Source organism: Tachypleus tridentatus, chromosome 6 (assembly GCF_004210375.1).
Source record: "Tachypleus tridentatus isolate NWPU-2018 chromosome 6, ASM421037v1, whole genome shotgun sequence".
Lineage (NCBI taxonomy): Eukaryota > Metazoa > Arthropoda > Merostomata > Xiphosura > Limulidae > Tachypleus > Tachypleus tridentatus.
This window is the reverse complement of record NC_134830.1, coordinates 48,627,736-48,916,093: the sequence shown is the minus strand read 5'-3', so window position 1 is coordinate 48,916,093 and position 288,358 is coordinate 48,627,736. Positions and strand designations below refer to the sequence as shown.

Below are 288,358 nucleotides of genomic sequence, written 5' to 3'. Positions count from 1 at the left end.
TCTTTCTATTCAGTACCTACAAAAATATTATAACGGTTTATTATTTTTCAATTCAAGAACTGAAAAAAAAATATTATAACAGTTGATTATCTTTCTATTCAATACCTGAAGAAATATTATAAGTTGATTATTTTTATGTTTACGACCTGAAGAAATATTATAAGTTGATTATTTTTATGTTTACGACCTGAAGAAATATTATAACAGTTAATTCTTTCTGTTAAATACCTTAAGAAACAGTATAACACTTGATTCTCTTTCTATTGAAGACGTAAAGAAATATAATAACAATTGATTCTCTTCATATTGAAGAGCTCAAGAAATATTATAACAGCTGATCATCTTTCTATTCAATCCATGAAGAAGATATTATAACAGATGATTTTCTTTATGCTGAAAACCTGAAACAATATTATAACAGTTGATTCTCTTTCTCTTCAAGGGTGGTGATGACTAGCTGCCTTCCCTCTGGTCTTACACTGCTAAATTAGGGACGGCTAGCACAGATAACCCTCGAGTAGCTTTGTGCGAAATTTCCAAACAAACAAACAAACAAACTTTCTCTTCAATACTTGAAAAATATATTGTGACAGTTGATTTTCTTTCCGTTCAAAACATGAAGAAATATAGCAACAGTTGATTCTCTATCTATTCAGTACTGCAAGAAATATTATAACTGTTGATTCTCTTTATGTTCAAGACCTGAAGAAATTTATAACAGTTGATTCTTTTTGTATTCAAGAACTGAAAGAAATATTATGAAAGGTGATTCTCTTTCCATTTAAGACGTGAAGAAATATTATATCGGTTGATCTGTATATGTTCAAAACCTGAATAAATATTATTACAGTTGATTCTCTTTCTGTTCAATATCAGAATAAATATTATTACACTTGGTTCTCTTACTGTTCAAGACATGAAGAAATATTATTACACTTGGTTCTCTTACTGTTCAAGACATGAAGAAATATTATAACAGTTGATTCTTTTTCTATTCAAGGACTCAAAGAAAATTATAATTGTTCAATATATTTTTATTGAAGTCCTGAAAAAAATATAACAATTAATTTTCTTTCTGTTTAAGACCAGAAGAAATATAATAACAGTTGATAATCTTTCTATTCTAAACCTGGAGAAATATTATTACAGTTGATTCTCTTTCTATTCTAGACGTGAAGAAATATTATAAGAGTTAGTTTTCTTTCTATTTATACCTAAAGCAATGTTATAACAATTGATTCTCTTTTTGTTCAAGACCTCAAGCAATATTATAATAATTCATTTTTTCTATTCAAGAAATAAAAAAATTATAAAAGTTGATTATCTTTTTATTCAAGGCAAGAAAAAATATTTTAACAGTTGATTCTTTTTATATCCATGACGTGAAAATATATTATAACAGTCGATTTTCTTTATGCTCAACAACTGAAGAAATATTATAACAATTGATTCTCTTTTTATTTAATACCTGAAGAAATATTAGAACAGTTCATTCTCTTTGTGTTCAAAACGTTAAAAAATATTATACCTATTTATTTATTTCTATTCAAAACAAGAAAAAATATTATTACAGTCGATTGTCTTTATATTGAAGACCTAAAGAAACATTATAACAGTTGATTCTCTTTCTATTCAGTACCTGAAAGTATTTTTTTTATTATCTTTATGCTGAAAACCTGAAGAAATATTATAACACTTGATTCACTTTCTATTCAAGAGCATAAGAAATGTTATAATAGTTGAATCTCTTTATATTCAAGAACTGAAAAATATTATAACATTTGATTCTTTTTAATTTAAGACTTAAAGAAATATTATAGCAGTTCATTTTCTTTCTGTTAATGACCTGAAGAAAACTTAAAACTATTATTTATCTTTTTATTTATGACTTAAAAATATTATAACAGTTGATTCTTTTTCTTTTCAAGACGTGTAGGAATATTATAACAGTTGATTATCTTTATATTCAAGAACTCAAAAAATATTATAACTGTCGCATTTCTTCCTTTCAAGACATGAAGAAATATGATAACAATTGATTTTCTTTCTATTCAAGACGTCAAGAAACATTCTAACACTTCATTCCCTTTCTGTTAAAAACCTTAAGAAATATTATAACAGTTGATTAACTGTATGTTCAAATCGTAAAGAAATATTATGACAGTTGATTTTTTTTCTATTCAAGAAGTGAAAAAATAGTATACAAGTTGATTCTCTTTTTATTCAAGACGAGAAAAAATATTTTAACAATTGATTCTCTTTCTATCCAAGACGTTAAAAATATTATAACCTTTGATTTTCTTTATGTTCAACATCTGAAAAAATATTATAACAATTGATTATCTTTCTATTCAATACCTGAAGATTGTTTGTTTGTTTTGGATTTCGTCCAAAGCTACTCGAGGGCTATCTGCGCTAATCGTCCCTAATTTTGCAGTGTAAGACTAGAGGGAAGGCAGCTAGTCATCACCACCAATTCTTGGGCTACTCTTTTACTAACAAATAGTGGGATTGACCGCAACATTATAACGCCCCCACAGCTGATAGGGCGAGCATGTTTGGTGCGACAAGTATTCGAACCCGCGACGCTCGGATTACGTGTCGAACGCATTAACCCACTTCGCATTGCCGGGCCCAATACCTGAAGAAATATTAGAACAGTTTATTCTCTTTCTGTTCAAGAAATGGAAAAATAATATTATAACCTTTGATTTTCTGCGTGTTCAAAATCTTGAGAAATATTATAGCTCTTGACTCTCTTTATATTCAAGAAGAGAAAAAATATTATAACAGTTCTTTCTCTTTGTAACTAAGACCTGAAAAAAATTATAACAAATTATTCTCTTTATGTTCAGACTTGAAGAAATTTATAATAGTTGATTCTTTTTGTATTCAAAAACAGAAAGAAATATTATAAAATGTGATTCTCTTTCTATTAAAGACGGGAAGAAATACTATATCGGTTGATCTCTATATGTTCAAAGTCTGAATAAATATTGTAAAAGCTGATTCTTTTTATATTCAAAAACTAACAAAAATATTATAACAGTTGATTTTTTTCTGTTCAAGGCCTGAAGAAATCTTATAACAGTTCATTCTCTTTGTGTTCAAGACCTTAAGAAATACAACAACAGTTGAATCTTTTTATATTCAAGAACTGAAAACAATATTATAACATTTGATTTTCTTTTCTTTCTGTTCAAGTCCTGAAGAAATATTATAACGGTTGATTCTTTTTCTATTTAAGACTTGAGAAAAATATTATAACAGTTCCTTTTCTTTCTGTTCGTCACCTGAGAAAGCATTATAACTGTTAATTCTCTTTTTATTTAAGACCTAAAAATATTATAAAAGTTGATTTTCTTTAATTTCAAGAGGTGAAGTAATATTATTACTGTTGATTCTCTTTCACTTCAAGACGTGAAGAAATATTATCACAGTTTATGTCTTTATATTCAAGAACTCAAAAAATATTAAACAGTCGAATTTCTTTCTGTTCAAGACCTGAAGAAATATAATAACAATTGATTCTCTTTCTATTGAAGACGTCAAGAAATATTATAACACTTGATTATCTATCCATTCAATACCTCAAGAAAATACTATAACAGTTGATTATCTTTCCATTTAATACCTCAAGAAATATTATAATGGTTTATTCTCTTTTTATCGAAGAAGAGAAAAAACATTTATCAGTTGATTCTCTTTCTAACACATGAAAAAATATTATAACAGCTGATCAGCTTTCTATTCAATACATGAAGAAACATTATCATAGTTGATTCTCTTTTTTTTTCAAGACCTGAATAAATATTATAAAATTTGATTCTCTTTCTATTCAATACGTTAAGAAATATTATAACAGTTTATACTCTTTCTATTCAATAATTTAGAAATACTATAACAGTTGATTCTCTTACTGTTCAAGACCTGAAGAAATATTATCACAGTTGGTTCTCTTTATTTTAAAAACCTGAAGAAATATTATAACAGTTAATTTCTTTTTATACAATAGCTGAAGAAATATAATAAGTTTTGATTCTCTTTATGTTTATAGCCTGAAGGAATATTATAACAGTTGATTCTCTTTCTATTCCGTACTAGAATATATATAATTAGAGACGATTGTCTTTCTGTTCAAAACAAGGAGAAATATATTAACAGTAGATTCTTTTTCTATTCAAGAACTGAAATGATATTATAACTATTGAATATATTTTTATTCCACACCTGATGAAATATTATAACAATTGATTTTCTTTGTTTTCAAGACGTAAATAAATATTATAACAGTTGATTTTCCTTCTATTCAAGACTTGAAAAAATATTATAACATTTGATTCTCTTTCCGTTTAAGACATGAAAAAATATTATAACAGTTGATTTTCTTTCTGTTCAAGAAATGAAGAAATATCATAACAACTGATTCTCTTTCTGTTCAATCGTTAAAAATATTATAATAATTGATACTCTTTCTATTCAAGAACTGAAAAAATAATATACAGATTATTTTGTTTCTCTTCAAGACTTAAAGAAATGTAATACCAGTTGTTTCTTTTTTACACAATACCTCAAGAAATATTATAACAGTTGATTCTCTTTCTATTCAAGAAGTCAAAAAATATTATACAAGTTGATTCTCTTTTTATTCAAGACGAGAAAAATATTTTAACAATTGATTCTCTTTCTAACACGTGAAAAAATATCATACCAGCTGATTAGCTTTCTATTCAATACATGAAGAAACATTATAACAGTTGATTCTCTTACTGTTCAAGACCTGAAGAAATATTATAACAGTTGGTTTTCTTTATTTTAAAAACCTGAAGAAATATAATAAGTTTTGATTCTCTTTATTTTTAAAACCAGAAGAAATATTATAACAGTTCATTTTCTTTCCGTTCAAGACATGAAGAAATATTATAACAGTTGATTATCTTTTTATACAGTAGCTGAAGAAATATTATAACAGTTGATTCTCTTTCTTTTCAAGATATGAGAAAATATTATAATCATTGATTTTCTTCCATTTCAAGACCTTAAGAAATATTATAACAGTTGATTATTTTTCTATTCAATACCTGAAGAAATTTTATAACAGTTGATTCTCTTTGTGTTCAAGACGTGAAGAAATGTAATAACAATTGATTCAATTTATATTCAGTACCTGAAGAAAGATAATAAGTTTTGATTCTCTTTATGTTTATAACCTTAAGAAATATTATAACAGTTGATTCACTTTCTATTCCATACTAGAATATATATAATTATAGACGATTGTCTTTCTTTTCAAGACATGAAGAAATATTTTAACAATTGATTCTTTTTCTATTCAAGTACTGAAAGAATATTATAACTATTGAATATATTTTTATTCTACACCTGATGAAATTTTATAACAGTTGATTCTCTTTGTTTTCAAGACCTGAGGAAATATTATAACAGTTGATTCTCTTTCTCTTCAAGGGTGGTGATGACTAGCTGCCTTCCTTCTAGTCTTACACTGCTAAATTAGGGACGGCTAGCACAGATACCTCTCGAGTAGCTTTGTGCAAAATTTCCAAACAAACAAACAAACTTTCTCTTCAATACTTGAAAAATATATTGTGACAGTTGATTTTCTTTCCGTTCAAAACATGAAGAAATATAGCAACAGTTGATTATCTTTTTATACAGTAGCTGAAGAAATTTTATATCAGTTGATTCTCTTTGTGTTCAATACCTGAAAAAAATATTATTACAGTTGATTCTCTTTCTCTTCAAGATATGAGAAAATATTATAATCATTGATTTTCTTCCATTTCAAGACCTTAAGAAATATTATAACAGTTGATTATTTTTCTATTCAATACCTGAAGAAATTTTATAACAGTTGATTCTCTTTGTGTTCAAGACGTGAAGAAATGTAATAACAATTGATTCAATTTATATTCAGTACCTGAAGAAAGATAATAAGTTTTGATTCTCTTTATGTTTATAACCTTAAGAAATATTATAACAGTTGATTCACTTTCTATTCCATACTAGAATATATATAATTATAGACGATTGTCTTTCTGTTCAAGACATGAAGAAATATTTTAACAATTGATTCTTTTTCTATTCAAGTACTGAAAGAATATTATAACTATTGAATATATTTTTATTCTACACCTGATGAAATTTTATAACAGTTGATTCTCTTTGTTTTCAAGACCTGAGGAAATATTATAACAGTTAATTCTCCTTTTATTCAAGACTTGAAAAAAATATTATAACAGTTGATTATCTTTATATTTAAGAACTGAAAAAAACATTATAAAAGTTGATTCTCTTGATGTTGAAAACCTGAAGAAATATTATAACAGTTGATTTTCTTACTATCCAAGACGTGGAGAAACATTATAACAGTTGATTTCCTTTCTCTTCACTTCCTCAAGAAATATTATAATGGTTGATTCTCTTTCTATTCAAGAACTGAAATTTTTTTGTAATAGTTTATTTTCCTTCCCTTCAACACCTGATGAAATAACATAACAGTTAACTATCTCTTTATTGAACACCTGAAGAAATATTATAACTGTTAATTCTCTTTACGTTGAAGACACGAAGAAATATTATAACAGTTGATTCTTTTTGTATTCAATACCTGAATATATATTATAAGAGTTGATTCTCTTTTTACTCAATACCTGAATATATATTATAAGAGTTGATTCTCTTTTTACTCAATACCTGAATATATATTATAAGAGTTGATTCTCTATGTGTTCAAAACCTTAAGATATATTATAACTCTTAATTCTCTTTCTGTTCAAAACCTTAAGAAGTGTTATAACAGTTAATTCTCTTTCTATTCAAGAACTGAAAAATATTATAACGGTTTGTATTCTTTCCATTCAATACCTGAAAAAATATTATAACAGTTGATTCTCTTTCTACTAAAGGCGTGAAAACATTATATCAGTTGATTAGCTTTATGTTCAAGACCTGAAGAAATATGATAACAGTTGATTCTTTTTCTTTTGAAGACATGAAGAAATATTGGGAACACAAAATCAATGATCAGATAATTTTGCTAATTTTTCTTTCGAATCGCATGAAAGAAATCAGTGTGAAGTTCCTTGTTTTTCCCTGAGGTATCCAGCACATAAAGAAATCAGTGTGAAGTTCCTTGTTTTTCCCTGAGGTATGCAGCACATAGTCGAAATATCATCTGCTACGCCTTAGAAAGCACTGATAATATATTAATCCCATAATACTTCCAACGTATTACTCTCATAACTGAACTGCCCCTCTATTAGTCTATATACCAATTCACCGCTAACTCTGCCAACAATACTACACCCCTTGTGTTATAACCTGTTAAACTGTCTCGTCCCGAGAACAATATAACTGTTTTCCTGGTAATATTAAACAGCTTTAATATTTACGATGTAATTCATCCAACAGATACGTTTTTTTTTTAATTTCGCTCAAAGCTACTCGAGGGCTATCTGAGCTAGCCGTCCCTAATTTAACAGTGTCAGACTAGAGAGAAGGTAGCTAGTCATCACCACCCACCGCCAACTCTTGGGCTACTCTTTTACCAACGAATAGTTGGATTGACCGTCACATTATAATTCCCCAAGGCTGATAGGGCGAGCAAGTTTGGTGCGACTGGGATTCAAACCCGCAGCCTTCCGATTACGAGTCGAACGCCTTAACACACTTGGCCATGCCGGGCCGTCCAACGGCTACATTCACTGAAAGACATATGGTTTCATACTGAAACAATCATGGTCTACAAGGTTTGTGGGGGCCTGGCATGGCCTAGCGCGTTAAGGTGTGCGCTTCGTAATCTGAGGGTCGCGGGTTCGCGCCCGAGTCGCGCCGAACATGCTCGCCCTCCCAGCCGCGGGGCGTTATAATGTGACGGTCAATCTCACTTTTCGTTGGTAAAAGAATAGCCCAAGAGTTGGCGGTGTGTGGTAATGACTAGCTGCCTTCCATCTAGTCTTACACTGCTATATTAGGGACGGCTAGCACAGATAGCCCTTGAGTAGCTTTTTGCGAAATTCCAAAACAAACAAACAAACAAAAACAAGGTTTGCAGGTTCGGTCCAATTTTGACAATGACGTCAGCCACTCATTCACAGTTTCTGGATGCTTTCCTTGTAAATGAACCAGTTACCTGGCATTTTTGTGAATACAAACACGACCTTTCACATTAGTTGTCGTAAGGTCTGCTTCAACTTAACTTTTTTTACATGAATACGAAAAACTTTTTTATATCCTAATAGTCATTTCCTGGTCAGAAATTGTAAAAATTTTTCATTTGGTATTTCTCTTTCACAATTTGTTTTCGGTATTTATTTTCACCTAAATTTTACGCCCACCCATTACCCCTCTTTATCCAGAAGTTCAGCACTAGTAACAAAACATGTTACGTATGTTATACTTTCTTACCCTTATTTTCAATAACTTCATTTGCTAATTTTCAGTCAACCACATTTATTTTATTCTTTATGATGTGAATGCATTTTCTAAGCTACCAAAACACGATAACATTTATAATATCGTATTAGGACTAATATATTTTTAACATTATGCTTTTTATTTGGTTTCATATGGTTTTCACAAATACAGTAAATACAATAGTACTTGTTTCATACTTTGAGTCCCACATATATTGTCGATGACGTTTTTTTCACGATTACAATCATTTCTTTTATTAGTATCACTTAAGAAAAATTCTCTATTGTTTTATTGGCCGTTGAATTTTACTGTATTTTTGATTGGCTTAGAATATTAATAAATTGTTTTATTGGCTATAGGATCTTCCTATACTGTTGGATTGGCTAATAATAGTAGAGGTTGGTACTTTGGAATAACATGAAACTCACGCGATGCTGTGCAGAGATGGCTTAAAATAATTTATTTTGTAATAATTAATAGGAATACATAAACACTTCATACACATCAAGAAAGGCTATAAGTTTTGTAAGTAATAACATTTGACTATTTTCTTCACCCACAACTAATTATTTACTCCTCTCTGCCCACCTCTTAAATAACATAATTCTACACGTGCCACGGTTATTAAATGAAATAACACAGAAACTGAGAAAACCGTACACTTTAAAAATACTGAAATGTGCACATTTTATTCCACATTATTTATATCTTCATCTCTACAAATAACGAGGTGAATAATTAGAAACAACGAAACAGGAATCGTAAGTGGTGTTTACAACAGAACAAGTCTTTACTTATAGAAATAAGCAGAAAAATATGTTATGTAATTCAACCAGCTAGTTCAAAAGTTTTATGTGGTTTAAAAACTCAGGTTACAAGTTAAACAAAAAATCAAACCGCTATTCCAGGAAATCCTGAATGAATGACAGGTACTTAATCCATCAATTGGGCATTATTATACATATGACAAACATAGCGCGAACACATTTCCGACAATTTGGTTAGCTGAGTCTACAGAACTATTCCCTTCCAGTGTCACAAGAAACGTTACGTAATAAAACTAACGCCCAACAACTTTCTTGACAAATTCCTTCAACTTCTCTACATTAAAGCTGTCACGTAAAAACTTCCCGAAAATGTAAGTATCTTAATACGAATTACTTTAACCGACTGTAACTAAAGTACTGGATAGTGTGATATCAAACATATTAATACTTATAACTTTAACCTATCGTAATGAAGGTACAGTGTAGTATCATATGAAACATACTAATATGTATAATTCTAACCTATTCTAATAAAGGTACTATGTTCTCTAAGATCAAACATTAATTTGTATAACTTTAACCTATCCTTATCAAGGTACTGTGTAATTTAATATCAAATATATTAATATGCTTAATATTGACCTATTGTAATGAAGGTACTGTGTAGTGTAACATGAAACATATTAATAACTTTAACCTATTGTAATGAAGATACTGTGTAACATAACATAAAACATATTTATAACTTTAACTAGTTGCAACGACGGTGCTGTGTACTGTAATATCAAAGATGTTATGCCCGGCATGGTCAGGTGGGTTAAGACGTTCGACTCATAATCTGAGGGTCGCGGGTTCGAATCCCCATCGCACCAAACATGCTCGCCCTTTCAGCCATGGGGCGTTACAATGTGACGGTCAATTCTACTATTCGTTGGTAAAAGAGTCGCCCTGGAGTTGGCGGTGATGACTAGCTGCCTTTCCTCTAGTCTTACACTGCTAAATTAGGGACAGCTAGCGCACATAGCCCTAGAGTAGCATTGCGCGAAATTCAAAAAAATAATCAAACATTAATTTCTGTAACTTTAACCTATTATAATGACGGAATTGTGTTGTCTTATATCAACCATATTAATATATATAATATTTAACATTATGTAGTGATGTTACTGCGTAGTGTAATATCAAGCATATTAATATATATATAACTTTTAACCATCGTAATGATGGTACGGTGTTGTTTAATATCAAACACATTAATATGTATAACGTTTACCCTTTATAATAAAGGAACCGTGTACTATAATATGAAACATTAAAATGTATAACATTTAACCTAGTGTAATGAACGTACCGTGTAATGTAATATCAAGTATAGTTAATATGAATAACTTTAAACTATTGTAATGAAGCTACTGAGTTGTTAAACATATTAATATGTATAACCTTAACCAATTGTAATGAAGGTACTGTGTAGCGTAATATCAAACATATTAATATGTATAACCTTAACCAATTGTAATGAAGGTACTGTGTAGCGTAATATGAAACATATTAATATGCATAACCTTAACCAATTGTAATGAAGGTACTGTGTAGCGTAATATGAAACATATTAATATGTATAACTGTTAACCATGGTAATGAAGGTACTGTGTTGTATAATATCCAAGATAATAATATTTATAACTTTAATGTAGTGTAGTGAAGGTACTGTCTAGTGTAACATCAAACATATTAATATCTATAACTTTCACCCATTGTAATGAAGGTACTGTTTAGTAAAATATGGAACATTAATATGTATAGCATTTAACCTACTGTAATGAACGTAATGTATAATGTGATTTCAAAGATATTAATATGTATAACTTTTAAACTACCATAATGAAGGTACTGTGCAGTAAAACCTCAAACAAATTAATATTTATCACTTTAACCTATTGTACTGGATGTACTGTGATCTCAAACATTTTAATATGTATAACATTAACCCATTCTAAAGGAGGTATTGCGGAGTGTAATATCAAATATTGATATTTATTATTTAACCGATTGTAATGACGGTACTGTGGAGTGTAACATTAAACATATTAATATGTATAAGTTTAACCCATTGTAATGAAGGTACTTCGTAGTATAATATCAGACATATTAATATGTATAACAATAACCTATTCTAATGAGGGTACTATAGAGTTTAACTTCAAACATATTAATATGTGTAATTTTAAGTTCTTGCAACAAAGGTACTATGTAGTGTAATATCAAACACATTAACATGTATAACTTTAACCTATTGTAATGAAGGTTTTGTGTAATGTAATATCAAGCACATTAACATGTATAACTTTAACCTATTGTAATGAAGGTATTGTGTAATGTAACATCAAACACATTAACATGTATAACTTTAACCTTTTGTAATGGATGTATTGTGTAATGTAATATGAAACATATTAATTTGTATAATTAACCTATTGTAATGAAGGTATTGAGTAGTATAATATTAAACATGTTAATATGTATAACTTTAACTATTCTAATGAAGATACTGTGTAACTTAACATGAAACATATTTATATGTATAATTTCAAACTATTGAATTAGATATACTGTGTAGTGCAATAGCAAACGTATTAATATGTATAAGTTCAACTTTTGTAATGAATGTACTGTGTAGTGTAATCCACGTTGATATATCGTAAAATACTATGATGCTCCAGAATGTGTGAAACCATCAGAAATATGTGTATTAAGTTAATATAAATTGGGATATTACTAACACTGATATCCCTGAGGTTGTCTCTTACATACTCCGTCACAAAGAATAATAAACGTCGAAAGGTGAAAGTACGACACACTAATAACAGTGTCCATGTTGTATAGGACGAAATACCAAGCACACAAGTTATTCAATAAAACTTTCAGTATAAAAACAAAACATAGACGGTACACTAACGCAACTTGAAGTTTCTCTTAAACTTCCAGTTTCACTTTTATTTCCAAATACAACTGTAAAGTTTCTTAGAACTAATCTGCTCCCAACGGTGGAAGGTTCTTATGAATAAATCAAAAGCGCCATCTCTGGATAAAATATGTAAACTCTAAAACAAGAAGTGCAACAAGACAAAGCACCCGATAATACACAGAAATTCTTTTAAAGAAATTAAAAAAAAACACACAAAAAACAACGTTTTCTGAATTTTACAGACAGAAGAAAACATGAAGACAAAATATTATTCATAAAACTTTAACAAATTCACATTATAAAACCGTACTACAAAGAATATTGACGAAAGAAATCCAGTTTTAAAATAACGTTGTTTTAAATAGAAGTCTGTTGATAAACTAATTTTATATTGCACTTTCTAGAATTCTTATATTCACATCTATGGTCCTACGGTACAGAGTATTTAATGTGTATCAAAGAGCAACGTTAATTAGAGAATAATCACATGTATGACAAAACTGCCTTTGACAAAGAACTATACCAACAGTAAAAACAAGTATATCTTAACCATAAATTAAATCTTATGTAAAACAAGTCAAACTGCTCTTTAAATGTTTTAATATATATTTTTAATTTTATACTCTCTTTCAAATGTATGTGATACAATATTAATATTTGAAAACTTTAAAAAAAATCTTCAAAACAATTACAATAATACAACAAGCTCTAACTGTAGTATTAAGCCTAAAAGTAATGCATACAATGAAAGTGTAGGTTTTCTGTCGAATTGTTTGTGGTTGTTAATTATAGTCCATGCCTGAGTTGTAACTAGTCATATGAATAGTGTAGTTGGAGTATGGTCGAGGCAGTGGTAAGCTTATATGACTAAAGTCTAATTATTAAGTAGTTACAATTTTTTTTTGTTTTTACTAACAGATGTTAAAAACAGGTGTCTACTAATACTGAAAATAAATAAATAAAATAGAAACTAATTAAAAATTCGATTTACGTAAGTGTGTAGACTACTAAGTGTAAGAAGTAATAACAGATGTTCCACAGAACTGGTAACTTACTTGTTCAATTTTTAAAAGCACCAAGTTTTCAGTGATTTCCAGTAATTAATAATTAAAAACTCACTAATTTTATATGGATGAGATCAATGTTAACACACAGTGGCACCAAATGAAATACGTAAAACAAAACAAAACAAAGAGTAAAAAATGCATACACAATATTCTTTCATAGATGTTTAAGATGAACCTTGACAATGGAGAAACTAAAGAGAAACTGCATGACACATGTGGACAAAACCTTAAAGGAAATTGATGAGATTTTGGAAGATGTCGATTGTTTATATTCAAAAGTGTTTAAAAACAACTTTCTCCCACACCTTTGCTATTTTTACAGATCCATCCTTCAAGCCCTTCTCCACAAGTGTCTCACTGACCTCTTACTGCCCAACCCACCTGTGTTTGTTCACTCAAATAAGTGTCTCCCAAAGGAAGCAATTTCACCAAACATGTGAGTGGCAGTGGATAATATTTAGCTAAAATGGCTGCCAGTTTTAGAAATGATAGCTGTTCCAGTCAGTAAGACTTCATTAAGATGTCTGCCATGAAGAAATTAGATCACCTGATACACTTGTAGATATCGTGCACTTGAAATGATACTTTAAACCTAATGTTAATGAATAAAGATATACGATATGGGTTGTCCGACAGTTGACGTCCAGTCCTGAAGTATACACCACGAACAACATTTGTTTTCTATAAACAACAAACACGTACAACAATGCCTCAAAAGAGCAAAAATAATTATCTACAAACAATTCAATAACTTTTCTTTTTACAATTTCACTTTTCATCACTTAACAGTTAACATTGGGGGAGCAGCAGTAGATATGACTGGAGTTGTGGAGTCCGTGGAAGGTGGGATCGGAAGTTGGGTGATACAGATACTGGAAGCGTCCAAGCTGCAATCCACTTGCGATAAATTGGTTTTCTTATAACTTCACTTCCCATCACTTAACAGTTAACAATGGGGGAGCAGCAGTAGATGTGACTGGAGCTGTGGAGTCCGTGGAAGGTGGGGTCGGAAGCTGGGTGATACAGATACTGGAAGCGTCTAAGCTGCAATCCACTTGAGATAAACTGGTTTTCTTATAATAAGGCATAGCCAAGTGGTGCACACTGAGCGGATGGTGAAAGCTACTAGCTGGACATGTTGATACCACGCTTGACGTCACAATATTATCTGTGTGCAGCTCTGGTTTGACACTGACTTCGCTAGGAACTGAAGGACTGAGTTCTGAAGAAGTGTTAATTCCATCTTGATCACTTTCAGTTGCACATTTTGAATCTGGGGTGGGAGCCTCCACACTGCTGACACTTCCAAGATTGTCTTCACTTTCTCCAATGTCAGTACCATCCAAATACCTAATACACTTCTTCTTTCTTCTGCAATACAAAAACAACAGTTCAATAATAACTGTACAAAACTGAACATAAGTTCAATTTATTGGATTAAAATAGTCATTGTTACTGCAATTCTATTCATAAAGATGGGTAAAGGATGGTAAACGTTACTGTAGTTATAATTATAAATATGGGTAAAAGTTAGTAACTGTTATTGTAACTATGTTTATAAACATGGATAAAGGACAGTAACTGTCACTGTAGTTATGTTTGTAAATACGGGTAAAGGGCAGTACTGTAGTTATATTTCTTTTGATGATGAGAAACCCATTTGAAATAAAAATGTATCGCAGAACAGTTGGTATGGGTATTAAAATTTTAACTGGAAGATGACCTAGGAAGGTCAAAACGTTGTTCTCTCCTTATCAATAAAAGTGTTAATACCCATACCAGGCATTCTGAGATGCACATTTGTAGTTATATTTATAATGCTGGATAAATGTTTGTAACTTTTATTCTAGTTATGTTTATAAAAATCGGAAAAGGATGGTTAAAAGGATAACTATTATATAATTAATTTCATGTCATGGATAAAGGTTAGTGACTGTAACTGTAATTAATTAATCACTTTCAAGATATTTGCTGAAACATAACAATTTGATATATATTAGCTCTCTGTTGCTTGCTAATCAGAAACACCTGAAAGTGTTTCCAAGTAAAGGCTCCAATTATATCATATCTCTGATTAACACCACAACATGAAAAACCTTGAAATAAGTGATACAAAGGAATTTTCCTACACAAGGACAATGCAAATAAATAATTTCAACATTTTCTTCATGTACCAACATGTACTCTATGAACTATAGAACAAACACATCTTTACCTAGTAATTGGGAATATATAAACTGTAGTAGAAACATATCTATACCTACCAACTATAAATATATAAACTACAGTACAAACACATCCTTACCTACCAACTAGGAATGTATAAACTGTAGTAGAAACACGTCTTTACCTACCAAATACGAATGTATAAACTATAGTACAAAGTAACCCTTACGTACCAAGTACGAATGTATAAACTGTAGTAGAAACACATCTTTATCTAACAACTTTTTGTCTACCAACAAGGAATGTATAAACTATACTAGAAACACAACTCGGAATGTATAAAATACAGTACAAACACATCTTTACCTACCAACTAGGAATGTATAAACTACAGTTAAAACACATCTTTACCTACCAACTACGAATGTATAAACTGTAGTAGAAACACATCTTTATCTAACAACTTTTTGTCTACCAACAAGGAATGTATAAACTATACTAGAAACACAACTCGGAATGTATAAAATACAGTACAAACACATCTTTACCTACCAACTAGGAATGTATAAACTACAGTTAAAACACATCTTTACCTACCAACTAGGAATGTATAAACTGTAGTAGAAACACATCTTCACCTAGCAACTAGGAATATATGAATTGTAGTAAAAACACATCTTTACCTAGTAATTGGGAATATATAAACTGTAGTAGAAACACATCTTTATCTCGCAACTAGGAATACATAAATTACAGTACAAACACATCTTTACCAAACAACTAGGAATGTGTAAACTATAGTACTAACACATCTTTACCTATCAACTAGGAAGGTACATAATACAGCACAAACACATCTTTACCTACCAACTAGAAATGTATAAACTACAGTTAAAACACATCTTTACCTACCAACTAGGAATGTATAAACTATAGTACTAACACATCTTTACCTATCAACTAGGAAGGTACATAATACAGCACAAACACATTTTTTACTTACCTACAAGGTTTGCACCAATGATTCTGCTGGTCCAGACCAAACCTTGCTCGACATTTCTTGGGATTGTTTACTGTTAAAAAAAATGTTTAGTCACAACTGTTTTACATCTGAGGACATAATAAAAAATTTACATAACAAGAAGGAAGCAAATTTAATTAGCCAATAAGTCATTCTTAACAGCATAGAAACTTTCTGTGACACAGAGTAGAATTTATATTAAGTTAACAACAGAAGAAATGTAATGAAAACACACAAACAAGCAGCAAAAGGGACCGATAATATATTTCTTATCTAAAGAGTCCTTAACTAACTCAACTGATACACTCCTAGAGAACTAGAGATAGCCTGCCTCCACTTTAATATTATAAGGAAATCTATTAACAACAATAAGGGATATAAATTTAAAACAGTAGCTAAGTTTTAAGTACTTTTAAAGGGTTTGATACCATAACTAAAAGTTTCTTCAAGTTATAAATTAGCATAAAGATAACACAAGCATCATAAAATAAGCATGTAAGTTATACACTATGCTAGTGAGATGCTGAAAATAAAAAATCTACTTACACGTGATTTGCCCCACCCTTTGCTGCGTGTTTGTGTAAACATGAAAAAATTTCTATGAATTTCTAGATCTAGAATAAAAGGAATTTTACATGGAGCAAATTGTAAACTTTGCTTCAAATTTGTGAATTTTTGTTTTTATTACAAACAAAAATATATGATTTCAACCTTATTTTATAATGTCAAGGACTGTAAGACTAGCACACAACATAATGATTTTGTAAATTTTACAACTATGATTTAAAACAATAGAGTAAGCTAAATGTAAAGAGGCATTTCTGTGATATATTTAGCTCTCATAAATATTTTTAAAAGAGGTGCTATATAGTTTTAACATATATAAATAAGCATACAGTTTAAAAACAAGGTAGCTATTGGTCTACCTAGGTTGTTCCATCCACTATGCTAACCTCTAAAATGAAATGAAAGTAAAACCACTCAAAGACAGCCCTTATGATTCAAATATTAATCAAGCCTTCCCTTAAATTAACTGCATCTACCATATCTTAAGGCAATCAATTCCAAAGGCCAACTACCCTGTGAAAAGTATAATGGTATTGTAGTTCACTCTGCCAAAATATATATTTGTATCTCATAGTCCTAGCAATTTCACCATTAAGTATGAAAATAGATGATACTAGATGAAAGATCATCCCTAACTTCTTTTTTTCTCAAGGGAAAATAATTTCAAAAATCTTAACTTGTCCTCACTGAGGGCCTTTCAATCCCAAGTCATTCTAGTATCCCTCTTCTGAAACCTGTACAACAACTGAATGTTGTTTCTAAGGTAAGGAGCCCAAACTGAACACAATACTCCAAACATGGCCTAACCAGTGAAATATACACTGAACCTCTTTTGTAATCTGTATTTCTGTTGTTTTTTTCAAAATAATAGTAGGTACTTCTATTTATTTGAATGACACTAACTAGTTATTATAAATATACTAGTTTCCTTCTATATGACACCAAGCAATTGTCACTATATGCAAATTACCTTGTATGTGACATTAAATAGTTATCACATATACACAAGTTTCCTTCTATATGACACTAAGTAGTTTTCATATATATGCAAGTTTTGTTCTATATGACACTAAGCAGTCATTACAAATATGAGGTTTCTTCTATATTATATTAAATAGTTATGCAATCTCTCTGTTCATGTTACAGGATGATTAATGTATGATAAACTTAGTTTAAACACATGATCTGTGTTACAGGTTTATCAATGTATCATTCATCTAAACACATTATCTTTGTGTTACAGGTTGATCAATGTATAATAAGCCTCATCTAAACACATGATCTTTGTGTTACAGGTTGATCAATGTATGATAAACTTCATCTATACACATGATCTTTGCATTACAGGTTTATCAATGTATGATAAAACTTTGTGCTACAGGTTGAGCAATGTATCATTCATTTAAACATATGATCTTTGTGTTACAGGTTTATCAATATATCATTGGCTTCGTGTAAATGTAATCTGTATGTTAATGTTGCAGGATGATCAATGTATGATCAGCTACATCTAAACATGTGATTTATGTGTTACAGATTGATTGATTTAAGATACAGCAATGTATAACTGAGCACACATTTCAGTAAAACCTGTAAAAAAGGGCCAATAAAAAATTACTCTGTCGTTGTCCTTTTACAAGCATTCTGGTGAAGTACACCCTTTAATTGTATTTAATTAGTCATGAAGAGAAATACACCTTTTAATTGTATTTCTCTTCATGACTAATTATAGTTCTTAGAAAAGTGAGAATGTTGACATTAAATAGATCTTTTATTTTGACTGCCTATACCCCTTCTTCCATAAGAAGTTCTACGAGACTCACCTTAAGGCACAGAAATCTAACACTTTACCATAAAACCTATAAATCATTCCTCTCAAAATCAATACTCCTCTATAAAGAACTTTAACTTTGCAAATATCTCTTACAAAATCGTTAAAATATTCCTGTCACCAAACACAACAGGCCAAACAAGTTCAGTGAAGACATCCTTGTTTTTGTCATTCTTCACTCCTTTTGATACTGACTTGCCAAAAAACATACTTATGAAACCTATTGTTCACCAAAAACAAATATATCTATCCTTTTAAAGCTTTGAATTATAATGTAACAATGAATAATTGTTTATTTGCTCATATCATTTACCACAACAATCAACTCAATAATCTACAGTTTAAACAGCAGAATCTGGTATTGAACAAAAGGCCTTTTAGGCAGTGACTTGAGGGAAACAAAAGACAGGCCTGAAATACATTCGGACACACTTCTGGACAGTAATCCAAAATGGAAAAACGAAAAGGAATATGAAGAAAAGATATATCTATAAGTTACTTAATTTTTTATCACAGGGGTTGGAAACTAAAATAAAACACTGCAGTATCATAATCATTACCATAATCAACATAATAATGTAACAAAATTATATTTTCCATTTCATCATTTTCACTAAGAAGAGTACATCAGAAAACAAAACTAAAAATTTAGTTATTACTATTTGGAAAATCAAGTTCACTGATATCTGTACCTTAATATATTATCACCCATATGACGAACATTAGGCCTAACATTCATGATGCTGAGAAATTCACTTGGAATAAAAATATATCTTAGAACAGCTGGTATGGGTATTAACAATAATCTGTTAACCTGAGGATGACCTATATAGGTCGAAACATTGCTCTTTGCTTTATTAATAAAAGTGTTAATATTCATACCAGTTGTTCTGAGATAGATTAGGCCTTTTCATTTTTAAAAAACCACTTCCCCACATCTTGATGCAATTATAAATCATACAATGAAAAGAAAATTAAGGTGCTTTTAAAGGTAATATGGGAATTTTGTAAAATTATATTGATTTAAAAATACTACTTATACAAATTTACTTTAATATATTACATCAAGTCACAACTAAATTTATATTTCCATTATTTACAACAGGTAAAACAGTCAAAAGCATTTTATTTGTTTCTGAGTAAGAGAAGCTCTAATAAAATTACCAACTGACATAAAGTACAAACATTTCCATCAGCACCTACCTCCTTCTGAATTTTTGTCCTTCTTTCTTTTCTTTTTCTTCTTGTTTAATGCATAGTTGTCTCGAGCAGACCATCCGGGATACATCTGCATGTGTATTTGACGCTCTTTCCTTGCCAGTTCATAGTACTTGGCTTGTTCTTCACGTGACAAGTTGTGCCACTAAACATAATGAAATAAAACACTTCAATAAATGTAAACATTTAATGGCAATACTTTAATAACCATCTTGTACAACAATCTCTGTTGAGCCAAACAGATAAAACTATCATTCAGTTATGATACTAAAAGTAATTCATAACTGGTTTTAATTACATTGCCTGAATAAGTTATTAATATTTACAGACAAGTAACAACATACAACTAGTGTTTCATGATTACAGACAAGTAACAAGATACAATCAGTGTTTCATGATTACAGACAAGTAACAAGATACAATCAGTGTTTCATGATTACAGACAAGTAACAAGATACAATCAGTGTTTCATGATTACAGACAAGTAACAAGATACAACCAGTGTTTCATGATTACACACAAGTAACAAGATACAACCAGTGTTTCATGATTACACACAAGTAACAAGATACAACCAGTGTTTCATGATTACACACAAGTAACAAGATACAACCAGTGTTTCATGACTACAGACAAGTAACAAGATACAACCAGTGTTTCATGACTACAGACAAGTAACAAGATACAACAAGTGTTTCATGACTACAGACAAGTAACAAGATACAACCAGTGTTTCATGATTACACACAAGTAACAAGATACAACCAGTGTTTCATGATTACACACAAGTAACAAGATACAACCAGTGTTTCATGATTACACACAAGTAACAAAATACAACCAGTGTTTCATGACTACAGACAAGTAACAAGATACAACCAGTGTTTCATGATTACAGACAAGTAACAAGATACAACCAGTGTTTCATGACTACAGACAAGTAACAAGATACAACCAGTGTTTCATGATTACAGACAAGTAACAAGATACAACCAGTGTTTCATGATTACAGACAAGTAACAAGATACAACCAGTGTTTCATGATTACAGACAAGTAACAAGATACAATCAGTGTTTCATGATTACAGACAAGTAACAAGATACAACCAGTGTTTCATGATTACACACAAGTAACAAGATACAACCAGTGTTTCATGACTACAGACAAGTAACAAGATACAACCAGTGTTTCATGATTACACACAAGTAACAAGATACAACCAGTGTTTCATGATTACACACAAGTAACAAGATACAACCAGTGTTTCATGACTACAGACAAGTAAAAAGATACAACCTGTGTTTCATGACTACAGACAAGTAAAAAGATACAACCTGTGTTTCATGACTACAGACAAGTAACAAGATACAACCAGTGTTTCATGATTACAGACAAGTAACAAGATACAACCAGTGTTTCATGATTACACACAAGTAACAAGCTACAACCAGTGTTTCATGACTACAGACAAGTAACAAGATACAACCAGTGTTTCATGACTACAGACAAGTAACAAGATACAACAAGTGTTTCATGACTACAGACAAGTAACAAGATACAACCAGTGTTTCATGATTACACACAAGTAACAAGATACAACCAGTGTTTCATGATTACAGACAAGTAACAAGATACAACCAGTTTCATGATTACAGACAAGTAACAAGATACAACCAGTGTTTCATGATTACAGACAAGTAACAAGATACAACCAGTGTTTCATGATTACACACAAGTAACAAGATACGACCAGTGTTTCATGATTACAGACAAGTAACAAAATACAACCAGTGTTTCATGATTACACACAAGTAACAAGATACGACCAGTGTTTCATGATTACAGTCAAGTAACAAGATACGACCAGTGTTTCATGATTACACACAAGTAACAAAATACGACCAGTGTTTCATGATTACAGACAAGTAACAAGATACAACCAGTGTTTCATGATTACAGACAAGTAACAAGATACAACCAGTGTTTCATGACTACAGACAAGTAACAAGATACAACCAGTGTTTCATGATTACACACAAGTAACAAGATACAACCAGTGTTTCATGATTACACACAAGTAACAAAATACAACCAGTGTTTCATGACTAGAGACAAGTAACAAGATACTACCAGTGTTTCATGACTACAGACAAGTAATAAGATACAACTAGCTAGTGTGTCATGACTACACACAAGTAACAAGATACAACCAGTGTTTCATGATTACAAACAAGTAACAAGATACAACCAGTGTTTCATGATTACAGACAAGTAACAAGATACAACCAGTGTTTCATGACTACAGACAGGTAACAAGATACAACCAGTGTTTCATGATTACACACAAGTAACAAAATACAACCAGTTTTTCATGACTACAGACAAGTAACAAGATACAACCAGTATTTCATGATTACACACAAGTAACAAAATACAACCAGTGTTTCATGATTACACACAAGTAACAAGATACAACCAGTGTTTCATGATTACACACAAGTAACAAGATACAACCAGTGTTTCATGACTACAGACAAGTAACAAAATACAACCAGTGTTTCATGACTACAGACAAGTAACAAGATACAACCAGTGTTTCATGATTACAGACAAGTAACAAGATACAACTAGTATGTCATGACTACAGACAAGTAACAAGACACAACTAGTATGTCATGACTACAGACAAGTAACAAGATACAACCAATGTTCATGTCTCCAAGCAACAAAGTGGACATTCTTCAGGACTTGAGTAACACAGTTATTTAAGTGAACTGTAACAAGACACAATCACTGTATGTTGACTCCAGATAATAAGTTGGACTTATAGTAAAATCAATAAGTCAGTATACAAAGTATTGGGAAGAAACCTATAAGTCATTTAAAACACCAGGTGATTAAAAAAGTCTGTATAACAATTTTGAAAACAGTTTTGACAACTCCTCACCCTTCTTCCTAATATTTGGTTAATGGCTGCACTTTCTTTCAGTGTACATTCTGCAACAACTTTGGCACGCATCTCTTTCATGTAAAGCATGAATGCATTAAGAGGTTTCTTGATATGACTCATCTTCTTCTTCTCAGACTCTCGTTGTTGAGATGTACTGCTACGGTTGATGGAACCATTAGAGTCACTACACTTCACTAAAATAGTTTTTTGATCTGGCAGGTTGTTTGGAAGATGTCTAAGATCAGAGTTAGAATGTATCATTTTTCAGGTAATGCTAATATCTTTGGATGCCAGTTTTCTTTTTTATATAACATCTTAATCTAAATTTGATAATGTTACACCATTAGTTATAACTTTTCTTACATGAACGTCTCGTTAGAAGCTTAAGTAAACTGACCTATTTTTAACTTAACATAATACAACAGAAATTTTCCTGTTCCAAACATGAATACAAACCAAGTAATTAAGAAATGTAATTCTATTTTTCGCATTTATCGTCAATTATGTGTTTCAATTTTAATTAACTTTTTTAATTAGTCACATGAAAGAAATTACTTATAACTTAAAGCTATGCATATAATATATATATATATAAATATGAAAATCTCATCAAAACTTATTACATTATAGAAAAATTACTTTTTTAATGCCTTATAATAACTGGATGAACAAGAGCTAAATCTATAAAGTTACAAGTGAAAACTTCTTTACACAAAGATATCCATGATAACATTATTTATTTGAAACACCGATCATAAAACATATATTTATTTAAATTAAATCAAGTGATATTTATTTCTCTTTTACAATAAATGCCTTTTTAATTAACCAAATCTCTGACATTTTTCATATTCAACCAATTTCTGAATACTTGGTTAAAATCAAGTTATTATTCATAAAAGTTCTGAAAATAGTTTCCACATAAAGATTAAAAGAAATGATAGAATGTTCAGTAATAAATGTCATGCACAACTAATTTTCTAACCATTCCCTTCTCGGTACTAAGAACAAGTCTTATAATATCAAACAATTCCCAAGAATCTAACTATTGCTTTTAGCTTCACACAAACAACATTTATCCACTCAATGTCCCTAGAAATTAACTTCTTTCAAAAAAGTTTTTTTTCTCCAAAATGGTACAACTATTCAGTGTCAATAGTTTCATTAGAGAACTAGCAGCAAAATGCCAATCAGAAACCTTTATTTTTCACTTTTTGTAAGAATTCTCATTTGAAACACATTCCACGTTTTTGGTTACACTCATAACCTTTTGGTTCACTTGTACCAAATACACTAACCATTTATATTTTACTTACACGGTTCTTTACAGAAAACCCAGATTTTCTATTTGCATCCATTGTGTAAATATGATGAAAAAATGATTTTGTGAAACATATTTTGATAAGTTATAAACAGGTACATTAACTAGAAGTAACACTGTTGAACTGAGGAACTAGTTAAAATAACTTTCATTTGTTTGGACTGTTACCTAGAAGTAGTCAACTACAAAACTGAACCACATGTATGTGTAGTAAGTAAGGAACATAGAGATAAGTTTATCTGCATGCTACTTGTGTTAAGGAGACTATTATAAAAGGTCATGTTGAATTTGCAATGTCTTGGCTACAACAAAAAAAATCATAATAATAATATGATCCTATTCCAAAACCATTCAACTATAACTTTTCTCTAGTTTTTATTTTCTCAACTTTGTAAAGGATTTAATAGAACTTAATGAAACATATTAAAACTGCTCACATATTGTACCTGGTGCCTTCCCCAGATGTTAATGGAACACCATGTTTTGGTCCAGGAGTTAACAGAGCTGGATGATGAAGTCCTGGATGAGTTGGTATACCAGGATGTGGAGGTAGGAAGGTAGGAGGACTAAACCTTGGTATACTTGAAGACGTTACCTGAAAGCTAGTGGGGTATGGCCCACGGAGCCCTGCTGATGTAATGGGGTACATGCTAGGTGTGTGCCTATATATGGAGAAATTACAATTAACAGGTCATATGCCTTTCAACAAACTAAAGCCAATACCTTTCAAGAAAATAACATTGCAACATTTATAATTATTATCAAAGATTTAATCTTAAGCACAATACGCCTCTTACGGATAGGTTTACTATTGATTTAATATAATGAAGTCCAACTTTTAAAATGAAAAAGTGACTCTTAACGAGTTTCTATGATAACAAGTTTTGATCAGGATTTTAAAATTTCCAATAAAGTTTGTGGTAGTGATCACATTTAAGTTCCAAAACTTTTTTTTTTGCTTCATACAAACATACATAAATAAAATAAAATAAGTCCAAAGAAACTTAAAAATTGAACTGAAAAAGGAAAAAAACTAAATACAAAATAGCATTAAGGGGGTGGACTGAGAAAAGTTGGTGTTGTCACCAATTATGTTGTTATGGCAACAGTAACATGGGAAATTATTGATTTTTCTTCTGTCAAGTAATTTATTTCACATTTTGGAATTTTATGTTTAAATATTATATTTTATTGCAATAACAAAAATTCTATGTTACTAATTCAAAAATAACATATAAATATTTATAAATATGTATCCTGTTATTATTAGGGTATCACCACTGCTAAAATGAATTATAAAAATATACATATGTTTAACACAAACCAATAATGATGCCTTGTGCATACATAACATGTAGGTAGCTGTCAATGTTAATTTGTAAAATCAAATACAGTTCACTACAATAAAGTTTCTCGCCTACCTCTCAACAATAACGCAGAGCAAGCCTAACCATGGCTGTTGGATACTGAAAGCAGCCATCTTTAACTACAAAGATTTTTATTAGCACCACTAGATGGGACCACTGTAGTTGTTTTCAAAACGTAAATATATTGGCACAGATATAAGTTTTAAATAAAACAAGCAAGTTTTTCGCATGAAAACATTTTAGTTGTTGTGCCGGTATGTAAATTATGAAAAAATATTTATTGTAAATTATCTCACTGATGTATGTCATTTCTATTTTTTAAATAAAATACAATATGAACAAACCTGAAAAATGAAACATTATGCTAATATAACAGTAAGTGGGCAAACGGTGATTTATAAGCGTAATTTGTCCATTTATCATAACATGAATAAAGAGCAAAGGAGGTGTTCCAAGTAATGACGTTTATTGGTTTTAGAAGTAATTCTAATAGCAGTAGAAATACAATATCCTTTTTTAACCTGTAGGTGACCTAAAAAGGTCGAAACGTTGTTTGTACTTTATTTTAATTAAAGTATTAATACCATTCGTCTTGAAAATAAAAATACATTGTCCATTATATTCAATATTTACTCGCAAAACACTGGTACTTCATAAAGAAATCTAACGTTTAGGACCATGAGTGTGATGAGGCTTAGCAACCAGTTGTATAGAAAGTTGACTGTGCAATATAATGTTATTAGAAATAAAACCTGGCATCAACACTATTCGTGTCTGTTCTCCCGTCATTTCAAAAGCGAATGTTGGGGTTTGCTTGCGTATGCAGTTTTTCAAACGCAACGCGAGAAGAGTCCACAGTGAGCGAGAAACAGACGAACGCTGGAACAGACACCATAGTTTACAGTAGGTACCAGGTAACGATACCATTACCAAGTTATTTAAGACCTGTCTCACACTGTTAAGCCCGGCACGGCCAGGTGGTTAAGGCGCTCGACTTGTAATCTGCGAGTCGAGGGTTCGAATCCTCGTCACACCAAACATGCTCGCCCTTTCAGTTGTGGAGCCGTTATAATGTGATAGTCAATCCCACTATTCGTTGGTAAAAGAATAGTCCAAAATTTGGCGGTAGGTGGTGATGACTAGCTGCTTTCCCTCTAGTCTTACACTACTAAATTAGGGACGGCTAGCACAGATAGCCCTCGTGTAGCTTTGCTCGAAATTCAAAACAGCTCACACTGTTATAATTTTAGGTTTCAAAATAGATTTTACAAATATCACAATGCATTAGTCAAAACATGTATGATGAACAACAAAAGTAAAGATTTTATAATTAATAAAATATTACTAGTTAATAAACATTAAAAACTCCCATTAAATATTTTAATGAAACAGTAAAGCAAAGCGAAATGATTAATTGCAACTTCGTTTCTGTTATATAGGGCCTTTTTTTCTGATAAAATTAAAAACTGAAATAGCCAAATCTAAAACATATACTTCTGATTTATTTATAAAATTATTTATGCTACACCGAAAAATAAATTGGATTTCACGATTAACTCTTACTGACCTAAATAATACCACAGCAATCACTTAAACTTTTAAAGAAATATTATACCTTAGTGATCCTGGTGTGGCCCCCAAGGGGTGCGAGATAACATTTGTTTTGGCCACCTTCACCTTTATTCTTAAACAAATAATTACTGTGAGGGGTGCGAGAACATATTAAATTTTTTTAGGGGTGCGGTGCATAAAAAAGGTTGGGAACCACTGATATAATGACTCTATGTCTATCATATAGTGACGCTATATCTATCATGTAGTGACTCTATGTCTATCATATAGTGACGCTATATCTATCATGTAATGACTCTATGTCTATCATATAGTGACGCTATATCTATCATGTAATGACTCTATGTCTATATATAGTGACGCTATATCTATCATGTAGTGACTCTATGTCTATCATATAAAAATACTTATATACATAACTTCACGTTTTTGTTGTATTTTTGGATTTGAATAATTATATTTATGGTCTAATCCTAATGAAATACACACATTTCAATAAACGTAACTTTAAAATTATCTTCTAATAGTAGCTTAAATGTGGCTACAAGCAGCCCTAAGTCAACTTTTCACTGGTGGAACAGGGAGCCATAATGAAATGTTGCCTAGTAAATAAAAGGTATAGCCGTTTCAATTAGCATTATCTACGTACGTTTGCTGAGTAATATATTTTACGAAGGATCCGTTTTGTGTAATTCTGTTTATGTAATCAGTAAAAAAGACTAGTTATTTTTAAAGTTGAATACGTTTACTGGTTAGTATTTACAGGAATTAAAACTGAATTTACACAAGTAAATAAATTTTTACTGCACATGAATTCTCTCTATTATGAGTTACAATACACATACCGATAAAATAAACTATTACGTCATAGAAAATTATGAGTGTCTATCGACAAGTTGTTGCCGACGATTCTCACGTGTAGTGACTCAAGTAAAATCACAGTTCAGCAACTTGTTGACATAGAAACAGCTGTTGTTCAAACATAATGGTATCTCGTCAACCATATGCTTGTCATAACTAAGTCATTTTACTAAGCCTATTAATGGATGAAACCCCTCGATGGTATCAAACATTGTGGATATAGTGGTTGACACAATTTCATAATTTTTTCGCTCAAAATTTCTTGTATATAATAAATTACTCAAAGCAAACGTTACTACCCAATTTCAAAGAGAAAAATATGTTTGTATACTTGTAATAAAAACCTTATGTCGTTTTAATAAACACTTTTATTAACTTACGCTTGTTTTACAAGTAACGATTTTAAACTACAGTGTATTAAAAAAGATTATAAAGGTATCCACGTGACACAATATTAACTATACAAATCTAGTAGTTACCATAGCTAATTAAATATAATATTAAAATTATATTACTAATAACGATTAGAATGTATTTTTTTCTTCAGTTGGGTAACTTTGTTGATAATAATATTTTCGGCCATAAACCCTTTAATATCTTATTTATTTACTGAGTACTTGTAAAGTAACACGCCGAGAAGTTGTATAGATGTGTAAAAAGACTCTGAGTTCTCAACTGAAAGTGTGATACAGGAATTCGGCCACTTCTTGATGTAATATTCGACAAAACATTAGCTGTCTGGTTTTATTATTATACCCTTTCATAAGACATTAATATTAGGCTTATCATATTTTTAAACATTATATTCTATATCTAGTCCATTAGAGATGTTCAATAATTACATGTATAATAATAGTATTCTAATTGCCGCTGAATCCAGAGTTGTTGAGGTTAACTAGGATACTAATATCATGTTACAAGTCTTACATATTAAGCTTTATAATTTAATTTTGATATTTAAAAAGGAAGATAATTTATTTCAGGACTTCATCTTGTTTGCTTGTTAGTGAGGATTTTTATCAACAGATGGCGGCATTAAAAGCACATTACATACAATGTGCAAATTTTGAGAAGGGCACTGTGACAAGTATGTTATGAAAGTTTCAATTTCCGGTAGACCTGCTATCTGATTAAACTTTCTATATACGGATTATCCTATGTAGTAACCAAGTCAATCGACCAGTGACAAGAAAACCAAAGTTCTAATGTAAATCGTTTCTTCAGGCAAAGAACTAGGCCTAAGACCGAAACGTTGCAAAATAAATTAATTTTGTAAGAGTGTAGAAAGCGATTTTGCCAACTTCTTTTCGTTGTTTAATTCTTGTATTAAATTGTTTGTCCAATCAACGATAGGTCTATTTTAACATCTACGAGTCAACAGCAAACGATTTATATTAGATACTGAATGATTTTAAGAGTTGATAACTTTGAACTATAAAACAACTGCTACTCACAGCATAAAATTAGACATAAAATGGTTTTAACATTCAGTTTTCACTAAAACTCTAATAAACTTTTTCCGAACCAATAATACTTATCAAAAAATCTCCTGGTTAAAATTAACAAAAATAAAATGATTAATTCAAGCTTTTTTAAAGGCATGAATATTTCAGGGAAATTAATACGAGTCATGCTTACAAATAAACAGATAAAAGAGTTCGTTCGAAGTTTGTTAAAATGTCAGCAGATGGCGAGGCTGTAGAGTTCCCGATATCTGCCGCAATCGACATTGGAGTGACCAGTTGACAGTTAGAAAACCTAACAATTAATATTATATTAACTATTGGTGTATGTGTCGAAAGTTCCCAAAACGTACTTACCACTGAAACTGCTGTGTAAAGTCGGGGCTGAACACGGGATGTGGGTATTGTGCAGGCCCTGGTAAGGGATACATCGGTGTTCGAGGGATGCCTACATAAAGTCATGACATGACGTTAAATAATGTATATAATCCATAAAATACAGCGATGAAAACTTTTACGTGAGTATAATCTCATAAACTATTTTATCAATAAACTGATCATGATAATAAAAATGTAACCTTAAGCAAGTATTTCACCAAATTTCATATTTTAAAAGGAAAACAATCTGCAAAAAAAGAAAAGAAAAAAAAAGCTTGTCCTGGAATGTTTTCACACACATATTTATTCATAGATAGGATGTGGTTTACGTACTTGTGTGCAGGAATTCTATAACTCGATATTACACGGGATAACAATAGTGTTTGTTAATCGTATTTTTGAGTGTCAGAAACTATGGTTAATTAGACTTTCCCTGAGCTAGGTAGGCAGTATATAATAGGATAACCAGTTAGCATTTAGAGCCCGAATCCATCCTAACTGTATCGCTCCGTAGAGCTAAATATGGTATAAATCTTGTTGTAGAAGTTTAAACAGAGACACCTAGTGATCAGTTGTAATGTAGGTGAAAGAATTTTGGGTTGTTTTTATATAAATGAAAGAAAAGTTTAAATGGAGTTATAAAATCAAGTACTAACATATACTTTCGTTAATTATGACAGAATTAAGAGATTAATGGTGGTTTGAAAGGATCATATTAGATCTGTAATAACTAGAAAAATATAAATTACCTATTAAAATTTCAGTAAAATGAGTACAACCACTGTTGTTACACACCATCTTTAATGTGGACAAATTTCCAGACGATCAAATCGACGTGTAGAAAGAGCGCGAAACACCCAGAACACAAAGTTTGAGATATAAAACATGACATGCAACAAGAAAGAAAAACTAGGTGGAAAATTCTCGTATCTAATGAAAACACGATAGATGTAGAAGAATATCCAGTGTTTGGATTTCTTTTTTAAATTTACAGCAAAGTTAGTTACTGAATGCTAATCCTAGTTTTGAACCACTTGATTATGGTGAAGGCAGTTCGTCAGCGTCACCCTATCAATCATGCACGTTAAAAGATTGACTGTTGTTCTTATAATGCACTTACAGAATAAAGTGCGGAGAATAATTTGCGATACTGTGAGAATTCGAACCCAGCTCACCGACTCAGAAATTCAAGATTCTACCGAGCAGTTAAATATTTAAATACAATATACTGAAATTCACAATTGATTCTGTTATAATATATACTAAAACACAGATTTGGTTATATTATAATGTATATTGAAGTACATAATTGGTTCTGTTATAACATTTATTGAAGTACAGATTTGGTTCGGTTATAATATGTAATAAAGTACAAAATTGGTTCTATCATAGAAGTGTGTTTCTTCTTACAGGAAACAAGTTACTATATAACTTTACAATTATATCTAATAAAAGCAAGAAGACATTTATAAACATTAATATGCCACCGATATTATCTCTCTCGTTTTCTTTAAACAAACATAAAATCTAAAAATTATACCATTTCGGAAAAAATTCCAGTTATCTGACAGGAGCCCGTGTCCCAGGAGAGTTGGGTGAGGTATTTATATTGTAGCAAACAAGATATGATTAGTTGAAGAAAGTGGACGTTGTGACGTACTTACTTTACAAAAACAGCTGAGTGAGATAGAGAAAAAACTAACATATATATATATATATCTACAGCCACGATTTAAGTATGACGTTAACGTAGATGCATATGAAAAGTTTAACAAATAAGACCTCGAATGTCGATTAAGTGACAGTTCTTGTGTTGAGAATTGTGTAAACCGTGAAAACATATATGTCCCTGTACTGTGAGATTTCTGCAACTGACAAGAATTATAGCTTTATAAATAAATGCATATAAATTGAATGGAAACACGTAAATGTCCCCAGTATTAAATACCTTGTAAAGTTACGACATATCTGAGGATCCATAGTTCACGTCCTGTTGCTTCCCACATTTGTGACTGTTTATTATAAGTGATAGTAAAATACCACTATGACACTATTTAATTACAGTAGTCCAAAAGTTGGGGACAAATAACACAGACCTTACGTAGCTTTGCTCGAACATCCAAAACAACAAACAAAATTTACCTGTACCTGTTTTAGGGTCTAGGTGGACAGGTGGGATACCCATATGTGCCGGAGGTGGTTGTGCAAAAGCCTCACTGTTATACATCATGAGGGGAAGAGGCGATGCCGGGTGAGGAGGGACCATCGGGACCTTGCCAGCCTGAATAAGGAAAATATTTTTTTGAATAGGTATATGTTGCTGTACTTAATAAGTAAAAACAATGGACAAATTCTGCTCATTAAAACAACAAACCTTTATTACATTTCAGCAAAGAAGATAAAAAACACTATCGACTGGTTGTTTTAATTCCATCGAAATACTCAAGTAATTATGATTTAAAAATAACTAAAGCCTTTAATCGAAGTTGATGGTAGTCGGTCTAATAGACCAACTCCGTAAATAAAAAGGAGCGTTGGTTATAATGTAGTTAAATCAGTAACGTATGGTGAAAATGAATAGTTTATAAATGTGATATAAAATACATAATACTACGTTGAATTGTGCTCTGTAAAAGGTCGTGAGGTGTGTACTTTAATCCCCATCCATCTCATAAGGTTAAATTTCTCTTAAGATAGTACGAAATGTTTCTGTTAAAACAATAACATTTTACTAGCTTGATTTGTGGTATGTAATAACAGTAGTTAAGAAACGTTACTAAAAAATAACAACATTGTTGAACTCAACACTTTTCTTGACAACAGTTTCAACCTTTATTAAAACAATAGTTTCATTTCTTCTAAAATGTATTTCCTTTTTAATACGTTGTTAGAACAATATTATGAGAAAACAGTTATTCCACTGTTAATTAAGGCATTTCTCAACTAAGCCTAGTTTAACAATGCCACATCAAATTTCTCACAAAATTCTCGTACCTTAAAAGCTGTACTGTTTATAAAATCTTTATTATTTGTAAATTGTAGAGAAGTAGTGCCATATACTATTATACACAATAAAACAGGTTTTGAAGCCTTCTTTCAATATTTTATTGGAAGGTATTGTATATCTATGGATTTTCCATCCTTACTATTGTTAATAATTTTATATTTTTGTCACAAAACCATTACTCACCTCTTACTTGAGGTTCATTTACATTTACTATTTTATATTGTTCTGGCTACTGCACATAGAGTATGCTGTTTATTTCTGGTTTTCTTAAGGCTTGTGCATCTATAACCTGATATTTTAATACACCAGTAAAACTTCCCTAACTTCAGACGAATATTTTTATGTTGGTAAAAACAAACTGGAACAAAAACAAGTAATCTGTAACAGTGAAGTTAAAACATTCGACTATAATTGCTAATAAATATATAACACAATAATTTATCAGTAACCATATTAAACTCATTTACACCATCTTTTCTGTAAAGCATCCAGAAGGTAACATACAACAACCAGTGCTTACATACACTTTCTACAACCAGTTTTTTTACACAACATCCAAGTAAGAAGAAAAAGTGTGTAAGTATTAAATAATAATGTTAAAACAAAAATCTATTTCAGGCATCAATCTGGTTTTGTTATTTTAAGCACATGGTACCTGAGAACAATAGGTATTATTTTTTTGCAGTAATAGAGTCTCAGTTAACATTAGTAGAATGAACAGCTTTAGTTTCATATAGCACTTCAAATAAGTTATAAAAATAAAAAAATAATTTATAGCTCTGAATGAAAACTTTAAGGCGTTTGAGAAGAAAAAATAGAATACCTGAGGAACAGAAACTGGAAATATGAAACTGAACATCCAATGTGATTGGGTCCATCATTTTTTTTAATTATGTTCTCAAACTTCTCATAAAACACTAAATTCAAAAACAATATTATTTCACAAATCATTTTTATCCACGAAACAGGGTAAGTTTTTCCTATGTGTTGTCAAACCCCAAAATGAAATTTAGTGTTTTACATACATGTACACACAGGATAGTGTGTCACACCTTTCTATTCTACTAAATATTAATGTTGTTATTAACATTATCCTCTGGAAAACCTTTACCCATCCAACCTAATATCCCAAATGGAATATCAGCTGCTATTTGTGGATTAGCACTATCAGTGGTTTGGTCCCAATGCAACATTGAACTGTCATCTGTACCGCTAATAGCTGCTTGTTAGAGATTTTTTTCTCTCTTCTCTGTTAGTGCATGATGGATGAGAGGTTGCTGAAAATGTTATTTGCACACCACATCCAACTGAAAAGCAGGTCAATTGAGGCTGCCAGAAAAGGTTTCTTTGATCTTGCCGGTAACTCCTCTACTGCATGAGACCTATGTGGAAATTCTCCACTTGTCAATTCCCACCAGCATGGGATGATGATTTAAATTAGATGTTTTATTATGCAATGTTAATTAGACTTCCAGTGGCAGATTGTGCGCTGAGTCACATGATATCCAGGGAAAATACAGCTCTAAATGGCGTTATTGACAATCACAAAAAAAGCATTGGTCTCAACTTGAAGCTAAGCTAGAGAAAGGAGATTACGGACAGGAGAGAGAAACATTTGGAAGACACACGTGGCTGAGCTGATGTATCTGATTCTTTGTGGAACAAAAGCAGGCAGATGTGAGATAGACTGATGAATCGTAACATTCTCCCTGGTCTCTCGCCATTTTACTACTTCTGTCCCATTGTATAGAAAACATACATGGACGAAAATTGGCCCAGGCCTCCTTTTTCCTTTCCATTTCATTAGACAAACTAACAAGAAGTCCCTGATCTGTACCTATGGTTCACTGATTTCAAAAAATGGGGAAACAAGTCTCTGACAGAAATACCTACTACACTGTAGATACTGATCTACAGCTATTTTTATTATTCCAGTTTGTTTTCATAGTTTTCACACACTCTCTGTACATGTGCGTGTGTGTAGGCTTGAATTACATATATATATATATATATTTTAAAATAGTGGATTTTTTTTTAATCAGGAACAAGTTTTTGTATGTTAGTATGTCTTTCAATGGTGCGTTTCCAATCAGCTTTTTCTAGGTTGTCTGAAAATGACAATTTACCAATTCATAACTACCAGGTACCAAACATATAACAATTTACTTAATGTTATATGAGACTTGTAATGTTAAAAGATATTATAAACAAAGAGACGATTGTACAAAGAAGTGTAAGTTTCATGTTTCACGATTGATAATTAACCGTTACATGAACACATAACTGTAATAATTTTTAAAATATAAATATGAAAGACAATCTACATTGATTTTAGCTAGATTAGTGTGTGTGTGGTTCTTTTTAACTGTCACTGAAACTGGTGATATTAGCTGTGGGCTGCTCAAACCCAGACTTTTTATTCATTGAAATTTGAAAAGAAACAGTACAAAAAATCACAAAGTTACAAGCTTTATACAGTATTTCTATTCCAAACACATAAACCAAGAAATGTGTGTAAAAGTTTTTTTTTAATTAATTATTTAATAGTCGAGTTTATGTTTTTTTGTCACAACCACGTTACTGCAAAAATGTCACTAAGTTTCAGATTCCACTTCCTGTATGGTTTATATAAGTACATATAGCAACACAAACACGTTAAGGTCACTTACCTGTATGGTTTATATTAGTACATATAGCAACACAAACACGTTAAGGTCACATACTTTTATTAATGCTGTTCAATATCTTAACATATTACCTCTGTTAGGATGTTATTCCCCTTCTCTGTATATTGATATACTTATCTCATTCATGTATTAGTTACATAAGCAAGAAAAGTTTCATTTACCCAAGAACATAGTTTTTCAGTAACTACTGTCGTTACTTGTGTCTGAATCTTTATATGAAGACTAGTTCGTTGTTTCCAGGCTGGTTCGCCAGTTATTGTGAATGAAAGTGAAGTTAATTGAAGTGAAATAGTAAATACATTAAATAATAACGTGTTCCTGATTATTTCCTAAAATATAATTAGTGTAAGTGCCTAAAATACATAATAATTTCAACTAATTCGCTTAATCTGATTAAAACCCTAAGGCTTGTTAAAGAAAACTGAGGCGCTTAAACCAACATTTCATTTAGATTCAATCCGGTGTAATAAATTTTGGTGTTGGGCGAAAGGTCACTGGATAGAGTAAATGTACTGTGGATGTAACTTTAGTATGTTTCTTTGTACCACTTGTACTCTGAGGTTCTTAGAACTTCCCTTACTGTTAAATGCTGAGGCCACGATGTAAACAGTACTGAGTTTTACCAAAAATTAAAATAAAGCATTTACATTAAGCTAAGATTACACTTTCTCGTGTGGTACTTATTAACATTAATTCTAAACACCACTTCCAGTGTTTTTAAAATTCATATTAACCTATATTGCATGTTCAAACATGCTCGCTCTTTCAGCCATGGGGACGTTATAAAGTCGTTAGTAAAAGAGTAGCCAAAGAATTGACGGTGGGTGGTGATGACTAGCTGCCTTCCCTCTAATCTTGCACTGCTAAATCAGGGACGGTTAACATAGATAGCCCTTATGTAGCTTTCCGCGAAAAACAAACAAACCAGTTCAGTGCAGTAGGAAGAGAGAGATGGGCCCCATCAAATAATTCTCAAGTGGACAAACATGCCTTTCGTTCCTCTCAGTAACAAATGCGTTTTGAAGGGGAAAGCCTATCTGGAGTTATATAAAAATTATAAATTTTATGGTGTAGGGGGGATACTTTGTCACAGCTAGATGTTGTCCCCCTCATGTTAAACATCTTCCTACTCCATTGCAGTTAAATCTTCAAGCCAGAACTCTCTCAGAGTATAGAAAACTTTTTTTTAAGCTTACCTGATGACGAGAAACTCACTTGAAATAAAAATGTATCTCAGAACGGCTGGTATGGGTATTAACACTTTTATTGATAAGGACAGAACAATGTTTCGACCTTCCTAGGTCATCTTCAGGTTCTGAGATACATTGTTTAAGTTTACCTCTGCTGCTAATAATTTGTCGTGTAAGTTTTACACATATTTGGATTATTTTTCCAAGTTGTTTCTGATTCATTTATTCATATATGTAGTTCATTACAGAAATAACGAACTTTTTTGTATAACTGACTACAATGTAGATTTATTGTAGTTAGAGAGAGGAGCATTTCCTCAAGTGGGTAGTGAATTTGTTGTTTAACAGGTTAACATTTTCTAGTGTTTTTAACCACTAAGATAATTAATACAGAGTATGTCTCAACATGCCATTCTTTACGTGATTTACGGTTAATGGGTACCTAATTTGTATGCTATCCAAAGATTTAATCTATTCTGGGATCAGATCAAACACAAGATTGTAAAAATATATTCAGAAAAAGAAAAAACAAGAGTCTAACTAATATTATCACCACTGACTGGTTAGTTGAAATTTTGAAGACAATGTCCTTGTTAAACACTTAAGCCACAAACTTTCCTATATGGTCAATGAGAATTAGAATGTTCTCATTATTATCAAATTGATTGTGCAGCACTTTCCAAGTTCGCTTTTCCATCCACGTGAAAATCTAGTCGTCCGTGTATGACAAATAAGACTAGACTAGGAGCATCTAACCAAGCAGTTTTAGTCAAGGTAGGCGTGCTGATCCAAAACAGCATTAAAAAAAGAAGTCACCTCAGTCTAGTCAAGCCTTTTCTATACATTGTTAGTATCTTATTATATTGTAAAGCTCATTAAATCCAAGCTCGTAGTAACCAAGCAAGCCGCAGTAATTGATTATTTCCTCCATCTTCTGGTCCTTGTATAACGTCTACCTCCCGGATATGTAACAATCGATGTTTCAAGTTGGAATTCCAGGCTGGTATTTAAATACATTCCAGTACGGAGTTTTCAACTTGCTTTATACTCTACTGAGAAGTGGCCCACTTGAGATGGCGGTTTTTTTTTCCCCAGAAGAACTAGCGGAAGGGTTATATGTAACATAAGCAGTGACTGTGAAATACCCGAGAAGGATCAATATATAGTTTCAATCTGGGTATCTACTGTTATGCACGCTCTGGACTGTCGGCTGAGATTCGCTGATATAAACGTATAAAACGCGTCTTATTTGCAGAAAACCGCAGACGTACTCCCACCCCGTATTTGAAGAGAAAAGTAACAACCACCAATATCCGTTACAAAACATGTATGCAAAATAGTTACGCTTTAACGGTGAACGATTTTAGACGAAGTCGGTCGTAAATTTTCTAACTACATACATCAATATATCTATAACGTTACTTGTACAATGTAACTACATACATCAATATATCTATAACGTTACTTATACAATGAGAAAAATTCCCGTTTAAAATCATTTTTAGGCCTCGCATATTAAGAGTTGTGAGTTGCAAAATTCAATAATTGGAAAATGTAATATTTTAGTTATGACGAGACAAATGTACAATTTTAGTTATGATGAGACAAATGTAATATTTTAGTTATGACGAGACAAATCCATCATTCCAGCATAATGTTAATCTTACCGACATATCCGCCAGTTCAGTTAGCTTCATTCTAACCGTAGCAAGCCTTCTTGCCGCGGTTGATAGACAGAACACCACATGGTATGAGATAGCTTTTTAATGTTGCCGTAAAAACAGTAAGGAACACCTAGAAATAGTCTACATACACAGACACAAAGAAACTAATCAGGTCATAATAGTGGCCATCTATATCCAGCAAGTGTCTTTAAATACATTTGGTTTTGATCAAAATATTACGTAAAACTGGAAATTAGATGAATTATCAAAGAAACAGCTTGTATAACCTTACTTAGTTGTTTCGTAGGGGCCCGGCATGGCCAAGCGTGTTAAGACGTTCGACTCGTAATCCGAGGGTCGCGGGTTCGAATCCCGGTCGCACCAACCATGCTCGCCCTTTCAGCCGTGGGGGCGTTATAATGTTACAGTCAATCCCACTATTCGTTGGTAACAGAGTAGCCCAAGAGTTGGTGGTGAGTAGTGATGACTAGCTGGTTTCCCTCTAGTCTTACACTGCTAAATTAGGGACGGCTAGCGCAGATAGCCCTCGAGTAATTTGCGCGAAATTCAAAACAAGCCACAAAACAAAAAACCTTGAAAACTGGAAACCAAGCATATATGGGAAGAACGTAGTGTTTTTAAAACTAAAATAAGAAAGAAGTGTTCAAAAAACAGTGATACCCGGCTATCAAAGTCATTATTGCCATATACGCATGAATGACGTAGCAGCAGGTGACAATTTTTTGGTGTACAGTTAAAACAGTGATCACTTAGAAAACCCGCCAACGTTATGAACAACTTCTTTGGAACTTACACGTTGATTGGAATGATCATGGGGTGATGATGGACTTTTATATTTTGAAAAATAAACTACTTCTGAATCTTATTCATTCATTATTAGTATTACTTAACATGAAATCAAAATCATCAAAGAAACAATAAACTTTACAATTTAATTGTAGGCCTTGAAATGTGACTATGTGACAATACTAGTTAATTACATCTTAATTAAAAGTGTAAGTAGACGAGGAACAAAGGTAGCCTTACTTATATATAAAGGCTTAGCTATCCATTGGGTTATCTGTTAAAACAGGTATTGAAAACCCAATTTTTATCGGCATAAGCTTACAGACTTACCACTGAAATACTTGATAGGAATCAACTGGGGGTAAAGCAAAACTGCTTATGACGGTAACAGATTGTTTTTCAGTTTATTAAACAGAAAATCATACAATGGGCTGTCTTTTTGTACCCATTAGTGAGATCGAACCCCGAATCAATGGGCCCGGCATGGCCAACGTTTTTAAGCTCTCACTGTTATCGATTAACCACCGGAAAATAATGGCCTACAGAATACACCCTTAATGCCAAAGAATAACTCAAGTTGTGCGAGCGAACCGTGAGGAAGTATTAAACAAATGGTCTGAAGTGAAAGATATTTGGATACTCATGAAACTTTCAGACATAGTACATGCTACACACATTCTCCTACAATATTAATAACTTAAACCAGTTGCTACAACCTTTTGCAGTTCTTATACAACGTAATTATATATTATACTCAAAACCGTTGATGAAAGATCGGCGTTTTATGTATTTCATTGATGTCAAGACAACTACAATGTTTGTTTGTTGCTAGGCGCAAAACTACACAATAGGCTATCTCTACTACACTTACTATAGCTATTGAAATATGTTTTTTAGATTTACAAGTACTTAGGCTTGTCACTGAACTAACTGAGGAAGGAGGGAGTAAAATACTGTTGGCATCCCTGGTTGAAGAAAGTTGTATTAATCCCCATTATGTCTAGTCATGTCTTGTCAAAATATCATTATTCAACCGTGGTGTGAGCGTGAAGATAATACAGATAATATCTGTTAGGGTTAACGTGTTCGAACAATTTGTAAACATGTTAAATAAGTAGATTTTTTCTATTTCAGAACATGTGTAAAATAAATAAGAATTGAGTAGCTGAAATAAAAGTGAATATAATGAAAATAATGGTATTTCAGAAGATTTAATAATTTAAAAAAAGTGTAATATATAATGAATCACTTGATATAACGGAGGCTAGGCTGTTTCCACTAATCTACTCGTCAACTTGCCAAACGACTCACTAATATTAGACTATGCAACAAGGTCCAATTTCACAAATATTCCACGAATCTCATTAAACGGTAACTAGATATCATTAAGGAGATTGCAAGTGCGAAAAATGTCGAATTTTGCCGAAAGAACTACAATAATTTGTGTTACACTACTTGACACTGGTTTCTGTCAAAGAGATTTCTCAGGTTGCGCGTTACACGACTTTTCGTAAAAAGAATGTCTCTCTCTTCCCAAGAATCGCTTTATTTGCTGTTCCTACGTTAGGAGAATTTAAAACAGCACACACTATAACTCTTTCTCAATATCACCATTCTCTGGCTTGTTAAAAGACAAAAACACAGCCACGAACAGAAACGTTTATAGCACATTAACAAAGTAGCCACGGACAGAAATGTTTGTAACACATTAACAAAGTAGCCACGGACAGAAGCGTTTATAGCGTATGTTTCTAACCTAATAAAAACGTTATTTGTTCTCAAAATTTTATTTCATGCCTTGTGTTAAAATAAATTATTTTCGTTCATAGAAATTGAAGTACAGTTAGTCCTTTCTATTTTATTGTCAATAGCCCACACAATGGGCTATCTGTGCTCTGCCCACCGCGAATATCGAAACTCGATATTTAGCATTTAAGACATCAGAAATACAGCGGAGGTGGGGGCAGCGTTTCAGTGGGGACGTTAAGATATTATCTTAAAGCAATACTGGTTTTTATTTAGTGTAAAAGTAGTGGAAAGAAACGAATCTAGATTATCCACTGTGTTTGAATGGTCTACAAGTGAAATGAAATGAAAGATGCTTAGAAAAATAGGAAAAACAAGAGCAGACTGCGGTCGTATAGAGGTTAAGTTAATCTTCTCTGGAGTTATAATAAAACAGAACTCTTTATTCAACATAAAAGAACACTTTATTGAATCCAACATCTCATAAATAGATAAGGTGTGTCAACTTATATGACGTCATAATGTCCACACAATGACTTCAATAATATTTTTCTGTTTCTAGTAATGTGATACACAATGCATTTTTACATGAATACATGACGAAACCTAAGTAAATACATCCATAATGATCAAAGCAAATCTTTGTATCTTCCAATCTCATGTTTAGTAGATTAAGGCAACATAACACATTTCTAAAGGCCTGTGATGTGCAAACAGTGAGACACTACCTTCCCCATGGCAAAGGTTTCACAACCACGACTATAGGAACATGCAAATTATATATGAAAATACAAATTTAAAAACAAAGTAATTGGAAAAAATACTGTACAAACATCGCTACTATTAAATAATACAGTGACAACAATTACAATGGGAAAATTAAAGGTACAGTGTATACACATATACGAAGCGCTGGGAAGGCCCAATAAAACTCGTGTTTAGATAGAGGGCGCTATAAACAAAAGATTGAGTAACACTCTTTTGAAATGTCACAATTGTGGGGCAAGGAGTGCTAAAACGAAAGGTCAACCAACCACACCTTATGAATGTAGTTTCTGCCACGATCAGTACGGTAGTAACCAGGCATGTGTCAGAGGCTGTTTTGTTTTTTTTGTAACAGTTGAATCGTTTATAAGTTTGAATGTGATACTGTTATCTTACCGTGTGCATTTGGTCTTAAGAATTGTTTATTTTGTTTTGAATTTCTCACAAAGCTACTCGAGGGCTATCTGCCCTAGCCGTCCCTAATTTAGCAGTGTAAGACTAGAGGAAAGCAACTAGTCATCATCACCCACTGCCAACTCTTGGGTTACTCTTTTACCAACGAATAGTGGGATGGACCAACACAGTATAACCCCCCCACAGCTGAAAAGGCAAGCATATTTGATATGACGGAGATTCGAACCCGCGACCCTCACATTAGGAGTCGAGTGCCTTAACCACCTGGCTATGCCAGGCAGGTCTCAACAAAGTACAACAAAAACACATACACAATCGACACATGTATTTATTTTTATTTTTCTTAATTCTCTGTTTGTGTGGTTGTGTAAACCTCGGCCTTCTTCTGTTCTCATCACTGCCCTGCATTTTCTTTGCAGGACTGTATTTAAACAATGAAATTTCTGTGCCTTACATTACAATCTTCATCAAATATATTACCCATCTTTTCAGTCTTCATAAAGCATCGGAACTTTGCTCATTATACAATAGCATTAAGCTATCTGACACAATTTAGACATGTTAGAAAACTGGTAACATTAGAGTTTGATAACATTTTGACATAAACATTCAGTTTGAATTTTTCATGTGTGTCCTTCAGTAAACCTTTCACCATAGGACTTTCATTTTGTATCAAATCAGTTTTGTTAAACAAGGGCGTCACTTCAGTTTCGGGGATTTTGGCATTATCATTTGAAATTCTCGTGACTAATTGGTCGCATAAATATCTAAAAGATCAGTAATGGCTCCATCTGCCGGATTTTTATCAAAAACGAATGTCTGTGTAGATAAACTTAAAGGTTATATGATACAAAAGATTATGTTAATTTAGGATATTCCAGAGATTATGCAAATAAAATATGAAAACTTTAAAACGGAAATAATATTTCTATCATTAAATACAAGTTTTACGCAAAACGAAATTGATTTAAAAAACTGTAAATTTTTGGTATACCACTTACATTTTATTGAAAGACTGCTAGTTTTCGTGAACACGGTAAATTCGGATGTATAATCGTTGATTTTTAGTACAAGCACGGTCCTTTGCGAGAACTCCACTGTTAAGTACGAATGTGATAAGCGCGCTCTAAGATTTTCAAGTTAGTGGAGACCGTGAAAACCAATCTAACACAAAAGGATATTACATAGAAATGACTTGAATAAAACAAAACAGGATGAAGCGTACAAACTGTTTAAATCATTGGTAATTGAAGATACTATTGGCGATTCTTGTCAATTATAAAACGGTTATCGATGTATTGGTATCGGAACGTTCATTGTGGCAATCTACCGACAATTCAATGTATCATTAAACTCCTAGATGTGGTTTTTAAGCACGATGCAAAAATAGCCAGTTGGTACATCATACTGTTTTGTATAGGTAACAGCAAGTGTAAAATAAAAACCAGTAACTATCTCACAAATAATATTACGTGGATACGGCAGCTATCTGGAGCACTAAAATGTGATGATAATAAATAAGATTAAAAGTTATTTTTAATAAAACCAAGATGGGGTTCCATTGAGTTTAGATGCCATTCTCAAGTTATTAACTTCTGAAGATTAACAAAGTATGCATGTATGTGTGTTTAAAGTTTTCATTTTATGTAATTGGAAAATTCGAGATACCAAACTGCACGTCCATGTTCTTCCAACTCATTGCAAAAACATAGACGTGTAAGTTAAAAGTAGGGTTGATTTTGGAATTTTTACCAAGCTATGTTCATATCATTCATAGCTAGATCTAATAAGGTATGCTTTAAAGACTATCTTATTCTGTATCAGGGTAGAACACTTTTATCAGGTGATATGTTCGTCTGATAAGTCACTGTATTTCCACTAGTCGTCTTATCTTATGTCAGGATAGAACATTTTTATCGACTCAGATATTAGTCTGATAAGTCACTTACTTTCCAAAGGTCGTAGCCCGGCAAGGCCAGGTGGTTGAGGCACACGACTCGTAATCTGAGGGTCGCGGATTCGAATTCCAGTCACATCAAACATGCTCGCCCTTTCAGCCGTGGGAGCGTTAAACTGCGTCGGTCAATCCCACTATTCGTTAATAAAAGAGTAGCCCAAAAGTTGGTGGTGGGCGGCGATAACTAGCTCCATTCCCTTTAGTTTTACACTGCTAAACTAGGGACGACTAGCGCAGATAGCCCTCGTGCAGTTTTGCGCGAAATTCAAACCAAACCAAAGGTCGTCTTATCTTGTATCTACGTTCTTTAATTTTATCGACTGGCATATTTCCATAGCTCAACAAAGTTCTATCTAATAAAAAATTAACTGCTACTACATCACTAGTTAGTTCATGAAACAATAGTCAAAGTTAGAAACGAAATTTCTTATAACATTTTACGGTCATCTAAGTACTGATAAATAATTGAATAGCTTCGAAAAAAGCGATGAATGTTTTGTTATTAAACACTTAATTTCGTAGAAGCTATGTTCTATTTTCTATGCTGATAAAAACAAACTGTAATAATATTTTCTCTATTGTAGTAAAAGTAGATTTAATGCCTGGCCTCCAGTTATTGGAATTCCTGCCGTTTCTGTGTTATTTTTCGTTGTAAGACAAGTCGCTGCACCGTTACATCGTATCACTAGAGTGATTATACATCGTCACGTACGTACAGTTAAAAAACTGTACACTAAGGATGACATAAACAAAAATATTAATAAACCTTCTCTTCATAATAACAGTAATCGTGACAGCTAAATTACTGAGTAGACTAGCTATAAAATTTATCACACGTGACATGAAACATTAATCTCCATGGTACAACCAACCTCTTTAACACTAATAAACTCTTCTATATTATAAGCCTAAACAATCCTGAATTGACACATGATCCGAGTTGTAAAACTACTGCACACTTCCTTGGTAGAAGGCAACAAAGGGACTATTCAACCGTGACCCCATACATGGAGAAAGCCCAGCAAAATAGTAGACCAGACCACCTTTTATTTCGCAGTGATTTTCCGCCGTTTGCTTCTAAACTGTAAATGTATTGTAATGGAAATCTCCGCACGACGTTTCAGACAGGGTTACTGTTTAACAATAGGAAAGTCATGTTGCATATCATAATAAACTGTTACTTCATTCTCCCTGTCGCTGCATTAACTAAAGGTTACAAATCGAATAATATGATCCGTTTTACTGGTTATAATAATAATAATAACTTTGGCACACGCTTCAACTTAACAATAACCCATCACTACCTTAGATTAATCACACAGTAACAAACATTAGGTTAGTCACACTAATAGAGACTAGGTTAATCATACAGTAATAGACATTAGGTTAATCACACAGTAACAAACATTAGGTTAGTCACACTAACAGAGATTAGGTTAATCACACAGTAATAGACATTAGGTTAATCACACAGTAACAAACATTAGGTTAGTCACACTAACAGAGATTAGGTTAATCACACAGTAACAGACATTAGGTTAGTCACACTAACAGAGACTAGGTTAATCACACAGTAACAGACATTAGGTTAATCACACTAACAGAGATTAGGTTAATCAAACAGAAACAAACATTAGGTTAGTCACACTAACAGAGATTAGGTTAATCACACAGTAATAAACATTAGGTTAATCACACAGTAATAGACATTAGATTAATCACACAGTAATAGACATTAGATTAGTCACACTAACGGAGATTAGGTTAATCACACTGTAACAAACATTAGGTTAGTCACACTAACAGAGATTAGATTAATCACACAGTAATAAACATTAGGTTAATCACACTGTAACAAACATTAGGTTAGTCACACTAACAGAGATTAGGTTAATCACACAGTAATAGACATTAGGTTAATCACACAGTAATAAACATTAGGTTAATCACACTGTAACAAACATTAGGTTAGTCACACTAACAGAGATTAGGTTAATCACACAGTAATAGACATTAGGTTAATCACACAGTAACAAACATTAGGTTAGTCGCACTAACAGAGATTAGGCTAATCACACAGTAACAAACATTAGGTTAGTCACACTAACAGAGACTAGGTTAATCACACAGTAATAGACATTAGGTTAATCACACAGTAACAAACATTAGGTTAGTCACACTAACAGAGATTAGGTTAATCACACAGTAACAGACATTAGGTTAGTCACACTAACAGAGATTAGGTAAATCACACAGTAATAGACATTAGGTTAATCACACAGTAACAAACATTAGGTTAGTCACACTAACAGAGATTAGGTTAATCACACAGTAACAGACAATAGGTTAGTCACACTAACAGAGACTAGGTTAATCACACAGTAATAGACATTAGGTTAATCACACAGTAACAAACATTAGGTTAGTCACACTAACAGAGACTAGGTTAATCACACAGTAACAGACATTAGGTTAATCACACAGTAACAAACATTAGGTTAGTCACACTAACAGTGGTTAGGTTAATCACACAGTAATATAAATGGTAACGAAAGAATATAACCATTAGTATTTCTACATACTTTAGGGAACAGGGTGCATAACAGTAATCACTAGGAAGGGGATTTACATTAATACAACATGTTGACGTCTTCTTTTCACAGAATCTAAGTTTTTAATCAAATAAATAAATTGAAGTGATTTTTAATAGAAGTTCCAGGTTTACAAATGTATATCAGCATATTCTTGGTTGTTCTTTTATAAGTCGCACCAAACATGCTCGCCCTTTCAGCCGTGGAGGCGGTAATAAAGTGACGGTCAATCCCACTATTCGTTAGTAAAAGAGTAGCCCAAGAGTTGGCAGTGGGTGGTGATGACTAACTGTCTTCCCTCTAGTGTTACACTACTAAATTAGGAAAGAATAGCGCAGATAGCCTTCGAGTAACTTTGTGCGAAATTAAAAAAACAACAACCTTTATAACTGTATATCATCCAGCTGAAAGAAATCGGAAGTTTATTTGCTAACTGATGACATATTGACCATTCATATATTGTATACCTGATGGTATACCGACAGTTTATATACTATATAACTGTTGACGTACTAACTGTTTATATATTGTATACCTGATGGCATACCGACAGTTTATATACTGTTGACGTACCGACTATTTATATACGGTATACCTAATGGTTTTCTAATAGTTTGTATACTAACTGTTGACATACCGACTACTCATATATTGTATACCTGATAGCATACTCACATTTTGTGTACTAACTGTTGACGTACTGACTATTTATATAATGTATACCTGATGGTATACCGACAGTCTGTATACTGTATAACTCTTGACATATCGGCTACTTACGTATTGTATACCTGATGATATACTGACAGTTTATATACTGTATAACTGTTGACGTAGTAACTATTTATATATTGTATACCTGATGGTATACCATATATTTATATACCTTCTGTTGACATACCAACTACTTATGTATTGTATACCTGATGGTATATCATATATTTATATACCTACTGTTGACATACCGACTACTTATATATTGTATACCTGATGGTATACTGACAGTTTGTATATTAACTGTTGACATATGGAATGTTTATATATTGTATACCTGACGTTATACCGACAGTCTGTATACTGTATAACTGTTGACATACCGACTCTTTATAGTGTATACCTCATGGTATACTGACGATGTGTATACTAACTGTTGATGCACTGACTATTTATATATGTATACATGATTGTATACCATATGTTTATATACTAACTGTTGACATATCGACTACTTATATATTGGTATACTGATCCATATGCTGATGGTATACTGACAGTTTATATACTGTATAACTGTTGACATACCGACTACTTATATATTGTATACCTTATGGTATACTGACGGTTTATATACTGTATAACTGTAGACATACCGACTATTTATATAATGTATATCTGATGGTATACCGACAGTTTATATTATGGATCACAGTTATTATACATATTTATTAGTGATTACATAAATGTTAAAAGCCATCAGATATGTTTACCATATGCTCTGATGGATGTTCACATGTACTTTAGTTTTCTAAAAGGATTATTTCCCTATATGTAAAATAAGGCTCTTAATCACGTAGTTATGTGCACGCACGGGTTAGTAGTGCTAGCAGCGTTTCTTGTAGTACTGTTTTATCGTTAGCCCTCAGTGTTTTCAAGTGCACCCGACTCAACTTAATGTCAGCACTGCTCATGAACTAATGCTCTGAGTGTGTGTTCACGTAACGGTAAAATAATTTAATTTGGAATAGGAGCAGAAATCGAAGTATCGTACATCAATATAAGGTAGATAAAGTTCTTTTTCATGGGTTTCCTGTATAAAATTATTCACGTTTCAGTTCTAATTCAAAAATGACAAGGAGAAATATAGAAGTTTTCATTACGCTTCATACATTTCAGAATAAATAAATAAATAACGAAAAGCCATTGAATAAAACATTTACGACTCAACGTCGACAGAAGTAGTGATTCTTGCATTACAATTTATAACTGGCCCTTGATCTTACGTTCCCAACAGTGTAAATACTATATTAGGTTTCACCTTAAGACCTCAACAAAACTCATAACTAGAACTAACTTTTGACCGTAAGTCTCCAATATTGCAAACATCAAATAACCTTTCACCCCAATAGAACCGAAAACTAAGTTTATATTTTATCTTCTTCAGAAGACAAAGATCTTTCATCTTATAAAAGAAATTATTCGAAGCACATTTACGAAGTTTAAATTCACCTTTTAGGCCCAAGAAATATGAAATATAAACCATATCGAACAGCTTGTGGACATTTCTAAAGTCTACACTGTCATGTTAGCACACACAGGGCTAATAAAAAGTGGACGCCATGATATGACCACTTTCGATATCAAATAAATGTAAAATAGTTTAAACGCTGGAAAACATAGTTCCATATAAACAAGCGCGGCTTGCATACTGACAAACCTATATCTCCGTGTTGCACAGTTCTTCCTCTGCATTTTTAAACACCTTTCAAAAGTTTCTGTTACTTTAACTGGCGAGTTTTGAAGTATCAGGTTTCTGGTGTGGAAGACCATTAATTATATTAAGCTGGCTAAATGACAATTTTTGTAGAACCAACTATATAAAGGCAATACTGAAGACATTTTGTTATTTGTTAAATTTCGCGCAAAGAATCACAAAGGCAGTCTAGGCTCTACCCGTCTGTAATGTTGAAGTGACAGGCCCGCTTCCAATCCTTTGGCTGAAAAGTGGAATTTATCGTCACTTTTATAACGCACTTACAGCCCCATAGTGTGGAACGAGATTATTTTTCATTGCATTATTTTATCGTAACGGGAGTCGAGTCATGGACTTTCAGATCTATAGTCTGGCACTGGGCTGAGCTCACCGAAACTAATGAAAACTATTGTTTTTCTAAGTCGAAGTCAAAGTTTTACGAGCAGTTGAAACTCATTTAGGTTAAGATTATATATATATACCGACAGCGATAGAGTTGTATAATGTATACATCATAAATATTTTTCAAGTTTTATTAAAGAACCCTTCTTATAATAAACAGTCACAATAGGGTTACAAAATACTTCGTGGATATCACCAACACTTTAACTGAAGATTATCGCAACTGATTAAGTAAAAACTTATTATGATTCTCATTAATAAACTAACAGAATATTTTATTACTATGATATGCTTACAGAAATATATTATACAGTAGAATAAAGTTGTTCCAATTTGTGAAAACGAACTCTTAAGGGGAAGAATAGACGTAATTCTGTTATTAAAATAGTGAAATCAACTTAAAACATACAATACTCACAGTAACAACTAAGTTCCGAACATTTAATATAGATCTAACCCTAATAATTCAGTCGTTATGATCTGATGCTCTTCGACTGTTACATTAACTAGAAAAAAGTGGAGAGAGTCAAAGAATATCAGCTTGTTTTATTCATATTAACAGAGGCCTAACATCAAACAGCTTTTGACACAGGCCTACCATCAAATGGCTTACTACATAAGCCTAACATTAAACGGCTTGCGACAGACTGTACGTTGTTTGAGTCAAGTAGTACTACGATACAAACAATCAAAATGCGACCTCTATATTAAGTAAAAAGTAGCTGCTTAACGTTCCAAGTTGTTCTTTCTTAGAAGTATATATATACACATACAGACACATCTTCAGAAGAAGTGTACACATACAGACACATCTTCAGAAGAAGTGTACACATACAGACACATCTTCAGAAGAAGTGTACACATACAGACATATCTTCAGGAGAAGTATAAACATACAAACATATCTTCACAAGAAGTATACACGTACAGACACATCTCCAAAAGAAGTATACATATACGGACATATCTTCAGGAAAAGTATACACACACAGACATATCTTCATGAAAAGTATACACACACAGACATATCTTCAGAAGAAGTACACACATAGAGAATTATTTGTTCAGGAGAACCAGATGTTAAGACTTGTTCAGGAGAACCGCACATAGAACTGTGAATTCTCCTGAAGAAACTCACTGGCTGACACGTTGTGTATTGTGAAAGTTTTTCTGATAATACGCGAGTCGCAATTCTATTTTGTAAAATTTTAGTGATCCAATTAATACTTGAAATATTTAAAATTGTACAGAGAATCTCTGTAACTTACCTGAAGTAACTACACTTTATCACTAGTTTGAATATAGTTTACTCCTAATTCTGACATATTATCCATTTTAATTTGAAGTAGAACTACGCATAAACTCACAACGAATTCGAGGATATGTCGGAATACGTTCTGACTATGCGACTAAAGAAAGCCTTAATATGGATTTTATGCTTATTTACCGTCAGAAGCATAAATATATTGCCGATTTTCAAAACTTTAAGTTATTCGCATAAAATATACCAACAACGGATTCAAATTAGAAATGACCCAGCCTGAAACTTTACGTTAAAAAACAAATATCAACAAGTAGCTAGGATAGAGCACACACACGCATGGGGGATGCATGTTTGTTTCTTGTTTTTCTTTGTACTGTTTTTTTTCTTCGTATTGTTTTTTTTTGTTTTTCTTCAGAAAAAAATCCTACAGAATAACCCTTGCCAATCACTATCAAAGATGTCAACTCTGTTGTAAAGAAACCAATTTAGAGTCAAATGACTAAGTCTGAAGTACAATCAATCTTTCATAATATCTCTACTTCAGGAATATGCATATGCTAAATCGATATTTCGATATCTTGTTTGTTGTCTGCGACCAATTAGAGAACAATAGACAATTTCCTGATCTAGTACTCTGGAATTTCAATATTCAATTTCATGGACATTCTTCGTTGACACAAGGTACGCTACAACTAAAACCAGCACGATTAGTTTGCTCATCCAACTTTTGCATATTTCTGGCGTTCATTAAAACGCAAAAAAACATTTTTATGGAATGTAAAATAATGACAGGTTGTGAAGCCGCCTTGATTACTATTTGTAATTAACACTACATCCTATACTACATGTGCTTGCACTGTAGTTAATATCCGAAACTGTTAACATACAAATATTGACTGCAAAGTAGATATTGTATGGATCCAGCAACCTAAGAGTCGGTGTTCGAGTCCACGTTCCACCAAAAATGCTCGTCCTTTCAGTCGTGGAGGTGTTGTAATGTTTCCGGCAATCCCACTATTTGTTGGTAAAAGAGTAGCCCAAGAATTGGTGGTAATGACTAGCTCCCTTCCCTCTAGTCTTTCACTGCTAAATTTGAGACGGCTAGCACAGATATCCCTTGTGTTGTTCGTGTGCGAAATTCAAAACATAAATGTTGTGTGATCTAAATTGCAGCTTTAACACAAAATAATTGTATCCAATGCCCCTAGAAAAACAGTAATTGAATGTTGTTTGGATAATGGATTTACAAATTAAAAACATCGACTAGTTTATCAACAGTTCTTGTATTATTTTCTTCGCCATTATTCGACATCGACTCGGTTCTAGAAATATTTCAACAAAAATCTTACAAATACAAAAGACCAGGAATTCCAATACAGAGTCTTGGTTTCCTTCTTTACAGACTTCAACTGACTAACTGATACCACATCCACTCGGACAGAGAGTAAACTGATGATGTTCCATCTATTGAGCTACTACTGACAAATATTCGGATTGACCGTAATCTTATAACGTTACCACAGCTGAAAAAGCAAGCATGATTGGCGCCGGCTTTTGACCCCGCCAATATATACATGAGTACTTTTTAAACCTATCCAAACAATAAGATGATGGATAAAAAACATACAAGATACGTATTTAGACCTAAATATATCTCTCTGCCCATTTTGAGGCCACTAAAAAATAAATAAAAGCGGTGTGTGACGGAACTATTTAAATTTACGAGTCCGGGAAATGTTGGAATGAAAGATGTGTAGATCATAGTTATTATCAACACAGTTTCTCAAATCTCAACCTGGTCTGTAAGCTGTTTAGAACATCAAAATATGTGATCTCTAGTTTCTTTAAATGTCTCCAAAAACATTCTTCAAATATCGATTCATAACAGACTACGATTTTTGGCACAAATGTAGCTTTAAAGATTTACTGCTAGATGGCGCGCTATGCACTAAGATATAATCAGAAATAACTCATTCTCTGCGGCTTCTCGCAATAATTTATATATTTCAAATACAAAGTTTTTCGTATCTACTATTTTCCTTTACAACTGGTCGTTCAAGCGTCCTATCTCTTTTACTAGAGATACGCCAAATGGTCTTGCACACAATCTCATACTGTGTACTAGGTCACCTTCAATATAATAAATTCATCACAAACGTTTCAAAATATCAAACATACAAATAAAAATAAACGTACACAAAAGAACTGTACAAATTACTTACAGACAAAGAACACTGAATAAAAAATGGTTGTTTTTTTATTAAAAGAAACTATATCTTTGAATACCAACGTAAAAGATCTAGCAGTTAACTGATACTGTATTAAACAAACCGCCTGCCACCATTTTTTTCTTATTTAAATTCAAAAATGAAGATATAACGAAGTACAAGTGTTCTTTTATCAGGGAAATCACGATTTTTTTCCTTGAAAGTTTCTGATGTAACTTCCTTCCGGCTGCTAATGGAAACAATAATACTTCATTATTTAACACCAAGCTACCTCGAACCAATCCATCAATAACACCAAGATACCTACAACCAATTATCAAAAACACCAAGGTATTTGCAACTAATCTTCAATAATACCTCAAACGTTAATACCAATCTTTGCCCTACTGACTTACCAAAGGGCGTTAAAAAAAGTTTTATCGTTAACGTCTCTACATACGGTGTATAGTATTGGTACGACCACAACACTAGTTTTTCTCATAATAACATATCTACATACTGTTAAAACTAAGAACAGTCTCTACATACGGTTGCAATTAACATTGGTCTTTACTAATATTAACTTCTATACATAGCTGATTTACGGTTTGTATCTTTCAAAACTGTAGTTCCCCACTGTGACAACGGTAACTTTTGAGAATTACAACACTAAAATCTGGAGTTCGATTCCCGTGGTGCACACAGCAGACAGCTCAGTGTGGGTTTGCTCTAAGACGAATAAAGAAAACTATAATTGATTATTTACTACCACCACTTAAACACTGCTTATTGAAGTTTATTTTAGATATTCATGTTTTTTCTTAATTTACCAAGTACAGTTGAATTTCTTCCCTCAAACTTTCATTACTTAACATTCACGTGACCTCGTGAGTGAAGAACATTTTATAACCCAATACGATTCGGGTTCCAGACATACTGTACATAACTTGAACACTTATTTAGAATAAAGCATTTAACACGTTATTGTTTCTGGGTGTATAAAGAAACAAACAGAATTTTGTAGTCACACCTTTACAGAACAGGTTAACTACAGTTATCAAATATTACACCTCAATCTATAAACAACACATTTATTTTAATTTACTGGCAACTGTACATCACTAAGAACAGTGAGTCCAGCAACGTTTCTATTTGTTGACGTTTTCCTGTCGGTGTTCGATGGGAGAAATCCCCTGCTGAGACAGCGGTAAGTCTACGGATTTATAACGATAAAATCAGGGGCTCGATTCCCCTTGGTGGACACAATAGATACCAGATGTGGTTTTGCTATAAAGAAACACACAAACACTCGATGGGAGAGACATTTTAGTGTTATTCACTAGCTAAAGTTATTCAGAACGGCATTCCAGATTTTTAGAATTCAAGTAATTAGTTTTTGTCCTCCGACAGGAAGAACAGAATACAGTGGTCCATGATGCTTCCACAATGAGTTTTTTACCTCTTTCAAAATCCCGTTTTAATCACAGACGCTTTCTAACTAAACAATTCCTAACATTTCGAGATGCCTGGGATGGCCAGGTGGTAAAGGCACTCGACTCGTAATATGAGAGTCGCAGGTACGAATCCCCGTGACACCAAATATGCACGCCCTTTCAGCCGTGGGGGCGTTATAATGTGAGGTCAATCCCACTATTCATTGGTTAAACGAGTAGCCCAAAGGTTGGCGGTGGGTAGTAATAACTAGCTGCCTTTCCTCTAGTCTTACACTGCACTAGCCGACAGCCTTCTTGTAGCTTTGCGCGAAATTCAAAACAAACAATATTTGTAGAACATTTCAATATTTAAGTATTTATTTCAACTCAGGGTTATGTGATTTTTTTTATTTTTTTTTTGCTGTTGTTGGTTTCGCGAAGCTGGTAACCAAAACTTTCACTGATGTGAGTAGATTCTGGAATCGTAAAATACACAGTCACAACTAACGGTAGAATAGAAGAAAAGACAAATAGTTGACACTACTCACTACAAACTCTTAGGTTGTTACTGTCTTGCCGAATAGCGGGGTGTGGTCGCCACTCTCATGATACACCCACGATCCCCAAAGTACGACAACTATCCTCTAACCATATCTTCTCGGATTCACATCCTGGGCACGATAACCACTGGACCACATCAGGTCTTTTGAGATATAAAGGAGGTTGACAGGTGTAGCAGATATCTTACCTCCTTTGTTCAGCCGTCTTAACCTCACTGTTGCAGACACAAATTATTCTGTAGGTAGTGGATACTAGATGGAAAAGTTATGACTAATATCTGTACGGTCTTCTGGAATTTCCAGTTCTCTTCTTTTGACCTTCAAAACATACATCTAATAAACAAAATGCGTAGTTTACAACAGAATTTCCCCTCAACATTTTGAATCTCCTTCCATGTCCGTCGAGTTTTCCAGGTTCTTCATCCCTCGTGTTTTACTCAGGATAACAGAGCACGTGCACGAGAGTACGAAAATTATATTAACTAGTTAGGGTTTTACAACGAATAAAAATCTAAACCTGAATACCAGTGTAAGTGAACTTCTTTATAAACACCTACTAGTGTAAGTGAACTTCTTTATAAAGACACACCAGTGTAAGTGAACTTCTTTATTCAAGCTAGAACAGAAATCAAGTCAGTAGAAGTCCAACTTGAATCAACGACTGGCGACGTTTATATTGAAACGTTACACGTCTGCTGAGGGATTGAACTAACACAACGATCCCTCAGGAGGAAGTTCACGAGTCGCAGGTGCTGTTTCCAAGAGTTCCACGCCCCCCCAATCACTGGGTGGTGTGGGCAGAATCTGGAAAGATCATCTTTCAGAATAAGATATAGATGTGTTTGTAAAATATCTGAAATATATATATATCGTGAAACCGACATTTCTCCTCGGAAAAAAAAATATCAACAAACAAAATCAAAATTCAAACAATAGGTTTCTAAACTTGTGGCTCTATTCTTGGTGTTATACAATATTAGGAATCAGAAAGGCACAGATAAAGGTCAATCACCGTTTATTTGATTTCTCATCTTTACGATGAATTGATCCACCTACCAGTTTGAACTAAGTGTAAGAAACTTTCGATTAATAAAGACGCTTACGTGATCTGGTTTTATATTTTATTGTTTATTACAGTACTACGAGATAAAAAGGGACAACCTTGATTGAATTGTACGGGTAACGTTTATTTTGTATTCATTGCAAATAAGAGTTTTTAAAAACACATTTAAAAGTTCCCTTGGAAACTTCCACTAATGTTCTCAGTGATGTGATACATTAAGCGATGTCTGGTTGTTTTAATGTATCGAAAGAAAGTCCAAAGAGAAAACAAAAAATACGTTAAAAATTCATTCACGATGTAACTTCCAGGTAACAGTCTTACTCTGATATTCAACACCATAGAAACACACAAATCATTCTTTATTAGCTATGGTGTGATAAAGTATTTGATGGAACTATTTTTATCAGATATGGCTTTTAAAATTATACTAAAGTTGCTAGACATTATGCTATAAGCCATGTTAACGAGTGAAAAAATCACGTTTCGCATCACGAATACTTTAATAAAAAATAAATAATTATAAAATCATAGTTTATTTTTATTTAGTGTATATGTGATTCATTCTTGGAAAGCTACAGTTAACAGTTCCCAGAAATATTTAGCGGTTAAATAGTTTGTTTTTTTAATTTAGCGCAAAGCTACACAAGGGCTATCTGCGCTAGCCGTCCCTAAATTAGCAGTATAAGACTAGTGGGAAGGCAACTAGTCATCACCACTTCTCGCCGGCTCTTGGGCTACTCTTTTACCAACGAATAGTGGGATTGATCGTACATTACCACGCCCCCACGGCTGAAAGGGCAAGCATGTTTAGTGCGACGGAGATTCGAACCCGCGACTCTCAAATTACGAGTCGAGCGCCCTAACCATCTGGCCATGCGGGGCAAGTCTGAAGAATTATAACATTAATAATAAAGTTTCGATACCCGTGGTGGACTCAGTATTGTGTTGTTTGATAATAAACAACAAATATACAACTCTACGTGTTTTTCTTTCCTTCTTTCCTTCTTTTCTGCCAACGTAAAATACTGACATGATTAGTTTACAGAAGTTTTAACTAACAATTCGACCTAATCAAAGGAAAAATATTCTGATTCACTGAACGCGACCTTCAGATTACGAGTCGAGTGCGTTAACCACCTGGTTGTGCCTAGCCCGGTTAAATAGTTACCGCGCAGTATAACCAAATGAAGACAGTTAAAAAAAAATTGAATAATTCGAAGCCTCAAGAAGTCTACACAAAACAAAAAATTCAGTATCGAAAGTGCAGACGCAAATTTTATTGTATATCCGAAATCGACCGATCGCGTGATGTGACGAACATTATCAGTCAGGTATGTTCATACGCAATCACTGGTTGCAATAAATTGGGTAAGAGCAAGAATCTCTCAGACTTTCAAAGGGTGATCATCTTGTTGGAACATATGTTATGTAATAACTTTTTTTACTATCCGATCTCATATATAAAAATAACGAAATAAAAAAGCGTGGACGAACCTATAGGCTGCAAAATATAGCCTTGGACTGTGTCTCAACCGATCGATTTCTTCAATATACTTCGGATTCGAACACTTTCAAATGACCATGTTAAAGGCGTTACACAAACTGTTATATAGTTGCACCCAATAACCAGTAAAATATCATTTATCTCAGATAAAAGAAGGAAACCAGAGAATCAATGAAGCTACAGTCACTGAATGGCTGAAAACACTGGAATTACTTACCCTTTTATAAACTGATGGCACACTAAAGATATCGAGGAATCTCAACTGTATTTTTCAGAGGTGAAGGCTGCTGAGCAATGTCCTTCTGTGGCAAAGGACGGGTCATTAATTATTCAATGATGACCATACTCCTCGAACAATATTACAAAAGATGACGACAGTTTCCTGTACGTCTAGTGAGCGCCCCTATAGTACATCGGTGAAAAGTGTCCAATCACGATATCAAGCAAGCTTCAAAGTACAAAGTGACAGAACAGTGCAAATCATGACCTCAAACAAGAGTTCGTAGGATTTTCTTGTGTGTGTGTGTGTCATACACTACAATAAACACATAATAATATTTTATTGTAACACACCGTCTGGATGTAACAAGGAGCAAGTAACAGAATGGTCACAGAAGAGCCAAGTCAAAGAATGGTAAGGAAAATAACCTGCGACACACAACAGTAAGAAAAATAACATGTGTCACACAACGATCAAGTCACAGAACGGTAAGGATAATATCCTGTGTCACACAAGGACTCATGCACAGAATGGTAAGATAATAACCTGTGTCACACAAGGATCAAGTCAATGTACCTGTCAATTATTGGACCCTCATTTTATTTTACTGACAAATAACTTTGTCACTGATGACTTACATATATATATTGCAAAATTATATCCATGTGACCTAAGTTTTTCAAGTCTAATTTATAGGTTTGGTTTGAATTCCGCACAAAGCTACATGAAGGCTATTTGCGCCTAAAGTAGCGAAAGTGGCTTTTAAAAATAACATTACAATGGATTGTTTGTTTGTTTCGTAGTCAATCACAAAGTTACATAAGAGGCTATCTTTGTTCTGCCCATCGCTGGTATCGAAACCCGATTTTAGCGTTATGAGCCCAGTGAGCCACTGGAGGCTGCTACAAAAATAAAATGATCATAACGATATAAGAATATATAACTTGAAGCACCTTATGAATGACTAATATTGGTCATGGGCTATTTCTGACTATGTCACATGTCAGTCACTAATACGTGAGTTAATGAAGTGTGGCCTTAATTGCTTGAACCACCCACCATTTCTTGTAGTTACCAGTGTTAGCAGCGACTTACATTTCGTCATTTTATGTTGATGACACAAAGCTTTCCTGTCACTCGTTAAAACTTTTCTCGGAGCTGTAACTGAAAGGTTATAGAAGAAAAATCATCCAACGAAAATAACATTCAAGTGAAAAACTTCCAATAACATAAAATGGAAATGCCTAGCGTTAACGTTGCTTCTAATGACAGAAGTTCTAAAGACGGAAAACGTGATGTCGATGAAGATGAACCGGGTGTTAATAGATCCAAAGAAGATAAGATGGATGAAGATAATGGTTTGGAAAATAACAGAAAAAAGTAAAACAATTAAAGAGGCCAGCATTCGCGGGCGAATACACGTCTCTTCCACGAAGTCCCAAAGTGGGCCATTTTTGACACCAGAAAAATAAAAAAAACTGTCTATATCACGGGTTGAAACTACAATAAGGTATCTTTGTACCAAATCCAAAATTATACTGTCCTCGCAAAACTACTGAGGGAAAGACGTACATTTCAAAACTGTCTTATATCTCTGTTTGGGTCCTACTAAAAATACCAAATTTCACGTAAATTACTCGATATATAGCTGAGTAACTCCTAAACTTATGGTTTGCTTAGCCCGTTTAGCTCCCTAAAATGATTATGTATGGGGTCTCTTAAAAAAAGTATTTTTGTTCTAACTAAATCCCATATAAATCGGTCGAAAGATGGCGGAATAACTGTTAAAACTCTTAAAATTGTCCAATTTGTGGCATTTTGACTCCCTTTAATTACCAAAAATAGAAAATTCCAAATTTTTGTTTGTCAGCGTGTAAGAACCTGTACGAAACTTACTTTCTAATACATTCCACGTAAATTCATCAAAGTGTGGTCGAGTAATTAAACCAAAATCTTAAAATTATACTTTTACGTGACCTCTGACCCTCTTAAAAAAGTCTGAAAATGTGCAACTTCAAATTATTTTTACATCAAGGTGTTGGACGCATGCGTATTTTATCCAATTTTCATCTTGAATGCTGTAAATATCACACAACATAATATATGACCACACCACATAACAAGGTAGCCATCTATGATTCATCGTGTATTCAAGTAGAAAGAGTTGGAAAGGTGATTTCCTTGAAGAATTACAACATATCTAAAACGAACGCGCCCATTAGAGGGCACATCTTGTCCAAGTCGCCTGTATCATTACTAGATAGTTCAGCTAAGATGTCTGAAATAATCCATCTTGGGTAATCGTAAACTACATAATAGTTCAAAGACTGTGATGTCACTCAATACAGCAGCGATCATAATAGGACACGTCATCCAAATGTGACGTCGTTTTGGGTTTTTTGACGTCAAACGGTTAAGGTCATGCAGAAGTCAAACTAGTCCAGTCTCCCATGTAAACTACTAATAGGTTACTTAAATGACGTGTTGGATTGAGTACTAACGGCCAACGAAGTGTGCCTAAATCGACATTTAAGCTTTAACGTAAACACAAGCACGTCAAAACTATCTGTAAAAAACACACCTCTATCAGAATCACGGACACAATTAAACGGGTAACTGGTATTAGATACAATAATAACACTTGCTCGTATCATTTTGCGCATGCGCCTCTAAAAATAATTCCCAGATGCAGTTGTACCAAAAACGTTAGACACTTCTTACACTTACAAGAGGTGTACAGCTCTACACGTCTTGTATCAAAATACACAACGTGGTGCTTGTGGCTCCCACCAATCCACAGTTGGCTTTGAACGAGAACATATCTTGCCCCGACCCGTCTCTCGGGTCCTACATAAATATTTACACTTCATCCATAATACATGTACAGCCGGGCGTCACATACCGCGTTAAAAGCGTCCCACGCACTGAAAGGACGCGTCTTCTTCCTATAAGAACGTTATAAGTTCTCTCAGCTAGTTAGTTATTTTATCTTTCGGCATTTTGTGCTAGTTTTTCCTTCTTTCTTCGAAGTAATTTGTGTTTCTCAAATATTCAGGCATTATTGATTGATTATCCGTTACAATCTACAGTAACTAATACAGCTAATCAGAAAATATTGTTATGATTCTTACATATCTATTTACCCTGCTGCTTAAAGTTAATTAATATTTCATTGTTAAACGTACATTAAGAACATTGTGGAGAGGAGAGAGAGAAGTCCCTGAACATGTAGTGCACACACTCCATCTAACATTCATGATAAAACTTGATGATTTATTTTCCCACATTTCTCTTAGTTGATCCTCAATTAATATTTTAAATCATGTTTTACTTGCAACGGGTCAGTATGTAGGTGACGTTTGTTAAAAACCCGAACTCATCAGCTTGGCTGGATATAATGTCAAAGTCAAACTAATTTATACTTGTGTCTGGTCTCAACTCAGTCACGAACTAATTACGAGGAAAGTGCGGAAAAAAATCTAAAGGTTTCTGTAAATTTATTAATAGTGTTAATCACGACAAAAGTCCGGCTCTTTACACATTCCATCTCACAATTCTCAACTCACAGAGAACTTCTGTCTATCTCGTGAACTGTTCCCTTCCACGAATAACAAATAAAGTCCAAGATTTTTCACTCATCCTTCCGCCCACCTACCCTAAATCCTTACAATGTGACTCACTTCATCGAAATGAATGTGCAATCTATGTTTATATCCTTCCACATTAACAAACTCGAACCCTATGTCTAATTGCGTCACATTTATAACTTATATAACTTTCTTAAATTATTTATTTAGATTCAATTTTACTACTTCATTTTTAAAATATTTTCTTTTAAACAATAACGAAAAATAAAAATGTTTAGTCCTTATTTCAAACTGTAATTATTCAACCTAAATAGCGATATGTACCGGTTACTTCAGAGACACCTGTAGAATTAAGGTTTCCCAAATTTTGAACTACCAACAAAATGGGAGGCATTCTGTCAGTAACACCCGACAACACAAACTTTTAATCCGATTCTTTGGAATAACGGAACTGACTGCCACATTTTTGTACATATTGTTAAAAGTTAAATGTCCAATCTAGGCCATTATCACAGACACAAAAGATTCCGATAATCTCCAATGTGAAGTTAATTAGAAACACTGAGCAAGCTCTTGAGACACAAACAAATACGTCATAAAAATAATAGAAAAAAGCACAAAATAATTTTGAAATACATATTAAAAAGGTTTTTCTAAATAAAAAACGTTTGAACTTCGTACCTTAACCTTGACATTACTGCTTTGTTCCCTGCAGTTTTATATTTCGGTTTGTTATACCACTTACTTCAAAGAACCAGATACATAATCTATTTTCTGTGTAAAATCCAAACTAATTAATGGTACTAATTCCAATACGGATTGTATTTTTATTTTTACGCTATTGGAGACACTGTAACCGCGGGTTCACCTACCAGTTGATCCTTAGATAATTTTGAAAAATGTTTGAAGTACAACAATAAACAGAGACTTGTTTATTATCTGTTGTTCAGCACAAAGCTATCGAAACCCAGTTTTTAGCGCTATAAAACTTGAGGCTTTGTCTAGGCAGGAGGGGGAAGCAGGTTTACAGAGTAATCCACAACGCTGCATTATCTTTCATCACTCATTAAGCCTACATGAAGGAATATGTTACACAAGTTATAGATACGTTTAGTTGTTACAAAAACAAAAACAGTTACAGAGCTACCTAACACACAGTGAAAGACAAAACTGAGGTTTTATTATAGGTTAAACAGTCTGTTCTGAAAAACGGTAAAACACCACCATTGTTTTAAATATTAACGTTCACAACTTGAGGAAATTAACAAAAAAATGTTTCAGGAATCGGCGATTTACTGATTATGTCGGATTATCATATTAAACCGTAAAATCTGAACCTTAATTCAGACTTGCTCGGCCATGATTTTTTCAATACAGAATGGTTGAAACAACGAAAAATGCACGTCAACTAACACTGTTTACTAGACACTTCTTATCACGTGCAGCCCTAGCAACAGTATCGAACAAAGCGCTCTTTGGTCTCGTCGGTGTTTTTGTTTTTCATGTACGTGTACAGAGGAACTGACTGTTTTATATTTTAGCCTCGTTTGAGGCGATATTTAAAAAGGATATAACCTCAACAGCAGGAGTCCTTGTTAAGAACTACCAGTTAAAATTACTTGGTTCTCAACCACAGCTGTTTCTAGCCTCCTAGGCAGCAGCGTCCGCTATCGAACTGATTGACACTCACGAGACTTCGAAGACGTGTTCAGCGAAAAAACAAAAATCGTCAATGCTAATAATTATAATGGTTTATCATTGTGCTAAGATATATTTCTGGTTAAAGACGACCTCTTGTGAAATTAAGACCAGTAAAAAACAAGGAAAACTATCGTACGGTCGTTAACGTATCAGCTACAGGAGTGGCCCCTATCTTCTATATAAATACACATATTTATATGATGTGTTGCCATGGAATTACCACACCACTCGCTTTTCAAGAAGGACCATAATTAACATCCTATAATCGTAATGAAAGAAAATGGATGGACAGAAGAACACAGTGAAGAAAACCAGTTAAGAGATTGTATACACTGTTTATGGTACCTAGTGTTATGGTACTGTATACAAACTGGTACAGTTGTGTCCGCTGTTTATATTACCTAGTGTTGTGGTACTTTACACAAACTGGCACAGTTGTGTCCGCTGTTTATGTTATCTTGTGTTGTGGTACTGTATACAAATTGGTAGTATTACATTTATGTTTTTTACTGAAGTACGTGTATGTAGATGAATAGAGACAAAATTAATTGATATTTATGAACAATCTGTAGCTATAACTTAAACATAAGGTGACAAAATCCATGTTAGTGGTAAAGAAAAGACTGAGAGGGACCTGCATTCTGAGAAATTCTTGATTGACAGACTCAAATGAATATACGGTATTGGTCCTTGAGGACCCCTACGGTGAGTTTCCAGGATGACTTGATCTGTTAAAGAGAGTAACTCGAGCCAGCTCTCCCTCGTCTTTATACTCCAACTGATTTTCAGGTACATATTCAGTTTTCAATCTCCACCGTCAGCAAGGTCATTAGGTTAAAAAAATGTTATGGACCTCTCTCATCCTATCCATTGTGATATTGCTATACAGTTGGGGCTCTTACCTGAAAACTGAGCACGTACATTAGAGGGTGGACTCGAGAGAGAAAAACGGTCGTTTTATGTTACCTTTCCAACAGAATCTGCTAAGTGATGAATAAAACCAACAATAACAGCTTCTCAATGTTGTAGCCAAAACAGAGAAGGTCTCACGTAACCCGAGATATTACAACATAAACCAACTCTATCGGAAAGAGCAATAGACACAAGGATAATGGAAACATCAGAAGGAAAATCAGAAACTCGGAGATAGTTGTTCAACTCTTTCTCTGAAAATCCTAATTACAGCGAAATTTCTTCTACGATGACAACCCAATCAAATCACAGGAAGGTTTCCCTCAAAGTGTTAACCAATCATAACAACATCTTCCTCTAAGTGTTAACCAATTGAAAGTCCTTCAACAGTTTTCACGTGTAGCAATATGTCGCAGAGAAAAATATATTACAGATCCATGAGGAATAACCACATATTTCATTATATGTTATTCAAAATCTCTTAAAGTTGGTTATGTAAAACCAATGTTTTAAGATTCCCGTGGATTTACAACTGTTAGTAATGAGCCACTTACATATTTACATGTCATCTTGATGGAAACACGTGTAAAAACTATGGACGCGAATAGTTATGCAAGACCAAGTATCAAACTCTGGTTTAACTATAGACAATAAACGTAAGCGTATTTAATTCGAAATTATTCTTTCAAACTATTCTTCGTTGTTGTTTAAATATAAAATGCAATAATAGGGTAGTAGTAATACAAGGATAGATAGAGCGAGTGAGTTCGACCCCCACCGGATCCACTGGATTTTCACGGATTTCTTGAAAAGACGCAATTATTGTACTATTCCCGTTTTACAACGCTATTCACTACCCCCTCTCTTGTTCCCTCGCTGCGGTAACGCCCCCGAAATAAGATACCTCGTCAGTTTCATACAAAGGGGGTTATTTACCGCTAAATACAAAGCATTTATACACAAACCACACAGAAAGAGACAAAATACTACAAAGTGGCTAAAGTGAACATGAAAGACACATTCCAGCTAACTGTAGTTCTGTTGTGAAAATAAAAAAACCTATATGAAATATAGTTCATAATCAACATTAGACTCCAGTCTTTTAATTATTTTTTTTAACCTTCTATAAAATATAACAATCGTTAACATGAACAGCTACGTGTGGTAAATCTCTCTCTCTCCCTTGTTGTTTGGGTATATAAATTTTGTACACCCGGGAGGGTCAGGTACACTAGACCTCTTCCTCCTTCCTTTACATTGTTAGAGTGGACCTGTTAGTATATTTATTTAAAGTTAATACATGAGGGCCAGAGTGATGAGCATAACTCAGGCCCTTTCAGGGCAATGCCCATGTATACTGTACTTTCAGATTATCTAAGTCTAGATTATAGGTGACCTGTTTTATTTTAGCACTAGTATATATATTTTTTACTTTTTATTTTTATTGATTTTTAACTTAATTTTAATGATATAATGTATAAATTAATCGGGGAGACGTGTTTAGGACTCTCTTCATCATATATGCAATACCTGTCTAGTAACGACTCATTTTTTCTCCAATTTTTATCGAAATATTTTATTGGTAAATCTTCCTAACTATAAAGATTTGTTTTCAAATTTCGCGCAAAGCTACACGAGGGCTATCTGCGCTAGCCATCCCTAATTTAGTAGTGTAAGACTAGAGAGAAAACAGCTAGTTATCACCACCCACCGCCAACGCTTGGGCTAATATTTTACCAACGAATACTTGGATTGACCGTCACATTATACGCTCCCACGGCTGAAAGGGCGAGCATGTTTGGTGTGACGAAGATTCGAACCCGCGACCCTCAGATTACGAATCGAACGCCTTAACCCAGGTAAGGAATCAGCTAAAAATAATTTATGTTAACTAGAACCGTTACAAAGAACGTGTGTTAACTGTTACTGTTACCAATAAATAATATATCCTACATGCGTTATTATAAATAACACATATTAACTGTCACTGCTAAAAAAAATCATGCTGTCACCGTTAAAAAACTGTATGTTAACAGTCACTACTGAAAATAATGTACATTAACTGTCACCGTTACAAAGCATCTAATCAGAAACATCTTAAGTGTGAAAACAAAGTGTAACCAAGAAAGGTTACAACGTGCGAGTAAAAGGAATGAAATCAAAACTGGGCACCAAACTGGTAGCTATACTTACAGCATTGATAAGAATTCTAAGCAATGGCGTGTAAAACGAGACAGTATTTCAATATTCATACTTCTTAAAGTTTAACAGCTTCATGGGTTAGATGAGACATTGAATATTAAAATGTACATTATGTTTTTATTGTGTTACAAATATGAACCTTCCACTGGGATAGTTCGCTTTCTTCTTTGTGGGTATGTTAGATTTTAGATACCCAGGAGGGTCAGGTCCAAAAGACCTCTTCCTCCATCCCTAACTTTCATGTGAGCTACGTTGTAGTTGTAGTGCTTTAGGGCCAGAGTAACCCACAGTACTCTGGTTCTTTTTAGGGCAATGTTCATATATTGTCATGAGCTGCATTTTTTTCGAATTTATGTATTTTTATTTCCTTTTATATTTTTATTATTATTTAAATCTATATCTATATATATATATTTAACAAAAAAAAAGAGAAATAGAAAGAATAAAAAGAGAAACAAAAGCTATGAATATTATACTAATTCTAAACGTCTAGTGCATGGTGGCCAGCTTGATTTATATTTCTTAAATATATATTCATTGGAGAGAGGTAATGAGATAGTTTTTTACCTATAAATGTAGCAGTGAAAACTAGAGGGAAACAGTGAGTGGGTAATGGAGTGAAATACGTTATGAAACACATCTCACAAGAGCAGCTCACATTTCTTTCAAAGTTCATTCGTTAACGCAATAACTAAAGTTTCGTTTAAAAAGTTCAATGTTACTTCAAAAGGTGATAAAGATTATTCAAATATATAGAACCTTAGAGCACTTATAATTTTCACTCTCCCTGTACAGTTCTAACGGTAAAAGGGGCAAACATAAATAGACGAAATCATTTATTTTCTACGTCACAATAATCACTACATAGGTGGGGCTGTCATATCGAATCTTTCAATAAACATAAGCCAAGTTTTGGCCTCTGAATGGCGCGAATCCAGTTTCACAATAAACTTTACTGTAACACGTAATGAAGTGACGATTTAGATACACTAGAACTGACGTCTCACTGCTTGAATGTATGTGTTTATATATATTACTATATACACAGGCACACCCATTATCGTAGACGGTAACGAATAGAACATTTTTTACTTTTCTCTTAGATGGCTTGTAGCGTAGACTTACAAGCACGAATAAAAAAACATCTAAAAAACAAAAGTATCAATTATTGCTGTAATGTAGGCATCAAGTGTTTCAGTTGTGTAGATATCAACAGTTTTAGTAAGGTAAATATCAACTGTTTCAGTTGTGTAGATATCAACAGTTTTAGTAAGGTAAATATCAACTGTTTCACTTGTGTAGATATCAACAGTTTTAGTAAGGTAAATATCAACAGTTTTAGTAAGGTAAATATCAACTGTTTCACTTGTGTAGATATCAACAGTTTTAGTAAACTATGTGTGAACTATTTCTGTAAGATGAAAGTAAATATCAATAGCTGATGGACGTTAGACACAGACAGATTGATAGTAAATAAAACTTTGTGATAAAGTTATTAAACTTATCTCAAAACATGTGATGGTATTTTGTACATGGACTACAAATATCATCAACTTTGTAGTATTTATTGGTGAAAGAAGATTTGAAATAGAGCGGTGGTACGTTCGGAATGTCTATCTTATTAAACTGTCTGATGATTTAATAACGTATAAAGCTACTGAATTTTTCAGTCTCGGTGGCTTTTAAAATTAACGCTTTGATCTCGTTCCGCCTGTCTTATAACCATGGTAACGAATACCTTTCATCGTTCACGCCCACAAATCCCCGGATCGAGTTCAAATTGCTAAAAACCGCCTTTCTCATCATCGACATATATTTCACTTTACGCTTATTAAAGTTACTTCACTCAGTAGTTCTTTCTTTATTTAGAGATCTGCCAGAAGTTACTCAATATTACCTTTAGTAACAATAACATTTCAGTCTCGGTTGATCTCATGCATAACCTAAAAATTCATTAAGCCTAATTACAAATAGCATTCCCAATCGTTTTATAAGAGGAAACGAGAAAGTGTGTTATAACTTCTATAACTTGACTAAATATTGAAGATGTGATTGTTAAATAATTATATTTTTACTATACGACTTTCTTTCTTATTATGAAACGCAATAGTAATCAGGGGAGTTACAGCCAAAGTCGAGAAGCTGGAACCTCTAACACGTATCATAACAACCCTTTACTTAATATGTCATTATCTTCATATTAACGGAGATATAACTGTTTAACTCATAACTTTATAGGATGTATATAATACAGAGTCTGATTGGTGGTAGGTGTATGTGTGAACAAAACCAAAGTGTCTTAATGAAGTTTAGTGTCAGACGTACCGTATTAACAGGAACAGTATCTAAATGTAGTTTAATGTTAGACGTATCGTGTTACAGGAACAGTGTCTAAATGTAGTTTAGTGTTAAACGTACCATGTTAACAGGAATAGTGTCTGAATGTATTTAGTGCTAGACGTATCGTATTAACAGGAACAATGTCTGACTTACTGTGTTACGTCCACTGAATCTTTTTCTTCCTTACTCTGTTTAGTTCAGGCTCGTTGTTGACACAGACTGGTACATCCTGCGCTTCAACCGTCCATATAAACAACAAAACTGGTACACCCTGCGCTTCAACCGTCCATATAAACAACAAGACTGGTACACCCTGCGCTTCAACCGTCTATATAAACAACAAGACTGGTACACCATGCACTTCAACCGTCTGTATAACAACAAGACTGGTACACCCTGCGTTCAACCGTCTGTATAACAAAAAGACTAGTACACCATGTACTTCAACCGTCTATATAAACAACAAGACTAGTACATCATGTACTTCAACCGTCTGTATAACAACAAAACTGGTACACCCTGCGTTCAACCGTCTGTATAACAACAAGACTGGTACACCTTACGTTCAACCGTCTGTATAACAAAAAGACTAGTACACCATGTACTTCAACCGTCTATATAAACAACAAGACTGGTACACCCTGCGCTTCAACCGTCTATATAAACAACAAGACTGGTACACCATGTACTTCAACCGTCTGTATAACAACAAGACTAGTACACCATGTACTTCAACCGTCTATATAAACAACAAGACTGGTACACCATGTACTTCAACCGTCTGTATAACAACAAGACTGGTACACCCTGCGTTCAACCGTCTGTATAACAAAAAGACTAGTACACCATGTACTTCAACCGTCTATATAAACAACAAGACTAGTACACCATGTACTTCAACCATCTGTATAACAACAAGACTGGTACACCATGTACTTCAACCGTCTGTATAACAACAAAACTGGTACACCCTGCGTTCAACCGTCTGTATAACAAAAAGACTAGTACGCCATGTACTTCAACCGTCTATATAAACAACAAGACTAGTACACCATGTACTTCAACCGTCTGTATAACAACAAGACTGGTACACCCTGCGCTTCAACCGTCTATATAAACAACAAGACTGGTACACCATGTACTTCAACCGTCTGTATAACAACAAGACTGGTACACCCTACGTTCAACCGTCTGTATAACAAAAAGACTAGTACACCATGTACTTCAACCGTCTATATAAACAACAAGACTAGTACACCATGTACTTCAACCGTCTGTATAACAACAAGACTAGTACACCATGTACTTCAACCGTCTGTATAACAAAAAGACTAGTTCACCATGTACTTCAACCGTCTATATAAACAACAAGACTAGTACACCATGTACTTCAACCGTCTGTATAACAACAAGACTAGTACACCATGTACTTCAACCGTCTATATAAACAACAAGACTAGTACATCCTGTACTTCGACTGTCTATAGGAACAACACTGGTTGGTACATGGGTGCTTCACCCGTCTGTATAAACAAGACATGTAAACACGGTACTTCAACCATCTATATAAATAACAAAATCGGTATACCCTGTACTTCAACCGTCTATATAAAAAAGACTAGTAAACCCGAAACTTCAACCATCTATATAAACAACAAGACTGTAAACCTGGTACTTCAACCGTCTATATAAACAACAACACTGGTACACCCTGTATTTTAAGCGTCTTTATATCACCAAACATTGTTAAAACTACCTGATTTCTTTAGAGCACCAAACACTGTTAAATACAGGTTTTCTAAACCAGTCTTTTTTTAATCTTCTCGAAACCAGAGACCTCCCTAAAATGTAAGAAACCGTTACATTTTAAATACAATGAAATATAAGGAATCGTTACGTTGTAAATACAATGAAATATAAGGATCCGTTACATTGTAAATACAATGAAACTGTATCACGCCATCACATTTTAGACGTGAATATTTTGTGAGACTTTGTTTTTGTGAAATCCCACGGACTTATAACAGAAAATACTGTTTTACACTATGACGTATGAGTGGTAAAATATAATAAATAAAAAACATGGTTGTCTACCGTATATTTTTAAACCTTGTTTTTATTATTGCCAACTGGGTGATATACTACAACCTGCAAGTTGCAAGTTTACAGAACTGACCACAAACATCAGGCGAAACAATTCATGTTTAATGTAAAGTTCAAAGGTGACCTTAACAGTAATTAAGTGTATTAAAAAATAATACAGATAGTGTTTGTGTTATGAAAGACTGTCTAACAACAGTCATGGATCTATAAAATGTCTTCAACAAACAGTTTAGAAATTCTAGGTATATGGGACTGATCGATAATTCTGTGGTGAATAAAACCCATCAATGAATGTACGATTAACAAGATCCACCGATACTTTTAGGGTTAAAAATACATGCACATTTGAAAGGTATTTTTATCACTTCCATAAACAAATTTACAAATATTTGTTAACGAGCATTTTACATTGATAAAACAACGGGAATCTTCTAGAACCTTCGCTCAGGGTAGCAGCAATTATAAACGTTTCTTACCCACGACCTGATTGTAAAGTTTATTTTAGTAACTGGCTATTAATGCAATAAAAGTTTTAATTTTATGTGTACTTGTCCATCATTTTTAAGTGATAAAACTAGCACTCAGAGTTACCAGCACCCACCGCCACCTCTTGGGACCTCTCGTTTTAACGGACCTTATAGAGGGATTTTTATTTTCGTCGTTACATAGCACACAAGACCTCAAAGTGCGGAGCGTATTTTTAGGGGAAAAAGACGTTAGACATGATCCTGGGATTCATGTACAAATCCCTACTCCCACACCTGACACCATCTTCCAGTTCATGGCCTTATTCAAGCAAGAATAATACTTCTCGAAATAATAATAATTCTATAGCATCAGGGTTCGAGTCTTCAGGTGGATTAAAACCATCATGATAAGATATCTTTTCCTTAAATAAGTTTTGTTGCTGTCCCTGAGAAGTCACGGACCTATTTTTGGTTTATAGTGCGATCACGCTTTTAATCCGCAAATATAATTAGAGTGAGGTCCCAATAAACCTCGAGTAACCCGTGATGCTCCTCCCCTGCTGAGGTTAATTACCGAATAGTTTATGGCTAGCTCTGAGGCAGATAATAAGCACGCGGGGGCACGTACGTCCGGTGAAACGTATCACGAGCTGACCATTGACTGCTATAATTTTAGGGCTTATTCATTTCCGATCGACGAAGACACCACACCTTCTGTTCCTCACTGAGCCCAACGCCCTAACTTTCGTGTTGCAATGTTATTAGTGTTCCCATTTGTCAAACTAAATACTCCGTCTTCGTACTCGATGTTGAGGAAAGGTTAACACGGGCACGTCGTTCCCTCTTCTTCTAGAACGTCTATCGTGACCATTTTCAATCAAACCAGATCATGAAGTCGGGCGTAAAGCCACCCAAACTAAATGATCACGATCCTCGTTAACCACGCGCAGGAGGATATTCGCACCTGTTGTTGTATTTCATATTAATCTGTAATCGAACCAGGTTTGAATCAGCAGGCTTAGAGCTCAGCGGGAATATGAATAGCGACATATTAGGACGATACAGTGTATAGATAGATACTCACGTGTGATTACATGACCAGTTCCTGTGTACAGTTACACGTGTGATTACCTCACTTGTCCTTGTCTACAGAAACACGTGTGTCTACCTCACCTGTTCTTGCTTACAGAAACATGTGTTGCTACCTCACCTGTTCTAGTGTACAGAAACACGTGTGACTACTTCACTTGTTCTTGTCTACTGAAACACGTGTGACCCCCTCACCTATTCTTGTTTACAGAAACATGTGTATCTACCTCACCTATTCCTGTGTACGGAAACATGTATGATCACCTCACCTATTATTGTTTACAGAAACACGTGTGACTACTTCACCTGTTCTTATCTACAGAAACACGTGTGTCTACCTCACCTGTTATTGTCTACAGAAACACGTGTGACCACCTCACCTATTCTTGTTTACAGAATGTGTATCTACCTCACCTGTTCCTGTGTACAGAAAAATGTGTGACCACCTCACCTATTATTGTTTACAGAAACACGTGTGCCTACCTCACCTGTTTTGTGTACAGAAAACGAGTGACTACATCAACTGTTCTTGTGTACAGAAACACGTGTGGCTACTTCACCTGTTCTTGTTTACAGAAACACGCGTGACTACTTCACCTGTTCTTGTTTACAGAAATATGTGTGTCTACCTCACCTGTTCTTGTGTAGAGAAACACGTGTATATGAACAACATTTACCATATATCTAAGCACTTACATTCTACGTTTATTTTATTTTCTGAAATTCTTTTTGATGGTTATAAATAACAACTAGATGTAATTAAATCCACAACAATATTCAATGTATGTTGTTAAGAACAAAGCTATACAATGCACTATTCGTACTCTTATCACTGCAGGTATAGAAACTATTTTTGGCTTTATCAGCTGAGCCACGAAAAATGCAAAGTTATTTTACTGAGTAATATTAGTTTCTGAAATAATTTGATTTGTTTCTGGCTAATTCTCAGAGGCATAATTCTTACGGAGGATACCCCCCTTCTGGTTATATAGTGTAAACAGTTTCAGAGGCGACTTCTTTCTAACTAACAATACACGAAGAGATTTCGTAAATAACTTATACCACAAGGTACCCTTATATGATAAAATCGTCTACTCTTTAACATGAATGATACTGACGTGTTGTTGGAAATTTTTAGCTCTACCCTTTTCAGCTTTTAGGAACTGAATTAATGAACAAAGAGAGAAACTCTAAGTCTAACTTAACTTCCCCACGTCATTCTGTGTATTGTTTAAATAAAGATAAATGTCTTACGTTTGTTTTTAAGCAAAAAATACTCAATGCAACGTATTCTTGTCAAATGTGTTTGGTTTTTGATACAATGAATGTGCCCAGTTCAATAGAGGGCTCAGGTTCGTCAAGTAGCCTAGAAATGCCACAGTACCTTGTCCTTTTACCAAGTGCATGAAAAAACTGCTACCAAAGTCAGGACTCTTTTAACAGTTGTCACATTTCCACACAAAAAGTGTGAATACGGAGATATTTAATCTAACTCAAATCCATTTATTCGACATGGTACAATAAAATCATGAATGTATATGATATCGCTATAAAATATATATAAACCAATCAACCACAAATATACACTCAAGCACGTCTCTCTCTTTATGCGACTTTTTCCGTTCATGCTCCTATTTTAGAAATATTTCTTTCAATCAGTCGACGGACAAAGTTCCCTTTTCTTTATGAACTTCTTTCACAAAAAAAAAGAAACATTTTTTCTTCTTAATTAGTTTCTTATCTGGGACTGATCATTCAGTACAAACGGAGATTAAATGATCAATGCTAATATCAATATGAAATTTTAGGAAATGGAAAAAAAATCTTTAACTTACTTTTGAAAAGAAGGGTGTTTTTTGTCGACACTCGCAGTGGGTAAAGCAAATATAGCTTATTGTATAGACTTGTGTTCAGCAGCAAACGAATGGACACTGCCAGGACAACTTTTATTGTCCATATACGCAACTGCAGCTGTAGTGGAGTAAAACACAATAACAGAGTTCGAATCCTGGTAAGGTAATTTCTGCCTTGAAATCAACATAGTTTTTAAATGTTGAGAGATCTTAAGAGTTTCACAAACGCAACATTATTGGTGCCATTCTATTACACTTCTAAAACAAAATAAAAAAGCTAGTTCAGACAATAAGTATGTAGCCTCGTATCGAAACCTGTACTTGCTAGATTATCATTGTGAATTTCTGTTTACAGGTCAAAACATTAGTTGCACTTTATAAAATAAAACAGAATAAACGAAATCAACGATGACATTTTATAAATGATCAGATGTTTTAATTAAACGTACTGCCAGCTGAGCTGATTGACTTACGATGCTAAAATCCGAGATTCGATCGTTGCAGAACCAGAGCGCAGGTAGTTCAATTTGTAGCTATGCAACAAAAACAACAAAAAATAAACAAACAAAAAAAACACGAAGCTTAAAACCCTAGCAGTTATCACAAGAAATAAGCCTACAAAATTCATTACGGTTCCTTAATCTCAACTCCACTGGTGTACATTTTATTAATTAATGACACATACACAGCGATACAAGTTTTAATTAAACATAGAATTACTCAATTCTAGGCTTAGTGACCATAAATCAATCTCTCTTTACAAACAAACAATATTTATCGTCTACGCCCCCTACCGTCAGCTCAGCTACTGAGAAACGACTACCTACAGTTAACCACTCAGAAATAATAAACAGGTCGGTACATATGATAACGTTTTTGTTTTCAGTTGTAGGGGTATTTCAAGTACCTTGAGAAGCCATTAACGTTAATGCGTTGATATGGAAACACGTCAATATACGGAAAAAACCTAATAATTATCAACGTACACGTTAACCTAATAATTCAAAGCAGGATAAAGTAAAAAGATAAATAGAAAAACTTATGTATTTGTGGTTATTAAATACCATTCGTGATTAATTTTCTTAATCTACAGATATATATATATAAAACAATTATTTTCCAGTCTGGCTGGCTGTATCATTTTTGACGAAGAGAAATTCGACTTAAGGTTCAAAGATCAACTTTGAATGGATAAGAAATCGGTCGAAAGGTTGGAGTTTTCAGCACCTCCAATTTTTCCGCCTTAATACCATGAATGACGGTTCGACGAAGAAACGATATAGGTAACAAAACACGAGAAGCCGACGGACGCCACACGAAAGTGACGTTTCATTTCACGCGGAGCAAGGGAACCTTTGCGTCGGATGAAAGGTCGGTCTGCTACAGCAAATGACGGCGGTTCACGAAACATTTATAGTTAGTTAGAGAAAACATTATAAACATGTAGTATTTTAAAAACATTTTAACTCGTCTGAATTTTATACTAAACCTTTTCTAGTGGTGTGAAAAACGCCCGGGATGCCGAGGTTGTTAGGTTGCTCGACTCGTAATATGAGGATTCGAATCGCTGTCACACCAAATGTGATGGTCCTTTCAGCCGTGGTGAGATTATAAGTTACGGTCAATCCTATTATTTCTTGGTAAAAGAGTGGCCCAAGAACACGCGTTCAGTGGTAATGATGAGGTGCCTTCCCTCTGGTCTTTCATTGCTACATTAGGAATAGCTAATGCAGAGAGCCTTCGTACAGCTTTGTGCGAAACTTAAAAACACAAAAATGGTACAAAAAGGTAGGAAACACTCAGTAACAGACAGTACTAAAACACGCCAATAGAGAAACAAACCAGTATTATAAAACATTAGTAGCACACGGTATACCAGTCGGTTAGTAAATATTAATAAAATTAGTTACAAAATTAACACAAACAAAAATAATTTTCGCCTCATAACCTAAACAGCCATTCTAACAATTATACAGTAGTAAGACTTATACTTAAACCCGAAAAGTTACAATCATAGCAAGAAACGCAAAGTTGAATAAATTAAACAAAGTGTAACAGCGGTAAGTCGAAGAGTAATACGGGAAATAGTATGAACAGCTACACATATACATGGAACATAAACTTTAAAAAACACACAGTCCAATAACATTAGGCCGTTAACGAGTTACAAACTTGTTACCCGACAATATTAACCACTTAACACGCTACAAACGTGTTTATCGAACAACATTAATCCGTTAAAACGCTACAAACATGTTTATCGAACAATCTGAACTGGTTAACACATTACAAACATGTTATCCAACAATATGAATCGCTTAATGCGTTACAAACGTATTATCCAAAAATAGGGACCGATTAACATGCTACAAACGTGTTTATCAAACAATATTAACCGGTTAACATACAAGAAACAAGTAATAATATTACCATTTTTTGACATGCTCCCAAATTAACAAAAATAGAAAATCAAATAAAATCGATAAATAATAACACATCATTAAGAAAGAAAAACATTCCAAACATGAAACAATAATGATATTACAAATTAGTACTTATCGGGTCAGTTAGCACTAAAATACACCTTAAAATCACACAATGGCCTCTTCCCCAGTATCTCAGAGACAGGTCGAGGGTTTATAACGATGTAAATCGGATTTGATACCACAGAAGGGACAACATAAACAGCCCACTGTGCACCTTTGTCCAAAACAACAAGCAAACATTACACGTAATGTCATTATCGTAATGTGGTAAAAACAGTAAGTATCCAGGCATTGTTGATGCCCAGACCTGTACTGTAATAAACCATATTTTATAAACCAACTATCGTGTTAAAAAGAGACAAAACGTTACATATTTTATAAACTAACCGCGTTGTTAAAACAGAAAGCCATATGTCGTTTGGTTTGTTTTGAATTTCGAGCAAACCTTTGTTTTTGAATTTCGCACAAAGCTACTCGAAGGCTATCTGTGCTAGCCGTCCCTAATTTAGCAGTGTAAGACTAGAGGGAAGGCAGCTAGTCATCACCACTCACCGCCGACTCTTGGGCTAATCTTTTACCAACGAATAGTGGGATTGACTGTCACATTATAACGCCCCTACGGCTGAAAGGGCGAGAATGTTTGGCGCGACAGGGATGCGAACCCGCGACCCTCAGATTACGAATCGCACGCCTTAACGCGTTTGGCCATGCCGGGCCTCGAGCAAAACTACTCGAGGGCTATCTGCGCTACCCGTCCCTAATTTAGCAGTGTAAGACTAGAGTGAAGGCAGCTAGTCATCACCATCCACCGCCAACTCTTGGGCTGCACTTTTACCAACAAATAGTGAGATTGACCGTTACATTATAACGCCCCCACGGCTGAAAGGGCGAGCATGTTTGGTGTGACGGGGATTCGAACCCGCAACCCTCGGATTACGAGTCGAGCGCCTTAACCACCTAGCCATGCCGGGCCGAGGGCGTATGGTTATGCGTAAAATCTTCTACCCAATTTAAACTACTCTAATTAACAAGTGTCGGTCATTCGTTTCGATGTAAAGGCTCAAGTACGGGTCCTGAACACGAGCGAGAAAATGATGATTTATTCATGTATCTGAAATTTTTTATTACATTTTCAAGGTCACATCATAAAGAAGAAACAAAATGTTTTACATCTGACTATGATTCACGTTAATTTCTACACTAAAAACAACATTTGTCGTTCTTTATAGTTTCAAATAATATATTCAAATAAATAAAATTACATTTCAGCCCCACCGTCATGTACAAACTTTAAGACTATCAATATTTACGAAACAAATAAATAAGGTTATACATATACAAGCTATTTATTTGATGATTCATCTGATTTCCAGTTTTACGTAATATTTTGATCAAATCCAAGTGTATTTAAAGACACTTGCTGGATATAGATGGCCACTACTATGACCTAATTAGTTTCTTTGTGTCTGTGTATGTAGACTATTTCTAGGTGTTCCTTACTGGAACCATGGATCACTACAAAACTAGAGTAACATAAATAGAATAACTACTAGACAGACTCATAAACGGTTCTTCCAATTTCTTAGCAGTTCCGCTCTGTGGAATAGCTCTCATTTTCGGAGCCGGTGAACAAATTGTAAATCCGTATTATACCACAAAATATTCCTCCTCCATAAAATTTAAGCCACTAGTGTGTTATAGGTGTCACAGTATATCCTTTAGTGTAGATGGTGTAAGATAAGGTGTTATTAATTGGCTGCATTTTCTCTGCTCAATAGTACAAAATTAGGGACGGAAGCAAATACCCATAGACTGTCATAAGCACATTACTTACACCATTCGCGAATGGACAGTGTTCATCTGGTCTGACAATTTATGTTTATCTCTGTCTGTATTAAACTATACACAGATTGTTTAATTTGTCTGTATTAAATTATACACAGATTGTTTAATTTGTCTGTATTAAACTATACGCATATTCTGTTTATCTTGTCTGTATTAAGTTATACACAGATTGTGTTTACCTTTGTATTAAACTATACACAGGTTGTGTTCACATTTGTATCAAATTATACAAAGATGGCGTTTACCTTTGTATTAAACTATACACAGATTGTGTTTACATTTGCATTAGATTATACACAGATTGTGTTTACCTTTGTATTAAACTAAACACAGGTTGTGTTCACATTTGTATTAAATTATATAAAGGTTGTATTTATCTCTGTATTAAACCATACACAGATTGTGTTTACCTTTGTATTCGATTATACACAGATTCTGTTCACCTTTGTTTGTATTAAACTATACACAGATTCTGTTTATCTTGTCTGTATTAAACAATACGCATATTCTGTGTATCTTGTCTGTATTAAATTATACACAGATTGTGTTTACCTTTGTATTAAACTATACACAGATTGTGTTTACATTTGTATTAGATTATACACAGATTGTGTTTACCTTTGTATTAAACTATACACAGATTGTGTTTACATTTGTATTTGATTATACACAGATTGTGTTTACCTTTGTATTAAACTATACACAGGTTGTGTTCACATTTGTTATACAAAGATGGTGTTAACCTTTGTATTAAACTATACACAGATTGTGTTTACATTTGTATTAGATTATACACAGGTTGTGTTCACATTTGTATTAAATTATACAAAAGATTGTATTTATCTCTGTATTAAACTATACACAGATTGTGTTTACCTTTGTATTAAACTATACACAGATTGTGTTTACCTTTTGTATTAAACTATACACAGATTGTGTTTACCTTTGTTTGTATTAAACTATACACAGATTCTGTTTATCTTGTCTGTATTAAACAATACACGCATATTCTGTGTATCTTGTCTGTATTAAACTATACACAGATTGTGTTTACATTTTGTATTAGATTATACACAGATTGTGTTTACCTTTGTATTAAACTATACACAGGTTGTGTTTACATTTGTATTAGATTATACACAGATTGTGTTTACCTTTGTATTAAACTATACACAGGTTGTGTTCACATTTGTATTAAATTATACAAAGATGGTGTTAACCTTTGTATTAAACTATACACAGATTGTGTTTACATTTGTATTAGATTATACACAGGTTGTGTTCACATTTGTATTAAATTATATAAAGATTGTATTTATCTCTGTATTAAACTATACACAGATTGTGTTTACCTTTGTATTAAACTATACACAGATTGTGTTTACCTTTGTATTAAACTATACACAGATTGTGTTTACCTTTGTTTGTATTAAACTATACACAGATTCTGTTAATCTTGTCTGTATTAAACAATACGCATATTCTGTGTATCTTGTCTGTATTAAACTATACACAGATTGTGTTTACATTTGTATTAGATTATACACAGATTGTGTTTACCTTTGTATTAAACTATACACAGGTTGTGTTTACATTTGTATTAGATTATACACAGATTGTGTTTACCTTTGTATTAAACTATACACAGGTTGTGTTCACATTTGTATTAAATTATACAAAGATGGTGTTAACCTTTGTATTAAACTATACACAGATTGTGTTTACATTTGTATTAGATTATACACAGGTTGTGTTCACATTTGTATTAAATTATACAAAGATTGTATTTATCTCTGTATTAAACTATACACAGATTGTGTTTACCTTTGTATTAAACTATACACAGATTGTGTTTACCTTTGTATTAAACTATACACAGATTGTGTTTACCTTTGTTTGTATTAAACTATACACAGAGTTTATCTTGTCTGTATTAAACAATACGCATATTCTGTGTATCTTGTCTGTATTAAACTATACACAGATTGTGTTTACATTTGTATTAGATTATACACAGATTGTGTTTACATTTGTATTAGATTATACACAGATTGTGTTTACCTTGTATTAAACTATACACAGGTTGTGTTCACATTTGTATTAAATTATACAACAGATGGTGTTAACCTTTGTATTAAACTATACACAGATGTATTAAACTATACACAGATTGTGTTTACCTTTGTATTAAACTATACACAGATTGTGTTTACCTTTGTTTGTATTAAACTATACACAGATTCTGTTTATCTTGTCTGTATTAAACAATACGCATATTCTGTGTATCTTGTCTGTATTAAACTATACACAGATTGTGTTTACATTTGTATTAGATTATACACAGATTGTGTTTACCTTTGTATTAAACTATACACAGATTGTGTTTACATTTGTATTTGATTATACACAGATTGTGTTTACCTTTGTATTAAACTATACACAGGTTGTGTTTTAATAATGATATATGATTGTTTGTCAACTGACAAAATCTTTTTTTTTTTCTTTTCAGATCAGCACGAAATTACACAATGGGCTATCCGTGCTCTCCTCCCTACAGGTATCGAAACCTGTATGCAAGTCCGCAGACCTCCCGCTGTGCCACTGGGGGGCTTCTTTCATTCAACGATATACATAAGTTAATCGACAGAAATAAGCAGACATTTTTGTTTAAAATCCGCATACTCTGATGCTGTTATTATTTATAACTGTCCAAATCGGTAGTCTGTTTGTGCCATTATCATTGCGTTGAGGTAAATATACACTTGAGTGGATTTACAAGGCTAGTAGACTTCTTCATGTTAAAGTAAAAATGAATGGACAGTCAAGATTAGTGTTCTGTATGCAAAATGTCACTTTTGAAGAGAATCGACCTCGTCCACTTGTACTCTGTTGCACCAGTAAAACAGTTATTCGGTGTAAATAGCCTGATTGTTTTGCGCCATAAGACGCCATTGTTTCGTTCAGGTGAAATGTGAAAACAACCAAACTCGCACGTCAGTACCAGCTCAGATATCGCTTCCTTCTCAGGCCTAAAGTTTGGGCTCTTAGCTGGTAATAACGCGTGAAGAAAATAACTACTGACTCTCTTTGCTTGTACAAATGTGGAACATCCAAATAGCTAAAAAATAACATAACCGAATAAGTGTGAAGCCTAATCTATCATTCGGGTTACCTCTTGCTTCTAAATTATACTGGTGTCGGGGATTTCCACATCAAACCTACACACTGTATGAGGCCTAGTCTAATTCTTCTGGTTTTCCCTTGTCTAGAATTATTGATGACAGTGATATTTGGTAGTGTTTAAACAACTTGTCTGGCTGAATAAGTCACAATGATATATCAGACATTTTTTACGTATTTGAAAGTCTTATATAAATATCGAATGCAGTTTAAATATGAACATCTTACGGTTACCAAAGTGAAGATTAACAAGAATCCGTGTTTCTACGGTTAACCTAAAACAGATTAACCAAAAGAACAAAACAACAAGGATTAACTAATAGAACAATAAAACAAATATTAACCATTAGAATAAAACAACAAATGTTAACGAACAGAACAAGAAAACAAAGATAAACCAACAGAACAATACAAAGATTAACCAACAGAACAATACAACAAAGATTAACGAACAGAACAAAACAAGGATTAACCAACAGAACAATACAACAAAGATTAACAAACAGAACAAAACAACAAGGATTAACCAACAGAACAATAAAACAAATACCAACCAACAAAATAAAACAACAAAGATTAACGAACAGAACAATAAACAAGGGCTAAACAGTAGAACAATAAACAAGGATTAACTAGTAGAACAATAAACAAGGGTTAACCAGTAAAACAATAAAACAAAAGACGACAGGAACAAGAAGACACCTAATGACAACTCCACCCCACAGAAAACAGCTTTCAGCATCTGTTATCAACAGAAGACAATAGGAAGTGAATGAATCCTCACAACATAAACAGAACTTCATCAGGGAACCCGAGCTGATATCAAAGTGTGGATTTTAATCCAATATGAGCGGAAATAAAAGAGACATCATTTAGCTCAGAAGTATCTATCACAGTCCAGCTTCAATCCTTCTTTACCAATTTGAAGTTTGACCACCACTGGCTTATATTGCCACAAAGTGAATTTCGATACCCGTGGTAGACAGAGCACGACTAGTATTGTGAAGCTTTTGTACTTAGAAACAAACAACCCATTCACTAAGCTCTCAAAAACTTCTAAGACAGATATAGTCTGTAGACGTCTTCCAGCCAGTACTGTCTCCTTGGTCTAAACTATATTAAACAATAATGCAGGTTTTTGATCAATGTGATGAAATACAGTAACGATATATTAAAATTAAACTTCACCTTTCAGAGAAATTGCTTTAAATGTATATATAAGTAAACCACTACTGTCTCTTGTATGTCCATGCAACTACTTATCTATATAAATATAATAGTACTGTCTGTTGCGTGTCCATGTAACTACTTATCTATATAAATATAATACTAGTGTCTGTTGTATGTCCATGTAACTACTTATCTGTATAAATAAAACAGTACTGACTGTTGTATGTCCATGTAACTACTTATCTGTATAAATAAAACAGTACTGTCTGTTGTACGTCCATGTAATTACTTATCTATATAAATATAAAAGTACTGTATGTTGTATGTCCATGTGACTATTCATCTATATAAATATACTAGTACTTTTGTTGTGTGTCTATGTAACTACTCATCTATATAAATATAATAGTACTGTTTGCTAAGTGTCCATGTGACTATTTATCTATATAAATATAACACTACTGTCTGTTGTATGTCTATGTAACTACTGATCTATGTGTGGACTGATATTCACTAAAGTTGTCCCGAACATTCATTAGGTCCATGTGAAGATATATGGAAATTTTAAGTTTTGCATATTTTTATATAATTACATTTCAGAAAATCAACTTCTCATGTCTTATGAAACCTTTCATTAATTATCCGACTTCCGTCCGTGCGTCATCTCTTTGAATGAAAGTATCTCAAAACGTTTGTGGCATCATAAAGTGATGACACTAAACTTGGAAAGACATTTCATACTGCAAGAAAGAGATAAAAAAACCGCAAAGGTCATGGTCTCGGTTGAAACCACGCTCGATGTCAAATACCAAATGGTACATAACGAAGTTGACAGTTCGTAGTTGAGGTAAATATCTGTACAAATTTGTTAAAAAATTATTATTGCCTTAAACAAGTTTCAAACAGAGAATCTAAGAAGTTCAACTAAACCCTGTAACACATTCGGTAAAAATTTCACCTTTTTCGGACTTGTATGGCTCGGTAGTCTACATGATGGGTTGCGTATGGAAGGTTCAAGCCGTGATATGCTGCTGGACATGGTTTGTGAAATATACATTAACAATCAATCCGATCGTGAATAGGCGTGCAGGCGATAAATCGTTACAATTTGCTCCAGACACCAATTAGATTTGAACCTAGGGATGAACCTTATTGCTCTGTGACCTACTTGTTTAGCCCATGTGTCACACAAGACACCGTCCGGGTTTAGAATACAGACTCTAAAAACTTGATACATCAATATCAAATAAATACAGCTCCCAAGTCGTCCCGGTTCACTGAATGATACATATCGCATAGCTAACGCTAGAGGGTGTTAGTTACTACTATTTTCAAGCTATGCCATGATAAAAAGGAAATAAATTGAAATACACAGGTATTTATATTAACTGTGCGTTTAACGCACGTGATACTCCATGTTTCCAGAATGACAACGTGCTACTTAGTAGAAGTTGAAAGGTCTTGTGGAAGCATCAATTCCAAGGTACTTTCTTGTTGAAAGCTTGCAATTTAATTACCATAATCCAAACCTTCACACGTGATCACTTTCCAAGAAATAGACTCGACTGCAACAGAAGGAACGCGCTTGTTTTTCTAGCTCAATACCCGTAAGGCAAGTCAACTGACTAAATCACTTATCACGTGTACAACATTAATCATGTCTAGTCTTTCTTCATGTAGTCACGTACACTCAGGTGAACACTGTCTGCTGGTCTAAAATGGCCAGTGGCCTGCGTTTTTAGTTTGTACCTCATTAGGGAAACCAGTCCATTCCCGCCATGCCCACCTTTGACGCTCGTTGACCACAGAAATTTTGTATTAATTATTTGTTTACATATTCACAACTATCACCTGCACCTAAAGTTGGAATTTAGATAAACCATGTGTACTGATTTCTGTTTCTTTATTTTTCTGTTAAATTTCTGTACGAAGATACTCGAGAGCTACCTAGTCACCACCACCCACCGCCAACTCTTGGGTTATTCTTTACCAACGTATTGTGGGATTAACTGTTACGTTACAACGCCCTTTCCCCAGCTGAAAGGGCTAGTACGTAAAACGATGAATTTCGAGAAATTGTGAGTGGAGTGCCATGCTACCGCACCAGCAACTAATAAACTTTGCTTCCTGTGACACAAAGACATTGTGATTTGCATAGCTAAATAAAATCTATTCAACTGGTACCACTTTACTTATTACTGTATTTCTTATTGCACATTTATTTTGTTTCAAAACATTTCCTAAAGCAATCCTATGAATAACAAACGATCCCTACTTTCCGTTAAACTTTTAATTTTTTTCTCCAATTTATGTCTTCGGTTTTTATACGTCCATCAAACGAGCACAACATCTATAAACTTTTGGTATAGCCATATCCCTGAAAGCTAAACCTTTTATAAGAATTAAAACCATTATCACATATTTATAATATTTAATCCTTAATTTGGCCTACAGCATAAAGTTGCCAAAGTACAGATTAAATATTATAAATATGTGATAATGGTTTTAATTCTTGTTCCATTACTTTTTGTAGCAGAATCTCTACTTAATTTTAAAATTCATATTTTTAATACTGATGTTTGTTTACTGTTTATGTTATACCCGTATAAACTATATACTTTACTTTTAGAAGCTGTCGAATGTCCATCCATTGATATGTATCGCCATCAATTGGGTTGAAAAGATATTCAAGTACGTACACGACATATTTATCATTTATATTACATCTGTACATATATGTGGATTTTTACTGGAATAACCAAAACGGATAGCAACAGACCAGTCACATAAACTGGAGAAATCTTGTAGTGATAATTTGATAATTGGAGCTCTCTAAAGGCGCGTACTAGTCCCGATGATGTGATCAGGAAAATAGATAGTAGACAAAAACGTTGCTGTTTTAGAAACTTTTGAATTGTTCTACTGGAAATGTTAGTGACATTTCTAGAGTATTATTAGTATATCCCATGTAACTAATACATGGAATAGACAGTTTGTTGTTTATGAATTCGATTGGATGGTTTATCATCACGTGAATTATTTGGAATTCTTGTCAATTCCTGCTATGAAATACTACTGTACTTAAAATAAAAAGACACATACGACAAACATTATTGAAGTCAGTAAAAAAAAGATATATACAATAAAAAGTATTAAGGTCCATAAAAACGACACAACACACAATACTGAAGTTCATTAAAAAGACACTACAAATATATTAAAGTCCGTCAAAAAAGATATATACAATAAAAGTTTTAAAGTTCATACAAACGACACAACAAACAATATTAACGTCTATAAAAACGACACAAAAACCAATATTAAAGTCCATAAAAACACACAACAAACAATATAAAAGTTTTTTCCTTATGCGACGAATAATTCCACTATGGCCAATGTGGGAAATCGAAGCCCGGATTCTTGAATTACAATTCCATAAAGGTACCGCTGAGGAACACCACTAAATCACACTGTATTTTAGTACGAATATGATACATATATAGATAGGTCTGGATTGACGAAATCTGAATAGCCCCCGTAGGGCGGCCGTTAAATGTTTCAAAAATAATGGTTCAAATACTAGAAGTTAAAAGAATTAGGAACCAATTAGGCCTAACGTTTCTACTACACATTTACAGATTAAGAGAAAGTTTTTAAAAACATATCCACATTTGCATATTTCTGCATTTTCTCGTCACCGGTGTTTACGTATTATGGACTTAGGAATGTCAGATGCACGCCACCTTATCCTTCCTACCCACCCCCTCCTACCTCGGGTAGATGGTATCTGTTTCAGGAGAATGTGTATTTAATTACTGCATGAGGGTAAGAGTAACTGACACTTAACCTGACCCGTGTCAGGACAATGTCCATATAGGTATAAACAGTTATATTACTATACAAATGTAAGTTTTGTAAAATTTGTATATAATGACATTTACATGATTTCGATATTTCATTATTACCGACAGCGAGTTATAACCAGTTTCTACCACTCCAGAGGAGGGATATCGTGAGTTGAACTGACTGGCCCACGTCTTAATTGCCTTAACAACCAATCATACAAACAGAAATTTTGGTTTCATTATTTAACAGTAAATCAATCATGACAGCCTTTCTCAGAGTGATAAGTGGTGGCGGGAAGGAGTGAAAAGTGGGACATTCTTTTAACTAAAGGTTCTTCTTGAAAGAACAGAGCAGACTGTTCATATGGAATGCTTCCACACAGATATAATCAACATGGTTCAAGGAATACTACTTCCACACAGATATAATCAACATGGTTCAAAGAATACTTCCACACAGATATAATCTACATGGTTCAAAGAATACTTCCACACAGATATAATTAACATGCTTCAAGGAATACTTCCATACAAATATAATTAACATGGTTCAAGGAATACCTCCATACAAATATAATTAACATGGTTCAAGGAATACTTCCATACAAATATAATAAGGATGGTTCAAGGAATACTACTTCCATACAGATATAATCAACATAGTTCAAAGAATACTTCCACACAGATATAATCAACATAGTTTAAGAAATACTTACATACAGATATAATCAACTGGCTTCAAGGAATACTTCCATACAGATATAATCAACATGGTTCAAGGAATACTACTTCCATACAGATATAATCAACATAGTTCAAAGAATACTTCCACACAGATATAATCAACATAGTTTAAGAAATACTTACATACAGATATAATCAACATAGTTTAAGAAATACTTACATACAGATATAATCAACATGGTTCAAGGAATACTTCCAAACAAATACAATCAACATAGTTTAAGGAATACTTCCAAACAAATACAATCAACATGGTTCAAGAAATACTTCCATACAAATATAATAAACATGGTTCAAGGAATACTACTTCCATACAGATATAATCAACATAGTTCAAAGAATACTTCCACACAGATATAATCAACATAGTTTAAGAAATACTTACATACAGATATAATCAACATAGTTTAAGAAATACTTACATACAGATATAATCAACTGGCTTCAAGGAATACTTCCATGCAGATATAATCAACTGGCTTCAAGGAATACTTCCATACAGACATAATCAACATGGTTCAAGGAATACTTCCAAACAAATACAATCAACATGCTTCAAGGAATACTTCCAAACAAATACAATCAACATGCTTCAAGGAATACTTCCATACATATATAATCAACATGGTTCAAGGAATACTTCCATACAGACATAATCAACATGGTTCAAGGAATACTTCCAAACAAATACAATCAACATGCTTCAAGAAATACTTCCAAACAAATAGAATCAACATGCTTCAAGAAATACTTCCAAACAAATACAATCAGCATGGTCAAAGGAATTCTTCCATACAGATATAATCAACATGGTTCAAAGAATACTTCCACACAGAAACAAACAAAACAAACAAGCTATTGTCTTCTGGTGGCAAATGAAGTAACTAACGTAAAAATTAATGATTATGACGTACAAAAATACACGAAAAGCTAGATATCAGTAAACATTAAAATTTTTGAGATACAAAAAAACTTACACTTAAATATAGATAATGCACGTGTATTCGGGTATTAAGAAGCCAGTCCCTACAGTAGGGGTAGACAGTAGTTCACCTTTATTATTCCCCTTTTCCAATCTCAAACTCACAAGTGAAACGACCTACGTAATCAGAATTCTGGTAACCTTGGGTAGGTTGTTGTATAAATGATTTGTAAGTGTTGATATTTGACAGTAAGAATTACTTTTCTTTAAATACATAGCAGGGATATTTTTTTCCTGGCGCTCCGCAAGTTTTACTACCAAAAATACAATACTAATTAATATTTCCCTAGTTTGATACGGTCAATCTCGAGCGTTGGAGTTTCACGAGTCACGTGAAAGTTGTGCTACCTCAATAAGCCTCTACCACGTCAATTTCTCGGTCTCGGCCAGCAGTACTATGTTCCAGTATCAGCTGTTTATTAAAGCGGATTCCGAAACAACAACTTGACCATATCTTTAACTATATTCGCGACTAGAAGCGAACGAGTATTCCCAGGAGAAACAGGTAAGCCGCAAGCTTTCTGTTCCTTTAAAAACAGACTTTCTCTCCAAGCTAACTTCGTCACAAGTATTAAAGAGCTTACTTAAACGTCATCCCGAAGACAATTACGTAAATATACTTGTAATTTACATGATAACGTGGGCCCATGTAAACAGCTAATTTAAACTAAGCTAACATCATATTTTAATACAGGAACCCAAGACTGTTTTCCTGAAATTTTATCATCATTACACGTCGGTCTTTACGCTATTTTATTTATTTTTAGCATATTACTCCGTTACACCCAGTATAATACTGGTATTTCACCAGTAGGGGTCGCTCTTTAAGCTGTTCACTGACATAAACTTTTTTCTCCCTGTTGGAAAGAAATAATAACACTAACTTGTGTGAATATCTTGAATTACGAAAGGTTTTGTTTGATATGAAGGAGAAATCTACAAAAGTTACTTGTGTTACACCCACACGAGTTACAATAAACTTTCACACTAATGGTTGAGGAATAAAGCAGATAAACAAATTATTCATAATGGCTCGTTGAATAATTTAAAACTTAAAAGGTTTAATGAGTAAGATTTACAGATCAAATCGAAAATGTAAATTACGGGCATTATTTATCACGATGAATAGAGCACGCGCTGATTTGGGAAATTGATAAATTCTTTATTACTGTATCGAAATAATGAATGTGTGTTTTTTCTTTTAGCAAAGGCAAATCGGCTATCTGCTATGTCCACCGAGATGAATCGAACCCGTGATTTTAGCGATGTAGACGTATTCCCCCTCGGGGGAACAAATAAAAAGTGAAAGTAAATATTATTTTATAATAAGATATTTAGCCAAACTTTTAAAATTATTGCTTTAGTTCGTCGTTATGGCCACAAGATACAAGTTCTTCCAAGACCAGATATTGTTAAATAGATTGCATACAGAGAAGACTTATTGTAACAGCAGCCATTGAGTGGTTCAAGAAAAGATGTGTTCCCATAGTAACATGCCACACACATATCAAGAAAGATATAGATGAATCGGCTTGAGGTAAAGACATGGAGTTACAGAAGAGATCGGCTTGAAGTAAAGACATGGAGTTACAGAATAGATTGGCTGAGCTACAGACATGAAGTTACAGAGTATATTGGCTTGAAGTAAAGACATGGAGTTACAGAGTATATCGGCTTGAAGTATAGACATGGAGTTACAGCGTTACGTGTCTTGTGGTTGAAAAATCCTGCTATACGTGGTTTTTAAGCGAAACTTAAATCGTCCAAACTATTGGAATGTTTCTACAAGAAGTCGTTAGTTCTGGCACCCATTATAAACAACATATGTCTGTATGTTCTTTTAGTTTTTCTATCGAATACTCTCTACATTTTTTCAGCATGTACTAATTATACAAAAACACAGCTAAACCTCCTTTTATCCAGAGGAGACCCAAAGTGCTCGCTAGGTACGGCACGTTTATAGGATTATTAATACCAAATCCCTAAACAGCTTTGATGTTTTCACATGGTTATTTGAACTAGACTTCCCAGACTGACTTACGGAGATCGAATACACCATCAATCGCAGAAATATCTTTCTATAAACGTATAAATAGTTTAGTCATAAAATGCTGTTTGTAAACTAAGTTTACTTTAGTAACCAGTTTCTCTCTAAAGAGCTGTTCACTGTCCACTAATCATTCTTATATATTCAGTTTCCACTGATCATTCCTCTGAATTCAGTCTCTACTGATCATTTCTTTATATTCAGTCTCCACTGATCATTCCTCTGCATTCAGTCTCCACTGATCATTTCTCTACATTTAGTCTCCACTGATCATTTCTCTTTGTGAACCTGACGATGACCAAAGAAGGTCGAAACGTTGTTCACTCCTCTACTCAGTGCTTTCTCTACCCATACCAGCCGTTTTTACATATATAATTTTCTCCACTGATCATTCCTCTATATTCAGTCTCCACTAATCTTTCCTCTATATTCAGTCTCCACTAATCTTTCCTCTATATTCAGTCTCCACTGATCATTTCTCTTTATGAACATGACGATGACCAAAAAAGGTCGAAACGTTGTTCGCTCTTCTACTCAGTGCTTTCTCTATCCATACCAGCCGTTTTTACATATATAATTTTCTCCACTGATCATTCCTCTACATTCAGTTTCCACTGATCATTCCTCTACATTCAGTCTCCACTGATTATTCCTCTATATTCAGTTTATTCTCAGACCACTGTCCTTAACGCTAGCTACGACTCTCTTCAGACCACTGTACGGGCACATGCTGGGAGAAATTATTTATGGGCAGCTTTGTCTACAGTGTTTATTTAGTAGGCCGAAGCTTTAGTAAATATCTTCAACCAAAATTAACTTGAAACATCTCTAACACAACTTCTGTAAATTCCTTTTGATCCTCTTCTAGAAGTAACTAATCCTCATCTTCTAAATTTGCTTTAAAATATTATCTATAAATATACAGTCAGCTGAATGTCGTTAAAATATACACGTATATCACTTAATATTCCGTATCTCGAGAAATTTAATGTTCTCTGAGATAAAATCTTGTACTAATTATGTGCACAAGAGTGGGCAGTAACATTTACTTGTTCAAATAAGTTTGTTTTTTTCGTTTTTGGTATTCATATTAGAGTACATTGTACAATGTGTCAGTTTTTCCAATAACACTGATCTAACACGTACACCTAACGATAGCACTAGTAACACTATACTCTTTCCAACTCAAACTAAATTTAGTGTTTTTCCTGTTCAGGAAACAGATGTTTAATCTCCTAAATACTGGATTATCCAGTAGTTAAGCTTCGTTTTCGAGATAACATTACAGTTACTAATCCAGAATCCTTCTCTAATGACATATTTCTTTGCCCTAACAAGTATCACAACAAAACCAAGTGGTTGATAATCCCCTCTTGTGGCAGCATGGGAAATAAAACCTATGTCAAAAATAAACATTAGCACTAAATGAAATGGCACGTTCAAAATGGTTTTAAAACAATATTTGATGGATCGAGTAAAGACGCTTGAAAATACACAGGAGGTTTAGAGTAAAAACAAAAGAAGGTAAATAATAGGCCGTACTACATCTGCTATACCCAATGCCGACGACACCTTTCGTACAATACCAGGGCCGACTAAGATACGACGGTCATAAACGTGGTATAGGCACTACATATATATCCAGTTTTCATGAACAAAACCTTTCAGGACGTGAAACAGGTTAAGCACGTGCACGAACCTTATTCCTGGATCTAACACCATTACTCAAGGCATATGATGTGGAGAAGTCCTACACTTAGCTACTTACAACATATAATTTTGGAAACATCGCGTCTTACAATCGGTACTGTTTCATGATGAAAGCGCTCACTACACTGAATAAGTAATTACAAGTTAATTAACTCAACCATTAATTCATTAGTTAGTGAATACCAGATTTAATTTCACAATAAAACCAATTAGGGATAAATTTCGAGGCAAGTGATCATAACGTAAGTTTAATAAAATGTAGTACATAGTATTTATTTATAACCAATTACATGCGAAATTAAACTATTAAAATGTAGTTAACTTCGGTAAATACAATACGAAACTAAGCTAGTAAAACGTATCTAACTTCGGTTCAATACGAAACCAAACTACTGAAACGTAGTTAACTTTGATAAAATGTACTGTACACAGTACTTTCCTTCATAACCGATTACATACAAAACTAATATATTGAAGGGCATACAATGTAAAATTTTAATATTTACTCTGTTATACAGATATGTTTCTTCATTTTTGTTATACACTTAAAAAAGACCTAATTCAGGTTAAAAGAGATACATCTATCAGTCAAAGGAACTGGGCACAAATAGGTACTTGTACAGATAAGTGAATACAAATATTTGTGTACATGAAAGTTATAAATATAACTCAGTATTATAATAATAAAGTCTTCAAATGACAGCACTTCAGATAATGAATTCTAAAACAATGTATACATCTTGTGTGCTCTGCCAGTCACAGAAACCTTAGCTTGATCAACGTAACACATGATTTTCTTATTCGATTATTTGAAAAAGGTAATAATGACCTATGATATAACAAATGTTATATAAAACTAACTACTTCCATCTTTAAAACTACACCAACACAGTTTCAGTCTGTGTTCATGCTACAGTCAGTTTTTTTTAAACTACATCAACAAAGATTAGTCTCTATTCACGCCACAGTCAAGTTTTTTAAAACTACACCAACACAAATTAGTCCTTGTTCATGCTACAGTCAAGGTTTTAAACTATACCACCAAATATTCAATCTCTGTTTATGCTACAGTCAGTTTTTTAAACTACACCATCAAAGATTCAGTCTCTGTTTATGCTACAGTCAGTTTTTTTTAAACTACACCATGAAATACTAGTCTTTGTTCATGCTACAGTTAGTTTTCTAAACTATACCAACAAACATTCAGCCTCTTTTTATGCTACATTTAGTTTTTGAAAAATACAGAGTTTGACATATAGGATATATTCCCTTTGTTAAAAAAATGCATTCTTGTAGTTCAATTAGCATGACATTTGCTTCACATATAAGAGACATTTGGATCGACACCGAGCCAAGAAATACAAAAATTGGATTACTAACTGTTTTAATCCTCTCGCAAGAAATACAGAAATTCATTTACCAAAGAAGCAAAACAAAACGAGGACCGTATATAAAAGACAGAAAAATGTAATAGTTTGAGATATTAAAAATATCCATATCAGTAATTAATAACAGATTACACATTATTAAATGTGTAGAGCTGCCACCTGGCGAGCGAGAAGTCTCAGGTTTGATCCGACAAAAATAAAATTACAACAGTCATTATACCAAGTTTTCTTTTAAGCTTAACCTAATCGTAGAAAACAGTTTATTACTGAAAACGTGTTTTAGAAGTAGCGTCACTACCGTTTTCAGCGAGTAGCAACGTGTAAAACTATGTTTTTAACCTTAACTTAAAATACACACTTAAATATGGTGGTCAAACAACGCAACTCGATACATTTTTATTACAGAATAAAAAGCAAATACATAAGCGAGTACATAATAACATTACGAAATATTAAGTTAAATATTTCGTGTGAAATTACTCACATACCATGTTTACAGTTAAAAAACAAACACTACATAAAATATGCCCACATTCCTTCATACCAATCACATGTTATTGATATCAGTTTGTCAATCAATTTAGAAAAATCTAACAATTTGGCAATAACGTAAGTGAAATAAATTAAGGCTCCACCTTTGTCAGTATTTAAACTGAATTTAGTTACGTTATCATTTGGATAATTATTTAATATCTACATCTGAAATTGCCTCTACCACAATATCCTTTGGTCACGTGCGAAAATGACGTCACTTGCTGTTTCAAAGCGTGCGTTTGTTTTCTGACAAAACTTGAGTTTTAGAACATTACAATTAGATTAATGCTTTGATTTCTCAGTATGAAAAGAAGGAGTACATAACAAACACACTTTCACATGAATAACACATTGCGTAAAACCTTCATCACAGACATTTATTATACATGAAGTTTTCCATAACTTTTATTTTGAAAAACTTGTCCAGTGTTAACACACTACCTTCATATGTCTTTCTGTACTTTTTAGTATTTCCTAGGCCTAACACACTATCTTCAGGTATCTTTCAGTATTTTTTTGTATTTCCAAGACCTAACAAACTACCTTAAGGTTTCTTTCAGTACATTTTTGTATTTTCAAGATCTAACAGACTACCTTAAGGTGTCTTTCAGTACATTTTTGTATTTCCTAGGCCTAACACACTACCTTCGGGTTTCTTTCGGCATTTGTTGTAGCTCCCAGGCCTAACTATCTCGGATACTAACACACTATCTTTAGGAATGTTTCGGTAAATTACATTCGACTTTTAAATTAACCTATCCATATTTGGCTTGGTTGGTTTTTATATTTCAACTTTAACCACTGTTTAAAGGCTCATATGGATAATTATGTAAATCAACAAGCAACGTAAATTTAAAACACTAGGATAAAAATAAATGTTTCTTGTAAACTACAACGCAACAGTTTTGTTGTATTTCAGACCGTTATGTTCACTTATAACGAAATTCTACATGAAATTCTCTTTTACCTGACATTATCCGATGTTATCTCACGTTTAAAATAATAAACGTAAGCCTAATTATATCATTAAAGAGGTAAGCGTGAGTAAGGAAGTGGCAGCATAGAGAGAGAAAAAAGTCACGTGATACGCGAAGAAAAAGTTTTACGACTCTACACCAGATAGCGCATTCCTGGTAAACATTGCTACGAATTCTCTGGTTGTAACAAAACATTTAACTGTTATGTTTAAAAAAGTAACATTTAAACAAATACTGATTATGTGTGTATATTACAGACATTGTTTCCCAACAGCTAAACAGACTTTCCTTAGAATACATAATGATCATTCCCATGACGTTTAGTTGCACGTATAGCTTGATAAACATCACAGAATGAAAATGACCACGCCACATAAACGAAATGGTTCCGGAAATTAACAGCGTTTTCCCGAGATCGCGACCCCCGCTAGTACAGCGGTATGTCTCCGGATTTACAACGCTAAAATCAGGGGTTCGATTCCCCTAGGTGGGCTGAGCAGATAGCCCTTTGTGGCTTTGCTATAAGAAAAACACCCAACACCCGAGATCGCATAAATGGTCCGTTGGAAAGGAGAAGAGTGAAGAGTCACACTGAGGGATAAAAAAAAACTCACTCTTTCTGTAAGAATGTCAATGAGACGCTACTGTTACAGGACATTAGGAAAGATACTGGACAGAAGTCACTTTGTCTTCTGACCAGTTCTTGGACAGTAACGAGTGAACCATCTGAAAGCCAATTCACAATACGACGATATTAAGAAGTGACCTAGTTGGTAGTGAATCAAAGGACGGTCACAGCTACTCGACACAGGTCTAGCTCAAGACCTACTAATCCTCTACACCAAAGAATAGCTTACCAGACAAGCCGATGTTTCATGCCAGATGGCGCTCTTGATCACTCAGCGCAGTCACTAAACTTGAAGGTCAGAGATATATCATTCTCCAGTTGACAGGTCAATCTCCGGACACAGACCGTGTCGGGCATGCGCAATCCATCCTAGATAACTAACTACTTGTGACACCTATATTCATGATCTACGCTGGGAGTGGGGGCAGGTCCAGGTCTTGCAGACGGTGATGATTTATTGATTAATAAAACAGTTTTCTTCTGGAGTGAATGTTTGTTTAAGCTGAAGTATTTATAAATAACATCAGTAACTGTATTATAACAAAACTTGGTATTATTCAAATTTTGTAACAACAATTAAATCTTAACAAAATTTTAAAACGTGGCTCTTTATAGGTGTTTTACAAGATTAACGAACTAAAAATATTTCTTTCCTTAACCCTTGGTTCAATAAAATGCCAACTTATTAAAGAAAAGGGTCAAAACGTATTAGACGACTTCATTCAAATGTCACATACTGAATAATTCTACAAGTAAACATTAAAAAGTATTTACTTATCCAGCTTGGAGAGTATGGCAAATTGTGTGTAAAATATTAGAAATATAATTTCAATAAAGACTAAAATATAGCATAAATCATAAACTGTTTTTAGCTACGTATGTGGCTAAACAGTTACGAAGAAAATGTCCAAAGTGTATGTATGTATGTATAGAGTGGCCCAAAAAAACTGTGCCCATCTTTCGTTAAATTATGCAATTTCTGTATACCAATACTAAAGGTTTTGTTTTTAGTTGACACAATATTGGAAAACGTTTAATAATAAACCCCAAACCAGCAACGAATTAAAACAACAAATGATGCTGAAAACTGTGTAACAGTGTGTCACTTCGCTCAGTCGCACACGTCATGGTTGTATGAACGCTGTCCAATTTGAACATATCAAATGATGCGACAGTGTACGCACAGTTAATTTGTTGTATGAAATATTAATACTGCTGGCTTGTAGGATCATTTACTTCACTCATATGATTATTCGAAAGTGGGTTTATTTTTTTAGACTACCCTGTATATATCATAGCTACTAACGGCATTTTCATCAACACATGAACTTTGTTTAATGACGTTCACGTAAACTTTGCCTCCATAAGCTGAGCTGCAGTTAAACAAGATAAGATTGTAATCTTGCATATCCCAGGCTCTCGCGAGAACGATAACACATGCTGACGTCAGAGTCACAGTTGTCACGTGAGCTTCCCAAGTTTCCGTGTTGATCAGTTTTGTGTCGTAATAAACGCTTTCTATCACGTTTTAACCAAAGTGTTAATTAAAAATTTTCATCACTGTCTTATGGAAGTCATATTTTCCTTTCGATATAACTTTTATGATTTTTTCACACAGACTCAACGATGTATAAAAACGTATCAAAGTTAGATATCGCAGGACACGAGATACACTCAAGTTGAATTGTCTTACGTAAACATCACAACAATAACAAAACGGTGTAGCACTGCAAGATTCAACATATATGTGAATAGACGTACCAATAATGCTTAAAAGTAGCATTATTGTTCTCCAGCGCCAGAGGGCGCCATATTTTTAAATAATCTGATCTAAATGATGTAACATCACACATGATTTAAAGTCTATATGATTGGGTGGAATATCCCTGATTTATATGAAGGATATAAAGATATACATACCATTGCTGGCGTTCCAAAGGTGTTGTTTGGATGTGGGTACGGAGAAACGACACACCCAATGGGTGAAGAATGGGGAACCGGTTCGAAACCCTTTCCTAGACACACACACACAAAGAAAAGAAAATGTATTTAGAAAGTGCAAATACTTGGAAATTTTAATGCCTAACTGTGAAAGTAGCAATTACTGAACAGAGAAAGACAGTGTTATTTATTGTTTCCAGTAGAAGGCCCTGTTCAAATATGACTGCCTTGCATATTTAACAACTTAAACATGAAATAATATTATACTTGGCATGAGGCATCAGAACTAGGCGTATTATATCTTTAAAGACCACATTCTATAACAGTTCCTTGGGAATACTCCATAACTAGAAGAGTTGTGGACTGAGCGAAACATGTGGTTATTATACTCTTCTAATTTTTGAAAACTCCAAGGAATCAGACAAAGAATACTATGTTAAAAATGCATTAGGCCTAATACTAATGTTTTATGATAAAATATAATTATCTATAATCATGTTTCGTATGTTGTAAAAGACGTTCCCATCATAACAAATAAAACATCATCATTAAACAACAATTTTAGAGAAGAGGACATTATTCAAATGCGGCTGTCTTCCAGCCTCATTAATTCACGACTGTAAAAATAAAATAGGATTTAACGAACTAGTAAAAAAAAATTTATTGAATACATAAAAAGAAAATTATATATTGAAATGTATCATTTATGTATTGATTTAATTTAATTTGAAACTTATAATAGATCACTGGTTTAATCATTTCTTTTAATTACAAACTGAAATATATATAAATAGTTACACAAAGCCTTACAATATTGTACTCAACAAACACCAGTAACAGATTTCATCAAACGATCGTCGTAACTAAATAACAAACATAAGATAAACTTGAACAAGACAATTCTTACTTTGTGAACCACCCCGTATATTTAAATCAAATGTTATACATGAATGAACAAATCTGTCACGTCATAAACTCACCAAAAGTAATCCAGCTAAGCAAACTGGGTAAACTGAAAATTATAAGCTTAATACACTAAATAAACGTGAAGCACAGCAAAACGCACAAGGAAGTGAGAAACTGATAAACGTAATGTACAACGTTACAACTGTAACATTAGTTTAAAGTAACGTACAACATTACAACTGTAACCTTAGTTTAAAGTAACGTACAACATCACACCTTTAAGCCTATATAAACGTAACATAAAACATTACACCTTTAACCCTATATAAACGTAACGTACAAGATCAAACCCTTAACCCTATATAAACGTAACGTACAATATTACAACTTTAACCCGAAAAGGTCAAGTTTACCTTTCTAATGTTATTGTTTGTTTTGATATTCTCACAAAGCTACACGGGGGCTATCTGTACTACGAAACGAGAGGATGAGCAGCTAGTCACCGCCATCAATCCTTAGGCTACTCTTTTAACAATGAATTGTATACCTGACCTTCACACCATACCGCCTTCATATCTGAAAGTTCATGTTCGGTATAGGGGATTCAAACCCATGACCTTCAGATAACGAGCCAAGCACCTTAACCAACAGACCATACTGGGCCTCGAAATAAAATGTTTCCTTACCTGAGGAAACTGAAGGGAAGCTGTATCAAAGTGTTTATTACTGTACCATAGAAACACTGTAGTGTTTATTACTGTATCACATTAATATTGTAAAGTGTTTATTGTTGTACCACAGTAGCACTGTTGTGTTTATTATTGTACTACAGTAATACTGGAAAGTGTTTATTATTGTACCATATTAACACTGTAAAGTGTTTATTACTATACTACATTAACATTGTAAAGTGTCTATTATTTTATCAGAGTAACATTTTAAAGTGTTTATTATTGTACAACAGTTAATGTGCAATACTATAAACACATCTATACAAAGTAACTTTAAAAACAGGTTGAGTCGGTAAGTGACAACCACATAACATGAATTAACACATATCATGCATGTTACGTAATTAACACAGGTTGAGTCGGTAAGGGTAAACCATATACAATGAGTCATCTTGTCAGTAAGCGACAATTGAGTATTCAGTTTGTTTTGTGGCGATTAACAATCCTTAAACCAAACTGTGAAATAATACATTCATCAAGCAGTTTCCACTAACTTTACACGCAGTATTCGTGGTGTTAGAAAAATACACACGTTCAAGTCTTGATAGAAATGAATAAAAACTTTATAACCTTTATTCGATTCCACCACAATTCCCAATCTGCCCCTGAAGAAGAAATGTGCACCTTTCGAAAGTGCTCGGGTTATAAGGTTTTATTCATTTACACGTTGTGTAATATCACTAAGCGTACGCCAGCTTACGTACGACCTTCAAGAAGTGACGTCACATCGTCTGCTGATATACACGTATGTAAAATTTCAGCACTCTCGTCAAGAGTTGATATAATATAAAACTATTACAGGTGTAAACGATTAGCAGAACAAATTACAAGCCGAGATATACGATACAACTGTAGATCATACAGCCATCATGAGAAACACCAAAGGTCGAGATCGGGTCATGCTGGTAGGTGTCTCCTCAAGCCGGAAATTCCGATTGCAAGTTTATATCTTCTACAAAAGTAATGTTACTACGTGGATATTTTAATCGTCCTCAAGAGACAAGCAAAACAGAAAGAACACCAAGCCTAATTCATTTTGGTTTCGATAATGATTCTCAGTTGAAGTTAAAATCAAGAAATATGTGATTTTTTTAGAACAGAGAAAGAGAAGTCTATGCTATTAGTTCATTAATATTTCTTTGCCAATGTTGTATATCTATTGCTCAACACTTTGTTTAGTCTTACCAGTGTCCACTGGTAGTGGCGACATGTCCAAAAACAGACGTCAAATGAGTCACAAGAACCAATCACAAAACTGATAGTTATTATGAACCACGCAGCGTTAAACGAGAGCCAATCAAATCAACTGATACATAACGTGAACTAGGATCAAACAACTTTCAACTCATATTGACTCTCACATTTCCAGTCTCCCGTGACTTTACAGACTTACAACGCTAAAATCAGAAATTCGATTCCACGCGGTGGACACAGCAGATAAACCAATGTTTGTTTCGAATTTCGCGCAAAGCTACATGAGGGCTATCTGCTCTAGCCGTCCCTAATTTAGTAGTGTAAGACTAGAGGTAAGGCAGCTAGTCATCACCACCCACTGCCAACTTTTGAGCTACTCTTTTACCAACGAATAGTGGAATTGACCAACACAGTATAACGCCCCCACAGCTGAAAGGGCTAGCATGTTTGTTGTGACAGGAGTTCGAACCTGCGACCCTCGGATCACGAGTCGAGTGCCTTAACCACCTGGCCATGCCGGGCTATGTGTCTTTGCTCTCAAATAACTAACAGACCCTGATATTTCCAAAAAAACTTTATAAAAACGATCCTAGTATAAATATACGTTATAAAATATAAGGGATTTTAGAAAAGTAAAACTTAACTTTATTAACAGGTTCAAGGGATATTATAAAGACCACTTCCACTGTTTTAACGTGTTTAAAGGATTTGAAACAAGACTACAGCGTATTTAAATAAATGTTAGCTGAGCCCGATTCACCAACTTTTAATTTCCTTTAACACTGCGAGCCTGTTAACTAAAGATTTCTAATAAAGAAGGCTATTTATTAATTTTAAACTATTATAGAAAACTACTACATTAAACATTAGCTTGAAAATACTTTGCCAGAACATCTCTTTACTAAATAAAAACTGTGAACATTTTCTTTCTCTACAAAATTAAGTTAAAATTGCGCTACCTACTTAAGCGGATTTGGCGGGTTTTTTGTCGTTTTGTAAACTACGTAATTAAGAAAAATATGTAACACTATGTATTATGTTTGAATAATTCAATTAAATGAATAATGCAAACGCCAGTTGATGAAATCGCTTTATTTTCTCCGCTACGAGTTCAACGAAACTGTTGATAGGCCTAATTTCACAAACAACGTCTCAACATGAATTCTACATAAACAGCCGAAGTTCTTATATTCATATTAATAGGCGGAAACTCAAAATTTAATTCAACATATATACAATGAATAAACAACCTCGCCTAGTCTCGTTAAATACGTTTATCGTTCTTAATATTTTCTGAACTTTCTAGAAAGTTGTCACTTCCCGTGACATCATTACCACTAGGCTAAACGTGAAGAACGTAGCCTAAAATACTGTTTTAGGACTACCAACTGCAATGTTGCTTTGGTGTGAAACAAATTCAGCTACAAAAATGAGCTGCAACAACAGTTACCTATGTCGATGTTTCTAAATCAAGTTTATATCCACTCTTCAAGAACGATACCGCAAAAACGGCAAATATTACATACAATAAATACAGAATGGCTATGCGGAAATTTGCTGTGTCACCTGGTATAACTTTGTCACGCAAAAAAAAAAAAAAAAATTAGAGTAAAAAGCTTTACTTTTTGGAAATAGTTATAATTCACGGGCGTAGCTAAACCTTTAAATTAATAGGATCGTAAAGGGGTCAGGAAGGAAAAGTAATCTCATATGGGGACAACTGATTTCCATATTTCTTTAGGCCTTCTACTTTGTAGATTGTAGTAATGAATATAACTTACTAATTAAAACCAAATACTCTGAAGTCGCAGACAAATTTATGAAAAACATTTAGTTTAAAAGGCTGTCGAAAACTAAGTGAATAACGGAACACTGCGATTGAATAAATGTTTCAGTAAATTTCGACGGTACTTGTTTGCATAAAATCTTTACAAGAATTGAAACTTCAAAGTTTCAAGTAGGTTGATGGATCTGTTCTGTCTACGCCGGTAGCAGTTCATGCGAAAACGGATAAACCCCAAAGTTCGACGTAAATATAAACATTTGTTTGACCTGTGATTATCATAACATAGCAAAAGAATTTCAAATTTTTCTATTAGTCTGCGCTCACTCAACCTACTGACAACATTCAAACAGCTAGGAACTGTTTTTAACTTGGAGCTCACTCATCAAATCTTTCAAAAATAAGTAAGTGAAAGTAAATAACTATCAGCTCAAAGTTCAGTAGATGACGGATTTTAGAACGTAGAGATAATTGTTGGCTGTGTTTTTAAATCTTCAACACCTAAACAGTTTTCTCTCACAAACACCGCGACAAGACGTCGCTTGACAGGACAACAGCCTATGGGAGACTTGGCCCCATTCCAAGGTCGAGTTGTGTGCATGGGCCCACATAACTTGTGGGTAAAGAAGCTTGGATTACGAACAGAGACCACCTGCTGGGCAAACCTGGAACTAAACAACAAATTTGTGGTGTATAACCAGCTGCCATTAACGTGTGACCTCTAAGTTTCTATATTATGATCATGCATGAGAGATAGGGATGAAAGTTACTTTAATATAAAGAGTTCTGCTGAGTTTCGCCGTTCAATCTCCTCAGATAATATCGATAATTATAACTACAAGACAGAAACATTCTGACGTCGTTCTGTTATATACATTTTACTTTCCCAGGAAATCATTAAAACTTTAGTTATTTCCTCACTAAATAAAACAAACGATTAAACTTCTTCGTTCGAGATATTTAAAAGTTTGGATAAGTTGTTTCAACTACTTACTTGCATAGTTGGGCTTAGTAATTAGGGTGTTAGAAGAGTGAATCAGAATTCGCGACTCATTACCGCAAAAACGTACTCTACACTTTGGTACCGTGGGTGTGCTATAGGAGTGACAGTCAAACCTCATTATTCGGCAAGCCAAAAGTAGCTCAATAGTTAGCGGTGAGTGCTGTTGGAAAGTTGCTTTCTCTTTAGTGTATCAGACAAAAATTTAGGACAGCTGTGCGCAGATAACCTTCGTATAGCTTTGCACAATAAAACTGAAGTATACTTATTTGCAAACGCATATATTAAACACCAAGAGGTGTTTTTATTCAGTGGCCTCTAATGACAATTATCAATGCCTTTACTAGTTTAAATTTTATACTCGAAACTCATGTAGTGAAAGACGTCTGCATGTATATTCTTTTCCATCCTTTAAAAACCTTATCTTAGTAGGCGAAAATATCATTACTTTAAACTATTTTAAAAATAAATAACACCTTTGAAAAACTATTAAATAAATTATTCGTGTATGCATTACAATAAATATCTGAGTACAGAACGTGAAAATCTGTATGTATTATTCTGACGGCCATCATGATACACATACCGTATATCAAAACATAACGAATACTGTGGCGCAGCCAACACGACAGTCATAGTAATTATGAAGGTTAGCTCGTTTTTCAAGCCTCCTTAAGAATGTTTGCCACGAGCGCAAAATTATCTTAAGAGAAAATTTGTTCTTTTAAAATCAGTAAAAAACAAATGATGAACGCGTAAACGGATTGTTGTTGTTTCAGATTTTTTCTTACAAATTCTGCACTACCCAAGTGAAATTTATATCATCAAGCGTATACAATTAGGTGGTTAAATATTTAGCAGAAAATCGGCTACACTTGAAAACTCATTAGTGGTAACTACATAAAGAAGAAAAGTAGCAAAGAATACTTTTTTATATAATTATTATGTTATAGTCACCGTGCCATTAGACTGGGTTGATTTAAATTACAGACTAGTAATAAAGCATATTCTACAACTTGTGAAACGTTTACTGTATTTCGTTTGTTTCCTGTTTTTTTGTTTCAAGGCATTTTCTGAACCATAAACATTAAAATATACTGGGAGTTATATTTTAACGGACAGCTGACAGACGATACGGTTAACTGTTGCGTATAACTTCTTGAGTATTATGGCACTTTACAACACCGTGCAAATATCCGATATCAGGACACTTAAAAAAGAAAACGTGTAACGCTAGCAAACACCCGTAGGGAAGGAAACTAGCAGACTTACCGGGTATCGATGCTGTGTTAACGGCCTCTTGAAAACGAGATGGGTGAGCATGTTTCGAATCCGAGAAGCTATGCGAGACTGGAAGTTGGTCGTTTTTATCCTGCAGAACACATCCGATATGAAACACAAGTCACCTATTGAGGCTACATACACTCACACATTATCATTTTAACAAACAAACAAACAAACTCAAAGTCAACTTATTTAACAACATTAATTACACTGAAGTAGAGACTTAACACAAGAACTAGGCCTACCTCCTCTCCCTCGGTGACTAAGCTAGACTTGAGATCGGTCAAGTTTTCCGATGAGCGGTTTTCTTCCTCTCCCTCATCTTTAAACACTTTTATCTCATCCGAAGATGCTAAATCGTCGCCGCCGCCGCCGCCACCAACGTGCGGCATCCTTCAAAGTCCTAATAGTAACCAGTAGAGAAGTGTAAATTCCTAGGCGAACCAAGCAATTTCACCGCCCGCTTTGACTGAGGCCTCGCCGACATAGCGGACCCCATCCCATTGAAGTACTTAACTTTCCGACAAATCAGAATCCACGAAGAAACGAAAGTGTACGAGTCAGCCAATCATCAGGAAGATCATTCTTTGCCGAGTTGTTCTGCCATGGCGGAAATACTGATTAAGGCGTCCTCTCTGCGTCAGGGCTTTCGTTGCTAACCCTAACAGGTTCCTAGGCCTAGGATATTATCATACCCTGCGGCAGTTACATTAGCTACTGCACTTGGACTGTTGCGCCTTTCGCATGGTGATCAATATAAATATAATGACTAGTTAAAAATAAAAACGGATAACCACATTGTTAACCCCAATTTTTCATTCTTAATTTCTGAACCACTGACTTTTATATCTTATTTGCCTCCCTCTAACTTAGACATTTTAAAACCTATGTAGAAACCAAATACTATTCTCATCTATCCAAATATTGTATTAACACGATGTTGATCACACACCTCTTATATTTATCATGAGTCAATTAATTACAACGTATTAGTAGCTTGTTTAACAAATTGGTATTTTACGTAGTTTTCTTGCTTCCTTTATCGTGCTTCTATCTTACACTCACATTCTGCTGTGTCGAATAATTAAAAAAACAACAAAAAAAAACGCGAGTTTAATCGAAATCTAATAAATTTCAAACATGTGTCCCGAAAGTGATCCTATTAGGCTAAATGTTAAGTAAAGTGCGTAACTCTAGATTTATTCAGATATAAAAGACATTGGAGTACAAATTTGGTTTCACTATAATACACATTAAAGTTCAGAACAATAGAGTGGTTTTATTATAATACGCACTGTAACTGGAGAGTAGTGAATCAGTAAGATAAAAGCACTAAAGTATGGTAACAGAGTGAGGTAGTGTAACTAGAGAGTAGTGACTCAGTAAGATAAAAGCACTAAAGTATGGTAACAGAGTGAGTTGGTGTAACTGGAGAGTAGTGACTCAGTAAGATAAAAGTACTGAAGTATGGTAACAGAGTGAGGTAGTGTAACTAGAGAGTAGTGACTCAGTAAGATAAAAGCACTAAAGTATAGTAACAGAGTGAGGTAGTGTAACTAGAGAGTAGTGACTCAGTAAGATAAAAGTACTGAAGTATGGTAACAGAGTGAGTTGGTGTAACTAGATAGTAGTGACTCAGTAAGATAAAAGCACTAAAGTATGGTAACAGAGTGAGTTGGTGTAACTAGAGAGTAGTGATTCAGTAAGATAAAAGTACTGAAGTATGGTAACAGAGTGAGGTGGTGTAACTAGAGAGTAGTGACTCAGTAAGATAAAAGTACTAAAGTATAGTAACAGAGTGAGGTAGTGTAACTAGAGAGTAGTGACTCAGTAAGATAAAAGTACTAAAGTATAGTAACAGAGTGAGGTAGTGTAACTAGAGAGTAGTGACTCAGAAAGATAAAAGTACTGAAGTATGGTAACAGAGTGAGGTAGTGTAACTAGAGAGTAGTGACTCAGTAAGATAAAAGCACTAAAGTATAGTAACAGAGTGAGGTAGTGTAACTGGAGAGTAGTGATTCAGTAAGATAAAAGTACTGAAGTATGGTAACAGAGTGAGGTGGTGTAACTAGAGAGTAGTGACTCAGTAAGATAAAAGTACTAAAGTATAGTAACAGAGTGAGGTAGTGTAACTAGAGAGTAGTGACTCAGTAAGATAAAAGTACTGAAGTATGGTAACAGAGTGAGGTAGTGTAACTAGAGAGTAGTGACTCAGTAAGATAAAAGCACTAAAGTATAGTAACAGAGTGAGGTAGTGTAACTAGAGAGTAGTGACTCAGTAAGATAAAAGCACTAAAGTATGGTAACAGAGTGAGGTAGTGTAACTAGAGAGTAGTGACTCAGTAAGACAAAAGCACAAAAGTATGATAACAGAGTGAGTTGGTGTAACTGGAGAGTAGTGACTCAGTATGATAAAAGCACTAAAATATGGTAACAGAGTGAGTTGGTGTAACTGGAGAGTAGTGACTTAGTAAGATAAAAGCACTAAAGTATGGTAACAGAGTGAGTTGGTGTAACTGGAGAGTAGTGACTCAGTAAGATAAAAGTACTGAAGTATGGTAACAGAGTGAGTTGGTGTAACTAGAGAGTAGTGACTCAGTAAGATAAAAGTACTGAAGTATGGTAACAGAGTGAGTTGGTGTAACTAGAGAGTAGTGACTCAGTAAGATAAAAGCACTAAAGTATGGTAACAGAGTGAGTTGGTGTAACTGGAGAGTAGTGACTCAGTAAGATAAAAGTACTGAAGTATGGTAACAGAGTGAGTTGATGTAACTAGAGAGTAGTGACTCAGTAAGATAAAAGTACTGAAGTATGGTAACAGAGTGAGGTAGTGTAACTAGAGAGTAGTGATTCAGTAAGATAAAAGTACTAAAGTATGGTAACAGAGTGAGTTGGTGTAACTGGAGAGTAGTGACTCAGTAAGATAAAAGTACTGAAGTATGGTAACAGAGTGAGTTGGTGTAACTAGAGAGTAGTGACTCAGTAAGATAAAAGTACTGAAGTATGGTAACAGAGTGAGGTAGTGTAACTAGAGAGTAGTGACTCAGTAAGATAAAAGCACTAAAGTATAGTAACAGAGTGATTTGGTGTAACTGGAGAGTAGTGGCTTAGTAAGATAAAAGTACTGAAGTATGGTAACAGAGTGAGGTAGTGTAACTAGAGAGTAGTGACTCAGTAAGATAAAAGTACTGAAGTATGGTAACAGAGTGAGGTAGTGTAACTAGAGAGTAGTGACTCAGTAAGATAAAAGCACTAAAGTATAGTAACAGAGTGAGTTGGTGTAACTGGAGAGTAGTGACTCAGTAAGATAAAAGTACTGAAGTATGGTAACAGAGTGAGTTGGTGTAACTAGAGAGTAGTGACTCAGTAAGATAAAAGCACTAAAGTATAGTAACAAAGTGATTTGGTGTAACTGGAGAGTAGTGACTTAGTAAGATAAAAGTACTGAAGTATGGTAACAGAGTGAGGTAGTGTAACTAGAGAGTAGTGACTCAGTAAGATAAAAGTACTGAAGTATGGTAACAGAGTGAGGTAGTGTAACTAGAGAGTAGTGACTCAGTAAGATAAAAGCACTAAAGTATGGTAACAGAGTGAGTTGGTGTAACTGGAGAGTAGTGACTCAGTAAGATAAAAGTACTGAAGTATGGTAACAGAGTGAGTTGGTGTAACTAGAGAGTAGTGACTCAGTAAGATAAAAGCACTAAAGTATAGTAACAAAGTGATTTGGTGTAACTGGAGAGTAGTGACTTAGTAAGATAAAAGTACTGAAGTATGGTAACAGAGTGAGGTAGTGTAACTAGAGAGTAGTGACTCAGTAAGATAAAAGCACTAAAGTATGGTAACAGAGTGAGTTGGTGTAACTGGAGAGTAGTGACTCAGTAAGATAAAAGTACTGAAGTATGGTAACAGAGTGAGTTGGTGTAACTAGAGAGTAGTGACTCAGTAAGATAAAAGCACTAAAAGCATGGTAACAGAGTGAGTTGGTGTAACTGGAGAGTAGTGACTCAGTAAGATAAAAGCACTGAAGTATGGTAACAGAGTGAGTTGGTGTAACTAGAGAGTAGTGACTCAGTAAGATAAAAGTACTGAAGTATGGTAACAGAGTGAGGTAGTGTAACTAGAGAGTAGTGACTCAGTAAGATAAAAGTACTGAAGTATAGTAACAGAGTGAGTTGGTGTAACTAGAGAGTAGTGACTCAGGAAGATAAAAGTACTGAAGTATGGTAACAGAGTGAGGTAGTGTAACTAGAGAGTAGTGACTCAGTAAGATAAAAGTACTAAAGTATGGTAACAGAGTGAGGTAGTGTAACCAGAGAGTAGTGACTCAGTAAGATAAAAGCACTAAAGTATAGTAACAGAGTGAGGTAGTGTAACTAGAGAGTAGTGACTCAGTAAGATAAAAGTACTGAAGTATGGTAACAGAGTGAGGTAGTGTAACTAGAGAGTAGTGACTCAGTAAGATAAAAGTACTGAAGTATGGTAACAGAGTGAGGTAGTGTAACTAGAGAGTAGTGACTCAGTAAGATAAAAGTACTGAAGTATGGTAACAGAGTGAGTTGGTGTAACTAGAGAGTAGTGACTCAGTAAGATAAAAGTACTGAAGTATGGTAACAGAGTGAGTTGGTGTAACTAGAGAGTAGTGACTCAGTAACATAAAAGCACAAAAGTATGATAACAGAGTGAGTTGGTGTAACTGGAGAGTAGTGACTCAGTAAGATAAAAGCACTAAAGTATGGTAACAGAGTGAGTTGGTGTAACTGGAGAGTAGTGACTCAGTAAGATAAAAGTACTGAAGTATGGTAACAGAGTGAGTTGGTGTAACTGGAGAGTAGTGACTCAGTAAGATAAAAGTACTGAAGTATGGTAACAGAGTGAGTTGGTGTAACTAGAGAGTAGTGACTCAGTAAGATAAAAGCACTAAAGTATGGTAACAGAGTGAGTTGGTGTAACTGGAGAGTAGTGACTCAGTAAGATAAAAGTACTGAAGTATGGTAACAGAGTGAGTTGGTGTAACTAGGAGTAGTGACTCAGTAAGATAAAAGCACTAAAGTATGGTAACAGAGTGAGTTGGTGTAACTGGAGAGTAGTGACTCAGTAAGATAAAAGTACTGAAGTATGGTAACAGAGTGAGTTGGTGTAACTAGAGAGTAGTGACTCAGTAAGATAAAAGTACTGAAGTATGGTAACAGAGTGAGGTAGTGTAACTAGAGAGTAGTGACTCAGTAAGATAAAAGCACTAAAGTATAGTAACAGAGTGATTTGGTGTAACTGGAGAGTAGTGACTTAGTAAGATAAAAGTACTGAAGTATGGTAACAGAGTGAGGTAGTGTAACTAGAGAGTAGTGACTCAGTAAGATAAATGTACTGAAGTATGGTAACAGAGTGAGGTAGTGTAACTAGAGAGTAGTGACTCAGTAAGATAAAAGCACTAAAGTATAGTAACAGAGTGATTTGGTGTAACTGGAGAGTAGTGACTTAGTAAGATAAAAGCACTAAAGTATGGTAACAGAGTGAGTTGGTGTAACTGGAGAGTAGTGACTCAGTAAGATAAAAGTACTGAAGTATGGTACCCAGATTGCCCCTGAAGAAGAAAGGTCCACCTTTCAAAAGCGCTTGGGTTATAAGGGTTTCTGTTTCAGTTTTATCAAGACTTCTTGGATCTACATGTTTTTAGTACATCATGAATAGTACACATTGATGTAGAAATTTGGTTCTATTATAATACGCATTGAAGTAGAAATCTATTTTCTGTTATAATACATGTTAAAATACAGAACTGGTTCTATTAGAATACTCACTGAAGTACAGATATTGTTCTATTCCAATATACACTGAAATACGAAATTAGTTCTATTAGTTGAAGAATACCAAAAGAATTATTATAAATGCCAAATGTTAAGATGTATTAATACGTCAGAAATATTAGTTGTCTCTCTTTTTAACAAGTACAAAACCTAAAAATGACATCATTTGGCTAAAATCCGAAACTATTTAGAATAAAACGTAAAGCAGCTGAAATAAATCATTAATTGAAGTCCCAAACCTGACTAACTGTATTCATCAGGTTTAGCTAGTTGATGTTGCTTCTATTTTACCTGACTAACTGTATTCATCAGGTTTAGCTAGTTGATGTTGCTTCTATTTTACCTGACTAACTGTATTCATCAGGTTTAGCTAGTTGATGTTGCTTCTATTTTACCTGACTAACTGTAGTCATCAGGTTTAGCTAGTTGATGTTGCTTCTATTTTACCTGACTAACTGTAGTCATCAGGTTTAGCTAGTTGATGTTGCTTCTATTTTTATTCACTGTCTCTAAAATGTAATCAATTATTTTATTACTTTCATCGTTGTTACAAATATTTCACGTTTTAAAACGATTTCTGCGAATGTCTCCAGTCTTCACAAGTTACTAAAGAGAGGGTGGGGGATTAACGCCCACATGACTCATCATCAAATAATTCCAGTGATAAAGTCCAAAGTTTTAAGTGTGGGATCCTTACAGCTTATACTAACCAACAGGCTCCGCTTAGGCGTCTTCTCATTTACGTTAAATACCATTATGATCGCTACAACATTCAAACAAATGAAGACACGGACTTTCAAAATAAAGTGTGGCCCCCTTACAGGACAAATTTAACTTCTTGTTTACTCGCAAAGCTACGTAGTGGGCTACCTGCGCTCTGCCCAAGACTGGAAGTCGAGCACCAGAGTTTAGTCGGTCTGTAAATTTACAAGTGACCACCGAGCGATTAATGAATGGCAGAAAGAAACATCAACAGTGTACGTAACGTATATAAAAACATTTTGAAACAAAGAGGGAATTATTTATATAGTTGAAGATAATTTCTATAGTTACCACTATCACTGTATTTATTAATGAAAATTGTTGCTGTAGTTACCACTATAAACTGTATTTATTATTGAATATTGTTGTTGAAGTAACTTACCACTATCACTGTATTCATTGTTGAATATTGTCCTGTAGTTACCACTATCACTTTATTCATTATCGAAGATTGTTTCTATAGTTACCATCATCACTGTATTCATTGTTGAATATTGTCCTGTAGTTACCACTATCACTTTATTCATTATCGAAGATTGTTTCTATAGTTACCATCATCACTGTATTCATTGTTGAATATTGTCCTATAGTTATCACTATCACTTTATTCAATACTGAAAATTGTTCCTATAGTTATTACATTTACTGTATTCATTATTAAAAACTGTTGGTACAGTTATTACATTCTCTGCGTTCATTATTGAAGATTGTTCCTATAATTATTACATTCTCTGTATTTATTATTGAAAACTGTTGGTATAGTTACCATTATCACTGTATTCATTGTTGAATATTGTTTCTATAGTTGCAATCACCACTGTATTCATTAATCAATACTGTTCCTATAGTTACCACCATCACGGTGCTTATTATTGAAAATATATATAATACTAAATATGTGTTTCCCTACATCTTCATAGTTAACCTATTATATTAAACTAATTCGATGTTTCCGTACATTTTGAGAATTAACTGAGAAAAACATATTAAACCACCTTTACTGAAGAAATGTAAGAGGATGTTTGTTTGTTTGTTTCTGAATTTCGCGCAAAGCTACTCGAGGGCTATCTACGCTAGCCGTCCCTAATTTAGTAGTGTAAGACTAGAGGAAATGCAGCTAGTCATTACCACCCACCGCCAACTCTTGGGCTATTCTTTTACCAACGAAAAGTGAGATTGACCGTCACATTATAACGCCCCCACGGCTGAAAGGGCGGGCATGTTTGGCACGACGGGGATGCGAACCCGCAACCCTCAGATTACGAGTCGCACGTCTTAACCCACCTGGCCATGTAAGAGGAGTTTAATTATAGAAAAAAAAAATTGTTTCCAGGGCTGTAAGTTTCAAGTAGAGTATCGTGCAATAATTTAGTCACTTTGGCGACCTGTGTTTTGTGTATAAATCAAGTCCAATAAACAGCTCTTCTCATATCAGCTGTATAGTGAATTTATTAGGAACTATCAAGCCCTCTGGTGGACCAAGTATGAATTACCCTGTCTCATACGCTTTCGATGTCACAATTCACGTGAACATTTTTTTCCAAGTACTCCACACTTATCGGAATCCTTTGAACTCCACCCCTAAGCACTTCACACTGAGGCGACGTCCTTTGAACTCCACCCCTAAGCACTTCAACACCAAGGGGGCGTCCTTTAAACTCCACCCCTAAGCACTTCACAGTGGCCGGCCTCCTTTGATATTGAAACCCTCAGAACTTTACACTGGATGTTAGCCTTTGTTATCCATGTTCACATACTTTGAAGGTAATTAATGTGCCCGAGAAACCAGAACTAATTTTGTCTATAAACTCATCACTTCACATAACATATTTATATTTGTCTAATCTTTAAAATTAAAACACATATTTCAAGAAGGTAATATCCTAGAATCGAGCTGAGAAATTAGAAAACTATTATAAAAGAATACAATAGCAGAGTAATTAACGCTGAGTTATCCATTTAGGACTTGATACTGTTGAAGTTTTCTGGAAAGACAGCTGTAAGTTTACGGACTATGGGCTCTATTCCCAGGGAAGGGCACTGCAAATTGCTCGATGTGGCTTTGTTCTAAAACACACAAACAACAAAAAATAACGATGAATTGTTGAGAACAGACAAAAAAATCAACAAACGTGTTTTTGTTGGGAAGGGGTGGGAAGCACTGAACCACTATCTGCTCAACTACTCTAATACCTTGAATAAATCGTCATGGACGTAGTATCAGATATGTTGACACTCGTCCTTGCATATTTGTTTAACATTGTTATGGTGTTTAAAATGTTGACAATTCTCCCCTTCCTGTTAGTTTAACATTGTTGTAATGTTATAAATGTTGACAATTCTCCCCTCCATATTAGTTTAACATTGTTATAATGTTACAAATGGTGACATCTGTCTTTTGCTTGTTACTGTGACGTTTATGTTGTGGCATCACGGAAAGACTTATCACTTGGGAAGAAAGAGAAAAGATGGCGCGAGTTGAAAGAAAATATCGTTAAGGGACGGGTCATTGTTACAGGACGAACTACGTTCTATGTGTAAGTAATGATGAAATAATTTAAAATGTATTCGCTCTTTCAAATTCAGTTTCATTGTGGTTTTTGCGAATAAAATTTCAGCTCCCCCCTGACTCGGTGGTACGTCAGCAGGCTTCGAACAACAAAAATCTGGTTTCTATACCCGTTATTGGCAGAGCAAAAAATATAACATTGTGTAGGTTTGTGCTTAACAACAACCCATTACAATAACATCTTTTAAGATAAGGGTTGTACCAAATATTTATGGTTTTTCATTATATACCATTATTGTTTATTCTTGAGCACAAAGCTACACAAAGTGCTATCTACACTCTGCCCACCATGGTTTTCGAAACGAATTTAAGAAGTAAAAGCCCGCAGATATACCTTTGTGCCAATACGGGAATAAATGTTATTATAAACCTTTGCCATTGATTTTAAGTTTTAATAATTTAAATGATTTATTTCACAAATTCGCACAAAGCTGCAAAAGGGCTAACTGTACTAACGGACCAAAATTTAAAATTTTAGAATAAAGTTAAGGCAACTACTGAGCAGAATCTAACACCAAATAATCTGCTAGACTAAGTTAATAGTGATTTGAAACCTTCCATTGTAAATTCATACACGAACCCAAAGAGCGAAGAGAGTTCTCAACAACAGGACGTGAGTGATGGACTCTCCCAGCTACAGGCCAGAACGCTAACTATAAAAGTAACTTCAAGAAGTAATTGATTCACTTATTTTTAACCAACCACGTGAAAAACACTACTGAAAAGTGACAAATAGAAGCCAAGTTTTCGTTATATACTACAAAACACGTTTCGTACATTGATTAACAGTACTGTTTACAATTATTGTTAACAGTTACAAACAGAGGCCATGTTTTTATTAATATTATAAATCACGTGTTTGGTACATTGTTTAACACTATTGTTTATAATTATTGTTAACAGTTACAAACAGAGGACAAGTTTTCATTATATACTACAAAACACCTGTTTGGTACATTGTTAAACAGTACTAGTAGTAAGTATTGTCAAGAGTTACAAACAGAGGCTAAGTATTCATTATATACTACAAAACAGGAGTAAGGTACATTCTAACAGTAGTGTTTATAATTATTGTTAACAGTTTGAAATAAAGGCGAAGTTTTCACTATATATTGCAAAACATGTGTTTGGTACATTGTTTAAAAGTACTGATCATAATTATTGTTAACAGTTAGAAATAGAGGCCAAGTTTTCATTATATTCTACAAAACACCTGTTTGATACATTGTTTAACAGTACTGTTTATAATTACTGTTAACAGTTACAAACAGGGGCGAAGTGTTTATTACATACTAATCAACCCGTGTTTGGTACAATCTTTAACAGTACTTGTCATAATAAATGTTAACTGTTTGAAAGAGAGGCAAAGTTTTCATTATATACAACAAAACACGAGTCTGGTACATTTTTCAAGAGTAGCGTTTATTATTCTTGTTAACAGTTACAAACAGAGCCCAAGTTTTCATTATAAAATACGAAACACATGTTTAATACGTTGTGTTGCACTACTGTTTATAAATATTGGAAAGAGTTAAAAACAGAGGCCAAGTTTTCGTTATATATTACAAAACACGAGTAATGAACGTTACTGTTAATTTTAACAGTACTGGTTGTAATTATTGTTAACAGTCACAAGATAAGCCAAATTTTCATCATATAATACAAAACACGTGCTTCGTACATTGTTTAACAGCACCTTTTATAAAACATGTTAACAGTTAAAAACAGAAGCCAAGTTTTCATTATATACTACAAAACACGTGCTTAGTACATTATTTAACAGTAATGTTTATAATTATTGATAACAGTTCGAAACAGTGGTCATGTTTCCATTACATACCACAAATCATGTGTTTGGTGCATTGTTAAAGCAGTACTGTTTATAATTATTGTTCTCAGCTACAAACAGAGACCAAGTTTTTATCATATATCACAAAACACGTGTTTGAAACATTGTTTAACAGTAATGTTTATAATTATTGTAAATAGTTACAAACAGAGACCAAGTATCATCATATATACTACAAAATATGTGTTTGGTACAATGTTTAACACTGCTTTTTATAGTTATTGATAACCGCTACAAAGACAGTTTTTATTATACGCTACAAAACAGGTGTTTGGTACATTGTTTTACAGCACTAGTAGTAATTGTTGTTAACAGTTACAAAAGACATACCAAGTTTTCATTATATACTACAAAACATGTGTTTGGAACATTGTTTAACAGTACTGTTTATAATTATTGTTAACAGTTACAAACAGAGGCCAAGATTTTAGTATATACTACAAAATCGTGCTTGGTACATTGTTTAACAGTACTGTTTATAATAAATGTTAACAGTTAAAAATTAAAGTCAAGTTTTCTTTATATACTACAAAACACGTGTTTAGTACGTTATTTGATCAAAATGTTAATAATTATAGTTAAAAGATATAAAAAGAGGCAAAGTTTTTACTATATACTAAAACACTAGTGTTTGCACATAGTTTAACAGTACTGTTTATAATTATTGTAAACAGTTACAAACAGAGAAAAAATTTTCATTGTGTACGTCAAAACACCTTTTTGGTTCATATTTTAACAGTACTGTTTATAATTATTATTATCTGTTAAAAAGACAGGACTAGTTTTCATTATATACTACAAAATATGTGTTTGGTTCATTGTTTAAAAGTACTGTTTATAACTATTATTAACAGTTACAAACATAGGTCATGTTTCCATTACATAGTTCAAATCATGTGTTTGGTACATTTTTAACAGTACTGCTTATAATTATTATTGTCGGCTACGAAGAGATGCCAAGTTTTTAATATATACTACAAAACACTATAGGTACATCGTTTAACATTACTAGTTTTCATTATATATACTACAAAACAGCTGTTTGGTATATTGTTTAACACTGAAGTATAGAATTATTGTTAACAGCTAGAAACAGAGGCCAAGTGCTTATTATATACTACAAAATACGTGTGTGGTACGTTGCTTAACAGTATTGTTTATTATTATTGTTAACAGTTACAAACAGGGTCCATGTTTTTATTACCTACTACAAATCATGTGTTTGGTACCTTCATTAACACTACTGTATATAATTATTTTTAACAGTTGCAAACAGAGGCCACGTTTTTATTATATTGTACAATACACATGTTTGGTACATTGTTTAACAGTATGGTTTATAATTATTCTTAAGAGTTACAAATAGAGGCCAAGTTTTCATTACGTACTACAGAACATTTGTTTGGTACATTGTTCAACAATGCTGTTTATAATTAATGTTCAAAGTCACAAACAGAGACTAAGTTTTCATTATACACTATGAAACACGTGTTTGGTACACTGTTTTATAGTAGTGCTTATAATTATTGATAACAGTTACAAACATTGACCAAGGTTTCATTTTATACAACAAAACACATGTTTGGTACGTTATTTAACAGTATTCTTTGTAATTATTCATAATAGTTACAAACAGGAAATAAGTTTCATTACATACTTCAAATATCGTGTTTGGTACATTGTTTAACAGTACTGTTTATAATTATTGTTAACAGTTACAAGTAGAGTTCAAGATTTCATTATATACTACAAAACATATGTTTCCTACATTGTTTAACAGATTGTTTCTAAGTATTGTTAACATTTACAAACAGAGAACAAGTTTTCATTATATACAAAACACGTTTTTGATACATTGTTTAACAGTACTGTTTATTATTACTGTTAACAGTTAGAAACAGAGCCCAGTGTTTATAATATACTACAAAACAGGTGTGTGGTACATTGTTTAACAGTACTTGTTACAATTATTGTTAACAGTTACAAGAGAAGTAAAGTATTCATTACATGGTACAAAACACGTGTTTGGTACTTCCTTTAACAGTACTGTTTATAATTATTGCTAAGAGTTACAAACAGACACCAAGTTTTAATATACTCTACGAAACATGTGTTTGGTACTTTCTTTAAAAGTAGTGTTTATAATTATTGTTAAGAGTAACAAACAGAGGCAAAGTTTTCACTATATATTACGAAACACGTGTTTGGTACATTGTTTAACTGTACTTTTTGTAATTATTGTTAACTGTTACAAATTGACGCCAAGTTATCATTATATTCTAGAAAACACGGATTAGGTGGATTGTTTAATAGTACTTTTTATAGTTATTGTTAATAGTTTTAAACATAGAACAAGTTTTCATTATATACTACTAAACACGTGTTTGGTACATTGTTTAACAGTACTGTTTTTAATTATTGTTAAGAGTTAGAAACAGAGGCCAAGATTTCATTATATTCTACCAAACACGTCTTTGGTACGTTGTTTAAAAGTACTGTTTATAATTATTGTTAACAGTTACAAAGATAGGTCAAATTTTCAATATATACCACAAAACACGTTTTTGGCACATTGTTTGACAATACTGTTTATGATTATTGTTAACACTTATAAACAGAGACCAAGTTTTATTTATATACTACAAAACACTGTTTCTTACGTAGTATAACACCACAGTTTATAATTATTGTTAACAGTTACAAATAGAGGCCAAGTTTTCACTATATATTACGAAACACGTGTTTCGTACATTTTTTAACAGTACTGTTTTTTCTTATTATTAAGAGTAAGAAAGAGCAACAAAGTTTTTATTATATACTATAAAACACGTGTTTCGTACATTGTTTAACAGTACTGTTTTTACTTATTATTAAGAGTAAGAAACAGCATCCAAGTTTTCATTATATACTATAAAACACGTGTTTCGTACATTGTTTAACAGTACTGTTTTTACTTATTATTAAGAGTAAGAAACAGCAGCCAAGTTTTCATTATATACTATAAAACACGTGTTTCGTACATTGTTTAGCAGTATTGTTTACAGTTATAAATAATGTTTTCATTGCGTTATGTTAAAGTTAGTACTTGCAAACCATGTTTACGTAGACAAATAACGGAAAATCGTTACAGGCAATAGAGTTTACACAAGTGGAGACACTTTGCCAACTTGCTTTAGTGATGGATTACGCTGCAAATTTCTTGATTTAAAAGGTTGAAGGACCACTTTTACGTTGTTGAAAGAGTCAACATATTATTGTGACTCTGGTCTCTAACGTTTAATATTTTTTGAAATTAAATTTCAATTCTCCAGAAATGTAAAATGTTCAAACCTCACCGAGACTGTGTGCTGCTCTTAAGATTATTTAATATATCAGTGACTTACACAGGGAATGCAACCTCAAGTTTCGTCTGCTTCAAAACAGTATTAACGTTATTGATTTTGGAACGGTTTTTGTATTATCGTGAAAAGGTAAACCATTGTATGACCTTCTCAGATCTGTTTTCCTCTTTTTCTCACACGTTTATCTTGTTTCAACGGTAAAATATAAATTATAAGCGTAATTAGGACGTATCGAAAAGACTATAATATTATATGCATATGAGAACCTCGTCATCAAACAAAGTTATGGTGGTCTAGATAAGTATCACGAAAATATTGGTTTCGCCCTATTTGACCTACATAACTTTACCTTTATATTAAAACAATTCAGAAATACATTATCTGTTTCTCCATCGTGGTACAATAAATGAGGACTGTATCTCTGTGTCAAGACAGAGTTAATGGTTATATTGCAGTAATTGGTCAATGCAAATGGTTATATCTCAATATGAGGTCAATATTAACTGCTATATCTCAGTATCAGGTCAGTATGAATTGTTATCTTTCACAGTCAGGCCAATATGAATGGCTATATCTTAGTGTCAAGACAGAGTTAATGGTTATATCTCACAATCAGGTCAGTATGAATGGTTATATTTCAGTACCAGGTCAATATATATTGTTATATCTTAGTGTCAGGTCAGTATGAATGGTTGTATCGCAGTGTCAGGACAGAGTGAATGGTTATATCTCTCAATCAGGTCAGTATGAATGGTTGTATCGCAGTGTCAGGACAGAGTGAATGGTTATATCTCACAATCAGGTCAGTATGAATGATTATATTTCAGTACCAGGTCAATATAAATTGTTATATCTTAGTGTCAGGTCAGTATGAATGGTTGTATCGCAGTGTCAGGTCAGAGTGAATGGTTATATCTTACTTCCAGAACTCTATACTACAGTTGCATAAACGAAAAGTATTCATAGCTAGAGAAACTGAAAAGTATGAACATTTTCTTTCTGACGTTTACAAAAGTTTCAGTTTACAAGTGCAATAGAAGACTGAAATAAGTGGACATTTACACTGTTAAAGATGAAATTTGTTTAGGTTCCAATTCCAATATCTAGTAACAAGGTGAGAAGCTTCCGCTAGTTATAATTTGTTCACTTGTTTGTTTTAAAGCACAAAGCAACAATAAGAGTCACTTTATTATATGAATAGCCATACGAAAAAAACAGCTTATCAGTAATCTAGTTGATTGTTTACATATCTCACCTTTTCAAACTATTCAAAGCAGTATTAGATGTCATTAGCAGACATATTTTTCAACAATAAATTATTTTTTAAATTTAAATATCGTCGTTCTCCATGTTTGTTTTTTACGCTTTATAGCGAAAACAATAAAATAAAACCTTTGATTTAACTTTTAAAATTCCAGAAATTAGTTTGGTTTGTTTTGAATTTCGCGCAAAGATACACGAGAGCTATCTGCGTTAGCCGTCCCTAATTTAGCAGTGTAAGACTAGAGAAAAGGCAGTTAGTCATCACCACCCACCGCCAACTCTTGGGCTACTCTTTTACCAACGAATAGTGAGATTAATCGTGATATTATAACTCCCTCACGGCTGAAAGGGCGAGCATATTTGGTGTGACGGCGATTCGAACCCGCGACCCTCGGAATTCCAGAAATAAGGTCGAAATTTTATGGCCACATTAGCTTCGGTATAGTTTGTAAGACAAACCAGTCGAGCGGACATCTCGAACTGAATTAAAAAAACACTTTATAGTTTTAGAGATCACGCCAGGTTGTACCTCAATTTCTAAAGTGTTTTGTATCAATATCAGAGAATCATTACTAATTGACACAAAAGGATATCTATAAAATTGCCCTAACATGCCCCCCAGTGACTCAGCAGTAAGTCCGCGAACTCGTAATGTTAAAACTCAACTTTTTATATATTCATGGAGGGCACAGCACGATTAGCCCACTGTGTCTGTTTATTCATGTGATTTTTTTAACTGCCTGATTTCATGTAGTGCCATCTCTTGGCATCAGTTACGTAAACGACTTGAGAATTCAGGTATTGAACAAGTCAAGTCTTTGACTACTTTTACTTTTACCTAGAGTATACAAATGATGGATTAATTCCTATAGTATGTTCAAAAATATTTTGTTTTGTTCAGATAAAACGCCTACCATAGATGGCGAACGCATGACTTAAGTAATAACAGCTTAACACAGAGTCAGCTACTAAGAAGTTACACACTAACAACGATTTGGGAAGAGGGGGCTTTCCCAAAGTAAACTTCTTAAACTAAATTTCAAATTAGTTATATTATTACCATTTCAAACTTTTAATTAACTCAATACGTTTTGAGTACAAAGTAGCAGGATAAGTTATTATTTTACACGTGACTTTTGCTGGTGCAAGCCCCCGAGAAATTGTTTGTAACATGTGTGCTGACGTCACATCTATACAAAAAAAATTCCTGTATTAAACAAGTATTTTTTTTTTTAAATTTCGCACAAAGCTACTTGAGGGCTATCTGCGCTAGCCGTCCCTAATTTTGCAGCGGAAGACTAGAGAGAAGGCAGCTAGTTATCACCACCCACCGCCAACTCTTGGGCTACTCTTTTATCAAAATCGTATAGTGGGATTGACCGTCACATTATAACGCCCCCACGGCTAAAAGGGCGAGCATGTTTGGCGCGATGGGGATACGAACCCGCCACCCTCGGATTACGAGTCGCACGCCTTAACACGCTTGGCCATGCCGGGCCGTATGAAACAAGTATGACAGACCTTAATGAAAAAATAAGCCATTTTAAATCGCCTAAGCAAAGAATATATTAAAAGCATATTCTGATATCATAAGTACCCGACATCTTTGTTTTTTAACAAATCAAATATTACACGACACGTGAAAATTTCTTTGCATAAAACAAATAACAGTTCTTAAAGCAAGGAGTTGCGAAAAAATAATTATGTTTATATGAGAGGTACTTCTGTGTGAAATTAAACAAAGAAGCTCTCTTTTTATTATCTTGGACTCTTTTATTTTTCTTATTTATGTGTTTTACTTTCTATTGCCTGAGACTTAAATAACATGTCTTTTTATAGTAATCCTTACCTGAGACTTAACAAACTTGTGTTTTTATAGTATTCCTTACCTTAGCCTCAACAAACAAGAGTTCTCATACTAATCCTTATCTTAGCAGCAACATACACGTTTTTATAGTAATCCTTATCTTAGCTTCAAGAAACACGTGTTTTTCCAGTAATCCTTGTCTTAGCCTCAACAAACACGTGTTTTTATAGTAATCCTTAACTTAGCCTCAGCAAACATGTATTTTTATAATAATCCTTACCTTGGCCTCAACAAACACGTGTTTTCATAGTAATCCTTATCTTAACCTCAACAAACACGTATTTTTATAGTAAGGCTTCCCTTCACTTCAACAAACATGTTTTTTATACTAATCTTTATCTTAGCCTCAACAAACGTTTTTGTAGCAATTTTTAACTGAGACTCAACAAACACGTGTTTTCCAGTGACGGCGCCAGGGGGCATGAGCCCCCCAAATGAGCCAAGCCCCCTCAGCCCTCCAATATTGTTACCTACATATATTCATAAAATATGGAAAACACAATCGTCGTTGTTGCTTAACAATTACCATCAAAGAGACATAGATCTGTAGAACTCAGCGTCTTCATTAAAACGGAAGTATGTGTCATGTGTCCAATAACAACGTACTGAATGCACTGAAATTCATGTGCTGTATTGCCGCTCCCTGTGTAATGCCATTCTATCTTGAGCTTTGACGAAGATGAGATAACCACGTTGATTTCAAGTTACAACAGATCATCAGGGATTTTACTTGATAAACCAAAGGTTTCACAGGTATTTATCCATTAATTTCATTTATCTTTTATTGAAAAGTAAAACATAGCATACATATATAAGTGTATTGTGTATAAGTCAAAACTATGAAGCATTTCTAATTTGTAACAATGAATTATTAATCAGAGTATGAGTTTCCAATGAAAATGCATTGAAAACGCAGTTCAAAATAGTACACCTTTCTGAAATGTACCTTGATATTTACATTATTATAATTTACAATCTATACTTCATATTGATGGCATTTTGGGAAACCCCTCCACAGTTTACCTCAGCCCCCTAACGAAAATATCCTGGCGCCGCCACTGGTGTTTTCAGAGTAATCCTTATCTTAACCCCAACAAACACATGTTTTTATAGTAATCCTTATCTTAATCTGAACACACACGTCTTTCTATAGTAATCCTTATCTTAGCCTCAACAAACACGTGTTCTTATTACAATCTTTTCCTAAGACTCAAAAAATACGTATTTTTATAGTAAGGCTTCCCTTAGCCACAACAAACACGTGATTTCATAGCAATCCTTACATAAAACTCAACAAACACGTTTTCTCCAGTAATTCTTATCTTAGCCTCAACAAACACGTGTTTTTATAGAAATCCTTATCTAAAACTCAACAAACACGTGTTTTTATAAAAATACTTACCTAAAACTCAACAAACAACACGTTTTCTCTAGTAGTTTTGATTTTAGCCTCAACAAACACGTGTTTTTATAGAAATCCTTATCTAAAACTCAACAAACACGTGTTTTTATAGAAATACTTACCTAAAACTCAACAAACAACACGTTTTCTCCAGTGATTCTTACTTTAGCCTCAATAAACACGTTTTTTTAGCCTAAAACTCAACAAACACGTTTTTTCTAGTAATTCTTACTTTAACCTCAATAAACACGTGTTTCTATAGTAATTCTTACCTAAAACTTAACAAACAAGTTTTTATAGTAATCCTTGTCATAACCTCAACAAATACGTGTTTTTATAATAATCCTTACCTTAACCTCAACAAACACGTGTCTTTATAGTAAATCTTACCTGAGACTCAACAAAAACGTGTTTTTATAGTAATTCTTACCTAAGACTCAACAAACACACGATTTTACACTGTAATACTTATTTTACTCTCAACAAACACACGATTTTACACTGTAATACTTATTTTACTCTCAACAAACACACGATTTTACACTATAATACTTATTTTACTCTCAACAAACACGTGTTTTATTGTAATTTTTAGCTAAGACTAAACAAACACGTGTTTTTATAATAATCCTTACATCAAAACATTAAATTACATAAAACATGTATTTTTATAGTAATTCTTATTTCAGCCTAAAAAAACGTGTTTTAATAGTAATCCTTATCTTAGCCTCAACAAACACGTTTTTATAGTAATCCTTATCTTAGCCTCAACAAACACGTTTTTATAGTAATCCTTACTTTAGCCTCAACAAACACGTGTTTTAATACCAGTCCTTATCTTAGCCTAACAATCACGTGTTTTCATAGTAATCCTTATCTTACCATCCAGTAACATGTTTTTATAATAATCCTGATCTTAGCCTCAACAAACGTTTTTATAGTAATCCTTACCTAAGACTCAACAAACACGTGTTTTTATAGTGATCCTTATCTTAGCCTCAACAAATAACGTGTTTTTACTGTAATACTTATTTTACCCTCAATAAACACGTGTTTTTATAATAATCCTTACCTTAACCTCAACAAACACGTGTTTTCATAGTAATCCTTATCTTAGCCTTAACAAACGTGTTTTTATAGTAATCCTAATCTTAACCTCAAAAAATATGTATTTTCATAGTAATCGTTACCTGAGACTCAACAAACACGTATTTTTATAGTGAGGTTCACCTGAGATTGAACAAACACGTATTCTGATTGTAAGGCTTACCTTAGTTACAAACACGTGTTTTTATAGTAATCCTAATCTTAGCCTCAACACACATTTTCATAGTAATCCTAATCTTAGCCTCAACAAACAAGTTTTTTATAGCAAGGTTAACACACAAACATCAAAGAAAAACACGTGTTTTGTGTTGTAAGTACATGACTGGTGTATAATATTTATAATTTATTTGTTGTAACCAACTGTTGTAATTAGTAAATTCAGTCAAATTAAATTATATTAACGTCTGTATAAAATTACACTGATACAACAAGTGATTTTAATACACGATAACCGTGTTGATTTAAATGCCTCGTCAGCGGTTAATTCTTCTCAAGTCAGTTCTATATGACGTACTCAGTTTTAGTGAACAAGGTTCTGACGCAGAACGTAAAGGAGAAGAGAGAATGTTACGTCGTCATAAAAATGGCTCCAGGGATTTCATAACATCAAATCCGTTCCTTTGATGTCGGAACAGCGGCGTCTTTGTGTTCCCTAATACGGACTGAGAACAGAAGAGAGGTCTTGAGATGTATGCTTATCTGTGAGTTTCGATGTGTTCTCAAGACGGCTAGTATGGATATTAGCACTTTAATTAAAATAAAGTAGAGAACACCGTTTCGACCTTCTTAGGTCATCTCCAGGTCAATAAAGAGAGAGGGATATCTGTCAATTTCGCTTAGAGACTGCACGTGTACACATGATCTACGGTACAAACATCCACATTCACGATACAGAAACACAGTGTGTTTATCCAGATATATTAAATCGCCAATCAGACATCAGAGTTGTGGAGATAAACAGCTATAAGTCGTTCGTTCTTCAAAGTCTATTTCAGAACCACGGGTTACAAAACTTGCGTGAGTGTCTCTCCGCCATTTATCGGTTACTAAGTTAAATATTCCATTCTTACAAGTTTTAGTTTCTTACCTACCTTGAGGTAATGTAACTTAAAAATTACGTTGATTTTTGTTGCTCTGTTTAACACGAAATTTGTTTTTCATCAAACTAATAATAACAATCCAATTTATTAAAATTGCACTCTTAAAAAAAGACACAAACGTTAGCATTGTGCCCAATATATCGACATATTTAGTTGCAAACAACGAAAAAACAAACCAGTCTCTATTAAACATTAGAGCCATCTGAAAGGTGTTGAGTATCAGACTCACTGTTTCAACCTTTGAGCTGGACTATGGACACAGAGGTCACAGGTTATAAAGTTCACTAGTTAGCTGTTGTAAATTAGGGACGGCTATGCTTGGAACTCAGAGTTGCTGACCTAGCAACTTAATCTCAGGAGGTGTTAGGTTGAAAATATCAAATACATTATTTTCGAATTGTATTCTATTCATTCTTTATATTCAAACACCCTCTTCATTTTTATGTGGCAATACTCGAAAAACTAATAACTGTTTTACTTATTTTAACGACAATGCTAATTTACCAGAAGCTCAAGTTGAAAAGTCACTTTAAAATCAGTTCAATTTCAAAACTTAGTTTCCCAGAAGTTCAGTTATTAAGTTTAGCCAAAAAGTACAATTAATACAGTTAGTTTACTAAACGACCAGTTAGTAAAGTTAGTTTACCAGAAGTTCAATTAGCAAAGTTAGTTTACTAGAAGGTCAGTTAGAAAAGTTAGTTTTTCAGAAGTTATATTAGTAAAGTTAGTTCACCAGAAGTTCAGTGAGTAGAGTCAGTTTAAAGAAGTACAGTTAGTAATGTTAGTTTACTAGGAGTTCATTTAGTAAACATAGTTTAACAGAAGTTCAGTTAGTAGAGTTAACTTACTAGAAGTTCAGTTGGTAAAGTTAGTTTACTAGATTTTCAATCAGTAAAGTTGGTCTACCGGAAGATCAATTAGTAAAGACAGTTTAGTAGAAGTTCATTTGGTAAAATTAATTTATTAGTTCTGTTGATAAAGTTAGTTTACTACAAGTTCAGTAAGTAAAGTAAGTTTACTAAAAGTTCAGTTAGTAGTGCGAGTTTACCAGAAGCTCAGTTAGTGCATTTAGTTTACTAGAAATTCAGTTAGTAAAGTTAGTCTACTTGAAGTTCAGATAGTAAAGTTAGTCTACTTGAAGTTCAGATAGTAAAGTTAGTTTACAATAAGTTCTGTTTCTAAAGTTAATTTACCAGAAGTTGAGTTCGTAAACTTAGTTTACCAGAAGTTCTGTTAGAAAAGTTAGTTTGCTAGAAGTTAAGTTAGTTGAGTTAGTTTGCTGAAAGTTGAATTAGTAAAGTTATATTACCAGAAGTTCAATTGGTAAAGTTAATTTATCAAAAGTTTTGTTTGTAAAGCTAGTTTACGAGAAGTTTAGTTAATAATGTCAGTTTACCAGAAATTCAGTTAATAATGTTAATTTACCAGAAGTTCTGTTAGTAAAGTTAGTTTCTTAGAAGTTCATTTAATAAAGTTGGCTTACAAGAAATTCAGTTAGTAAACTCAGCTTAGCAGAAGTTTAGTTAGTAAAGTCAGTTTTCTAGCAGTTCTGTTAACAAAGTTAGTTTACTACAAGATCATTTAGTAAAGTTAATTTACCAGAAGCTGAGTTAGTAGAGTTAGTTTGCTGGAAGTTCAGTTAGTAGTTAGTTTACTAGAAGTTCAGTTAGTACAGTTAATTTACTAGAAGTTCAATTAGTAAAGTTAGTTTCCCAAAAGCTTTGTTTGTAAAGTTAGTTTGCTAGAAGATAAGTTAATTGAGTTGGTTTGCTGAAAGTTGAATTAGTAAAGTAATATTACCAGAAGTTCAATTGTTAAAGTTAGTTTACCATAAGTTCTGTTTGTAAAGCTAGTTTACGAAAAGTTTAGTTAATAATGTTCGTTTACCAGAAATTCAGTTAGTAAAGTTGATCTACCAGAAGTTCAATTAGTAGAGTTAGTTTACTAGAAGTTCAGTTAGTAGAGTCAGTTTTCTAGCAGTTCTGTTAACAAAGTTAGTTTACTACAAGATCATTTAGTAAAGTTAATTTATCAGAAGCTGAGTTAGTAGAGTTAGTTTGCAGGAAGTTCAGTTAGTAGTTAGTTTACTAGAAGTTCAGTTAGTAGAGTTAGTTTGCTAGTAGTTCAATTAGTAAAGTTAGATTACCAGAACTTCAGTTGGTAAAGTTAGTTTACTAGAAGTTCTGAAGGTAAAGTTAGTTTACCGGAAGTTCATTTAATAATGTTAGTTTACCAGAAATTAATTTAGTAGAATTTGTTTACTGGAAGTTCGGTAAGTAAAGTTAGTGTACCAGAAGCTCAGTTAGTAAAGTTAGTTTACCGGAAGCTCAGTTAGTAAAGTTAGTTTATCGGAAGTTCTGTTAGTAGTGTTTGTTTTCTAGAATTTCAGTTAACAAAGCCAGTTTTTTTTTATATATGAAAATAACTATATTACAAGTGATAGGTTCAGTTGTCTGATATATTACGACAGTTACACGACAAGTAGCAGATTGGGCCAATTTAGGGAGCCACAGTCCGCCTGGAGGGGACACGTGCTTTAACCACTCGCACTACTGTACTGTAGTGTGTTGTTTCTCAGTCAGTCAACCAGTAGACACTAAAATGACAACATATAAGGTTGGAATTAGTACTGTCTTGACGTTTGTACATCCTTTCATCAATCATGAGAAGAACTGTTCACTCTGTACAACAATATGAGCTTAAAAATAAAGAAATTGAAACATTTAATAATTTTGGTTTTATTTACTCGTGAAACCCTCGCGGTAGTACATCTGTTTTGTACTGTCTAACAGTACGTCATGTTTACGGTTTAACTTACTTGAATTAACAACTTATGAATAACAACATTATTGTATAGGTAACAATAATAGCAGCATCCTTCCTAAACTTCCGGTTGTATGATGTTTCCACAGGACAATAAATAAAACGTGGATAAGTTTTGGAAATCTTAAAAATTATTCTCAGACAGCTAACGAACCGAATCCCTAGTTTACTGGAACGTCTGTCGAAACCATAATGTTTACATAATTTATGTAATATACTTCAGAATTTGTCTTTTATCACAAGAAAATGATTGAAAAAAATAACTGTATGGTGGATTTTAAGAAATATTAATGTTAATAGAAAAAAGTACAAAACTCTTGACTTCTTGTTTGACAGCGAAGCCTTGAAATGAACTCACTATCCATTTTAATTTTCTTAAGGAGTCACTAATCTGTTTAAGACACAAAAGGAATTGCCACGTGACCTTTTATTTTTCTATTTATTTGAAATATTTCAATAAAATTTCGTCTTCTGTATTTCTAGCATACGATCTTTAGACGTGACTGATACAAATCAGTTCGATAATTTCACAAAAAATTGTTTGATGGAAAAGATTTACCTTGATGGAGAATGTATTAAGAAAAAAAAACAACATGAATAACGCAAGCAAATTACGTCCTGGGAAAAGACGGAGAGACCATAGAATAAATTACTTTTATCTGATGAACAGAAAACAAAAATGGCTTTTCGTTACTATTATTACTCGTTAAAAGCCTATAGAATAAGCTGTGTTGGTCAAACTGAGTCGTGAAAGTTTAAATAGAGCTAGTTAGGTACAGTTTACCTAGCTTCTGTCGAAACGTTAATTTTTTCTTCTTTTCCCCTACTTGTTGCTTTTATAAATCAAAGTATAGCTCTGTTGCTTAATGTTACTACATATACATGTATATGATATTTTGATGACAAACATATATAATATATGCATTCAAATGTTGTCAACAGATGCCGCCACTTCATAGAGTCGGTATTGAATCTTTTATAATATCCACTCACTGTAATATCTGTGTGTAATTTTACAGGAGTTCATTATGTCTCATCTGTATTTTTATTACAATCCTATATTCATATAGAAGGAATAAAACTGGAACACAGACTTAAATATTGACTAAATGAGTGAGGTAAGTCTTCTAGAATAATATCAATACATGGTACCAAAAAAATTCCTGAAGCGTTAAGTACAATATATGTCAGCTAAACCCATTCATTTAAAAATTAATTACTGTTGAATACGTTTCAATTTTACAGTATTTAACTAAAAACTTACTTTTGTATTCGATGCTCCAGTACTCTACATTTTGAAAAAAATAAAAAAATAAACACATAATTTAATATTTAATAGTTAGTTCATCACTGATGAGGTTTCGTTTATTGTAGACTTAAATATGCAAAATATCATAACTCAAAAATATTTCATGTTTCATATAAATATTTAGTTTTCAGTAATTGTGATATAACGACTGAACATTAAGGAATGTATGCAAGAAAGCAAACCGTTGCTTCATCACCGTCAGAATTCTAAAGACTTTTTTTCGGTACACACAAAAAATGCCTTGCACTCTTTACAGGTAAAACTAAACAATATATATTCGTTTATTCGGTTCTTAATTTTTAATACAAGTATCCTTAAGCCTGATCTCCACAGTTAAACATATTAATTTAACGAAAATGTTACGAACGTAATAGCGCCATGTACGTACCTCAGGACGGTTGGTATGGGTATTAATACTTTTACTATTAAAGTAGAGAACGACGTTTCGACCTTCCTAGGTCATCTTCAGGTTAACAAAGAGTTTCCAACTGACCGTTGCCGAGCACATGTCTTAGAGACGAGAGTGTAAACGGGTATGAGATTGCAGGGAGCGCTGCAGTTAGATGTTATTTATTAATTATTATAGGTATAAAGATGTTCCTTTGTATTGGTTTAATTTTGGTTTTAGTTGTTGTATAAGTAGGGCTTGTTTGACTTTGTGTTTGTTTATATTTGTTTTCCTACTTAGCATTTAGGTGTTTTCTATGGTTATGTTGTGTTTATTTGATTTTTAGAGTTCAAAAACATGTGAAGGTGTTTTTTTTTTGTTCTTTGAATTTGATTTCCATTTTTCTGCTTGTTTCTCCAATATAGAAGTCGTGGCAGTTGTTGCATTGAATTTTATAAATTATGTTGGTGTTGTGTTTGTCAGTGTAGTTTTTACTTAGTATGGACTTTAGTTTTGTGCCTGTTTTTTGAATAAATTTGGTGTTTACTGGGATGTTGTATTTTGTAATACGTTTTTCCCAAATGTTGGTTATTTTTTTCACTGATGTCGGTAACATATGGTATGCAGCAGTATACTGTTTTGTAGTTTGTTATATCTTTTGAGTTATTGTCGTTTGTTTGTTGTTGATCTACGTGTATGCGTATAATTTTTTCAACGGTTTTGAAGGAAATTTGTTGATGTTGATGAAGTGTTGTTTTAGTTTGTTGATTTCATCGTTAATTTTAGCAGGTGAACAGAGTTTTGTGGCTGAGTTTATTTGGTTTCTTAATATGTTGAATTTTTGTTTCTTTATGTGCCGAGTTCCAGGGAACGTATAATCCGGTACGGGTGATTTTTCTGTATCTGTTCTAGTGATCTTGAGATTAAGAAATGCTGTTTGGTTAGTTTTTTTCCTATTCACAGGTGAACTTAACGTTGAGGTGTATAAAGTTAACTTGGCTGAAGAAGTGAATCCAATTGTATCATCAACAGTATAGTGTACCAGTATAGTGGGCGGTGTAAGGCTGAATTGATCGCTTGAGATTCAATCTGTGTCATAAAAATGTTGGCTAGAACTGGTGACATGGGATTCCCCATACTTAGGTCATTTATTTGTAGGACATTGAACATAAAGTTAGTTTTGGTAGCAGTGAATTCTATAAGGATTGTTAATTGGTTGCTGGGGTTGTGTATCAATGAGTTGGGGTCTTGGATATAAAGTTTTAAAGCTACCTTGCAGGCTTCAGTTGTCAGGACTTCAGCAAAGAGGGAGATTGCATCAAAACTGGCCATTAAGGCTTCATGATTTAGTTGATTAAAAATATATTTAAAGTTAGAAGAGTGTTTGAAAAAAGAGCCGTGTGATGTAATAACGCCGTTTCTATTCAGCTGTGTAAAATGTATAAAACAATAATATTTATTTAACAGTTACGGCGTAATCCGAGGGTCGCGGGTTCGTGCCCGCGTCATGCTAAACATGCTCGCCCTCCCAGCCGTGGGGGTGTATAATGTGACGGTCAATTCCACTATTCGTTGATAAAAGAGTATCCCAAGAGTTGGCGGTGGGTGGTGATGACTAGTTGCCTTCCCTCTAGTCTTACACTACTAAATTAGGGACGGCTAGCGCAGATAGCCCTCGAGTAGCTTTGTGCGAAATTCCAAAACCAAACAGTTACGGAATAATATCGAAAGATAGCAGGACCTCTGATTGTGAAAACTTTAATTACAGTTCACGTAATTTTTTACAGCAAAAAACTGTGCATTTTACTTTCTAATGCATTACCAGCTATCAGCGTTCAAACTATAATTTCAGATATGTTCTACTGCATATGTAAATAGCGTTTCACATAATTTAATTTCTCTTTTCTCATCGCAAATAAAAATATTTTAAGATAGATAAAAATTAAATATAACACTTCTTGTTATAGAGGTTTTATGTTAGACAACACTTCTTGTTGTGTAGGTTTTAAGCTAGACAACACTTCTTGTTATATAGATTTTAAATTAAACAACACTTCCTGTTATACAGGTTTTAACTTATATAACACTTTTTGTTGTATAGGTTTTAAGTTAGATAAAATTTATTGCTATATAGGTTTTAAATTAGACAACACTTCTTATTAAATAGGCTTTAAATTAGAAAACACTTTCTGTTATATAGGTTTTAAGTTGAAAACACTTTCTGTTATATAGATTTTAAATTAGTTTACTTACTACTAGCTGTTATTTCTGTTCTAAATGAGATAACTGTTGCTTTCTAGAACGCGCACTGTTGTTGGTTCACATTGTTTAAACAATGGACTCTTAGGTAGGTTTTCAACAGTTTCTCATACTTATGTTTTAAATTGGGCTACGTTAACTGGTGCTTAACAAATACATTATGTATAAAAGTGGTTGTCGTGATTAGGTTCTGAGGTCTTGGTTTTCCAGAATGTTAGTTTAGAAATGTAGTACAGCCTGTTGATAATTTCATTCTACGTCTAATCTCCTCTGATTTACGAGTTTTGGCTTTTATGTTTTTCTTGTTGCTAATTGGCCACGACTGCTTGATCTCACGAGTCTCAGTTCCAAAGTTTCGCATACAGTCGCCTAGCAACAAATCTCCGGAGGAGTATAACGCCGTTTTCTTGGATGCATTTATCCAAATAAATATATAAATATAAGACCTGTGTGCTTTCACGAAACAAAGTGCTGTTCTTTGAATGCAAAGATATGGTGTAGTTCATTTAATGTTCTGTTGTTATTTTTATGTTACTTCCTTATTTCTATAGTAACGTAAACTAAAACAAAGTCGTTCAAACATAAAATTGTTTGTTATTTTGATATCTTATGGAAAACTATATAATTAATTATTTATTATGTATTGTTTACTTCTATACTGTACGGTTATGTGTTGTTTACTTCTATACTGTACGGTTATGTGTTGTTTACTTCTATACTGTACCGTAATGTATCGTTTACTTCTATCCCCTACCGTAATATATTGTTTACTTCTACATTGTACGGTAATGTATTGCTTACTTCTATACTGTATGGTAATGTATTGTATGATCATAATGAATGAAACATATATAATGTTTTTCTGCCTCTGTTTTATTCGTGGCTTTCTTTACTTTCAAGTAAGAAACACTAAAATACATATACAACAGAAATGTGTTACGTTCTCTTGACTTTTAAATTCCTGCAATAAATCAAAAATATGGATCTATATTTAAAAAAAAAACACGTATACCCTATCTTATTTGTTATTCTAAACATAGGGTAGATTTTCGTGTTATCTAATTGTTTCCTACCACATATACAATAAAAAATATTTAGTTCTTCTAAACACGGAGGGTGGAGATACTTATCAGTTCTGTCTATTGTGTTTCTAAGGAATATTAAGTTGTTCTGTGTTACCAAGTGGTTAACATACCCCGAATATAAGTCTTAGGGTTCCTTGTTGAGATAGGTTAACTAACTGCTTTGCCTCAACCTATTAGTTCAAATAGTCTTCACTATACTAAGCAGAAGCTAGTGTCAGTTCCGCAATCTTCGTTAAAAACTTTTTCGTTTTAAAAACATTTTACCTTCCACAATATTCTCTTCCATTAACATTTATTAATGTCTTACTTTACATACAATTCCTGAAATAAATAGGGTACATTTAACGCCACCATTTAGTTATATAGCTTGTGTTTACCTCCAACCAGACGTTCAGGTAGATTAAGCCTTATTCATCCTAGGATTGGAATAATTTTACCAAAGAGGTTTTGTCAATCGACAATTATTACAAACACGTTCCCTTCACTTCTGGTTCAACGATATCTCCATCAGATTAGTAGCCATTGAAGTGAGAGTTTAATAAAAAATAGATTTTTTAAATGGAAAGGTGGTTCAGTGTTTTGCATCCTAGAATAATTTTATCCATAAAACAAACAAGTTGTTCCACAAAATTAAACATTTACTAAACTTACTGTATATTACAATACGGTCTAATGAATACAGTTTAACTAAAAGAATACTTTAGAACAACATTATTTAATAATGAACAACAAATCATTTAATAATGAGTAAGGGAAAATATTAAATGGCATTTCATGTACCATCAAAAAAATAAAGTCCCTATTGTACTATAAGTTATCCATAAATGCATCATTCTTCTTGTCTTTCATTATATTTATCTGGTTATTGCCTGTTTTTTATTTTCATCCATCTATCTAACTGTCCTTCCATCTGCTTGTTGTTTGTCTTTAATTTGGTCCATTTATCTCTGTTTATTTCGCTATCTTCCTTCCATTCCTCTATCCATATGATCATTCTTCCTTATAATAGTCTATTTGTTTGTTCGACTGTCCGTATATCCATTCTTCCTTTCAACAGTCTGTTTGTTCTTTCGACTGATAGTGTGTTCGTTTTTCCTTACAACAGTCTTCGATAGTCAACGTGTGCATTCTTACTTACAACAGACTGTTTTTCGACTGTCCATGTGTTCATTCTTCCTTAAAACAGTTTGTTTCATTCTTCGACTGCCAGTGTGTTCATTCCTCCTTATAACACTCTGTTTGTTTATCCGACTGTCCATGTGTTCATTCTTCCTTAAAACAGTTTGTTTCATTCTTCGACAGTGTCAGTGTGTTCATTTCTCCTTATAAAAGTCTGTTTGTTTATCCGACTATCCATGTGTTCATTCTTCCTTACAACAGTTTGTTTCATTCTTCGACTGTCAATGTGTTCATTCCTCCTTATAACAGTTTGTTTGTTTATCCAACCGTCCATGTGTTCATTCTTCCTTACAACACTCTGTGATTTTATCGACTGTCAGTGTTTTTATTCTTTCTTACCACAGTTTGTATGTTTGTTCGACTTTCCATGTGTTCATTCTTCTTTACAACAGTCTGTTAGCTACGTTGCCCGTATGTCCATTCTTCCTTTGAACAATTTCTTTGTTTTTTGACAGTCCATGTGTTCATTCTTCCTTACAACATTGTGTCTTTGTTCGACTGCCAGTGTGTTAATTTTTCCTCACAACAGTCTGTTTGTTTGTTCGGCTGTCAGTGTGTTCTTTCTTCCTTACAAAAGTTTGTTTCATTGTTCGACTGTCCATGTGTTCATTCTTTCTTAAAACAGTTTTTTCATTGTTCGACTGTTCATGTGTTCATTGTTCCTTACAACAATCTGTCTGTTTTTCGACTATCCGTATGATAATTTTTCCTTACAACAGTCTATTTGTTTGTTCGACTGTCAGTGTGTTCCTTCTTCCTTAAAATAGTCTGTTTGTTTGTTCGATTGTTATATGACAACACTTCTTGTTATTAATGTTTTAAGTTATACGACACTTTCTGTTATTAATGTTTTCTGTTACACAACACTGCCTGTTATTAATATTTTAAGTTATACGACACTTCATATCATTCATGTTTTAAGTTACACAACAATTCTTGTCATTCATATTTTACATTATACAATACTTCCTGTTATTGATATTTTAAGTTAGACAACAGTTACTATTATTTAGATTTTAAGTTAGACAACACTTCTTATTATTGATATTTTACTTGATACAACACTTCCTGTTATTAATGTTTTAAGTTATACGACACTTTTTGTTATTAAAGTTTTAAGTCAGACAACACATCTTGTTATTAATGTTTCAAATTAAACGACACTTTCTGTTATTAATTTTTTAGTCATACAATACTTCCTGTTATTCTTGTTTTAAGTTAGACAGCATTTCTTGTTATTTATGTTTTACATAAATATTAATGTTATTAATGCTTTAAATTAAACAACAATTCCTGTTACTAATTTTTTAATTTATTCCACACTTCCTATTTTTAAGATTTTAAGTTAGACAACATTAATTATTATTTATGTTTTAAGTTAGAGAACTCTTTTTATTATTAATGTTTTAAGTTAAACAACACTTCCTATTACAAATGTTTTAAGATTGATATCACTACCTGTTATTAATGTTTTAAATTAGACAACACATCCTGTTATTAATGTTTTAGGTTAGACGACATTTCTTGTTATTATTGTTCTACATCAGATATCATTTTTTCTTATTAATGTTTAACATTAGACAACACTTCCTGTTATTCATGTTTTAAGTTAGAGAACTTTTCTTCTTTTTAATGATTTAAGTTGAACAACACTTCCTGTTATTAATGTTCTAACTTATACGACACTTCCTGTTATTCATGTTTAACACTAGACAACACTTCCTGTTTTTAATGTTATTAATGTTTTACATTAGACAATTCTTCCTAATATTAATTTTTAAGCTAGTCAGCACTTCCTGTTATTAATGTTTTGAGTTATAAGACACTTTCTTTCAAAATATTAGTAGAGGAAGTGTTGTCTAGCTTAAAACATTATGAAAACACTTCTTGCAATTAATGTTTTAAATTATACGACATTTCCTGTTGTTAATATTTTACATTACGCAACACTTCCTGTTATTAGGATTTTAAGTAAGGCAATACTTTCTTTTGTTGATGTTTTAAATTATACGACAGTTCCTGCTATTAATGTTTTAAGTTATATGACACTTCTTGTTATTAATGTTTTAAATTTGACAATACTTCTTGTTATTAATGTTTTAAATTTGACAATACTTCTTGTTATTAATGTTTTATGTTAGACATCTTTCTTATTATTAATGTTTTAAGTTATACGACACTTCCTATCATTAAGAATTTAGGTTAGACAACATTTTCTGTTATTATTGTTTTACGTTAGATAACACTTTCTCTTATTAATGTTTTACATTAGACACCACTTCCTGTAATTAACGTTTTAAGTTATATGACACTTCCTCTTATTAATGTTTCAAGACAGACAACACTTCTTGTTATTAAGATCTTAAGTCATATGATACTTCCTGTTATTAATGTTTTAAGTTAAACAACACTTCTTGTTTTCAATCTTTTATGTTATATGACACTCCTTTTTATTAATGTTTTGCATTAGACACCACTTCTTGTTATTAATGTTTTAAATTATACGACACTTCTTATTTTTAAGATTTTAAGTTAGACAACATTTCCTGTTATTAATGTTTTAAGTTAGACAACACTTCTTGTTATTAACGTTTTAAGTTATACAACATTTCCTGTTATTGATGTTTTAAGTTAAACAACACGTCCTATTACTAATATTTTAAGTTGTACGACACTTCCTGTTATTGATGTTTTACATTAAACAACACTTCCTGTTATTAATGCTTTAATTTAAACAACACTTCCTGTTATTAATGCTTTAATTTAAGCAACACTTCCTGTTATTAATGTTTTAAGTTAGACAACACTTTCTGTTATTAAGATTTTAAGTTATACGACACTTCCTGTTATTAATGTCTTAAGTGGGACAACACTTCCTGTTATTAAGATTTTAAGTTATACGACACTTCCTGTTGTTAATGTTTTACATTAGGCAACACTTCCTATTATTAAGATTTTAAGTTAGACAACACTTCCTTTTGTTAATGTTTTAAATTATACGACAGTTCCTGTTATTAATGTTTTAAGTTATACCACACTTCTTGTTAATAATGTTTTAAATTTGACAACACTTCTTGATATTAATGTTTTACATTAGACAACACGTCCTATGATTAATGTTTCAAGTTATACGACACTTCCTATTATTAAGATTTTAAGTTAGACAGCACTTCCTGTTATTCCTGGGTTAAGTTATATGGCACTTCTTTTTATTAATGTTTTGCATTAGATGACACGTCCTCTTATTAATATTGTAAGTTATTCGGCACTTCCTATTTTTAAGATTTTACGTTAGACAACATTTACTGTTATTCATGTTTTTAGTTATGCGTCACTTCTTTTTATTGATGTTTTAAGTTAGACAACACGTCCTATTACTAATATTTTAAGTTGTACGACACTTCCTGGTATTAATGTTTTACATTAAACAACACTTCCTGTTATTAATGCTTTAATTTAAACACTTCCTGTTATTAATGTTTTAAGTTAGACAACACTTCCTCTTATTAAGATTTTAAGTTAGACAAGAGTTCCTGTTATTAAGCTTTTAAGTTAGACAGCACTTCTTGTTATTAATGTTTTACATTAGACAACACGTCCTATGATTAATGTTTCAAGTTATACGACACTTCCTATTATTAAGATTTTAAGTTAGACAGTACTTCCTGTTATTCATGGGTTAAGTTATATGGCACTTCTTTTTATTAATGTTTTGCATTAGATGACACGTCCTCTTATTAATATTGTAAGTTATTCGGCACTTCCTATTTTTAAGATTTTACGTTAGACAACACCTACTGTTATTCATGTTTTTAGTTATGCGTCACTTCTTTTTATTCATGTTTTTAGTTATACAACACTTCTGTTATTAATGTTTTACATTAGACAACACTTCCTGCTATTAATATTTTAAGTTAGACAACACCTTTTCAAGACATACCATGGTTGAGAAAAACATTTCTGTGAATACAGGTAACAATAGCACACAATGGATTTAATGTGTTATATTTTAAATTTCGCGCAATATTACACGAGGGCTATCTGCTCTAACCTTCCCTAATTAAACAGTATAAGACTAGAGGGAAGGTCACCACCCTCTACCGACTCTAGGGCTACTCTTTTACCAAAGAATAGTGAGATTGACTATTACTTTATAACGCTTCTACAGCTTAAAGGGTCAGTATGTTTGCTGGGACGGAGTTTTGAACTCACGATCCTCAGATTGTAAGTGAAATGCTCTGACCGTCTGGCCATGCTAGGCCCACACAGTAGATACGGCAGCTAAGAATCAAATGAAAATTTTGAAATGTGCATAGCACCAGAAACAGTGTAATAAGTCTGCTGTTTACATTAGAGTCAAAGTTTGAAATGTTTGGAAACCAAAAACATCAGTTTTTTTTTTCAACAGTAGAGGAGAATCGTTTCATTGTGGATATACAGTGAACTAAGGATGAAGGAACAGTGTTAGTGATGTAAACAAAACAGATGGCACCCGACCGATGACATGTACAGGCAAATTCTAATCCATCATCCCATTCTTTGTGGAATACGACTGGTAAGGATGTAGATTCAGCGAGCCAATGATCCTAGAAATACATAAATATAGTGAAATTATACTTGGAGAGTGAATAGAGTGTGAATTCAGTTAAACAATAATCTTAAACATTCAACAATATCGTGAAAACATAACTTAACATAAAGTTACCATTATTCTTTGTTGGTTACACCTTTATGTGTGTGATTCCTTGTTGGTTACACCTGTATATGAATCATTCTTTATTTGTCACACATGTATGTGTATCATTATTTATTGGTTACACCTGTATGTGTGTCATTCCTTGTTGGTTACACCTGTATGTGTGTCATTCTTTGTTAGTTACACCTGTATATGAATCATTCCTTGTTGGTTACATCTGTATGTGTATCATTCCTTGTTGGCTACACCTCTATGTGTATCATTCCTTGCTGGTTACATTTGTATATATATCATTCCCTGTTGGCTACACCTGTATATGAATCATTCTTTATTTGTCACACATGTATGTGTATCATTATTTATTGGTTACACCTGTATGTGTGTCATTCCTTTTTGGTTACACCTGTATAAATATCATTCCCTGTTGGTTACACCTCCATATGAATCATTCCTTGTTTGTCACACCTGTATGCGTATCATTATTTATTAGTTACACTTGTAAGTGTATCATTCCTTGTTGGTTACACCTGTATATGAATCATTCTTTGCTGGTTATATCTGTATATATATCATTCCCTGTTGGTTACACCTGTATATGAATCATTCCTTATTTATCACACATGTATGTGTATCATTATTTATTGGTTACACCTGATTGTGTCTCATTCCTTGTTGGTTACACCTATATATATATATCATTCCATGTTGGTTACACCTCCATATGAATCATTCTTTGTTTGTCACACCTGTATGCGTATCATTATTTATTAGTTACACCTGTAAGTGTATCATTCCTTATTGGTTACACCTGTATATGAATCATTCCTTGTTGGTTACATCTGTATGTGTATCATTCCTTGTTGGTTACACCTCTGTGTGTATCATTCCTTGTTGGTTACACCTCTGAGTGTATTATTCCTTGTTGGCAACTCCTGTGGGCGTCGATCCCCTAGGTTTTATCGTATGTATTTTGTGTATGGTGTATTTTCTGATTCAAGTAATTGAAATCATTATTCAAACAAACAAACTATATTAAAGTCGCCACTAGAAGTGACACACGCCCACACTAAAAGATAGATAACAATTAGTTCCCACAAAAGAGAATACAGTATATTGGTTAATAACCATATGCTATTTCTTACGCATGAAGTAAGAGACCGCACCAGCGAACCTTATGACGTGATATAACAATCTCTGCTGCTGACTAGAAGAAAATTACCGCCCTGGTGGTATACGTATGGTATACTATTAACCAAATAGAGAGACTGACAGTCACACTTATAACATCCCATAGCTGAAAGCCTACAACCTGTTTTGCAATATATTACGGTTCGAGCTTTGGACCTATCAATTAGCAGGATGTAATACAAACTATCAAACGATAAAAAGAAACATAATAATTCTCTTAGAGCTTCTTTAAAACTTGTTTTTTTGTTTGATGTGTTTAAAAACTTGGTCTTAGTTTAATGTACTTGAAATTTGTATAAGTTTGATGTGTTTAAATCTTTGTATTAGTTTGATGTGTTTAAAAGTTGGTCTTAATTTGATGTATTTAAAACTTAGTCTAAGTTTATTGTGTTTAAGAATTGGTCTTAGTTTGATGTATTTAAAACTCTGCCTTAGTTTGATGTATTTAAAACTTTGCCTTAGTTTGATGTATTTAAAACTTGATCTTAGTTTCATGTACTTAAAACTTGATTTTACTTTAATGTATTTAAGAACTAGTCTTAGTTTGATGTATTTAAAACTTGGTCTTAGTTTAATGTATTTAAAACTCTGCCTTAGTTTATGTATTTAAAACTTTGTATTAGTTTGATGTATTTAAATATTTGTCTTAGTTTGATGTATTTAAAACTTTGTTTTAGTTTAATGTATTTAAGAATTGATATTAATTTTATGTATTTAAAACTTTATCTTAGTTTAATGTATTTAAGAATTGGTCTTAGTTTGATGTATTTAAAATTCTGTCTTAGTTTGATGTATTCAAAACTTTGTCTTAGTTTAATACATTTAAAACTAATTATTAGTATGATGTATTTAAATCTTTGTCTTACTTTTTTGTATTTAAGAATTGGTCTTAGTTTGATGTATTTAAAACTTGGTCTTAGTTTAATGTATTTTAAATTTGGTCTTAGTTTGATTATTTAAAAGTTGTTCTTAGTTTGATGTATTTAAGAATTGGTTTTAGTTTGATGTATTTAAAACTTGGTCTTAGTTTAATGTATTTAAGAATTGGTGTTACTTTGATGTATTTAAAACTTGGTCTCAAATTAATGTATTTAAAACTTTGTCTCAGCTTATTGTATATGAAACTTAGTTTCAGTTTGACGTATTTACAACCTGGTCTCAAAGTGACGTATTTGGAATAGTTTTTATTATATACTTTACTTATTGCCATTATCAACTAAAATATAACACCATTAGTGTGATCTTACGTGTTTCATATACATGACACTTAACTATCACGTGTTTCATATACATAACACTTGACTATCACGTGTTTCATATTCATGACACTTGACTATCACGTGTTTCACCATATTCATGACACTTAACCATAGTGTGTTTCAACATATTCGTGACACTAGATCATCACGTGTATCGCATCACTATTACTTATATATTGAAATGTATAATTTTTGGTCTCTTACATAGCATTTACATTGTGCTAATACGCGCACTTGACATGTGAGCATTACTAGAAAGCGTACGTCATGTGCATCACTTTTACTAGTGAAGCAGTTTGAGGATACATAGTATAGTTCGATATTGTCAGTGAAGGTGCAGTCAAGTGCTTTTTCGTAGGTACCATCGAAAAAGAAAGAAAAAAATAAGACATTGTTCAGTCATACGATATCACTCGTCTGATTTAATTTATTGGGTGTAATATTTTTGGAACCTCATTAGTTTTCTTCGGAATCCAGCGGACAACAAAACAAACATAATATCTTAAGTTTTCAAGTGTGCCACTAGACATTTAGGGCTACAAACGTTATTCTTACGAAAACAGTTTATTGGTTTATATCATTTGCGCAAATTTAAACAAAGAGGCTATGTGTTGAATGATGCTTGTAACTTGTTTTCTCTTATCTGATGGAATATTGGGATTTGGCCGTCACTAACTCTTACAGTTCCCTCTCTGCCATAAGTTTGGGAACGATGTTTACAGAAGTACCAGAAGTTCAAAACTGACAAAATAAACACAGGTTGTAAAACATTCTAATTAATAAAATCGTTACTTCCTGAAGAGTCACTTAGAATCGTTTGGATAACTTCAGTAAACAAACCCTTTATTGACAAGATACTCAGAAGTCAATATATAAACCCTTTATTTGTAAGATAAACAGAAAATATGTGGTTTCGCATTTACGATGAAGTTTAAGTAATAAATATAAAAAAAGACAATCCCAAGTTTTAATTTTTTTTTAAATATACATCTTAAAGTCGATTATTTTATCATACTGAGCTTAGCTCATAAATTAATAATACTATGTGGTAACAGAAAACATGGTAATAGTAAATATGGTACTACAATGCTAAATGGTAATGGTAAATACGTTACTACAATACTATATGATAACAGTAAATACTATATTACAGTGCTACGTAGTAACAGTAAATATGGTACTACAATACTACATGGTAACAATATGACACTATAATACTACATGGTAATAGTAAATACGACACTACAATACTACATAGCAATGGTAGACATGGTGCTACAATACTACATGGTAATAGTAAATACGACACTACAATACTACATAGCAACGGTAGACATGGTGCTACAATACTACATGGTAATAGTAAATACGGCACTACAATACTACATAGCAAAAGTAAATATGGTACTGCAAAACTATATAGTAATAGTAAATACAATGCTATACTACTATGTGGTAACAGCAATCATGGTACTACAATACTACATGACAACAGTAAACATGATGCTACAATACTATGGTAACTGTTAATATGGTACTACAATACTATATGGCAACAATAAATATAATACTACAATACTACATGGTAACAGCAAATATAGTACTACAAAACGATATGATAATGTGTGTATTGAGTGTTTTTTTATAACAAAGTCACATCGGGCTATCTGCTGAGCCCACCAAGGGGAATCGAACCCCTGATTTTAGCGTTGTAAGTTCATGAACTTACCGCTGTACTAGCGGAGGCTATATATGGTAATAATAAATATAGTACTACAATAATATGTGGCTACAGTAAATTTGGCATTACAATATTACATGGTAAGAGTAAACATGGTATTACAATGCTACATGGTAACAGTAAACATGGTGCCGCAATACCACAAGGTAAAAGCAAATATGGTACTACAATACTTCATGGTTACAGTAAATATGGAACTACAATACTTCATGGTTACAGTAAATATGGTACTACAATACTTCATGATTACAGTAAATATGGTACTACAATACTTCATGGTTACAGTAAATATGGTACTACAATACTTCATGGTTACAGTAAATATGGAACTGCAATACTATATAGTAACAGGAAGAGGTAGCTTTATTTAGAAAACATAAATAAAAAACGTGGCCTACAGCTCGACGGCGTGTGTTTTTAAAATATATGTATCGTGTGTCGCTGTGTTAGAATTTGTTTGTTTTTGCTTAAAATAACTGCGGCATGAAAAATGGTAATTTATATAACATAACTGTAGTTTGTTGGTATTTTATCATGTTAATCCTGTTTATTCCTATATGAAGCAATTAATGAAGATGGACAGATGTTGTCCCTCTTTCATCACGTTCCTGTGTTACCAGTGGAAGATGGACGAGTCATGTTTTAGGTGAGACGGAACGACAGCCCGTCAAACAAGCGCATTCGTCATAATCAGAGACAAGAGCTAGCCGGGGTTTAGGTTCTTAACGTTACACATATCCGATCAATAATCTTCACTCCACACCGATCTCACAGCTATCAGGTTAACCATGGCATCGGGGTGACGAAACATTTGTTGCTCATTCGTTCTGCGTCCAGATGGCGCTTGTCTCGAAGTTGCCCAGCATAGATTTACTACGGTTGTTTCAGAGCTGAAACAAAGGTGGTGACACGAAGGAAGCCGGAGCCTTAAACCAACTTTCTCTCCTTCCACTAGAACCAAATACATCTTTGAAATTAGTAAGTTTTATTTTATTTTTTACTATTTCAGGTGTTTAAGGTTTATTACACATGTTTATTTCTATAAAACGTTTAAACATATCTTTTGCTAGTCACGTTAGTCTATAATTACCAGCTAATCAGTTTTACGCATGTTCATGTTAAACCAGCTCTCTTACCGTTGTAACATAAACAGTTTGTGTAAGAATATTGTATTCGGGGCGGAGATAAGTGAAGTGATACAAAAACAAAACAGATACATCCAAGTAAAGTCATTAACTCTAAGTTTTCAAAATCCTTATTTTATATCTCCTTCATATTTCACCTCCATGAACTTTAGAGAATATCATTTTCATTTTATTTATTCATTTACTTTATAAAAAGTTGTGACAATGGCTTATTGCAATTTTTCTGAAGTGAAAATCAAAATAGGAGGTACTACTGAATAAGATAATCCTTCAGGAGGTACTATTGAACAAGATAATCCTTCAAAAGGTACTATTGAACAAGATAATTCTTCAAAAGGTACTAGTGAACAAGATAATTAATCCTTCAGAAGGTACTAGTAAACAAGATAATTCTTCAAAAGGTACAACTGAGCAAGATAATTCTTAAGAAGGTAGTACTGAACAAGATAATCCTTCAAAAGGTACTATTGAACAAGATAATCCTTCAGGAGGTACTAGTAAACAAGATAATTTTGAAAAAGTGCTACTGAACAAGATAATCCTTGAGGAGGTACTACTGTATGTTTTACTGATCCTTGTAGTTACCAGCTAGAAACCCTAAAACAAAATATCTTTATCACACCAGAAACTACTATTAAAAGTGTTGAAAACAGAGATAACTCAAACACATTGTTAAATCTAATGCAGGTATTCAAAACAGAGTTCATTTGAAACACATTGGACAAAGTATCTAATAGTAACACATTCGCTGAATTAAAGACACAACACTGTTGACAGTCAATTGTATTGCTAAATAATAAGACAGCATATAAATACATTATTACAGATATATAATAAAACAAATGTATAAATACATCAAGATTCAAAACTGCGTCTTTACTGACACTTCAACGGACGTCAATTCTGTAATACTGTTTTGAGACTTGGAGAAAGCCCTTGTGGCGGGAGGTGTTTGACTGGTTGTATTCCCTTTGGCTAATGGATAACAGCCATGTTTGAAATCGAAAGGTCTTTGATCGGATTAACTAGCTTTTGCTGTTAAAAATACCAATTCATACCAATTTCTATTTAAAATATATATATATATACATATGTAATTTTCTCTTTTTACACAGTTTCTATCAACTATATATATCCGAGCATATTGTTATTTCCATCTGTATAAAATAGACTAATTTACATTTTTACACCCCCTTTTTAACTTCGTCTCCAGTTAATTAAAACTACATCCGTTTTCAGTTTTAGTGATGTTACAACATCATAAAGTATTGTTAACACCACATTGCGTCATCATAACATATTTTTAACATTATGTTAGAGCATCATAACGTATTGCCAGCATTATATTGCACAATAGACTATATTTGTAAAGGTATACTTTGGTCTCCTATTTGTAAGAATTTGTGTTATATTTTAGAGACATAGTGTTGTCTTTTATTTGTAACTGTTAGTATTATATTTTACAGATTTATTGTTGGCTTCTATTTGTAACCGTTTGATTTATATTTTAGAGATATATTGTTGTCTTCTATTTGTAACCGTTTGATTTATATTTTAGAGATATATTGTTGTCTTCTATTTGTAACAGTTTGTGTTATATTTTAGAGATATATTGTTGTCTTCTATTTGTAACAGTTTGTGTTATATTTTAGAGATGCATTGTTGTCTTCTATTTGTAACAGTTTGTGTTATATTTTAGAGATGCATTGTTGTCTTCTATTTGTAACAGTTTGTGTTATATTTTAGAAAAACAGTGTTGGCTTCTATTTGTAACAGTTTGTGTTATATTTTAGAGATATATTGTTGTTTTCTATTTGTAACAGTTTGTGTTATATTTTAGAGATATATTGTTGTCTTCTATTTGTAATAGTTTGTATATAGTGTTGTTTTCTATTTATAACAGTTTGTGTTATATTTTAGAAAAATAGTGTTGTCTTCTATTTATAACAGTTTGTGTTATATTTTGGAGATATAGTGTTGTCTTCTATTTGTAATAGTTTGTGTTATATTTTAGAGATATATTGTTGTCTTCTATTTGTAATAGTTTGTGTTATATTTTAGAGATATAGTGTTGTCTTCTATTTATAACGGTTTGTGTTATATTTTGGAGATATAGTGTTGTCTTCTATTTGTAATAGTTTGTGTTATATTTTAGTTTGTGTTATATTTATAACGGTTTGTGTTATATTTTAGAAAAATAGTGTTGGCTTCTATTTGTAACAGTTTGTGTTATATTTTGGAGATATAGTGTTGTCTTCTATTTGTAATAGTTTGTGTTATATTTTAGAGATATAGTGTTGTCTTCTATTTATAACAGTTTGTGTTATATTTTAGAGATATATTGTTGTCTTCTATTTGTAACAGTTTGTGTTATATTTTGGAGATATAGTGTTGTCTTCTATTTGTAACAGTTTGTGTTATATTTTAGAGATATATTGTTGTCTTCTATTTATAACAGTTTGTGTTATATTTTGGAGATATAGTGTTGTCTTCTATTTATAACGGTTTGTGTTAAATTTTAGAAAAATAGTGTTGTCTTCTATTTGTAACAGTTTGTGTTATATTTTAGAAAAATAGTGTTGGCTTCTATTTGTAACAGTCTGCGTTATATTTTAGAGATATATTATTGTCTTCTATTTGTAACAGTTTGTGTTATATTTTGGAGATATAGTGTTGTCTTCTATTTGTAATTGTTTGTGTTATATTTTAGAGATATATTGTTGTCTTCTATTTATACCAGTTTGTGTTATATTTTAGAGATATATTGTTGTCTTCTATTTATAACAGTTTGTGTTATATTTTGGAGATATAGTGTTGTCTTCTATTTGTAATAGTTTGTGTTATATTTTAGAGATATATTGTTGTCTTCTATTTGTAATAGTTTGTGTTATATTTTAGAGATATAGTGTTGTCTTCTATTTATAACGGTTTGTGTTATATTTTAGAAAAATAGTGATGGCTTCTATTTGTAACAGTCCGCGTTATATTTTAGAAAAATAGTGTTGGCTTTTATTTGTAACAGTTTGTGTTATATTTTAGAAAAATAGTGTTGGCTTTTATTTATAACAGTTTGTTTATAGTTTAAAGATATGATGTTGTCTTCTATTTGTAACAGTTTATGTATAGTTTAAAGATATGATGTTGTCTTCTATTTGTAACAGTTTGTGTATAGTTTAAAGATATGATGTTGTCTTCTATTTGTAACAGTTTGTGTATAGTTTAAAGATATGATGTTGTCTTCTATTTGTAACAGTTTGTGTTATAGTTTAGAGCAGGGGTCACCAAATGTTTTTCACAGGGGGCCAGATTACTTGTGGAATGAGAAGCGCGGGCCGCATGATCATTATGTTCAATACTCATAAGCTAGAACGAAAGCTCTCTGTAAAAGACTTAACACTAAGTTTAGGATGCCACATTAGCCATGTGGAAGTAGCATGTAATACACACGTATAATAAAAAATAAACAGAAATACAACCAACATTTTTATTCACCAAAAGGTTATCAAAGAAGGTGACATTAGCAAAAACAATTGTCACATCGCACATAGTGAGTACATATCTGAATTTCACTGAGCCGCACAAAAGTTAGTGAGATTTATGAAATTGGTATTTGGCTTTCAAAATATCTTCAATGTTTGGTTTTGAATTGCTGCATCCAATCATTAGAATTGCTTTCAAATGTTCATCAGTCAACCTTGATTTGAAAATGCTTGTTGACAGACATAACTTGTTCCGAACACTGATGCCTTACCAGATGCGAACTGCTTCAGCTTTGGAAAATCATCTTCAAGTATGCAGCTGTAAAATTCAATGAGTTTACCCTCTCTGTGTTTTGCTTTCAACAAGTCATTTCCTTGCAAATCGATGACCTCCAGTTTAAGTTCCACTGGCACGTCATCAATGACACAATCAAAAGGATTCTGAAAAAGGAGAATGTCACTTTCGATTCTGTCGAGATCCGAAAATCTCTTTGAAAATGCTTATTTAAATCACCAATAATCTTTTTCTTAAACTCTAGGTTGACATCTGTGATTCAAGCATGAAACTCATTGAAACACTGAAAATGAGAGAGGTTTCCTCCTTCCAAATGTGCTTCAAACAATGACAGCTTTCTCCAAAATCCTTTAATGATTCTATAGAGATCACAGACAAGGTTATTCTTCCCCCTGAAGTTTCAAGTTCAATTCATTCATGTGGGATGTGATGTCAACCAAAAATGACAACTTTGACAACCAGGTTGGATCCGACAGAAGTGAATTGGCTTTATATTTTTCGATAAGAAATATAACTATTGCCCTTTTTAGCTTATAAAAACGAGACAAGACTTTATCGCAGCTGAGCCATCTCACCGCCATGTGATAAAGCAAGTCACAGAAATCCGAGTCAATTTCTTCAAGAAACGCCTTGAACTGGCAATGATTAAGTGCATGACCCCGAATGAAGTTCACTGCAGAAATGACTGGTTTCAGTACGCAAGAAATATCTAAGTTTTTTCCACAGAGTGCTTGCTGATGTATGATGCAGTGTATGAACAGAGCGCTTGGGAGTTTAAGATCTTCCAACTGTTTCCTGATCAGCCCCACCAGACCCTTCTTTACTCCAGCCATGTTTTTTCCTCCATCAACTGTTACACCTCTAAGCTGATTCCACTGAAGGTTATAGTCTTGCAAAGTTTTATGCACTTCCATGAAAATGTTGTGACGTGCTAGAGAAATCAGTAGACTCATCCAGTGCCAGAGAATACCATAGGAAGTTTCTAGCTTTTTGGCGTGTCTGTAATGCGATGTTCTCTCCAAGTTCTTCTGCTCTCTGTACAACTGAAGTTGCCGAAAGGCTGATACTTTCAAAGAAATTGGCTTTTTCAGGACACAGCTCATTTGGTGCTTCCATCACACACTCTTTGGTGAAGTTGCCGTCAGTAATAGGTTTTCCTTTCTCTGCCATCCTATGCACAATTTTGTAACTTGTACGAGTGACAGATTCATTTTCAGCAAACGTTTTCGTGAAGAGATTCTTTTGAGATTCAAAAATACGTTTCATAGATTCAAATTACTCAGGACGGAACTTTCCTGAAAAATTCAAATATGTTGATAGATGTTTTGTTTCATAGTGCCGCCGAAGATTGTACTCTTTCTAAACGGCAACACTTTCGGTTCATATCACACAAGTAACTTTCTGGTTTTTTGTTTCCACAAAGAAGTACTTTTCTCCCCATTCTTCATTGAAGCACGACACTCAGAGTCCACTTTTCTTCTTTTAAAAGCAGCCATAACGATGGGTGAAAAAAAAAACAGGATCTGAAAATGAAAAACACAGATCGCTGTGAGAAAAGTATTGTACTGGTCCAAGAACGCACAAACAAAATATATTGAAACGTACGTCTGCCACAACACTTACCTAAGAACGAGTTACGAAAAGCGCATAACCCGACTACTAAGAGAAATGAGCTTGCTGAAACTGTAACCCGAGGCCGCTGAATTTACAAGACGAGTCGATAGGACGAGGGTTAAGTCTGTACTTGTTTTCGAAATCCTAATGCTTTCATAGCTACGTGCCTCGATATGAATAAACGGGCAGCAAGGACGAAAGAAGAATTTTCCTATTGGTTAAAAATGCGCGTGACAGCCTTCTTTTTTTTTTATTATAACGGCTTGTGTTTGCCAGCTTAAAGCGACCATCGGTGTGATTTATTTTGTTATGACAGTCGGACATTTGATGAAATGTCACTTTTTATTTCCAAGCGGCTAGCTGCTGGCAGGCCGGACAAAAATGACCTCGAGGGCCGTAGTTTGATGATCCCTGGTTTAGAGATATAGTGTTGTCTTTTATTTGTAACAGATTGTGTTATATTTTACAGATACTGTGTTGTCTTTTATTTGCAACAGTTTGTGTTATATTTTAATGATGTAGTGGTCTTATATTTGTTGATTTTCTGTTAAATTCTACTATTTTCTTTCCTATTTCATGGCTATTTTCAAGTTTACTGCACGTAGCCACGCGGTTTCACTCGTTCATTAAAACGTGTAAGAACACCATTTGTTAAGCCATGTCTTCTAGAAATCGGTAAGCTTAGGTTCTGCCAGTGCTTAGGTAAGTTCCGTCCCTCTAAAACACGTAAGTGTAAGCCGTAACTGATTGAAATCAGTTGCTGTTGTTTGATACTTTGGATCTGTTGAAACTGTTCGAAGTCACTTATCAATACTGAAAGTGTGCTGTTTTTTTTTATGTCTCGATATTCATCTATCTCTCTATTTTCTTACGTCTATCCATCAATTTATCCTTCCATTACGTTAGTTTAACCGTCTACTTTCCAAACGGAGTAAAGTTTATTCTCGTTCGCAGTGTTAAGCCAAGTCCTAAGAGATATTTAAGCGTCAAAATATATTATTGACAAACATTCAGTTAAAAAGAGCTATGGGTATATAAAAAGGTTGTCGATGTGGATTCATCGAAATAAAAAGGATTATTGGGAGAAAACAGAATTGTGAACTTAAACTAAACAAAAAGCTACAAATAAAACTGACGGGAAAAATTCAATAAACATCTTATATCTTACTCTCGATGGTTCGTGTTTGATTAATTAGCTTTATTAATGATAACAGAGAACACAAACTAGAAACTCGTAGCAAACCACATGTTACAAGTTGCAGTGGTTTAGCAGTTTGTATCACCACGTTACTTTCATATTATTAAGCTTTTACACATACGACAAAACTTAGATAGTAAAAACCTAGTCACTTCAGATCAATGTAGAACAGTTTTACAGCCATGGATTTAAGTGTCAAGAACTATGAAGGTTTATTTTCCTAAAATTGTGATATGTTAACGTTCCTCGAAATGCAATCAATCGACCAGTGTAAAGCATTCCCTTCAGACACTAGTGACAAGACGAACTTTGAGACACTCCATGATCCAGTCTAATTGGTTCCCTTCAGAAAGTAAAGACAAGACGATCTTTGAGACACTCCATGACCTAGTCTAATTGGTTAATTTGGGACGCTGATGATAAAATGACCAATGATACAATCCCTCACAGGTATAGTGGGTTCACTTGAGACACTAATGATAAGACAATCTTTGATACACTCTATGACCCAGTCTAATGAGTTTACTTCAGATACTGATAACATGACGACCTGCGATACAATCCATGATTCATTGTAATGGGTTCACTTAAGATGCTAATGACAAGACGATATGTAATACAGTGATTCATTTAATGATCCAGTCTAATGGGTTCACTTGAGACAATATTGAAAAGACAATCTGTGATATAATCAATACCCAACTCAATCTAATCAGTTCGCTTGAAACACTAATAACAAGACAACACGAAATACAAATCGTGATTCAGTGTAACTGGTTCACTTGAGACACTGATGATAAAACTTTATTTGGTACACTACATGATACAGTCTAACTGGTTCACTTAAGGCTCTAATGGCAATACAACCTGTGACACAGTCTCTGACTCACTCTATTGGATTTTAGTTAAGACACTAATATAAACTACAGTTGAGTCAAAGTTCATGTCAAACGTATAGTCTTTAACAAAAGCACTGAAGGTTGAAATATACATTTCTGGTCATGGTTACCACCCGCCCTCTGAAAAACATTTGTAACGAAATCATTTGTTTCTCTACTTTCTTTGACAAGTTCATTTCCACTATTTTCAACATTCCTGCATTTTTTTTTTGTTTATTATATGTATTTATTTGTTTAAGGATTTCCTGCAAAGTTACCTAAGGGGTATCTGTAGCTATTTTTCAACTGTAGCATACGGAGGTCCAGCATTAGAGAGTTGGTAATAAGGAACCAGATAACAACAGTATCGATGATAATTATACGACAACATACAATCCATAACTATGAGTAGCATTTCTAGTCCTTGGCGTGCTCGGTCTGTAATGTTGAGGACTTATCGTATGTGTCATGTTGCTATAAAAATGTTCTCCACACCAAGGGAACATTGGTATTATACAAGAATGACGGTCACATCCTATTATTCAACCAGTTATGACTAGCCTAAGGTGTGCATTATTGATTGGCTGCCGTCTCTCTAAACAAGCCAAAACAAACAAACTAATCTCCGTTCTTTCGTAATGTATGACTTGTTGCACATCTTGAGTATGGTACCTATAAGTTAGTCGGTCATATTTTTAGTACATCCATGAATATAACCCGTTGCTTTCTTCTAAAATCAGTGATTATGGAGGAACAGGTGTGTTTATAGCTAACCCTTGATTTATGTCACACGTTATCACTAAGTTACATGTCTCATAACTTTCGATAATCTAAATTTGAAATACTTCTATTTTGACCAAACATAACGAACATTTTCACAGATAAGCTTATTTATTTCTGTCCGTTAAAAGTAACTGCGAACTATTGTTTAAGTTACATGTTATAAACACTAATATGTAGTGTTACCTGAGAAGGATTCTTGTTGTTAATACTCAAATGTAGTGTTGACTGACAATAATTCTTTATGGTGACACTCACATCTAGTGTTGACTGAGAATGATTCTTATTTTTAACACTCACATCTTGTGTTGACTGAGAATAATTCTTATTGTTAACATTCACATCTAGTGTTAACTAAGAATGATTCTTATTTTTAACACTCATATGTAGTGTTGACTGAGAATGATTATCGTTTTCAACACTAGATTTACAATTGCGAGAAAATCTGACAGTTAGAGTGAAAACTCGACTTTGTCAATGAACATAGCTGAAACACTGTATCTTTGCGTTTTTTTTTAATGTTCATATTTCCAAGTAGACAGATTATTCTCAGCATACAACGCTCATGGCTGTTTTAATTAGTAGAAGTTACATATTTATAAGCAAGTGCTTCAATCTCCTCGTTTTTCTGTATTTAATTTATTTTTAAATCGATCCGTTGAAACCTGTTTTAATCTTCATGTATGTAAAAAAAACAAAAAACATTCTCTCTTTCATGCTCACTGACGCGTACAACTCCGTATTAAAAGAAACTTATTACACGAGTGTAATGGTGCAGTGGCTCGTTCGTAGCGGTAATGAGCGTTTCGATGCATGAAAAGTTAAGTTTACCTACAAAGTTGAATCCATTGGATATCAGGTTTATAGGTCTTAGAGAAGATGAAACAAGTGTTTTAATTTGTCTTCTTATCTGTGCGTATTAATCAAATTCGAACACAAGTTATACAGAATTGAGAGATAACAAACATACATTACTAATTTTCCCTACGAAAGCACTTTTTTTTGATGTCTAACAATACACCTAGAAGACGACTGTGGCTGATTGAATTTACCAGAAAATCTAATAAACTGTCGAAAAGAAGACAGGAGTTTAACATCTACAGTCTAAAAAACAACATCTCTTCCATTCACAGAAGAAAAAAAACTTTTACTGCGTATTTTTGTTAATCAAGTACGAAAACACCGTGTAACAGGCTAAATATTGAAAAGTCAAATCAAATCACTGTGTACCTACTAAATAACTAAATGAGCCATTTCAACATGAAGGAGGTTAAATATCAGAGAGCTGAGACCAACTAGTTGTTATCATGTGATCAATGAACGAACCTCGTGATTAAACAAAAAATATAATTCCTAAACCGTAACATCATTATTGGTTTATTTAATGGTTCGTGTTTGTTGATGCTCTTTAGAAGTGACAGCAAACTTTCAATATTCGTTCAGGTAGAAGTAGTCAAAGAGTTGGCAGTGGGCGCTCTTGATTGTCTTTCCCCTTGTACATTGGTTCAAAATAAACTGAAGCCTAACTAGAAAAACAAAGCGAAACGAAAAAACTAATTTCATTGGTTCGTCATCTGTGACTTGTTGCACATCTCGTGTATGGTACATGTAAGCCTGTGGGCCACAGTTTTAACAGATCCATGAATGCAACCCGTTATTTTCTTCTGATATCAGGGATTATGGAGGAATAGATGTATGCACAGCTAACTTGATGGGGTAGCGGTAAGTCTATGAACTTACAATGCCAACTCCGAGGTTCGATTACCTGCAATAGACGCAGTAGCTAGCCTAAAATGGCTTTGTTCTAAAGCAAACAAATCTTTATCCATATCACATACGAAGTTCTCCTATTGATTGAAAACTCCACTGATTCAGATAAGCATCTACTCAAACGCAGCATATTTGGTTTCCCTGTTCATACATATTTTCTGTTCCAGAAGGAGGATCGAGCTCGGTGACGTCATAGACGTGGCAGCTGTTTAACCCAGTGCAGTAATTTGCACATCGGTGTAATATATATTGAATAAATAATTACGAACGAGAAAAGTTTTTTTTTTTACGTTTTAAGGATGTTTTATCACACCTGTCTCTCTCTGGGTCAGCGGTAAGTCTTCAACTTTACAATGTTAAAATTATGGTCTCTTATTTACCTCTGCTGACACAGCGAACAGTCCGTTGTGGTTTTCCAATAAAAAACACACACACATACACACATTTATTACACTATTCTCCACGAAAAAACCTAATAGAAATGTATTCAGTCACGTTACCTCGATACACGTGACGTAATTTGTAAATTTTTGAATAAATTTGTTTATTTGTGATTAAGCACATAGCAACACAATATTCTGTCTACCACGGGTATCAAAACCTGGTTTATAGTATTGTAAGTCCGCAGACTTACCACTGCACCACTAGTAGGGGGGGGGGGAATAAGTAATGTCAATTGGAGCTGTAAGAAAATAAAACACTCAACTTAACTGATTCTCAACATAGATATTTATGTTTAAAATGGACGGAAAAAAGTTGTATGTCAGAAACAATTACGTTACCATGTTAAATTATAGTTGTATGTCGGAAACAATTACGTTACCATACTAAATTATAGTTGTATGTCGGATATAATTGCGTTACCATGTTAAATTATAGTTGGATGTCGGAAAAAAATTACCTTACCCTGTTAAGTTATAGTTGTATGTCGGGAACAATTACGTTACCATACTAAATTATAGTTGTATGTCGGAAATAATTGCGTTACCATGTTAAATTATAGTTGTATGTCGGAAAAAAAATTACCTTACCCTGTTAAATTATAGTTGTATATCGGGAACAATTACCTTAACATGTTAAATTATCCGACCAGTCTTAGCTTTTGGTCCAGGTTTTCCTTTGATGTTTCCTGGGACGGATGACGGACTTCTTCAGTTTCAGGTCCGTTGTTTGGATATTTTAATTACGGTTCGTAGCTTTACGTTTGACGTTATCTAATGGTAAATACAGTTCGTGGTTTGTTTTAAATCAAAGACCAATAATTTCCTAACTATAAATACAAATCTGTCGCTACGGCCTGATTAAAATACACTGCTATGTTCTAACTTTAGCTATATTACTTCATTATCAACATATGTCAGTAGTAGTTCATGTGTTTATATAATCTAACTTTAGTTAGTTAAATTAAAGAATATATTTAAACTACTTACTCTTCGTTTGTCAGGGTCACGCGACACATTTGAGCTTCGATTTCTCAATTACGAAGTTTCGAACTTGAGTGATAGGTTTGTTTCTAGAATTTCCAACGAATTAGAAACACAAACTCATTACAGCTGTTTGATTATAACTTGTATAGAAAGCCGGATAAATTATATTAGTTATATTCTAATGAATTATATATCTTTTTCTCGATGGATTTTAAAAACGAAGTAAATTATTTTTTCGAGATCCAAACTGTCGAGAAAATTATAAGTTTTAGCTTGTACAAACATCACGTGCGGTTTGTTCGAAACACTTAATAAACTACTTCTGTGAGGTATTACTTTTGACAAACTACAAACAATAAAACTATCACAGCAAAAAAAAGTAAATGTGAAAAGGTTAAAGTGGAACTGTCAAGATCCGTAATTAAAAAAAGTGAAAGAAAATACACGTTCAAAGGTCAAAATTTATATTCAATTGGTAAATAATAGCGATTATGCAAATGGAATACGAAACAGTAAAATGAACAGAAACATTTTTTCTGTTACTATAGTAACGACCTTTTATTCATATTAATTCTTAATACTTAGAAAATTCAAAGACAAATCTTCAGTAAAAACAAGTTATTCTGTCTTCGCAGATTGGTCAGATGTTTGGGCACTCTACTCGTAATCTGAGGGTCGCGGGTTTTAATACCCGTCTTCACTCAACGTGCTCGCCCTTTCAGCTGTTGGAGCGTTTTAATGTTACGGTCAATCCCATTGTTTATTGGTAAAATAATAGCTCAAGAGTTTTCCATGATTCTTAAAGTGTTTGATTTTCTCCTTAATACGTTAAATATCTCCTCACCAATAAATTACATGATTTCTATAGTGTTTCTTGTTTTTCTTAATATGTTAAATATGTCCTCATCAATAATTTACATGATTTATATAGTGTTTGCTGTTTTCCTTAGTATGTTAAATATGTCCTCACCAATAATTTACATGACGTCTACAGTGTTTGTTGTTTTTCTTAATATGTCCTCGCCAATAACACAATGTAACGAAAATTTTGTTCCTGGATAATGTGTGTTATTTCTTAATTGCTTATGTTGCAAAAGTACAGAAAATGGCCATTATTCCCTTCAAACTTTGCTTTTGTGACCTGGATAATGAAATTTAGAAATTAACCTATTTTCTATGTTAAAATGGGGAAATTTGCACATTTTCATTTAGATAAAAGTCTGAATAAAACATGAATCAAGATTTACATGTATTTATACTAAAGCTATACAAAAATGAACAAAAATGTTTAGAAGTGAGTAGTTTTTCGAGACTTGCGACTGTAATGTAAATCACTTTCACGTATCAGCCCCCAAATAGTCTCACATCATGTTTTCGTTAAACGCTTCTTGGTAGCTGCGTTTAAAGTTCAATTTATCTTTGTGAAAGCGTTTACCTTACTCCTCTGAGTATGCTCCTATGTTCTCCTTGAATTTATCAAGATGAGCGTCAAGGATATGGACTTTCAGGGACATCCTGCAGCCCATTTTGCCGTAGTTCTTCACCAGAGCCTCAACCAGTTCCACATAAATTTTGGCCTTGTGATCGTCCAAGAAGTCCCGAACCACTGCGACAAAGCTGCCCCAAGCTTTTTTTTCTCCCTTCCTACTGAGCTTCTTGGGGAATTCTGTGCACTTAAAGATCTTCTTTATTTGTGGTCCAACGAAGACACTAACTTTGACCTCAGACAGCTTAGGGAAGAAGTCTCAAAGGTACTTGAAGGCTGCAGACTCCTTATCAAGAGCTGTGACAGGTTGTTTCATAAGACCCAATTTTATGTGCAATGGTGGGAATAACATTATTTGGAGGTCCACTAGTGGCTTACACTTGACATTGTGCCTCCCCACAGAGAACTCGGTCCGTTGTGGCCAGTGTTTCCTGTTGTAGTGCGCTGCAGTGTCCCTGCTGTCCCAAAGGCAAAAATAACAGGGAAACATGGTAAGGTCTTTTTGGAGACCCATCAGGAATGCCACCATTTTGAAGTCTCTAATAATCTCTCAGCCGTACTCATCATACTTCAAGGCTTCTAGCAAGGTCTTGACACTGTTGTATTCCTCTTTGATGTGCACAAGCCAGGGGAAGAGACGGATAGTTATTCCCGTTATGGAGCAGCAGAGCTTTGAGGCTTCTGGATGCTTCGGAAGAATGCTTGTAGTTTCTTGGTGCCATCTCTGATAAAATAAGACAGGTCTATGTGTTTACTTAAGCAGCTAGAACTAAACTGAAGTGGTAAATGGTGAGCCCCTGTGTATATATTACATTGGAAAGTTCTAGAAAATTCTAAAGGGTTCTTGAAAATTCTCGTAAGTTATACAACATTCCGGAAAATTATTGTAAGTTCTACAACATTCTAGAAATTTCTTGAAAATTCTTGTGAGTTCGGAAAAATTTTCTATCAACTACTCAGCACTGAATCTACCTGGAATGTTCTGGAAAATGGGTAAATTTGAAAATTTCATTACCCACGTCACAAAAGCAAAGTTTGAAGAGAAAAATAGGTCTTTTCCATTTACTTTAGGCATAAGCAATTGGGAAATAACACTTTCTGCCCAGGAACAAGAAAAAGTAAACATTTTGTTGCATAGTGTAATTTACATCATTTCTATAGTGTTTGTTGTTTTTTTAATATGTTAAATATGTCCTCACCAATAATTTACATTTTGTCTATAGTGTTTCTTGTTCTCCTTAATATGCTAAATATGTCCTCACCAATAACTTACATGATGTCTATAGTGTTTGTTGTTTACCTTAATATGTTAGATATATCCTCACCAATAATATACATGATTTCTAAAGTGTTTGTTGTTTCAAAACCTAATACGTTAAATATTTTATCACTAATATATTGTGTAAAACTGATTCCAGTTAATCCCTGTGTGAGAAAGTCAATTTATCTATTAGTTATTACCGATTTCTTCACTATACCAGATTTACAATCACTGACACTTCTTACAAGTTAACAATCGTCATGAGGTTTTTCGCCTGAAGAATAGCACAAAAAACTTAGACTGACGTCACCCATTCAACAACTCCAATCTAAATCACCCATTCAACAAATCACACTGACGTCTCCCATTAAACCACTTTACTCTGACGTCACCCATTTATTAACTTCACTCTAATGTTAGTTATTCACTAATCTTAATAGTTTAAACTAACAGGTGCAGTTCAAGCGGATTGTATGGGTTAAGTAGATAAGTCATCTGGTGACCTCAGTATGATCAACCTCTTTTAATTTGCCTCCCCCCATTGGCTCAGCGGTATGTCTGCGGACTTAAACGCTAAAAACCGGGTTTCGATATCCGTGGTGGGCAGAGCACAGATAGCTCATTGTGTAGCTTTGTGCTTAATTCAAAACAACAACAACAACTTTTAATTTGTTTAAGAAAATATAATCTAATACAATAAAATTTTGCGAACAACTTTTAAATAAAGAACTCGTACTGTTTAATTTCAAAATATTAAAATTTTCAAACTTCGTATATGTATATACATATATTAAAGCCCATGTATTTAAAAATCGATTTTATTTTCTAATTTCAAGTTACTTTCATTTTGATCAACGTTTATGATCACTTTGGTGGAATTAAACACTAGTTCGATAAGCTTCTTCCATTCTTAACTTCTGCTAGTAAGAATTTGATTAATAATCTTTTACGTTCAATATTTCTTTTCTAAATTCATGTTCATCATTTCTTTCTATTTGCAGAATGAATTGTCGAACAATTATGACGTCGAAACCGAGAGCTCTCGTCTCTTCTAATTTTAGAACTAAGCGAAGCAGTCAGTAAAACATCTGGTGCACTAAAGACTTATTTTTCTTAGAGTCTTGAAAGAAATACAAAATGGCGCTACGAATTATATTCCTGTAGTCACACTCACTGTATAGAATCATCAACATCTGGTTGAACCTATGCTCCCTAAGTAATGAATTTTCGATTCTCTAATATCCGTTCTGTGGGGACTCAGAAACTAAAAACAGGTATTATAGGTTATGTTTAATACCTAATTAAAGTTAATAGTGGCACCACAACATGTCTGATGCCCAGAGTTGTCCTGATGAGACGCCTCTAGCGTTCAGTGTCGAAATTCCTGTTTTGTCTTTGAGTAAACATTCAAAAACAATGAACAGAGAATTAGGGAATCGGAAAGAAAAGGAAGACAAAAATAAAAGTCTTAAGAAAGAAACATCACCTAGGAAAGTTTACCGCCATCTTGAAAGAAGAGAAACTTCGCATATATTACAGATGGGTCTAGATGTCAGCACATCGTCTTCTTCCACGTCTAAGAAAACTAATTCCGAGGATATCACTCAGACAAAGTCAAAGGTTCCGAAAGCTGGTTGGAAAACATCTACGTTTTTTAGTAGAACTCTGTCTTCAGGAGAACTTTTAAAAAATCTTAAGAAGTTATCCGTTGGAAATGAAACTGAAAACAAATCAACCGAAGCAAAAATGTTGAAGAGCAAGCGAAGCCTATTTCAGAAAAGGGCCAGTAGTGAGGAAAGGCCAAACAATCCTGAAAAGGAAGAATATGAAGAGGGTGGAAAACTTCAACCCCACAATAGCACATCACAGAAATCTTCCCCTTGTAAGACATTCGTCGAACAAGAAGGGATCGTGTGCAAAAGAGAAGACTTATTGTCCATCATTAAACCTAAATCTGGTGACGGTTTGGTGGCAGAAGGAACTTCCTTACAACCTACATGGTCAGTTGATTCTTCAACTACTGAGAAATCTGATCTTCTCCAACTCACTCCTATCACTTTACAGAAACGACGGTTGAACTCAAGAAAGATGGCGAATAAACAAAGTCCCAGTAACGACATTACGACAGAGGAAACTATCGAAAATGTGGACTTAGACAAAGCCATTGAAGAAACGAAACACGAACAGTCGCCAGGTAATGAGGAAGTGGTTATCCAAATACACAAAGAAGAAATACAACCAGAACATGAACATGCAACAGTATCGTGGGATGACGGGAATGTTCTTAATGCCATCTTGCTTGGAGATGCGATTGAGGCGTTTTTAAAGGGCTCAATGTGCGGTGGAAGTGGTTCTGAAAAACGAGTTTCCTTTAAAAAGTCGTAAAATTTAAAACGTTAAGTTAATCAATATCTTTCAACTATAACTAGTAATTATGTGTCACTTGTTAATGGTGTGAATGCTTCACAGTTGTTGTTGGTCGTAGTTGATACCAGATCTGAGTTATTGTGTAGACATGTACTGATTCTTGATGACAAGAAACCCACTTGAAATAAAAATGTATCTCAGAAAGGCTGGTATGGGTATTAACACTTTTATTGATAAGGCAAGAACAGCGTTTCGACCTTCCTAGGTCATCTTCAGGTCAAGAAAGTCGAAACGTTGTTCTCTCCTTATCAATAAAAGTCTTAATACCCATACTACCCGTTCTGAAATACGTGTAGTGGTTGTCTAACATAACTGTAAAAGTCAACAAATTTGTTAAACGTCAAATAAAGTAATATCCATCAACCGTAAGCAAAAATAACATGTCGAAAATTATCTGAAATGTGAAGATGATTTTTTGACTAAATCTCATGTGTTATTTAATGTTTTATTTCTCTGTTTTTAATTAATGCAGCTAATTATATGCACACCCATTCCAGTAACAAACGTTGTTAGCTATGATACGTGACGTTATAAGATGTTGAACTACTTACTCTATGTTATCTGCAGTATAACAAACGTAAACGGGAACAATAGAGAATTTATAGTACCGTTAAGTAGCTTAGGCTACCTACCCCCCCCCCCCCCTTCAGACTAACCACGTGGAGTCAAACCCTACCAGGAGTGTTATTTCGTAAACAAAGATAAAGTGGGTGCATCGAATCAAACACCTTAACCGATGTAATACTATAGATAAATAGAAATTGTTTTTTAGCGTAAAACTTTTTGATTAATTTCTATTTTCGTTTCTTAGTTTTTTAAGAGTAAAAAACATTTTATTGTGAAGAGGATACGTGATATACTTACCATATATTAGAATATTCAACTTATACTGTCTTATTAATCACAAATAAAAATGTCTATGATAAAGTTTCTTCTTACAGTATTTTTTATAGAAATACAAAAGTGTGTTATATGAAGTTCCTTATAAATCATTTAAAATTAGAAGATATAAGAGAAAAATATTTTTGTTTGAAAAATTTTATATAAAAATGTGATGATACACAATACATTCGTTGTTGTTTTTATTTAGAAACGTGATAGTAATGTATAATGTCAAACGCCTGAATTAACTTATAAGATGGGTGAATCTAGACTGGGTTTATTTAAATTTGTGCCCCTCCCACCCCAACTCAATTTTAGCCCAGGAAAGTAGTTATTTAACACTCAGGGAAAGAATATGAAACCATTTTATCTTACACATTATCATTTCCTGATACAAATTCTTGTCAGCTCCGTAAAAGGTTTATCCAAGCATGATCAGATGGCTATGGGTCGTAGGTTCAAATCCACTCACACTAAATATGCTCGACCTTTCAGTTATGGAGACATAATAAGGTAACAGTCAGACCCACTGTTCGTTGGTAAAAGATTAGCTTAAGAGTTGGCTGTCAGTGGTGATCATTAACTGCCTTCCCTCTAGTCTTTCGCTGGTAAATTAGTGACGGCTAGCAAGTGTAGCTATCTTTGCAAATGAAACCAATTATTAAAAAGTTGCAAAGTGCTTGTGTTGGTGCTGGTTTTATTTCTATTGGTTGACTGCTTTGGTTTCAAGTTGCAACGTGTGTTCTTGGTGTTTTATGCTCTTACAATGTTTTTAATATTGATTAATTTCGTTTCAAATAATTGTTATGTCCCTGGAATAAAACTCACCGTGATAACGTGGTGAACATTTCAAAGCTCTTACAATTATCAGTGGAACTACCTTATTTCGTATCAAAGTGGTTTATAGAAAGAAAGTCATTATTGTGAGATGTATTTATACAGTCTAAATAAATGTCACTAGCACACTATTGTCAGATGTATTTATACAGTTTAAATAAATATCACTAGTACACTATTGTCAGATGTATTTATACAGTTTAAATAAATATCACTAGTACACTGTTGTCAGATGTATTTATACAATAAAATAAATGTCACTAGTTCACTATTGTCAGATGTATTTATACAATAAAATAATTGTCACTAGTACACTATTGCTAGACGTATTAATACAGTTTAAATAAATATCACTAGTACACTGTTGTCAGATGTATTTATACAATAAAATAAATGTCACTAGCACACTATTGTCAGATGTATTTATACAGTTTAAATAAATATCACTAGTACACTGTTGTCAGATGTATTTATACAATAAAATAAATGTCACTAGTTCACTATTGTCAGATGTATACAATAAATAATTGTCACTAAAATAAATGTCACTAGTTTAAATAAATATCACTAGTATTGTCAGATGTATTTATACAATAAAATAAATGTCACTAGTACACTATTGCTAGATGTATTAATACAGTTTAACTAAATACCACTAGTACACTGTTCTCAGATGTATTTATACAGTTTAAATAAATATCATTAGTATACGATTATCGGATGTACTTATACAGTTTAAATAAATGTCACTAGTTCACTATTGTCAGATGTATTTATACTATAAAATAAATATCACTTGTTCACTAGTGTCAGAATTATTTATACAGTAAAATAAATAACACTAGTTGACTATTGTCACGCACTAAGGATTTCCTTTACGATGTAAGATATTGACGGTAATAAAAAAACAAGTTTGTCACGCTGGACCTGTTAGAAGGCAGTGAAAAGTTATATGTCACTAGCTTGTTACGAGGAACATTATCAATCAGTTTTATGTGTCACTAACTTATTACCAAGAACATTACCAGCAAGTGTTATGTGTCACTAGCTTGTTACGAAGAACATTATCAGTATGTTTCATGCGTCACTAACTTGTTACGAAGAACATTACTAGTAAGTGTTATATGTCACTAAATTGTTACGAGGAATATTAGCAGTAAGTGCTATTTATCCCTAACGTTTTATGAAGAACATTACCAGGAAGTGTTACATGTCACTAAATTGTTACAAGGACCATTACCAGTAAGTGTCATGTGTCATTAAGTTACGAAGAATATTACCAGTAAGTGTTATCTATCACTAAATTGTTACAAGGAACGTTACCAGTAAGTGTTATGTGTCACTAACTCATTACGAAGAATATTACCAGTAAGTGTTATCTGTCACTAAATTGTTACAAGGAACGTTACCAGTAAGTGTTATCTGTTACTAAATTGTTACAAGGAACGTTACCAGTAAGTGTTATGTGTCACTAACTCATTACGAAGAATATTACCAGTAAGTGTTATCTGTCACTAAATTGTTACGAGGAACGTTACCAGTAAGTGTTATCTGTCACTAAATTGTTACGAGGAACATTACCAGCAAGTGTTAGTGTCACTAACTCAACGAATATTACCAGTAAGTGTTATCTGTCACTAAATTGTTACGAGGAACGTTACCAGCAAGTATTATGTGTCACGAAATTGTTACGAGAAACATTACCAGCAAGTGTTATGTGTCACGAAATTGTTACGAGGAACATTATTAGTTACCTACGATAAAGAAAGTACCACCTTTATTTAAACTTATGATTTAATAAAATTTATCAGCTTTTGTTTCATTCATTCTTGGAAAGAGAAAACTTTTACTTCTCTAGAAAATATTTTGGTTAATTAATATTAAAAGTAATCCAAGTCGTATTTATTTCCGTTACACTGTCAGTCCCCTGAAGAAAGAGAATTCTTAGAGAACGAAAAAAGGTTTGAACGTCTTTTTTTAAAATATATATTTCTATTTTCAGTAATGACAAAACCAACTATATATATATTTCTATTTTAGTTCTGTTTCTAAGATAGATTAATTTCTGGATAAATTGTCAGATATAAAATAGTACATGACATATTTCGTGTTTTAAAGCCATGTAATGGAACATAGTAGCTTACTATATCGTTATAAAATGGAAATCATGGCTATTGATACTTATATTCGTAACATTTGTGGTCCTTATGGCAGAATATATGTCACATTTAAGGTTTATATTTAGTATGGAAGAATCTGTATCACATATCATGCTTCGAGTCGAGCTACCTAATCACCATGCCATGCCTCTTGTTTCTCTGGTCTATTTAGTTTATGTGCAAGTCGTTTTTAAGAAATAATCAGGTTAGGTGAGATTTCGTTTTGGCTTTATTTTTACAATCGCTGGAAAAGATTCTTTATTAAACATCCAACCTAAACAAAGGCATCAATCGTAATTAAGGTTCTCCATTATACATCCAACCTGAACAAGACCATCAATTGCGGTTAAGAATCTTTATGAGACATCTAACCTGAACAAGGGCATGAGTCATTGTTGAAATTGTTTATCACACATTCAACATGAACAAGGCCATAATTTGTTGATTTATTTCTCAACTCCAAACGCCAGAAAATTTTCAGCAATAAGAAGCCAAGAAAATAATCTGAAACTGGGTTAAATGTTGGTAGAAACATTAATACTACACGAATTAATAGGGAAGAGGGAACATCATCCACCGCCATTTATTGGGCCACTCTTCTCTGACTACTGTTGTCCAGGTACAATGTAGTAACAATACACTAGACTTACAACCACAATGCTGAGATTAAGAGCTAAACTACCAGACCAAGTAGATAACAAGTAAAGTGATAAACTGTTTTGACTGAGATTAAAACAATTCCTGTATATCTACGTCACAGAGACGTGTGTGGCATTACACAATACAGGTAGTTGGAGGATGTAGAGAAAGGCATCTTGGTGTGATCATGAAACTCCAGACAGAACTAGTGGACATCTTGATATCAAGAAGATACTACAGAAACTGGGGAGAAAAGTCCAGAAGGATGAATTTTGCTAAACCTTCAAGCCTTGGTCTTGTCAGGTGAAAAGGAGAGAATGAATGATTTACCTTGGATAATTTCAAATGGGGAGCGTTCCAGATCCAAAGTAGTTACTTTGTTACTGTATTTTCTTTATGTCGCGATGAGAATATGTGACAGAAGATGAAACTTCAGATATTCTCCCCATATCAGAGCAGAATCAGATCCCCCAAGTCACCAACCTAGTAAAAAGAAAAACAACTAAGCAGATTTTTTTTTTCACTAAAAAAGAAACTCCGGGTTTAACAACCGGAATCAGCTTCAATCTGTCGTCATGGTAACGTAGAGAAGACTTCCTCACGGGTTTGATTCGTGTAGAGTCTTAAATATGGTTATGTAGTTAGTTAGTCAATGAATTTCACGACATAAACCAAAATTAAGATTAAGTAAGAAGCGGAGAAGTGGGCATTTAATAAAATATATATCGTTGTAATGTATTTTTTATATAAATTGCTATATTTTTTTTCTTTGTATTTATGGATAGTAATTCTCTCAGTATTTCCTATTGTTAATGTAGGGATTAACCGATATAAATAGTGACAACACCAAGACTTTTCTTCAACTAAAATCTACTCCAGAATGTTATGAAAGCAGAAATGAAAATATATAAGTTCCTGTCAGAGAATCAGAGAATATCGAAATTATCTTAGTAAAAGCGAGTCTATTAGAACTCGTGGGATTATTTAATAAATGAAGCCATTTTGTCACGAGTAGGTTTAACGACGTTAAACGAGCCTCACTGAGCTTCAGGTTACATGATCGAGTGACACGTAAAATGTACCTCGTTGAAGTCGTAATTTCTCGGAGAAAATTGCTTTTAACTGCTAAATACTTAGAATAAGTTAACACTTTGACAACTTCATTATAGTTTAATTACTTTTATTTCTCCAAAAACACACCATGCTTCAGTTTCTTTTCAAATTTATAAGTCCAAAAATATTATATTTCGAAACCAAATGAGTACCAGTTTCGTTCGTATTAAATTCTACCAACAGAATAACAATAAACTAATAGTTAATGTTTGTTTTTTTGTAATATTATATTGTTAAATATATTATATTTCGTACACTGGGTATTTTTAACAATATAATATTATGAAAAACATTAACTATCAGTTTATTTTTATTATATTTTTTTGTGCCCGTAATATTTTTCTTTTCTTTTGGATACATTTAATTAATTTATTTAAAAACCCAATAGGAAAAATTCCTTGCAACAATGAGTAAGATTATGTCTTTAGGTCCCCCAGTCGCACAGCCGTAAGTCTGGAGGATTATATAGAGAGTACAGCACACATAGCCTGTTGTGTAACTTTGTGTTGAGAGTAAACAAACATATCTTCTGGTTATCATGCAGTTTTCATCGTGTAAGTATATTTGTTAATGCGATTAAACATCAGAAATGTTATTTAAGATGACTAAAGGAAATTGAAACCTAGTGCAGATAACATAGAAATATATGAGTATCAAGTAATATCACTCATGATTGGCATCATACGTAATGAGGAATTTTATTTCTGTTTACAAAGTATATGCAGGTGAACCGTAAGTTTGTCTTAAGTATTTAGTTCACTTTTAGATGTCTGTTACGGCCTGGCATGGCCAAGCGCGTAAGGCGTGCGACTCGTAGTCCGAGAGTCGCGGGTTCGCGCCCGCGTCGCGCTAAACATACTCGCCCTCCCAGCCGTGGGGGTGTATAATGTGACGGTCCGTGGGGGTGTATAATGTTACGGTCAATCCCACTATTCGTTGGTAAAAGAGTAGCCCAAGAGTTGGCGGTGGGTAGTGATGACTAGCTGCCTTCCCTCTTGTCTTACACTGCTAAATTAGGGATGGCTAGCTCCTAAATTCCAAAACAAACAAGATGTCTGTTATTCAGTATGCAAGTAGTGCCATCTAGTGGTATTTTATTATATTTGTTGTTTACGAATTAGAAGTAATTCCAATAACAAATCAATCAAAATTTCAACCAGTAGATTATTCCTGAAAATGTATTTCCACGTGGTGTACAAACAATTTTCAAATCCTAAATTTTAGTGGTATTTTCTTTGTGCTCCTGTTTGAAAGCTTATAGCCTTAATAATCGGGTTTCGATACCCGCGGTGGGCACAACGAAGACAAACCACGTATAGCTTTGCTCTTAACAACGACGACAAATACAAAGTACTTTGTTGATACATATCTCTTTCACTCGAATATTTTCTTCAACGTAATTTACTTTATAACTATTCTCCATACAAACAGACATCATTAAGTACAACGATAAAAACACTAAGCTATGTAGGTCAGAGCACCAACAAAGATGTGGGTTTGACACCCTAAAATTAGAAACACATAATATAATTGATTAAAATAATTGAGAGAATGAGACATTCGATTTTTTTAAAAAAACTTAAACAAGTCTTTTCAATTAATAATTAAGACTAGCCTTATGGCCAAGCGATTAGGCGTGCGTTTTATTAATCGAGGGTCTCGGGTTCCAGTGAGTGACGAAAACATGCTCGCCCTCCTAGCCGTGGGGGTGTATAATGTTACGGTCAATCCCACTATTCGTTGGTAAAAGAGTAGCCCAAGAGTTGGCGGTGGGTAGTGATGACTAGCTGCCTTCCCTCTAGTCTTACACTGCTAAATTAGGAACGGCTAGCACAGATAGCTCTCGAGTAGCTTTGTGCGAAATTCCAAAACAAACAAACAAACAATTAAGACTAGTTATACGATTTATCTGGGTTTTATTAATTAAGTCTCAATTTGTTTTTTGGTTTTTGAATTTCGCGTAAAGATACACTAGGGCTATTTGCGCTAGCCGGCCCTAATTTTGCAGTGTAAGACTAGAGGAAAAGCAGTAGTCATCACCACCCAACGCCGACTCTTGGGCTACTCTTTTACCAACGAATAGTGGCATTAACCATCACATTATAACGCCCCCACGGTTGAAAGAGTGAACCTGTTTGGTGCAATCGGGATTCGAATCCGCGATCCTCAGATTACAAGTCGAACGCCTTCACCCATCTGGCCATGCTGGACCAAGCCTCAACGTAACCAGAGTTTTTGTCGTGTATAATTCAGGGGATCTGAATTGGGTGAATGATTCACCCAGGTGTTAACGAGAACAGAGTGAAAGAGTATAATCAATTACACCCTGGTTTATTATCATAACACCCTGCTGTGACAAAGCTTCTTCGAGAAAGTTAAATAAACTAGGTGTGTATAATAGATAGTGATAGGAAAACATTTGATTCTCCTCACATTTCTTCTGCTTACACTATTTCTACTTAAATTCAACCTTCCTGTCTTCACGTGTTTTAAAATATTCGTTTCTTCTCACCCGAAGAATCTTTAATATTATGTTTATCATTTTTACTTTTAATGTTAGTTATGACTGTTTCTTTCGAATGTCTTACAATCTCTTGTTTGATACTTAACTAATAATAGAAAACACACAATATCGAGGTGATAAAAACATGGATAACTTTTGAATTTTATTTCAGTTACGCTGTAGTTTGCTGTCAAAAGTTTTCGCGTTAAATTTATTGATAACGGAATAGTATCAGTTCTCATACCTTTTTGTCTTTTACCGAACTGGGGTGAAAGAAATGTTGTGAAAAAAGTTACAGGAGGAAATGGTATTGATAAAAGCTGAGAAGAACTGGCGTACGTGAAAGATTTGTTATATTTTAACATTGTGAAAAGTGTGGAATTTAGTTGCATACATACTTTGAGACACAAGTTTGATATGTGCATGAAATTATGCCGTCAGCTGTCGCTCTTATGTAATTTAACTTAGTTGCAAGGTCTAGGAAAACACGTCATTAATAAATAAATACAAGTTTAAAATACATATGGTGCCTGACATGGACTAGTAATTAGTACACTCGACTTGCAACCTGTTGACCACGAGTAAGAATCCAGTCCCACTATGGGAGCACTATATGTGATGGTCAATACTATATTGAATCAATAAGAAATAATGCATTGAATTTAAAAGAAAACAAAATATTAAACTGGAGTGAGGAAGTTGCCCATCCCTAGCTGTCCCAAACTCACCCCTCTTTTCCTTTTTTGATTCCTCTGTAGTTGCACCTGTTATAATGCAGTACATTGTCTACCTTCTAATATATGTACTTAACAAAATTTGATTTAATATTGTACTTTAATTAATAACCAAATTGGAATCACATTCAATTGGACTGAAAATTCACAGGGACTTTATTTGATATTTGTGTATTATATTACCAGCTTACAGAAGAAATGTGCATAATAATAATGGTTTTGGAAAAATAAATCCACTTAGTGCATTATAATTAGGACATAATAATAGAAGTGTTTATGAAGGAAATGAAAGATGCGTATTTTATTGGCATATAAAGAAATTTTCGAAATACAGATTTTAACCAAATATATCTTACTGTTTTTCGTGCTTCTATTGACTGAAAGGAATGCTTTAATTATATTTTTAGAATAACGGGGGGACCACTGAAGATGTAATGCTTCCTCTTGGATGGTACAAGTACCCGGGAGCACTGAAAAGACGTTAAAGGGACATATCGAAAAACCCACGCTTTCCAACTTCACTCCGGATTACTGTATGTGCATACAATTGATTACTACATGAAAGAACAATTAATAGGGAGGACATAATAATGATCCTAGGCAATGAAGTTTGATACCAATTTTCAAATTTTATTTACAACAGGACAAAAAGTAAGAAAGTTATAAATAATACCCCACAATAACAAAAATATGCTTACAATAATAATATCAAAAAGCAATTGTGCATATAAAAATAAAACAGATGAACTGACTACAGAACAACAACAAAAAGAACTTTCATTATTAATAGTAGGAATCATGTTAAATAACAATGTCAAACATTCAGTAAATACACAGCAAGTGACACATTTCAGTAAACAAAAACATTGTAAAAATAAGATGGGAAAATATAGAAATTAAAATGGAAGATAAATGGAACCCCAGATGATCTTGAATAAAGGCGAATAGTATGGACACCACAGTACATCAAACTGAAAAGGAAGGAGACAAAGGTAATCAGCTTCAACAAGAAGAGAAAATTGATACCAAACGTAACACAAGATATTAAAGAACAAGTCCAAGAAGTGCTCGTAAACATAGCAATTCCATGTTAATGACAGCACGTGCTTGGACAAGACAACACAATAAGAAAAGAAAAGGGCGCAGATGGAAGCACAAGCATGAGAACATGATTAATCAGTACTTGTGAATGATATGATGCAAATGGAAAACGCAATCCAGTCACTACCAAACAGAGGACACCTGATAAACAAGAGAAGAACAACTTAACACATGTGCAACAAATGGAGCTTGCCTCTGGCTTGAACATCTGTCTGAGTATATGGAGCTCATGATCTGGTCAAACATTTGGACAATATCCCAGCACAAATCATGGAGAGTAAGAACAAAATGCGTGGAGATGATCTGCCATTACATCTTTATGCAGGGTATGTGGAGAGCCTTCTGGACAACCCTTGGAGAATGGAGAAAGAAATTGGAAAAGTGATGACACAGAGGTAGCTTGGGCATTGAAGTTAGGAACTGACTGAGTGACAGAACGAAGTGCCTCAGTGACAGTAGCATGCCAGGAAAGGGGTCAAAATAAGCAGATGTAAAAAGGGAGTGAGACAATCCAAAGTACTTGACTCCAAACCCAAATAATGGGAACTGAAGAAGAAACAAAGATGTACCATCTGTAGCAAACTTCTTTGAGCAAGTGCATTGTGAGAAGCAAGGCACTTGTTGAAAATAGAAGGGAAGCTTTTGTTTGTTTGTTTAAAATTAAGCATAAAGCTACATAAAGGGCTATCTTTGTTGTGCCCACCATGGATATCAAAACCCGATTTCTAGCAGTATGACTCTGCAGACACACCGCTGTGCCACTGAGGGGGCAAAAGGGATGCTAAAACAACCCAAGGGGCAGGGAAGTGGAAGAGTCAGACATGAGACCAATTCAGCTTCGTAGCCCCACACAAACTGCTTAGAGAAGTACAAATTGGAAGAACTGACAACATCTGCATAGCTGATGGGTTTAAATGCTGAGACTGTTGCTGCCAAATAGTGAAATGTCTTTCATGTGTGAAGAATGAGTTACAAATTACAATAGACACTCAATTATGAGAGCATACAAGAAAGAGGGCAATAGACAACCCTGTCACATTCCATGAAGAACATAAAATAACGAGGTCGAAAAACCATTGACTAAGGCCTTGCTATTGGCCTCTTGGTACAGAGGTTGAACACATGTAATGAAGAAATCTCCAAAGAGTTGATATCTTACAGCGTGAGGCAAACAGAATTTGTGTCTCTTAGCTCTTTCGTTTTGTCTGTGCAGTTCCTGTGTGTTTGTAACTGAACCTTTTCACCAATTAAAAAAATAAAGCTGGCTGCACGATTATTGAAACAAATAAAAATAGAGTTACTAACAAACATCAAAAATCTTTTTAGGAGAAGTTTGCAACTGAATATATGTAAGGCAAATACCGTCGTGGGCATGAGGATCAGGTACAAATTTAGGGATTCTATAATTATTCAGTATTTTTCAAAATATAAGAAATTAAAGAGGTAGTGTTATCAAATGCGTTGTATTTACGTGGCTGACAAAGTATAATTAATTACTTATTTGGAGTATATTTCAGAGTTTTTCAGTTGAAACAATAGATAGACCTTGTTTGGCACAATATTTGCTACCGATGTTTTTACACCTATGAAACTTACATGACCAATGAGTCAAGTCAAACTGATATTCTATAATAAGAAAATGGCGTTCCTTGTCTGTTTGACAGACGTAGTTCAAAGAAGAAAGAATCTAGAAACCTGAAATTTTAAACACATACTAAGTGGACCCTGAGGATGTGCACCTGTGTATTATTACTTATTCACGTGCGTGTGCATCTTTTTTGTGAGGCAAGCTAACGAAAAACCACATAGAAAAGAAGTGGTTCATTATATTACAAATAGATATCACCCGCCTGCTTACCTCTGTGTGTGTGGCCATCACAGCTCCAAGGCAAAGGTACAAAAAAATCTGAAATTTGGCACTCATACTGAGTGGACTCTGGTGATTTGCTCCTGGATATTATTTATCCATGCGCATGCGCTCTTTACAATGAGTCAAACTATACAAACAAAACACATAAAAAAGAACAAATTCCTTATATAACAACTTCGAATATGTAGAAAGTATATGGTAACAATGCATTCAGAAAATGCCTTTTATATAATGTCGCATAGCAACAAAAGTATATAGGTTATACTTTTATGCCAAAATTGGAGTCCCCTGCTGGTACAGCAGTAAGTCTACGGATTTACAACGCTAAAATCAGGGGTTTGATTCCCCTCGGAAGACTCAGCAGATTGCCCGATGTGGCTTACCTATAAGAAAGCATACACACACACAATGTCTTAGCCCGGCATGGCCAAGCGTGTTAAGGTGTTCGACTCGTAATCCGAGGGTTGCGGGTTCGAATCCCCGTCGCACCAAACATGCTCGCCTTTTCAGCCGTGGGGGCTTTATAATGTGACGGTCAATCCCACTATTCGTTGGTAAAAGAGTACCCCAAGAGTTGGCTGTGGGTGGTAATGACTAGCTGCCTTCCCTCTAGTCTTACACTGCTAAATTAGGGACGGCTAGCGCAGATAGCCCTCGAGTAGCTTTGTGCAAAATTTAAAAAAAAAAACAAAAACAAAAAAGAAACAATCCATAGACAAAAGAATCCACTTCACTATGGAAATAAAGAAACAAAACAGTGTACCTTTTCTTGACATATTCATCAGCAAACAAGCAAGACAAATAACTAACTGCGCGATATTCAAAACAAACAAGCCAAAATTGGTTGAAAATACAATCTCTCAAACTAATAACTTCCGGGTACTTTCGCTAGTGGATAAATAAACTGAGGCACCTAAAGTAACTTTCTCTTCTATTGTACTTTGTATAGTCATTGTTACATTCACACATTATCGAGTAATAGCCACCCCTGCTAGTGTGATATTCATCTCATTCATTGAATTAAATACACTTCCTTAATTATATTGTGTGAAAGTTTGTATCGTGTTTAAAATAATGATAAATAAAATAAAAATAAACATTAAATTAATCAAGTCTGACAAATATAATTAATGTTTTAAAGAATATACTCGTTTATAAGTGTTTGTTTATTGAATTTCGCTCAAAGCTAAACAAGGGCTATCTGCAATAGCCGTCCCTAATTTAGCAGTGTAAGACTAGAGGGAAGGCAGGCTAATCATCACCACCCACCGCCAACTTTTAAGCTGCTTTTTTACCAATGAATAGTGGGATTGACTGTTACGTTATAACACTCCCACGGATGAAAAGGCTAGCATGTTTGGTACTCATTTGGTTTGGTACATTAGTACCAATCAATTTGCCAACACTTCCTCAAATGATTCAGATAACAGTGTGTTTACAAGAATTCGAAGTTTAAAAAAGTAAATTAAAGAAGAAATCACAGCAGGTTTGGTTTTCATGGTCACTATTTTACTGGAATAACTTTCAGTTCCTTTCTCTAAACCTTATTAGTCCTAACTGTTTCATAATAATAATAACGTCTAGAATAACCTAGTTAATATTAACTAGTGAACGTGCTTATAAAAATAATGTTATTTCTGGGCTTTCAGTGAGACGTAATTTTAATCATCACCTCAAAATTACGCATGCTCGAAATTTCCCTTGGGATAATAATATTTAAACGTTTCATTTTACATCCAGTTGTGAGATGATTTTAAACAAAAACAACAAAATGATACCTGTCATTATAACAATTTGGAGGCGTAAAATGTTTCCAGAATTACGAAAATGGAGAACCAGCGTGGATAACAAAAATTGATTGAAGTTTATTTTGGTTCATTAACTTACCCACGACATGTTTATCCTGTTATAACGTATTCAATAGTTTGGCGTGTTCTTATGAATTATTTGGTAAAAATAGTAATAAGTCCAGTCCAGGTAATGATGATAAATTATTTAAATTCCTCTATAAGTGAATAGAACTTGTCACAGGCTACGTTTAATAGTAGGCCTGACTTTAAAAACAACAATTAGAGCTTTCAAAGACAAATGAACACCCATTTATATGCAAAAACGGCTCGTTTGGGTTGAGAAAATTTTTACATAGAAGAGCGAACAACGTTTCGACCTTTGTGAACCTGACGATGACCGAAGAAGGTCGAAACGTTGTTCGCTCTTCTATGTAAAATATTTTCTCAACCTAAACGAGCCGTTTTTGCATATAAATTTCTCAACAAGTGGGTTTCTTGACATCACTGATTATGAAATGAACACCCAACTGGCAAATAAATTTATCTGCAGTATTTTAATCCCAAACTCACTAATCCTTACTGCCTGATTGGCACTTAAATAACTTAGTGATTATTTTATTCATTACTTATTCTTATATTGCACTGTTGTTCCCACTGACTGTGTAAGATGTCGAAATTATATGGAATCCTTTATTCTTCAAACAAGCAAGATATTGCATCATAATCGTAATGAGCTCTCTCCGATAAATAAATATCTAGAGTGGATATAAAAAAATATAACTTACAACAGTTTACTTGTTGTTAATCACAAAGTCTACAATAAGCTATTCGCTCCGTGCCTACTACAGGAATGAAACCAAGAATTTTAGCATTTACACCCCACCCTTAACGCTGAAACGCCTACACTTTTAGGCCCGGCATAGTCAGGTAGTTAAGGCACTAGACTCGTAATCTGAGGGTTGCGGGTTCGAATCCACTTCACACCAAACATACCCGCCCTTTCAGCCATGGGGGTGTTATAACGTGACGGTCAATCCCAATATTCGTTGGTAAAAGAGTAGCCCAAGAGTTCGCGGTGGGTGATGATGACTAGCCGCCTTCCCTGTAGTTTTACGCTTCTAAAGTAGTGACGGCTTGCGCAGATAGCCCTCGTGTAGTTTTGTGCGAAATTCAAAACAAGGCAAACCTGCACTTTACGAATTTAAAACAGAACTCATGAATAACAACCAAATTGTCACCAAAATTAAATTTTGTATTTTTAATTCAGGCCCACTTCCCGAATTATGTATCCTAAAAACTGAATAGTTAAATGTTAAAATATTGAATAATTTACCACATGAATGCCCATTTTAATCTTTCTAAAGACAGATTTATACTTCTGTAAACACATGTTTACAACATCCAAATATTTACGTCGTCAAATTTTTGAAAATAACAAACTTATTTTTTTGCATGAGAGAAACTTACCTGATGAAACTACACTACAAAGGCTGACATGATTTATTTATTTTCATATATAGTTAGTTTAGACAAATTCACAAACAATACTTACATCAAATGAAACTAACCACACACACACAAGTAATATTATGCCATCACAGAATATTTTTTAAAACTAAAGTTGTTTCATGCTACATCCTAATATGCTTCCAATCACTTAATGAAAATTATTAAAAAACATTAAACTATTCATTAAACCAAACAATAAAAATTAAAAACTTTATTCCAGTATTAATTATATTGTTTTATTACTTTACACGTTATCTTAAAACTGAAAAATAATATTTTGATTTAATTTTCATGTATCATAACGAACAGCTCCAACAGATAAGCCTCCCGCTAGTACAATGGTAAGTCTACGGATTTGCAACGCTAAAATCACGGGTTCGATTTCTCTCGGTGGGCTTAACAGATAGCCCGATGTGGCTTTGCTATTAAAAACACACACACAAATAACGGCTTCTTTGCACCGCAATGCTGTTAATAAAAATTAAATACGAATAGGCCAGGCACGATATGGTACTTAACATTTCAGGCTAACATTTCGAATTAAACACGTTCTATACTTTCATCTTGTGGACGTTATAAGAGTGACAGCTAGTCTCATTATTTGATTTAAATAATTTATAACTCTAAGTATAAAATCTCAGTGTAGTAACGAAAACTGAAAAACATTTGTTAACTGAAGGTGTAATAAATGCTAAAATATTTTTAGCCGCGGCATGGCGGCCTGCAGAACGACCTTGAATTTTTTTTTTAAATTTTAGTTAGTAGCTTTGTTTGTTTAATTTCGCGCAAAGCTACACGAGGACTATGTGCAGTAGCCCTCCATAATTTAGCAGTGTAGAACTAGAAGATAGGCAACTAGTCATCACCATCCACCGCTAACTCTTGGACTTCTCTTTTACTAACGAAAAGTGGGATTGGTCGAAACTTTATAACGTTTCCATGGCTGAAAGGGCGAGTATGTTTGGTATGACGGGGATTCGAACTCGCGACCCTCAAATTGCAAGTAAAACGCCCTAACTATTAAGCCATGTCGGGGTTAGTTTGTAGCTCCGTCATCTCTTGACAACTTTGAGATCTAATTACAATTTTGAGCTCAGGAGGTCAAATCCTTTCGAGTGAGTATTTTACCATGCCCAAAGTCTCATAGATTTTTTTTTTCTAATTTTGCCTAAAATAATTTCAGTTTGAGGGCAGGTTGGTAAAAATACTGATGAGTAGCAAAATCGAATCGAACATACGCATGCCTCAAAATATTACTAACGAAACACATAACATAATTTACTCTAATCCGGGGCCTGGCATGGCCAAGCGCGTAAGGCGTGCGACTCGTAATCCGAGGGTCGCGGGTCCGCGCCCGCGTTGCGCCAAACATGTTTGCCCTCCCAGCCGTGGGGGCGTTATAATGTTACAGTCAATCCCACTATTTGTTGGTAAAAGAGTAACCCACGAGTTGGCGGTGGGTGGTGTACGCGGTGGGTACATCAGCGTACAAATAGAAATGTAAAAAGAAGAAATAAGGTTTGTTGCAGGTTACACGAATTTTGCACTGTTTTCTCATGATACTTTTTAAAATCCATCAACGAATAAACAGTGTTACTACAATATGCAACTGGCAAACAATGAAAGAATATATCATAAATTCTACCACAGAGTCAGCGGAGAAACCAGACTGTACAATTCGCGTTGAAAAAAGGCTTAATATAATATTTTATACACTAAACTGTTTAACCAGCTCGAGAACCCGTCCTGTGGACGACAATTATGTATAATTATTATTAATGAAAGGTTATCTCAGGACATGAAAAGTTTCTTCAATTACATATAATTGTAAAAAAACAAAAACCCTAGGCTTTACTTCTCAATATATTTGTACGTTTCTTTGCGATATTCGAAGTTTCAAGTACTACAGAAATCAAAGTATATAAAAAGGCATTTAAATTTGTAATTGTACTTACAAAAATCATAAGCATTAATGAAAATTACATTTTTAACGTTGAAAAAGTAATATTTCACTTTACAAAAATAAATAAATTAATTAAATTTGTTCGAACTTCTCGTCTAATATGAAAGCCTACTCTCTTTTTTTCGAAAATAATCAGAATAAAGACATAACTAGTAATTTATGAAGTCACATTATGAAGACGACAAAAACTACAGATATATGTTTATTTACAAACCCAACGTTTCGGCTTTCAGCCATGGGTGTGCTATAACGTGACGATCAATCCCAATATTCGTTGGTAAAAGAGTAGCCCAAGAATTGGCGGTGGGTGTCGATAACTAACTGCTTTCCCTCTAGTCTCACACTGCTAAATTAGGGAAGGTTAGCGCAGGTAGGTCTCTTGTAGCTTTGAGCGAAATACAAAAAAAGTGTATTGCTATGACCAATGGCACAATGTGGAACATTGTTTTGTTTTTGATTATGCTCTTATCTGCTGGTTTCATTTTCTTTTTTCGCTGTTGATGCAGACCCATGAGTTCCCTTCATTTCATATCTTAGATTATTTATAACGGTTATTATATATATTTCATTCATACAATTCAAGGTTTTTCACTTAATTTTAGTAAACAATTTATATTCTTTCACAGTTTCAATGCTAAACTAAAACCATGACTTAATCTTTTAGCAACTGTGAAATAAAACTCGCGCGTCAATCCATGACGCACCATACTGAATGGCTGACGTCAGCCGCGCAAAACACTTGCGCACAGTGTTATTTCACTTCATTATATTCGAAAATGGATGATGGTTGTACTAATCTATTTGATTTTCCAGCTCACAAAAAACCTAGATTGGGGGATGGAAAAAATATTACTACCAGTTGTGATGTAGAAGAGCGCAGTTTACTTTCGTATGAGCAAACAACATCTACAGTGGGCCTAGCGTCTACTAGCGGTAAGATTTTAATATGTCAGATGATGATAGAATCCTAACATTACGCTTCCTGTAATGGCGGCGGGTCTTTGGCGTCTTGCCAGGTTATAAAAACAAACAAACAAACTAGTTTCAAATTTTTGAAGTGTAGTGTCGCTCATGTACCTTTGGTGGTGGGAGAGGGGGGGGGGTCGTAAGACGTCACAATATGTTTTGGTTTTCTTTCGTTTGAAACGAAGTACACTGACGTAAGTGCCATAAAATTTTTAATACTTCAAGATTGTTGTAGCTGTGTGTGTTAATATGTATATATATATATATTATTAAGTGCATTGTAGTTATTAATTAAATTAGAAAACTTTCTTTTCAATTCAAATTGACATCATGGTCATAGAAAGGCCCCTGATGACTAACTTCTGATATTTTAGAATTTAAACTGTTGGTCATTTCTAGAAAATTAACTCGACATAGTTATGAATCAGCCATACCATTAAAGTAGCGCTGTTTTGATAGTAGAAGGGCAAATAGAATTTTAATCGTGTATATATAAACATTAATTACTGTACAGAGCACTAGTTTAGCCTCATATGGAAAACTTTGTAAACTTTTGGTCTTGGCTAAAAAAAGGATATTGAATTAGTAGAAAGGGCTCAAAAGTGCACTATTAAGAATATAATGATTCTGAAGATAAAAGAACTGTTATATGAGAATGAGCTAAAATGTCTTAATTTTCTTTCTCTTGAGAAAAGAAGGGTGATGAATGATCTTCCAGAAAGTAACTGTTTTACAAGAGTTGAAGTTTTTACATTTTATAAAAGGTGGATGTGAAAGAACAGATTTGAACTTGAAGGGTTATTTAGTCCTTGTTTTTTGTGTCTGATGTGACTGAAAAACAAAGTTAAGAAGATATATAAATTTTTCTTTTGATATTTTTAATTTGGTATAGTTCTAAAAATTCCATACATTCTATAATTCAATTCCGGTTATCAGGATAATTTGACGTATTGCAAATCATTAATAAATTATTCTTTGAAAGAAAAATTGTAAATATAATAACAGGTGGGTGCTAACTTTGGACTGTCGCTGCTGCTAGAAATCATTTCTAATAACTATCGAGCCTTTTGTTTGACATATCTTTACACTTGCTGGAAGATTAGGCCACAAAGTTGTACCTTTAGGATTAGTTTTAGTGTTCTCTATAGTTTAACTAACTCATTGTTGAAGAATTTGTAAGTATAACCACAGAAATTAACTTTTTACTGGTTTTGATATTGTAAAAAAAAAAAAACCTAAAAGAAATATGCAGAAGGTTTCCATATTGTGAGTCTGAAAGATTAAATTTGTTAATGGGCTGGTCTTCATGTTCTGATTATTCAACAGTATAATCTGTGTAATAAAATTAAATGTACTTGTATCTATTACATCCCTAATTAGAGGAAGCGTATCTCATGATATACAGGGATATCATACTCAGTTGTATCATATACAGTTGTTACTCTCTGTGACCTTACTAGTTTCCCATAATGATAAATGCTGTTGTTATGTGCATAATTTACAATTATTAATAATATTGAAATATTGATACAAAAATTAATAGTTAATGAATTTAATAAAGACATTTTATATAAAATTATTAAACTATTCTGTAATAAATACAAAAATGTACTAAATAAGTACAAAGAAAGAAAAATTGGAGAAATTTTACTAAAAATTACTAATAATTATTTTCAGTTATAAATAAGGTTGTTTAAGAACTTGCACTACTTTATGCGGATGTATACCTTGAACCGCATATAAAAGCATGACAGTCACAGTAAACTTAGTATACTGATATGGTTCAATGTTGTGTCAATTAGTGCCTCTCCCATATTGGGAATAGGAATGTTAACACCAAGAAGCAAGTTTCATCTCACTTACCTCCAAATGGTAGTACCTTATTTCCTTATTTTTATCTTTTTATTTTTATCTTATTCTAATTTTAACTTGGGAGAGCAGTCACCTTCCCACAACTGTCTGCAGGCAGTGAGGGGTGATATAGATGTTTTGGGTTTGAGCACCCACATCTTGCTCTCCTAATTTCTAGTCTAATTGTGTCTATTTCTTATGTGAGACTACCAAATTAAAGGTTAAGACTGATAGACAGTGTATCCCTACCGCAGTGTGGGCCCTACTTTCACAGTAACCTCCAAAACCTATGACGCGTTATAATCCCACATTGTAGCTTGTATCCTAAGATCTTTTTTAAAAATGCAGAGTATTTTGTTTAATTGTTTAATTTTAATATGTTTTGTTTTGGCTTTTAAAAAATTATGGTTATAATATACAACAGGAATGAAATATTATTATTGAAGTGGTTTATCCTAATTAACTTTCTCATCATGGATTTGATCCAAAGGAACAACCTCTTAACCATTTTATGCCTGTTATAGTTTTTATGATATATCTTTTATATTAGTATCTGTTTCTTCACCTCGTTTTATATGTATATATGAGGTTTTCATACCCAAAATATCAGATTTTTTAAAATTTAGTTTTATGATTTTTCAAATAACATTTTTCTTTCTGACTGTTGACTATCCAATGTGTAAAGTAATTTTGATTTTAAGATTAATAATACTTTCATGTATTAGAATATTTTCAGGTTTCCTATACAAAATCTTTATTACATCCAGGTGATATTTTCAAAAAAACTTTATATTTTATTTCTTATTTTCACTTTCAAATCTCTGTATGGGTTTGGTCAATTTGACTGACCTTGTAACCACCATAAAAAGTTAGGAAACAAATTTAAATCATGCATTTTTTGTTATAGAATGACTACAAATTTGACATGAAAACATGACTGTTTAGTCTATAAAGTTTAAATCTGATAACAGTATACATTATAAATATTTATAATAAGGACCTTCCAATTGTGTCTGGCCAACATTGCAGAAATTACAATGATGTGGCACATGAGCCCTCTTGTCACCTATCCTGGAATACGAAACTAGCCATTACAAAGTGTCTTGTCTTGGTTGTGTTTTAGTGGACTAGTATTTGGTAAAATACAGTCACATGTCAATTATTATAAACTGTACATGTATATATAGAGTGGTCCGTAAGTCCCTACCCATCCATATATCTTATGTATCCTGTGTATCTGTGAGCTGTCCCTCATTATCGCTGCGCTCATGTACCCACGTACTTGTCACAATACACTCTTCAAGTGTAAATTGGCTGACATCGGCCATATTTCTCTGAAACAAAAGAAACAAATTTATAATGCATGCATAATTGGATATAACATAATAACATATGGATGGGTAGGGACTTATGGGCCACCCTGTAGATTATTGCTATTTACAAACAAGTTGTTAAACTTGTTTTAAGTAAAACAGAACAGTAAATAAGGAAGTGAAGCAAACAACTATATTTTCTAGTTATAAACTTTGTACACATTTCCTGCTTAGCATAGATTGCTAAGTCATATCAAATTTTGCATTTGGAGGTTATGAATTGAAATAATTTTTAAAGTTGTTATATATATATATACATTTTGGAATAACCAAAAATTTTAAATTACTATACCAATACCACAAATTCCACTATAATCTGTTAAGCTGAGAAACTTGGATGTATTTGAAAATACAGAAAATATGAAATTTCGAGTTAATTGGTGTCTTACTTCTTAAAATCTAGCATAAAAAGAATGCTTTTGCAACCCTTATACTTCACAGAGGCTGAAAAAGCCACTAGGGGGACATGCTGAGCTTTTAGTTGATTATACACACATTGGGCAACATAAGTGTACATATGCATATATTTTCAAAAATTGAAGAGGTAGGTGGGGCCACCTTGGTTGATTCATTAAATATATTAATATCTCAGAAAATAGAAACAAATAGGGCATTCTTATTTTACATTCTAGCTTGTTGATATTGGTAATTTGAGTTCCTAATTCGTAAAAAACTATAGACTTTGTATTTTGACATTACAAACATCTAATTTGAATCAGTGCTACAGTCAGTATACCACATGACACACAAAGAATTATTGTGTTTTATAATACGTAGTTTCAAATTAAGAAACTAAATAGTGTATAAAACTAAAACTTTAATTATAATATATAATTTCGTACCAAACCAATTGACGTACAAGTTTAAAATAGTAGTTCCGTGAAATGTTGCATGTGAGTTGACAGAAAGTAGTGATGTGCCCTTTGACCTTTGACAGTAGGGCTAACCTATTAGAGTTAACAGGCTTACCCTAACTGTTGAAGCAAGAAAATTCTAGCCAAGGGTCTTATTGAAATTTTGGAACCTTTGTAATATGTACAATATGTGAAAAACCAACTTGTCTCTTTTTTATACAAATCTTCCTGCATATTTCTTGCCAAGGAAAGTAGGCTATGTGCAATACCCATTATCTAAGTTTAGTCAGCATGACTGTCAAATACTCCTCGATTACAAACTTAAGTCATAAAATATGTACATTCCAGCTACTAGTTTAGATAACTACTGTGCGAGGAATGTCAAAGGGGCCATCCTAAATAATTATAATTCATCATAGTTCCAATTCTGAGTAATGTCTTTATTATTTCATTTTTAAATATAGCTCACAATGTAGGAAGTTCCAAAGACATCCAAGTGGTTTTGTATGGGAATGACTCAGGTTTTCATGACCTTGCCACTCCCACCTCTGCTGAAGACCAAGAACATGTCTTAAATGAGGAGAACCTAGCTCATTTCAATGGTAATTTTATTTGTGATGTTTAACTAAAATTTGTGGTTTGTCTAATGCTATAAGAACGTTTTGGATAAAATTTAACTTTTTTTTCCTCCCTTGAATTTCACATTTCTTATTGTGTTATACAATTTTTGTAGAATATAGACAAGTTTATTATATAATTATTTTATAATTTTAAATAGGTATAGGTATATTGTCATAAAATACAATCTCTTTAGTCAGAAAATCCCATTTTAAATATTCACAAACAGTCAAAGAAATTAAAATATCTTCCTAGTACATTCTGTGATATCAAATGTTTGTGACTATCATGTATTATAATACCAAGCTATAAGTACTACAATATTACTCTAAAGAACTTAAGACATAATTGGTCTAAATGTCACTGTAACTAAGAAATGTATGTCATATACTTCAGATTTGGCAATAAATAACATAACTTTTAAAAAATACAGGTGAACTTGATAACATTCCAGTATAAAACTGTAATTACATAATTAGATTATACTGTACACTTAGGCTCTAATTTATGTTTATTTAGTTGTTACTAAGTGTCATCTTATGAGTTCACGAAATTTATTTATCAAAATTTGATATATTTAGCACTGAATTTTGTGGATTAAAACAGTGGAATTAATGCACAGTTGTACAGTACTGTGCAAAACTGTTAAGATAATATTGTCATTCTTTACATTTTGTGGACCTAATTCTTCCATATCATTAAAGAATGTAAATTTCAACACTATGGTAATGCTTCACCAGTTCCTGTAAACAACTGAATGAGCCAGGGTGATAATACTTATTCTTTAGAATTCCCATATACTTATGCAGATAGCTCTCATGTAGCTTTGTGCAAAATTTAAAAGAAACCAACCCATATACTTGTACAAAAGGCATCTCATAAAAGTTCTGCTTGAATAAACAAACTAATCAAAGTTAGGGTCTGAAATAACTGTCATGGTACTTCATGTAGTGTCTTAACTATATAGAAAGAAGCTAGCATATTGTACAAGTATATGCTAAAATAAATCAGTTTAATAGTACTCTGTAAATAAATCTGGATAACTATATATCAAGTGTTGTAGTAATGCCAAAACTAAAAAAACTGTCAGTAGAGCAAAGTGTTTGCATAAAAGTTTTACATAATGTAGGTTGGATTCTCTGATAAATTACTGCAGATTTGAAATGCTTTCCAAACGCCATCAATTACACCCTAGATCATGAGACTGAGACAGGTGGCCAAGCGTGTTAAGGCATGCGACTCATAATCTGAGGGTCGCGGGTTCGCATCCCAGTCGCACCAAACATGCTTGCCCTTTCAGCTGTGGGGGCATTATAATGTGACAGTCAATCCCACTATTCGTTGGTAAAAGAGTAGCCCAAGAGTTGGTGGTGATGACTAGCTGTCTTCCCTCTAGTCTTACACTGCTAAATTAGGGACGGCTAGCACAGATAGCCCTCGAGTAGCTTTATGCGAAATTCAAAAACAAAACAGAAACAAAACTGAGACAGGTAAGTCTGAAAATAGGAAAGAAAGAGGCAGAACACCTAAACTTAATGATAGTGATGATAAATATCTTTGTTTATGTAGCCTTCAGGACAGAAGGAAGACTTCTAATGATCTCAAGCATGAGATAAAAGACTATGTAATAATTAATAATAGAACAGTGTCCAAATATACAGTATCAAGCAGACTTGACAAGAATGGAACAATTGGTCATGTATCAATTAAAAAAACTTAACTTCAATCTCTTAATGTTATCAAGAGACTAAAATTTGCTTAAAAAATGGACTGTTGATGATTGAAAATTAGTGTCATGGATAAATGAGTCCAATTATGAAATATTTGGTTCAAAATGTAGACTGTACATTCAGTGGAAGAGAGGCAAAAAATGCTTATCTCAATGCATAGCACCTAACATGAAGCATAGGGAATGCAGTATGATGGTTTGGGAGTGTTTTTCTGTTGAGATGATAGAAGATATTTGCCAAATAGATGCAGTATTAGGCCAGTACAAGTACCATCAGTACATAAGTACAAGTACTGTCATGCTATACCCAGTGGTTTGTGTATTATTGGTAAAGGATTCTATTGCTAGGAAGATAATGACTGAACACTAATCATAACCTATGCAGAAGTTACTTAACTAAGAAAGAAACTGCTGGAGTTAATTCAAATGATACAATGACTCCCCACAGACACCAGATTTCAACCCAAATGAGTAGATCTGGAATTTGATAGAGCAAAAACTTGACACATCAAAAGTTACTTTCAAATAAACTTTATTTTAATGTATTAGAGGCAGTTAATGTAACATCTTAAAGGATGCTTTTATCAAATATGTTACAACAATACCTAAAAGACTGTCCACAGTTATTAAAGTAAAAGCAGTGCACAGAAGACATTAACAGAAGACATTGAGTTTGCTGAACTCAAGCACTTCCAGTGAGTTTCTCTTGTACTTGTTATGAATACAATTAAAATTTGGATGTTTCTCTTGTAATATACCTTCCATTGTTCTTTAAAAATAATCTAAGTCCTAACTTTATTTTAACACTTTTGTACAGTGCTGTATATCTAATAGCACAATTCTGACCTTTATAAAATACTGGAAATGTGTTATGTGAACATTGCACTAGTAAATGTAAATAAACTATCATCTCCCACCATTAATCTACTGATGAGGTAGTCCTTGTAACAAGTCATACTTTGTACTTTCTCCCATATAAAAACAACTATGAACAATACATCATCTTACCAACTGTCTGTTTGGCAAACACTATATTTAAAGTTGGTTTCAAAATACCTTCATTTCTTCAGACATAATAAAAAATTGGGGGTTAATAAATATTGAAATTAAATACTCATCATGTATGCAGAAACTTTTTTGAGATGGGCATGAAAGCTGATTGTAGGTGAGTGGGGTTTAATATTTCTATTGCCTAGTGCCCACACACTTCACTTGCTACCCTTTCAGTCCTTTGCTCCTCACACTTTAGCCTGCCAATGGTTAATTTGTTAACATTATGGCTTGTTAGAATTTCAACACTACTGACTTATTGCACACTTTTTTATTGTTTGCATTCTAGAATGATGTTCAAAACTTAAATTAAGTATGGTTTCATAGCATCTTCCTTACAAGCTGACACCAGTGTGCATTACGAGCATCCTTCAGAACTGGAGGAGAGGGTTAAATGTCATGAAGATGATGAGGATGAAATTTCTTCTACAGTTAGTAACTTATCAGACATCTCCGATACGTCAGACCTCAGTAGCCAGGGGTGGAAACCAACTTCAGGTAAGTGTGTTCCTGAGAGAAAGTATTTATGTACATTGAGAATGTTTGGAATAAAAATGATGAGAAAGTTCAAGTGTTTTCAGAATTCAGAATTCTTATTGTGGTTTTACACACTTGTATTGACTTTTTAATGAGATCATCTACAGTTATCGGAGTTTTACATTAACTTCTGTTAAGAGTTTTAACAAACGTAAGATTGTTTTCCTTTTTTTATCTGTCATTTATAGGGTTAGCTAGTATTCTGGGAGTTCCTCAAAGTTTGTCTTGTTTCTAAATTCTGTTCCAGTTTTGTATTCTTTAAGCTATGGTTATTACATCAGAACTATTAAAGGTCTGAAACTGTTCTGGCAATTGATTGTATGCCTCTGGCAAGAGTTTATGTTGTTTTCATTTCCAACCTTTAATGAAAAAAAACATCTTTTCTTTTTGATTACTTCAGAACATATGCTAGAACATAAAATTTTCTGTTGTGCATTAGTTAGTTATATTACAGAAATAACACATGATAAGCAAATTAAACCGAGAAGTAAGATAAGTTATCTAATCTTCTCCACCTGTTTTGTAGAATGTGTCTCTCTTTCAGACAGTGTAAGAGTGGAAAGTAAAGCATAAGTTATATTAACTTCTAATCAGCACAGGCAACCTTCTTATAGCTAATTAAATACTTTCCTTTTCCATCTATAAAGATTAGAACACATTGTTTTAGCAGATGGTTTCCCTCACTAATATTAGTATTTTTTACCATCATCCCATTAATATCTTGCAAGGTTTTGACAAACTAATTTAATTAAAGGTTAATGCTAACATCGCAACAAAGTAGAGTAAAACAAGAAATCAAATTCTTTTGTTAAAATGTTTGATTGTTATCATAGTTTTAAACTATTATCAGCCTGATAAGTACAACTAACTCTATATTTATTCAGAATTAACTTTACAACACCGTATCATTCAATCCAAAGGTATAAAGGCTTATCATAACATAGATGTGATCCAACAATAAGATTTTAAGTACTTCATCACCTTCTCAAACCTCTCTTTGTCCAGGTTCTCCATGAGAGTTCATGGAATATTTTCTACTTTCCTCACCTCTTGGTGGGGATTCCTGTACATGGTGAGGAGACCTCCCAGGAAGGTTCTGTTTTTTCAGTTTACCTCCTCTGAGATCTAAACATCCACCCATGTGTTTGCATTGCTTAGCAACCCGTGAAGGGGAGGAGAGTATATGGTGGCTAAGGAAGTCAACCCTAACACACCACTTAGGTTTTGAATTCCTGTAGACAGGCGGTCTTGGGGTGGGCCCCCTTGGGTCAATCGGCTGGTCCACTTGGGCTAGGGTCAACTAAGTACCAGTGTTGGATGTTCTCAACAGGTGTTGTGGACATTGTATCTGCTGCTGGTGTTTGTGTATAGTGCTCATGAAACCCTGGCATTGCTGTTGTATTCTTGTTTGCCATTGTAGTGCATCCCCTCATAGGGCTCCAAGGTGGGTGGGGTCAGTGGGCACCAAAATATCCCTTTTTTTATTATGGATCCTCCAAATAAAAACTTAAATAGTGAAAAAACAGTCTATAGGTAAATGACTGCATCTTGAAGATTCTGAGCAGCAATCCTCATCATCTGTACCACCTGTTATACCTCATTTTCTAATATTGCATTCACTTTCAGACAAACCATTAGGGCAGATGTCTCCCTTTTTCATTCAGAAGGGAATAGAGGAACTTGCTGGCTCTCCAAAGTCAGTAAATAAGCTTTGATCTGGTGACATATTGGTGGAAACATCCACGTCTCAGCACAGTGAACTCCTCTTGCATTCAGAAGCAATTGGAGATGTACCTATTGAGGTTACACCTCATGTAACTTTGAATTTACCATAAGAGTTATTGTTGAGAGGGATTTGAAGAACATCCCAGAGTCAGAGATTCTCACTGGTTTCTCCATTCAAGGAGTTTCTGCAGTGAGGCGTATCTCCACTCGCAAAGATGGAATTGCGATGCTGACCAATATCCTCGTTCTGACATTTGCATCACCATGTCCACCTGCCACCATCATTGCAGTTTATCTCAATTGGAGGGTACAGCTGTACATTTACAGACCCTCTCGGATGTTTCCAGTGTCAGAAGTTCAGTCACTCAAAGACATCATGTTATGGTTCCCTGATGTGTGCTCGTTGTGGTTGCAAGGATCATGATGCCTAAGAGTGTGAAATGGACCCTCTCATTGCATCAGTTGCAATGGCTTTCACCCATCCTTATTTCGTTCTTGCCCTAAATAGTTGGATGAAAAAGAAGTGCAGCATTTGAAAATAATTCACAACATTACTTATCCTGAGGCTCGAAAGTTGCTGTCCCCCACTTCATCTCGGACATATGTTGCTGCACTTTGTTCCACAACTACAATGGGAGTGCAGGCAGATCTCTCTGTGCCTCCAAAAGAATCATTCTCCAAACAAATGAAAAGTCTTTTGACCTCCATGGGTAAAAATGTTGATGAATCAACTTCAACACCCATCTCTGTCCCTTACATACATTCCAACAAATCCCAAGATCCACTTTCTTTGGTTCCAGGAACAGACATTTCCTTAGATACATCTTCTTCTCCCATCCCAAGGTACAAAACGATCGTTCATTCAAGTCCTCAGTCACTCAAATCCCCTTCCAACAGCAAAGACCTGCCCAATCAACCCAGGACAGGATTTGTGGAGGCTGATACACCTCCCTTGAATAAGGACATTAAGGAAAAAAGATGTGGTCGTAAACAGAAGAGTTCTCCACCAAATTTGCCTACACATAAATTAAAATGGCCACCTTGATACAATGGAACTCTCAAGGTTTACGTTTTAATCTGGATGAAATCAAAACACTGATTGCTTCCTACCATCCTGTATGTCATTCCTTACAGGAAACATTTCTGAAACCAGCTGATACAGTCACCTTGCAGCAGTTTCCTTTTTACAGAAATGACAGGCTGTGTGATGAACGAGTGCATGGAGGGTGGCACTGTTGGTTGATCAGCATGTGCCCACCCTACTTTGCCACTCAACACACCCTTGGAAGCCGAAGCCATCCATATTTCCTTGGGTCATACCATCATTGTTTGTCCTCTCTACCTGTTGCCTGGAGAGACATGATCAATCAGACCTTGATGCTTTTGTTGAACAGTTGCTATTTCTCTTTTTAATCCTGGAGGACTTTAATGGATGTCATCCCTTCTGGGTAAGTGCTGATATTGATACGAGAGGTCACTGTATAGAGCGTATGACTCTGATCACAACCTTTCTCTTTTCAGTACTGGTTCGTCCACTTATTTCCATGCACCTAGTCAGTCCTTTACTGCTATTGATTTCTCAGTTTGCTCTCCTTCACATTTCTTCCACTTTTTTTGAAGGGTTGACAATAATCCAGGAGGCAGTGATCATTTTCCTATAATTTTGAGAGAGATTGGCTGTGGACGATGCTGCATTACCCGCTTGCCCCAGTGGAAACTGGATCAAGCAAACTGGCCCTCTTTCACTGCTCTGGCAGAACTTGATCCTGCCATTGTCTGTAAGACATCAATAGAAGACTATGAGGCAGCAGTAACTGGTTATTGTATAAGCAGCTGTTCAATGTATTCCCAAAACCCTTTTCACATTTTCCATGATATCCTCATCCTTAGTGGAATTCTGCCTGCCACATTGCACAGAAGGCTCAAAAACAGGCCTGGGATACTTTTCGTAGATATCTCACACTCTCAAACTGCATTGCTTTCCAGCAGGCCCATGCACATGCTCAGTGGGTAAGATGCCAAAGCCAAAAGGAATCTTGGATTAAGTTCACAACCAGCATATCTTCTACCACCAGTTCCAGAGCCATATGGGAAAAGATTCAAAAGGCCAATGGGCAATATAATTCTGTCCCCCTCTCGATCTTGCTCCCTGATGGCCTGGAAGTAGCTGATACCTAGAGCATCACCGATACTCTAGGTGAAAACTTTTGCCAGGTATCTAGCACTTCTGCTTCTTCCTCCACCTTCTGAACCATCAAGACTTGGGCAGAGTGATCACCTCTTTCCTGATTGTGTCTATGACTATAATCCTCCCTTTACATTGGTGGAACTCAAACTGGCCCTTCATTGGTCTGGCAGTGCTTCGGTTGGACCTGATGATGTACACTATAAAATGCTGCACCATCTACCTCCTGCTTCTCTAGCTGTTCTTCTGATTGTTTTTAACTGGATCTGGCAGGAGAATGTTTTCCTGATGCCTGGTGCCAGGCTATTGTCCTACCTTTCTCTAAGCCTGGGGGAAGGATCTCAAGACTCCTTCAAACTACTGTCCAATTGCTTTGATGAGCTGTCTCTGTGAGACCTTAAGAGAGAATGGTTAATGCTGGTCTTGTTTGGTTCCTCGAATCAAACAACCTCCTCTCACTCACCTAGTGTGGGTTCCAAGGACAGTGTTCCACTGTTGACCACCTTATTCAACTTGAAACATCAATCAGAGAAGCCTTTCTCAAACAACATCTTGTATCAATATTCTTTGACATTGAGAAGGCTTATGATACAACATGGAGGTAAGGCACTTTGCAAGACCTCTATATATATGGGTTATGTGTCCATTTTCCCATTTTTATTAAAAAGTTTTTAATGGACAGAAGACTCCAAGTTCATGTGGGTTCGACACTTTTCTGTTCTTTCCTGCAGGAACTTAGAGTCCCTTATGGCTGTGTTTTGAGTGTAACACTCTTCAGAATAAAGATTAATGCCATCATTGAACAACTCCCTCTCACTGTTGCAAAATGGGCTCTATGTCAATGACTTTCACATCTCATGTCAATCATTGAACATGAGGTATATTGAGCAGCAGCTACAGACTGCCCTCAATTGTTTACTGAAGTGGACCACAGCAAACAACTTTAACTTCTCTCTCTCTCTAAAACCATTTGCATGCACTTTTGCTGCCAACAGGCTATTCACCGTGATCCTGGACTCCATATCGGTAAAGTTGTGCTGCTTGTGGTCTCTGAGATAAAGTTCTTGGGGCTTATCTTTGACTGTAAGCTGACCTTTATACCCCACATCAAGCAGCTACTGGTCAAATGTACAAGAGGACTGAACATCCTCCATGTCCTCTCTTCCACCACTTGGGGAGCAAATCAATGTTCTATGCTAAAGATATGTCATGCTCTTATTTGATCGAAACTCGACTATGGATCACTGGTCTACGGCTTTGCCAGTACCTCAGCCTTAAAGATACTGGACCCCATTCATCATCAAGGACTTTAGCTTTGCTGTGGGGCTCTTCACACTTCTCTAGTTCAGACCTTGTACAGGGTGTTTGGAAAGTCACTGTGCAGTTTTGAAAGCAGCAGTAACAGCATTCATTTAGTCTATTTCAAGCCAGCAACTGATAGCAGTGTTTAGAAACAAAATAAGAAGGATCCAAGCCTGTATTGATGCTAACGGGGGTCACTTTCAACATTGTTTATAATTTATTCATATTTACTTCCTGTATTCTATATAGAAGCATGTCTGTTAATAAATATATAAGTGCACAATGACTTTCTGAACACCCTGTACATAGAGTCTCATGAACCTTCTTTGCACCTCCGCCATTTACAACTGTCTTTACTATATGCTTTGAAACTTCTTTCCTTACCAAAGTATACCACCTGGGATTATGTTCTCCTTCATCGGTGAAGTATATTTTTTCAGAATAGATGATCTGCCATTGCTCCTTTTGGCCTTCATATCCAGGCACAGTTGGATGAATTGAGTATGTCCTTAGATAGCATTGCTGTATCCACTGGTCAACCCATCCCACCATGGCTTCTCACAGTCCCCAAATGTGATCTATCTTTAAGTCATCTGAGAAAAACAGACACTCCTGATTGGAAATACTGTCTGTTATTTGCTGAACATCTTTTGAACCATCCTTCCATTCCTATTTATACAGATGGTTCAAAATCAGGTGACTGTGTGGGCTCTGCCATGGTTTGTTGTGGTTTGGTGGTTGCGTGCAGAATCCCCTCTACAGCTTTTGTGTTCACTGCGGAACTGTACGCCATTTCTCTTGCCCTCGATCACATAGAAGTTAAACGGTACTCAAACTGCATTATTTATACTGTCTCACTTAGTTCTATACTGGCCCTGGAATCGCTTCATGTTAGTTCACACCATGTTCTTGCTGATGTTCAAAACCGACTGGCCTATTTCTCGTTAACATCTACTTCTATCCAGTTTTTCTGGATACCGGGCCACGTTGGTATTTCTGGGAATGAACTCGCAGATGTTGCAGCAAAATCTATCTGCTTTGATGCTATCACAGCTGTACCTGTTCCATATATGATTATAGTCCTGTATTCAAGGCTCAGCTTCATGCCAGCTTGCAGTCAACTTGGAGTGAGCAACATGAAAACAAGCTTTTCCAAATAAAACCCCATATTGGACTTTGGACATCTTGCTTTCATAAGGATCAGAAAGAGGAAGTTTTAACTAGACTATGGATTGGTTACATTTTTTTAACTCATTTTTTTTCATCTGGAACTAATGCACCAATGTGTAGTCTGTGTAACATTCAGATCACAATAAGCCACATTTTACTTTCTTGCCGTTGTTATGACTCTCAATGACGGCATGATTTTAAACATGTTCTGTCCCATGGTTTGTCCATAATATCAGACAATTTTGGTAATGGTGACACTGTTCACCTTGGAAATGTTTTTAGTTTTTTAAAGGCCATTAATCTTATTAATGTCATTTAAGTTTTTCAATTTATACATTGGATCTTTTTTACTGTGATTCCTTTTTAAGAATTGCAGTCTATCTAGTTTAATTTGAAATTAGAAAATTGCCACGACATTAAATAACTCGAAACCAGAACTGGAAAGGCCAACTTAAGGTGACTGATGCAGATGTTTGAACTACCCATTAGTCATCCGGGTGAGTTATTATTAAACTTTTACCACAAGTCTTTTAAAACTTTTATTGCTTTACTTTTTGAAAATGGCCATAATGTCAAATAACTTGGAACCAGGACTGGAAAAGCCAACTTCAGGTGACTGACAGTGATTTTTGTACTTACCTGTTTGTCTTCCTGGCAAGTTATGATAATTACAATTATGCTAGAGAAAATCCTTTACAACTTGAATTACTGTAGTTTTTCTCTTACTGCTGTAACGAGATGTGAACATTAGTTTCATGCTATTTATGTTTTGTTTTACCTTAATTTCCTTTTATGAAATTTATTAAATTTAATTTTAGCTTTTTAACGGATGTTTGGCACAGATAGCCTAGCTGCTTTGTGCCATAAAACACTAAATCAACCAACTAACCAACTAGATTCCTCCAGAAATCTGATGATATTAAATAAGCTGAAATTGTATTTGGACATTTTGTATAAGTACCTATTATTACATTTGATATTCTCTTGATTCTATCAAGCTGTAGTGCTGGAAAAAACAAATAAGAAGTTCATTTTTTTCATTTCAAACTGATTTCTCTATATTATAAAATTCACATTAGTTTCCAACACTCCTCTGTAGTATTGTTTTCTACATCATTTCCTACCCCCTCTCTGTAATACAATTTACACTTTTGATTCTATTTAATATCAAAACCTACATTAATTTTCACATATTCTTTTTGGTTATTTTGAAATGTGTTGATATGATGATGTCAGTTTTGACGTGGTGGACATAACTGGTGGTCTTGTTGTAGGTTGAGCAAGAAATGATAAAAATTGATGTTTTTTGCAATAAAATTTTAAAAAATACAAAAAATTAATGTTAAGACATTATTATCTAGACAAATAATAAGTAATCAGTTAAAGATAATATAGTTACTTAATGTAATAAGTATGTTTTAATAATTTAGTTTATTTTTAAGGAACTTTTTGATTGAAAACACTTTTGCAATAATTTGAGTGCCAGTTACTGTGTTCAACTGAATGTTTTACCTGATATATTTTTGGAAATATTTTTCATTTAGTGGAAGGGTTTTGATTATATTTTCTTTACCTATTAAGAAGAACTTCTAGATATGGAGATTTATATGTTTTAATTGTTGAAGTAACTAGTATACCATATTGTGTATCCTGCCCTTCACTAGGACCAGTTACTTGGGTTCAACAGCAGATCATTCAAGGAATTGATCCTCGCACCATCCTGGAAGAGCTCTTTCCACAGACCTCATTTATTTCATCCCATTTAGATCCTCTTACCTTGTGGAAGATAATTGTCAGTGTTCTGAATGAACCCCCTCGTCGTACCAAACTACCCCACATTAACACCCTGGATGATGTGGTCAACCTTATTCAAACTTCTCAAAATATAATGATACTTACTGGAGCTGGAGTAAGTCCAGTTTTCTTATTCTGGTTTCATAGAGAGGAAATTTTATAAGTTACACTTTTTTTTTTTGGTACCTATAAATTAAATGCGTAATCTAAATTTTTAGTTTTTTCTCAAAAATATTAATACTTATGCTTGTTTATAAACTGACCAATCATGTTTAGCAGTATAGGCTTCCAAACCAAATGAATGTTCTTACATTCTAAATAAATACTAGAAACAAGTTTACAAAGTTGAGAATTTTAAAAAACTTTAGTTTAGAAAATAAAGAATTAAGAAAGGTTTTATGACATATTAAAATTACATTTCACATTTTACTTTTGTGAAGTACATATCAGAAGGTTGCAAGAGATTTGTTTCTTTTAAAAATATAAATTTTTATGCATTCTGTGATTCAATAAATAAGACAGTTGCAAGAAGTGAGGAACAATACTTATTGTTTTAGAAAACTAACGTGTCAGAAGTTAACTAAAAAATAATTTATTTTTACTGTAACCATGGATTACACACATTTAATATTCAATTAATGTTGAACAGTGCTGATGAAATTCAACAACAATCTCAACAGTACATGTAACATTATCCTCTTAAACATAAAGTGAATATCATGACTAATACATATTTTGATATTCTTACTTGATGTGTGATATTACTGACCTATAAACATAAAAACTATGTATTAGTCATGACATACATCTTGATAAAATGTACAAGTCATGACATTCGTCTTTATGACAAAATGTATTAGTCGTGGCATACATCTTGATGATAAAATATGTATTAGTCATGACATACATCTTGATGATACAATACGTATTTGTTGTGACATACATCTTGATGATAAAATACGTATTAATCGTGACACACATGTTGATGATAAAATACGTACAAGTCGTGACATACATCTTGATAATGAAATATGTATTACTCATGACACATTTCTCCCTGTGTACTGTTATGCTATAACATCTTATTAATCCATGATTTTTCTGTAGGTGTCAGTGTCATGTGGGATACCAGATTTTAGGTCCAGAAACGGTATTTACGCTCGACTTAGTAAAGATTTTCCTGAACTTCCTGACCCCCAAGCAATGTTTGACATCCATTACTTCAGAAAGGACCCCAGACCTTTTTTCAAGTTTGCAAAGGTCGGTATTTAAAATAAAGAGGAAGAGAAAAATTGTTTAATGAATAGCAACATTATAACATAGTTCCAGTAATGTTTGAGAGGGACTACCTATATTCGGTACAGTTTCTCTGACCAATTGAAGGTAGACATCAAAATACTATTATGTTAGGACTGGTTACGTCACAAGATTAATATTTCTTCTCTATTCATTATATCTCACATTCCCCATGAGCACACAAACTATTCAAATCATATTAATATATTTTTAATATAATCTGTTTGCCTGATAATAGTTATGTTACTCGTTACATTTGTTAATAGATAATAATTTTTTATATATTTTAATATAATGTTTGTCAGTGTACCTCAAAATGGCTGATATGCATATTAAAGTTAATATTAAAGTTATATTAATATGCATATTAATATCAATAATATTGATATTATTAAGTATCAATTTATGTTAATTACAGTTATTAATTTGGGACTTGTATATATTTTACCATACTAGTTTTATACTGTTGTACCATTTTATTTTATTCGTTACTTTTTCAGTATCCTCTCAGTGTGGATTCCTGTATGTGGTGAGGGGATCCTCAGGAAAGGTTCTGTTCTTCCAGTTTACCTCCTCTGGGATCTAAACATCCACCCATGTGTTTGCCATGCGTGGCGACCCGTGAAGGGGAGGAGAGGATCATGGTGGTTCAGGGGTCAAACCCTTACACATCACTTTGGCCTTGAATTCCTGTAGACGGGCAGCCTTGGGGTAGCCCCCCTTGAGTCAATCGGCTGGTCCACTTGGGGTAGGGCAACCAAGTACCAGTGTTGGATGTTCTCAACATGTGTTGTAGACATTGTATCTGCTGCTGGTGTTTAGGTATAGTGCTCACAAAACCCTGGCGATGCTGCAATGTCCTTGTTTGACATTGTAGTGCAGCCCTTGTGGGGCTCCGTGGTGGGTGGGTCAGTGGGCACCGAAATTTTCTTTTTCATTTTGGATACTCCAATTAAAAAGCATAATAAAATAGTGAAAATCACTCTATAGGTAAATGACCATGTCTTGAAGATTCTGAGCAGCAATCCTTACCATCTGTTGTACCTCAGTTTCTTATATTGCATTAACTTTCAGACAAACCTTTAGGTCAAATGCCTCCCTTTTTCATTCAGAAGGGACTAGAGGGACTTGCTGGCTTTCCAGAGTCAGTAAAGAAGCTTCAATCTGGTGACATATTGGTGGAAACATCCACATCTCAAGACAGTGAACTCCTTTTGCATTCAAAGGCAATTGGGGATACACCTATTGCAGTTACACCTCAGGCTACTTTGAATTCGTCATGAGGAGATATTGTTGAGAGGAATTTGAACAACATCCCCAAGTTGGAGATTCTCACTGGTTTCTCCACCCAAGGAGTTTCTGCAGTGAGGTGTATCTCCACTTGCAAAGATGGAATTATAATGCTGACGAATGTTCTCATTCTGACATTTACATCACCATGTCTACCTGCCACCATCAAGGCAGGTTATCTTAATTGCAGATTACAGCCATACATTCCAAACCCTCTCAGATGTTTCCAGTATCAGCAGTTTGGTCACTCAAAGATGTTGTTTTGTGGTTCCTTGACGTATGTATGTTGCAGTGGCAAGGACCATGATGCCTACAAGTGTGAAATGGACCCTCATTGTGTCAATTGCAATGGCTCTCACCTGTACTACTTTTGTTCTTGCCCTAAATGTTTGGAAGAAAAAAAGGTGCAAGGTTTGAAAACAATTCATAACATTACTTATCCTGAAGCTCGTAAGTTGCTATCCACCACTTCATCTTGGACATATGCTGCTGCACTTTGTTTCACAACTACAGTGGGAGTGCAGATGAATCTCACTATGCCTCCAAAAGAATCATTCTCAAAAGAAATGAAAAGTCTTTTGGCTTCCATGGTTAAAAAGGTTGATGAATCAACTTCAACACTCATCTCTGTCCCTTTCATACATTCCAACAAATCCCAAGATCCCCTTTCTCTGGTTTTGGGTACACGCATTTCTTTGGATACATTCTCTTCTCCTACCTCACCATGCAAAACAATTATTAATTCACATCCTCAGTTGCCGAAATCCTCTTCCAACAGCAAAGACCTGCCCAGTCAACGTAGAGCAGGATCCATGAAGTTCGATACACCTCCCTCGAATAAGGACATTAAAGAAAAAAGATGTGGTCATAAACAGAAGGATTCTCCACCCAATTTGCCTACACATAAATTAAAATGGCTATATTGATACAATGGAACTCTCAAGGTTTACGTTCTAATCTGGATGAAATCAAAACACTGATTGCTTCCTACCGTCCTGTTTTTCTTTCCTTACAGGAAACATTTCTGAAACCTGCTGATACAGTCACCTTGCAGTGGCTTTCTTTGTACAAAAATGACAGGCTGTGTGATGGACAAGTGCATGGAGGGGTGGCACTGTTGGTTGATCAGCATGTGCCCACCCTACTTTGCCACTCAATACACCCTTGGAAGCCGAAGCCATCCGCATTTCCTTGGGTCATACCATCATTGTTTGTTCTCTCTACCTGTTGCCTGGAGAGACATGATCAATCAGACCTTGATGCTTTTGTTGAACAGTTGCTATTTCTCTTTTTAATCCTGGAGGACTTTAATGGATGTCATCCCTTCTGGGTAACTGCTGATATTGATACGAGAGGTCACTGTATAGAGCGTATGACTCTGATCACAACCTTTCTCTTTTCAGTACTGGTTCGTCCACTTATTTCCATGCACCTAGTCAGTCCTTTACTGCTACTGACTTCTCAGTTGGCTCTCCTTCACATTTCTTCCACTTTTTTTGAAGGGTTGACAATAATCCAGGAGGCAGTGATCATTTTCCTATAATTTTGAGAGAGATTGGCCCTGGTCGATGCCACATGACCTACGTGCCCAGGTGGAAACTGGATCAAGCAAACTGGCCCTCTTTCAATGCTCTCACAGAACTTGATCCTGCAAATGTCTGTAAGCCATTGATAGAAGACTGTGTGACAGCAGTAACTGACTCTATTATACAAGCAGCTGCTCAATGTATTCTTAAAATCTCAACATGTTTTTCCATGATATCCTAGTCCGTGGTGGAATCCTGCTTGTCACATGGCATGGAAGGCTTAAAAAGAGACCTAGGATACTTTTCATAGGTATCCCACACTCTCACACCACATTGTTTTCCAGCAGGCCCATGCACATGCTCGGTGGGTAATACGTCAAAGCCAGAAGGAGTCTTGGATTAAATTCACAATCAGCATATATTTTACCACTAGTTCGAAAGGTCAGTGGGCAGTATAATTCCATCCTCCTCTCGATCTTGGTCTCTGATGGCCAGGAAGTAGCTGATACCCAGAGCATCGTTGATACTTTAGGTGAAAGCTTTTGCTGGGTATCAGCACTTCTGCTTCTTCCTCCACCTTTTTAGCCATCAAGAATCAGGCAGAGCAAACACCTCTGTCCTTTTGATTTGATTGTATCTATGACTATAATTGTCTCTTTACACTGGTGAAATTCAAACTGGCCCTTTATTGGTTGGACCTGATGATGTATATTATGAAATGCTGTGCCATCTATCTACTTCTTCTCTTTTATTCTTCTGCTTGTTTTTAACCGGATCTAACAGGAGAATGTTTTTCTTGATGCCTGGTGCTAGGCTGTCACCCTACCTTTCTCTAAGCCTGGGTAGGATACCAAGATTCCTTCAAACTACTGTCCAATTGCTTTGACGAGCTGTGTCTGTAAGACTTTAGAGAGGATGGTTAATGCTCATCTCATTTGGTTCCTTGAATGAAACAACTTCCTCTCATCCACCCAGTGTGGGTTCCGATGACAGCGCTTCAATGTTAACCACCTGATTGATTTAAAATGTCCATCAGAGAAACCTTTCTCAAATAACATTTTGTATCAGTATTTTTTGACATTGAGAAGGCAAATGATACAACATGAAGGTATGGCATTTTGTGAGACCTCCATATACATGGGTTATGTGGCCATTTGCCCATTTTTATTATTTTTTAATGGACTGGAGAGTCCAAGTTTGTGTGGGTTTGAAACTTTCCCGTTCTATTCTAGAGGAACTTGGAGTCCTTCAGGGCTGTATTTTGAGTCTCACACTTTTCAGAATAAAGATTAATGCCATCATTGAACAACTCCCTGTTTCTTTTGCAAATGGGCTCTATGTCGATGACTTTCACACCTCCTGTCAGCCATCAAACATAATGTATATTGAGCGGTAGCTACAGACTGCCTTCAAACATTTATTGAAGTAAATCACAGCACACGGCTGTAACTTCTGTCTCTCTAAAACCGTTTGCATGCACTTTTGCCACCAACAAGATACTCACCGTGATCCTGAACTCTATATTGGCAAGGTTGTGCTGCCTGTGGTCACTGAGACAAAGGTCTAAAGATATATCATGCTCTTATTCCTTCGAAACTTAACTATGGATCGCTGGTTTATGTCTCTGCCAGGAGTTTGGCCTTAAAGATGCTGGATTCCATTCATCATCAAAGACGTCTGCTCTGCACTGGGTCTTTTTGTACTTCCCCAATTCAGAGCTTATACATAGAGTCTCGTGAAATTTCTTTGGACCTCTGCCATTTGCAACTGTCTTTACTATATGCTTCAAAACGTCTTTCCTTATCAAAACATCCCACCTGGAATTGTGTTTTCCTTTCTAAATGGGCCATACCTTTTCAGAATAGACGATCTGCCTTTGCTCCTTTTGGCCTTCATATCCAGGTGCAGTTGGAAGAATTAGGTCTGTCCTTGGATGACATTGCTGTATCCACTGGTCAGCCCATCTCAAATGTGACCTATCTTTAAGTCATCTGAGAATAGCAGACACTCTTGATTGGAAATACTATGTGGGCTCTGCCATGGTTTGGTGGTTGCTCGCGGAATTCCCTCTACGGCTTCAGTGTTCACTGTTGATCTGTATGCCATTTCTCTTGCCCTGGATCACATAGAAGCTAAGCAGTACTCAAACTGCACTATACTGACTTGCTTAGTTCTCTTCTGACCCTGGAATCACTTCATGTTTGTTCACACCCTGTTCCTGCCGATATTCAAAACCAACTGGTTCATTTCTCTTTAATATCTACTTTTATCCAGTTTTTCTGGATACTGGACCATGTTGGCAATCGTGGGTATGAGCTTGCCGATGCTTCAGGTAAATCTGTCTGCTCTTGGACTATCACTGCTGTGCCTGTTCCATACATGGACTATGGTCCTGTATTCAAAGTTCGGCTCTATGCCAGTTTGCAGTTTATTTGGAACTTATGCACCAATGTGTAGTCTGTGTGATACTCAGGTCACAGTAAACCACATTTTACTTTCTTACCCTTGTTATGACTCTCAAGAATAGCACCATTTTAACCATATTTTCTCCCAAGGTTTGTCCATAACGTTGAACAGTGTCATTGGTGATGGTGACACTGTCCACCTTGGAAATGTTTTCAGTTTTTTAAAGGTCATTAATCTTTTTAATGTCATTTAAGTTTTTCCATTTATACATTGGACCTTTTTTACTGTGATTCCTTTTTAAGAATTACAGTTCATCTAGTTCAATTTAAATTCAGAAAATAGCTGTAACATCAAATAACTCGAAACCAGGACTGGAAAGGCCAACTTCAGGTGACTAACGCTGCTGTTTGAACTACCCGTTAGTCATCCTTGTGAGTTATTATTAAAATTTTGCTACAAGTCTTTTAAAACTTTTGTTACTTTTTTTTTTTAAATGACCATAACGTCAAATAACGCGGAACTATGACTGGAAAGGACAACTTCAGGTGAATGACAGTGGTCTTTGAACTTACCTGTTAGTCTTCCTGGTGAGTTATGATAATTACAGTTCTGCTACAGAAAGTCCTCTACAACTTGTATTGCTGTAGACTAGATGTAAACATTGGTTTTATGCATTTTGTTTTTTTAACTTTGTTTTATTTTACCTTAAATTTCTAATTTTACTTGAATTTTAACTTTTCACTGGATGTTTGGCACAGATAGCCTAGCTGCCTTGTGCCATAAAAGACCAATTAAATCAACCAATCATTCAGTATATGGTAATTTCATAAGTTTGATGTATCGCTTCTGACCCCCTAAAGTACTATTGTGGACCCATCAGGTTCATGTAAAAAAATTTGGTAGACTTTTAGTAAAGGTTTGTTTGTGAAAATATAGCTGTTTCATTACTAGTCTGAGTGCAAAGTTATTTCATGCTGTGATTAAAAAACTACTCTTGATCCCAGACATCTCAAATATTAGTTTCATGACTGTATATTATAACACAAAAATACAAATTTTTACTGTATGTAGCATAAATCTTATGTTATATATTAGCATGTATATTTTATTATTTTTAGTACATTAAAAGTTAACTACATAACTTGCAGTGATGCAGTGCATGTGCACTCATGTTACCACATCCAGTGATATAAAACTGACCTTTAGTCTTTATAAAGTGACCCTGTCTTGGCTGTGATTTAGTGGACTAGCATTATGTAATATATATAGTCACATTTCACTCATAAAACAATACAGATTATTACTATTTAGAAATAAGTTATGAAACTTATTTTTCTTAAAATATAGAACAACAATCAAAAAGTAAAGCACACAGTTTTCTTTTTGTTGTGACCTCTGAACTCTGTTGTTGCTGGACATAGGTTGCTAAGCCTTATAAAAACGACTGTGTAACAGCGGTAACTGACTGTATTATACAAGCAGCTGCTCAGTGTATTCCTAAAACCTCGACACGTTTTCCACGTAATCCTCGTCCGTGGTGGAATCCTGCTTGCAACTTAGCACGGAATGCTCAAAAACAGGCCTGGGATACTTTTCGTAGATATCCCACACTTTCAAACCGTGTTGCTTTCCAACGGGTTCGTGCACATGCTAGGTGGGTAAGACGTCAAAGCCAGAAGGAATCTTGGATTAAGTTCACAACTAGCATATCTTCTACCACCAGTTCCAAGATCATATGGGACAGGATTCGAAAGGTTAATGGGCACTACAATTCTGTCCCCCTCTCGATCTTACTCTCTGGTCAGGAGGTGACTGATGTCTGGAGCATCGCTGACACTCTAGGTGAAAGCTTTTGCCGGGTATCTAGCACTTCTGCTTCTTCCTCCACCTTCCTGGCCATCAAGACTCGGGCAGACCAGTCACCTCTTTCCTTTCAAACTGACTGTTTCTTTGATTATAATTGTCCCTTTACCCTGGTGGAACTGAAAATGGCCCTTCATTGGTCTGCCAGTACGTCTGTTGGACCTGATGATATTCATTATGACATGCTGCACCATCTATCTCCTGCTTCTCTTGATGTCCTTCTGATTGTCTTCAACCAGATCTGGCAGGAGAATGTTTTTCCTGATGCCTGGCGCCAGGCTATTATTTTACCTTTCTCTAAGCCAGGGAAAGATCCCAAGATTCCTTCAAACTACCGTCCAATTGCTTTGACGAGCTGTCTCTGTAAGACCTTAGAAAGGATGGTTAATGCTCGTCTTGTTTGGTTCCTTGAATCAAACAATCTCCTCTCGCCCACCCAGTGTGGGTTCCGTCGACAGCACTCCACCACAGACCACCTAATTTGTCTTGAAACATCTATCAGAGAAGCCTTTCTCAACCGCCAACATCTTGTATCAATATTCTTTGACATTGAGAAGGCTTATGACACAACCATGGAGGTATGGCATTTTCCGAGACCTCCATACATATGGGTTACGTGGCCATCTACCCATGTTTATTAAAAATTTTTTAATGGACAGGAGATTCCAAGTACATGTGGGTTCAACACTTTCCTGTTCTTTTGTACAGGAATTTGGAGTCCCTCAAAGCTGTGTATTGAGTGTCATACTTTTCAGTATAAAGATAAATGCCATCACTGAACAACTCCCTCTCACTGTTGCGAATGGGCTGTATCTCAACGACTTTCACATCTCATGTCAGTCGTCAAACATGAGATATATTGAGCGGCAACTACAAACTGCCCTCAATCGTGTACGGAAGTGGACTCTGGCGCACGGCTCTAATTTCTCTCTCTCTAAAACCGTATGCATGCAATTTTGTCGTCGACGGGGTATTCACCCTGATCCTGAACTTCATATTGGTGAAGTTTTGCTGCCAGTGGTCCCGGAGACCAAGTTCTTGGGGCTTATCTTTGATCGTAAACTGACCTTTATACCACATTTAAAGCAGCTTCGGGTCAAATGAACAAGAGCACTGAACATCCTCCGTGTCCTCTCTTCTACCAGTTGGGGAGCAGATCGATGTTCAATGTTAAAGGTATATCCTGCTCTTATTCGATTGTAAATCGACTATGGATCAATGGTCTATGGCTCTGCCAGACCCTAGGCCTTAAAGATGCTGGACCCCATTCATCACCAAGGACTTCGACTCTGCACTGGGGCTTTCCGTACCTCTCCAGTTCAAAGCATATACATTGAATCTCATGAACCTTCTCTACACCTTCGCCGTTTGCAACTATCTTTACAATATACTTCGAAACTTCGTTCCTTACCAAAACATCCCACCTGGGAATGTGTTTTCCTTCCTCGGTGGGCAGTACTTTTTCAGAACAGACGATCTGTCATTGCTCCATTTGGCCTTCGCATCCGGGCGCAATTGGATGAATTGGGTCTGTCCTTGGATAACATTGCAGATTCCATAGGTCGGCCCATCCCACCATGGCTTATTACAGCCCCCAAAGTGACTTTTCTTTCAGTCACCTAAAAAAGGCAGATACTCCAGATTGGAAGTACCGTCTTTTATTCAATGAATATCTTTCAAACACTCATTCAGTTCCCATTTATACAGATGGTTCCAAATCAGGTAATTCAGTGGGCTCTGCTATGGTTTGCTGTGGTTCAGTAGTTGCGTGCAGAATCCCCTCTACAACTTCTGTGTTCACTGCTGAACTGTATGTCATATCTCTTGCCCTGGATCATATTGCAGCTGAGCAGTCCTCCAACTGCACTATTTATACTGATTCGCTTAGTTCTATACTGGCCCTGGAATCGCTACACGTTGGCTCACACCCTGTTCTCGCTGATATTCAAAACTGACTGGCCCATTTCTCATTAGCAGCTACTTCAATCCAGTTTTTCTGGATACCAGGCCATGTTGGTATTTGTGGAAACGAGCTTGCAAACACGGCAGCTAAATCTATCTGCTCTGGCACTATCACCACTGTGCCTATTCCATACATAGACTATGGTGCTGTATTCAAGGCTCGGCTCTGTGCCAGCTGGCAGTCCACTTGGAGTAGCAACGCGACAACAAGCTTTTTCAAATAAAACCCTATGTTAGGCTTTGGCCATCTAGCTTCCGTAAGGTTCGGAAGGAGGAAGTTGTTCTAACTAGACTACGCATTGGTCACAGTTTTTTAACTCATTGTTTTCTTTTATCTGGAACTGATGCACCATTGTGTAGTTTGTGTAACACTCAAATCACTATCAGCCACGTTTTACTTTCTTGCCATCGTTACAATTCTCAACGACGGCAATATTTTAAACATATTTTTTCCCAGGGTCAATCTGTAACATTGGACAGTGTTATTGGTGATGGTGACTCTGTCCACCTTGATAACATTTTTAATTTTTTAATGGCCATTAATCTTTTTAATCTCATTTAAGTGTTGCATATTTATTCATTAAACCTTTTTAATTGTGGTTCCTTTTATACAGTTTTAATCTCTCTCATTCAATTTGACATTGGACAATGGCCAAAACATTAAATAACTCGACACCAGGACTGGAAAGGCCAACTTCAGGTGACTAACGCTACTGTTTGAACTACTCTTTAGTCGTCCTGGAGAGTTGTTATTATACTTTTGCTGCATATCATTTCACACTTTTACTACTTTACCTTTTAGTACTGGCCATATTGACTCATAACCCAGAACCAGGACTGGAAAGACCAACTTCAGGTGACTGACGGTGGTTTTTATACTTACCTGTCAGTCTTCCTGGCGGGTTATGATCATTACCATTCTGCTACAGGTAGTCCTTTACAACTTTGTTGACTGGATGTCAACATTGGTTTTTGCACCATTCTCTGTTTTAATTGCCATTTTGTTTTTATCTTCAATTACTTTTACAAATTTTACTCCATTTACTTGACTTTTATCTTTTTACTGGACATATGGCTACTCATTATTACGATTTTGCTATATGTCTTTTAAAACTTCTATTCTTTTACATTTTGATAATAGCTGCTATGACACATAACCCGGAACCAGGACGGAAAAGACCAACTTCAGGTGACTGATGGTGGTTCTAGTACTTGCCTGTTAGTCTTCCTGGCGGGTTATGATCATTACCATTTTGCTAGAGTAAATACTTTACAACCTTGTTGACTGGATGTCACCATTGGTTTTTACGCCATTTTCTGTTTTAATTGCTGTTTTGTTTTTACCTTCATTTACTTTTACAAATTTTACTCCATTTACTTGACTTTTATCTTTTTACTGGACATTTGGCTACTCATTATTACGATTTTGCTATGTGTCTTTTAAAACTTCTATTCTTTTACATTTTGATACTGGCTGCTATGACACATCCGGAACCAGGACTGGAAAGGCCAACTTCAGGTGACTGACAGTGGTTCTTAAACTTATCTGTTAGTCTTCCTGGCGGGTTATGATCATTACCAATTTGCTAGAGTAAATACCTTACAACTTCTTATACTCTGCTTTCTCTCTTAACATTGTAGACTAGGTGTCAACACTGGTTTTATACTTTTTCGTTTTACCTTCATTTCCTTTTATGTCTTTTACTACTTTATTTTTACATTTTTACTGGATGTTTGGTGCAGATAGCCTCGCTGCTTTGTGCCATAAAACACTAAATCAATCAATCAAAAGCCTTAGAAAATTTTGCACATGGAAGATATCAAACAAACATTTTTTTAGGTTTTATATATACAGTTGAATAACCAAAAAAATCATAAATAACTACACTGACGCCATTGAATTTCCCTTATTATATTAAGCTTAGTAACTTAAGATACATTTAGATTTTATAAAACATGAAACTTCAACCAGACTAAAGACACAACTTCCTTGAAATCTTGGATCAAAATAATGTGGTAGCCTTTTCACAGATTAAAATGGCTTAGAAAACCACTTTGGGGATATTTTAAGCTGTTGAAATATGTCATATACTGTTGTATGACTTACTGTTGTAAGTGTATATAAGCAACCAAGAAATTGAAAGTGGTGAACAGGGTCACTGTGTTTAATTAAGTACATAAGCCATATCCCAGCAAAATAAAATAAGATACAAGGTTCTTATTTCATATTCTAACTTGTCAATATTGGTAATTTGAGTTCCTAATTTGGACAAAAATAATAGATTTAGTATTTAGACATCACAAACATCTGATTTAAAACAGTGCTGCATTCAACATACCATGCAAGTCAACAAGTAGAATAATATGGTCTTTTACCCTTCATGAAAGGGTTAAATTTTAATATAATCTTGGTCTTTCATCATGTGTTATATTACCTGATGATATATATAATTACCTTTGATTAGGTCAAATGTTCTTTTATGAATAAAATCAACATTTTATCATTTGTTACGTTCTAATGCCCTTATTTGAAGTTGTTTTTATGTGGTTGTGTAGTCTGAAGTAAATATTTTCTGAATTTTCTATAATTTTATTTAAATACAACCTGTGTGGTCCTAATTCAGTAAGTAGTTGAGGAAAGGTAAATATATCAGTGTGCTAAATTTGAACTTCTAGAATATTGTCTGAAAGTTTAAGAAAATTTTTTAAAGAACTGAACCACCCTTTCAGATGATAAGAATCAGTTTTATTAGCTAGGCTACTTGCTAGGACTAAGTTATGGCAACAAAATAACTTGGTTGAATACATTTTATTGCTTAGTAGTGTTATATTCTAATGAACTAAGGATTTGTGTGGATGGTGGTTAAATTATTTTTGTTATGAGATATTTTCAAATGGTCAGTCAAGAAGAGATGGGATATTGTGTAGTAGAAACACTGGTAGCGATGTTCTTGTAAAAACTTATGACTTAGACATATTGTCTGTGATTTTGAGAAATGTTTATTATATAACAGAAGATAAAGACAACATTAAAGTAATAATAGTTTATTGCACTGACACTATACTGCTATTCCTGTGTGTTACAGATGTTCCATTTCTAAGCATATATGAAAACTGATTATTAGGGTACTAATTAACATACCAATGAAAAATGTTATTTCTTCCTTTCTAAACATGTTAACTCTAATGTGTGCTTTACCACCTTCATATTGTTGAATCTCTTCCTGCAATTTGTTAGTATGTCTGTGTTGCAGTTTTGCAAATATACTTTTGATTCAACCATTGAAATTTACTAGGCAACTCTAAATATGTATGTCAGTGTTATAGCTGTACTTAATGAGATTTATTGTGTTATATTTTAGGACAAAAAGTAACCATTAAATTAATGCAAGTTGGTACAAAAGTTACCTATTATATTTCATTTTACTGTGGAATCTTACATGCCTGCTCACATCCCCTACACTAAAACTTGTTATTTTTTAGCCTAAGTTGAAAATGGAATATTAATTTAAAATAGCTATAAAACATAACTTTATATGGTGTGAAAATTAACACACTTGACTGTTATCAAGATATCTTTATTACCTTTTAAACATTCTGTTTAGGAAATATATCCTGGGCAGTTTAAACCTTCTGCAAGCCATAAGTTCATTCGACTCATTGAAGACCATGGGAAGTTATTGAGAAATTATACTCAAAATATTGACACATTAGAACATACTGCTGGCATCAGGAAGGCTGTTACATGCCATGGTGAGATTAAAGTACAAAAATTATGCTTTTCATGAAGTTATCACAAAATGTCAGTGAAGTTAACCCTTCATTTGTGGTAGATCAAAGTGTGAATGGCATAAATATATACAGAATTATGTTGAAAATTTAATTAAATGACTCTATTGTCAATGTATGTGAATTAACTTGGCATCAAAATGGTTTTAACAAATCATATTTTTGTACTTATAAATTTTAATTTACATTTAAAAGGATGATTAAATAAACTGTCAAACTCCCCTCTTTGTGTATTGTGACATTTCATTTTTCATTCTAACCGACCCATCTTCAGTTTTTTTCATCATCACTCTCTGATGTCCCAACTTAATGTAAATTACTTGCTATAATATGAATATTACTGAGGGATAACCTAATTTTTATAGCATTCAATCTTTTTTCTGTTTAAGGAAATATAAACTAGAAAGTCAGACCCACTTGCCCCCCAACTTTATATATTCTCTTTCACACGTTGCAGCTACTTCTCTCTAATATTTGCTGTTAAACCCTTTGTAATCAGTAGAAAGTCAGATTTTTACTAAATGATGTATCATGCTATCTTGTTCTTAGTAGAGATTTTTAGTTACTTCACCTACAGGTTAAACGTTGTTTATTCAGACAAAAGATTGAGAACTTAAGGGAAGTGTAGTAAAGCACTTATGTCTTCTTTGATAAGCTGATTGGTACAAGGTCTGTCAGTATTATCAGTCCTGCATTATGAGAGTTAACATAAAGTACCAGCACTATCATTAAGTTAACATGAAATACCAACAGTATCATTAAGTTAATATGAAATACAAGCACTGTCATCAAATTAATATGAAGTTCCAGCAGTATCGTTAAGTTAGCATGAAGTACCAGCAGTATCATTAAGTTAACATGAAGTACCAACAGTGGGATAGGTAATAACACTTTAAATAATAAAGCAAAGAACAACATTTTGACCTTCCAAGGTCATCTTCAGGTTAGCAAAAAAAACAGAAGATGACCAAGGAATTTTGAAACATTGTTCTCTGCTTTATTAGTAAAAGTTTTAATACCTATATCAGCCATTCTGAAATACATTTTTATTTCAAGTGGGTTTCTCATCATCAAGAAATATCAGTACTGTCATAAAGTGTTAACATAAAGAACTAGCACTTTTCACTCAGTCAATAGGAGATACCCGTATGCTTCATTAACATAAAATGCAAGTTGTTTTTTGTCTAAAAAAAAACATGAGATTTTGAATTCATTTTAAATTATTCAAAAGTCCATCAGTGTTTTATTTTGTAAACAAAAGTAAGATAACATCATAATACTAAAACTGTAATTACTTGTATGCACCAAAGTATTAGTCATAAATTCTTCACTGCTAAATATATTTTCTTCTGTAATTTTAATATTGGTGAAGTTTCATCCAGTTTGGTTGTTTTGAATCAAGTCAACAGTATATATTACCAGCCATTCTGTTTCATATTATAGTCAGTAGAAAGTTCTACTTTGACAAACCTTTAAAAAGGTATTTTCTATTCATTTTGTCTGAGGTTAGTTAAATATTGATCACATAGCTTTCATTCATTCGTCTGATGCAGTGTAACATCTGGTTTTCTAACAGGTTCATTTGCTACAGCTACATGTACAAAGTGTGGGTATAACGTGGATTCAACATTTATAAAAGAAGACATTTTTAATCAGGTTAGTAGTAATTAAATAGATTACCAGATAGATTGTATAGTATGTATTACCAGTGGTAACATTATATTGTATAATAATTTACATTATATTGTATGGTAAGTGACAGTGGTAGCAAGTGTATTGTATGGTAAGTGACAGTGGTAGCAAGTGTATTGTATAGTAAGTGACAGTGGTAGCAAGTGTATTGTATAGTAAGTGACAGTGGTAGCAAGTGTATTGTACAGTAAGTGACAGTGTTAGCAACAGTGTATTGTATAATAAGTTACATTATATTGTATAGAAAGTGACAATGGCAGCAACAGTGTATTGTATAATAAGTTACATTATATTGTATAATAAGTGACAGTGGTAGCAACAATATATTGTACAGTAACTGACAGAGGTAGCAACATTATATTTTATAGTAAGTGATAGTAGTAACAACATGATATTGTATAGTAAATGACAGTAGAAGCAACATCATATTGTACAGTAAGTGACAGTGGTAGCAACAGTGTATTGTATAATAAGTTACATTATATTGTATAGTAAGTGACAGTAGTAGCAAAAGTGTATTGTATAATAAGTTACATTATATTGTATACTAAGTGACAGTGGTAGCAACAGTGTATTGTATAAGTTACAGTTTATTGTATGTATAGTAAGTGACAGTGGTAGCAACAGTGCATTATATAACAAGTTACATTATATTTTATAAGTGACAGTGGTAGCAACAGTGTATTATATAGTAAGTGACAGTGGCAGCAACAGTGTATTATATAGTAAGTGACAGTGGCAGCAACAGTGTATTATATAAGAAGTTACATTATATTTTATAGTAAGTGACAGTGGTAGCCACAGTGTATTATATAGTAAGTGACAGTGGAAGCAACAGTGTATTATATAGTAAGTGACAGTGAAAGCAACTGTATTATATAACAAGTTACATTATATTGCCCCTCGGTGTGGATTCCTGTACATGGTGAGAGGACCTTCCAGGGAAGGTTCTGTTCTGTCTGGTTACCTTCTCTGGGATCTAAACATCCACTCACGTGTTTGTCGTGCGTGGTGACCCGTGAAGGGGAGGAGAGAATCCTTGTGGTTGAGGGGTTCAACCCTAACACACCACTTTGGCCTTGAATTCCTGTAGATGGGTGGCCCCCCTTGGGTCAGTCGGCTGGTCCACTTGGGCTGGAGTCAACCAAGTACCAGCGTTGGAAGTTCTCAACGGGTGTTGTGGACATTGTGCCTGATGCTGGTGTTTGGGTATAGTGCTCACGAAACCCTGGCGTTGCTGCATTGTCCTTGCATGACATTGTAGTGCGTCCCCTTGTAGGGCTCCATGGTGGGTGGGATCAGTGGGTACCGAAATTTTTCTTTTTTCCTATGGATCCTCCTTCAAAAAATTTAAATAAAATAGTGGGAAAACAGTCAATAGGTAAGCGACCACGTCTTGAAGACACTGAGCAGCAATCTTCGACATCTGTAACACATGTACCTCATTTTCTTATATTACATTCTCTTTCAGAAAAACCTTTAGGGCAATTATCCCCTTTTTTTATTCAGAAGGGACTAGAGGGTCTTGCTGGCTCTCCAAAGTCAGTAAAGAAGCTTCGATCTGGAGATATATTAGTTGAAACATCCTCAACCCACCACAGTGAACTCCTCTTGAATTCAACGGAAATTGGGATATATCTATTGAGGTTACCCCTCATGCTACCTTGAATTCATCACGAGGAGTTATTCTTGAGAGGGATTTGAAGAATGTCCCCGAGTCAGAGATTCTCGCTGGTCTCTCCACTCAAGGAGTTTCTGCAGTGAGGCGCATCTCCACTCGCAAAGATGGAGTTACACTGCCAACAGATACCCTCGTTTTGACATTTACATCATCACATGCACCTGCCACCATCAAGGCAGGTTATCTAATTTGCAGGGTACGGCCATACATTCCAAACCCTCTCCGATGTTTTCAATGGTTCGGCCACTCAAAGACATCATGTCGTGGTTCCCTGACATGTGCTCGTTGCAGTGGCAAGGACCACAATGCCTATGAATGTGACATGGACCCACATTGTGTCAACTGCAATGGTTCTTACCCTTCCTACTTTTGTTCTTGCCCAAAATAGTTGGAGGAAAAGAGGTGTAGCATTTGAAAATGATGCATAACATTACTTATCCTGAGGCTCGAAAGTTGCTGTCCACCACTCCATCTCGGACATATGCTGCTGCACTTCATTCCACAACTACAGTGGGAGTGCAGACAGATCTCTCTGTGCCTCCAAGAGAATCGTTTTCAAAACAAATGAAAAGCCTTTTAACCTCCATGGTTAAAAAGGTTGATGAATCGACTTCTGCACCCATTTCTGTTCCTTCCATACATTCCAACAAACCTCAAGATCCACATCCTTCAGTTTCAAATACAGGCATTTCTTCTGATACATTTTTTCTCCCACCCCAAGAGGCAAAACAATCATTCTTTCGCATCCTCAGTCACTGGAATCCCCTTCCAATAACAAAGACCTGCCCAATCGACCCAGGGCAGGATCCATGGAGGTTGATAGACCTCCTCCGACTAAGGACAGTAAGGAAAAAAGACGTGGTCGTACACAAAAGGGTTCTCCAGCCACTTCGCCTACCCATCATTAAAAATGGCCACCTTGATACAAAGGAACTGTCGAGGTTTACGTTCTAATCTGGATGATATCAAAACACTGATTGCTTCCTACCATCCCGTGTGTCTTTTCTTACAAGAAACATTTCTAAAACCTGCTGATACTGTCACCATTCAGCAGTTTTCTCTGTACAGAAATGACAGGCTGTGTGATGGATGAGTACATGGAGGGGTGGCACTATTGGTTGATCAGCATGTGCCCACCCTGTCTTTGTCACTCAACACACCCTTGGAGGCCGTAGCTATCCATGTTTCCTTGGGTCATATCATCACTGTTTTTTCTCCCATCAATAACATCACTTCCCCAGAGGGGATGATGTCCATTAAAGTCCCCCTGGAGAGACATATGATTAATCAGACCTTGATGCTCTCGTTGAACAGTTGCCGTCTCCCTTTCTACTCCTGGGGGACTTTAATGGACATCATCCCCTCTGGGGAAGTGCTGTTATTAATGGGAGGGGTCGCCCTGTAGAGCGTATGCTCTCTGATCACAATCTTTCTCTTTTCAATACTGGTTCTTCCACTTATTTTCATGCACCTAGTCAGTTTTTTACTGCTATTGATCTTTCAGTTTGCTCCCCTTCATTATTCTCCCATTTTTCATGGAGGGTACACAATTATCCACTAGGCAGTGATCATTTTCCTATACTTTTGAGAGAAACTGGGTGTGATTGATGCCACCCTACCCGCGTGCCCAGTGGAAGCTGGTTCAGGCAGACTGGCCCACTTTCACTGCTCTCGCAGAACTTGATCCTGTCATCGTGAATCAGCCATCAATAGACAACTGTGTGGCAGCGGTAACTGGCTGTATTATACAAACAGCTGCTCAGTGTATTCCTAAAACCTCGACACATTTTCCACGATATCCTCGTCCGTGTTGGAATCCTGCTTGCCACTTGGCACAGAAGGCTCAAAAACGGGCCTGGGATACTTTTCATAGATATCCCACACTTTCGAACTTCGTCGCTTTCCAACGGGCCTGTGCACATGCTAGGTGGGTAAGAAGTCAAAGCCAGAAGGAATCTTGGATTAAGTTCACAACTAGCATATCTTCTACCACCAGTTCCAAGGTCATATGGGACAGGATTCGAAAGGTCAGTGGGCACTACAATTCTGTCCCCTTCTCGATCTTACTCTGTGATGGTCAGGAGGTGGCTGATGTTCGGAGCATCACTGATACTCTAGGTGAAAGCGTTTGCCAGGTATCTAGCACTTCTGCTTGTTCCTCCACCTTCTTGGCCACCAAGACTTGGGCAGAGCGTTCACCTCTTTCCTTTCGAACTGACTGTCTCTTTGACTATAATTATCCCTTTACACTGGTGGAACTGAAAATGGCCCTTCATCGGTCTGGCAGTACATCTGTTGGACCTGATGATGTACACCATGACATACTGAACCATCTATCTCCTGCTTCTCTTGATGTCCTTCTAATTGCCTTTAACTGGATCTGGCAGGAGAATGTTTTTCCTGATGCCTGGCGCCAGGCTATTATTTTACCTTTCTCTAAGCCAGGGAAAGATCCCAAGATTCCTTCAAACTACCGTCCAATTGCTTTGACGAGCTGTCTCTGTAAGACCTTAGAAAGGATGGTTAATGCTCGTCTTGTTTGGTTCCTCGAATCAAACAACCTCCTCTCGCCCACCCAGTGTGGGTTCCAACGACAGCACTCCACCACAGACCATTTAATTCGAGTTGAAACATCAATGAGAGAAGCCTTTCTCAAATGCCAACATCTTGTACCAATATTCTTTGACATTGAGAAGGCTTATGACACAACATGGAGGTATGGCGTTTTGTGAGACCTCCATACATATGGGTTACATGGCCATTCACCCATGTTTATTAAAATTTTTTTAATGGACAGGAGATTCCAAGTTCGTGTTGGTTAAACACTTTCCCGTTCTTTTGTACAGGAACTTGGAGTCCCTCAGGGCTGTGTTTTGAGTGTCACACTTTTCAGTATAAAGATAAATGCCATCACTGAACAACTCCCTCTCACTATTGCAAATGATTTGTATGTTGACGACTTTCACATCTCATGTCAGTTGTCGAACATGAGATATATTGAGCGGCAACTACAAACTGCCCTCAATCATGTACTGAAGTGGACTATGGCGAACGGTTTTAATGTCTCTCTCTCTAAAACCGTTTGCATGCACTTTTTCCGCCAACGGGAAATTCACCCTGATCCTGTACTTCATATCGGTGAAGTTTTGCTGCCAGTGGTTCCTGAGACCAAGTTCTTGGGGCTTATCTTTGACCGTAAGCTAACCTTTATACCACACTTAAAGCAGCTGCAGGTCAAATGCACAAGAGCACTGAACATCCTCCGTGTTCTCTCTACTACCAGTTGGGGAGCAGATTGATGTTCTATGTTAAAGGTATATTGTGCTCTTATTCGATCAGAATCGACTATGGATCAATGATCTGTGGATCTGCCAGACCTTCAGCCTTAAAGATGCTAGACTCCATTCATCACCAAGGGCTTCAACTCTGAACTGGGGCTTTCCACACCTCTCCAGTTCAAAGCTTATACATTGAATCTCATGAACCTTCTCTGCACCTTCGCCGTTTGCAACTATCTTTACTATATTCTTCAAAACTTCGTTCCTTACCACCGCATCCCACCTGAGAATGTGTTTTCCTTCCTCGGTGGGCTGTACTTTTTCAGAACAGACGATCTGCCATTGCTTCGTTTGGCCTTCGCATCCAGACCTAATTGGATGACTTGGGTCAGTCCTTGAATAACATTGCAGATTCCACAGGTCAGCTCATCCCACCATGGCTTATTACAGCCCCCAAATGTGACCTTTCTTTCAGTGATCTGAAAAGGCAGGTACTCCAGATTGGAAGTACCGTCATTTATTTAATGAACATCTTTTAAACAATCATTCCTTTCCCATTTATACAGATGGTTCCAAATCAGGTAATTCAGTGGGCTCTGCTATGGTTTGCTGTGGTTCGGTGGTTGCACGCAGAATCCCCTCTACTGCTTCTGTGTTCACTGCTGAACTGTATGCCATATCTCTTGCCCTGGATAATATTGAAGCTGAGCAGTCCTCCAACTGCACTATTTATACTGACTCGCTTAGTTCTATACTGGCCCTGGAATCGCTACACGTTGGCTCACACCCTGTTCTCGCTGATATTCAAAACTGACTGGCCCATTTCTCATTAACTGCTACTTCTATCCCGTTTTTCTGGATACCAGGCCATGTTGGTATTCAAGGGAATGAGCTTGCAAACACGGCAGCTAAATCTATCTGCTCTGGCACTATCACCACTGTGCCTATTCCATACATAGACTATGGTCCTGTATTCAAGGCTCGGCTCTGTGCCAGCTGGCAGTCCACTTGGAGTAGCAACGCGACAACAAGCTTTTTCAAATAAAACCCTATGTTAGGCTTTGGCCATCTAGCTTCCGTAAGGTTCGGAAGGAGGAAGTTGTTCTAACTAGACTACACATTGGTCACAGTTTTTTAACTCATCGTTTTTTTTTTATCTGGAACTGATGCACCAGTGTGTAGTTTGTGTAACACTCAAATCACTATCAGCCACATTTTACTTTCTTGCCATCGTTACGATTCTCAATGACGGCAATATTTTTAAACATGTTTTTTTCCCAGGGTTTATCTGTTTATTGGACAGTGTTATTGGTGATGGTGACTCTGTCCACCTTGATAAAGTTTTTAGTTTTTTAATGGCCATTAATCTTTTTAATCTGATTTAAGTGTTGGATATTTATTCATTACACCTTTTTAATTGTGGTTCCCTTTTCACAGTTTCTTTCTCTCTAGTTCAATTTGACATTGAAAAATGGCCGTAACATTAAATAATTCGACACCAGGACTGGAAAGGCCAACTTCAGGTAACTAACGCTGCTGTTTGAACTATTCGTTTGAACTACCCGTTAGTCGTCCTGTCGAGTTGTTATTCTAATTTTGCTGCATGTCTTTTAAACTTTTATTACTTTACCCTTTGGTACTGGCCATAATGACACATAACCCGGAACCAGGACTGGAAAGACCAACTTCAGGTGACTGATGGTGGTTCTGGTACTTGCCTGTTAGTCTTCCTGGCAGGTTATGATCATTACCATTCTGCTACAGGAAGTCCTTTACAACTTTGTTGACTGGATGTCAACATTTGTTTTTGCACCATTTTCTGTTTTAATTGCCATTTTGTTTTTATCTTCAATTACTTTTACAAATTTTACTCCATTTACTTGACTTTTATCTTTTTACTGGACATTTGGCTACTCATTATTACGATTTTGCTATATGTCTTTTAAAACTTCTATTCTTTTACATTTTGATAATGGCTGCTATGACACATAACCTGGAACCAGGACTGGAAAGGCCAACTTCAGGTCACTGACGGTGTTTCTTGAACTTACCTGTTAGTTTTTCTGGTAGGTTATATGATCATTTCCATTTTGCTAGAGTAAGTCCTTTACAACTTCTCTTACTCTGCTTTCTCTCCTAACATTGTAAACTAGGTGTCAACATTGGTTTTATGTTTTTTCTGTTTTTCACTGATGTTTTGTTTTACCTTCATTTCCTGTTCTGTATTTTACTACATTTAATTTATTTTTACCTTTTTACTGGACGTTTGGCGCAGATAGCCTAGCTGCTTTGTGCCATAAAACACTAAATCAATCAAACAATACATTATATTGTATAGTAAGTGACAGTGGTAGCAACAGTGTATTGTATAATAAGTTACATTATATTGTATAATAAGTGACAGTGGTAGCAACAGTATATTGTACAGTAAGTGATAGTAGTAACAACATTATATTGTACAGTAAATGACAGTGGTAGCAACATTATATTGTATGGTATGTGATAGTGGTAGCAACATTATATTGTACAGTAAGTGACAGTGGTAGCAACAGTGTATTATGTAGTAAGTGACAGTGGTAGCAACAATGTATTATATATATAGTAAGTGACAGTGGTAGCAAGTGTATTATATAGTAAGTGACAGTGGTAGCAACAATGTATTATATATATATATAGTAAGTGACAGTGTAGCAACAGTGTATTATGTAGTAAGTGGCAGTGATAGCAACATTGTGTTATATAACAAGTTACATTATATTGTATAGAAAGTGACAGTGGTAGCAAGAGTGTATTGTATAATAAGTTACATTATATTGTATAGTAAGTGACAGTGGTAACGACATTATATTGTATTACATCATAAGTACAACTGGTGGTAGTAATATTATGTAGCAACTACCAGTGGTATCAGTATTATATATAGTAAGTGCCACTTGTAGCAGTGTTACATAGTGTCATTGGTAGCAATATTATACTATGTAGCAAGTGTCATCTGTAACAGTATTACATTATATAGTCAGTGCTATCAGTAGCAGCATTATATTTTAGATGTTTTACTTGGAAATAGCTCTTGATTAAATGACAGTGTTAGGTCTTCTCATTAAATGCTAGCAAATAGGTGTAATGATTAAAGTTTAAGTGAATGGTGGTAGATGTGTAGTGTAACATGATACATTTGAATCATGGTAAAATAATGTTTGTTTAATGTGAATAAATAGAGATTTGATTATTTGTAAATTGATTCTTGTTTGAGAGTAGATACATATCTTCACATACAAGCTGCAATTTATTTCATAGTTCATATTTTTAATATGCACATATCACTTCTTCCAGACTGTCAAAATTGAGGTACTTCCATAGTGTAACAACTGTTGTCGCTATGAGCTGAAGATATGATGTTATGTTAGTATTATCGAAGGTTCTGTCCATTTTGAAAATGTAAGTATTAATTTCATACGGAAAATAATGTTTTATCAGTAAAGAATTACACCTCTATTTTTAGAGGATACCAAGATGTCCAAAATGTCTGAAGGTTGGTGATGGTTTAGCAATTATGAAACCAGACATCGTTTTTTTTGGAGAAGGACTATCAAATGAGTTTCATCAGATGATGGCAAAAGACAAGGATCAGTGTGACTTACTTATCGTAATGGGCTCTTCTCTCAAAGTTAGGCCAGTAGCTCTAATTCCAAGTAAGTTGATTTTAGCTTGATGTCATTCAAGGCATCAAAATACAATATTGCTGACAAGTTGTATCAGGACAGCCATTTTTTTTCAGTTAAGTTTAAACACCATGTTCGAATTACAACATAATACTGAGCTAAGTCTGCTACATAACTGTACTTGAGAAAAGTATCTGTAGCCTTTCTGTACACTTATAAGGTGAATACAACTGTATTCATTGGGAAAGAGAAATAAATTTTCCAACCCTTGACAGTTGCCACACCCACCTACTTTGTATTGCCTTAAAATCTACAACATACATGTAGTTAGTAGACACAAGCATATATAGTTATTAGAAAGAGCTCGGTTTATACAATACTCTAACAGTTGTTTATTTGAAACTTTCATCCAGTATTTATTACAGCAGACGTGTAACTGCTGTTCATATTGTTGTCTTCTTGATCGATTGTGGCATGTACCATGGTTTTTTTTGTTTTTTTATCTATATCTGCTATACTTAGAGAGATGGTTAAATTGTATTTAGGTTGTACTTTTATATTTTAGTTAATTATGTATTATGTGTGTTTTAAAAATTATATATGAATGCTTTAATGATTTTTATAAGTTTAACTGAATGTTGAAACATTTTATAAACATGATCATGTTTGTAAGTGCCATCTTGTGTTGGCAACATATCTCTGCAGGAAGTCTACTGAAAAAACATCTTCTTAAATTCATCAATTATTATTATGTAGGCAAAAAAATGATAGCAGAAGAATTTTGAAAGAAAATGAAAAATAACCAAAGTGTAAAGATAAATATGTGAAATTATGCACATAAGAAAGGTGTGAATATTCAACTGGATTTCTATGAAAATTTAAAAAGTATGTAAACATTTCTATTTGTTAATTTTAAAAAAATTAACTTTAAGAAAAACTGACCCATATAGGCATTGTGCGAAATTTTGAAATATTATGTCCCAGAAAGTACTGATTGGTAGAAATATACTACTTGGATTTTTTTCTTCAGAAATGAAATCTGTGAAGTATGAAAAACAATACAGCTGAATATAGCAATAATGGTTTTAGAGGTTTCAGCATTTCCCTCTTCTCCAGAATCGATGTCATGCACCGTGCTTTATTCTGTCTAATTCTGTTTTGATTTCTCGGGTCACTTGTCCTTCTTACTACTATATGGCCTGGCATGGCCAGGTGGGTTAAGGCATTTGACTCATAATCTGAAGGTTGCGGGTTCAAATCCCCATCTCACCAAACATGCTAGCCCTTTCAGCCGTGAGGGCAATATAATATGATGGTCAATCCCACTATTCATTGGTAAAAGAGTAGCCCAAGAGTTGGCAATGGGTGGTGATGACTAACTGTCTTCCCTATAGTCCTACACTACAAAATTAGGGATGGCTAATGCAGATAGCCCTCATGTAGCTTTGTGTGAAATTCAAAAAACAAACAAACGTTATTCTATCTCCATTTTCAGCATCATTTCTTCACTTCCAGTTAATATGATTTGTTTTATTCAATCAGGATTCCAAAGATAAGCAACATCTATAAACACTACAGTCTCCTTTCTTTCCATGTATATGTTCCTGTCAAGACATTTTACAGATTTCACTTATGGGCATAATTTTTAAATCAGAAGTTTTTTTTAGATTGGATTACAATTGCATAACAGTATTTTTATACTTCATATAAAAATCACCTTGTGAGTGTAGATAACCATATTGAAAAATGAATATTTTATTATCGATGGAAGAACAAAGTTAAAATTAAATAATTTTTTTTTTTTTGCTGAAACTACATACTTTTAGGAAAGATTTTGTCAAATTCCAAAATTTCATCCACTAGTTTTATTTTTAGAATGAAATATGACAAGAGTAACATAACTTACTAAACAAGTTTGTAGCCAGTAGCCTTAGGGTTAAGTACATGTAAATTGGTACTGGTGTTCAGAGGTATGTTGTGTTGGTATCAGTACACTAGAATTTATATATTGTATGTTAATATCTGCTCACTTGTAGCTTTTTGTGTGATGGTATGGTATTAGCACACTAAAGTATTTTTGTGTTATACATGCACTGAAATGAGTTTTTATTTTTACAGTAGTGTTAGCACACCCGAGTGGCACATTGTTTGTTCATGTAATAACACACTGTATTGTTCTTTATGTTGGTATTGGCACACTGGTTTTTTTTCTTGTCTAAAACGATTAGAAAGAATATAGGCTTTCAAATAATAAATTGTAATAAATTGTCAATGAATTATTTTTAAGATATGTTGCATTAATTATATTTTTTTTATTTCATCATAAATAAACATTTTCAGTTTTTAGTATGGTTCTTATCTTTGTCATTTTAAAATATCTTAACACACCTTATACAGGCTCTATACCTCCTGAAGTTCCACAAATTCTGATTAATCGAGAGCGTCTTAAGCATTTGACATTTGACGTGGAGCTACTTGGAGACTGTGATGTTATTATTCAAGAATTATGTCAACGGTAGGACGTTGTTTCAGTTGGTTTCTTAACAGGAACATGTATTTAAGCATTGAAAATGTTTTTGTATGGTTGGAAGATTTCAAAAGTTGTAACATAACACTTGTGACTTGTCAGTGGTTGTGGTATATCTGGAAAAGTGTTGTGTAATATGAGTATATGTAAGTAAAATCATGAAACATTCAGGTATTTATGAAAGCCAGCATTAATATTTTAGTATTATACACTATTTAATTTTGTAATTTTAAAGTAAATATTTTAAAAATTCCTAAATATCAATATTTTGTATGTGGTATGTTGAATGAAGCATTGGTTCAGGTTAGATGTTTGTGATATCCAAGTACCAAGTTTGTAGATTTTTATGAACTAGAAACTCGAATGACCAATTTTTACAAACAGAGTATAAAATAAGAACCTCCTGTCTTTTCTGTTTGCTGAATATCACTACATTTACTTAATCAAACACAGTGGCTCCATCTACCTTTGTCCATTTTTGGAAAGACTTGCTTATATACACCTACTTCTGTTTACAACATACAAGTAACTAGTCAAAAGCTCAGAATGACACCATAGTGGGTTTCTTAGTGTTTGGGAGCAAACTCATCCTTTTGATGCTAGATTTCACAACAGTTCATGGCCTTTCTACAAATACTTTTATCTTTGGTAACAATTTTGTTTTTGTAGCGAAATTTTATGAATACTTAAGGGAAAAAGGTTAATTTATTGTATCCAGTTTCATTGGAGAGAGTTGGATTGAAAGCTATGATAAACAACTGATTTGTGTCATTTTAAACATCACTGATTTCACAACAGATGTTTGATTTTCTTTTCTTTGAGGAAAACATTTTGAAAAGTGAGCTTGTAGAATGCATATGGCATTCAGGTAGATGCTTCCCTGTTAGTTTAAAGAATTTCTTCTATCTCATTTAGTTGTATTTAAGTTGTGAATGTAATTAATATATTGGTATTTAGTTTGCTGTATGTTTGTTATAGGCTTGGGGAAAGCTGGTGTGAAGTAGAACAGGAAAGTTCTACGTTACAGCAGATATCAGAATGTCTTCCTAACCCTCTTACAAGTTTAACACCAGTATGTACAAAAAGTGTTCCCTTAACAAGTTTTTCACAATGTAGGAAAAACACTAGCACTAGCCTAATCAGAGAAAATTTTGAAGTATCCAGTAGATGGCTTGGTAGTTGCCAACTGTGCAGTACACGGCCTCTAGTAGAAGAAGAGAGTACATGCAGTGAGTGCAGTGAACTCTCTGACATCCATCTCGAAGATCCTCCAGAAAACACATCAACTATCATAGAAACATCACACAAACCTAAAAACATTAATCAAGAATCTAAAACCCTACAAGATTACAAGCAACCTGAACCCAACAAACCAACATTGCTCATACCTCCAAGTAAGTCTGTATTTATATATTATTTACTTACACATCTGAGATGTGAGAATAAAATAGTAAATGGTATTGTAGAATATATTTGATTAAAATAATGCTTCACTGTAAAAATAATGTTATAGAAAAGTTTTGATTAAATAAAGTCTGAGTTTATGTTTGTAAAATGTGTTTGATTAAAGAATAGCTGGTGTAAGATTGTAGAATATTGATAAACTGAATTAGTTTTATATAAATGTGTTAACATAAGAGATATTCACAATGACAGGGTCCCACACTTTTTTTTAAGATAAAATCTTTTAAAAATGAAACTGGTTTTCTGTCTCTTTATAAATGTTCTGCTCTCTGCTAATAGCATAATTCCCATGCTTAAAGTAATCTATTTCATTTTCTTACATTAGGCTTATTGGTATTTAATTTTAAGTGAAATATTAACAAATATGTAGTGTATTTCTAACTGGATGCTGGTTTCCAATATAATATCATAGCAGGCCATAAAATAACCTTATAATAAGAGATAAAGTTATTATGTTAAAAACTGTTATTAATACATAAAGTTTAATCGGTGTATTTTCAAATAAACGTGTTTAGAACAAAGTATTTAGCATGTGAATAACTTTATTTAGTTTCACTAAACTCTAATGCTGAGGTTGATAAACAAGGTTTAGCAAGTTGTACATATTTGTAAAAAAAAAACAAAAAAAAACGATATAGTCTTGAAATTAAAAGTTTTTTTGGCATTGGTTAGCTTACTTTTGTGAGTTATGCTACTGGTTACCTTACTTCTTACATCACTGTTGCTTTCTAGAGTGAAACATAATAACACTTTATTTTACTAAACACAGTTTACTGTAATATTCATCTGTACATTTATGATTGGACAATTAAATGTTATTGATGTGTTTTTATCGTAAACTGTAAATTTCTTTAATTTATAAATGTTATTGAAAGATTGTATTAACACCCTCTTTACCAGCCAGCCCAGCATCTTGATGAATGAAAGGTTTGAATTGTTTTTATTAAACAAAAAGATGTTTAGTACTATCTTTAAGGTCTAGGTTGTTGGACCTGACTCAAGACCATGAGATCCAGCAAGGAGAATATAACTTGTGAAGTGTCAAGTAAAATAATGTGAGAATTGGATGTAGTTGTGAATGTGATAGCTTAAGTGTACTTTTTAAGCTATACTGTGAGAGTTTAGGGAAAAACGTATTCAAACATATCAGTTGAAGTGGATATTCATCAACTGATTACTGGTTTGAGAACAGAAAATAAAATATTGGGCTCTCTCATGTAGTTAACTTCAAAACATAAAAATTCAGGCTCCTAGTGTAAGTTAACTTCAGAAGAAGAGGAGACTGGGACCACATTAATTCTAATATTCTGTGAAACTAATGTCCAAAAGGCAGTGTTGAATAAGAAGCAAATGCATTACATAATGATTTCTGTAGTTGTTCTCAAATTAAAAATTTTACTTTTTCAATGAAGAGTAAATATATATGTCCAATATAATACTACCAGAGTATAATCAATACATATTTCATCATGTCGTACTTTCATTGTAATTGTGTTGTTTGTTGGAATTTCACCCCCTATTGACCTCTCTAGGCTTCGTACTAAAAGACATTGAACTGGCTCATGTGGCAGGTGTTAATTTAAAAACGTGTAAAAATATAACAAAAAATACATTTACCATGTACAAGAACAATTCACTCATTTGAAATAAAGCTTTGAAACAATTTGTTGATTTTTTTTAAAAATCAAACTTATTATTGGTAAATAAACTAATCAAAGTATGTTTTAAGTAATATAGAGCATTGTAGGGAACCAAGAACATTTTCAAAAGTCTAAATGAATTAGATGGTTGTTTTTCTTTAATTTTTTCTGATGTGCTACAAGTACTGTACCAAGGTAAACATGGGAACAGGTAGAAAGAAAAAATGTCAAGCAGTTAAGTGGTTATTATTTGAATAGATTGAGTAAAGTACAGACAGTGGTGTACATATTTATTTATTAAAAACTATCCTGTGATAATATCATTTTCTGTTTTAGAAAACAGCTTTCTGTTTATCTCTCCCAATCGTTATATATTCCACGGAGCAGAAGAATATCCAGGAAACAGTGGTGATTTAAATAATTGTCATGACAAGGAACATACCCCAAATTCACTACACAGCCACCCTCCCACTAAGGCTATGGACAATCAAGAGTGTAAGGTTATATCTGAAACATGAAGAATGTTGAAAGATTATTTATACACAGAACAAGGACAATAACTGCTGCTTCATGCAGACACTACTACAGTGAAGTGATCACGTGTGCTCGCCCGTATGATGATGTGACTACACGTGTACTCACTAGTATGCTAAAATGATCAGATGTGACAACACAATCTTGGATATATAGAAGTGCTAATAAGAGACATCAGAAACAAACCTTATATAAATCATACAAGTGAATTACTGGATAATTTATTATGTTTGCTGTTTGTACAGAATAATGATCAATCAGTGACGAGTTTCTTCACCGATTCTCTACAAATAGTTTAATTCATAAGCGAATGTTTCATAGGCTTGTTCACTCCCAATAGAATTAATCAGTGAATGACACTAATTCATAAGCGAATGTTTCATAGACTTGTTCATTCCCAATAGAATTAATCAGTGAATAGCACTATAGTTTCATATTTTGAGAAACATTCACCAATCTAGCAAGTTTGAAAATAATGCAAACATTCTGAGGAAGAAAACAGACAAATCTTTATTACACTGACTTGTTCTTTAAATCATTTGACAGAAAAAAAAGTTTCCTAAATATCAGTATTGAAAGTGTACACTGAAACTAATTAAACATGTTTTTACTCTGAGAGCCATTAAATGTTTAATTGACCCACAGTAGTTTGAATATATAGTTTGTTTTGAATAATAATTCCCAATCTGTCAGAATGATACTTGTTGAAATGTTTAGCTAACCCTTTATAATATTACAGGTTTTATTTGAATCTGTCTGAATAGCAACTGAAATTAAGTTGGTTTCCTACAGCAGAAAACACTGCATTGTAAATGGAATACTACAAGGTTCTGGTTGAAGCTGTATTACTTGTTTGTAGAAATGTTCAAGTGAACAACTGTTGTTTTTGGAGCTAGTCTTTAACTAAAAAGAACTAACTTGAAAAGTAAAAACTGCTATCTTGTAGCATGTAAGTAGGGAAATGATGATTGTTTTAGGAAATTAGTAAAATGTAGGTGGATTTATTAGTATGAAAGGTTAGGTTTAAGTGGTTTTATCTTCAACGTGTGCAGCATGATACTCCATTTACCAACCTTGACATTGTTTTGTCTACCTCACCTGTAACAGGTTTATCTTTGTCAAGAATTGTTAAATACCTTCAACCATAAAGGACAGTATGGTGCATAATCATGTTAGGATTGTATCATGTTCTCAGTATTAATAATAATAATATAGAAAACAAAAACAATGTAAACTATTGAGCCATAAGCTCTAATTGAAAATACATTGGCTAAAGCAAAATCAGGGGAAAGAGACTTCTTCACACCTGTTGTCTTAAACAATGGTTTGTGAGACTTACATTTTACCATTTAATGGTTACAGAACTGATACACTAGTCAGGGTAGTAGTATTTTCAGGCAGGTCCTGCTGGTTAAAAGTTAACCCCCCACTTGTTTTTGATCTTTTTGTTACTCATTTCATAATAGCCTACTTGAGAAGTTGCATGATCTTTAGTAATGCACATTACAAACTGACTACAGTTGAAATTTTTTGTCAAAGATCTTGTATCGATGTGGGGGTGTATTTTAATAGTGAAAAATGAGAAACAAAGACATGATTTAAAAACCCATGAAGATAATGTATTTTAATTGTTTTATAAAATCCCATGTACGTTTAATGAGTCATACCTGTACAAACGGAGTGCTCAGTGTTCAAGCAGATAAACAACCAGTTGCTTATACATTATACCATAAAAAAAGGGTAAAAATCACTGTTTGACAATCAGTTTTATTATATTAATTGGTTTATATTTACAAGAAAGAGAAAAGTCCATAACATTAAGTAGTCAAATAAGGTTTTCTCATGTTTTAAGCAAGGTGTGTAAAAATATTTTGTATCCTTTAAGTTTATAAAGAATTTAAGAATGTGCATCAATTTATATATTTATAGACTAAATTTGTAATCATGGGTCATATAGAAATGAGACACGTGTGTAAATAAAAACTTTTCAATAGTCTCTTGGTTTTGGTTTCTTTTTTATAAAAGCATTTTAGTTGAGAAATTGTTTTACATTCTTGGATATGTAAAATTTGTTTTATACATTACTCAGACCTTCCTTCATGCAGCGTTGTAAAACTATTTATTAAATATGCAATTCCATAACTCTCGTCAGGAACATCTAAATCTTTAATCATTTAATACATTGATAAGAGAATAAGTTATATACTCAATCATTATAGATTGTCTCATAGTGGGCATGCCATCACTGAAGGTAAATAGAATATCAACAAACTTGAACATGGTTGGAAGAGAAGTCATCATCTGATGAATGAGTGCTATTTAAAGTAAGTCGTGGTTTAGACAGTCTCGTATTTAGATGAACCATACATCTGTATTTTCTTATTCTTCTGTAACCAATTTATGAACATTTGGGTCAAAGTTGCTAGAGGTTTGGAAGTAAAATCTCTAAAGACACCCCCACTTTAATGAAACTTAATACTTTCTAATAAGGTAACAATAATAATACAAGGACTTTCAGTCAGTGAAGGCTTACACGGTTCCAACCATACCTTGTAATTTTAATAACACAAATAGCATCAGTCCAGTACTGTTTGACCACAGGCCCCACACAACACATCCCCTGTAGTGCACTTAATAAATTAACCAAATCCTAGAAAACTACAAAAGATAGAGAGAACATCAGTATGGTGAAAGTGTTCCAGAAAGCATGAATAACCTTTTGTACATCCTTTTTAAGGGAGGAGCATGACCAGTTGATTTCTGGAATTAGGAACAAAGGATTACATGCATCATTATGTAGAGAAAATTACATCTTAGATTTCATTAATACTTTTGTATTATCATTGACTGCAACACTGAAACTACAAGTTTTGTCTACTACAGATACTTCTGTTTTTATCTTGGCATTTCTGACTAATACTAATAATTCATTGGGCTTTTAAAATAGAGTAGGTAACATTCTACTGTCCTGTTCTATCATCCAACTTCTCTTCAATGTGCCCAAAAATAAAACATTTAGTTATCCTTCCTCAATCATGTGCTTAAATACTAAAACCATAGGAATTTCAATTAAAAGTCATGGAGAGAATATAAAAAATTACGTCAATATTATTTCAAAGTATTATTGTACGATATTAAATGTTTCATTTTAAATATATAAATCAACTGAAACCAAAAACATTTTCAAAACTTTCAGGCTTAAGGCATTATTTAACAAGACCCCATTAACAACTTATAAACAAATAACTAGTTACAAATGTATAATTTGAATTAACTAACATGTTAATATTCTTATCTTGTGATGAGTCCTACCGTGAGCAGAAAGATACATTCATGAACATAGTAATGTTTATTACGATCAACGGGATACTGCAGTAACATAGAAGATTCGTGTTATAAGGATTACTGGTTGTGAAACACTATTTTCTTATAGCACTAAGACAGGAAATCACTTCGAAAATACCCATAAAAAAGCAGGGTTAAATTATAAATATTTACACAGCTCTGGTAAATAATTACAAAAACAATGAGGAACAAGGTATAGAAAAATTTTGTTTCACTAGGCGATGTGAAATTTATCTTGGCCAAGATAAATACACATGTTAATAATTTATGCACTGACTGGTTTTCACCAGACTGAGAAGCATGTGAAACTAAAATTTTTTTCCACAGAAGACTGGACTCTCCATGGTGTTTAGGATCTCAGATTACACATTTCATAAAACAGACAAAGGTTAATACATATCTTGCTGTAAAGACATTAGTAAAAAGTATTTTGGTGAATGTGTAGCCATTAAGAAATAAACTGAAATGAAATGTGGAGTGATAAGAGCTAAAAACATTCTTTACAGATAAATCCAAGGTTAGTGGTGGAGAAATCTACCAGTCCAAATTCAAAGAATTTCTACAAATGAAGAGTAGGTAAGAAGGCCAACAGTATTTGTGATCCATACAAAATTGATGGTATCCTGACTGCTGACAAGCATAGGCACACTGTGATCCATCATGCCTTTACTTCAGAAATACAACCTGTCTGACAAAGCAATGATCCTTTGTATTAGTAAAATAATAGCTTTCCAAAAGATACTAACTGAACACTTGCAATCACAACTTGACCTTCAATGTTCTTATATAAACATTCTTATGTGTACAAAGTTACACAAAGTCTGACAATGTCAAAGGCAACCACATAACTGAATTAATTGTGAAGTAACATGCGACATTTATAACACGATTATACAACACAAGATGCACAAGTTGTAATAGATACTGCAATTGTGTTACCAAGTTAAAGAAAACTTATCCTGAACTTTATTAACATTATATTTTTATATATGCTGTTACTCTATATATCCATTTGGTTACCATCATTGTTCTTTACTCTCAATAATTTGACAAAAATAAGAGTACAATATAGCACCATTAAGTTAAGCATTTAAAGTTCTCCATATAAATTTAGAACTGGCAGTGAAATACATTTAAGACATCAAATTTTAAAAAGTTACAAGACTTAACCTGTTCAGTGCTGTAGACGAGCTGTCCAAGTCGTTCGGTAACACAGTGCCACAGACGAGTTATTGTTTTATGTTTAGTACATATTTCTTCATTTTATGTACTACTATAAGTTTGGCTTAAAGAAAAAATAGTATTTGCTGCTTATTTCCTTTGTTTTAAAAATTACTCAATTTTGCTGAAAAACACCCGGCATAGGAGCTGCCGTAGCAGCTGAAATACTTGGCAGTCAACAGATTAAAAAATAATGGCACTACAAGTAACATTTTTACCTTATCTTTATACAATACCAATGCTTAATTACTCAATGTGTATACCGAAATGTTGATGTACTCTAACAAAAATTCATTTTCAAACTAATAAAAGTTGTCAGTTTTCACTTTAATAATTATAAGCATTTGATCATTATACAATCATTACAAGTCAATGCAGGTATTACTTGGTCAGGTTTGTCATTTACCATTCCTCTTTGTATATACAAAAAGAAACAGTTCATGTTATAGCCTCAATAAAAAAAACAGCTTGTGAATTGACAATGTTACAAATGAACTGTTAGATGATCTAATTAAAGCAAAATTTCTTTTTTATACAAACTGTAGTATTGAAGTCTGGACCAATCAGGCAGTAATCTTATTTCTTTTACAGTTCTACAACTTAAATCTGTATATAAAACAAGAAATCATGCAAAATCCAAGTTTTCAGCTAATTTAATGATGGCCTAGCCAGTTTGTAATGTACACTATATATACATACCTAACACCTACTTTAAGATATATACATTTCTTATCAGTGGTTACTCTAAAACTCGTAAGCCACTAATATTTGTTTTTTTTCTACATCTTTTTCCATGCTTAGCAATTATCATATCTGTGAATTATATGCTTGGAATACCATGTTATTCATAATTTTAACGACCTTATTACTTTAGTTGATAGTTAGGCCATTTATAGGTACTTCAGATCTAACAAGCCTTTATCTAATAAGCCACTTCAAGCTCTTTCTGGAAAGAAAACAAAACAGTTTAATATAGCAAAAATAAAAGTACTTTCCTTTAAATTATTTCCATAGCTTGTGTACTTGACAACACTTAGCCAGCTGCTATTCCAACACAACTATCACAAGTTTGTCTTCTTTTAGAACTGAATTATAATTTCTGATTTTCGTTTCAAACAATAAAACACCCCAATGAAAACAGAAATGTTTTTTCCTAATGAACTCCAGAAATGGTCATCCACTTTATTTTACTTGACTATTTCCAATTTTCCAAGCTCACAAAAATCAGCCCTTTCCACATAGGTTATTGTATAATTATTTTTCATTATCTTAGCTAATCTAACCTTATACCTTTCTAATTTTAACATCAGTTACTTATATGACAGTAAAGAAAAAATATATATAAAATGAAATCTGGGACTTGTGTTTGATGTCTTTGCCTTTCACTGTCAGTCACCAACAAAATACAAGACTGTTTCGTACTTGTTATTACGGCCACAAGAAAATTAATGTGCAGAGAATATACAGTGTATCAGTATAATCATAACAGTATTATAAAGCAAAAAAATTTATTTCAAGGTATCTAAATAAAATAAACAGAAACTACTGATAATAATTTTGTAAAACTGTTCTGTTTTTGTTTTCACTAAAAGTAACATTTTTGAGACTAGATAACCAATTGGAACACAAACACCTTAAGTTAATCCAGCCCTTTAGAATGAGATTACTCATTTTACAGTAGCAGATGTTAATTATAAAAATAACATTAGTCCTATTTAAATAGTGTTTTTGCAGTTTTGACTTTTAATAAACAAGTCATGATTGATCCAAACCAAAATAACTTTGTTGTTACTTGTTTCTTAACTTTGTTTAGTACTTAATAAATACCACTACAATTTCATGATTAATTGTATGTTTTCTGTGTTTAAGCAAGTGTTAAAAATAATGTGAAAGAAAACAAACAAACACCATTTATCTTAAAATTTCTTTTGTTTCAATATAGAAGAAACATAATAAAACAAGAATTATTTACATTCACATGACTGAAATCCAAAACCAGCATTTCACTTCAGTTTCTTCCATAACTAATTATCGTCACCATCTTCAATTTTTGGTGCAAGATAATACTTCATGTAACCCATGTCAGCAATTTTGTATTCCACAGCTAAAAAAATAGAATATTTTAGAAACTTAACCCCAAAAACGTGAATCTTAAAAGTTATCATTTCATAAAAACATTTATCTAGACAAGAAGAAAACAAAAAAAACCTTTCCTTCCTTGCACGATCAATGTTAACTGAATAAATCAAAGATGTTAATTGTTTATAATGTCTTTTTAAAAGTACTCACCAAGGGGAACATCAGAAGACATTGAAAGCTGAACCTGAGCTGCCAGCGGAGTTGCTTTAGTAAAGGAATTCAAGTAACGAAGGGCAAATGTTAGGGATACTGCCTCCTGCATCTCTATGATCACTGCCTCCTCTTCTTTGTCAACGTTTGCAGTTTGTGATAACTTAATGTTTCCTAGTTAACAATTCAGAAAATAGTTAATGATCTATTTCTTGACTAAACCATACAAAAATTTATTGATAACAATGAAAAAGAGAAACTTTATCATTTAGAAAAGGTCAAGTACATTACATTAAAAGCTGTTTTTGAATATGCAAATCAGTAAGTCATGGTACAATAACAAACACAGAACTGCAAAAAACTAATAGAACAGCATGAATCACAACTAATATTGTGAATGTTTGGTCAGCAGTGTAATGCCATAAGAAATTAATCTTGTGAAGTGTGTATATATATATATATATATCAGCATTTACAATGCAAAATAAAACTAGCAGTTTAGAATATACAAGACAGAAACATCCCTTGTACTTAATGGTAGTGGAAATTAAAAAAAAAAAGATCAACTGGGGGATTGAGGACTATCCAAGATGCCTGTAACAAGCTTCCTCGGCAGTTATTCAAATGTCACATACCTCAAGCAACTGGAGAATGAAATGATTATTCATTGTATTACATGAAGAAATATATAATATCAACAAATTAAAAATTACAATTAAATTAATATAAACAAAATTAATTTACCAAATCAGTGTTTCCAATTATTTCAAGTAACTGAAATATTTTTCTCAAAGAATTAAAGGTTGTTCAACTGGTTAGTGTCAACTGAAAAATAACCAGCTAATCATAAATAGCATTTTTAATTATTCTAATTATCCAAGTTAAGTTTAATGTAATCAGTTAATAAAATCTTAATTCATGAAATTCCACTAATGACTCAGCTTTACCAATGAGACACCAGATGCATCTATAGATTTCTGTGCAATCACAGTTAAAACAGATACGTTAAATAAAGTTCCAATGAGAAGTACTGTGATGTTGACAACCTTACAAAAACAGCCTTTTGCACTGGAAAGCTGCAGTCCAGATGCACGACTATACGTGACATGAACTGTCACGACATGGTGAGATAAAATCATTTTAGCACAATGTACTCAACCTATAGAATTTCACAACTTTCCTGTAAAGTCTTTGCATTACCAGCAGCCTTGCTTATATTTTAACAAGTAAATGCATCAAGCACAGTTTAACTCAGATTCAAATCGATTACATTACTTTCTTCCAAGACACTATTTTAAGTCATAATAGATACTGCTTTGCCATTAAATACTTAAATTATATTGCTTATCAGTAAAACTAACTTTAATTATTTTTAAATTACTGATAGAAATACAGTTGTAAATGTTTTATTTTATCAAACCCCTACAGTTCATATATGATTACTTTTTAACCATTAAAGATGAACAATCAATAAAATTTGTTAATCAATTAATCATCTGAATTATTTAAATTAAGCTAGTAAATTATTCCCTCATGTGACTAATGAGGCTACTTCCAAACTGTTGTAGGCTTTAAGACATTTTCAAAATATCTATCATTTAATTTGTTTTGAATTTTGCACAAAGCTACTCTCAAGCTATCTGTCCCTAATTTAGTAGTGTAAGACTAGAGGGAAGGCAGTTAGTCATCACCACCCACCGCCAACTCTGGGGCTACTCTTTTACCAACGAATAGTAGGATGGACTATTACATTATAACGCCCCACGGCTGAAAGGGTGAGCATGTTTGGTGCGACCGATATTCGAACCCACAACCCTCAGATTACGAGTCGCATGCCTTAACACGCTGGGCCATGCCAGGCCCTATCATTTAACAAAATAAACATCTTCATATACAACAATTTATTATTTGCATGAACTGTACTTTGAATTATTTTGACAATGTTACAATAACATACTAAGTGTAACATAAAACCTGTAACAAGCTGCAAATATGACTTCAAGTTTTGTATATTTCTCCCAAATGTCTAGAACTTACTGTATTAAAATTACCATTTTTTAACGAGCATTACTTTGAGACATTTACAAAAATCTTTTTAAATAAGGTCACTAAATTTTTTTTGTTGCCCTACAAAACTCACAAATAAAACAATTTTGAAAGTACAACTGTTTCTGACATGAGCTGAATATGCACCTCACTATTAGAGAATATTTTTTAAAAACATGTTCAAGAACACAAGATTTACCACTAACATTCATGTTAGTTAAAAAGAAAGACCTTACTACATGGAGTACTTATTTTAAACATTTTTCAAACAATAGAAAAAAATATTAATCAAAGGTTTGACTAACGTTATTTTATTACTACAAACTGTATTTTTTGCTTGTATTTTAAACCGTCTCAACAAAGATCATTACATAACTATCATTTACATTCTCACAAGTTTTTTTTTTAATGTCGCATAAAGCTACTCTAGGGCTATCTGTGCTAGCCGTCCCTAATTTAGCAGTGTAAGACTAGAGGGAAGGCAGCTAGTCATCACCACCCACCACCAACTCTTGGGCTACTCTTTTACCAATGAATAGTGGGATTGACCGTCACATAATGCCCCCACAGCTGAAAGGGCAAGCATGTTTGGCACGACCGGGATGCGAACCTGCAACCCTCAGATTACGAGTCGCACGCCTTAACACGCTTGGCCATGCCAGGCCTATTCCCACAATAGCAGAAGAAACATTGATATTTCACAAAACTCAAACTTCAAAGGAAGATTTACTTCATGACCCTTATAGAGGAATATTTACAAACATATTCAAAATATTTCAAGACTCACCAGTGCCAAGGTCACCACTGGCTGAAAATTTTACCCCTTCCTTTGAGCACGAAATTACCACTGAATCCCCTATCTGGCTGAGGTCACGACAGATTCTCTGAAACTCAACAGCAGGCATCTTGATGACAACACTATACTCCGTATCCTAATAAGTTAAAAAAAAATCCAAACAGTAATAAAATTATATTTAGTTTCACTGAAAAGTAGCAATATAGGACTATACTGTTGTAGTGTTCTATCACCAAGTGATTTTTTTTAGGTTATTTGTTAAAAAGAATGGCACATCCACTCCATGTAATTATAGCATCAATTTCTTCAATAACATTTCCTTCAAGCTACACTCACTTTGATGCAAGTTACAAGTTTAAGTTCACAAACACTTTAACACAAATTATGAAACTAATGTAGGTTTCATACACTAATACTTTACAGATTTTTTCAAACTCAACTTACAGAAGCACCAATTATCACTAAATAACTTCATTCACTTAGCAACTATTCAGTTTTCCCCACACTGAATACTTCGCTCACTTCATAAATCATGTTCACAACTAATATCCATTCAGGTCTAGATATCAGTCATGTTTCTAGATTTTTGACATCATCATGAACTACATAGGTATTCTAAGACTAATATCATTAATTTAGTTTATTTTATGCCCCATAGCAAACAAGCTAAAACAATACTTTGGTTCTTACACATACTTTCACTAGTTTTTATTCTACTTGTACATCTTTCAACAAATAGACATAGAAACAAAGTAATAAAATGTTATAGATAGTTTTCCTTCAAGTTTACATTTGTTTTTATTTTTAATGAAATAAGTCAATTTAATTATGGTATAAATTTCTTATAAATAAGTCATTTGAATTTAGTGTAGAAAATAAATTTTCACAAAACCCATTAAACTGTTAAAAAAAAAAAAAAAACTTACTAAATTATTTATACACTTTCAACCATGCACTTGTTCTCCAGTTTCAATACCTAACATATTCTGACTTGAGTTAAAAGTATAAAATATATTAAGTCGTACTTACACACAGTTGTCAGGTCATTGGATCACCAACCTACGGCTACACTAAATGTAGCTTTTCACATCTATGTACTACAACTAATTTAAAACACAAATTTTGTACTATAAAGAATTCCATACAAACACACAGATATAGTTTGTATGACCGAGAAAATATCATCTGTAAAGAGCTCGATTACCTCAAAACGTTCAATTAATATTTCTAACCTGAAACAAGTTTACTTACAGGTATTCCAAGATGTTCAGTATCCAGGTTCATTAACTTCATTTCATAATCAGACACTTTCTCTTGATCTAAAAAAAGTTAGATTATTAAATAAGAACACTTACAACTTCACATGTTATACAATATATTTCTAACAAAACATTGTTATTATTTTGCTTATAAAGCAAATTAGTTTTTCTCTTCTCTGATAAATTTGAAAAGTAGGATAGTTAATGACAACCCATATTAACATATTCCTACATATTTTTGTTTTGTTTTTTGTAACTATTAGCATCAAACAGTTAAAGATTTTATATGACATGAAACTCAAAGACTATAGCCACAAACAATTTTGATATTGATAGTTAAGGGACGTTTCACCAAAATAAGACAAGCAGAAGACTTAAAGATGACTGGATGGCAATGATAACATACAAAAAAAATAACTTTTCAAACAAATGACAAAAGGTTAATTTGTTTTCAAATGAAAATGATTTTTTGAAGAGGGTTAACCACATTACTTGCATCCATTTGTTTTTATTTAGGTTTTAATGTTAATGTGTTTTCCTCACCTGAAAAAGTTTTACTTCTAGCAGAATCAAACTTATAGTCCTAATTCTTTTTCTTGACAGATGAATTTTTTTTAATTTATTACTTGTTATGAAAAAAGGAAACATTCATCAATAGGTCAAGTTCTCTTCAAAATCACAAAGAAATTGTTGTCATACAATGTAAAATGTGACCAGATATCCTTGCTGTCTGCCAAGTTATTTTAGTAACAATCGATTTTCAAAATACCACAACTATGGCACCAAAAGTAGTTCCCCCCACAACAATAAGGCCCTAGAACTGCCCCTGAACATCTTTACTCAAATACATTAATGATTACTTACAACTATATGTTTTGTTCTAACCAATATTAATAATTAACCTCAAAACCCACATCTTCTAAAATCTTTAAATACCATGTTATTCAACAAACCTACAAATCATATTCAAAACCTGGTTTCTGTCAAACCTTACACCTACTTAATATAAACAGTATTGACACTTACTTGGGGCTTCAAAAACAAATGTGACAGAGTCTGCATCATCCTGAGCTTTTATAGTAATGACATCATCATTGGCTGCACACTTCAAAATTTTTGACATACTGGAATTTAAAAATTAGCTATACTTTACAAATAGCAACTTCAAGTAAGTGAAAACTATGGAAATGAGGCCTGAGCCAGTTTTGTCTATTGGATGTGATGCTATTTGTTTAAAAAAAAAGAAAAAATACACAAATATTATTTATTAAAAAAAAAGAAAAAACACTCAGCACTGATGACTTAAGCTTCTTGTACAACATGAATCCATACTAAATTTCTTTATAAATTGTGTAAGAGAAATAAAAATTTTGGAATTTAAAAAACTTTCAAAGAGTGATAAAAAAAAAAGGGAACAAGGCTGAAATGCTGTAAACATCATCTATTCAAATTACAACCTGTTATTCTGGATCCATGTAATTATCTAACATTACATTTTACAGAATCAAAACAGGGTTTTGTAGTTTAGGTAAGTAATATCTACAGTAGATATAGCCTTGTTTACTTTCTTTTTATGATCTCCATCTGCAGGTTTTCAAATTCAATTTTCTTTGCTCACTTTTTTATGTTCAACTATGTGCAAAATATTACTTGATATGGTAGTTTACACATTCTAATTATAATAAACATAGCTACGTAGCTAACTAATACTAGTCATGATGATTTACTGTAGCAGTTAACTATTTGATCACATTAGTTTCAGATGTAAAATGTTGAGCTGCAGTTGGTAATTTGTTTAACAATATTGTAAGCAGGTATAGTTTCCGAGCATTTAAATTCTCTATATTATATGCAAGTAGCAACAGACAAACATATGCCTAGATAAATGCACACACACACACACATCACATAAAACTTTAACGATACAAAACACAATTTTCAACAAATATATACATTAAAACTTCGTTTTAAATAAACCTGTATTTTAAACTAACTACTTTACAAATGTGTGTAATAAAATTCAATATTAGGTGTATTAATTTCATTCACACACAGTACAACAAATGACTCCCTAAAGACACCAACTGTAAATGTACAAAGATGATACAATCATCTAATGGTCATCTGTTACTAGCTCGTAATTCCTCTTTCACATTCTAATTAAGCTCTTCAAAATATATCTCAAGACACCTGGTATGGGTATTAGAACTTTTATTAAAATAAAGTACAGATCGAAACTTTGTTCTCTATTTTATTTTAATAAAAGTTTTAATACCATCACCAACCGTCTTTTAGATACACTTTTACTTCAAGTGGGTTTCCCGTCATCTCGAAAAGCTCTTCAAATGAACACCATATGTTTGCAAGAAAGCTAACTTCAAAGGGTAATGATAACAATTTAACATTGTTTATATTAGAGTAATGAGATTTGTTTTTTTTTAGATCACATAGAATATTCAACAAAAGGTTTGGGTCAAATGTACCAAGCTGTTTTTATTGTAAGCTGACAAGAGAATAATCATTACAAACGACCCATTTTGAGCGGATTTTCACTTCCTTGTAACTGTAACATACATGTTTTGTCAATTTTATATGCGTACAGTCTTAGCAGTCATTAATAAATATTTTAAATGTTGTTTGAACCAAATGTATTCTGTTTAAGGTGCTTTTTGTCCGAACGTTATTTTATTACTTGGGTTTCGTGCAATTCCTTGCAATTGCCATTATAAACCTATACAACGATTCATGAAAACAATTCTTTGTTCCGTATATACTGGTAGTGGTAACTCACAAACTAACAAGATGTGAATTGTAACTAACTTCTAAGTAACTACAAAACTCACCACAATTTTAATAAAGTTACAAGAAATACTAATTATCAAAAAAGTAATTTTTACCTTGCAAGATTCATTCCCATTGATATGTTTCTATCACAACGGTACTTGTCGAAACCATCACTTCTTAAATTTACCGAAACAAGGCTGACGTGAGAATTGTCCATCGCCTGTAAGCTGACGCCAGTAGCTGAGCAGTCCCATGTTGCTTCGTTGATCAAATCTTTGATAGCTTCTAAAACTTTCTTCAACAACGATCCTTGAACGAGACGTGCTTCAAACATATTTATATAAATTATTTGATAGTCTGAAATGAAAACAAACCTTAACAGAACAATCCTATACCTGCTCCAAAGATGTCTCCTACCTCAAAACTGCGAAATCTTTACCGCCAAAGTCAGTATTTCCCGCCACCTAATCTACAGCATACGCATGCGCATTATCATGTTGAGACACGTTTCTTTTACTCAATTACGAACAATTCGAGGTATAACAAGTTAACGAGCTGACAAAACATGCCTGCAAAATATGTTGTAATTAATGAAAATATTTGTTTAAAATTCCAGTTCATAAATATTAAATTATCAAAACAGGAAACTTTTATTTGTTAAAAAATAAACCTGGCAAAATGTTCAATATATTTTATTTCATTTTAAGTTATCAATATCAACAATTTCAACAAAACTATTTTCAAATAATTAAGCGGAAATGAATCGACTTACTTATTTGTTTAGTTAAAATATCTAAACGTGTTTTCACTTTTAATTTGAAGTTTCGTTTTATTAATTATTTTCAAGATTATTCCAGTATCACTTCATAACACCCAACTATAGAAAAATCCTCATGGTATTTTCAGCTAAAACCGATTTCGTGTAAGAATAAATCATTCTAGTTTGCTATAGAAAGAAAGTTTCCTAATATATATTTCAAGATGTATAGTGAGATCCGTTAAAAATTCATTCGTTTATCAAAGCAAGCCCCCGGTGAAATCGCGTAAAACTTACAGACTTAGAAGACTAAAATGCGGGTTCTCCCAATGATACAGCGATTTGTTTGTGAACATAGACCGATAGAAACTAGTTTTCGATATCCGTAGTAGGCAGAGCACAGATAGCCCTTTCTGTAGCTTTGTGCTAAATAACAAACAGTAAAATTTAGGTTTCGATTTCATGCGATTGACACAGTAGATAGCCCAATGTAAGTTTGTTCTGAAACAAAATCAAACAAACAAATAAATTATTTTGGGCAAAGCTACAAAATAAGAGGTGTGCGTTACAAGTCCGTATATTTACCACTGACCCATTGGGAATCCTCTAAAACTAATTTAGTATGAGTTAAGAAATAAGTGTATTGAACACAAAATGTAATACACAGTGAAACAATATCCATTTATACAACACAAATAAACATTTGTGTACTTCACTTTGTGAACAACGGCCAGACGTCTTTATTGGAATCAAGATGGCTATACCCCTTTAATATTTGTTTTCAAGCTGACCAACGTATTCAGGTTGATTAAATATTCAATCCCATCATTAACGTCAGAGTTGTTCAAAACAATTAATGCTACCAAGACACTGGTTGTTCCTTTTCAAACTTTAGACAGGCCAATGCTGTCGATATCTGTGCACAATGTACACATTGTAGCTTCACAAGCCATGAGCAATCTCTGCGTGATCTCAAAGTTGTGACAAAAAAACAGAAAAAAGACAGTAAGAATGAAAGCAACTTCATGACTGTCTTAACTACATGTTATGTGAAAACTTCAGATATCAGTATAACTAACTAAATTCAGAAATGTACTATATTAAAATAACAAGGTAGAAAATGTATGGTGCACTTATATATATATCACACTTTTTGTCCCCTCTTTATTTTAGCACTGTCCTCAAACTAACATCAGTCTTAACTCTAAAATCAATAAAAGCTACACACGCTAATTGGTCAAAGGGTATGGTAACTTTCTATCACCCCTGTCAATATTTACTTGCAACACGATATTTTAACAAATAAGTAAAATTAACAAAAGCCCTTCAGGCCCGGCATCGCCAAGCGTGCTGAGGCGTTCGACTCGTAATCTGAAGGTCGCGGGTTTGAATCTCAGTCGCACCAAGCATGCTCGCCCTTTCAGCCGTGGGGGCGTTATAACCTTACGATCAATCCCACTATTTGTTGGTAAAAGAGTAGCCCAAGAGTTGGGTGGTGAAATTCAAAACAAACAAAAGCTCTTCAACAATGACTTAGTCAAACAACCCAAAACACACTTCTTACAGCAGCATACAGAGTTCCAAGAACTACATCATCAAAATTCATACATAAATATTCGAACATACCAACCATACCGGATAGACTCCTACATAGTACAATAACGTACTTTGATAAGAATTAGATGAAAAATGAATTACTATGCGAACTAGATAGGTACCTCATACATGATGAAGTTAGTCCTAAACATCTCTCTTCAGTCAATTTATATTTTAAACATAAAAATAGTGCCACCAACAAACTTGACATTCTGCTGTTAGGGCAAAGTAACAACTATATATGTACCAAAATGCATGTACATTGCCCTGAAAAGGAACAAAATAATATTCAGTCTAAATTCTACTACTGTAAGACCAACATAAATACGAGGAGGAGGAAGAGGTCAAGTGGAACCTGACCCTCCAGGGCATAAACATATACCCAAACACCGAGAGAGAGAGAGAGAGAATGATTTAGTTAATACAGTTTTATCACTGTAAATAAAGATACCTTTCAACAATAGTTGCACAAATAAAAATCCAGAGGTACAGTTTTTGAGTTTTTTTTTTTTTTTTTTAATTTTATCATAGCCCGACGTGCCGTCAAGGCGCTCGACTCATAATCTGAGAGTCGCGGGTTCTAATGCCCGTCCCACCAAACATGGTAGCCCTTTCAGCCGTGGGGGCTTTATAATAAGACGTCCAAATTCGTTGGTAAAAGAGTAACCCAAGAGTTGGCTAGTTGCCTGCCCTCTAGTCTCACACTCCCCAAATTAGGGGCAGGTAATGTAGATAGCCCACATGAAGCTTTGCGGGGAATGCAAAAACAAACAAACTTGATAATAAAAGAGAACTATTAAAGATGTGATAAAACTGTCTATTATAGGTAAGGCTGTAAGGAATATACTGCTTTTAGTACATCAAAGAGATGAATCTCAGTCAAATCAAGGTCGAAGAGATTATAACTGAAGTAGAAAAGTTTAGTGACTGAATGAAAGGTCTTGAAAACGAATTGTTAAATAGAGAGATTAAACCAGCCATCCCCTTTGTGTATTAGCTCAAGAGTTTCAATCTAAAATCCCATTGATATCTGACTTACCTAATAGATTTGGAGTGACACACTAGAAAGAAATATTCAGAGTAAAGTTCCTCTTTCCCTTTGTCTGACTAATCAGACATCATAAAATAGGAATTAGCTGGATTTATTTAAAAAGAAACCAATCCACATGTCTGTATATTTACTGATGGGAAGCCATACAGTATGTCGATCAACACTGGTTTTACAATTACAGCCAGTTTATTTACTAGTAAAAAGAAATGAGAAATCACCTCTGGAACAAAAGAAGTAGTGATGCATGTACCAAAAGGAAAGTTTCAAGCTCTTTAATGTAAGAAACATTTCTGTACCTCATCATATTTGGCTAAGTGACATCAAGGAAATGTGCACGTTGAGAACTGACTTTAGATAGAGACACAGATATGAGGTTAGGCTAGCTTCATAGCCTATAACCAAGAAATCCCTGTGAACCCAATGACAGCTGCTACGTTAGATATTGAATTTTCAAGAATAATAATACTCATAGCAGGATTTACTAAAAATAAATTTACATTTAGTGACATCAAGAACAAAACATCCCAGTATGCTCTGAAGGATTAATGGCTGGTATAATTCTCGTGGATATTTTCTTACTCTTATAGTTATGTGATATCATTTTTAATAATTCGTTATCTACACCAACTATTAAGAAGTCAAATAAGTTTTGTTAGACTACCAATTGTGAACAAGCATTCAACAACATGAAGTAATAATTAACCACTATCCCCATATTAGTATATCTAATTATTGACTATACAGTTATTTTAGGTACAGAAACTAGTGATTTTACAGTAGGACAAGTGCCACAAATCCAAGTTAGACAAGAACATGTAATTTCCTGCTATAGACAATAAATATCATAAATGCAAACTAAAAATAGCTACTAAGTGTTTGTGTTTCAATAATCGTGGTGGGTAGATAACAGAAAGCCCACTGTATATATTTGTGCTTAATAACAACCAAAATTACAACAAAATTATTCTTGACAATTGAGTAAAAATGCGAAACATGCTTCTCGAGAGTTCTACCGCTCTAGATTCAAATTGTTTCTTCCGCCTATGCTGTTCATCTTCTAACCTATCATTTAAAAATTAGGAACGGCTAGCGGAAATAGTTCTTGTACGAATATTCGAAAAAAGCAAACAGAAACATGCAAATGCTAGCTTGAAACAAGTTATAGGATGTAATTTTTACCTCTCACGCACACATTTATGACTTGATATCTAGTCAATAAGGTTGCAATTACCTACATACAAGAAATGCATGGAAATTTAGAGAATATATATCAATATATCAATACAGAGATATATCATATACTAATTATGGAAGGGTGAGATTAGTATCTGTAGCTGTTTCAACAACTACGACAAGAAAGCATAACCTCTGCCCTTCGATGTTCGGGGTAATTATAGAAGGAATTTATTGAACACACAATACAATAATTTTCTCCTCGGATAGACATCGGTTTAAATTCATTATAATATGTTATTACGATTAGCAACAGAAAATAATCAAGTTGAAAGTAGTTTTTAATTAATTATTTTATCTCTTTTTCAAAGAATGGCTGTAGTATGAGCATATAATAAATGTAGTTGGGAAGTATATTTTTAAACAAAAGTTGTTTAAAGAACTTGAATTAGGACTAAGTGATGTAAACAAAGATAATCCGTATTGTTACTATATTTACCAACCATATAAAACGAACTTAATCAATAGCTATAGTGGCGTTGTGGTCTCACGTTGTTACCTGTAGCAGGGTGTAAACAAACTGGTTAATACTGCGTGAAATACTTTTTTGTAAAAAAATGCATGAACGTTTTCAAGGGTTGGTATAAAAACAAAGAAAAAAATTGTAAAAAGCAGTGCACTGAGATGGACTTTTGGCTTCAAATCTAAGGTGTGGAGTAATTTGCAGTTATAAAATTATTGCACACTTGTGATTGATAAGTGTTATTCATTTATATTTTAAATTTTACGATTTTTTATATTAATATTACGAAAACTAGTTATAGTAACTATCTTTAGTAAGCAGTAGGATGAAGATAAGTAGTGTTGAGACTGAGAAGTATTTTGTCGAATTCAGCTGTAGAATTAGCGAAGATTTAAATCAGTAAAATCACAATAATTAAATATCTCTTAGTGTACAATTTGTAGCTTTTAGTTTTGTTCTAATGACATTAACTTTTAGGAATCAGTTTGAATGAGACTTTTGAAGGTAACTGTGCGTACTAAAGCACTGAAAGTCCAAAAATGTATTCTCAAAACGGCTGGTATGGGTATTAAAACTTTAATTAAAATAAAGTACAGAACAACGTTTTGACCTTCTTAGGTTATCTTTAGGTTAACAAAGAGTGTTTGTAATTGGAAGTCTCTTTCGTTGGGGGGAGTGGTTATGTAATGAAGCAAAATACTGTGACTTGGTATATATTCTGGTTTAATGTGTCTCAAGTCCAGTAGATGAGTATTGGTAGCAGTGTGTGTGTGTTGTTTTTTTTTTTTTTTTTAACAAACTACAGACTAAGTGAACACTGAGAACAGTGGCACTGGTAGTACTGCTAAAAATGTTTATTCATTTTTGTTGGGTTCAATTGTTTGTTATGACATTTTGGAATGTCTTTAGAAAGTTAAGTAATTGGTATAATATTAGGATGGAATGTATAAGTAGATTCATGAAGAATTATCTAAAGTTGATACAAAGTAAGTAACAAGTCAGTTAAATATTGTATGAGGTATTGCAAAAGTAATTTAGATTTATTTATGCTGGATACATAGTGTATATGTGAGGGACTTGAGTGAAAGACAGCCAAAATTTATTCTGTGTTATCTTTCTTACTATCCCTCCCAAGATAAGTCTAAATTTCAGACCTGGTGAGCTGGGTTTGGATTTATGTTGGTCCTCAAAATATTCCTTGCACATTAAGCTGTGGGTTCATTATGAGAGTTGCAATCATTTCTATAATGTGAGTGGTTGGTTGTTGTTGACTGGCAGCCTTTAGTTAGTAGTTCAAAATTAGGAATGGTAAAAGATAGCTTTAGTAGCATTGCTATAAATACAGAAAATACATTTCCAAAAAGTGGTTCTTTTCCAAAAAGGCTGTAAGTAACAACAGAAAAACAAAACATGTTAATTAATGTATAATGAAAACTTGTAAAATTGGGTGTGATACTATCCAATAGACTTGATATCTGAACTGTTAAGATTAACTAATCACATAAGGAATGGATATTTTTTGTAATAGTTACATAAGTAATAAAATAGAAACAAGCTAATTAATTAATAACTACTGTAAGAATGTTTTTAACAGACTTGTGTGATAAAATTGCTGTTTCAGAATCATGTTTGGCTTGTCTTTATGTTCTCCAGGTTTAATTACAATTAACTGTAGAAAGTGCTGGTCAGTAAAGAAAAAAGTGATGATAGCCAGAACTGTTCAGACCAATCGTCACTATATTTAAAGTATTTGGTTGTGGAATATGTAACATGAAAGGTGTATTTATATTTTTTAAGTAATATAATGAAACTATAAACGTACATAACATTTATCGTACAAAACCTTTTAACAATTGTAATATGTAATTTTGTATCTGTTCATTGATAGTGTTGTTATTATGCTTGTAGTTTTTGTTGTTGTATTATATTGGTTGTTGCATTGGTATGTTGTAGTGTTCTTGGTTATAGTAGTATTATTGTAATGACTCTCATATTATAGTCTGTACAATTATAAAGTTGTTATGTACACTACTTAACATTTTAGAACTGTATATAATGTTAAGTTTAAACTTTCTGTTTGATGTTTTTATTTTTTCCAAACATGAGTAGTAACAACAATAGTGGACAAGTAACATCTCAACCACTACTTCATCTATTCCAACAAGACTGAGTTATGGTATTGGGCAAAAGGCCTCTTCAGACATTTGATGTAGCAGATATAAAACAGTTGACATCTGATTATTATACTTTACTTCATTCATAAATTATTAAAGTCATCTTTTCCTGTTGATGCTTTAGTTGCTTGCCATGATCTGGGATCAGATCACAAAAAGATTAGATTACAGGTTCATGAGTTAAAGTAATTCATGCAGAATAACTAATATTAATAGTATACAGTTTAGTGATGTTAGTAAAATTCATAAGTTTAATTTTTGTGTATAACACCTTTAATAAAACTGATTAAAATTATAGTTCATCAACTTATTCTGGTTTACACCAAGTGGCTGTTTTTGTTCAAGCAGTTGACCATTAATGTGTTCATTACAACCCAGTTGACAAGCCCAGGCTGAAAGACCCTGTCAACACTGAATATGGTAGGTTTAGTATGTGTACAAAGTCTGTTCTTTGTTTTCATCCTACATTTTTATAAATCAGAATAGACGTGCTGTTTTGTATGTGATTGTTTTGTTGGGAAGTTTAAATTCATTTGATACTTTATATGCAAATTAGTTTAATCAACTTTACAATTACCAGCATTTTTTTCACATTTTGAATTAATTTCTAGTTTTTATATACTTTTAACACTATTCTTTTAAGAATGAGATTTTTCTACATTTGTAGATCAGTAGCATTTATATGTACTCATAAATTCATAGTACTTACAGTTTAAGTAGTGTGCTTACTTTATTTATTAATTTTTGTGTAATTATAAAATAACAGTTCTATTTTTATGTGTATGTTGTTTTCAGAATGAAAATGTGAATCTGGTTATATTCTTTACTTTCTTTATGTAAACATCTAAATGAAGATAATTTACTCCATTCATGGAACACTTCCATGAGGGAACATCCTAGCAAGGTTTCTTATCTTAATTATTAAATCTTTAAACCATTTTAAAGACTATAAAAAAGTTTTATTTTTTAAATAGATAATGTCATTGCATCTAAAGTTTATTTTTGATATATAACTACTTCTGTGAGTATACAAGTAATATTATGAGACACATGTACATTTGATTCTCTCAAGGTTCAACATATGCTCACACAATTCTTTCACCTGTAGAGAAAATGGAACATTCTTTTACATTGGTGGGTTACCTTATGAGTTGTAAGTTGTAAGCAGCTAATCACAATTACAGATATTTCTAGAATGGAACAGTGTTTTACAGTGGTGAGTTTCTTTTTGAGTTGTAGATTGTAAGCAGCTTATCAGTATTACAGATATTTCTGGAATGGAACATTCTTTTATAGTGGTGAGTTTCCATTTGAGTCATGTTTGAGTTGTCAGAAGATGTGCAAGTTAACTGTTGTTACAAAGTTCCGAGCTGACTGATATGGTAATATTTCAAACAAACACTAACCTTGTTCCTGGTAGTCTAATGTATTTATTGGTTTTTACTTCTACTTTGTGTTAAACCTTAACTGTTTACAATCCTCTAAAATCATCTTAGTTTACTTACAAGATTTTTCAAATTCTATCATTATGACTTATTATGCTTTTCTTTGCAACAAGTTTATTGTGCACTAGTTATTACTTTTTTTTATATTACAATTTTGCTATAATACTGATGTAGTGTTCGTGAGATAAATGAAAGGCTAATTGAGTACGGTTTTACTAAGCTTCATTATAAAGTAAGTAAAAGTGTAATTATACTGAATTGGTTCAGAGTATTTGTTATTTTAACATAAAGAAGTTTTTTGGGAAATTAAAATGTTATTCACAGGGTGCCCTGCTATAATAAGATAAGCAGTCTTTCTACCAAGTTAACATTATTGATATGAATTTGTCATAGAACAAAAGCACAAAACTTAGCCAAAACAGACACATCAGTACTTGGTGACTTCACATTTTCCATGTTTTAAATGGTTCATGTTCAGTAGAGTTATGTATATCATGGGTCAAAAAATATTATGGGTATCTTGGGGTGCCAGCTCTGGATTTGAATGTGTTCATATTCATATATCAAGACACTGTGTGATTTGGTTTAAATGATTCACAGCAACAAGTGATATAGCATGATGAAATATGAAAGAATAAATTGTTAAATGTTTCAAAAAAAAGAAAAAAAACAGGTTTTCTGCCTGTAGAAAGGTCATTTAGATAAAGCAGTGACTAGTGTTTCTTTTCCCTTACAGTTACATTTTTTATGTTGAAAGATAAGTTAAAAGGGCTTGTATCACTTTGTGACAGATTTGTTTTTAACAGAATACCTTTTCTTTCTTTAGAACTAAGAAATTATTAGAGACTCTCATTCCTCAAAAGCTCTGAATTATAAACCATAGTTTGATCATGTTTTGGTTAATTCACAGTTATTTTGGACACAACAAAACTAAATGATGCTCCAGGTGTAAAACCAAGATTTAAAAAAAAAAGAATTCTGAGTCAAGTATACTAAGAAACAAGAAATTAATAGAAACCAACTTATCCAGGAAAGACAATTATTTTAAGAGAATGAAAAAATGTGGAAAAGTCACACACGATCAGACAAACTAGGAAAGGATAGATGGTCTACTGTAACACGTCCGTCAATTGTTGATGTTCCAGTCGACGATGTTCTTCATGAAACATCTATAGCCATTTGTGAGTTTCTTTCCTTAGGTGCATGTGTGAAATTATGTAAGTGACTTAAATATGAAATAACTTTAATCATTTCAGCTGTATGGTTTTTCCTAATCCTATAAAATACTATTATATTAATGATTGAGATATGCAAATAGCAGGACGAAATCTTAGTGTTGAAAAACCTACAGATTGATACAATGACTGGAAAATTAAAAACATAGTTCTCTCTATATTCATTCCGCATATGTATATGAATTTACATTGTTTTTTACTCATTTCAAATTTCTCACTACTTGACACATACTTTTCAATTCTAATAAAAGTTGCTAGGTCTGTCAGTAGGTTTACTTAAGACCTATAAATACCTACCCTGTAGCTAGATATTAAGAAATATTGCTACCATGGTGGTTTCATAAATATAGCCATGGACAAATTCTCATTCATGTCATCAGAGGGATAGACAGAGTCTTGCTGTCATCCCACAATCCCTGATACAGTGTTGTCAGGGTTACCAGTTGCTACCTGTCGGTAATACCAGCTGCAGGTCGTCAAAGACACTTGACATATCTTGTACACATCCATGAGAAAATTTGGTCGGGGTCAACCCAGATTTACTGTTATGGAATATATATAGCTGGAAGTCTGCAGTGTAGCTTAAACTAACCTTACAAATATTAAACCCAACATATCTGATTGTGGGTCCATTGTCCTTTGATTTTGAGTCTGCTCTCTCCCCATGGGTACAATGATGTCTAGAAAAGAGGGATTAGTGGTATCTGCTAAGTGATTAATTAATGGGCTCATTAATTAGTTACTTTCAATTATCACAGACACTCACCATAATCCAGCTATCTCTGGCATGTTCTTAGTTTTAAGAAATGTTGTTTTTAATTTTTGGTATATAAAGGATAAAGACACTGATAATTCAACATTGGATAACTTTGTACACATTTTGACCTTTCTGACAATGACGTAGTGACCTTTAAATATCATTTTGCCTCCCTCCCCTCCCCCCAAAAATACACTGGTTCATTGGATATTTAAACTGTATTTGTATGTGAATTAAAACTTCTAAGTATTTATTGACTTTTTTAATCATAAATTTAGATGATTTTGGTCATTCTCACACTAAAGAATGGCTAAACATCAGTACAGGAAACAGTTCTGAACACAGAGAATTAGTTGAACTCAGTGTGAAGCCAACAAAACAACAGTCATTGTCTTCTCCAAGGAACATGGATTGTAGTTCAGTTATCAGTAGTGGTTATATGGTAAGAAGATATTTTTTGATATGACATGGTTTTGAAGCAGATCACATGCTCTGATTAAAATTACATTGAAAACTTGATATGTAAACTGAATATTTGTTTTTGTATTTATAAAAATCTACACCACATGAACAGTTTTAATTAAGAGGACAGTACAAATATTTAAAAATTAAGGTTTATTCATATTGTTTAATGGAATAATGTTATTTTTTAAGTAAATAATTGTTACATCATAATGAAATTACAAACTTATGAAATTAACAATACAATAAAGGATTTAAACATGAACTCTTAAATGTGGAAATTAGTGATTTTAGTCAAGGTCAAATGTATTTTGTTTCTGTGGAGGTATTGGTTAAAATCTTAACGCTATTTTGCACAATGAAAAACACACACACATAAACAACTGTATGTTTCTTTGGAAGAATTCTTTAACTATTGATTATGAATTATGTTTCTAGAAGAAGTCATCTGGCAAGAAGGATGTTGGAAGATCACAACCTCATCTAATTCCTCGTTTCAAGTTAGGAAATGAAGATCACTTTGGAGTAAAATCATCAGAAGGTTGTTCTTTTGTCCATGTTAATCTTGTTCAACCATCAAATGATTCCAAATCTGAACAAGACAAACTCAGAGGTCATAGGTTAGTCTTAACTCCAGAATTACTAATAATGTTAATTTGTATCTAATATTAGTACTGTTTTATCATCATTGACTGATATAACAAAGTGTCCAATATTAGTACTGTTTTATCATCATTGACTGATATAACAAAGTGTCTAATATTAGTACTGTTTTATCATCATTGACTGATACAATAGTTTTGAAATTTTAAATCTCTTTTTGATAGAGTTTCATCAACTGACCATGACGAGGTGGTCAGTGAGGGAGTTAATGATGTAGAGGTATGTGACCTTAGTGATGCAGAAATTGAAGAAATTTCAGTTGCCCCAGCAACTTCCATGATGAAGAGGCCAAGCTATAGTGGCACTTCCAGGTCAATTACATTATCTGAAGCAATGGTAAGAAAAATAAAATTCCAGATGTCTTGTTCTGCATGAATTATGTAACACACAGAATTTTCCTATGTACATTCAGCAATAATATATGTATACCCATTAATTTAATAGATTAGAACTACACCTTTATCCAATTACCTTATTTAATATATCATTCTATGTAGAAGCATTCAGTTTAATTAGAATGAAATTTATAAAAATTGGAATGAGTTGATTCTTATGTTGAATATCTTCTCTGTGAATCAAATTTATAAAAATTAAAATGAGTTGATTTATAAGTTGGTTACCCAGAATGTAAGTAGTTCTTTTCGTAGATGAGAGTGAGGTTTACACTGAAATCCAGGATTTGATTACCTACAAATGACTCATTATGCAACTTTGCACTAGCAACACAATGTATGTTATAAATATTAATATTATATGAGTTGATTCGTCAACTGCCCACTTTCCCTGTGTATAATATTTTTGCTGGTAATTTCAAGAATATCTAGTGACTTTCAATATTCTAGGTTAATTCATAATTCATAATCTATTAAACCATTGGTGCAAAGTGATCTAGGTTAGTCCCTAATCTGTCTTTTAAGTCAACAGTGCAAAGCTGTGATTGTTACATGATTTGGATATTTAAAGTCATTTTATTAAGACGTGCTCAACTTTTTGTACTATGTGCCACAATTATAATTCATGTTAATAAAGGTGAACAATCTGTTTGTGGCTTTCTCTGTTATAGAAGTTAAAGCAGATTGTTGTAGGGTCACCATTCCGAAATTTTAGCCCTGAATGGTATCATCAAAGCTTTACCTTTTCGAATCATAAAGATTTAATGTATGGACTTATTCAGAGGAAGGTGAGTTACAGGTTGCACATTCTATGTCTGAATACACACACGGTAATTGTAAAAATATTCTCTAACAACTTCTGTAGTGATATTTAACCATTCCAAAAAAAATAGGTTAAAACTTCACCTGGCATTAATTAAAGCATTGACAAAAGCTTAATATAAAGGTATAAGAAGTTGTTTGAAAAAATAAGATGTATAACCTTTTGTTTTTATTGAAATTTTTAAATTCTTTTGACAGACAGAACTGTACATTTCTGTTTAAGTAAATATAATAACAAACTGTGTTTACAATGTGTTTTTATTGATAAACTACAAGCTTGCTAATACAGTTGAAACTAAACTGGAACATCAAGGTATAGTAAAATATAATAGTAAAATATTGAGAATATAAAGATATGTTTTGGAGATATATGTTGTTATTCAGTTTAATAGTAATAAACTCCAGTTTGCATTAAATAAATTTAAGTGGCTTAATTAAACAGTTTTAGGCAGTTTGATTAGGCAGTATTATAATGCTAACTTTGAGGCTTAGCATGATCTGTTGGTGTTCTGACTCCATTACCACAACAAAAAAAACACTTCCTTTGTGGGGCCATGAGTATGTTATAGCAGTGCTATCAAATCTCTACATTTTATCTCACAAGAACAGCCCAAGAATTGATGGTGGGTGTTGTTCACTATCTAGCTGCCTTTCCTCTAATCTATCACTTCAAAATTAGGGAGGGCGAGCACAGAAATTCTTCATGTAGCTTTGCACAAAATCAAACAGACAAATAGAGGCTTTTAATCCAATAGTTTATGCTTCATGGAGTGTTGCTGCAAAAACCCTTTTGGACTTTTGGGCTATGGGTATGTTAGAGTAGCCCAAGAGTTAGTGGTGGGAGCTGTTGGCTACCTTCCTTCCCTCTCAGTCTGTTGGTTCAAAATTATAAATAGCTGTGTTGAGATATACTTGTAGCTTTGTTCAGAAATTATGAAAAAATTATTATTTTGGTATTAAAAATCTACTACTTACCTGACTCTGTGATATTATAATCTTCATTTTAAATTCAGAGTGCTAAGTGGTTTGAAGGAGAAATTTTCATCTTGCAGGGTGGACCATGTGGGATTGTTGCTGCTGTTCAAGCATACATTATCCTTCATTTGGTGTTTGGGGATGTACCTTCATGCTTAACAGATGGGAAGTAAGTGAATTATTAGAAATAACATATTTGTAATTCTCTCAGTGTACTAGCAGTATAAAATCATTTGAACCCAAATTAATACAATTTTTAAATGTTTACAGTAACTTTCTAAAATTAATTTCAGATATTGCATGAACTTAAGCTCCTTTTGGACTACATGTGATGGACTGGACTTCTTTGATTTTTGATATTTTAGATTTTATGAAATCTATTGAATGTTGTGGTGACATTATAGCTTTTATGGCCTCATTTGGGCGTTGGGATGATCTTGTAGGTTTTTTAACATTGATTGAGAGTTGGGTTTCATTACGGTTTTATGGCATTGATTGAGAGTTGAGTTTCATTGTGGTTTTATGGCATTGATTGAGAGTTGGGGTGACATTACAGACTTTTAGTCTGAATTGAACATCAGGGTGCCATTACAGGTGTTATGACCTCCTTTGAACATTAGGGTGACATTATAGGTGTTATGACTTCCTTTGAACATTAGTGTGACATTACAGGTGTTAGGACCGCCTTTGAACATTAGGGTGATGTTATAGGTGTTATGACCTCAGTTGCACATCAGGGTGTCATTATAGGTGTTATTAACTCAGTTGAACGTTAGGGTGACATTATAGGTGTTATGACCTCAGTTAAACATCACATAAGCAGTTGCGATTTCTCACTGTGTCACTGACAACTGATGATGTGGCATGTTTCTGATGTTGACACATCAGTACTATACAACCATATAAACTAACACCCTCTTATAGGAAGAACCTATACATAGCCAGTGTGTGACAATGAGATATACAGATCTGCTGTTTGTTGGATAAGAATGTGGTCTAATATACATTTTATCTGATACAAAACACTTAAGCACCCACGAATATACCAATATCAACAAAGAAGATTGGATTAAACACAGGAGTTTAAAAAACTGTTAAAAATGATAACAATGTAGGTGAAGTAGCTAATCTGAATTATCATCAACCATGAACCTAACAGTCAAAGATAACTAAAGCCTAACCCATTGTACAGTATGGAGGCAAAATTATGAAAAATAATGAAGTGTTTGGAAGTTTGATCAGAGTTTAAAACAGATATAAAGTAATTACCTAAAGCAAAACAATTAATTACTCTATAATACTTTATTAAATTACACAGTAAATCACCATGTGATGGATTTATCTGGAACTTTAACATTTCCTTGCCTGAAATTTTTGAGACAATAATTATTTTCATCAGCTTTGTATCTTACATCAAACTTTTTTTTAAATTACAAAGATACCTTCCAAATTGTAAACAATAAATATTGTTGTGACATCAATAAGTTATCTTCTCACTAGCACTCTCCTCAATAAATATTCAAACTGTGATGTTGTGTGTATCTCTAATTATCGTTAACTTCTTATCATTATGAAAGTAAGATACCTACCTAGTTCAGGGCCAAAAAAGTTAATTTAATATATAGGTGTTACGAAGAGTCTGTAATGTCATAAAACTGAAGCTTAGCTGTGATTAGAGGATTAACTAAGTACAAAAACTGACAGTAATAATTTCAGTCAAAATCTAAGTAACGGTTTATTTCATAATAACTTTTCTAATATATTGACTTTCTTTTTTTCATAAATTTTACAACAACAGAAGGACTTTTATCAAATTGTTTTTCAACTTGTGGTTCTTGTTCCAGGTTACAGCCAAACAGAGAAGAGATGAACCATATTTTTTAAACTTATGGTTCTTATTCCAGGTTACGGCCTAGTATTGAAGACAGGAACCGTGCTTTAGTTTTGGCTTTATCTACAATTTTATGGAGGGCTGGACAAAAGAAGAGAGCTGTTGTTACAGTGTTAGTTTCCTGTTGTGTGAAAATGTTAACTGAATGATGTCACTTATTGAAAACAATGAAGACAATTTAGTGTAGTGTATATTTAGTGTTAAAAATATTTTAAAAATCTATAAATTCTTGTTTCTGGATATATGAGTAACTTTATGTCACATGATATGTAATTTAATTGAAATGCAGATTAACCACTGGTCATGGGGAGTTGAGTACCTTTAGATAAAAGTAGGAGTTGACATTTTCATAACAAAAACATTAATGGTTAAATTTACAATTTTTTTTTAACCAATCTATTTCATACTACTACTGATTTTTAACAAACCTATTTCATACTTCTACTGATTTTCTAACCAACCAATCTCATACTTCTACCGATTTTTTAACAAACCTATTTCGTACTTCTACTGATTTTCTAACCAACCAACCTCATACTTCTACTGGTTTTTTAACAAACCTATTTCATACTATTACTGATTTTTAACAAACCTATTTCATACTTCTACTGATTTTTTAACAAACCTATTTCGTACTTCTACCGATTTTTTAACAAGTTTGTAGTAACTTTGAGTCTATAAATTGACATCTAATTTTTATCTTTTGTAGAATATCCAGAAGAATGGTTTTTGATACCTGTGAAAAACTAAAAACTGATGGAATAATAGAAAAGGTAATGTGTTGTGATAGATACAATTGTTAACACATAATGTAACTGATACAGATATTGTGTAATAGTTGAAAGTTACTAGTGTAGGTGTAAAGTTAATTAAAGTGATATTGTGCATACATTACATAAACTATGTACAGTGAAAAGATGCTACTTAACAGTTTTGTTATACTGTTTCACATTTAGCTGATACTGAAGACATTTGAGTCATACGATGATCTTGTGAACTATCTTTATTGCTGTTCAGTAGAGGTAGGTGATATAAATTAATCAACTGATTTGAGTTAGTTCAACCAGAAAGGTTACTAGAACAGTTCATGTATAGATGTATTTGTAATAAGTGGTAAGCTCTGGTAAATTAGAGGTTTATGATTTTTATCACAAGTTATTTATTAAAAAGAAAGACCCCCTGGAATGTCATGCTTTGTACTATAGAAAAAGCAGAAAAATCAATCCATTATATGTATATATACAGTACTGTGTAAAAGTATTAGGACTAAAGAATATTTTGTCATTCTTTCCATTTTATGGGCTAATTCTTCCATACCATTACAGAATGTAGATTTCAACACTGGATGCTTCACCGATCCATGTTGACAACTGAATGAGCCAGGGTGGGAATACTTATCATACTTTTGAATTCCCATGTACTTGTACCAAGGAATCTCTTAAGAGTTCTGCTTGAATAAACAAACTAATCAAAGTTAGGGTCTGAAATAACTGTCATGGTACTTCATGTAGTGTCTTAACTATATAGAAAGAAGCTAGCATATTGTACAAGTATATGCTAAAATAAATCAGTTTAATAGTACTCTGTAAATAAACCTGGATAATTATATATCAAGTGTTGTAGTAATGCCAAAACTAAAAAACTGTCAGTAGAGCAAAGTGTTTGCATAAAAGTTTTACATAATGTTGATTGGATTCTCTGATAAATTACTGCAGATTTAAAATGCTTTCCAAACACCATCAAGTACACCCTAGATCATGAGACTGAGACAGGTAAGTCTGAAAATAGGAAAGAAAGAGGTAGAACACCTAAACTTAATGATAGTGACGTTAAATATCTTTGTTTATGTAGCCTTCAGGACAGAAGGAAGACTTCTAATGATCTCAAGCATGAGATAAAAGACTATGTAATAATTAATAATAGAACAGTGTTCAAATATACAGTATCAAGCAGACTTGACAAGAATGGAACAATTGGTCATGTATCAATTAAAAAAAACTTAACTTCAATCTCTTAATGTTATCAAGAGACTAAAATTTGCTTAAAAAATGGACTGTTGATGATTGAAAATTAGTGTCATGGATAAATGAGTCCAATTATGAAATATTTGGTTCAAAATGTAGACTATACATCCAGTGGAAGAGAGGCAAAAAATACTTACCTCAATGCATAGCACCTACCATCAAGCATAAAGGGTGTTATGGAAGGATGAATCCAAGTTTGAAATATTTGGTTCAAAGTGTAAGTTGTGCATCTGATGGAAGAATGGTGAAAGATACTTACTCCAATGTATAGCACCCACCATGAAATATGGAGAATGCAGTGTGATGGTTTGAGGGTGTTTTTCTGCAAGGCAGCAGGAGATATTTGCAAAATAAATGTAATAATGGACTAGTGTAAGTACACTCAGGTACTGATCCATCATGTTGGAACCAGTGGTTTGTGTATTATTGGGAAAGAATTCTACTACCAAGAAAATAATGACCCTAAACATTCATCCATCCTGTGAAGAAATTACTTAGCTGAGAGATAACCCCACAGAGCCCTGATCTCAATCCAGTTGAGCAGATCTGTGGTTTGATACAACTGAAACTTGACAAATCAAAAGTTACTTCCAATGTAACTATATGGGAGTGTATTAGAGACATTTTGAGTAAAATCCCAAAGGATGCTGTGATTAAACATCTTTCAACAATGCCTGAAATACTTTCCATGGTTATTGAAGCAAAAAGAGGACACAGAAAATATTTACTGTTTGCTGAACTCTAACTAAATTTCTGTTGCACTAAATGTGAAGAATAATAAAATATTGATGTTTTACCTGTGATTTACCTTCAAATGTTCTTTGTAAGTAGCCTGAAATCTGATCTTTGACTTTGTCCTAATACTTTTGTACAGTACTGAATATTTGTCTTTCAACTAATCCTCACAGTTGATCCATAAAAAAGTTCTTTATTCTGACAAAAAATATCAAGTTACTAATATATCTTCAATTTACACTGTCGTTAGAGTCTATAACAGGAGACAATACCAATTTCATCAAGCCTTACACTGAACATAATGTATTTTCTCTGTGATATGTTAAGTGTAAAACTTGATAGCAGATGATTATAAAAACTTCATTATCTTCATATGTGTGCAGGTATTACAAATTACTTATTTTATATGAATGTTTTATCCCACATGTATAGCATGGCTGAACTCTCTGTAGGTAGGATTGGTGATTTTGAACACCTTGTAACTTCCACATAGCAATGAAACTACATATATTGTAACTTAAGTTACAATATGTATTTTTATCACATTTGGCAAACTTTTATTAAACATTACAAGTCTTTTACACACAAAATAATGAGATCCTGTAAAAATATTTTTGGCTACCAGTTTGTCTGTAGATTAACAAAGGTTTTACTGAGTCAGTCTGAGTGAGAAACTTTATTTTTATCTTACAGTTTTATATTTCATTTGTGTAACCTCTAAAACATCCTAGATGAATATCTAAATGCTTATTTATAAACATTTAGACATTTTCTCTTTTCTCTATCCTAATGCAAACTGTAGTGAAATTATCTGTATTGAAAGCTGAAAAATAAGTCATTCATCAAGAGTGTGAACAGATAACAAAGTTTCAGGTTACATCACACAGTGTGTAATTACTTTCTTATTGCATTCCTTGAGAAGTGATTAGAAAAATTTAACATTTCTTGTGTAGTATAATGAGTTTTAATTTTTTTACGTTATTTTTGTTGAAAATGTATAGAATAGATAAAAATCACACATAAACAAACAACTTATCCCTAGGCTATTTTATGCTTGGGTTTTTGCTTTTGTGGGTCTTCTTTTATTTTTTTAAACTTTGTCATCAAAAAATATTTAATTTAGCTTAAGAATTTCCATCTTTGAACACAATAAGTATATCAAGTACAAGAACAGAATGTTCCAAGACTATTATAATTTATCTAGTTTTCTAACTAAGCTATAAAAAAAATATTCCTTTATTCTTTGAAGCACATGTCAAGATCTTCTTTTGAGATACTGAATAACAAAAAATACCATTTCCCAAAACATGTAGCTTACAAAACGACTTTTCTATTAGTTATTAACATATACCATTAACAAGTAGGAACAAGCAAGTGATTTGAAACGTGTAAAGTTGATGGTACTTCCGGGGTGAAGTGATATCTATAGAAATAAAGAATGTGGGATGTTCTTGCTTTATATTTTGGCCTGTCAGGATGTGTGGTTGGTGTTTCCAGTTGTGGACACTAAAGATCATAACAGGGAACACAAAAATACCTAAAACACAGAGTTGAGAACACAGAAAGTCACATGATCAGGGAAGTGAAGAGTGGGAATTAATTTAAATATTTCTTTTTGAAATTAAGAAATTAAAACATAAGTAATATAAAAAAAATTGAATTGTCAACCAAATTATAATGTTAAGTTTATTGACATATATTTGGACAATAAAGTAGGTTTAATTTTTTAATGCATCTCAGTAAAATCGTCTGATTTGTTCACTTTGACCCATTCCCCAGTGTATAAAACATATTAAACATACTGAAGAGTTAAAGTATGAATGTGTAATCTCACATGTACAACCCTTGTGTGCTATACACTTGAGGATGTGAATGTTTTATTTCAGCCTAAATGTGCTGGTTACAAATGTGGATTGGTACAAATCAAACTTCTTTTTGCAAATGTTCAACATAGTCATGTGTATACAATTTATACATTTTATACTTCTGTCATATTTTACTTGTGGCCTGGCACTGCAAAGTGAGTTAAGGAACCTACTTGCTTGGTTTTGCAGAATCCCTTGCTTGTACATATTGCTGCTTTAGTGATTATTTATTGCAGTTTTTGGTTCAATATTATATACTTTTGTTTTCATACAGTGAACATTTCTAGTAATATTAATAACTATGTGTTTGTTCAAAGACAGATTTTGTGAATCATTTTATCTGTGAGATCAAATGTCGACTTTTCTTCCATGAAACAGCTGCAGGCTGAATCATCAAATAGCTGTATCACATTCCTCTACTCTGCTATTTTATCACGAGGCATTGACAGGTATGAACTTTGACCTTTACTGTGTGTTTCTTGTAGTAATGATATTTGATTTTATTAATGAGTTTAATTCTGACATTAAGTATTCTTGTAAGTAGCAGATCTTGGTCAAATATATCAATTGCTGTAATATAAGCTTAGATTCCTAGGTTTCATATTTCTGTTATTATCATGTAAACTCAGGTTCCTGTTTTAATTGACACATAAACACTAAAAACATTTAGACCAGAGTTTCTCAACGTCCCATGTTGCATTCCTCCCTCAGCGATTTCAGGCTCTTCCAAATCCTCACCATCCTTAAATCGTCATGAAATAATAAATTATTTGTATCATTATACTTTATTTTTACAATAGAAATTAATGAAATTCAGTTAGTCTACAAAGCATAACAGTTATTGTCTGTTAATTAATTAAAGGTGATTGTTTGACCAAAAGTGAAAGGAAATAGAAAGCAACTTTTATTTCTTCAAAAGAAAACAATTAATTAAATTAAAGGTGATTATTTGACCAAAATTAAAAAATAAGAAAAAAACAACTTTGATTTTAGAATTGTAACTTAATATCAGATTTTCATTCAAATTGTACAACTTTAATAAGAACCTTGAATCTCGTGCTCAGAAACTAAATGAGAAAATCAAGGAACAAAACCAATCAATTTTGCTCAAAGATCACCATGCTCACAAATGTTGATATGTCTTCTTTTTCTTCATCAAAATATCCACAACAGCACTGAAGGTACATTCAACCAAGTATGTGATCAGAAGTACTTGCTGGGCCTCCATGGCTAATTTGTGACACTGACTTGGGGATCCAGCAACATTGGTTATTTTTTTTGAGGCATGGATCAGTTTCACTCTGTCATCATTTTGTAAGTCCATCATCTTATTGATCTGATAAGAGTCTATAGCCAGACGCTCTTAATTTTTGCAGTTAAAAAGAAATGGCTGAGTAATCAAAGAGGGAAAGTTCAATTGTTCAAATAAATCTGTCATTCAACTCAACATGGAGGTTGAAAAGATGTTCAGAGATGATTCAGAGAACATCATCTGATGGTTTACATTGGCTGAGGTGCATGAATTGGGACAGATTACTCTTCAAGATCTGAGCCTTCCAAAAGTTCAGTTTCTTCATAAAATCACAAATTTTGGTTTTGCAGTCCATGAGAGTATTTTGTTTACCCTGCAGATCCTTATTTAAAGCATCTAGTTTAACAAAAATAACTGCAAGATATGAAATCAAGGCTTTGTATTTACTGGATTTCAAGAACTGAAAGTTCTCACAATCTCAACCAAAGTCCAACAAGGTGTCGTACAGAGAAGTGAATCTTTCCAGACAGTTGCCTTTTTGAGCCATTGTGCTTGTGTATGAAGAAGTAGTTTTACATAGTCTTCATTCATGTCCTGATGAAATGCTTTGAGTAGTCTCTCAGTCTTAGGATGGGTTTTTATCAAATTTACCAGTTTGATCATCTTTTTCATTGTTTGTTCCAGCTTAGGAGTCTTAGTGGACCCCATTGAGAACCACTGATTTAACCTTATCTTTTAGGCTAAACTTACAGTTAATTACAATCGTGTAGATTTTCATTTGTGTATGTGTGTGTGTATATGTAATAAATACATCTCTTTCATAGCATCAATCACTATTTCAAATGCATTTAGCCTTAGAAGTAATTGCAATTCATAATGAGATTAGTTTTGTAGAATAACTGATGAAAAATAAGTCTCCTGTAGAAAATATATATTAAAAACAGACTGTTGTATTTAATGTCACCAGGAAACTAATACTTATAATGATCAGAAGTAGAATATTATTACCATAAAGCTTTACACTTATAACCATTCTAAGTCTAATCCATTTGCATGAACTAAAAACTTTAAGCATTCAAAGAAATTAGAGAGCATCAGTTAAATGTTTATTAGAGATGTAACAGATCAGTTATATATTCAAGTTAGATTATTTTCATGTGTAGTTTGTAATTTGTTAAAAAGTAGAACTTGAATTTGATTAAGTTGTAACTGACTTATGTTAAATGTTCTAATAATCCTTTTTTTATTTAGAGTAGTGAAGGACATGGATGATCCAAGCTATACTTTAGTAGGAAGACAAGGATACTGCACACAGGTAGGTTTACTTCCTCTTCTACATGTGTGTTGTTAGTGCTCTAAAGATAACTTTATTCATAGTGTTAAAGAAGTCATCGTATAAGACTTCATAATGTTTCAATATTAACTTCCACTCAGCTCAAGTTATTACTTCAAGGAATCATCCTGACACTTAATCTTATAGTCAAATGTAAAATGTATTATTTAAGATAAGAAAAAGATGTTATTAACCTTTTCATAGCATCAGTATAAATTTAACCTTATTCTAATAAAATTTAATTATGTTTTGTTTAAAATTAGTTTACAAAGTTGTTTCCTAAAATATTTTCATAAATGACCATGATTGTAGTGTTTATGTACACTTGTCATTTTGTAGAATAACTCTTTGTAAGAATCATTTCATAGAATAACTGTTTCTAATAGTAAGAATCGTTTTGTAGAATAACTATTTGTATTAGTAAGATTTGTTAAGTAAAATAACTGTGTGTTGGTAAGATTCATATTGTAAAATCACTTTTTGTATCAGTAAGATTTGTTTTATAGAATAACTTTTTTATTGGTAAGATTCATTTCATAGAATAACTGTTTCTGTTGGTAAGATTCATTTCATAGAATAACTGTTTCTGTTGGTAAGATTCATTTCATAGAATAACTGTTTCTGTTGGTAAGATTCATTTCATAGAATAACTGTTTCTGTTGGTAAGATTCATTTCATAGAATAACTTTCTGTTGGTAAGATTCATTTCATAGAATAACTGTTTCTGTTGGTAAGATTCATTTCATAGAATAACTGTTTCTGTTGGTAAGATTCATTTCATAGAATAACTGTTTCTGTTGGTAAGATTCATTTCATAGAATAACTGTTTCTGTTGGTAAGATTCATTTCATAGAATAACTGTTTCTGTTGGTAAGATTCATTTCATAGAATAACTGTTTCTGTTGGTAAGATTCATTTCATAGAATAACTGTTTCTGTTGGTAAGATTCATTTCATAGAATAACTTTCTGTTGGTAAGATTCATTTCATAGAATAACTGTTTCTGTTGGTAAGATTCATTTCATAGAATAACTGTTTCTGTTGGTAAGATTCATTTCATAGAATAACTGTTTCTGTTGGTAAGATTCATTTCATAGAATAACTGTTTCTGTTGGTAAGATTCATTTCATAGAATAACTGTTTCTGTTGGTAAGATTAATTTCATAGAATAACTGTTTCTGTTGGTAAGATTCATATCATAGAATAACTGTTTCTGTTGGTAAGTTTTTCTAGTTTTTTAATATTCTCTTGTTTTGTAGAAAAACTGTCTATATTGATGAAATGCCATTAAGGCTTTATGATTAAGTTGATTTAGATTGACTTCAGAATTAAAGGAGTCTTTTATAAAATAGGTACAGCTGATATTTTATATTTGGAGAATGTCTGCCATGCTATGTATTTACCAAGGTTGTAATTAGCGATTCATATGTGGACATTATTGGTGCGTAATGGACAATCTAGTTTATGAGGTTTGGGGATGCCGCATATATTTCTGCGGTGTGCGTCTTGAGTCGGTTTTACGTTAGGTAGGAATAAAGTGTTTGTGAAATTGTGTTGGCTTTTTTCATTTGTAGTAGTAATTTGTTCAGTTGCGTCTCGTGTGTCTTTGTTGGATTTGTGTGTATTGTTTTAAATTTGTTAGGTGTCTGATAGGATGTTATTCATTTTTTTGGATGTATTCATTCGTGTTCATTATGACTATAAGCGTTACCTTTATCTGCTTTTAGAATTTTTATGTTTTTTGTCTTGTTTTAGGTTTTTTTTATGCAATTAATGTCTCTTTTTGTAAGGTTGTTTTCAGTTTTCTGTTTTGTGAAATTATGTTGATGGTTTTGTGAGAAAATTCTTTGAAAAAATCGTTTAAGATGTTGTTTTTAGGTGTTTCTGGAAAATATAAATTTGTAATTTTACCTGGGAAGGTTGGCTGTTGGATGTCAATAAAATTATCTAAGTTGTCTTCTTTCTGTTGGTTTGTTTTGGTTGTTTCCTTGTTTTTTGTTCTCTGTAGAAAGTATCCACAAGTCTCCTGGCTAGGTCTTCTAAACATGTTTTGATTTCTATGGTTTGGAATGTACCTAGGTGCTATAGCAAAGTTGAGTCCTTTGTTAAGTAGATGTATCTCGTCTGTGTTTAATTGACGGTCGGATCTGTTAATTATGAGGTTAGTCAACGGTTTGTCGTTTTGGTGTCTTTTCTGTTGTTTGCATCTTAGTTTTTTTAGTTTTTTTGTTGTAGCAGATCTTTTTTGTCTCTGTCGTTTTAGTATTGGTTTGGTTTATGTTTCGTTGTATAAGTCCGTAAATCTCTGGTTTAATGCAGCATGCCAGTTGATGGTCTAGATTCATTTTTTGTTTTTGTAAAGTCATGTAGTTCTTTGTATTTTGTGTTCAACATGGCTTTCAGTAGTTTTCTGTAAATTTTTGGATAATGTTTGTGTATGTATTAAAATTTTTTTTGAAAGTTTTACCTTTACAAAATTAGGGGTTAGTTGTTCTTTTCTACATTGTTGAATAAAATAAATGTCATTTCTTCTATTAATAATTCGTTGGTTTAAATTCCTTAGTTTCTTAACGATCGTGTGAGCGTGTAAAGTGTTACCGTTCACCACTATTAACGGTACGCTCACGATCGTTAGAAAGCAAACTTAAAAATGAATTACAAACCTGTAAAATGTTCTAAAAATGAAATGTAATCTAGAGCCAAATACGATACGCTTACAAACGTATCAAAAATCTAATATTAATCTGACATAGCGCACAAACACTCCGGTGCTGAAACTGGGCATCTAATCAACTGGCTGAACTATGCGAATGGAGTATGGCTCTACCGGAAATTAACTTTAAACAATAGACGTCGAAAAGAAACATTTAAGGTACTGGCTTCAGGCATCAACTGAAGCGAAAGTTCCCAGCCATTCAATAGGCTACCAGAAACAGAACGTCGACATAATTTGAAAGTAACAAGAGACTCTCTACTTTTCATCAAAGCTAACAGAGAGACGAAAATTTGTCAAACAATATATTTAATGGCATAAAGATGAAAACGTAAAGGTAACATATATAGTAAAATCAGGGCTGCTGTGAATTACGTCAACAAATGAAAACGTTTTAAGAATTCAAAACGGTACAAACACCGTACGCACTGTACGGTTACTGAAAGCAATAACACACATTCTCCACTGCGGCAAAATGTCACGCACATACTATTTTCCGTCTGTTTATCTCACGGCTGTAAACCGCATTGTCCGGTAAGTCGTTTGCACAAGCCACTGAACACGCTTATAAAGACTTTTCGTTGATTATCGACAGCTGATGAAGCGTGTTTCGATTTTCAGTCCTTCTTGCAATTTGGCACCGAGCAAAACAAACCACAATTGGACCTGACAAGTTACAACGCAAAATCGATTCACGGTTCCTCCCAAATTAAGCTTCAACAACGTGTTAAATATCTCCGCAACAGGCAACAATAGTTTATGCACAGTACAGTTAACATGTACAGCATTACATCCGCCACCTATGCAGTAGATAACGGCGGTTGACGTGACGGTGAGGGTACGTTTATCGTACTTCGATCACCAACATGCTATCCCAGGCTCAACTGTAAAACAAATCGAAAAACATCGAATACAAGAACTGATCACGCAAAATCCATAGTATCTTACTTACATTCGCTGGGATTCATGACGTAATTAAGCAAAAAAACTCAACAACCAATACGGCCTGTAACCACAGACCGATGATGTACAGCAAGCTGGCTCACCAACTCAAATTTCCGCAAATCAACATTTTCAGTAGTTGAATATATTTTGCTTACCTATAGGAAATGGTGAACTTGTTTCTTACTGGGAAAGCCGTCTCTAACGTTTTTAATGGTACTTTGGAGCTTGGAAAATCTAGTCTGAATGGTACTACTTTACATGGGATACCCGACCAGAGCGATATAGGATTTCTGTCACTGTTTGAACACTACCAATCATGTGAGGTATGAAATGTGCTAATAATGCATACCTGTATGATAAAATGTGAAGTGAATTGTGTCTGTGAGGATGTTACTGTAATTAAGGGAACAAAGAACAAATGTAGGGGTTCGAGCATTATTTTAACAAGTTTATAAAAAAGGCCTAGTTGAGTTAAGCCTGTTATTTTGTGCTTCAAAATAATAAGTTAAAATTTTTAATGAACCAAATGAACACTACATTGTTTTAAAATGTTCAAGGAAAGCCAACAGAATTAAACCATCTTATGTTTACTAATGTCCTATAGTAATATAAGTTAAGTTTTCTGAGATTGATATGTAAAAATACAAGGTAGACCTAATTTATGTATGCTGTAATAGTGATATATAGTAATTTTAGTCAAGCCTAATATATGCATAACTTCTAATATTGATGTATAACAAGGTATTTAAGTCCAGTTTATGCATGCCTCTAATACTGGTAAAGAATGATATAAGTTAAGACTTAATGTTATAGTTTCAAATGAATTATACCATGTTTTGAATCTAGTGTTTAACATGCAAGCCCCATCATTATCCCTTCTCAGGACATGTGTAGACAATTGTACAAATTAGTCCCTCTCCGTTCTCTGTGTTGCCTGGTGATTAGTGTATTGGACAGCAAATTTGAAGGCCCTGTGTTTGAGCTCGATATGCTGTGATTATAGTTTATATTGTGGAACATTGTAACTGTAACAGTTGATTCACTATTGTATTAAGAATATTTATATAAAGGGTGGATCTTTCTGATTGATGAGAAACAGTTATCTTTGAAACTTAGATTCTTTTACCTGTTGTGCTTCATAAGGTGCTTGTTATCCAATTGAAATATGTATAATTTATACTATTAACATGTCTTGCTTTGTTGTTTTCCTTCCTGTTGCATTTGTATGACATTTATTGATTACAAGAGATTCTACTAAGCTGATACATTTGCTTTACAGGTAGGATCCCACTTGAAAAACCCACGAAATCCCATCTGGATTGTCCTTAGTGAAAGCCATTTTTCGGTACTTTTTGCCACATGTAAAGAAGTGCTCTTGGTTAACAAAGATCCTTTTCATTTGTTTTACTATGATGGATTGTCTAGGCAAGATGAAGAGATTTGCTTAACAATAGGTATGTTCCATAATCGTTGGTACAGGTACAGCTAACAACAAGTATGTTCCATAATCGTTGGTACAGGTACAGCTAACAACAGGTATGTTCCATAAACGTTGGTACAGGTACAGCTAACAACAGGTATGTTCCATTATCGTTGGTACAGGTACAGCTAACAACAGGTATGTTTCATTATATTGCTGGTACAGGTACAGCTAACAACAGGTATGTTCCAACATCACTGGTACAGGTACAGCTAACAACAGGTATGTTCCAACATCACTGGTACAGGTACAGCTAACAATAATGTAGTTTTGTCATCTGATTCATTGTAGTGTTTCGTTTCAGTTCTTCATATTTCCTCTTAAATGTTTCTTAAGTACTGTTAGTAATTTTTCTATCAGAATTAAATATTCAGTTTCCAAATATTGTTTTTAATTTTGTCTTTTTTTTTTACAAAAGTTGTCTTTAATGGTTTTAATTTTAATTTTCTTACAGAACTACATATGTATATATTTCTGTGTGTGTGTGTGTGTGTGTGGTTTTTTTAAGTGTCATGTTTCTTCACATGTGTGCTTTGTAGCTATAACAGGTAGACTTCACAAATGTCTTAATTATACGTTTCCTGCAGTGGCTGAGTACATGGTAACAGTGGACACCACTGTTTCCTGTTTGAGTGATATAATTGGATCCATTACTCAAATTATAATTAAACAATCCAATATGTCTGAATATTTTAACATGGTAGGTGACCCAATTATTAATGACCAGACTTCATTGGTTTATTATTCAGCTAATCTGAAATAATTTGTTGTCTTTTTATTTTTATCATTGACTGTATCTGTACCTTTGCTTATTTAAAGACTGGTAATGTTCACTTTGTTTTTCTAGATCCAAGAGGTGAGGTGTTCCATGATCCTGATGACAGTGACTTTGTACCTCCATTAGAACTTTGTATACACACTAGGTACTGTGACTATTTTTGTTGTGAAAATCTTAATCCTGTATTATGTACTTTAGTAAAGTATTAAGTGTTCTCACAACATTTTATAAACTGTGATAGCAGTACTTGCTGATCTTTGTAGAACATTCTGTACAAGTTATGTATTTGACAGGATGTTATGCTTGTATGTATGTGTGTATGTGTGTGTGTGTATATATATATTAATGCTCCACTACACTAAATATTGTATCTTATTTTGTTACTTACAATAATTACCTCACTGGGTTTAGTTATGGTTATATTATGTGTACAAACACGTTTCTGCTGGTTAACTAAAAAGTCGTGGTTTTCACCTAGGATGTTTGAACTCTTATAATTAATTAGATGTACTAATACACATGTAAGTACTTCCATCAACATTCTTTGATTGAGACACAGCTATTTTTTTTATCACAGCTGTGGAATCATTTACCCTTCTGAGAGCACTGTTTCTGTAAAACTTAATTTTGTGTTCACTCTCACCACAGTATTTGTTTGGTTTCAGATGGAAAGAAGCTGCTGTGAATTGGAATGGCACAGATCCACTCTTGTGAACAAACTTGTATTTTCCTATTGTCATGCAGTGTTTTCATTGAATGTTAACATTATCTTGTAGTTGTCTGAAGTCTATCTAGAATGTAAAAAAATTCTTATTTTTCAAAATGTCTCTTAAAAATTTCAATTTTCTTCTGTGAGAGATTAAAACTTTAATTCTTTGAAAAAAACTTCTATTAACAGACCTTACAAGTATGTGTACATAGCTGTGGGTAAAGTTTTATTATTTGTATTCAAGTAAATGTGTGATCATACATCACAATTTTATCATTGTCGAACCTTGAGTTTGATTTTGTGTTGAATCAACAAAATAACTTGTGTAATGATGCAACTGATTATAACTTCAGTTATGGGCAAGGTGTGAAGAATTTTTATCACTAATTGTGTGGAAAATCATACTGTAGCTTTTCAATACTGCCCAGTTTGTATAATGTTAGATATATTTTATGAATGCAGATAGATAAAAGTTTCCCATTATTATAGTTTTCATTAAGGGTAGGAATGACTTTATTAACATTGTAATGGCTCCTACTTATGTGTTTTTTTTTTTAAAGCAGTCTATGAACATTGATTGAAATTAAAACCAACTTAAGAACTTGTATGTTGTTTGAAATTCAAATGTTGTTTTCAAATGAGACCCAAAAATTGAGAACTTTCAAACAATTGACTATTTTTATTTAGGAGAATAAAGAACTTCTGTGTTGCTTAAAAGTAGGTTTCTAACAACACAAAAGTTACTGGTAATAAAGCTCTAGTCTAACTGTTATAACATACAGTTATCATACAGCCTAATTTTATATTTTGAAACAGTATATACACTTTAAACTAAAAGTATGCTATCATAACAAGACCATCATATGAAAGTTATTTATTTATTAATTATTTTTGTATCAGAACTTGCCAGTTTATAACTAAGCCTTATTACATGTTATTTCTGTATTTTATATTTTAAAAACAAATTCAAAACTACGACTTGCTCGTTAAATAAAAGAGTTAAAGACCAGTTTTATTTTTCTACGAAGAAAATGTAAAGTCATAGATATCAAAACTTGAAGCATTCTATCCACTTGTTTGGAAGTTAAACATCAGGTCTGTAGCAAGACACTGTTTAGGTGGAAAGTGGTTTAAAATAAGATTTTATTCTTAATATTATTATTGTAAGTTTGTACACACTGTAGAATGTTATAAAGAAAATTTCGATGTTTATAATTCAGTATAGTCTGTTGCGCCATCTATGTAATATAGTAGACACTAATGTTTCAACAATAAAAACAGGTTTATCTATTATTTTAAAAATAATTTTTTCACTTTGTAATTGTTATTTTAGGGTTATTGAACACAACAATAGATATATTTCACTGGAACTATTGGTAAAGAAACTTTTAAGTTTTGTAGTTTATATATAAAATCACTTTACAGAGACATTAGAATTAGGGATCTGTATTTCAAAGTAGTTGACACGATACTTGTCTACATATTGATGTCACGATGCGATACCTATCTAGATACAGAAATTTCATCAATTGGTTTGTTAATAAATCTTATTTAAATACTTCAATTTTACAGAGATTTTTTTCAAATTATCAGGTTTGATCAACTTAATGGCAGTGGGAAAGAAAAGTAAAATAAATAAAGTTTATATCTGTCTGTCTATTTTGTTATTGTTAATTTGTTATGTTACTTTATATGTGATGTTTTGTTATTGTTAATTTGTAATGTTACTTCATATGTGATGTTTTGTTATTGTTAATTTGGTATGTTACTTTATTTGTGATGTTTTGTTATTGTTAATTTGTAATGTTACTTCATATGTGATGTTTTGTTATTGTTAATTTGGTATGTTACTTTATTTGTGATGTTTTTGATGAAAGAAATGAAAACAACTTATAGTACTTAACACTCATTTTCCTTTTATATCATTGACGTTCAGTTAAAATACATTATTAGAAATTCTTATATTTTTCTATTCAAACAGTCTTTACTCTGGTGTAAGTTAAACTTCACAGACAGTCTTTAGTGCATGTTAAACTTTACAGACAGTCTTTAGTGCATGTTTAGGGGTGCGGGGCATAAAAAGGTTGGGAACCACTGCTCTAGGGTATGTTAAACTTTACAGACAATCTTTACTCCAGTGTATGTTAAACTTAATGTGAAGACGTCAAAACTTCAGTTTTTACAACTTGCTGATGAACAAATGTAACATCTAATTGTAACTTGGTGAAGTAATACTACGCCAGCAGTACCGACATTTCCAGTTTGTTTGTTTTTCGCTTTTAACACTTTTCTTTTGACTACAAAAATTCCAATTCATTCTGTTTTTTATGTTTTAAACATTTTCCTGACACTAATTAATGCCCCTTCCGTGGCTCAGCGGTATGTAATTATTGTTACTTACAAGAGGGAACTAAATGTCGTAATTCTTGATGTCGAGAAACCCACTTGAAATGAAAATGTATTTCAGAACGACTGGTATGGGTATTAACACTTTTATTGATAAGGAAAGGGCAACCTTTCGACCTTCCTAGGTCATTTTCAGGTTAAGAGAGAGAGAGTTTGAACGTGACCTTTGCCGGACACATGTCTCAGACGTAGAGAGATATCTTTCAAATCATTATCGTCAAATGATTGATCAAATTATTTCATCATGGAAAACGTGTAAATTATTAGACATTTTACCTTTGGGGTTAACAAATTTTGCTACTTAATTAATAAACACATAATTTGATGATCTACTGCTGATTGATAAGTTGTCTATTTCACACTGATTAGAACTGTGAAACTGAATTATGATTAAAATATTTTTATTTGTATTTATCACTTCTTTTCCTTTCTTTAATTTTAAACGAAACCATACTGTCGGCTCCAAAGTTACGGGGCTCAACATGGTCAAGTGGTTAAGGCGCTCAACTTGTAATCCGAGAGTCGTGGGTTCGAATTCCGGTCACACCAAACATGTTCGCCCTTTCAGCCGTGAGGGCGTTAAACTGTAACGGTCAATCCCATTATTCGTTGGTAAAAGAGTAGTCCAAGAGTTGGAGGTGGGTGGTGATGACTAGTTGCCTTCCCTCTAGTCTTACACTGCTAAATTAGGGACGGCTGGCGCAGATAGCACTCGAGTAACTTTGCGCGAAATTAAAAAACAAACCAAAGTTACGGTTCCAAGAAGGGGCGGTTTACAAACTCGAAAAGGTGAAGTCCTGGGTGTGAATCCCCATCGGTGGACAGAACTTTGCGCTAAAGCAGCAAACCCCTCACGTCACGTTCACTGATCGATAAGGTCACGCCCTTGCCCAAACTCACGATTACAGTGCAAAGTGCATGTATTGTAATACTTTCCTTGTATAAACACTATAGTTATTAAAAAGACTCAGAAGTTTAGTCTGAAGCTAGGATAAAATGTTACTTATTACAGTCATGGGTTCTACGTTTATACACCAGGAAAATGTGAGTAAAATAATTAGAAGAGGGGCTAAAAACCTTTAACTGTTTTACCGGAGTTCGTGGTCCAAGGTTGTATCAGCTAAACACGTGAACATTTTGAGTTACTGGAGACTTACTGTCACTCTTTATTTCGAATATTTTATTCTTCAGAAAGCTGTTCCTTTTCATGAACGTCTTGATGTAATATTAACGACTTCTCCATCAACTATAAACCTTATTTAAGGGACCGTAAAATAATCAATATACCATAGTAAACTACAAGGTCAAGCGATGTGTTACCTTTATACTATACAACGTCTTGCTCTAGCGATTAAAACCCTCACTCAATTAGAAGTTAAACGAACACGGAAAATTAGGAAAAGTGGGCGAAAATCTTTGACTAACAGTTCATCTAACATTTTAAGTGTTACCTCAGACCTCAAGGGTCATTGGGTCAAGCAGCAATATGTAAACCAATCAGTCTCTTACTCTGTATATAAAGACAGAGTTGAGACAACGGTGGAAATTCTTGTACAAAAACATAGTTTCGAGCGTTCAGAATACCGTGTTGTGTTACCTGTAGCCGAACGTGAGGGGTAAGTTATGACTCGTCGAAAGTTTAGTTTAAATGAATATATGTTTGAATGATGACGAACTTTTTATACACCTTAAATGTGGCTAAAATATATGTGTAAAAACGGCTGGTTTTGGTTGAGAAAATGTTTTATGTAGAGTAGCGAACAACGTTTCGACCTTCTTCGGTCATCTTCAGGTTCACAAAGAAAAAAAGGGTTACTGACCGATAGCTGACCATATGTTTGAAGGTGGTTGTGTAACTGAGTGTAGGAATGTAGAGGGCGTGCTTAGATGTTAGATATATTTATTAATATAGGTATAAAAGTGTTCCTTTGTGTTGGCTTATTTTGGGCTTGAGTTGTATAAGTAAGGCTTCTTTAATTTTGCGTTCGTTTATGTTTGTTTCTTTATTTAGTATTTGGGTGTTTTCTATAGTTATGTTGTGTCTATTTGATTTGCAGTGTTCGAAAACGTGTGAAGGTGAATTTTTGTGTTCTTTGAATCTGGTTTCCATTTTTCTACTCGTTTCTCCAATATAAAAGTCAAATAAACACAACATAACTTTTGAAAACACCCAAATACTAAATAAACAAACAAACATAATCAAACGCAAAATTAAAGAAGCCTTACTTATACAACAACTCATGCCCAAAATAAACCAACACAAAGGAACACCTTTATACCTATATTAATAAATATATCCAACATCTAGGTACGCCCTCTACATTCCTACACACAATTACACAACCGCCTTCAAACATGTGGTCAACTATCGGTCAGTAACTTTTTCTTTCTTTGTGAACTTGACGATGACCGAAGAAGGTCGAAACGTTGTTCGCTCCTCTACATAGTGCTTTTTGTACCTATACCAGCCGTTTATATATATATAATTTTCTTTACAAGTGGCCCCTGAGCGGTATGTCTGCGGACTTGCAATGCTCAAAACCGGGTTTCGATACCCGTGGTGGGCAGAGCACAGATAGCCCATTGTGTAGCTTTGTGCTTAATTAAAAATAATAACAACTCTACAAGTGGGTTTTCTCTTCATCACGGATTATGGCAAAAATATATTTTGAATATTAGTATCTCTGTGTGTGTACACATATATCCTAGACGTACTTCTGCAGTGTCCCCGAAAGCGTTCTGTTTTGACAGTAAATAAAACCAAAATTAAGTAACAAATGTTTTTATTTAATGTTTTTGAAGTTCATATGTCATGCTGTGCTGTAGCCTACAGCGTGCATAATTCTTCTCGTGAGTAATTGCATGCGCATGTTTTACTGACATCACAACAGCACAAACTGCAATATTGAGTTTTCTATGTGATGTTATTTTAGTGTCTACTGCCTGACTTACAACACACTACTGTATAGTAAATAAAAAAAGGTGATCTGTGGCTCCCTTTCGGGGAAATAATAATAATATAGATATGTATATAAAATATTTATTTGGTGGTTCGGTTTGTTTTGACGACTTAATTTCGACAATGGTTCATGTGAATTGCTTGTCATAAGACAGTAATCGTAAGTTTATTTAATATTTCAAAACTACTTTATTTATCTGGTCTCTTAGGGATTTTAAAGAATAAGGAAAGTGCAAATTAGTAATAGTTCAACCGCATATGTTTGTCGTTTGTTTGTTTGTTTTGAATTTCGCCCAAAGCTACATAAGAGCAATCTGCGCTAGCTGTCCCTAATTTAGCAGTGTAACATTAGAGGTAAGGCCGCTAGTCATCACCACCCATCGCCAGTTCTTGGGCCACTATTTTACAAACTAATAGCGAGATTGACCATTACAAAATAACGTCCCTACGGCTGAAAGGGCGAGCATGTTTGGTGTGATGGGAATTCGAACTCGCGACCCTAAATGTTTTTCGTCTCCATAGGCGTCAACACGTTTCTCTCAATCCAGAGTTGAAACCCTATTCGTATCAGTCATTTGTTAACAAAACAATTATTATGGCGTTAACGCTTTTTTTCAAACTTGCGTAGCATGATTTTAATTAACTAAACTTGTCGTATGACATTATTATTAGGCCTACTATATTTTTAACATTACAATATTTATCTAGTTCCTATGTATAATAAAGTTTCGCCGCCTGAAAAAGGCAACCATAATGATGTTTGATGATATTATTTTTTATCTGAACATTTCAGGCTCATGTATCAATGATCGATTAACTAATGACGTCATTCCAATTTAGATCCAAGTTGTAGGATATCAATAGTTCCTGACGAAGGTGTAACAGCGATATAATAAAGGCATGTTTTAAAGACATAGGTGGTTAGTTTATTTACATTAATAGACCGGTTTGGTTTGTTTTTAATTTTGCGCAAAGCTACACTAGGGCTATCTGCGCTAGCTGTCTCTAATTTAGCAGTGTAAGACTAGAGGAAGGGCAGCTAGTCATCACTACCCACTGCCAACTCTTAGGCTACTTTTTTACCAACGAATAGTGGAATTGACAGAACATTATAACGCCCCCACGGTTGAAAGAGCGAGCATGTTTCGTGCGGCGAGAATTCGAACCCTCGACCCTCAGATTACGAGTCGAGCGCCGTAACCTCCTAACATTAATATAAAAACGAACTTCTGCTTCCCACTTTTAGTTGGCATAGGTTATATATAGTATGATCAATTACTTATTATGAAGACATTTTCATTTATTTAAAACTAAAGGTTTTGTACTGACAAACGGAACAATCATGCTGTGTGATTAATGCAGCTCCAGCCATGTATTGAATAATGAGGTTTGTATATTAGTGTTTCTAAAATACGTGAAATTAACATTCTACAAGTTCTTACAGATACAGATGCCTCTCGATTCCTTAAGGAACATAAGGCCGCAAACGCTGCTGTTTCAGCAACAGGCTGGTTTTTAAGTGAGTAGGTTGTTAGCCTACTGCATAACCCCCAACCAGGAGGACCTTTTCCTCAGCCCACCGAGGGGAATCGAACCCTTGATTTTAGCGTTGTAAATCCGGAGACATATCGCTGTACTAGCGGGGAGCACAAGTTCTTACAATGTTCAACAACAGCATTTTTATTTCTTAAGAAATTTTACACCGCTAGCACAGCGGTAAGCCTACAGATTTATAATACTAAACTCAGCCGTTTGATTCTCCTCAACAGATAACCTGCGGTGGCTTTTTTATAAGAAAACACACTCTTAAGAAATCAAACATAGTTCATCAATATTCGTGTGCACGTCCGTATAAACCACTGAGGTTTAATAATACAGTTTTACCTTTTTTTTGCAGGAGATGGTCACCTATACTGTTCAAACGTGGTGTTTTTTCCATTTACTGATGATGACAGTATTTTGTCTGTCAAAAACAGAAATTATCTCAGGTAGCTTTTCTTTATATTTATTTTTTTAAGCACATATATTTTCTATATTAACGTTTTATACACGTTTTACTAATTTTACCTTGTGTAGATATGAAACATGTTATATATCTTTTCCTGTTTAAATTCACTCTGTTTCGAGTTGTTCCTTTATTTTTCTGTTTATATTTACCTTTCTGGCACTGCATTTCGCCAGCATGTAGTGTGTCAGAGTAACATTTCAAAAGACTTATCAGTCATCTGAGCCAGATAACTAAACTCATGTTTTTCTTTACTTTCGATTTCCAACTAAACTAATATCATCCCCTATTTTTTTCTAATATGCGGAAGATATACTTCATGTCTTTTCAAACGTTATTAAAACCTGGATGGGACTTGATTTTAAACCTCTAGCTGTTAAATCAGATTGGTGACACTAATGTTTTTTTGGCCAGTTTGTTCAATAAAACTGACGTCATTGACTTAAAAGTTATTTTTAATTCTAATTTATAGAGTTTACTTAATTTTAGTTACTGTGCTAACAGTCAGATTAACTGTTCAACTAAAACCTGTGTTACTTCATAACATGTGATACTGGTCTACCACATTAAATTAGTGTGGTTTTAAACAGTATTAAAATCTTATATTTAATGCAAGATTTCAGCCCTTACAGCTGAACCTTTATAGGATAAGAATACAGTACAGAAGTGTCAAATTCTAATGATTCCATTAAAAAACCATTAACTTTTGTAGTAATCGCTAGTTAGATTTCACATATTTCGTTGATTAAGAAAACTAAAACACAAGACAGTTTAACTTTGTGTACACTGACCTGGTCTTCCATTAGGTTCTTCCCACCTAATTAAAGTTGGACCAACATAGGATTCTTTTAACTTTGTGTACAATATTTTTTCTTCCTTTAGATTACTCCCACCTAATTCTACTTGGACCATCTTTTAACGCAATAATAACATGGACTCAATGTGACACGAGATAGGGAAGGGTCTCGTATTTTAATCTTATTGGTCTACAGTTATCGGCAAAAGACTGCGACTACCACTGTCATTTTAACTTAGCCAAAAGATGTACATTAGAACAAAATCTGATAACCAAGGTCAATATCCTATCAATTACAGACAGTAAGGTAGTGGCAGGTTGTTGCCTTTCCATCATCAAATAACTATTCTTTGTCAGGGTGAAAAGACACAGTTTTGGAGTTGATATGGTTTGCGAAAACATTAGGAAGATTCTGAATGTTAATCAACTTATCAATAAACCAAATCACACAAGCTCTGCCACTATAATGTTCCCATCTACTATGAATGCTGTTACCAAACACTGTATGGCCAGCTGTTGTCAAAGGAAGCAATCATGGAGTAATAATGCATTTTCCATCAGAACATCATAGCTACTGACTGTCAGTGACTGACAAAGATCAGGATTCAACTGTCATTAACTATTTACAAAATACAATAAAAAAACCTGTCGTATAGCAGGGAAGAAGTAGTAAAACATTGTCTCAGATGTAAACAGAAAGTAAAGATTCAGAAGGGGTTAAAGTAAATGATATGGACAATAAATGTTTCTATTCTCCACAGGTGACTAGATAACAATATATGGAAAACCAGATAAGGCACTTGACCCTAAATTGGATGTACCAAAATTATTAGAAAGTGGAAATTTAAGTAATGGTGCGGATGACTTTCTTATAACAGGCTTTATATATCTTTTAATTTTTCTTCTCGGGCAAATAAGACTTAAAGTGAAAGGGAGAAGTTTTTGCCAGTCACATTAATATCACAACGATATCTTTTCATTCTCTTGGACAAAGACTTTTTGCAGATAAGAATTCAAACATCTAACACAGTGCGACATTTTTTTAGAATAGTACAACAGTATTTTTAGTTATTTTTCTTGGCTATTGTTTGTTTAAATACAATTGGACAATTTTGCGATGAAGTTTAACGTAGCACCTTTCTTCTATGAAACCTGTGAACTAAACACACGCCACATTCTTAAAAACTTAGTGCGACATGGTCCGACCCCCAAATTAGGTGAGGGCTAGTATAAAGAACTGTTTCTTTATAATTGTCACGTGTTATAGAGACAAAATGTACAAACGGTTAAAGTTTACTTTTGCAGAAACTTTTATATGAAATGGTGTCTTTTGAATGTGAAGTGTTAAACACACATAATGACATTTAAAAGGTATTGGATATTTTTCAGAAACACTCCAAAAAAACGAAGTTCCAGCAAGAAACATGAGTCGGAGACAAGCTGTATATCGGAAGGAAAACAAACCTACATACACTGACAATGGAATATATGATACTCCTACAAGTGAATATGATGATTCCAATAACGAATGGAATAATATGGATAGTTATGGGAACTCTTTCGGAGGAGAGTTCAACACAAAAGAGATAGGACTTGGTAATAGTGCCTTTGGTAATGGAGGAAAAGGGGGATTTGGCTATAGTGGAAACAAGTTTGGGGGATTTAGTGGAGCAGATTCAGTTAGATTTCAAGAAGGATTTGGGTCTAATGGTCTCGGAGAAGGATTTGGAAACGTTGGTCTCAGGGGAGGATTTGGAGATGGTGGTTTTAGGGAGGATTTGGGCCTGGTGGTTTCAGGGGAGGATTTGGGCCTGGTGGTTTCAGAGGAGGATTTGGGAATGGTGGATTTGGAATTTTACCTTCCTTTCACAGTGCTTTCCGAAATAGCATTGGAAGTGGTTTTGGTAAAGGGAGTTTGGTTATTTTATTAGCTCTTATCGCTCCATTAGCTATTCTGGCTATCTTAGGACCAATTATTGCTAGTCAGCTGGTGGTGCCTACGACCTTGTTGACCACTAGCGTGAATGGTAGAAGGCGTAGAGATGCAGGTCTTCGAATACCATTCTCTGAAGAAGTGGCTACTTCAGAAATAAAACATCGAGTTGAAATGTTACAGGTAGGAAAATTTAATATATTTAATATATATATATATATAGTATGTTATATACCGGCCCGGCATGATCAGGTGGGTTAAGGCGTTCGACTCGTAATCCGAGGGACGCGGGTTCAAATCCCCGTCGCACCAAACATGTTCGCCCTTTTAGCCGTGGGGGCGTTATAATGTGACGGTCATTCCCACTATTCGTTGGTAAAAGTTGGCAGTGGGAGTGATAATTTGCTGCCTTTCCTCTGGTCTTACGCTGCTAAATTATGGACGGCTAGCGCAGATAGCCTTCATGTAGCTTTGCGCGAAATTCAAACCAAACCCACCATGGGTTCAGCGGAAGGTAAATCTGTTGGCTTATAACGCTAAAAACAGGTTTGGGTACCTATGGTGGGCACAGCTCAGACTGCCCTCTGTATGTGTGTGTGTGTGTAGCTTTGTGCTTCTTTCTCAGGATAGGGATTTAGGCCATCAGCGACCGGGGAGGTCAAGTTCCTAGTAGGCTTCTTTCTTCCTTCTGCACTGTAGTTTTAAGATATTCTGGACTTAGGGTAGGTTTAATTTGAATGTTTATTTGTTGCTATTACTACTTTCCTTTACAAGGATATATCTGTATATGTTGTTTGGTTTAGATGTATTATCTATGTTTACATAGTAATGTATTATTACTATGTAATACATAGTAGTATTTAAGAGATGTGTTTGTGGTAACCTGGACCTTCGATAAAATATTTAGTTCTAGGCCATATAGAAGACCCAGTGTAGTTTGTAAGTTTATAAAACTCTTGTACATATAAATCGATATTTTTAATAACTATTTGTAATAAACGTTATTATAAATTTTACTATTGTTTGTATATTAATATATATTTGTGTTAAGAAAGAAAATTGTGTGCATCAATCTCGTTGGCAAATATAATAAACTTGATACATATTGATATTTAATTAACTTCTAAATTTAAATTTCCGGCTATTTGAAATCGTAATACACAGTGTACGTAACATAATAAATCGGAAACTCGTCCCCCATTGTCCCCTGCTGGTACAGCGGCAAGTCTACGGATTTACAACGCTAAAATCAGGGGTTCGATTCCCCTCGGTAGACTCAGCAGATAGCCCGATATGGCTTTGTTATAAGAAAACACACACACTCGTCTGAGATTAATTATAACATGTAATGTAGCAGTGTCGTAGTATTGGCTATTTTGATGATTGATGTAAAACTGTCATCTTGGTTTAGGGGTTTTCTTTATTGTGTAAGGAACTCGTATAATATATTTTTGCCTGCTTCTGTTATTTTGTTTATTATTTATGTGTCCTTTATTTTTTTTGATGTGTCTTCACTTTGGGTTTTTACTGTATGTGTAGTGGACTGATGATTTGTGTTACTGGTTTCTTGGGAGTAGTGGGGTTTTTCTTTGTGTTCTGTTTGTTTCTTGGTTCATGGGTGTTCCTGTTATTTTCTTTGTTGAGTACACGTGCTTTAATGTTCATCCCTTGTAGTGTGTTGCTTTTGGCAGTAACAACAGTGTGGTTGTGGGCTTTCACAGGGGCAGTCAGAGTTTCTGTGATCTACCCCACAGGCCATGCAGCGTGGAAGGATGTTACATGTCCATAATATTGACACTTGTAACACTAGGTTACAACTACCACTGATGTTTTAGATGGTTCAATCGTGTATTTTCGATACCAAGGAATGATACCATTTGATATCATCTTCTGGATATCTTGTGTTCGTTTACGTATGTTTTAACTAAATTGTTGAGTTTCTGTGTTCTGTTGGAGAAGATACGTCCAAGTTTAGCCTATTTTATACATGTAGGTTGTACTTTCGCGTCATCCTTTGTGACGCTACTGTCTGAATTTTTATGACAAAAGATTTAGAGTTAGGTTTATTTCATGTTATGTGTACGTTGAAGTTTCCTGGTTTGAAAGTAGTAGTCGGCTGAGATCAGCGACCTCTGATCTTTTAACGAGAACGCCGCCCTTGGCTAGACACTTTATAACAACTAAGTTAACTTTCGGCTTACATTTCTCAATTTCTCCTGCTGGTTGGGCTGAGATTCATTATGTTATGATTGAAATTGTGTTGGTTTTTCATGTAACGTGTTTATTTCTGTGATCGTGTTCGGTTTTTGAGCTTGCAGTTTTTTTTATTTTCTTGAGTGATACCATGATGAAATCGTTTGTTTTTTCTTGTGCTTTTTGGTTTTAAGTTGTGTATGGTTATGCTCTACCTTATGTTCATGTTCTGATGTTTTTGTATGTTCTTCTGGTTTTGACGTGTCCGTGATTTTCATGTCTGTGTGTCTGTGGTTTAGCGGTATTTTTACTTCTTAATTTTCTTCTCTCTCTCTCTTTTTTCATTTTCAGTTCGTGGTCGATCAGATGTTTAAGTTGTGTTGTTTTAGTGTTCTAAATTTTCACCACTAATCATCGAACTATATTTACTTGAAGCGTGGCTTGTACTTGGGTTTGCCATTTGCTGGCTCTCAACTTCGTCGAATATCCCCGCCACAGGCGGTTAATGTAGGGAGCAGTCGGTTAGTTTATCTTCTCAGGAGAGTGCTTTTCTCACCCGCTGAAAGGTGTCGGTTGGCGTTCGCTCTTATTATTCAGGGCCCAGCTTGGCCAGGTGATTAAGGCACTCTACTCGTAATCCGACGGTCGCGGGTTCAAATCCCTGTCACACCAAACATGCTTGCCATTTCAGCCGTGAGAGCGTTATAATGTGACGGTCAATCCCAATATTCGTTGGTGAAAGAGTAGTCCAAGGGTTGGCGGTGGGCGATGATGACTAGTCTTACACTGCTAAATTAGGGACGGCTAGCGCAGATAGCCCTCCAGTAACTTTGCGCGAAATTCAAAACTAATCTAAACCTTATTCAGAGAAAAGAAACAAGGTGGTCTATGTTGTTTGAAGTTCACTCGCTTAACAATAGAGGCATTTAAAATACGCGCCAAATCTATGGTCACCTATCTATTAAGCATCTCATCTCTTAACGGCTTTCAATTAGTGTTAAAACGGTCAATAAAATATTTTGAAATATTAATCTTCTTTCTTTTTCATTATAATTCAAAAAGACAAAATGTTCATTCAGTCCGTTAAAAAATTGTATTACAGAAATAAAAGTGTTTACTTACTGGGAAACGACAATTTTCCGGATTTCTAGCATGATACTCACGTAAATTAACTCTTGGTCTCAAATTATTAGCCACTATAACATACAACTCTTTACAAATAGAATATTTCAAAACATAAATTACATATTTATCATTACAATAACAATCGTTTACCTTAAGATAACCCCTGCCCTTATGGTACGAAAATCAAATTACCTGGTTTAAGATATTCAAAAACTTCTACTATTAGATGGTTCAATATCCTTTTCATTCAACACTATAGAACTTACAATTACTACAAATCGTTAGGTTTCTGTTTTGCCACAGATTACGTTATCAACTCCTAATCAACTTTTTGATGTTAACTTCATCGTTATCTCAGTATATATATATTATTTTGTAATTTGAATAACAAAACTTTTATTTCCTTACACTTAGAGTTTTAAAGAATTACTAATCAACAGCTTATTTACAAACTCGAATAATCTGTGAAAAAAGTACATATATGTATATGTATATATATATATATATATATATAGAACAAGATAGGTAGAATAAGACTTTTTCGGTATTTCTGCTGCATTATAGGCTCTGCAGTTTTACTTGAACGAAACAGGAGAAACTAGGAGCTATCAGGAGGACTTAACCGCTAATTACCTGGCGTGCTCAGGACTGTTATCGATAACCAATCACTGCTTAGAACGGCTGGCATGTGAGTTTTCCATCTCCGCCCAGAAGATAGCGTCTTTAGAAAACGAAATTGCATCTGTGTAAGTCTGTATTAATTAATTAACTTGTTTTGTAGATGTTTATATGAATATTTAACAGTCATATGCTAAACTTAAAAAAAAATATACAAGTTTCGTTCTTTCTTTATATGACTTAAATTTATTTATTTATTTTTAGGGTTCTTCATAACATTCTGACAAATAAAAAAATTCTTGAAAGCGACAAGTCACGAATACGAAAGGCAGCCATCCATGGCAGAAACAAGGGCGGATCATGCAGAATCTATTTCTGTAAGAAAGTAGACGAGAAGTTAACTAAATCTTAGTTAAACATACGAACTTAGTTCATCTATACAAACATCCTTCTCAGTTTGGTGTATTATCAAATGTTGCTATTTATTCATAAGTGAAATGAGCAACACACAGTTCAAAAGATTGTTGAAAATGCTATAATCGATATTTATTGCTTAACGTAAGATACTACACACCTATTTAAAATACGCCAACAGAGGGAGATTTATGCTTTATACATATGTTAACAAACGACCAACAGAATACATTTACAAATGACAAAATGCACTTACCAAAAAGCGTTTTCCAGAGTTATACTTCACAATATAGAATGTACCATTAAATCTCATCCAACATGTAGTATTTCATGTAATATTATTTTCTCGTAACATTTTTACATTATGTTACAAACATTCCGTAGTATAATTTAAATTGCAACACCTAACTCGTTCTAGTGTCAGTTTTATATTATTCATGAAAAATACTTTTGATTAGCCTGTAACAACTCATTTTGTAGAAAATGTAAAATATTAAAACTGTTTTAGTATAATATCAGATGTGATGATTTGTTTTGCCCTTTGTTATTAAATGTGAGCATCACATACTTACGACTAGATTTAATTTCGTATTTCTTACTGGTAAACTAGGTGTAGTCTTGTGGTTAATGTACAGGTCTGAGGGCTCGCGACACGTTGCCGTAAAAGCACAATACAACTTTTGGTACGCTATAAGATGTATGATCAAATAGTGGGATTTGATTGGTGTTGAACACTATTAGCTAACTGCCTTTCCCTAGTCTACCTATCATTTAAATATTAGGAACTAATCTCTGTATATCATTTTAAAATTAGCGGCAGTGTAGACAGGTTTTGTGTAAGATTGCGCGAAATTCTGAAAAAGTAAAATACAGAAGCATCCCCACGTTAAGATTTTGCACGTGCTCGTTTATAGTATTTGTTATATAAATAATAGTAATCATTTAGGACTTTTATGTAATATATACTTTCAATTTATGTATTTGTAAGTAAAATTAATTTAACTAATGGGTAATATTTTGTGGCAACATTTACAAACAAAGCACGACAGGTTTCGCCCATCAAAATAAGCTAGTTCAGTGTATCGCAAGCTCAATTTGTTATTTATGTCAGAACTTGTTTATTGACTTTTGTTTCCAAACAATATTAAGTTAATAAAATTTTATTTTCCTCTCATATTAACACTTTGTATTACATATTTTTCAATGTTCTATTATCCCAGTGAATGTATAAATACAAAGAGGTGTCGTTGTATGCCATTTTTGTTTATTTTCCAATCCTATGCCGATGCCAACATGCTCAGTAGTTTCACATTGCTATATTATTCTATTTATAAATTATCATATTGATCACACAAATATATAATTCAAAATTCGAGTTTACATACAAACACTTGCTAAACTGCACGTTAAACTCCATACATGTTATCTTACATCTTGGTTATTGTATTGTATTTAGTCAGCTACCGTTATATTTTTACCTTAGCTTTGTATTTATAGAGTGGACACTTTTTATTATATTCTTATAATGTATAAAAATATATTTTATACGACTGGAATGATTAATTTTTTACATTGTAATTATTTTTATGGATATTGTAACGAGTTTTGTATAATTTCCAATGATTCTTTATGGATATTGTAACGTGTTTTGTATAATTTCCAATGATTCTTTATGGATATTGTAACGTGTTTTGTATAATTTCCAATGATTCATCATGCATATTGTAACGAGTTTTGTCTAACTTCTAGTGATTCATTATAGATATTTTGACGAGTTTTGTATAATTTCCAATGATTCTTTTTGGATATTGTGACGAGTTTTGTCTAACTTTCAATGATTCATCATGGATGTTGCAATGAGTTTTGTCTACCTTCCAGTAATTCATCATGGGTATTCTAACGACCTTCGTCTACCATGTAATTAGCTTAAAAACATTTTCTTCTGACCAGTAGACGGTTAGCTAAAATAATCTGATATTAGATTTTAGTTCGTTATTCATTAATAATGTATTAACCATTACTAACACTTGCAAATTTTGTTTATTATTATTCAATTTCAAAAGGTGTGTGTGTGTTTTTCTTTTATTGCAAAGCCACACCGGGCTATCTGCTGATCCCACCGAGGGGAATCGAACCCTTAATTTTAGCGTTGTAAATCTGTAGATATTCGCGCTCTACTAGGGGGATGCAATTTCAAAACCAAAAATGAAACTTATAGTGGATGTTTTATTAATGCCTTCTAACATTTTGCTTATTTCTTTGCAAAAAGTTTAAAGTTTGTATATTATAAATATTCTAACCACAAAGCCGAAAATAGTTAACCTTTGTTAAACTAACAAAATTAATCTTACCGTCCATCTTTACAACGTATTTCGTAAAATTAAAAAAAAAATTGAAGATTTAAGGAAAATATAATAAAATCAATATATTACTTATTACTTAAAGTTATGGACAAATATTGTAAAATTAATCGTAATATATGAGACATTTTCTAATGTTTTATACCTTTTTTTTTGGGGGGGGGGTTAAAATCATTTAAGTTACAATCACAGCTGATTAAATTGACAAACATGTTATTTTTATTTCATGAAGTTGAAACTGTATTACTGTGAAATTAACTAATTTTCCTCAATTAAAGATTTTATATGACTATTTTTGTGTTTGACCAATATATTAGTTGCGTTGTGATTTTGCGATCAGTATTATTGCATTAAAGTTCTATAACTGTTATAACATACATAAGAAATATAAACACAAATTTAAACTCACTCTAACATTTATGTTTCAACACATAATATACAAGAGCGTAGACACAGTTACGAAATTGAAGGAGCTCATGTATTAATACTAGTTAACAATACATACACGCCTAGCGACTATGGTTTGGTTTGTTTTGAATTTCGCGCAAAGCTACACAAAGGCTATCTGCGCTAGCCGTCCCTAATGTAGTAGTGGCAATTTAGAGGGAAGACATCTAGTCATCACCACCCACCACCAACTCTTGGGCTACTCTTTTACCAACGAATAGTGGGATTGACCGAACATTATAACAAGTAATAAGGGTTAATCATAACTATAGCTTTCGAGACTTATATTGTATTCACTGTAGCAATCAAACAATAATTTTTTACTATTTCTCGGCGTCTTGTGATGGCTTGCTTTTATATACTAATTAGACGAGATTCTCGAAAGTTCAACAATGTTCAAATATGCACTGGTGTAAAACGTATATTGTTGATCCTTACTCTTGAGATTCTTCTAGAAATTTAGAGAACTAGCGGAAGTTATGAAATATACATTCAACAACATACGTTACGTTCATCAAACTGAAACAAATGCAGGTATTAAAATAAATGTATAACAGTAAATCTTTTACAAATATATAAAAATTGTTTTCATTTTGTGTTACAAAAGATTTGTAAATCTTTTACAAATATATAAAAATTGTTTTCATTTTGTGTTACAAAAGATTTGTAAATCTTTTACAAATATATAAAAATTGTTTTCATTTTGTGTTACATATCATACCCAGTCTCCCTTCTTCTTGGCTCATAACTCAATTAGTAGTTCGTTTTAGATGTACTTCGTAAAATATACTTTCCATTTTCCTGTTATAAAGTGAACCTACCTAACACTCATCTGAACATTTTAATGTTGATGTTTTCAGTTTTAAGGTTAGCAATTATCTCTAACTTAAAACTTTACTTGTCAATGGGATAGTTATTGATTGTTCTACAGTGTAAATCCTAACTTCTCAATAAAACAGGACTGTTTATTCACTAACTTAACATTGACATGTCAGTGGAACAGTAAGTACTGTATTGCTCTATGATTAAAACATTGGCATGTCAGTGAAACAGTAATTATTGCTCCATAATTAAAACATTAACATGTCAGTGGAACAATTATGATTGTTCTATAATTAAAACATTGGCATCTCAGTGGGACAGTAATTATTTTTCCGTAATTAAAACATTGGCATGTCAGTGAAACAGTAATTATTGCTCCATAATTAAAACATTAACATGTCAGTGGAACAATAATGATTGTTCTATAATTTAAACATTGGCATCTCAGTGGAACATAAATTATTGTTCTATAATTAAAACATTGAAATGTCAGTGGAACAGTAATGATTACCCTCTAATTTGAAATTTGAATTTTCTATAAAAATATTGACGTGTAGTTATCATATATTTTCTTATTTAAAACTTACTTTGTCTGTGGAACAGTTGTCTTGTACACTTTTGTTTTTTCTACAATAGGCAGTT

At 33.6% G+C, this 288,358-nt stretch overlaps 6 protein-coding genes and 2 long non-coding RNA genes across 22 annotated transcripts; 5 read left to right on the top strand and 3 right to left on the bottom strand.

Annotated features, from left to right (window-relative positions):
* Positions 1-12,148: 12,148 nt before the first annotated feature.
* Positions 12,149-105,163, bottom strand: LOC143252440 (transcription factor 7-like 2). 4 transcript variants are annotated; one of them, XM_076504544.1, is made up of 10 exons: positions 104,780-105,163; positions 104,523-104,622; positions 97,616-97,710; positions 32,097-32,235; positions 29,934-30,024; positions 24,760-24,975; positions 22,990-23,227; positions 20,027-20,186; positions 16,408-16,477; positions 12,149-14,609 (listed from the first exon to the last, which is right to left on the bottom strand). In XM_076504544.1, the coding sequence occupies exons 1-10, from the start codon at positions 104,924-104,926 to the stop codon at positions 14,174-14,176; spliced, it is 1,692 nt and encodes a 563-aa protein (XP_076360659.1). In that variant the 5' UTR covers positions 104,927-105,163; the 3' UTR covers positions 12,149-14,173. The 4 variants fall into 4 exon arrangements, with proteins under 4 accessions (XP_076360659.1, XP_076360657.1, XP_076360660.1 ...); XM_076504542.1 differs by having other exon boundaries at positions 24,751-24,975; positions 104,780-105,162; XM_076504545.1 differs by having other exon boundaries at positions 32,103-32,235; positions 104,780-105,158.
* On the top strand, positions 88,344-101,946 carry LOC143252441 (uncharacterized). Its single transcript, XR_013028997.1, has 3 exons — positions 88,344-88,557; positions 88,702-88,916; positions 98,995-101,946. It is a non-coding gene; the product is annotated as an uncharacterized LOC143252441 (long non-coding RNA).
* A 22,496-nt stretch (positions 105,164-127,659) lies between the features above and the next one.
* LOC143254544 (uncharacterized) lies at positions 127,660-130,252 on the bottom strand. The gene is made up of 3 exons (XR_013030247.1): positions 130,119-130,252; positions 129,686-129,709; positions 127,660-128,194 (listed from the first exon to the last, which is right to left on the bottom strand). It is a non-coding gene; the product is annotated as an uncharacterized LOC143254544 (long non-coding RNA).
* A 14,112-nt stretch (positions 130,253-144,364) lies between these two features.
* LOC143252439 (uncharacterized) lies at positions 144,365-161,384 on the top strand. Its single transcript, XM_076504541.1, has 2 exons — positions 144,365-144,503; positions 159,860-161,384. Exon 2 carries the CDS (start codon positions 160,185-160,187, stop codon positions 161,241-161,243), a length of 1,059 nt encoding a protein of 352 aa, XP_076360656.1. The 5' UTR covers positions 144,365-144,503; positions 159,860-160,184; the 3' UTR covers positions 161,244-161,384.
* Positions 161,385-179,127: 17,743 nt separating this feature from the next.
* On the top strand, positions 179,128-228,145 carry LOC143252437 (NAD-dependent protein deacetylase sirtuin-1-like). Its single transcript, XM_076504538.1, has 11 exons — positions 179,128-179,318; positions 183,894-184,031; positions 187,154-187,324; positions 195,410-195,654; positions 196,647-196,799; positions 209,488-209,635; positions 211,248-211,327; positions 219,825-220,014; positions 222,382-222,499; positions 223,490-223,905; positions 225,952-228,145. The coding sequence occupies exons 1-11, from the start codon at positions 179,162-179,164 to the stop codon at positions 226,131-226,133; spliced, it is 1,998 nt and encodes a 665-aa protein (XP_076360653.1). The 5' UTR covers positions 179,128-179,161; the 3' UTR covers positions 226,134-228,145.
* Positions 228,146-228,249: 104 nt separating this feature from the next.
* Positions 228,250-240,374, bottom strand: PCNA (Proliferating cell nuclear antigen). 3 transcript variants are annotated; one of them, XR_013028996.1, is made up of 7 exons: positions 240,003-240,374; positions 238,132-238,229; positions 237,098-237,165; positions 235,838-235,982; positions 233,005-233,178; positions 232,688-232,819; positions 228,250-230,178 (listed from the first exon to the last, which is right to left on the bottom strand). XR_013028996.1 is itself a non-coding variant. In XM_076504539.1 (6 exons), the coding sequence occupies exons 1-6, from the start codon at positions 240,221-240,223 to the stop codon at positions 232,740-232,742; spliced, it is 786 nt and encodes a 261-aa protein (XP_076360654.1). In that variant the 5' UTR covers positions 240,224-240,374; the 3' UTR covers positions 232,626-232,739. The 3 variants fall into 3 exon arrangements, 1 of the variants encoding a protein (XP_076360654.1); XR_013028995.1 differs by having other exon boundaries at positions 228,250-228,909; XM_076504539.1 differs by lacking the exon at positions 228,250-230,178 and having other exon boundaries at positions 232,626-232,819.
* A 4,621-nt stretch (positions 240,375-244,995) lies between these two features.
* Positions 244,996-270,943, top strand: LOC143252435 (putative ubiquitin carboxyl-terminal hydrolase MINDY-4). Of its 10 annotated transcripts, none has more exons than XM_076504530.1 (18): positions 245,036-245,175; positions 247,462-247,583; positions 249,519-249,581; positions 249,626-249,789; positions 250,879-251,042; positions 251,501-251,682; positions 251,890-252,061; positions 252,789-252,905; positions 253,992-254,083; positions 255,819-255,917; positions 256,515-256,578; positions 256,762-256,827; positions 260,808-260,878; positions 262,933-262,996; positions 266,833-266,994; positions 267,951-268,125; positions 268,999-269,074; positions 269,595-270,943. In XM_076504530.1, the coding sequence occupies exons 4-18, from the start codon at positions 249,669-249,671 to the stop codon at positions 269,641-269,643; spliced, it is 1,674 nt and encodes a 557-aa protein (XP_076360645.1). In that variant the 5' UTR covers positions 245,036-245,175; positions 247,462-247,583; positions 249,519-249,581; positions 249,626-249,668; the 3' UTR covers positions 269,644-270,943. The 10 variants fall into 10 exon arrangements, with proteins under 10 accessions (XP_076360650.1, XP_076360643.1, XP_076360644.1 ...); XM_076504532.1 differs by having other exon boundaries at positions 245,048-245,175; positions 247,512-247,583; XM_076504528.1 differs by having other exon boundaries at positions 245,008-245,175; positions 249,519-249,789.
* Positions 270,944-279,228: 8,285 nt separating this feature from the next.
* On the top strand, positions 279,229-286,613 carry LOC143251606 (uncharacterized). The gene is made up of 4 exons (XM_076502876.1): positions 279,229-279,537; positions 279,576-279,920; positions 283,620-283,801; positions 283,938-286,613. Exons 1-4 carry the CDS (start codon positions 279,229-279,231, stop codon positions 284,083-284,085), a joined length of 984 nt encoding a protein of 327 aa, XP_076358991.1. The 3' UTR covers positions 284,086-286,613.
* The last annotated feature ends 1,745 nt before the right edge of the window (positions 286,614-288,358 follow it).

What these genes read in the sequence shown, in the direction of transcription:
- LOC143252437 (XM_076504538.1), top strand. Translation starts at nt 179,162, where the DNA reads ATGGATGATGGTTGTACTAATCTATTTGATTTTCCAGCTCACAAAAAA. An exon ending in TGATACTTACTGGAGCTGGA is followed by an intron (nt 195,655 to 196,646) that starts GTAAGTCCAGTT and finishes ATTTTTCTGTAG; the next exon opens with GTGTCAGTGTCATGTGGGAT. An exon ending in GCCAGTAGCTCTAATTCCAA is followed by an intron (nt 220,015 to 222,381) that starts GTAAGTTGATTT and finishes CACCTTATACAG; the next exon opens with GCTCTATACCTCCTGAAGTT.
- LOC143252440 (XM_076504542.1), bottom strand. Translation starts at nt 104,926, where the DNA reads ATGCCGCACGTTGGTGGCGGCGGCGGCGGCGACGATTTAGCATCTTCG. An exon ending in TAACACAGCATCGATACCCG is followed by an intron (nt 97,711 to 104,522) that starts GTAAGTCTGCTA and finishes GTGTGTGTCTAG; the next exon opens with GAAAGGGTTTCGAACCGGTT. An exon ending in TTTACACAGCAGTTTCAGTG is followed by an intron (nt 24,976 to 29,933) that starts GTAAGTACGTTT and finishes CTCCATATATAG; the next exon opens with GCACACACCTAGCATGTACC.
- LOC143252439 (XM_076504541.1), top strand. Translation starts at nt 160,185, where the DNA reads ATGTCTGATGCCCAGAGTTGTCCTGATGAGACGCCTCTAGCGTTCAGT.
- LOC143251606 (XM_076502876.1), top strand. Translation starts at nt 279,229, where the DNA reads ATGAGTCGGAGACAAGCTGTATATCGGAAGGAAAACAAACCTACATAC. An exon ending in ATCGAGTTGAAATGTTACAG is followed by an intron (nt 279,921 to 283,619) that starts GTAGGAAAATTT and finishes GCTGCATTATAG; the next exon opens with GCTCTGCAGTTTTACTTGAA. An exon ending in GAAAACGAAATTGCATCTGT is followed by an intron (nt 283,802 to 283,937) that starts GTAAGTCTGTAT and finishes ATTTATTTTTAG; the next exon opens with GGTTCTTCATAACATTCTGA.
- LOC143252435 (XM_076504528.1), top strand. Translation starts at nt 249,669, where the DNA reads ATGTGGAAAAGTCACACACGATCAGACAAACTAGGAAAGGATAGATGG. An exon ending in GACAAACTCAGAGGTCATAG is followed by an intron (nt 251,683 to 251,889) that starts GTTAGTCTTAAC and finishes TCTTTTTGATAG; the next exon opens with AGTTTCATCAACTGACCATG. An exon ending in CTGATGGAATAATAGAAAAG is followed by an intron (nt 256,579 to 256,761) that starts GTAATGTGTTGT and finishes TTTCACATTTAG; the next exon opens with CTGATACTGAAGACATTTGA.
- PCNA (XM_076504539.1), bottom strand. Translation starts at nt 240,223, where the DNA reads ATGTTTGAAGCACGTCTCGTTCAAGGATCGTTGTTGAAGAAAGTTTTA. An exon ending in ATTTGTTTTTGAAGCCCCAA is followed by an intron (nt 237,166 to 238,131) that starts GTAAGTGTCAAT and finishes AACTTTTTTTAG; the next exon opens with ATCAAGAGAAAGTGTCTGAT. An exon ending in GTCTTCTGATGTTCCCCTTG is followed by an intron (nt 232,820 to 233,004) that starts GTGAGTACTTTT and finishes CTATTTTTTTAG; the next exon opens with CTGTGGAATACAAAATTGCT.